Raw genomic sequence first — 257,553 nt, forward strand, 5'->3', positions numbered from 1 at the left:
AAAAGATATCGACAGCTTCCCCTATAACAGTAACATCTACATCCCCCCACCCCTTAACACTGACCCCCCACAGTGCCCCGCCTCCTTAAAATTGGACCTCCACAGCAGCCTGCCCCTTTAACAGTGAGTTCCACAGCACCCCACCTCCTTGACACTGAACTCCACAGGGGCACGCCCCATTAACTATGACCTCCACCATTCCCAACCCCCTTAACAGAGACCTCCACAGACTTTAACAGTGACTGCCACAGTACCCCGCTGCCTCAACAGAGAACTCACAGTACCCCGTTGCCCCTTTAATAGTGGTCTCCACAGTCCCCTCCTCCCTTAACAGTGACCTCCACAGTGTCCGCTCCTTTAATAGTGACCTCCACAGTCTCCTGCCTCCTTCATAGTAACCTCCACAGCACCCACCTCTTTAACAGTGACCTCCCCAGCGGCTGTCCCTTTATTTGTGACCTCCACAGTACCCAGTCTCGTTAACAGTGTTTTCCACAATAAGCCGCCCCCTGAACAGAGCTCCGTTCCCTCAAAATGTGACCTCCACAACACCCTGCCCCCTTAACAGTGACCTCTACAGCGCCCTCCCCTAAACACTGACCTCCATAGCGGATCGTCCCCTAAACTGTAACCTCCACCGTTCCCTGCCCCCTTAACCGAGACCTCCACAGTACCCTCCCCTTTAACCAGGGCCGTCTTTGCCGTAGGGCAAAAGGGGCAGCTGCCCTGGGCCCAGTTGCTCCTGGGGGCCCTCGCGACTCCCATCCACTGACTCTGACTGTCTATGCAGCAGCGCAGCTGTGCAGCAGTCTTCTTCACTAGAGCAACTTGAACTTACAAGCGAAGCACTTCAGCGCCCGTCACGTGATAAAAGGGGGTGTGTCACTCACCTCAGCCTGGTGAGTGGCGCCACGGCTGAGTAGCCAGCAGCAGGGACTAAGTCCCCGCCTCCGGTCCGGAGCTAAAGGGATTGGGTGGCGGTGGTGAGTCGCCTCACGTGACCAGACAAGAACCAGACCAGACCAGTGACTCACTCACGTGACGTCACGTCACCGTCCTGACCTAATAGTAGTAGTAGTACCTTAAGTTACAGTCAGCTAGCCAGACCTGCGGCCTGCCACTGCCGCGCCAGGAGGGGAGGACTGAGGTAAGGTAAAGCAACTGCTGCGCATATATATATTGACTTTATTTGATATCTGAATGTGATTTAATAATTAACCCCAGATCCGACCATTCATAAATTAGTGGGGGATAAGGGATTATTATAGAGACAGACGGCCCCAGGAGACATAAGGGGTTGGGTTCTCTCTGTCTGCTGCTGAACTGTGGCCTGGGGGCTGGGGCCACCACCGGCCACATTTACTAATCTTTGCTCAGGGGGGCCCTCATGGTGTGGTTGTAGTGTCCCACTAGGTATGGGTGGGCACTACACAAGGGTCAATTGGTGTGCACGTTACTCTTACTCACAAGGAACAGAAATGTCATATTTAATTCTGTATTCAATGTATGTTTTAATGTGTTGTTATATGCAATGTACCCCTGTCTAATGCAGCAGCAGGCCTAGTTGGGTGTAGTTAGACATCCCAGACACTAGAGGGAGATAGGGAGCCCCTAGTATAAATGTCCAGGCCCAGACAGGGAGAGGGAGTGCAGAGCCAGGAGTCTGAGAAGACACAGGTTAAGAAGCCTGCTCCTGACATGCAGCTGGATAGCCCTGGCTGCTAGTGATGTCCAGGAGGCTGTTGAGAAGCTCCAGCCTGCCTGAGAACAAGAGAGCCTAAGTTAGCTCTGAAGAGATACCCCAGTTGCAGGATTCAACCTCCTGGGAGAAACCAACAGTTATCCACCTGATAGGAGGAGGCGACCCAGGGTAAGCAAAGTGACCCTGATAGGCAGAGGAACTTAGGAACCATAGCAAGCAGTATAATACCTGAGGAAGGAGGTAACCAAGGATATAAGCCACCCTTTTAGGCATCCGGGCCTTGGGAGATATAAAGCCAGAGCAGGAGTTCTATAAAGGACAGTGTACAGTGATTCTGGGAAAAGTACAACCTGCTGCTGAGTGCTTGTGGAATTTACCCTCAGTGTAACTTGCATGACTATTGCCTGCCATACTTGTGAATAAGCCCCTTTTTGTGGAACTGTAATACAGAGACTATACTACTCCCTGCTGTACAAAGTTGGATTGTCCAGTAAAGTTTCCGTTTGGTTCACTGCATACTTGTGTACCTTCATCATTCCAACCACCAACCGGCGTGCCACCGGCCAAAGGCACTGGCGTCACGAATACCACAGGGACCTTGCCCCAGGCACACAAAATACCTGTAACATCCAGGGCACCTCAACTACCATCAGGCCTGGTCCCTATCTACAGAGCGTGCCCCAGAGGAACTGTGTCTACCTCTCCTTCACTGCCACGCGCCTGCCCAGAGTTCTTCAAATATAGTGAGTACCCTCGATTGCCCATAACTGTGACCTCACTTCGTCATACCCTGCAGGTCTGGCGTGTTGCATAAATTGGCGTCACGAACAGGATCCGAATATTCCTGCGCCATAGCGGATTTAAAAACTGTGTGCTGAAAATTGTCTTAAAGTGACATGCCCCAATTGTTTTATTGAAAATTGCTGGGCCAAAGTGAACTGTAATATTTGCGGTGTGAAGATTGCATTGTATGGACTGTTTTCTGCTTATTTGAGTCACCGCTTGCTGTCAGTGAATAGACAGCTACTTTGCTCAAAGATGGCCGCTGAGCTTGCTTGAAATTGTTTGCTGCGTCATCTTCATCTTAAATTGGCGGTAAAAATTGGCGCCTTCTGCTAAAAAGTGCGGGAAGGCTGTATGCTGGCGCCACCGCCCTGTCTGGACATTTGCATGTCTGCTGTGATGGACTCCGCCTCCCCCATACTGGAGTACCTGGGGGGCGGCCTCCCAGTGCAATGGGAGGATCTGTCTGAACTTGTTGGCGCCACCCTGTCGCTCTCCAGAGAAGGATCGAGCATGTTGAGGAGTAAGGACTTTCCTGCTGATATGTCCGCGCCTGATTTATTAACCATGAATGTGACTGGTGTTGAGCAAGAGGACGCTCCACCGGCCTACTCTCCGGGACCGGAGAGACCCGCCTGCCCGCCACAGAGGACGCAACCGGAGACCTATTATGGCTCCTGGAGAGACTTCTTCCAGCCCTCGTTCAAGTGGTCAGCTCTAATGGCAGAGATCCGGGAGGCCGCAATAAAGAAGACGACTAAAACCAAAATTTACTACGAAGAACTGGCAAAGACCGTTCACGAGTGCCACACCGACACACAACCCCGCCTGGAAAGGAGAATGGGGTTGGTTGTGGCCTTTGACAAGGACCGAGGCTTCGGTTTTATAAAAGACTACCTGACTGGACGAGACTTATATGTCAACAGGAGGTCCGTCAAGCGGAGTTACCTCCCAGAAGGTCTACACAACCTCCGCGAGGGAGAGGAGGTTGAATTTACCCCTGCTGAGGGCCTGCGAGGCCCCTACGCCACTGCCGTGTCCCGTCCGAAAAAGAAATCGGAGGACTGGGACTTTGATGAGGACTACTCTGGCTGCGAGCGTGAGTCTGTGCGCTCTCCGGAGGACAACCCTGGCTGCGAGCGTGAGTCTGAATGCTCTCCAGGACCGGCCCATCACGCCTTCCAAGAACGGGGCTCTTTCATTGGCCCAAATGTGTTCTGGCAGCCGACAGTGGTAGAGAAGAGGGTTAGCCCATGGCCCTCACCTGAGTTGCCTCGCAGGGAGAAAACCGTACGTGAACTTCAGGATGCAGAGAGATTCAGAGCTGCCCTGGAGAATATCCGCAGAGGGAGGAAAGCGGACGCCTCGCCTGAGCCTGCAGCGGCTACGCAGGACGAATCACCCACCTTCCAAGTGCCGACGGCGACAGCGGAGACCAGCGACCCCGACTCTGAAAGCCTGGACGACCAGATCGTGCGGCTGGAGTTAAAGCTACGGGAGCTACGTCAGACTGCCTCCGCCAGGATCCGGACTCCACCTGACCTACAAGAAAGAGGACGTAAGGACTCGGACGTCTCCAGGTCTAAGGTGAGAGTACCTGTACCTTCCAGCCGTCCCTCCTTTGTATCGGCACCTGCGGTGAGGCCCTCTTACGCTGTGCACCGGCGCACAGAGCCAGTCGTTCCAGAACCCACCGGACCGCTTGCAGCAGCGGTACCCAGGCCAGTGCAGCAGCCCACGTTTGTTATGCCTGCTCCGGTGAGGTCAGCGACTTTGATTACCCCTAGGCCTATGGGGCCTATACCTATTAGGGGTCCGTTTATGTTACAGTTGCCCCCCAATACGGTGTTGTGGGCACATCCATCTGTTGAATCGCAGTACAGGCCCAATATACAAATGGAGCCAGGGAGCACCACTGAAATGCAAAGTGGATATGACATGCCCCTGTGAATTGGCCTGCTAGGCCCTTGATGTTTGCTTTATTTACCAAGGGATCCTAAAGAAGATTTAACCCTTTCAGGACAGGAGTCCTTCGTTGTTTTGGCCCTCTGTTGCTGCTGCCAGTTACACACGGCTCAGTGGAAGCGGCAAGCCACTGAAGTACCACGTGCAGCAAGGCCATCTTGTTTACAGGACCTCCTGCCTGCTTTCTCAGAGTGAAAACCCAGTTGTGCCTGTTTTCATAAGTTGCACTCTTAACCCTTTAACCCCCTTTTCAGGTTGATTAAGGGTATTACAGCACTACTTTGATGTGTATGCCATTTGAATAATGTGGACTATTTTATGTGCTGCTATTTTATTATGCAACTGGAATTTAAAGGAATTGGGCCCAGGGATAGACTCAAAAGCACATGAGCCTCTGAGATTTTGCTACTATTTTAAAGTATGGTGCCCAGAGATGGACTCCACCTCGTGCGAGCCTCTGTGATTCTTACTGCCCTTTATAGCCTCCTTTGCCTGTATCTTTGCTTAACTGTGGATTAAACAAGAAAGAAAAGAACCTGGGTACGGACTCATTTTAAATGCTTTGAGCCTCCAAGAGCTGTTATTTAATGTTTTACATTTTCCATGGACTACAACTGTTCTATCATGGACAATTTGCACTTAAGAGTATTATATGGACTATCCTGGTATTTACTGTTACGCTGTGCCAGGTCAGCGCCCCTGTTCCCATTGTTTTATCCTGAGAGAAGAGAACGACGCCCCTTTTCACCATTACTTGCTCCTATTCCAGTGGAACTGCCTAATATATGTATACATATAATGTATATTTTGCAAATGTAGAAGTGTTTTCCTGCTTTGCTTTATTGTCCTCATTACAGGTGCAGTATCCAGCTGTGCAGGGACCCTCCATGTTGCGCCGAGGACGGGCAACGTTATAGCGTGGGGGTATGTAGTGTCCCACTAGGTATGGGTGGGCACTACACAAGGGTCAATTGGTGTGCTTGTTACTCTTACTCACAAGGAACAGAAATGTCATATTTAATTCTGTATTCAATGTATGTTTTAATGTGTTGTTATATGCAATGTACCCCTGTCTAATGCAGCAGCAGGCTTAGTTGGGTGTAGTTAGACATCCCAGACACTAGAGGGAGATAGGGAGCCCCTAGTATAAATGTCCAGGCCCAGACAGGGAGAGTTAGTGCAGAGCCAGGAGTCTGAGAAGACACAGGTTAAGAAGCCTGCTCCTGACATGCAGCTGGATAGCCCTGGCTGCTAGTGATGTCCAGGAGGCTGTTGAGAAGCTCCAGCCTGCCTGAGAACAAGAGAGCCTAAGTTAGCTCTGAAGAGATACCCCAGTTGCAGGATTCAACCTCCTGGGAGAAACCAACAGTTATCCACCTGATAGGAGGAGGCGACCCAGGGTAAGCAAAGTGACCCTGATAGGCAGAGGAACTTAGGAACCATAGCAAGCAGTATATTACCTGAGGAAGAAAGTAACCAAGGATATAAGCCACCCTTTTAGGCATCCGGGCCTTGGGAGATATAAAGCCAGAGCAGGAGTTCTATAAAGGACAGTGTACAGTGATTCTGGGAAAAGTACAACCTGCTGCTGAGTGCTTGTGGAATTTACCCTCAGTGTAACTTGCATGACTATTGCCTGCCATATTTGTGAATAAGCCCCTTTTTGTGGAACTGTAATACAGAGACTATACTACTCCCTGCTGTACAAAGTTGGATTGTCCAGTAAAGTTTCCGTTTGGTTCACTGCATACTTGTGTACCTTCATCATTCCAACCACCAACCGGCGTGCCACCGGCCAAAGGCACTGGCGTCACGAATACCACAGGGACCTTGCCCCAGGCACACAAAATACCTGTAACATCCAGGGCACCTCAACTACCATCAGGCCTGGTCCCTATCTACAGAGCGTGCCCCAGAGGAACTGTGTCTACCTCTCCTTCACTGCCACGCGCCTGCCCAGGGTTCTTCAAATATAGTGAGTACCCTCGATTGCCCATAACTGTGACCTCACTTCGTCATACCCTGCAGGTCTGGCGTGTTGCATGGTGTGGACTGGACATTTTCACAAAGGAATATAGTTTAACCATTTATGTGCAAAAGAGAGAAAAGAAGTCAGCTCCAATATGCACATAGACCAAGACTCTCGGTCTATGTGCAGATATCTGATTGGAGCTGACTTAGTGACTTCTTTTTTTCTCTTTTGCACATAAACGGTTAAACTATATTCCTTCTAAAAAATGACCATTCCACACCATGAGGGCCCCCCTGAGCAAAGGGTGACACCAGCCATAGCAGCCTCTATCTGTAAGTCGCCGGAGTGCACGGCAGGCTCGCTTTTCTGAAGGAAGTGGAACTGTGAACTGTCTGAACTCTGAATAACTGTACAGTCAGTAGTGGCATGTGACACATGTGGCAATAATAATGTGTCTGCTGGCCTGCAGCCTGGTGAAGACCTGTGTCATGTCATGTGTGATGTGCATCCCAATTATGCCTTACATAAGTGTGCAGATACTGGTCCTGTACTCCTGTGAGGCTGCAAGGCAGGGGTGTGGACCACTCCTGAGACTGCATGTGCTTAGGCCTCATGCACACGGCCGTTGTTTGGGTCCGCATCCGAGCCGCCAAACGGTTTGGCGGCTCGGATGCGGACCCATTCACTGTGTGTTGTGGTGGAGGGCGTGATTGCATGCTAGGGTGTGTGAAGGCGGGATCCAGGGGGCCCAAGTAAATTCTTGCCCAGGGTCCAATCAATATTAAAGACGGCCCTGCCTTTAACAATGACCTTCACTGCATCCCACCCCCTTAACAGTGACCTTCACAGCGGCCTCCCCTTTAGTAGTGACCTCCACTGTAACCCATCTCCTTAACAGTGATTTCCACAACAACCCTCCCACTTAACAGTGGCCTCTACAGCAATCTGATCGTTAACACTGACCTCCATAGTGGACCGTCCACTTAACTGTGACTTCAACAGCAGCCTGCCCTCTTAACTGTGACCTCCACAGCACTCCACTCCCTTAACAGTGTCATCCACAGCGCCCTGCCCCTTTAAAGCCGACCTACAGCAGTGAAGGGTGCTCGCTGACTGCCAGCTTCCTCATGGCCGAATACTGAACTTCACGAGATTTGCAGACAGGGCCCGGAAATGGGAGACCAAAGATGCCTGCCCCTGTCAATCTAGTGTAGCAGGGCATGGCCAGGAACAAAGCCGCCCCCCCCCCCCCCCCCCGCTCCTAGGCTTTAGGCAGTGAGACGGCACTAATATAGTTATTTTCAGCTGACATTAGCACATCGCTAATCTCAGCCAGCTTAATACCCATTTTTCAGGTGACAGAAACCCTTTAATATTGATTTTCATCCATTGCCATAAATATCAGATACCATTAGTGGATGCAGCATTATGAATGCAGCTCTGGGGTTTTATATAGGCTATAATTCAGTATACGATAAGTAGTGCAACATACTAGAAATAAATGGCAAACTGTGTTAGTAGATTAAATGCAATATGATTTGTAAAATGGTTCTCAAGGTGAACACGGCCTTTAACTTGTTTGTGCAAATGGGCTTACATGCATGCCCAGCAGTTCAGTTGGACATTCATAGGAGACCGATATTCCTAAACCAAGTGGGCTGGACCTCTGAATACTGAAAAGATTACATATCCCCTAGCACTTCCTGAGGTTCTGCTATCACCCCTGGTATCACAGTCATTAGGGCCAATCTCCTTTCAGTGGATTACAAGGAGGAAACAATGGCTAAAGGAAACTTGTCCTGTCCTTAGGACACATGCAAATTTACTGAAACCCAAACAGAGAAATTGCCCGTTCCAGATTGAGTGTCTCTGCCTTTTTACACACTTCAAGTATCGGGTCCCAAAATATGAGAACATACGATAACAACAAAAACAAGGAACTAATATAAAGATGTCATACTGGAATAAAGTTAGTAGTGAACTAGACAGCAAGCTGTGCAGCTGCATAGGGGCCCTGGAAGCTGCTCACTACTACCTTAAAAAAAAGAACTGTCTTAAAGATATAAGCGGCTATGACCATTCCTGTCCACCCAAGATTTCATTGAGAATCAGGAGAAAGGACTCGTTTATGGGAGTTGATAGATCAAGCAAAAACTAAAGCGAACCAATGTTCATTTCCGGTCATTGGCCGCTCGTAAGGGATGCAGTGATTGAGGTTGTATGGGGATGAAGATTGTTACTACAACTTGATTGTCGGCAGGACATTCCTGGTTACACAGAGCAATGTGCTGCGGACAAACAAAGATTTTAGGTGCCGCATGAACAATGCAATCACCCAACAAACGAGCCCTCTGCCATATTGCACAAATTGTTCAGGAATGGTTTAAAGCAGGGGTGCACAACCTATTCTGGTTGGGGGCCACATTGTCAGCCTAAACGAATTCCAAGGGCCGAAAATAAAACTTAAAGAGGTACTACCAACTGAAATACTATATTTTTGGCATATTGAACATACAGTAGATATCATAAATGTCTAGTTACACTTTTAGTACTCCCATCTAATGGGAGAATACATGAAAGATACATGTGAGCAGCCACAACACATAGAAATACATATCTGCTACCAGATGGTTGGGGCCGCACAGAATGGTAGCGAGGGCCGCATGTGGCCCCTGTGCCGCAGGTTGTGCACCCCTGGTTTAAAGAATATGACAAGCAGTTTAAGATTTTGACTTGGCTCCAAATTCTCCAGATCTCAATCCAATTGGGCATCTGTAAAATGTGCTGGAAAAAATGCCAGATCCAGATCCAGGGAGGCCCAACCTCAAGACTCAAAGGGGTTTCCTATTAACACAGGATGAATGATAACTGTATGATTGTAGAGGCCTCCAACCACTGGGACTGTGACCCACTTATCACCAGAACGGGTCCTCTAGTCCTTTGTGTTAATGAAGTGGTAGAGCACGTGTGTGGCCATCAGTTTATTCACTTCAATGAAACAGACAGCCAAGTGCTGTACTCGGCAGTCATACGGAATTTAATGGAGTGGTCTTTACACATGCGCCCCACCTCTACATTCACACAAGGAACTCAGGGATCCTCATAATTGGTGGGGTCCAAGCAGTTGGACCACTAGTGATCGTAGACTGTATACATTGCATGTATACATGCATGTTGGATTGCATACATATGCACATACATGAAAAGGCCTCAACATGGTATTGGTGGAGGTCCTACATCATGCACTCCCACCGATGAGCTGTTCTGCAGTAGTTTTAGTGCCAGAAGCCTCGTCGGTACTGCACAGATCCGCCCATTGTGTAGTGCAGTGTTTCCCAACCCGTGTGCCTCCAGCTGTTGCAAAACTACAACTCCCAGCATGCCCGCACAGCCAAAGGCTGTCCAGGCATGCTGGGAGTTGTAGTTTTGCAACAGCTGGAGGCACACTGGTTGGGAAACACTGGTGTAGTGGATGGAGCTGGTAACTGCAGTGCTGCTCCCATTGAAGTGAATGGGAGCAGCACTGCAGCAAGCAGTTACTTCCACTGCAAAACAGACATAGCAGTGTAGTTATAGAGCCAACTTCCCTGAAACAGCTTATCAGCAGGGGAGCGGGATGTCCGACCGCCGCTAATCAGATACAAACACTGCTTAAACAGTCGATGCAATGAATCAGTGAAAAACAAACCACACATGAATGGCATCCATGTGCTGCCTGTGGTTTTCACAGGTCCATTGAATAGAATGGCTGCTTTTTGTCCAAAAACAGACTAAAGGACATAAACAAAATACACATTTAGAATTTAAAGAATGCAAATCTCTAATGCGTGTGACTAAGCCCTTAGTACCATTCAGTTGTTACAAATCTCTGTGTCATTTCGACCATGCTGCTCTAGTGCCTACAGAAATTACTAGTATCTCTTCTCTGTGCGCTTGTGGAGATAATTTATGGATGTGGTCTTTAGACCCACCTAGACAGGGACATCCCTTGGTGTGAAAATATGACCAGAATGGATAAATGGTAACTTTAAAGAAATTGTCCACAAATTGCTTCGTGCAGGACCTCCATCCATCTTTTCAGACTTGAGAAAGGAGTCCTTGAACTCTGAAACGCGTCGTCTATTGCTTAGAGGTTTGAATAAAGAAGTTACCATTTATCCATTCTGGTTGTGTTTTTGCACCAAGAAATGTCCCTATGTAGGTGACTGAGTCTTAAGATCATATCCACCACTTGTCTTAAAAGTTCCTCTTTTAGTGAGGACCCATACTCCAAAGGCAGCACCGACCATTAATACCAAAAAGCTTTCTATTAGTGTTGTGCCTAACACAACACAAGAGGGTGAGCACAACCATCCCTGTGTTTAGCACCCTTTGAGCACCTTCTCTTCCTTCTTTTGGCTTTTTTGAGCTGTGTGATTTTGGAGAGTGATTATCTAATTTCTTCAGGATGGCCATACTCCTAGATGTATGGCCTAAAAATGTTGCCCATCACCATGGTTTTCTGTGTAGATATTGCCTGTGTGTTTTTTTCAGGTGAAACACAATAAAACCATACTAAACCTGAAACTGTGAAGTTGAAAATCTGCTTTGAAAAACTGGTGACGCTACACCTAGGTGTATGGACATCCAATATGTATATCCAACATAACCTGAGAAGAGATTTATTGCAAAATGAATATAATAAAGATTTATATATATTATTTGTATTTGTCATTACAGACTATTGGACAATATCAGGATACATTCCCAGCAATGCTCTTGTCCTTTATGAATCTACTCAACCAACATCAGGGCAATCACAGCTTATTTGGATGCTGTATGACGCTGTTTATATGGATGCTGTATACACTATAGATATGACTGCTATATGAGTAAAACACAGAGATGCTCCTGTAACATCTAACTCCAGCAGAGGGCACCTGATCCTTGGTCAAGATGGCCAGGGAAGGATTTTCAGCCTGGTGAGGAAGGGGCAATACTGCTCCTGTGTGTGCACGTGTGTGCAGAGACCAGATATGTAGCTCATTCAGCTTGGGTACCAAAGCATACAGAGCCTCGAGATGACATTAGGGCCTGGTGATCTCTGCAAAGTATCAGCAGCAGAGGGAAAGAACTAGCTGGCAGCAAGCATAGCTTAAAGGGGCCCCAGGACTGTACAAGTACTTGTGCATGCGGTGGCCAAGCAGGATATTGTTGTCATCAGCTCCATCAAGAGTGGTTGCCTAGTTTCAGGGACCATTCAAGCATTATATTATCCTGATTGATGTTGTTATATCTTACTAGTCACTGTTTAAATCTGTTTAGCGCATTCTCTTCATTAAAGAGGTGTCAATCACAACCCTGTCCCTCTGTTTGCCGGCCATCCGCTTCCACCTTACATATGCGCTATTTATCTGGACAATGGATTATCTCGGCACTGTATGTAGAACTGCAACTTGGATATTGTATGCACTATTTATCTGCATGCTGTATAGCGCTATGTATATCAGTTACAGTATTACCATACATTTCTGGACACTGTATGCACATTTTATCTGAATGACACATTAGGCTGAGTTCACACTTCAGTTATTTCCATCAGTTATTGTGAGCCAAAACTAAGTGCGGGTTAAAAACACAGAACAGGAGCAGATCTTTCCCTTACACCTGATCTCTGAGTAGGCTTCACTGAGGGCTTTGACTCACAATAACTGATGGAAATAACTGAAGTGTGAACTCTGCCTTAGGCCTCATGCACACGACCGTGGTGTGTTTTGCAGTCCGCAAATCGCGGATGCGCAATTTGCGGATGGCGTCCGTGCGTGTTCCGCAATTTGCGGAACGGCACGGACAGCCTTCAATATAAATGCCTATTCTTGTCTCAAAGCGCGGACAAGAATAGGACATGTTATATATTTTTTAGCGGCGCCACGGAACTGAGCAACGGATGCGGACAGCACACGGAGTGCTGTCCGTATCTTTTGCGGCCCCATCGAGGTGAAAGGGTCAGCATCCGAGCCGCCAAAACGGCGGCTCTGATGCGGACCAAAACAACGGCCGCGTGCATGAGGCCTTATCTGGATGTTTTGTGAACTACATAATCCATGGTGACTATTACAGCAATAGTCAAAAGAGAGTGCACCAGCTTGTTAAAGCAAGGATATTGCTGTGTTCACCTATGCGGCACAAACTCAGGTATTCCAGCAGAGGAAAAGAGTACTGGAGTTTACCGTATCCGGCATAGCCAGATACTACTGCATACTACCATATCCCCATTGACTATAATGGGATCCATCGGCAATCCGGACACTTTCCGGTATAAAAGCCAGACAAAAATACTGCAGTTCAGAAGCCAGCATTTATATCGGATACAGTAAATTGCGCCGGCCTGCTCCTCTGCTGGAACAGCATTGAGTTCATGTCACATATGTGAACCTAGGCTTATTAGGGTGTCTTCACACTAAGGCCTCATGCACACAACCGTTTTTTTTTCAGGTCCGCAAAAACGGGGTCCGTAGGTCCGTGATCCGTGACCGTTTTTTCATCCGTGGGTCTTCCTTGATTTTTGGAGGATCCACGGACATGAAAAAACGGATCCGTCCTGAATTACAATGCAAGTCAATGGGGACGGATCCGTTTGACGTTGACACAATATGGTGCAATTGCAAACGGATCCGTCCCCATTGACTTTCAATGTAAAGTCAGGAGTCCCTTTTATACCATCGGATCGGAGTTTTCTCCAATCCGATGGTATATTTTAACTTGAAGCGTCCCCATCACCATGGGAATGCCTCTATGTTAGAATATACCATCGGATTTGAGTTACATCGTGAAAACTCATATCCGACAATATATTCTAACACAGAGGCGTTCCCATGGTGATGGGGACGCTTCTAGTTAGAATATACTACGAACTGTGTACATGACTGCCCCCTGCTGCCTGGCAGCACCCGATCTCTTACAGGGGGCTGTGATCCGCACAATTAACCCCTCAGGTGCCGCTGGGGCTTCGATCGGTAACAATGGCAACCAGGACGCTACTGCAGTCCTGGGTGCCATGGTTACTTAGCAATATTAGAAGCATCATACTTACCTGCTGGCTGCTGCGCTGTCTGTGACCGGCCGGGAGCTCCTCCTACTGGTAAGTGACAGGTCTGTGCGGCGCATTGCTTAATGAGCTGTCACTTACCAGTAGGAGGAGCTCCCAGCCGGTCACAGACAGCGCAGCAGCCAGCAGGTAAGTATGATGCTTCTAATATTGCTAAGTAACCATGGCAACCAGGACTGCTGTAGCATCCTGGTTGCCATGGTTACCGATCGGAGCCCCAGCAGCAGGGGGCAGTCATGTACACATTTCGTAGTATATTCTAACTAGAAGCGTCCCCATCACTATGGGAACCCCTCTGTGTTAGAATATACTGCCGGATCTGAGTTTTCACGAAGTGAAAACTCAGCTCTGAAAAAGCTTTTATGCAGACGGATCTTCGGATCCGTCTGTATGAAAGCAACCTACGGCCACGGATCACGGACACGGATGCCAATCTTGCGTGCATCCGTGTTTTTTCACTGACCCATTGACTTGAATGGGTCCGTGAACCGTTGTCTGTCAAAAAAATAGGATAGGTCCTATTTTTTGTACGGACAGGATACACGGATCACGGAGGCGGATGACAAACGGTGCATTTTCCGAGTTTTCAACGGACCCATTGAAAGTCAATGGATCCGCAGAAAATCACAGAAAACGGAACAACGGCCACGGGTGCACACAACGGTCGTGTGCATGAGGCCTTAGCTGAAAAATCCCCCGGAAAACCGCCACATAAAAACTTTCCCCATGTTATCCTATGGGGTTGAAAAGCGTCAATCCCTGCCCTGTGTTCCACTGTGGAATGACATTCTGCTGTGTATATAAGGATGTGTCGTGGCCTTTGTAAAGCAGAATGGCTCTTCAAATGTAATCCGCATAGAAATCTTATATAAACCTTTTTGCATCAAAAGGGGCATAGATGCCCGTGATGAGAACATAGTCCTACCACTTTACAAATCATTAGTCAGACCACACATGGAGTACTGTGTACAGTTCTGGGCTCCAGTGAACAAAGCAGACATAGCAGAGCTGGAGAGGGTCCAGAGGAGGGCAACTAAAGTAATAACTGGAATGGGGCAACTACAGTACCCTGAAAGATTATCAAAATTAGGGTTATTCACTTTAGAAAAAAGACGACTGAGAGGAGATCTAATTAATATGTATAGATATATCAGGGGTCAGTACAGAGATCTCTCCCGTCATCTATTTATTCCCAGGACGGTGACTGTGACGAGGGGACATCCTCTGCGTCTGGAGGAAAGAAGGTTTGTACACAAACATAGAAAAGGATTCTTTACGGTGACAGCAGTGAGACTATGGAACTCTCTGCCTGAGGAGGTGGTGATGGTGAGTACAATAAAGGAATTTAAGAGGGGCCTGGACGTATTTATGGAGGGTAATAATATTACAGGCTATATAGCTACTAGAGAGGGGTCGCTGGTCCAGGGAGTTATTCCTGATTGCCTGATTGGAGACGGGAAGGAATTTTTATTCCCCTAAAGTGAGGAAAATTGGCTTCTACCTCACAGGGTTTTTTTGCCTTCCTCTGGATCAACTTGCAGGATGACAGGCCGAACTGGATGGACAAATGTCTTTTTTCGGCCTTATGTACTATGTTACTATGTTAAATCAGCAGCAAAATCCATACCTTTGTAAAAATCCGCACCTACATATTTTCTGGCAGATTTTTCCACCACGTGTGAACCCACCTTTAGCATTTATTGTACATGATGGAGCAGAGAAGAGTGTCTGAGCATATGTAGTGTCCCACTAGGTAGGAGTGGGCACTACACAAGGGTTAATTGGATCACGTGTTACTTCTGCTCACAAGGCACAGTGATATTATATTTATCTATGCATTTAATGTATTTCCTGTGTGTTTTACATATGTTGGTTCCCCTGTTATATGCTCAGCAGGCCTATCTGGGTGTAGTTAGATATCCTAGACACTAGAGGGAGATAGGGAGCCCCTAGTATAAATGTCCAGGCCCAGACAGGGAGGGATTAGGTCATAGTCAGGAGTCTGGAGACAGAAGTGAGAAGGCACCAGTCAGAGATATGCTGAGGGCCTCCTCCTGACATGCAGCTGGATAGTCCAGGCTTCTAGTTGCCCCAGAAGGCTAGAGAAGGAGTACAGCCTGCCTGGAGACCAGTAATCCAACAAGCACAGAAGAAGTCACCCCAGTAGTAGGAATGAACCTACTGGGAGAAACCTGCAGCTTCCCTCACCACAGGAACACAACAACCAGCTCAGAGAAGTAAGCTAAGAGGCAGAGGTACTTTAAGATAGAAGCAAGGGTCAATACTGGAGGAAGATTTATTACCAAGGATTAAATCCAGCATTTAGGCATCCGGGCCTTGGGATCCAATAGCTGAGGGGATAGTGCAGCATAGTTCTGCGAAGCATTAACTGTTTACCCTCCAAGTATCTTGCAAGATTTATACCTGCCGTATTGTGAAGTAAACCTGCTGTGGCATCTGTGATATAAGGGACTGCATCATTATCAACTGTCTGTACAAAGTTGGACTGTTTTCCAAGTAAAGCAACGTTTGGTTTACCATACCATCTGCGTACTCTATTACTACTCCTATAAATTGGTGTGCCACCGTTACAGGCACTGGCGTCGCAATCCTTAAAGGGACCTTGCCTCACTCAAAATACCTGCAACATCCAGGGCATCTCACACACCATCAGGTCTGGTCGCTACATCCAGAGTGTGCCCCAGAGGAACTTGTGTCTACCTCTCCTTCACTACCGCATGCCTGCCCAGGGTTGTCCCCCAAAAAGTGAGTAACCCTCGATTGCCCATAACCGTGACCTCACTATCGCAATACCCTGCAGGTCTGGCGTGCTGCACATATATACATAAAAGAAAAATGTAATCCTTAAAGGAGTTGTCTAGGATAGGCCATCAATATCTGTTGGACGCCTACTGATTGGATATTGATGGCCCATTGGGGTCCGCAGGGGAGAACACGTGAGGTTCACGGTGGGCTGACAGATGCAACAGTTCATCGGTACTCACGGTTAGCAGACGCCTCCCTGGGCCAGTAGTGCAGTGAAGGGGAGAACAGCACTGGATTCTCCGGGGCACACTCTATTACAGGGGACACAGGCCAGGTGGTGATCGAGGTGCCCTTGATGGTGATCGGGTTTCTGAGTCCTTGTGTGACTGGGCCCCTGACTTAAGTAATGTCGTGACCCCCAGCACCTTGATGGTGCAAAATGGTGAGAGTGGTGGTAGTATGGAGATAGAAGAATGAGGCAGGTTTGAATCTAACTGAGAACTTTTCTGTGACCAGGTTCTTGATAACAGTTTACATCCAGCTATAAAACGGTCTCTTATGAACATGCAGGTTGGATGTGATGAATCCCAGTAACAGGCTGTACATGTAGTTATGTCTCAGGCTATAGTAGGTAGTTATGTACTCACTGATATTTAGCTCTTTGCCTTGCTTCAGTCTCAGTAGAGATAGTTCAAGTCTTTATCTTTTACACACAAGTGATGCAACAGAAATCTTATCTGTCCTGAAAATAACGGTGAGGCTGCCGGAAGCTAATAAATCCTTCACCTTAATACAAAGGCGCCTAGAGCCTAGAATAATGGCGTTGTACTTCCTTTGTCTTTTGACAATAAACTTATCAAAATCCACTTGATACTCCAGAAGAGTAGATGGTAGAACACAGACTTCACCTCTGCCTATTTTCCTGGCTTGACATGGAGATATAAATTGGCTCCTCTGGGCCGTGGAGACCAAGAGAGAGCTGAGAGGAGAGAGGTCCTCTCCTTCCCCTTTGCTCCTCACTCCATCTCCTTCTTCCTCCAAACTCCAACTCCTACATCTTCTCAACTGACTAACTAGGCCTGAACTGTGGTATATATACTGTGGTGCTATCCCCATCTAGTGGTGGAATGTGTGTAGTGCACCTGACAGCCTGGTAACAGGGATTTCACATAAGAATAAAATACAGCATGATACAACATATGACAAAACAAGCTTTTGCAGTGCCCACGTACACTAGTGGGACGCTGCATATATACGGAGGATCGGTCATCAGTAGTAAAATCCTGGAAACCCCTTTAATAATCATGGCTTTTCCATTTCCATGTTCTGCTGATGTTGGATAGGGTCCCATACCAGGGTATGCACCGATTCCTTGTTACTTCCTTGATCCTGACCATAAAGATCCTTACTACAACGGAATGCAATCACTATCTTGTATCATGCATAATGTCCTGCCATGGCAGCAGTAAACCTCTCATTCACAACTATGTGATAAATGATATCAGGAAATGTCATGACGCAATGTATAAAATTCCTTGGAAGACTGTATCTGGAAGGTTTACTCTTCCGGGTCTAGATCCTCTGTAATAGAAAACATGTGGATGCATACTGATGCAATCTGGCTGTTATTACCACACAAATATGTAGCAAGCGTTACTGTTTCTATTAATTTTTGCCATTTCCTATGGGCTGAAGCTCCAGGATCTTACACAAGGTAAGCGCATTAATGGGCTCTTGTTTTATACTGATTTGTTGAGCGGTTTTGGGTGAATCCTCTTATTACAGCTTCTTACTTAAAGACTTGTAAAAATGCATGAACCAGTCCACAGTTCTCCTCTTTACGGGGAGTGTAAATCCCTGTGGGAAATCCAGGAATCTGGATTGTCTTCACACAATTTACAAAGTTTCGAACATTTCATCCTATAGTCAGAATTTATCCAATTTCAATGTACTTTCCCCGTGTTGGTCTTGTTTTGGTTTTATCTTCAAAGGATGCAACAATGTGGCACTCACCAAAAAATCCTATCTTTATTCATAAACCCATAAAAATACATAGGCTTTAACGTGCAAGATGCCAAACAGAGGCAACGGCCGTTTCGCGGTGACTGCGCTTCCGCAGGCCTCCTGCGCTGTTTGGCATCTTGCACCTCAAGTGCTGCATTGTTTCATCTTTTGAAGATTGGACTGTAAAGTACAGTATTTGATGCAGAACACCACTTATCCACTGCTTGCCATCCCTGGAGAAGCTCCATAGAGTTTGATGGTATTGCAGTGATTGGAGCACAGGGGGGTAGTGCCAACATTCACTTTATTGCTTTAGTTTTATGTTCGCTGGTATCAATAGGCTTATAATGAGATCAGTCATGCTCAATATCTCCCAATATCAGAAACTCTCTCCCTTGTAGTAAATAGCACAGCAGTTGTCCCCAATGAACAGCATATAAGCATCTTCCTGCTAAGAAAATGAAGGAAGGCAATTTGGGAGCAATGAATCCCCATCTTGGAATCCAATTACAGTCTATATACAGGATAGCAATAAAACTATTTGCGGATTAACTTTGTAAATGCAATGCGGCAGATTTACTAATCCCGTCTAAATGTACACAGTGTATACCTATGGGGTAATGTATCAGGATGTGACTTTTTGAACTGATGTATTTTGAAGTCTTTTTAACCCCTTCCTGCCCATTGCATGTAAAAAGACCTGTGTGGGTGTGTAGTGGGCTCACAGGCTCAGCCCATTCCAGATACTGCAGGTGCCAGGTGGGTAATCCAGCAATGACTGGGATCAGAGATAATTATTAGGGATGAGTGAATCGACTTCGGATGAAACATCCAAAGTTGATTTGCATAAAACTTTGTTAGAATACTGTATGGAGCGAGCGCTCCGTACAGTATTAGAATGTATTGGCTCCTATGAGCCGAAGTTATTACTTCACGAAGTCTCGCAAGACTGGGTAATAACTTCAGAAATTCATTTCTACTTTTAAAAACCTTTTAGCGAACGCTGGTTCAGTTCGCTTTGTACAGTATTCTAACATTCAAAGTCAATTCGATCATGCCTAATAATTTTGATCCCAGTTATTTAAGCCCTTAGATGCCACAGTCAAAAAAGATCAGTTTCTATGACAGCCTTGTGAAGGCCTGCCAGAGGAAAAAGCCTGTTAAGCCTTGCCTGCAGCTGGGCTTAATAGGAAGCTGGTTAAAATGCCACAGAGTGCAGTAGTATGCTATTGAAGTCTATGATATAAGCAATGAAATCATGGCAAGTTGAAGTCCCCTAGAAGAACTAAAAAAAACATACATATAACATTACAATGTACATATAAAAATAGAAACTAAAAAATACACATAATTGTTTATTTTTGTGGATACACATCCAAAAATACGGGAACTATTAAAATATAAAAGTTTTTATACAGTATGGTGAACACCGTAAGAAGAAAAATTAAAATGCCAGAACCACTGTTAGTCACTTCTTCCCCTGAATAAAAAAACTATGAAAAAGTTGTATGTACCCCAAAATTGTACTAATAATAACTAAAGCTCACCCTGCAAAAAAAAAAAAGAGCCCTTTAGATAACTCTGTAGATGGAAATATAAAAAGTTATATGTGTCAGAATATAATGATGCAAAAAAATCTTTTCCTTTTTCAATAAAAACTATATAGGTTTGGTATTGCTATGATTGTATTGACCCACAGAGTAAGGTCATCATTAGAGATGAGCGAATCGAAGCTGACGAAGTGGAATTCGTTACGAAGTTTAGGAAAAATTTGATTTGCATCGAATGCGAATTTCCTCACGCTTTGTGGTAACGAATCACATTTTTCCTCAAATGGTTGCTGCACGTGTGAGGACATGGAGAAAGGAAGTCTGGGAAGGCGGGATCACCCATAATGCCATGCATGCAGCCAATCAGCAGCCAGCCAGCCCTGTGCTGTCACAGCCTTATAAATACGGCAGCCATCTTAGATTCTGCCATTCACCAGTGTACTTAGTGCAGGGAGAGACGTGTCTGCAGGCACTAGGGACAGTGATAGAAAAAACGTCATTGTGCTAAAAAAAAAAAAAAAAAAAAAAAAAAACGATTTATAAGTTCAGGGAAAGATTATTCAAGATGTAGGGAAAGGATAGGGAGAAATCAATCCACAGCATTTATGTTAAACAGGGTTCAGTAGGGGAGGTTACAGCCTGGGTAATAGGAACAATCCTATTACACCTTGCTGCACTGACTGGGGATCCAAATTGCGATTATACAGCTCTGTAATTCCAGCAAACCGTTCTTGTTATTGGGGTGCAAGTGCTGTTTGATACAGCCATTAACAGGGTTTATTACAAGGAAACATTTCTACTTCTTATTTGCCCTTGTGCGGTGCAGTTAAATGTTCTAAAGCATTTTTTTGCTTGCATTAGTGGGAAAAAAAGGTATTATTTGCCGTTGTGTGTGAAAATTACAGCCCTTTTTGTCATGTATTAGTGGCAAAAGGAAAATATCTTTGCCGCTCAGCGGTGCAGTTATCTGTTTTAAAGCCCTTTTTTGCGTTTATTAGTGGAAAAAGGAAAACTATCTTTGCCGCCTAACGGTGCAGTTTTCTGTTTTAAAGCCCTTTTTTACTTGTATTAGTGGAAAAAGGAAAAATATCTTTGCCGCTCAGCGGTGCAGTTATCTGTTTTAAAGCCCTTTTTTGCGTTTATTAGTGGAAAAAGGAAAACTATCTTTGCCGCCTAACGGTGCAGTTTTCTGTTTTAAAGCCCTTTTTTACTTGTATTAGTGGAAAAAGGAAAAATATCTTTGCCGCTCAGCGGTGCAGCGAGATGTTTTACAGCCCAGTTTGCCGTGTATTACTGGCGAAATACAACTATATTCGCTTATCTGTTGAAAAGCCTTTTGTGTAAAAATTGAAAACAATTATGGCCTAATTGCCATTTGGCGGTGCAGTGAGATATTCTAAAGCCCTGTATGCTGTGTATTAGTGGCGAAATAAAAGATATTTAGTCTAACATTTGGTTATTTGATGTAACAGTATGTCAAGCAGAGAAGTGCCAGGCCTTGCACAGGGGAGTGGCAGAGGCCTAAATGTTTCTGGCGCAGGCAGAGGTCGCAGCAGTGTAAGGGCTGTTTCACACGAGCGAGTCCATTGCGGGAATCACGCTCCATGTGTGAGTGTCATCCTCTGCTCTGGACTTGCAGGAGCGCACGGCATTATCATGATTTATAATGCTATGTGCCTCTGCTTGACCTTATTTCTACAGAATCATACTGACAGCTTTATGTCACTATGATTCTGTGGAAAAAAGGTCAAGCAGAGACACATAGCATTATAAATCATGATAATGCCGTGCGCTCCTGCAAGTCCAGAGCGGAGGATCACACTCACACACAGAGCGTGATTCCCGCAATGGACTCGTTCGTGTGAACAGCAGGGGTCACTTCTAGAGGCCTGAGCTTCCAGTGTCAGCTAGCGGTTGTGTCGTGACCAGCAACCCAGCGGTTCTTGAATGGTTGACTCGATCTTCGACTTCGTCACAAGTGACTTCAGACACTCCTAGCCAAGAGTCAGTGGGTTCGTCATACACAACCCTTAGTTGGCATGGCCCGAGAGCAGGCCCAGTGCCCTCACTTGTCTCTGCCCCTTTCTGTTCCCTCACCGAGAGAAGTATTATATGCTGTAGGCTCAGCTCCACTTTTCAGCGAGGAAGAACTGCTAGAGGACAGTCAGCAGCTACTGAACAGCCAAGATGTGGAGGAGACATCTGCCGCTTCCTCCGGTCGGCGGGCAAGTAGTGCTGAGGAGAGTGGCGTGAGAGCTGGTGTTGAGAGCGGTCAGGCTCCTGACCCAGAGACGGTTGAGGAGGACATCAGTGACGTGCAGACACTACTCGATGATGATGATGATGTAGCTGATCGCACTTCGGAGCCGGGTGATAAAGGGGCTTTATCATTATCGGAAGAAGAGGATGGAAGCTTGCCCGTGAGCCAGCAAGTCGCTAGCGTGGCCGGGAGTCAGCAGGGTGGCGGCAGTGGGAGGTCGGGAGCCAAACGCGCCCGGGGTAGACCCCCCGCTTCGCGGGAGCCTACCTGCCCGGGAAGTAGCGGTGCAGGGGCTCAAGGAGGCAGCGGCGGTAGCAGTCAGTCAGTGCGTACTGTTGGGGGTAAAATCACCTACTCGGCGGTGTGGCAGTTTTTTGTTAAGCCGCCGGAGGAGGTGAACATGGCCGTATGTAGAATCTGTGGGCAGAGGGTGGCCAGGGTGCCAATGTTGGCACTACAGCTCTGCGTTAACATATGCAGTGTCGCCATCAAGTGGCCTGGGAGAACCGTGGCTCCGATGTGGTGGTACAGCCTGCCGCAGCAACCACTGCATCACCCACTGACATGCACCCGATTTCTGCCAGTCAAGGCTCCACCACCTAAGCCGAAGGAAGCTGTCTGTCCTTCCCATCATCTGCCGGCCCTGATGCTCCTGCTCCTCCTCCTCCTACTCCTCATCACGCATTCAGTCAGCAATCGATCACCGAAGCAATTGCCAAGAGACAACAGTATGCGTGCACTTATCCAATGGCGCAGAAGCTGAATGTGTTCCTGTCCAAGTGGATGGTAGTGCAGTCCCTCCCTTTCCAAGTGGTGGACTCTGCACCTTTCAGAGAACTGATGGCTTGTGCCGAGCCGAGGTAGAGAGTCCCAAGCCGTCATTTCTTTGCCAAAAAGGCAGTACCAGCCCTGCACACACATGTAGAACAGAAGGTGGGCCAGTCCTCGAGCCTGTCAGTGTCTGCCAAAGTGCACAGCAGTGCCGACGTGCAGAGCTGTAACTACAGTCAGGGACAATACATGTCCTTTACGGCCCACTGGTCGAATGTGGTTCCTGCACAGCCACACCAGCAACTTGACCATGTCACGCTGCTTCCGCCTCCACTTTACCACGCCGCTGGTCCTGCGACAATGTCCGCCTCTGCCTCCTCATCCTCCACCGTGTCCTAAGCCTCCACTGCAGGGACAATGCACAGTGCCCCTCCAGCATACCACATGTGCAGGGAGGTGTCATGTTGTTCTGCACCTCGTGTGCCTGAGAGAACAGTCACACAGGGGAGGAACTGCTCCATGTCCTTCAGCAAGAAATTGAATCCTGGCTTTCTCTGCGACAACTGAAAATCGGAAACATGATGACCAACAACGGGAAGAACATTGTGTCGGCGCTGCATCAATGAGGGCTGAGCCATGCGCCCTGCATGGCACACGTGTTCAATCTGGTTGTCAAGCGGTTCCTGAAGTCTTCCACCCATCTGCAAGACATCCTAAAAATGGCCAGGAAACTTTGCAGCCACTCATACACCGCAAAGCACACCCTCATTAAGCTGCAGCGGCAGAACGGTATCCCCCAACATAGGCTTATATGCAACGTTTCCACCCGTTGGAATTCCACCCTCCATATGTTGGACCAACTGTACGAACAGAGAAAGGTCATCAACGATTTCCTGATGATCCAAGCGGACAGGAGTACTTCTGTGTAACTTCGATGTCAACCAGTGGCAGCTCATGCGTGACACCTGCCGTTTGTTCAGGCCCTTTGAGGAGGCCACGTTATTTGTCAGTCGCCAGGAGTACGGGATGAACGATATCATTCCACTGTTTCATGTCCTGGAACAGATGCTGGTAAATATGGCTGGTCAGGGGACTGGAGACATGGCGCCTAGATCTCATGGCCCCATGAGCCTTGTGGGGGCTGAACTGGAGGAGAAGGAGGACATTGGAGCACAAGCAATGTCTAGAGAAATGAGAGGAGGAGCAGGAGCAGCCAGAGGAGCTACAGGGCGATGAGGAAGATGAGGCAGAGGACCCAGACACACCGTGGAAGTATGCAGTGGAGATGGAGGCAGGGAGTCCCTCCGAGTCACTTGCGCAAATGGCCCGATGCATGCTCACTTGCTTGGGTAGTGACAGTGCAGCGCGCCACTGGTGAGACGTCAGCCGGTTGAGTTTTTGTCGTGACGCCAGTTGCATTTCAGCAACGAGGCACTAGGTCCCCCTAAGTAGTTGGTACTGGTGGTACCCAGGTGTAGGAATGCCAGAGTGGTGTAAGGGTTGCCTATAGTGTCCCTTTAGGTGCAGCTTTTGCACTTGTCACGGTGCTCCTATCTGGATATCCGGAAACCCAGGCATAGTCGTCCGCAGTGGTGCAACTGAAATGGTTAGGTGGTAAGGATGAGGGTAAAATAACTTGAGTCCAGACTTGTATTAACATTGAAAAAAGATTTACTTGGCATAAAGTTTCATCAAGGAACAATCTTCCAAACGTTATCTTGGTTACCAGCAGCTTTTGGCATAAGTTTTGGCAGGCAAACACATTCGGCTCTGGTACATCTGAACTCTTCAGCTCTGTTATGCTGGCTGGATTAAATAGGAACTTTTTCTCTTGCTTTCTGCTGCAACTTCTCTTATTGTAGTCTGACTTTGTCTTTATCTTTATCTTAGGCTTATCCAGGGAATTTTTCCTCCTGGCTCTGAAGCTCTTTGCTCCTCTTTCTTTGGGCCTAGCTGAGCAGAAGGTGCTCTGCTGGCACACAGCTTTCCCCACCCAGGGGCTACTCTAAACTCAACCTGTCCCCAAGGAGGGGAAGGCTAGAGTTGACCTCTCCCTTAGGAGGGTAGATTAGACTGGCCTTCACTGACTAAACTCCTCACTCTCTAGAGAGGGCTGGACTGGAATAGAAGGCTCCACTCCAGGGAAACTAGTTCTGCCAAGATTGCCCCCATCTGCTGGTAGACCAGGCATATTACACTTTAACAGCTATTTGCAAGGAAATATATATACACATTATGCAGGATATGGTGATAAATATGAAAGATGATATTAGATCACATAAAGGAGATAGTGGGGGTCACTGACATAACTATAGGGGTTGCAGCGGTCGCAGTTGCGAACGGGCCCTAAGCCAGGGGGGTCTAGGGGGCCCTTGCCAGGGGTGATGTATATTTCCCTATATAAGATGCACTGCATCTTATAAAGGGAATACTAGTGAGCGCTTCCATAACGAAAGCTCTCACTAGTCTGCAGGAGAAGGGGGAGAGAAGCACTGTGAGCGCTGTACAGTACTTACCTCTCCTCCTGCTCGATCTTCCCGGGGCCGGTGCTGCTGTGTCCTGGCTGCCTGCAGCATCAGGACGTACATAGCGCACTCTGACCTGACGCTGCAGGAGGTCAGGTAATTGCAGCGCTGGACCTGAGAAAAGACGAGAGCCCAGGAGACAGCCTGACCGGAAGAGGAGCGGCACAGCAGGAGAGGTAAGTTTGTTTATTTTATAGTCTGATCTGAGGTCTGATATGGGGGTCTGATTGCGGGTCTGAAGAGTCTGATTGGGGGTCTGATTAGGGGTCTGAAGGGTCTCATTAGGGGCCTGAAGGGCCTGATTGGGGGTCTAAAGGGTCTGATTGGGTGTCTGAAGGGTCTGATTGGGGGTCTGATTAGGGGTGTGAAGTCTGATTAGGGGTCTGAAGGGTCAGATTAGGAGCCTAAAGGGTCTGATTAGGGGTCTGAAGGGACTGATTGGGGTCTAAAGGGGCTGATTTGGGGTCTGATTAGGGGTCTGAAGGGTCTGATTGGGGTCTGACTGGGGGTCTAGAGAAGTCTAATGGGGGTCTGGAGGTCTAATGGGGTCTGACCGGGTGTCTGGAAGTCTAATGGGGCTCTGATTGGGGGTCTAGAGGTCTAATAGGGGTCAGATATGAGAGTTTGGAGGTCAAATGAGGGTCTGGAGGTGGGGTCTGGAGGTCTAATGAGGGTCTTATATGGGGATCTGGAGGTCTAATGGGGGTCTTATCTGAGGTCTAATATTGGGGCGGGGTCTGACATTGAGGTCTAATGGGGGTCTGATATGAGGTCGGACAGAGGTCTAAAGGGGGTCTGGTCTGAGAGGGGGGGTCTCATGTGGGGTTTGATATGGGGGTCTGATCTGAAAGGTAAGGGGGTAGAATGGGGTGTTGAAAAGGTGAGGAGGAGGATGAAAAAGTAGGAAAGTAAGATGTCTGTGTCTGCAGAGACAGGACGCAGCTGAAAGAAGTCACCATGGCAGTTTGGTCGGAAGGAGAAGATGAGGAAAGAGAATATCTACATCAGAGGAGACATCACTGGATAGAAGAGGTACATATGTGGGGCTGTATTACCCTGTATGTTCTGTAGCGCTGTATGTAATGTTTTCCAAGTATGTCTTTAAAGGGCTTGTCCACTTTATTTTTCCTACGAGCGCTGCCTTCTCTGCTCTGTTTACCTGCTCATCACTGCAATTGCTGCGGTGAGCAGGTGAACAGAGCAGAGAAAGCAGCTCTCATATCAGCACTGACCTCTCTTCAAACAGCTGATGTCCCAGCACCCCTGCCAGTCTGATATTAATGACCTATCTTTAGGATAGATCAATGTAGGGTAAGCAGCACTACACACCCCAATTTGGGAAAAACATACCAGTAATGAGAATCGTGATGATGGTGCTCGCGGGTGGAGATCCTGGCTGGGGGTCCCGTCTAGGAACAACTATATAGAAATCCACAGCACTCGCCAGTTCAATGAACAGAATCCGGCTACTTTATTTGTACCAGCAGCATACAGACAGCGACGTTTCAACCATCTCTGGTCTTTCTCAAGCAGTGAAATCACAAAACACAATGTGCCTTAAATAATGAATTTGCGGGTATTCCCCCATAAAGGGGGTGTGGATACCAAAATCACATCACATATAATTCACTTATACATAGTGTACAACCCATGTACTTTTTTCATAGGTCATATTGCAGTACGCCGACCTGCAGGGTATTGCGATGTGAGGTCACGGTTAATAGGCAAACGAGGGTTGCTCTGCTCTAGGTTACTCACAGTTTGTAGGGGGACCCTGGGCAGGCGTACAGCAGTGATGGAGAGGCTAGCACAGGGGTCCTCTGGGGCACACTCGATGTATAGGGACCAGGCCTGATGGTAGATGAGGTGCCCTGGATGTTGCAGGTGTTTAATGTGCCTAGGGCAAGGTCCCTTTAAGATTTGTGACGCCAGTGCCTGTAACGGTGGCACACCGATTGATAGTGGTAATAATTGAGGAACACGTTGTTGTTGTGAACCAAACTTCCTTTACTGAAACAGTTAACTTTATACAGTCTGAGTTCAGTTCCACATGGCAGCAGCAATCAATAGCAGGCTTTTACATCAATGGCAGGTACAATGTTCTTTGCAAGATACTTAGAGGGTAAAAACACTTACAGACCAGGCTGCACCTTTTCTTCAGAAATCCTGTGCACTATTCCTCAGAACTCCTGGCTGTCTCAATCCCAAGGCCCGTATGCCCTAATGCTGGCTTTATCCTTGGTAGTAAAGTTCCTCAGGTATATATCCCTTGCTTTAGGTAAATACTCCTTCTGCCCTTCAGCTCCTCTCAGATTGGCTGGTTACTCTTCTGCTCTGCTCTCTGGTTATGGGAACTGCAGGTTTCTCTCAGGAGGCAAACTCTTCCCCTGGTGATAATCTTCTGAGCTAACTCTGGCTCAATATCCTCAGGCAGGCTGGACTGCATCCACTGGCCTCCTGGTGGCAACTAGAAGCCTGGGCTGTCTAGCTGCATGTCAGGAGGAGGCCCTCAGCTTCTCTCTGGCTAAGGTGCCCTCTCACTTCTGTCTCTCCACAGACTCCTGACTACACAGACCGACCCCTCCCTGTCTGGGCCTAAATATATATACTAGGGGTTCCCTAGCTCCCTCTAGTGTCTAGGATGATGAACTACACCCTAATAGGCCTGTTACATACATCACAGGGACAATACACATAAAAGCATATAAGAATACATTAAAATGGACTGTTAAATACACTGCCACTGTCCCTCAGGAGTAGGAGAACCACGTGGCACAATTGACCCTTGTGTAGTGCCCACATTTACCTAGTGGGACACTACAATATTGCACCATAAATATTACCTATATTTTACCCTGTGTATTATATAAGAGTAGACTTACTGGTGGTAGAGATCCATGTGAACTCCTGCGCTGCACTCATACCCCGAGTGCACGCCAATGCCTGGCATACTCCATATCCAACCTTGCATGCGCCGAACCCCCGTGCGCATAGGAGAGAGATCGTGTGGCAGCCAATATCTTGGCTTTTTTCTTATTGGCTGCTGCACAATCTCTCTCCTATGCGCACGGGGGTTCGGCGCATGTGTGGTAACTGGATTCTGTTCATTCAACTGGTGAATGCTGCGGATTTCTGTATATTCTATCTTTAGGATAGGGCGTCAGTAGTAAAAAAAGAGGACAACTCCTTTAACAGTAGGACTGGAGGGAATGGGTCAGGTTGAGAATTTGGCATGGGGGGGGGATGTTTCAATTTTTGCCTCAGGCACCAGAAAGGCTAGGTGCACCCCTGCCCCTTGCCATAAAGCACTGAGGAAAGGTGGTGGTGGGGGACCAAGCTGAACTCCTGCACCAGGGTCCATGAGCCTTTAGCTACACCCCTGGTGGGGTGCAAAAAGAGTGGTAATGCCCCTTTGGGGTATTACAACAGCCGAATTGTCACCATTCGGCAGAGGGATGACTTCTGGCTCGCTACTGGTCCAAAATGGGGACCTTTTTTACACCCGATGAGAGGGAGGACAAACTGAACTACTATAGAGACATCCTATGTAATCAGTTGGCTGCTGCCTAGCTGCGCCTTCGTTCATTCTTTCGCAGGTCTGACCAGGGGGGCCCTCTGGGCTCACATTCCACTGCCATGGCTGCTGGGGAGGGGTGGGTTGGCAGGAGCAGTACCAGCTTCATCAGCAGCAGCCTGAGTCTACAGTCGCTGATGAGCAGCTTTCTTCAACCGCATAGTGAAGAAACTACTGACCAGCGGCTAGACAGAGCAGAACCTGAACCAGCAGGTGGTGGCATACTTGGTGTGCTGCTACGCAATTAAAATCTATATAGTTTAATTCATTGAACCATTCATATATTCCATATTTGGTTATATGCTCCCATCTCGTGGCCGTTTTTGGTAAAGCACTTGTTTTTCTTGTTCTTGATATCTGTAATTTATTTCCTTTCTCCGCCCCTTCTTCTGTGTACTTCACTTCCTGTATCTTCATACTGCTCCAGCCATATGTACAGGTACACATGTATTTTCATGTATGCTTACTAAAGCATCATCTTTTGACCGCACAATACCGGAATCCATCTGTTCTGCTGTACTGTTATCTGGCTTACAGAATAAAGCAACTTACACGGATAAACTCGGTGTTGGTGAGCTATCTATCTAATAAGGATTGTCCGCAGTGATTATATCTGCTTATACAGGCCATGCATAGGTCTCACTAGGGATAAATCGCTATTACAACAATGGGAGTCAGAATACTTTGAGTGCACCCTGCCAGCCGACCTTGAAGATCCGCTGGACTACTGGGCAGCCAAACTGGATTTCTGGCCACAACTGGCCGAGTTTGCCCTGGAAAAGCTGTCCTGCCCGGCCAGTAGTGTGGCATTGGAGCGGGTGTTTAGTGCGGCGGGGGCCATAGTTACTCCAAGAGGAACTCGCCTGTCCACCCAAAATGTGAAGAGACTGACCTTTGTCAAGATGAATCAGGTGTGGATCAGCCAGGATTTCCACCCACCAATTCCTGATGCATCAGACTAGATCATCCATGGTGCCACACCAACACTATGACAAAAGAGAATGGTTTCTTCTGGCTACCTGCCTCAGCTACTATTCTGATGCTGCCACCCGCCTGATGCCACACATCTGATGCCAAGTGCTCCTTCTTTCACCCACCAACTTCAGCGGGTACTGGTATTGCCATCCACCTCCACACTATGTCACCCTGCCACTCTGTGGTCTCCTCATGCTGCTGCCACCTTCACACTATGTCACCTAGCCACTCTGTGCCCTCCTGATGCTGTCACCACCTGCAAACTGTCACCTTGCCACTCTGTGGTCTCCTCATGTTGCTCCTGCCTCCACTCTATGTCACCTTGCCACTCTGTGGCCTTCTGATGCTGTCGATACCTCCACACTATGTCACCTTGCCACTCTGTGGCCTCCTAATGCTGCTGCCACCTCCACACTATGTCATTGTGCCACTCTGTGGCCTCCTAAGGCTTAAACCACCAAAGACTCTGTGATTAGGCCACTCTGTGGTCTCCTCATGCTGCTTTCACCTCACCACTATGTCACCTTGCCACTCTGTGGTCTCCTCACGCGGCCGCCACCTCCACACTATGTCAACTTGCCACTCTGTGCCCTCCTGATGCTGTCACCACCTGCAAACTATGTCACCTCGCCACTCTGTGGCCTCCTGATGCTGCTTCCACCTCACCACTATGTAATAAGGCCACTCTGTAGACTTCTCATGCTGTTCCCACCCTCCCCACATCCTGACTGGGCCACTATTTAGCCTTTTTGGCTTGGCTGACATGATCATTTATTTGACCCTTCCTCTGATCTGTCAGAAGGAAGGTAAAATGAGGCGCACAACGGATCCTGTCTGTGTAGCAGCTGTAAGGCCTGTATGGTCCCATCAGAATTGGCTTGTGATTTGGTAGCCAAAAGCAGGAGTGGGTACAAAACACAGAAGACATGAAAATATTCCATTCATGTATCATCTCTGTTTTGGATCCACTCCTGTTTTTTTTTTGCATTAGCAATACTGACGGATTACTGACCAAATGCTGACCGAGTGAAGGTGTATGCTCCACAGACAGGATCCGTTTTTTGTGGGTTATTGTTCTGATTGATCAGAGGAAGGGCAAAATAATCAGTAATGTCCACACAAACTTACTGCTGACACCCTCTCCACTCTGTCGGGGGGGCTATACTTGTATAAGCATTTAATAGAACAGGTTCTGTAGATATCTATGTGGAATCAGCTGACGACAGTGTAAAAGGAGTGCGCTTCTTCTTGGCGCTAACATCGACCTGTAAGACTGAGTTCATACTTCAGTTATTTGTTCAGTTTTGGCCTCGTGACTGCCCAAATAAGTGAAGTGTGCAGTGATTCTAAGAGCGACGCCTGTCATCTGCATGTCATATGGACTCACAGTAGTTATTTTTTCAGTTTTGGCCCCGTGACTGCCCAAATAAGTGAAGTGTGCAGTGATTCTAAGAGCGACGCCTGTCATCTGCATGTCATATGGACTCACAGTAGTTATTTTTTCAGTTTTGGCCCCGTGACTGCCCAAATAAGTGAAGTGTGCAGTGATTCTAAGAGCGACGCCTGTCATCTGCAGGTCATACGGACTCACAGTATTATTTCACTGCCAAAGCAGACTCCCTATGCGTGTTACTGCAAGGCACAGTGTTCTACACCACTATAAAGGCTTTCTGCAGCCAGGAAATAGCAGTTTCTTAACGTAATTCGCCGCAATATTTTTGGATCGAACCAAATTTTTTTTTTCTTATTGGGCGAACCGGCAAATCTAATTTTTGAAAAATTCGATCATCTCTAGGCATCATATCATTTTTAACACAAAACTAAAAAAAAAAACATTGGCCATTTTCTAACACACAATATGGTAAATTGAATTTTGCTATCAAAGGACACAACATGGTGGTTATTTATCAAAGACCAGCGTTCTATGCCGGCCTTTGATATCCCCAGCGCCACCAGAGGATCCGCTTAATTTTTGACAAGGCGCAGGCCTCATCATAAATTATGTGCATTAAGTGCATGAGCCATTTTTGTGACAAATTTACAAAATGTCACGCCATTTGTTAAATTTGTTGCATGAATTACTTGACTTTCACAGTCTAAAGTATAATCGTATTTATTATAAAGGTTTGTACAACACAAGGGAACTGGAGTACACTTGACTTTTTTGTGATTTTTTTTTTTTAAGTTGCAAATGATAAATCCGGATACAACTGTGGCTCCACTCAACCTGTCCACCCGTTAATAACTACAAACTGCTGGTCGCAGTCCACATAAAAATGTTTGCAAACACTTCATTAATTTTTCTCAGTGCCTACTCCACTGACAAAACAGCCACTCCACTTTTCTCAGTTCAACAGATTTAAGAAATTACCCTCTTAGGCAATCTAAAGATGCACCACATGTATCACAGTGGCTGATGCTGGATGAGAAGTTAACATGGCTAGACACTTTTCTCTAACTTTATATCCCTGATTGGCTGGCTTACTTTGCATCAAAATTTTGTGTCAGATTATCTCATAGATTTGCCTGCAGTGGGACACCTTATTATCGAGGACCCTTCAAACAAAAAGGGATTGTCCAAAGCTAAGAACCCCTTAAAAGGTATTTTTCCAGTTTGGATCAACCTCCTTTAAAATAATCAGCTGTAATTTTTTATCTATTTCTTTTCCTTTTATTGCTCCTGTCTAACATTTTGGGCTGTGGGCACATGACCATGTCCATGCAGATCTTTCTTATTTTTTGTGATATCATGTCCATGGGTGTGTCAGTGATAGGGGAGTGTATATGTAACCAGTTGAGTGGGAGAAGCAATAAACTAGCAACTGGAAGTTCTACATACAAGATGTAAACCAGAGTGATTTGTTTGCATGGTGAAAACGGGTCAGAAAAGTCCAGATTTAAAAAGAAAAAACATGGATAAGATGTACTATACACGAGATAAGTAACTACATGAGCATATCTGTTAATAATTATAGTAATTCCAGAAAAACGCTTTAAAGGCTATGTAGATCTTCAGAGTCAGTTTTTGTTTATAATTGCATTTTACTCATTTTTGGCTAAAAATCATATTTAAATTGGCCTTTATTAAAAATACTGAGCTGGTCTGTCACAAAGGTGTAACTGTTTTTCTAACTATATGACTGGTACTTTCACTTTCAGTGTGCCAGTTATTTATTAAACCCTTATCTGTAATTTACTAAGAGGTCATAAACACTTATTTAAGCCATATTCTTATTAGTAAGATAAGAACTGAGCTATAATGATCGTTTATAATGTCAGAGAGCTGAGATAAGGAGCCTGTCGGCTCCCAAAATGACGGAAAAGACTGAAAATCCACAGGCAGCTAGTAGCATCTGTACAGAAAAAAGGAATCCATATTTTTAATAAAGACTAATTGAATTTTTTTTATTTTTAGCTCAAAATAAGTACAATGCAATAATAAATAATTTGCCCCCAAAGATGTACATAGGCTTGAAGCTTTTCAAGAATGGTGGTCACAGGATCAACCATTAACATATACCTAACTCTACATGCAGTTTTCCTCAACTGAATAATACATTAAAAATACCACAAAAAATAATGCACTAATACAATAGATGCAAACACTATATATGGACCAAGCCTTTACTATGACAAAATCCAAAACCTCAACCAATATATCTCGATCAAAACACATCTGTGCCCGCCTACCAGCGCCAAGGTGGTCTCAGTCAGGCAGGTCCTACTCAGTGAATTTTGAATAATAAATTACTCTAACCTTGTCCTTTAATAGTGACCACACAAAACCTACTGTTTTTTCTTGATAGGAATGATGTCGACAATGTGGTTGATTTTGGCTTTCCTTCTCCCACGCTATGGCCTGTCTGCACCAAGGCTCAGTGTAAGTGTAATTTACAATTCTTCATTGTTTGCTGCACCTACAATTCATCCTCTAAAACACACCCTTGGTTGTTGTTGTTGTTCCATTTTTCGATAATCTATCAATCTGATCCTTCAGTAAACCATGGCACAAGCTCCCTTTCCTGATGGACATAGGTTAATACTGTGTAAATCAATGGTCACATTATTACACACTACAATAAGACATGCCTCGGCAAACAACAAGAGGCCTCTTACATTTTATTGGCTTGTTCACCTATGACCATGTTTGCCAAGAGGAGAGGAATTAATCTAGCAAAATCCAGATAATGACCTTGATTCTTAAGCAATACGTGCGGTGGACAAACATTTGCAGATCAGAAGTGACAAACAGAAGCCGTAATGAAATATTTAATAATGCGTTTTTCTTCATCTTTGGACTAGAGATGCTGAAATCATTGAGTATATACAGTGGATATAAAAAGTCTACACACCCCTGTTATAATGTCAGGTTTCTGTGCTGTAAAAAAAAATGAGACAAAGATAAATCATTTCAGAACTTTTCCCACCTTTAATGTGACCTATAAACTGTACCACTCAATTGAAAAACAAACTGAAATCTTTTAGGCGGAGGGAAGAAAACAAAAAAAAACTAAAATAATGTGGTTGCATTAGTGTGCACACCCTCTTATAACTGAGGATGTAGCTGTGTTCAGAATTAAGCAATCACATTCAAAATCATGTTAAATAGGAGTCAGCATACACCTGCCATCATTTAAAGTGCCTCTGATTAACCCCAAATAAAGTTAAGCTGCTCTAGTTGGTCTTTCCTGAAATTTTCTTAGTCGCATCCCACAGCAAAAGCCATGGTCCACAGAGAGCTTCCAAAGCATCAGACGGATCTCATTGTTAAAAGGTATCAGTCAGGAGAACGGTACAAAAGAATTTCCAAGGCATTAGATATACCATGGAACACAGTGAAGACAGTCATCATCAAGTGGAGAAAATATGGCATAACAGCGACATTACCAAGAACTGGACGTCCCTCCAAAATTGATGAAAAGACGAGAAGAAAACTGGTCTGGGAGGCGACCAAGAGGCCTACAACAACAACATTAAAGGAGCTGCAGGAATATCTGGCAAGTACTGGCTGTGTGGTACATGTGACAACAATCTCCAGTATTCTTCATATGTCTGGGTTATGGGGTAGAGTGGCAAGACGAAAGCCTTTTTTACGAAGAAAAACATCCAAGCCAGGCTACATTTTGCAAAAACACATCTGAAGTCTCCCAAAAGCATGTGGGAAAAGGTGTTATGGTCTGATGAAACCAAGGTTGAACTTTTTGGCCATAATTCCAAAAGATCTGTTTGGCGCAAAAACAACACTGCACATCACCAAAAGACCACCATACCCACAGTGAAGCATGGTGGTGGCAGCATCAAGCAAAGGGGCTGTTTTTCTTCATCTGGAACTGGGGCCCTAGTTAAGCTAGAGGGAATTATGAACAGTTCCAAATACCAGTCAATATTGGCACAAAACCTTCATTCTTCTTCTAGAAAGCTGAACATGAAGAGGAACCTCATCTTTCAGCATGACAACGACCCAAAGCATACATCCAAATCAACAAAGGAGAGGCTTCACCAGAAGAAGATTAAAGTTTTGGAATGGCCCAGCCAGAGCCCAGACCTGAATCCGATTGAAAATCTGTGGGGTGATCTGAAGAGGGCTGTGCACAGGAGATGCCCTCACAATCTGACAGATTTGGAGTGTTTTTGCCAAGAAGAGTGGCCAAATCTTGCCAAGTCAAAATGTGCCATGCTGATAGACTCATACGCAAAAAGACTGAGTGCTGTAATAAAATCAAAAGGTGCTTCAACAAAGTATTAGTTTAAGGGTGTGCACACTTATGCAACCATGTTATTTTATTTTTATATTTTTTCTTTCCTCTACCTAAAATATTTCAGTTTGTTTTTCAATTGAGTGGTACAGTTTATAGGTCACATTAAAGGTGGAAAAAGATTTTACAGCACAGAAACCTGACATTTTAACAGGGGTGTGTAGACTTTTTATACCCACTATGTTCAGTATACCTGTTCAGTTACATTAATGTACAGTTTTACATGGAATATATTAAAGGAAAGGTGTCATCATAAAATGATGTCTTGTTTAAATCACATTTTTATGTTTAACATATAGATCCCTTTACTGTATTTACCTACTTATCTATACAAAGAGGTGATACCATTATAGGCAGGATTAGAATGACAGATAAGACAGAATCCAGCATTCACAATAAGTGATTGTCAGAGCTCATCTATTCTTTCCTTGTAGAATGACCTCTGATCAGGTCACAGAGCATGTCTACAAAACTCTCCAATAGCAGTCAATGAGGTTCCCTCCTGACCATTGTGTCTATGGCCCATGGGGCTGCCGCAAAGCAATTTTCTCAATGATTTCTAAATGCTGTTAAGCACAGCTTAGGCAAGATGGCCGCCCCCCATAATCATGCTCAGGAAACAGAATAAATAAATCTGCAAATAGGAAAATCAAAACAGATTAGAAAAAAGGAGATGTGTTACTATCTGCTTTTAACTGGCAAAAAAAAAAACATTTGGTGACTCGTTTCCTTTAACAGCCTCTGGCTCTTGCTACTTAGGTTCACTTTCACAGCCAATGCTACTTTCACACTTGCGGCAGAGGATTCCGGCAGGCAGTTCCGTCGCCGGAACTGCCTGCCGGATCCAGCGATCCAGACGCAAAAGGATGCATTTGTGATCCAGATGCGGATCCGTCTCACAAATGCATTGCAATACCGGATCCGTTTTTCCAGAACACTTGGGGCTCGATCCGGCACTAATGCATTTCAATGCAAATTAATGCCCGATCTGGCATTCCGGCAAGTGTTCAGGATTTTTGGCCGGAGAGAAAACTGCAGCATGCTGCGGTATTTTCTCCGGCCAAAAAATGTAAGAGGGACTGAACTGATGCATCCTGAACGGAATGCTCTCCATTCAGAATGCATTAGGATAAAGCTCAGTTTTTTTCTGGTATTGAGCCCCTAGGACGGAACTCAATACCGGAAAAGAAAAACGCTAGTGTGAAAGTGCCCTAACATGTTTTTTCTCTGTGAAATAAGAACCTAGGGGGCAGCAAGAACATAATGACACAAGAACCTGAGATCCATGATTACTGTAATTGCTAATGGCCACTGTGGTTACAGCGTCAGCGCCTGAGTACAGCGATTGCCACAGCGTGCACTAATTTCTGTGCAGACTTTTTCCATTACATATAGATGAGGTTATCAAAACTCTATCCACATGTACTGTAAATTTTCAGCAAGCCCACCACCTCTGAACACGGCTTATCATTGTGCTTCTATTGCCTTGCTTTCTAAGATGGAACAATTCAACTACAGCAATGAGTAAAAAAAAACTGGAGGCAAAGTGACATCTAGTGGACAGTGCTCTAATTGCGTTTTAGATGAAAAAAATATATTTTATATTCATAGACCCCACAGAAAATTTGTTTTTCTAACATTTCAAAATTTGATTGTAAATTTCATACCTTCACTGTACAGGTTCTTGAGCTGACCACACACCATATACAGTGAAGGAGGAATATTACAGCTGACACAGTGGTCCTGGCCATTTAACCCCTTAGATACTGCAGCATCTAAATTGTTAGACAGAAGAAAGGGTCTCCCCCTGTCACCCCATTGACTTCCATGATGTAATAACAGGATGGCAATGGGTTGTCATGGCAGCCAGATGCCTAATGTAGGCCCACAGGTCTGTACGTCTATTAGGCCCTGCCTCTGGATGCCTGTCACTGTTATCTAGTGTATAATGAAGTATTGTAGTGTATTATATAAGGGGTCAGAGGATCACATGTTCAAGTTCCCTACTTGGACTAGTCCAGGCATGCTCAACCTGCGGCCCTCCAGCTGTTGTAAAACTACAACTCCCACAATGCCCTGCTGTAGGCTGATAGCTGTAGGCTGTTCGGGCATGCTGGGAATTGCAGTTTTGCAACAGCTGGAGGGCCGCAGGTTGAGCATGCCTGGACTAGAAGAAAAGCTCATTAAAGCTTTAGAAAAAAAAAAAAAAAAAAAAAAAAAAACTTCTCATTTTTCTTTTATCTTATCAAGTCCTTTACTATTGAGAAAAATTGCTTTACCCATAATAGTATCATGGTGTCATATAATTTATCCAGCACAGTGAACGTTGTAAAGAAAAATAAATGTAAAAAAAACCCCAAAAAACAAAAACGATTAGCTTTATTTTGTTGGCTTCTCCTCCAAAAAAAAAAGGAATAAAAAAAGTGATCAAAAACTCATATGTACCCCAACCTTGTACCACAAAATGCAAACCCTCCAAATTATGGCTTTCAGAATATGACAACACAAAGACAAATTATGCTATTGCACAAAAGTAGTAATAGATATATTCTGCAATTTTTGTCATTTTGTTTTTTACTTTTTCATGTTTTCAGTTTTTTCCATACACCTCCAAAAATTGATAAAAGCATATTTAATTTAATATATGTACTAGGAAAACCAATGGCTATGTCAATGGAAAGTTAAAAAAGTATAGCAACTTGTATGCAGCGATGCAAAAGCAAAAACTGTTGACACCTCAAAGTATAAAGGGTTTAAAGAGGAGCTGTCATCTCTTGCATTTTCCATGTCATAAAAATTCTGGAGCATCTATTCTTATGACTAACGGCATATTCCTTTATTAGTCCTGCTAGAAGTTATGAATGAATTGCTTACACCCAGCTGCACCTTCATTGCAAACTGCTAGCAATTCATTCCTAACGTCTAGCAGGAATAATAAAGGAAAGGCACATCATACAGTCATGAAAATAGCTGTTCTCTAATTATTACATGGGGGGTGCAAGTAGTTACTAAATAGACAGGGGAGGTTTCAGATCCTATTTAAACAGAAACAAAAATCACAGATACGCCATTTATCAGAGGGAAAGTCCCAGAAAATTGACTCACCTTCACTCCACTCCTGACCTACCGTAGCTGTGGCGGGTGAAAATAAGTCAGAATGTGAAAGTTTGGCCTGTTCTGAATTTGATAAGTGTTGTGTGTGCCACTTTCAGTAATTTGGTAGCACAGACCATTACCTTTACAAAAACAGACAAATGTGAAGATGATCTTCAATTTGTCCCTTGTTGATAAATGAGGGCCTTTATCTCCAGTGTGTCCCTGACCTTTTTGAAGCTGGAGGAGCTACTGTTGGTTCTGGTGATTGTAATGGTTATTAGCTATTCTGCTCATGTGTTGGTACCATGTACATGATCGTTCTCTTTCTCTGGAAAGGACATAGACATCTGCCGTATGGACAATGCAAAACTTCTCCACCGGATACAAGTCTTGGAAAACAAGTTGGAGCTGGGGAAACTGCAGCTGAAAGACCTTGGAGAAAACAACTATCACTCCGTCAAGAGCAAATATTATAAAAGCAAGTTGGCTAAAAGTAGAATTGAAAATGTGCAAATTCCTCCAACTAGTGGGAACCTCATTGTTCATGATGGAGGTGTGTACTGTCAACAGCTGTACGATTGTCCAATATTTATGACCCAGACCTGGGGAAGAATATAACTTTACATGCTTCTTGTCAACTATCTGAATTAACTCCAAATGTTTGTAAAGCAATATTTACTTTTATAAAAATAAAAATGTACAGATTAGTAAAAAATCATATTAATAGGGGTTCTCTGGGATTTACACATTGATGGTCTATCCTCAGGAAAGGTCATAAATATAAAATCGGCAGGGGCCCAAACCCTGGCACCCCCCAGCCATCAGCTGTATGAAGAGACTGCTGCAATCTGTAAGAGTTTAGGCCTCTTCCTAGGCCCTAAGAAGTCACGTTCATTGGTCATATGGCCTAGGCTCAGCCTCTTTCACTTGAATAGGGCTGACCACTTAACAATGTACGGCGCTGTACTTAGTAAGCTGTGAGGAGGCCACATCGCTCACAGAAAAGCTGCGATCTCCTTAAACGGCTGATCAGGGCAGTGCAGTAACTCGGACCACCACGAATCTCATATTGATGACTTATCCTGATGATAAATTATCACTAAGGTAAATCCCAGAGAACCCCTTTAAAGGGACATTAAGCCTAAATCAATGTGCACTAAAAGCTAACTGACCAAATAACTCTAGTATGAACTCAGCCTTACAGGTTGATGTTAGCGCCAAGAAGAAGCGCACTCCTTTTACACCGTCGTCAGCTGATTCCACATAGATGTCTACAGAACCTGTTCTATTAAACGCTTATACAAGTAGAGCCCCCCGAGTGGAGAGGGTGTCAGCAGTAGGTTTGTGTTGACGTCACTGATTATTTTGCCCTTCCTCTGATCCGTCAGAACAAAGACCGCCAAAAATACGCTGAACGGCAAATATATTTTACTTTTGCCACTTATACATGGCAAAAAGGGCTTTAGAACATATAACTGCACCGCTGAACAGCAAATAGGCCCTTATTTTTTTCCACTTATACACGCCACAAAAGGCTTTAGATCATATAACTGCACAGCTGAACGGCAAATATATTTTTTCTTTTTCCACTAATACACGGCAAAAAGGGCTGTAATTTTCGCACTTCACCACACAACGGCTAATAAGCCCCTTTTTCCCACTAATACAAGCCAAAAAATGCTTTAGAACATATAACTGCACCGCACAAGGGCAAATATTTCCTTGTAATAAACCCTGTTAATGCCTGTATCAGACAGCACTTGCACCTAAATAAGAACGGTTTGCTGGAATTACAGAGCTGTATAATGGCAAATTGGATCCCCAGTCAGTGCAGCAAGGTGTAATAGGATTGTTCCTATTACCCAGGCTGTAACCTCCCCGACTGAACCCTGTTCAACATAAAAGCTGTGGAATGATTTCTCCCTATCCTTTCCCTACACCTTGAATAATCTTCTTTTTTTGCATAATAAAGTATTTCCTAACACTGTCCCTAGCGCCTGATAACGTCTCTCCCTGCACTAAATACACTGGAAAATCGCAGAATCCAAGATGGCTGAGGCTATTTATAGGGCTGTGACATCACAGGGCTGGCTGCTGATTGGCTGCATGCATGGCATTATGGGTGATCCCTCGTTCCCAGAGTTCCTTGCTCCATGTTCTCACACATGCAGCAGCCATTTTAGGCTACTTTCACACTAGCGTTCGGGCGGATCCGTTCTGAACGGATCCACTCATAATAATGCAGACGGAGGCTCCGTTCAGAACGGATCCGTCTGCATTATATTAGCAAAAAAAAGCTAAGTGTGAAAATAGCCTGGGACGGATCCGTCCAGACTTTCAATGTAAAGTCAATGGGGGACGGATCCGCTTGAAGATTGAGCCACATTGTGGCATCTTCAAACGGATCCGTCCCCATTGACTTACATTGAAAGTCTGGACGGATCCGCACGGATCCGCACGCCTCCGAACGGCCAGGCGGACACCCGAACGCTGCAAGCAGCGTTCAGCTGTCCGCCTGTCCGTGCGGAGGCGAGCGGAGCGGAGGCTGAACGCCGCCAGACTGATGCAGTCTGAGCGGATCCGCCTCCATTCAGACTGCATCAGGGCTGGACGGCTGCGTTCGGGTCCGCTCGTGAGCCCCTTCAAACGGAGCTCACGAACGGAAACCCGAACGCTAGTGTGAAAGTAGCCTTAGGAAAAAATGTGATTCGTTACCACGAAGCGTGAGAAAATTCGGCTTCGGGGCGAATCTAATTTTTCCTGAAATTCAGGATCGAATTCCACTTCGTCAGCTTTGATTCGCTCATCTCTATTAACGAACATATGATTAACATTTCTCACAGATTGCTCAGCAGTTTTTGAAAGGGGGAAGAAGCAAAGTGGCTACTACCGTGTACAGCCGGCCCCTCAGACGGAGCCATTCACAGTGTATTGTGACATGTCCGATGGAGGAGGGTGGACTGTTATTCAGCGTCGCAGCAATGGAAAAGTTAGTTTTAACAGGTAAAAAGTAAAATCTCTATGGATATGTTGGCTTATTACAGTTGTGTCTTTTATTTAATCCTTATATGTGTATGTATTACGGGGGTCATGTATGATCAGAAATTCGCCTATATTAGGCGTATTTCTGGTGCAGATAGTGGAGCATTTATTAAGGCAATGTCCTCCACTGCAACCATTTTTTTAAGAGGTTTTCCAGGAGTTTTACACTGGTTACCTATCCTCCAATCGGTGGGGGTCCAACACCCAGGACCCCCGCTGATCAACTGTTTGAGATGGCAGTGGTGCTCGCAGTAGTCTGCTTTCCCTAGGCCATGTTCATTGGTCACATGGCCTTGGCACAGCTCAGTCCCATTCTAGCGATACCAAGCGCAGTCACTATACAATGTATGGCACGGTGCTTGGTTTGCTGAGAGAAGGCCAAAGCACTATGGAGAGCACCAGTACCTTCTCAAACAGCTGATCGACGGGGGTCCTGGGTGTTGGACCCCCACAGATCAGATACCGATGACCTATAGGTCATCAGTGTAAAACTCCTGAAAAAAACTTTTAATTGTTTTAGTGGATCTAAAATGAAAGATTAGGCAACTTTGCAAACAGTCAAAATTAAAAGTACCCTATTGTTTTGTGTCTACAGCTTGTATGCAGACCCGTGTGTAACCATGGTTACAGATTGCAAACAAACCCTGTGTAGTCTGATCCTTTGTATAACTATATAACTTTTATAAACTTATAATTAAACTCCCTTTCACATAACCTTTATTTTCCAAATCTCCTAAATGTATTTTAGTAGGTATTAGACAGATGGAAGGGAATGTGACTGCAGGATCAGAGTATACAGATGTCTGAAGTCTGCTACCATAGAAATGCTTAGAGCTGTAGATATAGGCGTGTGCATGGGGTGTGCCGGGTGTGCCTGGGGCACACCCTAATCAAGCCTGCTGGCCAGCGAATACTAATGAAGCACTTCCATTTTGGAAGCGCTCATTAGTACCTGAGGACCAGGAAGCGGTAAACACTATGCTCCAGATTTATCATTATTCTGACAGCTCACTTCACTTTCACATATGGCTAAAGTCAGTTTTAGCCAAGTCAGATTTATGATCGGCCCTTTAAGACTGTAATAAATGTGGTTTGACAGTAGCAGTTTATCCGTCAGTAAGCAGCTTTACAAAAGTCGCACATCTTTATGAAAAAGTCGCACGTTTTTATGAAAAAGTCGCATGTTCTATTAAAAAGTCTCATAAGATAAGCATGGTCCTCACTGGAGTGAAATTGCGACTTTTTTGCGACTTTTTAAATTGTCCCAATAGTAAATCTGTCTAGAGATTCATTTACATAAGAAAACACGCCCACTTTCAGAAAACTGGTGAGCATAGTGCAGAGCAGAAAAAAATTGTGCGCAGTTTTAGCGTTTGGGACTTTTTTTGGGGACTTTTTCACTCCATTATTCTGACCTGAGCTAATGATAAATCTGGCCCTATGTATTTACCGGTTCCTGGTCCTCAGCTGTCGGCTGTGCAGGGCTGCGCACAGCGTGAGGCGCTTTGTGACGTCACGCTGTGCGCGCCAGTTCAGAGCACAGCCGACAGGTAGAGGATCGAGGGCGGCGAGAAACATAGAAACATAAAATGTGTCGGCAGATAAGAACCATTTGGCCCATCTAGTCTGCCCAATATACTAAATACTATGGATAGCCCCTGGCCCTATCTTATATGAAGGATGGCCTTATGCCTATCCCATGCATGCTTAAACTCCTTCACTGTATTTGCAGCTGCCACTTCTGCAGGAAGGCTATTCCATGCATCCACTACTCTCTCAGTAAAGTAATACTTCCTGATATTACTTTTAAACCTTTGCCGCTCTAATTTAAAACTATGTCCTCTTGTAGCAGTTTTTCTTTCACAGCTCTGTACACCGTGTAGTGGCCGTTCTAGGGTACTGCAGCTCAACTTCCATTCGCTTGAATGAATGGCTCTGTCCACTGTATAGTTTCTGCTGAAAACAGCTGATTGGTGGGAGTGCCAGATGTTAGACCCCATATAATCTGATATTAATCACCTATCCTATCAATAGGTCATCCATACCTTAGTCCTGGAAAACTGCTTTAATTAATCTTAGAACACTTTCACAATTCTGTAATTCTGTGAAACATAATTACAGAGTTATCCAGTATTATATGTAGAGATGAGCGAATGTAATATTTTGAAATTCGTTTGCGTTTCGTTTACTGGTAAAAGCAGAATTGCGTTATGGATTCCATTACCACGGACCATAACGCAATTCTATGACAGAATGTATAACGGAATGCCTTTAGAGGCATTCCGTTATTCATTCCGTCAGAATAGAAGTCTATGGGCTACATAATGGATCCGTCCCGTTTCCGTTATGCAGGAGAGGACTCCCCTATGATGATGTTATATGCTATGATAGCCTTTGTCTGGAGCACGCTTATAACCATTGTTTATACCATATTTGCCTCCCACTGATACTTAGGAATTGGAAGGAGTATAAAGAAGGCTTTGGTCTCTTTAAGAACAGAAACGATGAACACTGGTTGGGGAACGATCACATTTATCACCTGTTAAACGGTCGTAAGTGTAATTTTTATTGCATCTTGCCATCATTAATTTTTAGACCTTGGCACAAATGTAAGATTACACAATAGCAAAGGGACCGTTATGACATCCATATTCTTTATGTGATTATTGTCAGCTCCGAAACATTCTCCAAACTAGAGTAAGTGGTGTATAGTGTAAGGCCCCCTTCATGCGGGCGTCACGGGTGATGGCCGGATGCTTTAGGGTGCATTGCGGGAAACCTGCGCGAGTAGGCACACAATTGCAGTAAATTTTGACTGCGATTGTGTTCCGTTGTTCAGGTTTCTCCACACGAGTGCAATGCGTTTTGTACGCCCATGAGAAAAAACTGAATGTGGTACCCAGACCCAAACCCAGACTTCTTAATTGAAGTTCGGGTTTGGGTTTGCTGTTCTGTAGATTTTATTATTTTCCATTATAACATGGTTATAATGGAAAATAATAGCATTCTTTAATACAGAATGCTAAGTATAATGTCAATTGAAGGTTAAAAAATAATAAAAACATAACTCACCTCATCCACTTGATCGCGCAGCCAGCATCGTCTTCTTTCAGGACCTGCAAAAGGACCTTTGATGATGAAATCACGTGGTGAGTGAGTGCGATTACGTCATCAAAGGTACTTTTGCAGTTCCTGAAAGAAGAAGAAATAAGACTATTCCGGCTGCGCGATCAAGTGGATGAGGTGAGTTAATTATTATTTTTTTTTTAACCCCTCAAGGCACATTTTACTAAGCATTCTGTATTAAGAATGCTATTATTTTTCCTTATAACAATGTTATAAGGGAAAATAAAACAGTGAATAGACTTTAATGGGGTCTGGGGTTGCTCATCCCTATCATCTCCTAGCAACGATGCGTGAAAATCGCACCGTATCCGCACTTGCTTGCGGATGCTTGCGATTTTCATGCAGCCCCATTCATTTCTATGGGGCCTGCGTTGCGTGGAAAACACAGAATATAGAACATGCTGTGATTTTTACGCAACGCACAAGTAATGCGTGAAAATCACTGCTCATGTGCACAGCCCCATTGAAGTGAATGGGTCCAGATTCAGTGCGGGTGCACTGCATTTACCTCACGCATTGCACCCGCGCGGAAAACTCGCCCGTGTGAAAGGGGCCTAAGTGGTGTGAAATCAGATTATGTAATTTTTAGCTTTATACTCACTTGCATTCCATCTCTGTGCTCCAACAAACCAGCAGTCAAATGCATTGAGAGGACTCCTGAGCTCACACACATAATGGAGAGGACTCAAATAGAAGTCCTGTCAATGCATTTTACTGCTGGTTTGTGGGAGTACAGCGTGAAAATGCAAGCGAGTATGAAAATAAAAATTACATAATTGGACACAGCACGCTATACACCACGTACTCTAGTTTAGAGAGTGTTTCAGAGCTGACAGATTATTAAGCAGACACAGCCATACACATTTGAATTTCAGACGTTTTCTCATCGGTTTGCTAAAACAATCATTTGTTAATCTATTTCAACCAAAGAACGATCGGGGGGTTAAATGGGTCCATTTAGACTAATGTGTATGGCCACCTTAACTGCACTACCTATGCTAAGAATAATTACAATCAAGCGTTCCTATCATCCACAGCCTTTGACATTACTGTAAAATTTTAGCTCGTTATCTCATTAGAACTGAACTCCTCTTTAAGGGCAGATACAAGATCTTGGGACTAATTGTTCTGCTGTTTCTATCACTGTGCAGGAGAAATATCTCTAAAGATCGATCTCATGGATTGGCATGGGAATACAAGATATGCAATCTATGACAGCTTCCGAATTACCAACGAAGAGGTAAGACGCGACAAGACATTGGCGTTAGGACAGCTGGGCAGCTCCATTGCTACAGTCTAATCAGTGACCGGTCATGGAGCTGCCCTGCATTCCCAATATTAATCTTATTATACTGGATAGAATTGACTTGATTATTCCTTATTAACTGAAATTATCATTATTAAGTTGCATTTTCAGCTAATCACAAAAAGTGTGCATATACTATTCTAAATTAATTAATTATGTCCTTAAAGGGTATGTACACATTTCTTGCTTTTTTTTTCTAGACTCCCCCTTTCCCCAGTGGCCAGACCTGCGATGGCTAGCATACTTATCTGGACTCCGTTCCCGGTTCCAGCTCCATCGCTCCCACTGCTGTGCCACTGGTCTCATAACTACCCACATGAACATCATGTTTGACGTGGGTCACGTGGCTGCCACAGCAAATTACAACTCACGTCGGTGACGTGTCATCCATGTGTCACATGACCCAGTGAAGTGACGGAACCAGAAATTTTTTGGAGGGGTTCTAGCCACGCTCTTTTTGCTAAGCCTTGTGATGCCATGGAAACCACCCCCATCCTCTGTATTTGTCATTAGATGCCCCACAGCTAGGGGCTAATCTCCAGGAGGTCTGAAAGCTTTTTTCAACTCTTCTGTAAGTCTCCCAGATGTTTCGGGAGAGTTGACAAGTATGACTTATAGTCAGACTTATTATTACACGCAGTAGGTCTATGCCTAAGCCCTGTCCTGAATGTCAAGCTGCTTTACAGAATTACATAGAATAGCAATCTCCACATAATTATAAGCTGCCATGTTGTACAGCAGCCACTGTGTTTGGCATGAATGACATTACTTCACGTTTAATACATGCTCCGCACTTTTCTGCAGGACAAGTACAAGCTCTGGTTGGGTTATTACTCTGGCAATGCTGGAGATGCGCTGGATGGAGGAAGTAACTTTGCAGAACAGTGGTCCGCGTCACTCAAAGGAATGCCTTTCAGCGCTGCGGACAATGACAATGATAGATACATCAAGGGAAACTGCGCAAGAGAAAATAAATGTGGCTGGTGGTTTAACAGGTAATTGTAACACATATTGTGGAGGAAATAACCTCGCCACTGGGTTTTCGAGGGGCCTGTTTGCCAGCCTTTTGCCTCAGGATTAAGGCCCATATACTAAAACTTTGAAGGAGAAGGTAGACCGGCCGCACAGCCTAAATCTGTGGAACTGTTTTGGGCAGGAAAGCCATGCTTGCGGTCGGTCAAATGTGACTTCCATGGAATTCGGGAACCCCTGCTCGGATCTGGGTGATTTCTGGATATGTTGTTCGCCCAGATCAGAGCTATCCAGGGATATATAATTTATGGGGATATGTGGGGCTTTGGGGTGTTTTCTGCTTGTGAGTGATTAAGTTAACCCATTGTGTTTGGTAATTGTATCACAGACAGAGCCCATTGTGATTAGCAAGTGTAAAAACTGTCTCAGTCTTCCACAAGGTCCCCAGGAGAGTGTCCCTTGCTGGAAGACCTGCATAAAAGACTGACATATAGCCCCATTAAAGAGTTCCTGTTTTACCCTCAACATAGAGCCTTATCTCATCTCATGTCTGTGGGGAAAAGGCTGCATCTACACTGGGTAATGCTATACTCTGTATACTCCTCTGGTTATAATCCCTGAGCTCTTTTAAGAGCTTGTTCCTGCATCTCTCTCTAAAGGAAGAGAGGTTCACCCACTCGAACCTGGAAGCCTTGTCATAGGTCCAGGGTGGGTAGAAGACGGCGAGATCCCAACCAAGCTGTGGCGGTTTGTGGGATCGGCAGTGCTTACGGTGTCAAGTGGAGTGCTTGGAGCCCTCGGGAAGCAGTAGGAGCATCCATCAACGGAGGTACCCAGTCGGGGTGCCAGGAGATCCGTTACACATATATACGCCTGATATTTCTAAAAGGATTGCAAGGACATTACATAGCATGGAGTTTGTATGTTCTCCCATGTTTGTGTGGGTTTTCTCCGGGTTCTCTGGTTTTCTCTGATCTCCAAAGACATACTGATAGGGAACCTAGACTGTGAGCTCCACTGGAGACCGCAAGTGATTATAATGTCTGTAAAGCAGTGAAGAGTATGTTGGGGGTATTTAAGCAACAAGAGAAAATGCTTATAAGAGATCTCAGCAAATGAGAAGATAGTCATGAATCAGGATTGTTTTCTCTAATATTATGTTAAATGGGGATTCCAGGAATAATCAGTTATCACCTGAGGCCCTTCAACGATCACCAACAGGGTACTCTGTCACAGCCACATAGCCACAGTCAGGAGGAATTGGATAGAGCAGCGCTCACATGTAAGACCGTGAACCTGGGAGGGACCCCCAGGATAAAGCGAAGTCACAGACGAGGAAAGCGACAAACACACAGCTTTGTGCAAAAACAGAAACTTTACAGACCTATTGTGATGACGTGCACAGCAGAGCCTGCAAGTCAATACTGTGCCGCAGAACAATTCTGTAAAGCCTGCCAAGTATGCAAGTCCTAACTAACTAAATAACTAATTGCAGGCCTAGGGTTAGTCTTTGATGCTTCAGACACCACTAATATACTGCGATGAATAAACATATTTACTGACCTGTGTCCGTTCTGTGTCAGAGAATGCCTCTTAACTGAGATGGCTACCAGTCCCTTATCGTACACGCGGCCTTGCTCGGTAGATAGACTTCTGTTCAAACACTGTAGCAGTCCTCCTGAAACGATCCCTAAGGGCCGGATCTAGGTGAGGGACAATCACTCCAGGGCACTCGGCAACCAAGATGGAACCTGATTCAGTCTCACACAAAAAATCCTTCCAGCATGTCAGCTCTCTCTCTTTCACACTTCCTGGTTCTTCTTCTAGCAGCAGCATGAGTCATCCTCTACATATTTAAATCCAGCAGTCACTTAGCTGTAACAGAGAACCAGCGGCCTCCTGTGGCCAAAATGCAAAATTACAATCTTAAAGTTTAACTATGCACCAGCATTATACAGGAAGAGCTGTTCCACAATCTCACATGTCACCCCACTATAGGTTGTTGTGAACGGCAACCACCCCCCCCCCCCCCCCTCCTGTGCATAGTGCTGGGGAGGCACACCAGCATTGGGCCTCGCTGACCTTCTCAGAGTGAGGGGCTCAGAAGTACTGGGGACATCAGGCATATCTGTCAGGGGAGGAGCTACTACTTGTTCAGCCCTCTCTCTGGGTCTCCACGCACATTGGTTCGTCAAAATTACAACATCTCAGCATATTAAGGTGCAAGTTTCGTGAGGGTCCCCCAGTCCCTACTAGCTCTACCTCAAACTGGAATGGCAGGGTCTACCCTCCTTTTCACCATGTATGGGACTGCTTCTTTCCAGACGGCCGTTTGGCTTTGACCATCACCCGATCACCTGGGGCGTACCGATCCCTCTGCACTGGTCTCGGGTTGGGGTGTACCACTTGCCCCAGGCGTCCCCCACAACCTTGTGTATAGTTCTCAGCCGGCAGCAGTGCTCTTGCACCCAGGCGGTGGTACTTCTCGGTGGTGGCTCCATCGGGTCGGGCATATGGATGTCTTCAGTCTCCCGTCTGGCTCTCCCAAACATGAGCATATGTGGAGAGTATCCGGTGGTACTGTGTACCCTGTTGTTATAGGCCCACATTAGTTCAGGTAGGTATTAGGGCCACCGAGCCTTTTGGCTATCCTCCAGAGTCCGCAGCATCTGGAGCAAGGTGCGGTTAAAGCGTTCGCACACCCCGTTTCCTTGGGGGTGATACAAGGTGGTGCGGGAGCGTTCATTCCCATACAGCTGGTACAATTCATTTATTAGAGTACCCTTAAAACATGCCCCCTGGTCCAAATGTATTCTCTGTGGACACCCGAACACCTGTATAAAGTGTTTTCAGACCGCTTCACCGGCCGACTCTGCTGTCTGGTTTCTGGTGGGTACAGCCACTGCATACTTTGTGAAGTTATCTGTCATGACTAGACAGTACGAGTGTCCCGGGGTAGCGTATCCAATCTGCACATAATTAATCATTAGAAGCTGCAGGGGCGCTGAGGTCCGGATGGCCTGGAAAGGAGCCCGCTGTTCGGTACTCTTACTCAGCCTGCAGGGTCGACACTTAAGATATGTCTCGGCCACCATGTCGGCCAGATCTGGACAGTATACCAGCGTTGGAGCCACTTGAACGTTTGTCGCTCTCAAAATGGGCTCCCGTTTCATGGGCTTCCCTGGCGGCTTCAGGTTCCAATGACATGAGGATGACAATCTGTTGTCGGTACTGCAGCTCCAACTAAGTATATGGTACGCCACAGGAGGCCCTGTGCAATGGTCAAATTATGCCACTGCCTCAACAACTTTTGGCCTTCTGGGGTCAGTCGGGCTCGCTCTTCTGGTCGTGGCCAGATCTTAGCCTGAACCCATTCCTTTACTTTCCACAAGTCTGGGCAGCTATTCTGGGTTTCAATCAGCCAATGTCTTTCCCAGCACTAGGGACATCCTGGACGCCACCCCACTTGAATGTGCCACGTCCTAGAACACGGGTAATCGACCAAGGTCAGGCGTTTCAGTATCCTCCAGCTCCTCGTCGGTACTCTGAGCCGACAACCCTACAGGGACTCGGGAGAGTGTGTCGGCATTGCTGTTCTCCCTACCTGACCGAAACTTGATGCAGTATTGGTACTTAAAAAGGCGAGCCAACCATCTCTGCTCAAGCGCACCGAGTTTGGCATTCTCCAGATGTGCTAACGGGTTGTTGTCCATCATCACGGTCACCTCTGCACCTTTCAGGTACTCACTGAACCTTTCGGTCATGGCCCACACCAGCGCCAGTAGTTCCAATTTAAAGGAGCTGTAATTGTCAGGGTTGCGTTCCGATTCCCTCAGAGACCGGCTGCCATAGGCAATGACTCTCACATCCATCTGGGACTCGGGATAACACAGCCCCCAGACCATGTAGACTTCCGTCAGTGTACAACAGGAATGGGGTGTCGAACCGTGCATAAGCTAGAATCGGGACACTGATCAGGGCCTCCTTCACTGCTTCAAAGGCCTCTTGTCTGGATCCCCACTCATCTTAATACTAATGATTGGGGGATCTCTTTCACATGTTCCATATAACACTAACAAAATAGAATTTTTAGATCTTGAGATTTTTATTCAGGACAATAAAATCAAAACACGTACCTTATTCAAAAAAGTTGACAGCAACAGTTATTTGGACTTCAAAAGCACACACTACAGAAAATGTAAATCCAACATCTCTTTTAGTCAATTCAAACGAATTAGATGAAATTGCACTCTGGACAATGACTTCACCCAACAATGTGACATCCTCGCTTCCAGGTTTAGTCAAAAGGGATATCCTGAGAATAACATTTCGGGTGCTAGAACAAAAGCTGCCAACTGTTACTGTCAACCCAATCTGAATGCCTTTTTCCAGCACAGAAACAAGAAAGGAGCACCAATAGCAACACGTATAGCTGTAATTTCATCACAATCTACAATCAGAACCATAATCAAAGGCTCGATCAGGACCTCCAGTCCATTCAGTCGTGATCCAGCCCCCACCGGCAGCATCAATATTCGTTCTTGTCGAGGTGGGATCTTCACCGGGGTCCTCCATGGCACCTTCACGCCTCCAATGGGCCGACCGGACATGTTACGCTTTTGCAGACTACAGCTCCTCACCATCTGTTGTAAAACCTTCTGGGTCGGCCGGTGTGTGGTGGCCCGTTGGCAATACTTCGGCCCTTCTTTGGCATAGACGTGATGGTCTAGGTCCCTCAGTACATTCACACCTAGGGTCACGTCCCTTACTTTCCGGGACGGATGGTCCAGCAGCACAATCCCTTTCCTGCCGACTACTCCAAATTGTAAGAACGTGAACGGGGGAGAGACCCCCAGGAAACAGCGAAGTGACAGACGAGGAAAGTGACAACACACAGCTTTGTGCAAAAACAGAAACTTTACTAAAACAGTAATATAAACACAACAATGTGAAGGTGCACCAAAGATCTTATACCCCGGTCCCACAGACACGGTCCCGGTCCCTCAACTGCGTCCCTAATCACTCCAGGACACTCAGCAACCAAGATGGAACCAGATTCAGTCTCACACAAAAAATCCTTCCAGCATGTCAGCTCTCTCTCTTTCACACTTCCTGGTTCTTCTTCTAGCAGCAGCAGCATGAGTCATCCTCTACTTTGCATACCTAAATCCACTTGTCACTTAGCTGTAACAGAGAACCAGCGGCCTCCTGTGGCCAAAATGCAAAATGACAATCTCAAAGTTTAACTATGCACCAGCATTATACAGGAAGAGCTCTTCCACAATCTCGCACACGTATGCACGTTGCCAATTTATTCAAATTCTATAGCATTGATGAAGACAGTTAAGGACAGCAACTGTGAATACAACACTGAACATGTGTGATCAGGCTTCATTCAACTCCTTCTGGTTATGTTCTAGCAGCTGGTGTTCAGTACAATGCCCAGTGGTTAGAGCCCACCAAGTTATCACTCTCTTTTAATGGGTTTCTGTGGTTTAGAAAATCCCCAAATCTCTAGGAGAGATTTCTTAAAGTGGGGTTTCCCTACTCAGGACTCTTTCCAGAGCGCCAGCCGATGCATAGCTACAGCATCAGTTTCTCTGGAGGACTCAAACAGCCCATTCATTTCAACATAAGACTGGTACATTTTCCCTGTGGTAGCGCTTTAAGGGAACTGAATACTTGTTGCCAGGTTGCCACACAGAATATAGCTGATCCATGGGACGAGCAGCAACATTCCAGACATCAAGTTTTCATACTGAGGACCATGTCAGAATTTTTATACAAAAGAACAGTATTGTACAGACTTTTCTGTTGCTGGTACAGTAAAGCCATACTAATTGAAACCAAAGAGGTCATAAATGTGAATACCTACTCCAAGTTGAGAAAAAAGTAGTCTGACAAAGCCTTTCCTGAGGGTTCTTACTGGTACAAAAAGTTACCTAAAAATACTGGGGACCAGTAACTATATTCCTGATTTACGGTAGTTTCTGGGTCTGGAAATAAAAGCCAACAGCAAGTAACACCTGTGCCTTATAGAGGCATGAAGGTCCACCCAACATTTATTGCTCACCTAAAGATTAGTGATGAATGGCAGGGGTCATATTCGAATTTGCGATATTTTGCAAATATTTTTTGTTATATTCCATGATTTTTTTACTCGAAAAATCGACAAGGTAATGATCGTGTAATATGCAAATTTTTTATCGCAAATTTTTAAATTGCCAAGCAAAAACAGGATTCCTCCCTGCTTCTTGCTTGTGGGCCAATGAGTCATAGCATATATTGCTATATATTCTTGTTTTAGAATATTACGAATATTCAAAAAAATGAATATATTCGATATAGTGCTATATATTAGTTTTTTAGAATATTCATGATTTTTCCCATTTAAAGTCACGATTCCTCCCTGCTTCTTGTTTGTGGGTCAATAAGTCATTGGCCCACAAGCAAGAAGCAGGGAGGAATCATGTTTTTACTCTGCCATTGAAAAATTCGCATTTCAAAAATTCGCAATAAAAAAATCGCAAATATTCGAAATTACGAATATATATGACTATATTCTAAATATTCGCGAATTTTTCGAAGTACCTATATTCGCAATAAAAATTAGTAATTCGAATATTCGGGATCAACACTACTAAAGATAACAGCCCCATAATTAGCAAAAGGAACAGACAGACAAAGAAAATTGTAAGCAAAATGGGTTCCCTAATGAATATTTTTAATGGGAAACTCTGAATCTTCCTTTAGCAACTTGCTTAATTTTTTTTTTATAGTATTTTTGAAGTACATCTATTTACATTGCACTTAGAGGTTTTCTGAGATTTTTTTAACTGATGACCTATCCTCTGGATGGGTCATCAGTGTCTGATTGGAGGGGGGCCGACATGCAGGACCCCCGACAATCTCCTGTTTGAGAAGGCAGCGGTGCTCAGCTCCCCAAGCACAGCACCGTACAGTGTATAGTGGCTGTGCTTGCTTTTCCTCGCAGTCCCATTCACTTCAATGGGGCTGAGCTGCACTTAGGCCATGAGCCCGATGAACGTCATATCACATTGCCTAGGCAAAACAGAGAAGATGCGGTATTGAGTTCATATCCTGTATATTTGTCCATATGCTGCAAACTACACAATCATATCTCTAGGCCAGAGCCAAACAGGCCTCCAAAACTGATGTGACAAGATTGCTATAGTAAATAGATATCTACCTAAAGCAAAAGTCACATGTATACTATATCTTGTTATAGGATGCTTTTTTTTTTACCGTGCGGGGAATTTATTATGAGTGTTGTGTCATACGGAAGTCTTAAACTGAATTTAGTCGGAGTGAAATAAGCCAAATTTATTAAGAGGGCATGCCTCTTAGTGAGCTTGGAGTAAATTTGCATTAGAATTTGCACCTTTTATTAAAAATGATAATTCTGTCAGAAACTCCCTTCCTGATTAACCCGCCCACTTAGTAAGAGAGAAATTCTGCAAAGTTTCACGCAAATATGGCATGCATCAAAACTGGCGATCTTGTTTTACACTGAAATACTGAGGCCATTACCTTGATAATTTCCCCCATTGTTTTATCAATGATTGATATTATAAACATATTATCACATTGTTGAAAATGAACTATAAAATTTCTTACTTTTCCTTGTCTTTACAGGTGTCATGCAGCAAATTTAAATGGCTTGTATTATAAAAATGGCAATTATACAGGACAATACGACAACGGCATTGTATGGTCCACCTGGCACGGGCTATGGTACTCCCTAAAATTCACTACAATGAAGATCAGGCGTCCGTCATTTCTCAATGTTGGGAGCGGGGACGGAATGAATGTGTAAATTTCTCCATGACATTTAACAGAATGTATGAAAAGGAGCTGGGCAAGACTTTGCAAGTGCCTCCATGATATATTTTATATGTAAATCAATCTAAAAAAAATCAAAGTGATCAAAGTTTAAAAAATAGCATTAGCTGATATAGCCAACTTCCTAGCAGCTAGATGTCTATAGTGCTTTAAAGTGTTGTATGAGATTAGGACTGCTTCTCCCAGAAATGGTGCCACGTATGATGGGTTGTTACCTAGTATGGCAGTGGGGCTGAGCTGCAATACCAGGCACAACCTGTGGACAAGAGTGGTGCTGTTTCTGAAAAAAAAAAAAAAAAAAAGGCCTTTTGTCTTAATCACATACAACCTCTTTGAAAGATGACTTCTAGTTTCCAGTCTCAGGAACTACTTCCACTCATATCATGAGATGCTCTTAGATGATCCAGCAGCCTCCATATTGCTCATTGACGTCTCAGATATACTAGAGCCACTGCTATCATAACCCATGTACTCACGTCTAGTAAGACATTGGACAAGATCTACATCGACATCATGGTCATTGATTAAGGTTATATTTTTAGTTGTCATCTGTTATGGAATACTAGAAGCTCAAAATGGAAGAATTTATTAAGTGAGGCCTTTCGTATACCAGTCTTAATAAACATGTGCTGGAGTAAGACGCAGCAAATTTATTAAAAGGTGCAGACCACTTGAAGTGTAACTATCATGTTTTTATTTTTATTTGCTAGTTTATTAGAGCTAGGCATGTATACCTGAGTTAGTCTGTCAACGATTGTCAAAAGATCTGCAATTACCTTATAATAACAGCTTTCATCAATGTCCCCTGTCCCTTTCCGCTGGTCCCTTAAAAGACTTCCTTTTAGTATAAACAGAAGACGTGGGAGCAGTGCATTAGGCTTCAGAGTGAGGAGGCGTGTCTCTCTGCAATCCAATCTGATTGGCTGGCAGGAAGCTGCTGCCTACAGCAAGTGTGTATCTGAAGCGAGAAAGGCAGTTTTGGCCTCAGAGAACTGGCAGAGGAGCCATCTTGAGAAGATCCTCAAATTGTAGAGGTTAAAACAGCTGTAACTAAGGGAAAAACTCAAGGGAAATAGTGTTATGTGAAGAAACTAAAGACTGCTTTATGCATAATGTTGCAGCAGCAGTAACATATACTAAAATTGTCTGAAACATGACAGTTACACCTTAAAGAAATTGACTCATCTTCTGGCAGTCTGTGCATTAGAAAGTTAAATTCATAACAGCTATGAGCTGGACTATAATTACACCCCATCATTTACCACTGGTATAAATTCTACAAGACTACAGAGAACTAATAGCCCAGCCAGCCAACCACTTGTCTTTCCCGCCTAACCAAATATAACGACAGAGGCAAGTTATTTTTTTGCTGGAGTGAGGGTCGGTCACAGCTTTATTTATCTTTAACTTGTTCTTCACAAAAACCACCAAACTTTATCAAATGCCAACAACCACTTCCAGTAGTGTGAGAAGCGATATGCCCCACTGAAACCACAGTGGGCAAGTCCGCCTTCTCCTCCGCTCTTAGTATTTTATTTCAACCGACCTCCACGGAGGAGCCCGTGTACCTCTACATGGTGCTCCGACCCCCACCCAACAGAAACATGCCCTGTTCTACAGCGTCTTGAAGGCCAGAAAGAAAAATATCTAGGCCAATCTCATTCAGGTGCATCCCATCAGGTCGCATAAGGCGCTGGTTGTCCCCTTAAAGCTGGTGATGACGGACCACCACACCCCCATGGGAACGAACAAAATGAGAGGTCATAGCATTAACAGTACGTCTGCCTCTCTCAATAGCCCCCGCGTCCCTGGTGCCCTGCCTAGTAACTCTGGAGACCATCTCTGACCAAACCAAAATAATTTCCGGAAAAAAGGTAGGAATTCTCTCCAAATCAGCTCTAATGAGATTGATGAGCTCGGCAACTTTGAGCATGCAGAGGTCATTCTCCCCAGCATGAATAACTAAGATGACTAGGTATTGCACCACCTTGCTGAGATTAACAGCCTCCGGAAGTACTTGTGACCACCAAAAAGGCTGCGAATGCCACACCACATGACCTCCACATTCAGGAAAACGAAGGCTTCGGCCACCCGACCTGAACTCCGCTCTTTGCCCGGCCCATTGAATGTAAGAATGCCCCAGAAAACAAACCGTAGGGCGAGGAGAATCTGAAAAGGAAAATAACTATCATAGCTCAGGACGAACATAAGACGCAAAGCATGCCGATTTCCACCTACCAATGCGCTGTACTTCCAAATCCGGTAAACCAGCCCTAGCAGCCTCCAGGCATCTCTATAAATACAAACTGAAAAGAATGGCGTGGTATTAAATTTCAGTTTGTATTTATAGAGATGCCTGGAGGTGTATAAACTCCAATTTAAATGTGCCTGTTTTCCATCTACAGGCTACATTTAGATGCACCTGTGAGCCCTGGGCCTTATCAGCCAGTCTTGAGTGGGACTCGCAGACTCCTCCCTCCTCCCATTGCAAGCATGGTTACATGCTCGAGGTAACTGGTGAGTTGGCCTCATGCTCTTGTAATTTGCCCACTGGGTCCTGGTAATGCCCATATGGCACAGGTAGGTGAGTGTTAGGTCCCCGAGCTACTTGAGAAACCTTGGCGCGGTGCTCGGGCTCAGACATGTCGGCTAATCTCTCAATTTTAAAATCAGTTTGAGGGTTTAGTAAGACCGCAGAGTGCACCTGTCTATGCTATTATTTTGTTATATTGCCCTATAACATATCCTAATACTGAGAATGCTTGTAACCAATTACCCATGGTGTGAGCCACCTTGGTCCTGCAATCAATAAAATCTATCGGAGTTGGGCCTACTCTCTTTATCAACAGTGTGCTGGTCGACGGTAACCAAGGACCAAATGGTTGTTCCAATTTTTATTTTTGGTCTCCATGTCCAAATGGGCTCCCGGGGGGGGGGAGAGACAACAAAATAGGGATTCTTTGTGATCGCTGGCCCTAGGCGACGGGACACCTGGGGCAGTGGGCACATGAGAACCTCCCGGGTCCATCTGAGATAGCAAAGCCTTAAAGACAGAAACTAACTGCTGACCCATAGAAGCCGAACTCCAGGCCCCAGTGAAATTAAACTCGCCACCAGACAAAGTTGACGGAGGCTCCACAGGAACAACCGGAGGATCTGGCTCCTGGACCGCGCGGACCCAACTGGCCCTGCGGGATGACCTTCTGGCTGAGTGCGTAGTTACCCGCCTCTGGCGTGAATAGGACCTGCCAGAGCTAGCGCTGCAGGAACTGACATCCGAAGAAGAAAGCGACCACCAAGCGAGGACCTGGAGCGGACATCTCTGCGGTTCCGCCGAGAGGATCGTGAGCGGTGACGGGAACAGCTATAATGATGACTTCCCGACCTGCGCCTGGCGTGGCGGTCAGAGCAACACCCAGGGGCGGTGGAGGGAGAGCGTCTGCGTGGGGTGGCAGAAAGGCCTGGATGTACAGGAAGAATGGGAACAGCAGGGGTGTCAGGCTGCTGAGACACTGGAACCCTGAGAAGGGTTACATCATTGGCTTGCACTGGGGCAGAAGGGGCTGTCACTGACACATTGGTGGGCAGTGTGTAATCCCCAGCAGCCTGCTCAACAGCAGCTTAGCTGGCCACAAGCTCCTCAGGAGAGGAGGAGACTATGGGATTATTTTCCATAGTTTGTGAGGGGGCAGTGGTATACCGAGAGGCTGTGCTGGGGACTGCAGAGCACGCTAGAGCGGGAGCACACGAGGCAGGAGCAGGGGGGTGAGGCCACAGAACACGCTGCCAGAAGGACAGCAGAGGTCCCGGCAAGTGCGCTGGATACTGCACACCCCCACTTACCCGAACGGGAAAAGTTATTGAGGGAGAGGGGGGCAGCGGGTAAACAATGGGCGAGCTGTTTCCTGCCGAGTGCGCTGAAGCGGGAGCGAACGAGGCAGGACCGGGGGGCTGGGCCACAGCAGGCGCTGCCGGAAGGACAACAGAGGTCCAGTCAGGCGCACTGGAAACAGCACCCCCCCACTTGGCAGTGCTGGGTAACTACCTAAGGGAGGAGTAAGACGGAGCGTGGCTGGGGCTTAGGCGACATGGAGGGCGGGTGCGCCGTGCGGTCCGCCTGCCCCCAACCAAGGAAGATGCTGGCGGAGCAGGAGGGGGCTCCTGCAAGCCAGCCAACAAGCAGGATAAGAATCCCGGTCCCTCAGCTTGGAGCTTGGCAGAGATGGCTGCCAAAACTGCTTTCTCGTCGGCCATACCTGCAGAGGAAAACATTCCTGGTAAAGGTGACAGTGAAAAAGGGACCAAGAAGGGGTAAGCCCTCCTATTTATTAACTCTGGGGAGGGACAGGAGGGAACCATCTAAGGCTACTTTCACACTTGCGGCAGGACGGATCCGGCAGGCTGGTCTCCCTGTCGGATCCGTCCTTCCGCTGTTTCGCCGGACCGCCGCTCTGTCCCCATTGACTATAATGGGGACGGGGGCGGCGCTCCGGCACAGTACGGCAGTGCACAGCGAAAGGCCACCGGACTAAAAGTCCTGCATGTCCGACTTTTTAGTCCGGCGGTCTCTGACCGCGAACTGCCGTACTGCGCCGGAGCGCCACCCCCGTCCCCATTATAGTCAATGGGGACGGAGCAACGGTCCAGCGATACGGCGAAACAGCGGAAGGCCGGATCCGTCAGGGAGACCAGCCTGCCGGATCCGTCCTGTGAAAGTAGCCTTAACTGCACCAGAAGGAAGGGGTGAGGAGGGGAGACCAGCGACACAAAACAGGCAGAGCTGTGCCTGGAGGAGAAAAACACCTCTGCGGGCCAAACCACCATGCCTCGGCAGGAAGACATGGTGACTTAACCCCCAGACTACCAATCCAGTCTCTGCAGTCAAAAGCGCTCTCGCTATGTGCTGTGGCACTTACTATAACTTGTACAAAATAACTGGAGGAAAAAAGATTAACATAAAATACAATAAAACAACTGTCCTAATAACCATATTCTTGGATAAATATTCAAAACTAAATAAAAGAAGCTGTAAAACATTGTCTGGTTTAATAATTAGTTAATAGAGAAAGGTCCTCTATTTGAGATCATCTATTAACCAGTGTGGAGTGAGGATACCGTGTCCCCCGCCCAGGAAAACCCAACATGTCCATATAAATAATTGATTATGTAAATTACGGTAGCTCTCTTTCCAGAAGAAACGTAAGCTGAGCCTCAAATATAATATCATCACATAGAGCAAAACTAGCACCTTCTGAAAATGGCAGCACTTACTGGATAGATTGAGTCTGTGCAGGTACACCCCCCAACTGGTAACACCCCTCTGTACCCTTACTGCAGACTGCTAGCAATTCATTCATAACTTCTAGTAGAAATAATAAAGAAATAGCACAACATAGACTCATAAGAACAGATGCTCCAGAACTGATATTACATCTGGAATGCATGAATCTATTAAAACAGGCATGTCAGGAGTGGTGACAGGTCCTCTTTAAAGGGGTTGTCTCATCATGGACAATGGGGTCATATCGCTAGGATATGCTCCCATAGTCTTATAGGTGCGGGTCCCAGTACCGCAAGTGAAGAAGGGCGCACTGCGCATGCGCAGCCGCCCTCCATTCATTTTCTATGGGGCCCGCGAAAATAGCCGAGCCAGCGCTCGGCTATTTCTGTCGGCCCCATAGAAATTAATGGGAGAGGGGGCTGCGCATGCGCAGTACGCTCCCATTTACTTCTATGGGGAGCCGATTTGGTGCTGGCCAGACCGGAGTCCTCCAGCCACCACCTTGCGGTGCTCTTATAGGTGGGACCCGCACCTATAAGACAATAGGGGCATATCCTGGCAATATGCACCCATTGTCCATGATGAGACAACCCCTTTAAGCTATGCAGTTTCTTCCCAGATATATCCATCTTTTCACCCTACATTACACAATTAAAACCCCCAACTAAGGGCTCATGCGCATGACCGTTATGTATTTTGTGGTCCGCAAAACACGAATCTACAAAAAAAATGGACAAAAATGGGGCATCTATCTTTTCTGTGCAATGGACATGCGGACACGGAATACCCACAGAGTCATTTCCATTTATTTCCAAGGCCAATTGAAGTGAATGGTTCCACATATGGACTTGTAAAAAACAGAACTTTAAAGTCCCCTTAACCCCCCCCCCCCCCCCAAGCTCTTCTGGGCTCGCTACCTCTTCATTCCAGTAAAGAACAAGGGTTCCAAGTATCCTGTCTAATGGATTATGAGGTTCCTGCTCCAAAGGGGTTATTTCAATCTAAGCCCCTTCTCACTGACATATACCCAGGCTTGGACTGGCCCAAAGGGGAACAGGGGAATCCTCCGTTGGGCCCCTGAGAGATGTGGGCCCCCTGTCCACCAGCACAGCATCTCAACTAATCTACTGTATATCAATATAAAAAACTAGGTAGACTCTCCAGTTAATTATTATAGATGCATTGAAAGGTTTAGATGGCTTCTAGGAATAAATGCGGGTCAGCCAGTCCCCCCTTTCCTGGAAGCCACGTTTGGAAGTTGTTGCAGAGAACACCAAAATCAATCATCTGTTAGCGTCTTGTTGCTGTCTGCCTCTCTGTGGGCAGGTATTATTTGCATGTTGCTGTACAGTGGGCCCCCAGAATGAATTTTACTGGTGGGCCCTAGGTATCCCAGTCCGACACTGCATATACCTCATCAGAGCATGGAGCTTCCACAGAAACATCTGATCCAGCAGGGAACTCCTAAATGACTCTGCATAGGACCTTGTCCTCAGAGAACAGTACTTTAAGGCATGCCCTGTCCCCTCACATAAATTGCATACAGGAGAAACTCGAAAAATTAGAATATTGTGCAAAGTTCATTTATTTCAGTAATGCAACTTGAAAGGTGAAACTAACATATGAGAGACTCATTACAGGCAAAGCGAGATATTTCAAGCCTTTATTGGTTATAATCTGGATGGTTATGGCTTACAGCTTATGATACCCCAAAGTCTCAATCTCAGGTCCCCTTTGCTCAGGGGGTATGGATTAATTAGCTGACTAGAGTGTGACACTTTGAGCCTAGAATATTGAACCTTTTTCAAAAAATTCAAATTTTAAGCTGCATTAATGCAATTCCTTTTCATTTGCAATACTGAAATAAATAAACTTTTGCACAATATTCAAATTTTTCGCGTTTCACCTGTACAATTTCATTTTTACAGTCCTTTTACTTTGTGCCCATTTTGGTTACACTTTGGGTATTTTCCAACCATATTACTATCCTGGGTATATCCAAAGACTCTGCAATTCCTACAGAATTGGGGCTTTTCAGGAAAAAAATTGTATCCTCTATTTTTGCCAATAGGGAAATTTGAAGAAGGATAATGGAAACTTCCAGGTTTATTGACATCTGGATAAAACCTTACACTAAATTTATATTTTCCAGTCCATAGACTTTCATAGTTCAGTCTTATTCTCAAATCTTGCATATAAACAGTGTTTTAAAGGGAAAGCCAAATTTTCTTACGAAGGTATGTGAGGATGGTACATAAAGAGGACCATGAAAACATACCATGGGGGCCACTGTGCTGTTTTTCTGGCTGGTTGGTGGGGCCCAGAGCTAGGTATGGCATGGTCAAGCAGCAGGGGTGCTGTTTGGCCACTGGGTCCCGCCGCCGGCCGGGATGGCGCCACAGTGCTGGTGGTCGCCGTGTAGCGCCGCGCCGATTTTAGGTTAGGACCCACTCATAGAGGCAACCTTGGCGTGGTGAGTGGGCTTATTGCCTTTTGATCAAAATGTACACAAATGCCTCATTTAGCATGTAGCTTGGAGGTGGTACACATGCGCTATTTAGTGCTGTCTCCTGCAGGAACGCAGGGATGAGATCATAGCATTAGCAGTGGATGTGCGATTCATTTCTTCTTTTCTCTCCTTATTTAATACCCCTATCATAAAGCAAAGTGAAGATTAGTGCACAAAGCTCAGAATGATTGACATTTTCCATCAAATTGTAGTGCACAGAATGGCAAGCAGAAATCAGTCAAAACAAGAGTGCAAGGAATGGCCTTCCTGGCAAAGGAAGTTCCTTTGTTCTACTTTCAGGATTCCAAAGATATTATTGTGCACAAGGTAGGTCAAGGTAATGATCTTCTCCAATCCAGCATCAACATTGATCTGGATTACAAAACAGACCCAGTTATCTCTGGCTGAAGCTTGATGCACGCTGATGCCTAAAATGCTCACACCAATCACTGCAAAAACAAGAGCAAATATCAAAGGAACAAAGCCTCTCCCCAATAGCAGCAGGTGGAGAAGCCTGAGCAATATACCCAAACAATCCCCCTTGGCTCAGGGATAGGATACCCAGTACACATTCTGGCAAGACCCCTAAACAAAATCACTTGGTACAAAATAAAGGATGACCAGCAAAAGCTACTGCAGCTGTTTTGGGGCGATTGCCCCTCATCAGTGAGGGCTTTGAGAGGCCTTTGTCAGTATTCAGGGGGTACTATTTCTCTTTATGGAGAGTACCTAGAAGACAGAAGTTTTATAGGGCAGGCAATGCACCTCTAGAAAAAAGGTATGCAACTGTAACACCCCAGAGTGGTGTTACCACTTCTTCACCCTGCTACTATCTCTAACGGGCTAACCTGAATGTCATCTGTGTATTTCTATTCAGGTCCTTTATATGGTGCAATAATATTTCTATGCCACTTCTTTATTAAATTTAATTTACCTGGTTCACCAGCAGGTGACAGCAAACACGGCAGAGCTGTACTTAGATAGAATGGAACTTTCCATTCCATTCTAACCCCCCTCTGGAGAGAAGTGGGCAAGTCCTACTTCCTGCAGGAAGGGTGGGGACCAGTTAGCTTTAGTGATGGGAAGTTCGGATCTTTCAAATGAATCGGTTCATGAATCGGATCTTCGGTTCACTTCATGAGCCGGCAGAGGCAAGTGAACTGAAGATCAATGCGCATGCTCAGCTCATCGAATCTTCGGTTCTTTTGCTGAGTCGGCTCTCAAGTGAACCGAAGGTCAGGAGGGACTGGCTTCTGGCAAACACAGCTCTGCTGCAGTGGAGCAGACTGTGATAATTGTCTGAGAGTTTTAGTTAAAAGAATCGTGTCACCGAGTCCCTACCAGACTTCCTGCTCTGCTACAGCATGTAGCAGAGCTGTGTGTGTACAGGGTGCATGTAGCAGTGTAGCATGATGCTACACTGCTGCATGCACCCTGTACACAGACAGCTCTGCTACATGCTAGATTAATGCCCCCCCTTCCCCCCGGACGGACTTACAGGAAGCCGCAGAGCAGAGAGCCTGGCAGGGACTCGGTGACTCATGGTTCTTTTAACTCAAAAGAATCAAATGAGTCTCTGACTCATTCGATTCTTTTAACTAATAGACTCAGACGATTCTCTGATTCCCTGCAGACTCCCCCTGTGCTGGTAGGCAGTGCTGGCTGCCTCTGATTGGTTGGAGGGTGGGGAGGGGCGGGGCTAGCGTCCACTGCCGGCTCCTATTTCACTGCCTGCTGCTGCCTCTATGCTGATCTGACTGAGCCGTTTCATTCGGATCAGCTCAGTCAGAGGAACAGACTCTTCCGGATCAGTGAACTGAATCGGTTCAAAAGAACGATTCGTTCATGATCCGGACATCACTAGTTAGCTTCAGTCTAGCTTACCTCCTGCTAGGGGAAGGGTATGTAGGGGCACGTCTCTGCTGTACGTGCCCACATGAGCCAGAACACCTTAAGCTCTGCTGGCCATGAAGGTCAAAGCTTGAAGCCTCAGAAGCCAGAAGGAAAGTTCCCTGGTATAACAATAAGACAGAGTACAGAGAGAAAGTGCAGCACCAAGAAGAAAGCAAAGACACTATTTAAGCTTGTCAGTACAGCAGAGTGAGAGAAAGACAGCAAAGTTGAGTTTGCCTGCCAGTTTCATGCTAAAGCCTGCTGAAACCAAGATATAGCCTGAAATCTGCTTTGGAAAAACGTTTATTCAAGTAAAGCTGCCATTGAAATTCATCTCAAGGTCTGGACTCAAGTTATTCTTTTATCCCTCAATTATTCCCCCTATTTATTGCTTCGGAGCCAAAGCTTGGGGTCCAGCCGTATCCAGGTAGGAGCACCGTGACACACATAGAAACAGATAGGCTGCACTATACTACTTGGCATTTCCTACACCTGGGACACGCATTATATAGAGGAAGAGGCGCCCGTTGCACAACTAACTCTATTTCCAAAAGAAATTAAGCAAACAGTGGCATTAGAAGCTCAGCTTTCTTTTCATTTGGAAAGAGTACTAAGTTGCTTACCTTTTTCCCAGAGGAGCATTGCCTGGCCTATAAAACTCATAGCGCCTACTAGGTGCCCTCCAAGTAAAAATAGAACCCTCCCCCCCCCCTCCCCCAAAGTGTGAACTGTGTAATGCTACGTCTCTCCAGTGGTGGTGCTAAAGGGAAAGTAAACAATTGTTGCTCAGTTTCCCTATGAATAGATGTGAGTGTTGTGGTTTTCAGCAGAGGAACACCTTCTAATCAGTTTATCGTCAGTGGACACTTTTAACTAATAGGGATTGTTCAAAATAGATAAGTTCTTTAAAGGGGACCTGTCATATTAAACATGGTGTCTGAGCTGAAGGCAGCATGTTGATGAGCATGAGGTGGTGAGCAGATTGATAGTTTTGTCTTTTGTGGGAAAAGATTCAGAAAAACTTTAATTTTATTCAATTAAATTCCTGCTCATTCTGGGCTTTGAAGTCAAGGAGGCGGTCCTATCAGTGATTAATAGCCTTCCCTCTATGACTGTGTATACAGAGATATCTGTCAATCACTGATTGAAGTCAAGGAGGCGGTCCTATCAGTGATTAATAGCCTTCCCTCTATGACTGTGTATACAGAGATATCTGTCAATCACTGATAGGACCGCCTCCTTGACTTCAAAGACCTAAATGAATAGAATACAAGTTTTACTGAATATTTTCCCACAAAACTTTATACATATATGTATTAATCTGCTCAGCCTCTCCTGCTCTATAACATGCCCGAAGATTATTTTGCATTTTAAGAGCTTGTTTAGCTAACTTGTTAGCCAGATTTGTTTTTGATTGGGCAGCATGGTGGCTCAGTGGTAGCCCTGGTGACTTATAGCGCTGGATCCTGGGTTTGAATCTAACCAGGGAAAACTTTTGCTTGGAGTTTTTATTTTCTCCCGCTGTTTCTGACTGTCAGACAACTGGTTGCAGCATGAGCCCTTCCCCATTGCTTTGTCTTCTATAGTAGACTGTGCATGCTAAGCCCTGTCTGGCTGTCCCCTTATCTAAGCACCAACCATTTATTTCATGAAAATGGAAGGGGACAGGAGGAAATTATGTGAAATATTTCTACAATACTTTTTTCCCAGGGGCCTGCAGAAAATCCTATAGACCGACAAACAGCGTGGGCAAGATTTCTTCTGTTTACTTTTACCATTCACTTCTAGGTTCCTTTAAGACAATGAGGTATAGCATGTGGTCTGCATTTGTTTTTCCTTTGTAGAGAAATACTTTTTTAATGAGTGCATACACCATTGTTTGAATGTGTTGTATTCGTATTCTTGTTGTGGTCACTACAGTACAATGTGACATATAACAACCCTGCCTGTCAATGTGCAAAATATACAAAGAAATATAAACTGTCTAGGCCATGATTGCATAATCAGAGGACCAGTCTTTCAATACTTAGAGTACTTGTCTCATCCTCTTCATTAGAGGCAAAATACCCAGGTAAGTCAAGCATCTGTTGCTCAGCATCTGTGAGTCTAAAGGTGGAATTATCATAGAAGGAATATTCAGCACCCCATGGGAAACTCTGACATTTCTCTCTCCGGTAATGTGATGGACTGTGAGCACTCTTCCGTTGGTAGTTATCTTTAGGGGAATGTGAGCTTTCCTGAGCCTGGTTCCAAGACTTCTCCAATGGTGAAGGACCTTTTCGCATTCGGTTTAGTTCTGTTCTCTCTGATTTCAATTTGCCAGCGATATACCTGCTACTTATTAAATCAGGTTTACTCTCCCCTTGCTGTAGATAATGACTTTTTGGTGAATGCCTGATGGCATCAAGAGGGAAGGAGACGCCTCTTGTAAGATTTTCTGGGCTTTTCTCTAGTCTTATAGGTTTATTTTTAGGTCTCTCTACTGTGGAATATTCCCACATCTTGGTCCTTGAGTTATAAACCATTGTATGTCTTGGAGATATTGAGGTCAAACTTCTTTCTCTGTAGGGTTTAATATGTTTAGTTTCATGGAAACTAGAGGTTCTTCTAAAGTTACTTTTTTGATAGCCTCTGTCATACCTTCCTTTAGCATCACTGGTCCTAACAGGGGATATTTTAGGTAGTGTTTGACCATGTGTTGGTGGAAACCTTGAACTAGGCCTCTCATTGGGATTTTGGATATGGCTGTTCTTTGTTTCTAAGAATGGAGACTGTATCCTAAACTTATTTGCAGCAGATTCTTCTAAGTTTTCTGGCACCAAAGGAGGGGCCAGTGAAATATCTACTGCAGTATCTGCCAATGGGTTCTGAGAGACATGATACACTTTAGTGGTCTCTGTGAGGCCTTTTTGTTTCATCTCTTTTAGCTGTTGTTGAGCAAGACGATAACTGAAGATGGGTGGTATTAACTTCTGACTATTTGCTTGTGCACAGTCATTCTCTGCCGTAGTTTGTTCCTCAGTCACACGTGTGCTTTGCCTGTAGTTTAAAGGTATATGAACTTCTTCTTCCATGCTTTCCTGTTGACCATCTCCTGCATCTGAGAAGCTCTCCCTCACTTGATAGATGTTCTCCTCATCAGAGTTTTTACGACAGCTGACTGAATGAGAAGAGTTGTGTCTGGTCACCATACTGCACTTGCCCGCCTTAGAGAACCTCCTCCAGACGGTAATCACAATGGTGATGAAGATGATAAAAAGACACAGAGAAATACCAGTGATAGTAACTGTATTGCTAGTTTTGGAGTCGTCTTTTGTATTTGTGGTAGATTTACTTGAAGGTTTCACAGCTGAACCAAAAAGAAGAAAAAAGACTCGTCAGTCTGCAGAATGTGTTTGGTCACAACATTGCACATTTTATTTACAAACAAGCCATACACGTAGAAGTAAAGTATGCCTATATGAATTGATGTAAATGCACCAAAAATTATTTCTTGAAGAATTGAAGATTTCCCTCACACAAACTGTCAGTGCACAATAGAAGCTGCCCATACACATTATTGACATTTGTATGCTCCGCTGACAGTCTGTGTTTATGGGGGGCCTCCTGACTCTCCCTTGAAGGCTCATGTTGGTGGTAGAGTGTTTATGTTCATAGAGAAGTCGAGGAATAGCTATTGGCCAAAATGTGTCCGTCCAAGAACCATTATGTGTATGGCTAACTGTAGTCTATACTTATTTGGTACAAAATGAATTAAATCTTAAGCCTGACCCTTCTAGAATGTCCTCCATGTGTGAAATACAGTATTGTGGAAAATCCTCCTATTTGGAATAGTATATAAACATTTGGAACACTGTAAGTGGCAACAGTGACAGTAATTTGTTTCTCAATTGAGTTTTCCTAAAATGGATTATATTAATCAATGCACAGTAATCAAGGCGCAAGAAAAACATATTTAAAGAGGTTGTCCAACTCTTTAAAAGTCATGGCCTACACACAGGATACGCCATCACTTGTAAAGCGCTAGGCAACCGCATTGTGGGCCACTATTCAAAATCATATGCAGTGTAGACTTATGTTAGATGGTGCCCTATGCAGTATATTCTACAGATACCCCTTTCGCTCCCATAATGTGTACTGTCAGAACGTGTACAAATAACTACACCACAGTGCCCAATTATCAATGGCATTAAGTATGGCACACAGTAAATGACAATGTTATACAGCTCTACCAGTATAAATTATACAGTACTTTAGTGCCATTGTCACATAAGTAAAAATCACGCAGCGGTGACACGTCTCAGCCAGAGATTGGCTGAGCAGGTATTTCTTTCCATTTCCTGTGGGTTGAACCTGGACCAGGAAGTGCAGACCCTGTAAGCGTTGGCAGTGGTGTAACTAGAGTTCTATGGGCCCCAGGGCGACCTTTGGATTGGGAGGCGCCCATGCTGGGCCCGGTAGCACCCTCTATGACCACAATCAAAACACCCCTGGTCTCTGGTAATAATAATATCCCACCACTAATGTACCTATAAGTGCCCACAGTAATATCCCTATAGTTCCCCCAGTAGTGCCCTTCCATTGCCCCCAGTAGTGCCCTTCCATTGCCCCCAGTAGTGCCCTTCCATTGCCCCCAGTATTGTCGCTCCACTGCCCCCCAAAAATGTCCTTCCACTGTCTCCACAAATAAACATCATTAACATCAGTCAGGCTCCGCCCACCCACTACATTTGTGAATAATACTAGTAGAACAGCGCTGGGGTCTGATAGATCCTGGACCGCAAGTGATGCAGTCGAGAGGAGAGCTCTATCGGGGCCCGGTATGAAGTACAGTTACAGTGCCGGGCCCCATTAAATGTGAGTGCAACCTTCCCCCGCCGGGCCCAGTCACGGTGGCACTCTCTGCAACCGCGATTGTTATTCCCCTGAGTGTTGGAATGGCAGCAGTGGGATATTCTCCTTTACTATTTTTTTTTTATCCTGACAGATAACTGACAGGAAATGGAGACAATAATACAATGGGGTAACTGGGGACCAAGCCCGCCACCACCAGAAAGCAGAAGATTCTAGGTGCATCCTTGTTCTAATATAAAGTGGCTGACATACTCAGGCAGTCCTCCAGAGAGCAGAGGGAGGTCTCCTTCATGTTCCCATTGCATTGAGCATTTACGGGTGATGATGAAAGGCAACTTCTGTACCGTTCTCTGTGGCCATCACCACAAGTGACGCTGCAGGAGCTCCATGGCTGCCACAGGCTCCACGTTTCTGACAAAAAAAAGAAAAACAGAATATTGATTTTAATTTTCACAGGTGTGTAAAGTCAAAGTAAATCAGGACATTAATCCTAATGAATACAATAGTTACATAGCTTGTGCAGATAAAAAAGGCATAAGTCGATCTAATTCAACCAAGATATGGGTGGAGGTGTGAATTTTAGCAAAGGGGAGTGAGAACTAGACTTCTACACATTAACATAAGCATTCACCTTATTCAGTTCTAAGAAATTATCCTTTTTTTTTTTTAACCGTCAACTGTTCCTCCCATTACCGTGTCATGAGTTAGACCATTCCTCCAGTCGGAGGCAGTGACCCCTTGTCTTTTGAGGAGATTTTACATGGAACAGTTTTTCAACGTATTTTTTGTAGGGCCCATTTATATATTTGTATAGGTTAATCATGTCCCCCTCCCCCTCCCCCTTAGAAGTCTCTTCTCAAGACTAAATAAATGTATCTATTTTAATCTTTCTTTATAACTAAGACCCTCCATGCCCCTTATCAGTTCAGTCGCTCTCCTCTGTACTTTTTCCAGCTGCAGAGCGTTCTTTCTATGGACTGGTGCCCAGAACTGAACTGCATATTCCAGATGAGACCGCACCAACACTTGGTAAAGTGATAATATTACAACCCTGCCTCGCGAGTCCGTGCCTCGTTTAATACATGACAATATCCTGCTAGCCGTAGAAGCAACTGCTTGACATTATATGTTGTTATTTAACCCCTTCGCTACCAGCGCCGTACATGTAATGCGCTGGAACGATGGCCAAACATGCAGGCACCATGGCCGACGGGTACCTACGCGGCTTCAAACAGGTTAGACCAGCGACTAATGACAGCTAATGACTGCGACCGGCAATAATAAAGTGTGATCATGGCATCTAAAGGGTGAAAAACACAGAAGCTCACGCTTCCGGGCTTCTTACCAGCATCCTCTGCGGCCAATGAGGATGTTGGTAATTGATTTCAGGCCAACATAAGAAATGAGCAATTCTGTACCAATATGGAAACATAATAAAAATATTGGTACAGAATAAATAAAAAATACAGCATTTTGTAGCCTCAAACACAAGCTACAAAACTATACATATATATCAGCCGACCTCTGATACCAATAAAGGTATTTACCAGAAGTACCATCTGTGGGACTGACGTTCTTCCTAAGATCCTACAAGCGATCCAGACGAGGGAGGTTGTGTTTGAGCTTTATCCCACAGCCCACCTCCCTGGTGAAGTGAGTTATTTATTCACAATTGCAGTTTTTACCATTTATACCATTGGTTTTATCGTGGATAGTATTATCATTATTTTAGGTAGGCACTTATTCATATACATTTTTTACATTTCTATTATATGAATATATATATACATTTACATATGCCTTTATCTGCTCTTTTACATAGAATTTTAGTTACTAGCAGTAGATTGCGGCCCTCCACGTGGTTGTGACCTTTTTTTCCCTTTCACTATTTATACCTATGTAGCATTGTTTTCTACATATACAGTCACCACTGGCAGCCTCCTACTACCTCTCCCTCCTTTTAGCGACCATCTCTCCTTCCTGCAGTTACTCTAAGATCTTTTGGACTTACATACAAACAGTTCTTTGATTAACACTTTTTCCTTTTGCTCTGTGTTACAATGGGCCACTATGCTACAGGGATAATGGATGGAACACTGCACATGTGACAATGGGCCAGCATTCTGCAGGGACAATGGCCGTAGAAACACCACGAGTATCACAATGGTCCAGCATCCTTCTGTGACAATGGATGAATCACTGCACATGTCAGAATGGGCCAGCATCCTCCTGTGACAATGGATGGAACACTGCATATGCCACAATAGGCCAACATCCTCCAAGGAACAACGGTCAGAACGCTGAGCATCTCACAATGCGCCAACATCCTCCAAGGACAATGGATGAAACTGGCAGAACTCCACTTGTGTCACAATGAACCAGCATCCTCCTGTGACGATGGACTGAACACTGCGTTTGTCACAATAGGCCAGCATCATCTAGGGACAATGCCCGGAACACCGCGCTTGTCACAATAATTCAGCATCTTTCAAAGACAACTCACAGAGCAATGCATGTGTTGAAATGGGACAGCATCCTTCTGTGACAATGGAACGGAACACTGTATGTGTCACAATGGTTCAGCATCTTGCAAGGACAACCGACAGAACTCTGCGCATAGGACAATGGGTGAGCATTCTGTTGTGACAATGAATGGAACACTGTATATATAAAAAATGGGCCATCATCCTCCAGAGAATATGGATTGAAACTGCATGTGTCACATTGGGCCAGTATCTTCCAGAGAAAATGGATGAAACTCCAATAGAGTCACAATGGACCAGCATCCTACAGAAACAATGGTGGTCCGAAAACTACGCATGTCATAACAGGCCAGCATTCTCCTGAAAAAATGGATGGAACTCCACCTGTGTCATAATGAGACGATGCATGGAACTGGGACAATGCATGGAACACTGCTCAAGTCACAATGGGCCAGCATCCTCCAGGGATAATGGATTGAATACTGTGCGTGTCACAATGGTCCAGCATTCTCCTGAGACAATGGACAGAACACTGTATATGTCACAATGGGCCAGACTCCTCCTGAGACAATGGACAGAACATTGTATATGTCACAATGGGCCAGCCTCCTCCTGAGACAATGGACAGAACACTGTATATGTCACAATAGGCCAGCCTCCTCCTGAGACAATGGACAGAACACTGTATATGTCACAATGGGCCAGCCTCCTCCTGAGACAATGGACAGAACACTGTATATGTCACAATGGCCCAGCACCTTCTAAGGACAATGGAATAAACACTGTAAATGTCACAATGGATCAACATCCTCCTGTGACAATGAACAGAACACTTTATATCTAAGGGCAAAAACGGGGAAGGGATGGTGCTCAATATCTCAGTGTGAACTCCACACACCAGAAAGTAGTTGTAAAGGAAGAGTTATGGAAGATATGGCACTCATATATCTGGAGGACTGCTTAAACATTTGATTTTATTGAATTCAAATATTATAATGGTCCACAGGTCATAATTGAGAAAAACTTCGTAAATCTAAAATATTCATACAAGATACGTAAATTGTACAGAAAATAAAACTCAAATTAATTAAAACATCAATAATTAAAACATCACTAAAATGACGATTCACTATGTAAATCACTGAGGCATAGGATGACTGATTGAACGTATATGCCTGACAGCACTTGGTATGTCCACCACAATGTAATCTGATCGTCGAATATTATGATTGTTTTTGATCAAATCATCACCATATATTCGATAACCGCAATTGGTATGTCCACCACAATATACTCCGGTTAACAAATGTAATGATCGTTCAGGCCGGATTTTCGATCAGGTAATCACGGAATATTCGACATCAGCGATCGCCGATTAACATGTTGTAATACGTTTGTGTAATTTTCACAGAAAGCAGAACGTAGTTTCGGTTCGATTATTGGCTGTGAGTTACAGGTGTTGTGTTGGTCCAACACCATATATTCGAGCGGCTCACAAAGTCAATATTTCGTAATAGAAACTCTGTGTAATAATTCACAAGTTATCGCAGCTTGAATTGTTCGGGGTTTCAGCTCTCTAGTGGCGTCCCACCTATCTATGAGCTGTACTACTCCCTTACCTCTAAAGTGAAGTGTGGCTTTTTCCTCTGATCTCCGCTGCTTCAGCGTCTCTCGTGCTCGAATCCTGGGTTGTTCCGATCAAAGTAGAATGGAACAGTAAAGCTCCAGGGAGTTCTTTGGCAGGCACGGGACAAATCTGTTTTCAACCAGCAGATGGAAAAGAGGTACATGTCTAGGTTGTCTCCAGCATACGCAGAAATCGTGGTATTAGAGGGTCCAGATTCCTCCCAGACGTGTTTTGAAGTCTTATGGGTTCTGACTTCTTCCTCAGTGGTGACCTGGCACCCACTACACCACCTTTTTATATCACATTTCCTGATTAGGATCCAGTAGGAACAAAATCCTTTCTTGGACCCAGATGACGGTCAGATAGAAAATCTGGCCCAGATTTTGATATACAGAGCCAATTGTGATGTCATTAGTATTGTTAGTCAGAATTGTTGCATCTGTCCATAGTTTATAGGTATCACACAGGTGAGATATGTCAAAATATCGCTTTTGAACGAAAAAAACGCATGGTGCGGTAGTGATGCGGTTCTCATGCGTTTTTTTTCCCCAATGCATTTTTTTGTCCAATGCTGCTGAAAAGTCATTCCTAACATCTTGGATAAAGGGTTTAGGTTATCTCAATTCTTTCCTAAGATATACCCTTATTTCCTCTTTTCTAATATTTTTAAATAATGCTTATCTTATAAATAATCACCATATGAAGTTAAAATTGGACCCTTCAAACACATATGTGATGTAGGAGGGCTTGTGTTAGACATGGTGAATATGAGAATGAGAAAACCAAAAATTTCCAGTTCGGCATTTAATCCATGTGGGATAAGGGTATAAGGATACCCTTATCCCACATGGATTAAATGCCAAACTGGAAATTTTTGTTTTTTTATAGATATAAGAGGCTCTTGGGTGGTGGCCTGTCCACTGATGTGCAGTCAGATGGTATTTTTATTACGTACATCCGACTGCCCCTTGGTGGAAGGCACCCACCCTGAAATCAACCGCATTCTCATATTCACCATGTCCAACATAAGCCCTCCTATATCACATATGTGTTTGAAGGGTCCAATTTTAACTTCATATGATCGTTTTTTGTGGGGACAGGAAATAACGTGGAGATCTTTAAATAGCCCCCTCCCCTTACCTGTTCAAGTAAATAACCGAGAAATTCTGAAATGGATGCAACATAATTATCATATTTATCTATTTTTTCAGTAACAAACCCCAAAAAAATCAGATTATGGCATCAGATTATTACATAAATGTGGGGGGGGGGGGGGATTTCCTGTGCCGCTGTGGAGGCTAGAGGAAAAACCAATTACCGGTTAGTAATTCTAATGTTTCCAAACGCCTTCACAGCGGCACGGATTCACAGAAGGAATAACAGAGAAATAAATAACTAGGGTGGGACCACTGCAGATAACGACATCTAATTGCTAATGTTGAAAAAAAGTAGAAGCGAATACCAGGTGGCTGAGCTTTTAGTCCCTTAGTAGCAAAACAGGATTGCCGATCTGATCCATCTTCCAATGGTTGTCTTGCTTGCCGCTTGTCCTCTATTTGGTCCAGAAAACTGAATGAAGAGTCTGTCGGTCTTCCTGAAGGTTTCTGTTGCTTTCAGGTAAGCTAACACACACCTGCGAACGTCCAGATTATGAAAACGCCTCTTCTCCGGACAACCTGCTGGAGAACCGAATGATGGCAACGAAACTTCTTGCAGACAGTAAAAATTTGAGACCACCGCCTCCGAAAGCCCTTTTTTTCCTAATAATTCCTGTTCAGGTTCAGGTTGCCAGACGTAGTTATGTCGACCTGGGGTGCAAGACTGGGCCCTGATGAAGAAGGTCTGGGAGAGGCGGCAGGATCCAGTAATCCCCTGCTGACATGTTCAATAATAGGGGAAACCAAGATCTTCTTGGCCAGTATGGAGCCACTAGAATTAGTTTGAACCTTTCTTGTAATACTTTTGACAGAATCCTGGGTATTAGAGCAAACGGGGGAAATGCGTACAGGATCTCGTTCGGACAAGGATGGGAGAGTGCATCTAGGAACAAAGGGCGGTCTTTGTAGAATACGGAACAAAATTTCTCCGTCTGTCTGTTCTGCCGAGTCGCAAACATTTCAAGGTGTGGTATCAACCACTTCTTTGTTATCTGAAGAAAAATTTGTTGATTTAAACACCATTCTCATTCTTTCAAAGTGTCTCTAATTAGAAAATCTGCGATCATGTTGTCTTTTCCCCTTATATGGACCGCCGTAATTGACTGTATATTCTTTTCTGCCCATTGAAAGATTTTTCTTGATACCTTTGCCAAGGACGCACTTTTTGTACCTCCCTGTTTGTTCAGGTAGGTGACCGTAGTGATGTTGTCTGATAGGATTTTGATGTCTTTTCCTTTTATTTCTAACTGAAGAGCTTTTAGGGCTTCCCACACTGCTGATAACTCCCTTAGATTTGAGGAGAATAGGCTTAGATTTTGACACCATGTTACCTGTACTACAGAGATGTCTGAATGAGCCCCCCAACCGGATCTGCTGGCGTCTGTTATTGTTACAGGGAGTATTTGTCGCCATGACACTCCGTTGCATAGGTTTCTTCTGTCTAGCCACATTAACCACTTCACATCCGCCCATAGTATATAAACGTCCTATGGGTGGATGTTTATCTCTGAATGACCGTTTTGGAACGTCCATTCAGAGATTGCAGCTGCATGCTAATTGCGCAGCTGTTGAGCAGGGGGCCCAATGTCAGTGACGGCAGGCCACCGCAGAGAGAAGGCAGGGATAGTTCCCAGGTGTCCCAGCCTTCTAGATAGATGTATACACAGCGGTCAAGGAGCGCTGTGTGTACGGATCAGAAAGCGCTATGCGCTTCATGTCCCGGCCCAGCCGTCATATGACCACCGGGACTGGGAGAGTGCAGGAGCTGTCAGGTCTTTCACAGACCACCATCAGCCCTGCAATGAGGCTGTACAGTGTTGTGTTCTGCTGTACAGCCTCTCTGGGGGCTGTATTTCCACTGTAACTGGGGCTACTATGTCAGCCCCAGTTACAGTAGAAATCAAGAGTGAAAAAAATAAATACAAATAAAAATGAAGTTAAATGTCCCCCAGAGGTCTTGTATGATCTTATGGAGGACGCAAAGTGTAAAAAATAAATAAAAAAATAAATAAAAAAATAATTTAAAAAAAATAAAAATAAAATATAGGTTTCATATGTAACTGCAAAAACTGCAACTCCAAGTGATCAAAAAGGCGTATATCCCATAAAATGGTACCAATAAAACAGTCACCTCGTTCCGCAAAAAATGAGCCCCTACATAAGAAAATCGCTCAAAAAACAAACAAAAAACTATTGCTCTCTTAACCTATTGTGTTAAAGTGAAATAATAAAAAAAAAAAAAGTATACATATTAGGTATCGCCACATCCATAACAACCAGCTCTATAAAACTATCACATGACCTAATCCCTCAGGTGAACACCATAAAAATTTTTAAATAAAAACTGCAAAAAAAAGCAGTTTTTTGTAATCTAACAAAGTGCAACACCAAGCGATCAAAAAGGCGTATGCCCCCCAAACTAGCACCAATCAAACCATCACCTCATCCTGCAAAAAATAAGAACCTAAGACCATGAGTCAAAAAATTAAAAAGCTATAGATCTCAGACTATTGTGTAAAACTTAAATAAATAAGAAAAAGTATACATATTAAGGATCGCCACGTCCGTAATGATCTGCTCTATAAAAGTCTCACATGACCTAACCCCTCAAGTGAATGCTGTAAAAATAAAATAAAAACTGTGCTAAAACAAACAATTTTTTGGTTACCTTGCCCCATCAAGTGTAATAATAAATTATCAAAAAATCATATGTACCCAAAAATGGTACCAATAAAAACGTCAACTCTTCCTGCAAAAAACGAGCCCCTGCACAAGACTATCAGCAGAAAAATAAAAAAAATATGGCGTTCAGAATATGGAGACAAAAACAATTTGTTTTTCACAAATGCTTTATTACGTAAAACGGAAACAAAGAAAGTAGACATATTTGATATAATTGCATCCATAACAACCTGAGCTACAAAAATAGCATATGATCTACCCTGTCAGATGAATGTTGTATCTTTTTTATTTTTTGACCGATTGTCTTAGTTAGGGTATCATTTAAAATAAAAACAGTGCCAAAACCACAATTTTTATTTTGTTACCTTGCCTCACAAAAAAAATCATAGAGCAATAAAAAAATCATATGTACCCCAAAATAGTACCAATAAAACTGGCCCCTTATGCCCTAGTTTCAAAAATAGGGTCACTTTTTTGGAGTTTCTACTGTAAGGGTGCATCAGGGGGGCTTTAAATGGGACATGGCATCTGAAAACCAGTTCAGCAAAATCTGCCTTCCAAAAACCATACGGTGCTCTATTCCTTCTGCTTCCTGCCGTGTGCCCTTACATCAGTTTACGACCACATGTGGGGAGTTTATGCAAACTGTAGAATCAGGGTAATAAATATTAAGTTTTGTTTGGCTGTTAACCCTCGATGTGTTAAAGAATTGGAACAAAATAGTTTAAGAATGTCTGTTAACCCTCGATGTGTTAAAGAATGGATTAAAATGGAAAATCTGCCAAAAAAGTGACATTTCTTTTAGTAACTTGTGGGGTGTAGTTTCTACAATGGGGCCATTTATGGGGGTTTCCACTATGTAAGCCCCACAAAGTGACTTCAAACCTGAACTTGTCCTTAAAAAGTGGGTTTTGCTTCTAAAATTCTAAGCCTTCTAACGTCCTAAAAAAATGACATTTACAAAATGATGCCAACATAAAGTAGACATATGGGAAATGTTAAGTAATAAATATTTTTTGAGGTATCACTTTCTGTTTAAAAGCAGAGAAATTGAAATTTTGAAAAATGCCAATTTTTCTAAATTTTCAGTAAATTTGGGATTATTTTATAAATAAAGGTGAAATATATAAACTCAAATTTACCACTGTCATAAAGTACAATTTGTCACGAGAAAACAAACAATCTCAGAATGGCTTGGATAAGTAAAAGCACTCCAAAGTTATTAACACATAAAATGACACATGTAGATTAGCATGAAGGGGGTAAATGGCCCGGAAATGGCCTGGATGTGAAGTGGTTAAAGAGTCTTGCCTGCTGAGGGACTCTCACTTTCTTTTCTAATGAGAACCTGGTCTTGTCCCAATTTTTTAACATGAACGTCTGTAGGACACGAGAGTGTGCTTGTGCCCACCTTACTGCAGGAATTCAAGATGACATAAGGCCCAGCACCTTCATCCATACCCGAATGGTAACTTTTTTCTTTCTCCAAAAGAGAGAAATTTCCTGATTCATTTTTGATAGTTTTTCTACAGGGAGGAAAGTCTTCATAAGATGTGAGTCCAACAACATTCCAAGAAAAATGTTCCTTTTTTCGGGACAAAGATCAGATTTTTCTAGATTTACCATCCAGCCTAGGTCTTTCAGATCCAGCTGTACTATGTTTAAGTGATTCTCCAATTTTTCTTTTGACTTTGCGGCAATGAGAAAATCGTCCAGATAAGGGAAAACAAGTATCCCTTTCTGATGTAGACTTGCTACCACCTCTGACATTACCTTTGAGAAGACTCTGGGGACTGACGTTAGGCCAAAGGGAAGGACCTGGAATTTAAAGTGGAAAACTTTTTTCCCCGACTGAACCGCAAACGATAATATGCGTCGGCCAGACCCAAGGTTGCCATGTAAATGTCTTTTCTGAGAAGATTTATTGTAGATTTTATTGTTTCCATTTTGAAATGTTTGTGCTGGACCTGGCAATTTAGGCCCTTTAAATTTATAATTGCTCTGTGAGAGCCATTACTAAGAAAATTGGGGAATAAAAGCCTGTCTTTTCTTCTCCAGGTGGAACAGGAACGATGGCTTTTTTCTGAAGTAGAATCATCAGTTGATTTATGAGCACTGACTGATCTCTTTTTAGTTCTTTGGTAATGCAAAAAACATCCTGAGGAGGGGAGGAAAATTCTATCTTTAGACCTGCCGAAATTACATCTAATACCCAGGGGGATCTGGAGATTTTTTCCCAGGAGGGACATTTTTTTTTTTTTTTTTGCCTTTCTCCCACTGCGCCTCTGACGTCATTGACTGCTAGGCTTTTGAGAGGAATTTGTCGGGTTAAAGAGAAAACCTCTACCCCTACCTCTACCTAAAAAAAAACTATTTTTTCTGGTCCTGCCTGCCCTTTGTGGAGGAGCCAAAATTCAGTCTCTGAAGAAAATATTTGGGTTCTGTTGGAAAACCTTTTTTCCTATTTGTAGCTTTTTCAAGGACATCATTGAGTACGGCCCCGAATACTCTGTCTCCCTCACAGGGGATACCGCACAACTTATTTTTTGAGGCTGAATACCCCTGACCATGACCTCAGCCACACAGCTTTTCTCGTGGCATTAGAAAGGGCTGCAGATCTGGCTCCCAGTTTTATCGTATCTACAGAGGCACCCGCCAGAAAATTAACTGGAGGTGGGAAGGGAGTTGGGGGGGGGGGGGGGGGGAGTGGGAGATTTAATAATGGTTTATTTGATGCAGTGTTATTGACGTGCTGATTTGGATAAAGTATGATTGATTTTACTGTATTGATATCCTATTGTCATATAATGTATGGTTTATCTGAATAATTGGCTGTATGTAAAACCTTTAATAAAAATGATCTGATAAAAAAATAAAAATAAATTTGCTGCCTGCTTAAACATGGGTAAGTAGGCAATAATGTCCTCTCTTGGAGTTCCTGCCACTAAATGCTTTTCCATCTGGTTAATCCAAATGGTCATGGACCTGGCAGTATAAATGGCCGCTACACTTGGTCTTAGAATGGCCATAGAAGCTTCCCATGATCTTTTTAAAAGAGCTTTACTTTTTTTGTCCATGGGGTCTTTTAAAAGACCTACATCCTCAAAAGGGAGAGCAGATTGTTTTGTTATTTTTGCTACCGGCGCATCTACTTTAGGACATTTATCCCAAAGGGGTGGTATCCTCCTTGGAAAACGGATACTTTCTTTTAAAAATCCTAGAGACCCCAGGCTTTTTTTCTGGTCCTGACCATTCTTTATTAATAAGTTTGATAATATTAGAATGCAGTGGAAAAACCCTTTTCCTCCCCCAAGACTCTAAACATAAGGTCCTGTACGGATTTTGGTTGTTTAGAGACTTTCAGATTTAAAGTCACCCTTATGGTTTTCAAGAGAGAATCTGTCTCTTCAATGGAACGAAGGGGACGACCGGACTCGTCTTCAGAGGAATTAGAGTCAGACCCGGAAAGTAACTCCCCTTAGAAGGGGCGGACATTGCTGACATGGAAGTGGAAGGTTTTTGAGATGCCAATTTACAGTCCACAGCGCTGCTCACTTCCACTTTGATAATGTTTCTGATACTATCCAGAAGGGAAGGAGATTCTTCTGATACAATCTTTTCCAAACACTTCACACAGAGGGGTTTTTATGACCGGAAGGCAGTCCCTTTTTGCAAATTGAACACTTTTTGATACGCTGAGAGGATTCAGACGATTTTTGTGTATCCCTGACCTAGGGGAATATATTAAAAGAATATGTTCAGAAGGAAGCAGCCTTTGGTCATAAAAGCAAATAGGTATCCCCTCACCAAGGTGAAAAACAGAAATTTCCTCGTCACCACAAGTGAAACATATCTGTTACAATAATCATATTTAACCCCCCAGGGGAGGAGAGTTTACCGGGTTGAGGGCTTTGGTCGGGTCTGCAGACCTCCGGACGCTGTCTGAATCCTCTGGAGTAGACATGATCCAATGCTTCTTCCTCCCAGGAAAACGCTGGAAAACGCGTCTTCTCCCTCTTTTTTAAAATGCTCGTTGCCTAGGGGAAGTATGTCAGCTACAGCGATCCTGAGATCTCGTCTGCGATCAAGTGACCCGCCCATCCTATCGCGAAAATGCGCACAAATGCTGTCCAGGGTTGCCTCAACCGAAGGACTTATGCCAGAGAACCAGGAAGGGTCGCACCGCGACCCTGTTCTCTGCCCAGCACACTAAGAAGTGCTCCTTTGATCTTCAGCTGGGCGCCAAGAACCGAACTCCTGCCAGTGCGTGGCCTTTGCAGGAGAATCTCCACACATCCCAGAGGGACAGGAAACAACTGGAGCAGGTAAGGGGAGGGGGCCATTTAAAGAGCTCCACGTTGTTTCTTGTCCCTGGGGGAGACAGGGGAACCTCTTTTGAATCTGTGCCGCTGTGGACGCGTTTGGAAAACAGGAAATAATATGGCTGAAGAAAACACATTAGGGAAGCCCAAACTTAACTGTTCCTTCACAGTAATGATTGAAAAAAGAAGCACAGCAGTTATCCTAATGGTTTTTGCAAACTCAGGTACACTTTAAAGATATATTATGAAGCTAATAAGCATTGAACGTACTCCGCTAAAAAAAAGGGTACACTAATTCTGTCCTGCTACTAACAGTGACTCCCCCAACAAGACTAGACTTTGAATAGCTTTTTTTTTCCATTCCATTATGCAGTTGAAGTTGTAAGTTAACATACATCGTTGCCACAATCATTAAAACTCAGTTTTTAACAATTCCTGACAGCTAATCCTAGTACACAGTCACTCTCTCAGGTCAGATCACTACTATAGTGCAAGAATGTGAAATATCGGCATAATACTAGAGACAATGGGGATATTTATTATCTTCGTACACCAGTCTTCTGGTGGAAAAATGTTTTGCTAACTCTTTGGGACTTTTTAAATGCCACTGCGCCTAAATTTAGGTGCTATATGGCGTTTTACTGCAGCCCTTGCCATTTTCCGAAAAGGAGGTTTGGTGAGAGGGGAAGGCCAGTTGGCCAGGCAGAATTTATCTTATTTTACACCAGTTATCTGGCATAAATGAAAACTGAAACTGCACCTCAACACAAATTAAAGGGGTTATCCAAATTCTAAAAGATTCCACTAAATGCCTGGGACCCTTGTATACATTATACTTACCTGCACCCCGGCACCTGCGTCGCTCTGGATTCCTGCTCAGCCGCCGCTGCATCTCCCTGTAGCGCTGATCAAAACATCTGTCGATAAGAGGAGCAGCCAATAGCAGGCCGCAACAGTGACCAGCCACAAGGGTGCTCATCACCGTTGCGCCGTGCTGTTTTGATCCGTGCTATGGGGAGATGCAGTGGTGGCTGTGCAGGGATCCGGAGCGACATGGGTGCCGGGGAGCAGGTAAGCATAATGTATATGAGAGGCCCGGGCATTGGAGGGCATCTTTTAGAATTCAGATATCCTCTTTAAGCATCTCCTCCGGCATCACAGGGGATATCAAGATCGTCGTAACATTTCCTGGTCTTGATGAATCTCCCCCAATGATTTATTTCAGCTTTTATTCACTCAGAAGTTACACATACCAAGTTGACTGTGCCTTTAAATAGCTTGGAAAGTTCCAGAAAATAATGTCATGCCTTTAGGCAGTGTCAGACTGGGGTACCTAGGGTCCACCAGTAAAATTTATTTTGGGGGCCCACCGTACAGATACGTTCAAATATAATAAATATGTTTTTGTATAAGAACATAGGCCGGTGGAGGTGCTGTACATTGAATACATGTGTGTAGTGCAGTAAGTCTACTGTGTTATGTGCCACTTGTGCAGAGGGTGGGAGACTAGGGGCCCATCTTGCTCAGGGGCCCACCGGAAGATTCCCCTGTGGGCTAGTCTGAGCCTGCCTTTAGGAGCTTCTGTTCGTTAATTGGAGGTGTACCTGTGGCAGTATTTAAAGGCCTACGTGCCTCTTTGCTTGACATCATGGGAAAAATCTAAAGAAATCTGCCAAGACATCAGAAAATAGAATTGTGGACCCCCACTAGTCTGGTACCTCCTTGGAAGCAATTTCCAAATGCCTGTAGGTATCAAGTTCTGCTCAAACGATAATATGCATGTTTAAATGCCATGAAAGCACACACACCGCCATCATACTGTTCAGGAAGGAGATGTGTGTCTCCTAGAGATGAACATACTTTGGTGCGAAAAATCCAAATTAATTCAACAACAGCAAACAACCCTGTGAAGATGATGGAGGAAACTGGTACAAAAGTATCTACAGGTATATCAACAGTAAAACATGTCCTATAGCGACATCACCTGACAGGCCGCTCGGCAAGGAAGAAGCCACTGCTCCAAAACCACCAAAGCAAAGTCAGGGTTACGGCTTACAACTGCACACGGAGACACGTCTTACTTTATGGAGAAATGCCCTCTGGTCTGATGAAAGAAAAATGGAACTAATTGGCCATTGTCATGTATGGAACAAAAAAGGAAAGACTCTCCAGCCAAAGAACACCATGGTGGCAGCATTATGTTTTGGGAGTGCTTTGCTGCAGGAGGGACCACTACACGTCACCAATAGAAGGTATTAAAAGGAAGAAATATTATGACCCCCTATTCAGCCTACGTTGTCTTTGCACGTTAGTGAGACTTAAAAGGGTTGTGTCACTTCAGCAAATGGCATTTATCATGTAGAGAAAGTTAATACATGGCACTTACTAATGTATTGTGATTGGCCATATTGCTTCCTTAATTTTTCCATCACATTATACACTGCTCGTTTCCATGGTTACAGACCACCCTGCAATCCATCCATGGTGGTCGTGCTTGCACACTAGAAGAAAAAGTTTCAGCCTCTCTGGTGGCCAGGACTGTGGGAGTGCACATAGGCTGGTGCTTTTTTCTATAATGTACAAGCACGACCACTGCTGCTGGATTGCAGGGTGGTCGTAACCATAAGAACGAGCAATGTATAATGTGATGGAAAAATGAATCAAGCCAGCGAAGGAGGTAATATGGACAATCACAATACATTAGTAAGTGCCTTGTATTGACCTCCTCTACATGATAAATGCTATTTGCTGAAGTGAGACAACCCCTTTAAGGACAACAAAGTGAAGACAATGGAGCCCTGACCTCAATCACATCGAAAATGTATGGGCACAACAGAAAAATCATGTGCAAGGAGCCTGACTCCATTTTGCCAGTTATGTTAGGAGGAATGGGCCAAAATTCCAATAATGTATTGTGAGAAGCTTGTAAAAGGCTACCCTATAACAATAATTATAATAATAATATTCTTTTTTTATATAGCACCACCATATTCCTCAGCGTTTACAATTCCGAGGGTTCATGTACAAACCAAAACAGACATCACAGAATTACAGACTAATATACACTAGGAGTGAGGGCCCGGCTCGCATGAGCTGGTGCATTGAGTGTGAAGGTTACCGTTGAATGATGGTGTTCAGTTCTGAAGAATGAGGGTGAGTGAGGGGTTAAAAAGGGATGAGTCAGTTTATGGAATGTGATAAGCCTGCCTAAAAACATGCGTTTTAAAGGCATATTTAAAGTTATGGAATTTGGGAATTAACCTGATTGCCCGGGGCAGTGCATGTCAGAGAGTTGGTGCAGCTTGAGAAAAGTCTTGGAGACGTGAGTGAGAGGTTTTAATTATGGATGTAAGGGTCCATTCACACATCCGTGTGTGTTTTGCAGATCCACAAAACACGGACACCGGCAATGTGCGTTCCGCATTTTGCGGACCGCACATCGCCGCCACTTAATAGAAAATGCCTATTCTTGTCCTCAACTGCGGATAAGAATAGGACATGTTCTATTTTTTTTGGGATCGGAATTGCGGACCCGGAATTGCGGGTCCGCATTTTCAGATCCGGGCAGCCCCATAGAAATGAATGGGTCCGGAATTGCGGACGTGTGAATGGAGCCTTAGTCTTAAGATCATTTACAGAATGGAGAGCACGAGTAGGAGGGTAGATGGAAATGAGGGAGGAGATGTATGGAGGAGCAGCACTCTGGAGAGCTTTGTGGGTGAGGAGTTTGAACTGTATTCGGTGGTGGATGGGCAACCAGTGAAATGACTAGCACAGTATAGAAACATCAGTATAGCGGGTGGACAGATAGATAAAGCCTGGCTGCAGTATTTAGGACAGACTGAAGGGGGGAGAGTTTAGAGAGGGGAAGACGGAACAGTAATTATTTTCAGTAGGCCAGATGAGTATCAAAATATGTGACCCAAATTAGACATTTAAAGGCTATGTACACCTTCGGAGGCTATTTTTGTTTATAATTGCATTTTAATCATTTTTGGCTTAAAATCATATTTTCAATTATCCTTTATTAAAAATATTGAGCGGTTCTGTCACAAAGGGTTAACCGTTTTTCTAACTGTGTGGCTGGTACTTTCACTTTTGTGCCGGTCATCTAATAAGCCTTATCTCTAAACTACTAAGAGGACAAAAACACTTATTTAAGCCACATTCTTATCAGTAAGACAAGAACTGAGCTATAATGAGGTCAGAGAGCAGAGATAAGGAGTCCCTCTGCTCCTGGTCTGACGGAAAAGACAAAAATCCACAGGCTGCTACTAGAGTATCTCAGCTCTGTACAGGAAAATAATTTTTAATAAAGACCAATTGAAAAAATGATTTTTAGCTCAAAATGAGTACAATTCAATAATTAAAAATATTGTCCGCAAAGGTGTTCATAGCATTTAAGGATAATGCTGCCAAATACTAACAACATGTATGTAAACCTCTAGGCCACTGGGAATATGATAAAAGAAACAAAAGCTGAAATAAATCATTGTCTCTAGTATTTTTCCGACATTTCACATTCCTGAAATATAGTAGTGATCCAAACTGACCTGAGGGAGGGAACGTGTACTCGGATGAGATGTCAGGAAAAACAAAGTTTTAATGAATATGGCTTAGGATCAGTTTCCATTTTGTGGTATGTTTAACGTATAGGTTAAGACCTACATGAAAAGAACGTATACAAACGTATGCTATTTTTTAGATATTTTTTTTTTTACGTAAACATTTGAAGGATGTGCATACGTTTCAGTAAGTTTGTGTCCATTTTTCTAAAAGTATACATTTTTGGGAAAACTTTCTTTTTGAAATAAAGTTTGAAACGATATGTATAAAAGATGAAAACGTAATGACTTACATTTCCATTGGTCTCTGCAGTGTAAAAAAAAGTGTACATTTTTATCAATTTTTTTTAGTATACCACTCTATTCTGTCTAGGACAGAAACAGTGAAAAACTATGCACTTTTGAACCATGTTTGCCCAGTTACAGTCTATGGATATATCAAGAAATACGTTTCAATACGTTTTTATGTATTTAAAACTTACAATTGTACATTATGGGGAAGATTTATCAAACTGGTGTAAAGTAGAACTGGCTTAGTTGCCTATAGCAACAAATCAGATTCCACCTTTAATTTTCCAAAAAAAGAGCTGTCAAAAATGAAAGGTGGAATCTGATTGGTTGCTATGGGCAAATAAACAAGTTCTACTTTTACACCAGTTTGATAAATCTCCCCCTATGTGCAGGGCCTTTCTGCTGCCTGAGGCGAAAACTGAAACGGCGCCCCCCCCCCCCCCCCATGCCAATTTCCTAACCTAACCCCTTTGCCACAATGAAAGTGCTCATTGCCCTTCTGCTGCCCTCCTCTTGCCCCTTCCTGGTGCTGCCTGAGGCGATCGCCTCACCTGGCCTCATTGGTGGTGCACCCCTGCCTATGTGCCTCAAAATCAGGGATACATTTTTTATGGCAGAAACATGTTATATTGCGGAGGGGAAACAATACATTTACTCACCTATTTCTCTCCGAATCTCCACACACTGCTTGGCACGTGGCAAGGAGTTGCTCAAAGTGCCACTTGAAGACTTAAAAAACTCAAAGCAATACTTATTTTTCCAATCTCAAATAACGTGCAGTTGAAGTGACAGCTCTTCTCCCCTTTCTGTAGAGAAATTTCTGCTAGCGTAGTGACATCTTCACCTGGGCTCCTGGGCGACTCTTTGTACACAGTTATTTTCCCTTCAGCATAGTTACATGGAGGCGCTATAATGGAAATAGTCATTGAGGTATCACATTTTTTTTCCATCACAGTGACTAGCTTATACTTGAAGGTCTTGACAAGGTCAACAGGCCCCATATGAGCGATGACCGATTCGGAAAGCGTGGGTTTAAGGGACACTGTAATGAAAGCTTCAGGTCGCACAGATGCACATTCAAACTCTACCCACTGAGAAGAGGACAGCGGCACCTCCTTGTACGTCTTATACAGCATAAATCTATCACTTGGTTCCTCCACCTCCTGAAAGCTATGTGTGTGCTCCACCTCCAGTAGAAGTTTGGGTTCTCGATCAGGAAATCCAGAACATAACCGTTCATTGGTGAAGACCCCAACGTGGAAAGATCTCAGCGTATCTTTTGTTGTCCTGTTCAGGTCAATGTGAAAAATTGGCCAGGTGACATTGAGGAGGCTGCTCATAAAGGAAATGGAGCTATCATTTTCTGTCTCAAGGCTGAGTTGAAACCGATAGAGTCCGGCTGATATGAAATAGATGCACTCAAATTCCAGTTCACCCTGCGAATGGTTGGCTGGGAGCTCTTTCCTGGTAATTATTTGGTTGCTCTTTACTTCCAGAAGATTTACTGAAGCATTTTTTGACAAGCTGTAATTGTCTTGTACGCTGAAGTCCACATAGACGGAAGATTTGCTTAAAGCTATGTGGTGAGATTGTTTCAGGAGGAGATGGCCGGGCTCACTGAAAACTGAAGAGAAAAACGGTTAACAAAAGCCTAAAGACAAAAACATATCCTGTGGCAGTGACCTACAGAAGTGGGGATTATAGGATACAAATTATCCTCTCGATGACGGGACAAAAGCTGTAGCCACCAGAGTTGCCTTCGTGACTGATGTTTGCTTATGGGACAGTACGAAGACTGATGGGGAGATTTATTAAAACAGTTGTAAAAGGAAAACTGGCCTGGTTCCCCATAGCAACCAATCAGATTCCACCTTTCATTTTCCAAAGGAGCTCTGAAAAATTAAAGGTGGAATCTGATTGGTTGATATGGACATCTAAGAGTACTTTCACAGTAGTGTTTTTCTTTTCCGGTATTGAGTCCCGTCAGAGGGGCTCAATACCGGAAAAAAAATGATCAGTTTTATCCTAATGCATTCTGAATGGAGAACAATCTGTTCAGGATGCATCAGTTCAGTCCCTCTTAAGTTTTTTTGCATGCTGCAGTTTTTTCTCTGGCCAAAAATCCTGAACACTTGGCGGAATGCCGGATCCGGCATTAATTTCCATTGAAATGTATTAGTGTCGGATCCGGCAATAAAATTGCCGCATTGACGGATCCGTTCTTCTGGTCCACGCTTGCGCAGACCTTAAATTCTGTGAAAAAGATACCGAATCTGTTTTTCCGGATGACACCGGAGAGACGGATCCGGTATTTAAATCCATTTGGATCTATCTGACAAATGCCATCTGTTTGCGTCTGGATTGCCGGAATCCTCTGCCGCAAGTGTGAAAGTACCCTAAGCCAGTACTACTTTACACCAGTTTTGATAAATCTCAGCCTGTGTATCTTATAAGTAGTGTTTTCTTTATGGCGTTTTCCCATATACAGAAGGTGATGTTAAAATGGCCTGCTGCATTTTTGAAAAGAAGCCAGAAAGACACAAACCGCCTAATGAACAAAAACGCCATGAGCAAAAAATGCTTGTGTGTCCTGCATTTCATGTTTTCCATAGACATTCAGCTAACACCTGAAGCTGGTGGTTTTACTGTAAAAAAAATTAAATAAAAAGGGGGAACAAAAATGCCACTGAAGCCACAATAGTGCAGAAAAATGGCAGCAAAAACCTACATGTAGACCCACTTCACACGTCCGTATGAGTTTTGCGGATCCGCAAAACACAGACACCAGCAACGTGCGTTCCGCATTTTGCGGACTGCACATCGCCGGCACTCTCATAGAAAATGCCTTTTCTTGTCTGCAATTGCGGAAGCGCTCATCTCCATATTCATCTGTATCGCCGTCCTCAGGACAGCGATACAGATGAACGGTGCGGAGGAGCAGGGGAGAGACGTCTCCTTTCCCTGTTCTTCTAATAGGCCGCAGGCACTAATGCCTGCAGCCTATCAGAGGCTGACTCAGGCGGCGCGATGACGTCATTATCATAGAGCCGCCTGAGCCGGGCAGCACACAGCAGGGACACAGGCTGGAAGTAGCCTGCATCGCATCACTGCTGATGGAGGTAAGAATAAGTGGGGGGTTTTTTCTTTGCAGGGGGAGCTGGCATTTCTTACAGCCTAATTTTTTTGGGGGTGGCATTCTGGGGGCATTTATTTCTTGCCCATTTTGGGGGGGGGACACTATGGGGGCATTTCTTACTGGCACATTATGGGGGGCACCATGGAAGAGAGAAGCACTATGGGGGCATCTGGGGGCTCTAAAGGGGCTTTTTTTTTATTATTGGCACATAATTGAGGGACTATAGGGGAGAGTGGCAGTATGGGGCATTTGTTGGCACTAAAGGGGCATTATTTGGGGGCACTATGGGGGAGTGGAGCACTATTGGGACATCTGCTGGCACTAAGAAGGGGCATTTTTTACTGGCACATTATGGGGGAGAGGAGCACTATAGGGGCATCTGCTGGGGGCACTAAGAAGGGGCATTTTTTTTACTGGCTTATTATGGGGGACACTATGGGGAAGGGGGAGAGGAGCACTATGAGGGCATTTACTGGGGCACTATATAGGGGTATTTTATACTGGCATACATTATGGGGACATTAGCTCAACTGCGGGCACTAAGCGGGGGTATTTCATGTACTGTCATATTATAGGGAGAATTATTACTACTAGGGGGTATTATGGGGAGCTTTACTACTACTGTGGGGCTATGAGGAACATGCTTACTAGTATGGGAACTATAGGGGCATTATTACTACTAAGTGTGCTCTGGCAGAGAATTATTTCTATTGGTGGGATTTTGGGGAGCACTGTTACTTTGGGGGCCACCCTGGCATAGTATCAGCTTAGCACAATTATTTTTTGGGGTCATTATCTTTATACTATTAGTGTCTGGGCGCAGTTATTTTTTAGAGCACTGTGTGCCAATAATTGTTTAAGGGGGCACTATCTGTGTGGTAGTAGTATTCCCAGGGGGACTGTTTCTGCAGTATAGTATTGGGGGCACAGTATTGGCGGCACTATCTGTGTGGTAGCAGTATTTCCAGGGGGACTGTTTCTGCAGTATAGTATTGGGGATGGCAGGAAAGGGTGTTCAGAAGATGTGAAGATGATGGAAATGTGGAAAACTAATGCTTGTTTGATAAATCTCTGCAGAGACGGGAGATGGCAGAAAAATCATCATGGCGGTCTGGTCTGAATGGAGAAGATGAGGAAAGAACATCTACAACAAAGGTGACATCACTGGATGTAAGAGGTATGTGGTGCTATGTAGGAGAGGAGATGCTCCGGCTCCTTCCCCTGCCATTTGCAGAAGGAGGATTCAGAGCTGGGTGAGGACGACGAAAGGGGGGCAGCAGGCCACGGGCGGGTGGCAGATGGTGGGGGGAACCACAGGCCTGAGCAGGATCTGGGGAGGGAGGAGAGCGGAGGAGCTTCCTGGCTGTAGCTTGTTGTATAAGCAGGCAGTGCAGCCAGGACAGGTCTCCCCTCTCCGTATGATGTGTAGAGACAGGCCGCAACTATAGAATGTCAGCTATACAGTGTTTGTTGGGAGTGGCCTATTATATGTAGGAGGGGCTTTTAATAATGGGCGGGGCTAAAAATGGGTCACTTGACTGGATTTGCCCCCCAGGACTAAGGCTGCCAGCCCTCCCCTGTATACACTGTATCTCAACACATGGCACAACTTACCCCAGCCCCAGAGAACAAGCAGAGATAGACAAGAGAAGCTGCTCCGTCTCATTCTGTCACCAGCTGTGTATCTCACTCCATGACCAGATACCTGCAAAAGACAAATGTGAATCGTACACCTAACATACAGTTCAGACAGAGGCCATGGGGTATATGGTGACCACACAGTTACAGCGTAAATCAATATAAGCTTTCCGTGACTTTATGGGTCACATACCATACTTCAGGAGTAGCCACTAGACTGCAATTGTGAATTAAACATGACACCATTGCAGACAGATCACATTTTGCAGAAACTGGATTGAGTTTTATGATTGTGTCTGGAATTCTGTGTACTAGATACCTGAAATACTCTAAGAATATCATTACTCGCCGTAGGGTACTTGTGCGTAGATGGCACATAATACCTGGAGGTGTTCTGACCTAGAGGAGCAATAGCCAAAGTACATAACCTCTTCTGTCCTGGATATGTTCTGCTCTGGTTTGTCCACCCCAAATACAAAGAAAGCGGAGGTGTTGCCTATAGCAGCCTTTTTGCGCCACAGATTAGTAAATAAGTAATCTTATGGGTTGGTAAGAGTGACTGCCTGACTTTGTAATACAAAAAGCAGACTCCCGAATCCAAATACCTCTCAGTGTTGCATGTATTCAAGTGAGCACTTCATTCCATACTCAAGGACACAGGGTGCATCACCTTTATATTTCTTTATCTATTTGGTATGTGGATTCAGGAGTCTGCTTTTTGTATTAGGGCTCATGAACATAAACACATTTTTTGCGGCTCAGCTGCGGACCCATTTATCAGTTGTTCCGTTCTGTGGCCCTGCAAAAAATATATATATATATATATATATATATAGAACATGTCCAATTTGTCCATTTGGGTTGGCCCGTTCCGTTTTGAAAATTGCGGAACACGCACAGGCAATTTGCAGACCGCAAAACACAGCGCGGTCGTGTGCAGGAGCCCTTAGACCTGTGATGGCTAACCTCCGGCACTCCAGTTGTGGTAAAACTACAACTCCCAGCATGCACTCTCGCTTGGCTGTTTTTGGAACTCCATAGAAATGAATGAAGCATGCTGGGAGTCGTAGTTTCACCACAGCTTTAACCCTGGGTTCACACCTGAGCGTTCTGAAAGGAGCGCTCTGTAGGCGCGATTGTACCAGCGTTTACAATCGCGCATACAGAGACAAGCGAACGCCCATTGTCGCGCGTTCCCGAAAGTTTATGTACGGGAACGCGCGACAAAACGCCCCAAAGAAGCTCAAGAACTTTTTTGAGCGTAGGGCGTTTTTCAGCGCATTCAAACGCGCTGTAAAACGCTCAAGTGTGAACCAGGGCCATAGGGAAGCATTGGTTTTCATGTGTTGAGCGTTTTACAGCGCGTTTGAACGCGCTGTAAAACGCTCAGGTGTGAACCCAGGGTTAATGCTGGAGGTTAGCCATCACTGCCTTAGACTGCGATTATTGGAAACTGCCCCACTAGTTTCTCTAAAGGTGGTCTCCTCAATAAAATATGGGTTTCAGTGAGTTTATTCATTTTAATGGAAATTATAGACTTAAAGTGATCCTCCTGTTCAAGAAAAAAATAAAAATCACATTAACTGGAGAACAAACAGAACACTTACCTGGTGCCCAGCTGCAGATCCGCCAGTTCTCTGGCTCCTCTTCTGCCATCAAAGATGACCACACCACCTCTCAGATATATACCATGAACTTAGAAGCACAATACACTCCCTGCTGCCCTTGGATTGGACAAAACTGCTCACATGACCAGTGCTGGCCAATCCAAGGGCAGGGCTGTGTCCTGCTCTAGTGTGGGAGGGAAAAACCCCCACACCGAACATAGGCGGGAAAGGAAGGATGAACGGGAGTCTCCCTAAGGCCTAATACAAAACAACAAAGAAACGCAACAGACAGAAAAGCCAAAATACAAAGGGAAAGGTAACAATTCACTTCCAAGAAGCTATGGCAGCACCAGGAACTCAGCTGAGATCCAAACAGCTATCCACAGGTCCAACTGAAGCTATAAACAGCACAGCATTTTGGGAGAGAACTATAAATAGGGAAAGTTAAATGACCACAATAGCAACACCTGGAGGTTAAGGCTGTGGTCAGTACCAGAAACAACCCAGACACCTATTGATCCACAAGGTAAACATGTCAAACCAAACCAAGTGTTGCCAGTCTCAAAGATCTCCTGCCACTCACTGTCGCGGGGACGTCCGTATGTCTCGGTACACCAATGGACAGTGTGCATCAGATAGCCTGAGAAGAGGTGCAACCATCGTGCATGGCAGTAGAGGAGCCTGGAAATTGTAGGATCTGCAACTGAAAAGATGAAAAGAAGGGCCCCATGTACGTGTTCTGTTTGTTTCCCAGTTAACATCATTACAAATTATTTTTCTTGATCTGGAGGGTCACATTAAAAATGGGGAGATTTATCATGAAGGGGATTTTTTAAATCTGCTTTGCCCGAGTCTGAGTTGCCTTCATTTATCAAACAATGGCATGTCCCTGGATACATTTGTCTAGAGATGTTACTCCAGTTTTTGCGACAACCCCCTAATAGAGTAAAACTGCTTGCGATTTTGTGAAACAGGTTGCATTTCTTAGATCTGCCATAAACCTACTCACCACAGATGAAAGCGCAACACTTTCACATACCCAAAAGTGGCTTCAAATCACAAAAAAAAAGTCACCTATTTTCGAGTAAAAATGGAATGCGCCAGAAGTGGAAGCCTTTTACGCCAGAAAACTGTTTTTATCCACTTAACAGAAGAAACAAAGATCCTGTCGCTCAATATATTATTACAGAATATGGTACATCACCCCCGTCCTCTGCTCTGTAGGAATATAGACATACACCCTGAATTACAAATATTCTCATTATATAGTAACCTACCTGCACACGTTGTCACACACCTCAATGTCACGTATATGCCCAGTAACTACGCTGCTGAAATCATACGACATGTACGAAAGGAAGCAATATCGCAATACACAGATACCTTAGATTGTGAGCCCCATTGGGGGCAGTTTGACGCTAATGTCTGTAAAGCGCTGTGGAATATAGTAGCGGTATATAAATGCGTAAAATAAATACTGTATGATACTGTAAACATTGTATTTATTTATTTTACGCATTTATATAGCGCTACTATACTATATTCCACAGCGCTTTACAGACATTAGCATCAATCTGTCCCCAACGGGGCTCACAATTTAAGGTCCCTATCAGTATGACTTTAGTGTGGGAGGAAACCAGAGAAAACCCACACAAACACAGGGAGAACATACAAACTGCATGTAGATGTTGTCCCAGGACCCCAGCGCTGCAAGGCACCAGTGCTAATCACATGTTCTTGTGCATTTATTTCTCATAGATTGTTAGCTCTATGGGCAGGGATTTAACTTACTAAAGATTGTAAGGTCCTAGACAGAAGGCTGTGACGCATCCCTTCACGTTTATTATTAACCCTTATATTTCTATATTCACCCATTGACACATCCCGGATTTCATTGCAGATTCTGCAACCATCCACGTCCTGTGCATCTGAATGGGGTTTCTGCTATGGAATATCCCCGCACAGATTTTTTTATCTGTGCTGTATAAAGTAATAAGTAACCTGCTACAGATGAGCCAAGAATCAGCCCCGCTGAATGGCAATGGGGCTAATCTGTTCTGTATAAAGTAATAAGTAACCTGCTACAGATGAGCCAAGAATCAGCCCCGCTGAATGGCAATGGGGCTAATCTAATAGGCAGTACTCCGGACTAACATTTCTGCTGGAGGATCCAATAGAAAATATTGCATGTGTGAACATCCCCTTTCATCTACGTACAGTATATGGAGGACTGTTACTCATTTCCTTATCCCATGTATCTGCCTCTTATTCCTCATGGAGTTCAAGCTCCCATGTCAGAGTTCTTGATTGTTTTATCACCTTAAGGTATTGTCAGCGCCTATACAGCAAACTCCTTCCCTCAGCTTTTGTATCTTTCCATTGTGCCTTATCGATTATAAGTTCCTGTGCAGAGGGCTCTTACTACTACTACTTTTAGATCGTAAGCTCCTATGGGCAGCGTTCACTTTACTCCAGAATCTAGGTGACTGTGATTGCTATTAAACCACTAGCATAAGGATTCCTTTTGTAATCATTTTATATTCTCCATATTCTTGAACCCACCTTCTGAGGAATACAATGCAAGTTGGCGCAGTAAGTCCAATGCATACAAGTGACATTATTACTATATTAATGATAGGTTCAAAGACGAAAAAAGTAAAACACAACACCCAACAACGCCTAAAATAAATGAGCAAAAAGCAAATATAGTATTGTATTACAGCGTATTTCCATGGTCAAGAAACCATCCGGTACACAGGAAAATGGGGAGAGATCTCCGTCGCTGGCTCCGACATGCCAGCAAGCCTTTGCTTGTTCACATGTACTAAATAAAAAGGGAGTCTTACCTCCAATGTGCAGACTGTCAGCCAATGAGGAAGGCTTGCTGCATCCCACTGCGGTCACATCTAACCGGGAGCTGGAACCACTATGCCGCTGCCGCCATGCTACTGCAATATGCCAGGGCCACCCCACAGCTACAGGCATCTCCCTGGCACCGACTGAGCTGCAGCTTTGCTCCAGTTGATAGATTTTGTTCGTTAGTTTCCCCAGACAAGTCGCAGCTAATACAAATCTCCTCCCTGAAGGAAGGGTGGAGAGGGAAAAGGATGGACTACTCCCCTCGCTGCCTCTATCATAAACTAAGTCAAAGGGGAAGCCAAAAGAGAGAGATTTCAGTCTAGGAACGTTCTCCTGGGAGCATGTCTCATCTGAGCAGCGCAATCCCACCAGGAAGGCTAGGAAGGAAACTAATGGACATAGCAAACGTTAGTAAATGAAAGCTAACTAGGGGTGTGAACATGCATCCATAGAATGGGGATGGCGACTCCCAGCACATAGGGCAATAAGAGGTGCAGAGGCAGCAGTCGTACTACCCGCCCTGGCGTCACATGAGAGGACTGCAGTATTCTATATAGAACGTGGTAGTTTGAGGTCCTGTTAGATCATCGTCAATCTATGCATAAGGTTTAAGGGGTATTTCGGATTTCTTTGGACCTTCCATAGAAATGAATAGAGTGACTGCATGCCTGACCGACCGGCCGCTCCATTCACTTTGGGGTGCTTCAGGCGTTACGGGGTTCCCCTTCTCGTCAGGAGTGGGGGTCCCAGCTGTAGAATCTAATAGTTATCTTTTAGGCCTTTCACACTACTTTTTTTTTTTTTTTTTTTGCATTCCATATACAGGAACTATTCATTTCAATGGTTCCGCAAAAAAAACAAACAAAAAAAACGGTATGTACTCCGTATGCATTCCGTTTCCGTATTTCCGTTCCATTGAAAGATAGAACATGTCCTTTTATTGCCCGCATCACGTTCCGTGGCTCTATTCAAGTCAATGGGTCCACAAAAAAACGGAACACATACGGAAATGCATCCGTATGTCTTCCGCATCAATTCAGTTTTTTGCCGGAACCATTGCCATGTATACGCCATACAGAAAAACGGAACAGAAACGGAAACACAACAGAAACAAAAAAACTAAACGGATCCGTGAAAAACGGACTGCAAAACACCGAAAAAGCCATACGGTCGTGTGAAAGAGGCCTTATCCTGTGGAATACCCTTTAAGGCCAAAAGTGAGCGGATGTAAATGCTTCAAATATAAAGCAGCCCAAATTTAGGGTCAGCACTGCCATCACTTCTTGAGGACTGACACGGTAACTGCAGTGCCTGAAACGCAGACAATTTTGAACGCTTACGTCTGAATCACGCCAATCACTGAGCAAAAGATGGGAACGACGGACGACAAGTGAACTTCAGGCTGGGTTCACGTTGCAGTAGCGGGTCGTGCGGTCAATTATAGCATGGAAAACCAACATGCTTTTGCAATTGTGGTTTTTACAGGTGAACAGTTTTTTTATATCGCATCGCAAACAACAACAAATCCGCTGTGTGTGAACCTATCCCAACCGGCTGAGCAGTCATTTCCTTTGTGTCAAGAAGTACCAGGAAGTAGAGAGCGGCAGGGACTCTGGAAGTGTTGGATGGAAAATGGCTGGGCATTGGTGAGGTGAGCATCATTGGATTTGCTTTTTATGCAGTTGACCCCTAAAAATAATAAGTATATAAGTAATATAAGGCTACTTTCACACTTGCGGCAGAGGAATCCAGCAGGCAGTCCCGGCGCCTGTACTGCCTGCCGGATCTGGCAAAACGTATGCCAACTGATTGCATTTTAAGACTTATCAGGATCCTGAACTGTCTTACAAATGCATTGAAATGCCGTATCCGTCTTTCCAGTGCCATCCGGAAAAACGGATCCAGCATTTATTTTTTTCACAGACCGGAAAGATGGATCCGGCATTTTAAATACCGGATCCGGCACTAATACATTCCTATGGAAAAAAATGCCGGATCCGGCATTCAGGCAAGTATTCAGTTTTTTTGTCCAGAGATAAAACCGTAGCATGCTGCGGTATTATCTTTTTCCTGATCAGTCAAAAAGACTGAACTGAAGACATCCTGATGCGTCCAGATTACTCTCCATTCAGAATGCATGGGGATAAAACTGATCAGTTCTTTTACGGTATTGAGCCCCTAGGACGGAACTCCGTGCCGGAAAAGAAAAACGCAAGTGTGAAAGTACCCTAAGTAATCCTAATAAAGCACAATATGGCACCATTCGAAGCAGGTTATACATGAACTCGGAGTCTGTATAGGTCCATACTGCGTGTCCACGAGTCCTATGAGATTCAATACCTATATTAACTACATAACGTCTGGACATGTTCTCATTGTGCTACAGGTTAAGGCCCCTTTACACTGCACAACTGAGCAGACGATTGTAGAAAAGGAAGTGCAACCTCCTGAACATCATCTCCTCCACACCGCTAATGCCACCGCTCATCTCCACAGTCATTGTTTGCCGACAGCAGAGGCTGTTTAGACACCACGATCTGCTGGCAAATGATTTAGGTGACCGCACCAATGATCCTATTACCCGATAAACGAACGTTTCGCTCGTTCATTGGGTAATCAGTAGCACGTTTACACCGGCAGATCATCAGGCAGTGTAAAGGAGCCTTTACTATTGAGCCATGAATCGTGGACGCGTGCCGTTTGCTGTCCACAAACCGCTCACGTATCCTTTGACTTTAATGCGTGGAGACTGTCCTATTTTGGTCCACGATTACATGTCCGTCCCATATATTATAGTCTATGGGCCTGTAAAAACCACAGATGACATCACTTTGGTCTGTGGTTTTTACGAACCATTGGTAGGAGATATTCCTAGAAATTCATTTTTAAGCCCAGCAGTGCCAACTGAATACGGATGACACACAGAGGGCAAAAAGAGGGGATCCTTCATGGACAACTTGTCACAGATGTCCTCATAGGCGTGGATGTGCACAGATGTGCGAGTCTTTAAGGTAAAAAAAATAAGAATTAAAGTACATGTGAAACATGTCCACCAATTATCTTGAAAATCAAGTTCTCCCACCTGGGGAATGGTCCTCCAGGCCTGAACTGGTTCTCCCTGTGGTACCACATGATATGAATATTTTTGTACGGTTGTGCAAATTCTTGTTGAAGCTTTTCCCATCTAGAACGCTGCCACCAACCTCCCTCACCGTGAATACCGAATCCTGCGCACTACGTACAGCACCAAACATAAAAAAGACCAATATAGATTTCTTAAATATTGCTTTATTACACAGCATTAAGAAAATATGCTTTACAGACATGGATAGCAAAGCAACCAAGATAAAACAGATAAAAGCTCTCAGACATGGATGTAACGGACTGAGCCATGATGGCGGTGATAAAATGTACAATATACAAAATGTGGAAAATACAAATCATCATCCTATGCTTCCCTTCCCATATAGATCTATTGCTCATCATCTTCTTCCCCCGGGTAAGAAACAGCTTACATACAGATCAAATGTAGATTCCTCCCTAGCTTTATAGTCTAAATGTCTGCTGCTGCAATACCAGACACAACCCATGGACAAAGGAGGCGCTGTTTGTATGGATAAAAAACAAAAAAACACTTTTCTAAGTCTGGACAACTCCTATATTACACAGCAGGTACAGACTGCTGCAGTGATTTAAGGGGAAAAGGGAATTGTCTAAGCTCTGGATAGAACCTGCTATTGATAATACATCAGGAAACTACCGTTTATGGTGCAGTTGGCTGATATTTTACATAAAGTGCCTCCAAAATAAATGCACAATGTTCAGAGGAAAAGCACTGAAAAAGACCGGATGTTTTGGAGAGACACCTGTTCTGCCCGTCTGTCGAGTCCTTACAACAATGTGAATGAAAGAGAGCGCCAGTCAATGAGTAACTACCCGAGCCTAAGGCTTGTTAGCAACACAGGGGCCGAGAAGAGAAACTGTCAAATATGTCTTTCATGGTCTCAAGAGGAGTGGGAGTACTGGTTCTCATTGAAGAGTGCCATCGGGTGTATGGAGACTCATTTGTCCCATGTAGAGAAAGTGTGCAAATTAGCTCATGTCAACCAAACCAGAGACTCCTCCAAAAGGAAGAGAAACCCATTTGTTGACAGTTTTGGGGTTCTTGCCCCATCAAAGTACAAAGCAGGGTACTGGTTGGTTGGTTGAGATGCCCAAGAAGAAATGCAAAAGCGTTCCACTGCTGATATTCAAGGAATAGAGAGTAAAAAAGTGTACATTAAAGCAGGTGCTTACACCATGGGTTAACCTAACTTGCCTTATAAAAGCTGCAACTAATTTTACTCACTCCCCCTTCGGGTCTAAAGTTACTGACTGAATTCTATTAGTGCATTGTGGGAGTTCTACTGCATATTGTTTATACATTGAATACAATAATAAAACCGTAAGCAGTGAGCTCCCTCTAGTGGTGGCTGCAAGCAAACTGAATTTTATCATTAAGAGAAACCGGTCCGCATGATATCGGCCTCCAAACCACCCAGAGAACCTTACCAGTTGGCTCACGTTGGTGTTTTTACATGTTTTTTTTTTTTTCTGTCTTCTTAATGCAAAGAAAATCACCTTTATCCACTGCTCCCACTGTAGCCAATAAGCGGTTTGAAGTCAAGGTTGCTGCACCCAAATACTGCCCCTTCTCCCTTGATTGACATTCAATAGCATAGGCAAGGAGAGGCCAGAGGAGGACACTGCCTCTGCTAAGAAACATCATTAAAAGGGGAAAGGACCGGATTTGCGAGCGGGAAACCTCGATTTTAGACAAGAAGGTGCCAGCCTCCTTGACTTTAAGCCGCAGATTAGCATACAGCGGCAGCAGTGAATAAAGATGATTTTTGCTGCATTAGGAAGACAGAAGAACCATATAAGACAACCATTGAGGAAACCATGACTGTTAAGGTGTTCTTGGCGGTTTTGAAGCAAATTTTGTGCTGACAGGTCCCCTTAAAGCTCAGCCCCATTGAAGGGAATAGGGCTAGGTTCGATACCAAGTACAGCCGCTATACAATGTGCTTGGTGAGCTGGCAGCGCCGGTGCCTTCTCAAACAGCTGATCAGTGCGGGTCCTGGGTGTCAGACCCCACTAATGTGATACTGATGACCTATCCAGAGTATAGGCCATCAGTAAAGAAGTCTCAGAAAACCCTTTTAAAAAGGTGGACATTCACTATAAAGCATACCTAAACTTTTAACAAACTTTGCATTAATCAGTAATACAGTGTGTGTGTGTGTGTGTGTGTGTGTTTGTGTGTGTGTACACATGAGGAATAATAATATTTCTGGCCATTATATGACTTGTATCTGGCAGTTGTCCCCTCTGCATGTTGTGTCTCTAGTTTGTAATTTTCCCAGACCTGGTAAGTGAAGACTAGCTCCCATCTACTGCATGGTAGAGTAAAATCTTAGGCGCAGCATCAGGATCATGGGGGACGTTACAAAGAAGTGCTGAAATGTATGGATGTGAACATAGCACTTGGCCTGCCATATAAGTTATCCATTTAGCTGTGCAGTCTCTCTTGTTGTGCCGGTCTCCTGTATTCCCTAGTTACTGCTCAATCCCCCTGTCCCCTCTCCATAGACTTATACAGGATGATGTGATCGGATTTTTCAGTGAGCAGCAGACTCAAGACGGATTTCATCATTTTCAGAGTCAAAGATATGTTCGAAAGCAGAGGGGAGAGAGGAAGAAACAGCTGATAACTCTAAAAACAAGGCAATTTTCTCTGATAAGATATATTACAAAGCTTTGTATGGTTTCTTGTACTATTGATTTATGCAACATTTATCAAAACCAGTGCAAGGGAGCGATAAAGAAGCCCTTTCGAAATTAAATGGTTGTTGGAGATTGAATCCATTTTCCGTGCACTATTTTCAATAACTCTCTCTTACTGATTGGTTAATGCTTTATCATATGAGGTATGTGTATACTGCTGTACAGATAGATGGGGAGGACTTTTCCACTTTGTTTACGGCCTACATCATACCGGTCCTCTTTGAATCATAATTCCGCAGCTCCTGTGCAGGAACCGCTCCCTGCTGAGTGGGACACTGCTGTACATGTAATTCCAGCACATGCCTAAGTCTGAGTCAAGAACAGGTTTGGATAGAAGCGCAACCCCTCAACTGAATCATCCCGGCAGAGGTGCCCCATGTTTTCGGCAAGAAGCAATCTGTCACAAGAGAAGAATGCAGTTAGAGTATGCCCCAACAGCATGGACAGGGGAGCGACATTAAACCAAAGGGAAATACCTTTCTTTGGCCAACAAAACGGACATGCCGACAATCTTGGCGAACTCCTCAGACGTCAGTGAGCCCCTTTCAGATACCTGGTCAAACAAGGCAAACCGATCTTTGATTGTTATATCAATGTTTAAAAGATTAGTAATGAAGGAAAGCGTAAAAGGGGCTGCTCCGCACTAGAGACGTATCTGATTGGTGGGGGTCCGATCACTGGGATGGAGGGCTGCTGACGCCATCAGTTCCACAGAGAATGAATGGAGCAGTGGCGAATACGTGCAATCTGCCGCTCCAATCATATGGGATCTAGTGATTGTGAGGAATTTTTTTAAATAAATTCCCAGTAGAGGGGATAGGAGCAATTCTACAGCATTCTTCTGGAGCGTTTCCTTGTTCCCTCTGAAGACAGCCTTTACAGTTTTTGGTTCCAATATGGAAAGGAACACAGACCCATACAATTCTTACAAATGTACATTTCACGAACGTAGAGATGGGTGAACACAGCACCCCCAAACGGGTGGTCAACTTTTTCTAATCCCCTTTTTTTTTTTTACGATGGCCCCCAAAAAGGTGTATCACTGTGTTTTCTGTAGCAGCAATCAGCTGCTCTCTGCCAGCAAATGTTGAATTCCCCTGCAGCGCCACCACAGGGGAAATGACGTATTACACAGTGCTTACTGTAATCAGAGAAATGGCACATCCTCTGGCTTCAGCCAATTATGATTGAGAGACTCTTTACTAAAAATTAGGATGCCCTTAAAGGGTATTTGAAAATAGGTTTTCTAAACTAGACAACACCATTAAATGTGGTTTACGCTTTTTACGATTCCATACTACAAGTTATTTAAATTGCATACAATACATTATAGGGCATCTGTCAGCAGTTTTGTACCTATGACACTGGCTGATCTGTTACATGTGCGCTTGGCAGCGGAAGGCATCTGTGTTGGTCCCATGTTCATATGTCCCCGCAATGATGTTTTATTATATGCAAGTGAGCCTCTAGGAGTAACCGGGGCGCCGCCATTACACCTAGAAGCTCTGCTCTCTCTGCAACTGACGCCCACTCTGTACTTTAATTGACAGGGTCAGGCAGAGTAAATGTGATCATGCCTTGTTGCCCCTGTCAAAGTGCAGGGGGTGCTACAGTTGCAGAGAGAAAAGAGCCTCTAGGTGTAACGGCAACACCCTCGTTGCTCCTAGAGGCTCATTTGCATATAATAAAACAATGTTTCTCAGCAATGCGGACACATATAAACATGGGACCAACACAGATGCCTTCAGCTGCCAATTGCACATGTAACAGGTCAGCCAGCTCCCCCAGATTTGCCACTATATTTCTGTGTTTTTGTCTTGTTTTATATGTAGTGTATGTGCCTTTACCTGGCATTCAAACACTCTCCTTTGCACCTGGAGACCTCCATCACATGGTCTGATATGGGTGTGGCTTACAGTCTGGCTTTGTTCACATTGCACTAGTTGTCCTGCTAGGCGGTTGTGTGGAAGCTTGGCTGTGAGCTGGATTACATCACCTTCAGACCTTGTTCACACCATAGGTAGCGTAGTGGTAGGACCCCTTGCCATGCTGAGAACCGTGACGTGGTGCATGTGGGCTCCGATATCTTCCTGACAGGAATATATTGGCAAAAGTCTCAGCTTTTAATATCTGCATTTATGACTAGCCAGTATAGTCAGTGGCATATCCATTTGGTGCATTTTTTCTGTGATTTATGATTATATTTTCATCCGCACAATGCTCCGTTTTGTGTAGGATGCCTTTGTGGTGCATGTGGACCGCGCCGACATCCTCCACCGTATGCAAAATATTTTTTGCTGGGGATAGTCGTTTGCTGCGGTCCACATGCGGTGGGGCTGCTCCCCCAATGAAAAACACGCTACAGTGTTAGGGGTTGAGCAGCTCCCCCAGATTTCAGCCAGTGTCATAGGTACAAATCTGCTGACAGATGCCATTTAAGCACTGCCTGCCAGAGAATTAGTAATATAAAAGAGGGCTCCGCTCCCAGTGACTTCAGATGTCATTTAAAATTTATTTTTTTGCTTTGTATATTGGATGTGATAACGGATTCATTTCATCAGATAAGAGTCACAACTAAGCCTAATTTCACACCAGCGTTTTCAATTCCGCTATTGAGATCCATCATAGGATCCCAATAGCGGAAGAAAACGCGTCAGTTTTGTCCCCATTCGTTGTCAATGGGGACAAAACTGAACTGAACGAAAATGCATTCCTTTCTGTTTGGTTGCGCTCCCATCGCAGACGGAATAATGCTGCAAGAGGTGTTTTTCCATGGTGTTCATGACGGATCCGTCACGGCTATAGAAGACATAACACAACCGGATCCGTTCATGACGGATGCATGCGGTTGTAATATTGTAACGGAAGCGTTTTTTGCAGCTCCATGACGGATCCGCAAAAGACGCTAGTGTGAAAGTAGCCTTAGAAACATAACATATAATGAATTCAGGTAGAATATACCGTTTCTAAAGCAGCAGCAACCATTTCCTCTTCGTTATGAGACTGATGTTCAATTACCATGACCCCACTATCAAAAATACGAAGCCTGCAAAAAAGAGAAGATCAGACCAGAGGGTGTACTGGTTCCTGCGGCCGTGCATAGCCCCCGATGAGCCAAATTATCACTCTGCACCTATTACAAGGGGTTACAGAAATTCACATAGGCCTTTTCATTTAAAGGGAACCTGTCAGAATGTTATAGGGATGGAGGAGCGGAGCAGATTGATATATAGTTTTGTTGGATCTGTATACACTGCTATATAGAGATAGCTGTCAATCACTTTTATAGGGCCGTCCACATGGCTACTGAGCTCAAAACAGCAGAGATTTTAACAAATAAGTAACTACTTTTGCAGAATCTTTTCCCATAAAATGACATATCAATCTGCTCAGCTCTTCCTGCTCTATAATATTCTGTCGCAGATCTTTATGGTGACAGGTTCCCTTTAAGAAGGCTGTACTGTATAGAGCACATTGTTTTATATCCTGGAAAGCAAAGAGAAAACATTGTTACATGCCGGAGAAATAGCTGCCACCATTGTCTCATTGTTTGGTGCAGGTCAAACAGTCCTGAATGGGAAGCTAGACAGGAAGTTTACCCCAAGCCATCGCTCACCATTTCATACAGGAGTCTGCCAAATGCTCATTTGTGAGCGGGGACGGAAAGCGCTGGGAGTAAGAGGAACTGAAAGAAAGCAGTAAATTAATGCCTGGGGGACATCTTACCGCAGCGGAAGCTTCAGGGATTCAAACATTTTGCAGGCGTTCACCAGATCCTCCGGAGAAAGCAACTGTGAAAAGAGCGATTCCGTCAGATCCGCCAAATCTACCACCTGTCCAGAATCAGCTGTTTGTCTATTGGGGACAGTATTAAAAGGGGTATTCCCATCTCGGACAATGGGGGCATATCGCTAGGATATGCTCCCATTGTCTGATAGATGCGGGTCCTAGAGATGGGACCCGCGCCTATCTCTTAAACGCAGCCGCCAGAGTGGTAGACGGCAGTGCCGGGTCCAGCCACCACCAAGCTTTCCAATTGGCCTGCCGAAAAATAGGCCAGTGGCGCGCTAGGCTATTTTCGGAATCCCTATAGAAATTAATGGGAGTGCACCGTGCTTGCGCGCCCACCACTTCTATGGGACTGACGGACATAGCCAAGCCAGAGCTTGGCTATTTTCGACAGCCCCACAGAAATGAATGGAGGACATCCGCGCAAGCGCTGTGCGCCCTTCACTTAGCTGGCTGCGTTTTTGAGATAGACAATGGGGTCGCCTCTGGGACCCGCACCCGAGATGGGGAAATTGTGTACATGCGGTGCTAGATGGCCACTAGCACGTCCACAATATACATTTCCCATAGCTCTGAATGCTTTTATGGAGTAAACAAACAATTTATTTATATTATATATATATATATATATATATATATATATATATATATATATATATATATATATATATATATATATATATATATATCTCTATCTATACACACAAATAAGGCTAGTAAGGAGCCCAAGGGGAATGCATTAGGATCCTAGCCACACCCACTGTGAAGGAGCCCAGCACCACCCTGCATCCTCCAAATTTCCTCCTTGCTCCCCCGACGTCACAGTGTTGAAGTACCGTAATCTCCCGCATGTGGGAGTACGCCACATGTCTGTGTCAGCATGGTATTCCTTCCCTGTACCTCAGGGAACAAACTGCGCATGCGCTAGCTGGCACGGGTGAGATTACAGCGCTCTAAAATGTGTGACGTTGGGGGAGCAAGGAGAAGATTCGGAGGATGAGGGCGGTGCTGGGATCCTTCACAGTGGGTGTGGCTAGGCTACTGAAACGTTGGTAACAGCCCCTTGGGCTCCTTACTAGCTAATTATATATATATATATATATATATATATATATATATATATATATATATATATATATATATATATATATATATATATATATATATATATATATATATATATATATATATATATATATAAAAAAGAAGTTCAGGCAGCACTCCTGTCGTTTGCTCAGCCGTAGCTGTGTGGTGCCAGCGGTGGTCCCTCGATTCAGGACGTAAAACAATGAAGAAAATCCGCAGCACTCCTTGAAGTATAGAAAAAATGTGTAATTTTATTCACACATGTCAAATAAGACAACGTTTCGGTTCTCTCACAGAACCTTTTTCAAGTCAAGTTATTTGACATGTGTGAATAAAATTACACATTTTTTCTATACTTCAAGGAGTGCTGCGGATTTTCTTCATTATATATATATATATATATATATATATATATATATATATATATATATATATATATATATATATAAAAATTTACTGAATAAAGAACTATCGAAAATGTATATTGTGGACGTGCCAGTGGCGATCTAGCAGCGCATGTACACAGCTCTATAGGCCAAAACTAGCTGACAGAATCCCTTTAAGGACATTTTCCTCAGTGTATGGATGAGATCTGCAGTGTATCTGCCCCATGTGAACAAACCAAAAAAGATAGTAAAACTAATCCTGAACAATCCTTTTAATGTCTGTTTTAAAGATTAGCATAGTTCCCATGCTGCAGTATCTTTGCCTCCCCATGCTTGTGTGGGGTTCTCTCACAATACTCCGGTTTTATCACAAATTCCAAAAACATACTGAGGGGCTCATTTGGAATGGAGATCATGAGTAGAGATGAGCGAATTTCATATTTCGTTTACACTTAGTTTGGTGGTAAAAGGTGAATTGCGTTATGGATTCTGTTACCATGGATCATAACGCAATTCTGTGACGGAATGATAACGGAATGCCTTTAGAGGCTATGTGCTGCAAAACGAGTCCCCTCCTGCCTAACAGAAACGGGATGGATCCGTTATGCAGCCCATAGACTTCTATTATGACCGAATGAATAACGGAATGCCTCTAAAGGCATTCAGTTATACATTCCGTCACAGAATTGCATCATGATCCATAACGCAATTCGCCTTTTACCACCAAACGAAGTGTAAACTAATTTTGAAATATAAAATTCGCTCAACTCTAATCGTGAGCATCAAAGGGGACAGGAACCAATGCTACGAAATAGGTTGGCACTATATAATGTATAAAATAATAATAAAAATAATAATAATAATAATAATAATAATAATAAAAAAGAAAATGACGTTTTAAACCAGAAAGAATAATTTGGCTAAGACGCTAAGTTGCATTTACAAAAAAAATGCAGACCAATTTCTCTGTGTCTGACCTACCTCCATGCCCCTGGCTCGATTTACTAGGCAGTATACTTCTGTAAGCGACATTATGCCCCCTCTTTCCTAGGGAAAAAAAAAAAAAAAAAAAAAAAGGCCAAGATGAAGGAGTCCTATACCGGTTACATGACCATATAGTCAGACATGTACAGTGTAACAGTGTCAAGTGATTCTTCTACATGAAAAGGGTGAACTGCTGCCAATAACGTGCCGGTTGTGGGGGCACAGCTATTGGAACCTCCAATAAATCGGATGCGATCACCTAGGGCAGTGATGGAGAACCTTTTAGAGACAGAGTGCCCAAACTGCAACCCAAAACCCACTTATTTCTTGCAAAGTGCCAACACGGCAATTTACCCTGAATACTACAGTCCAGTATAGTATATCTTCCATGTACTTTATCACTCAGCTATAACAGCTGCCTACATTCAGTGCGCCGCTGCCTGTGCTGTTCATAGCGCTGATGAATGGCAGGAAAAGTCTGAGGCATATTGGTACACCATAGACTTTTTCCAGGGGGCAGGTTCCCACAGAGAGGGCTCTGAGTGCCGCCTCTGGCACCTGTCCCATAGGTTCGCCACCACTGACCTAAACTGCTGGTATCTGCATATTTTTCCTGCACCATTTCCAGGAGAAATGCAGCATTAGGCTACATTCACATGACCGTATCAGTTCTGTGGTCCTCTAATCACGGATCCGCAAAATACGGATGCGGTCAGTGTGCATCTCTATTATAAAAATGCCTATTCTTGACCGCAAAACTGACAAGAACAGGACATCTTCTATAATTTGCGGCATGGCTGCAGAGATGCGGGCAGCACATGGATGACATCTGTGTGCTGTCCGTATTTTTTGCGGCTCCACGTGCGATGTGCAGAAAAATGTGCATTGGAAACTGACTCAAAATACGGTCTTATGAATGAACCCTTATACAGTGACTATTTGCCACATAACTTGAGAGGTGCCCTCCTTTATAGTGGTTTGGCGCCGCTCAACTAGCTTTGGTACTGGGCAGGGGGTTTCCTAATTGGGAGAAGTCCTTTAACGACCAGTAGGATATGAAAAGGTTCGTATATTGCCAATATGCAAGAATAAAAATCAGACACTTCCACTCACCTCCAATGGGACCTGTAAAATTGTGGCGAGCTGTTTCGCCAGCTGCATGTGGTAGTGGGTGCCAGATCCATGGGTTTCTCTTGTGACTGGATTGGCAATGCCCATGCTCAGCAGGTAGGATTTAAACTTTATTGTCTGCAAAAAGAATGCGGAAATGGATCAGTCTGCAGTTTAAAAGCTTTATGTAAATTTATATGTATGTATAATGAAAACTTTCTTATATAGTTGTACTTCACTGTCTGCTTGCTGTCACTGAATAGAAGCAAGGATACGTTTATTGGGGAAAACTGCTCTAATACCATGTTGGCCCGCCTGTAGCCTGGATACAAGATGAGATACAGCATGGAGACATACAGGTTCTGTATGGTATTCTGCAGCACATTCGCCCACAGATGTTACAGCCGGGTCTGTAGATCCTACACACTCTTAGATTGCTGTAGCTGGCGTCCCAGCTGGTCCCATAAATGGTCAATTTGCAATAAATCTGGTGACCGGGCAGCCAAAGAAGTGTTGTAACCTGGTGGAGTCATTCCTGGGAAACCTTACCGTATGTGGGCGAGCATTATCCAGCGGAACTATGCCAGCTGGAAGCCCTGCCATGAGAGGAACAGATGTGGGCGCAGGATATCATGCACATATCACTACTAGGGGTGACCGACTGTCGTATGTGATGGCTCCGCAGATCATCACACCAGCAGTTGGGGCAATGTGTCACTCCACAGCAAAGGCAGGATTGAGGCGCTCACCACGAGGCCTCCATGCTCAAACCCAACCATCGTCAGATCCCAAACACAACCTGGATTTGTCGCTTAAGACGATACTGTTCCAATCCATAGTAGTCCAGGTTTCTCGTTCATGACGCCACTCCAAAAGGTGACTGCGGCTGGCTGTCAATAGCAGGACATGTAATCGCTGCTGTGACACCACATTTTCTTCTGCTAAGCACCTATAAATAGTCTGGACAAAGACAGGCGTGTGTAATGAAGGTGACGCTTGTGTCTGGATGTGGCCAACAAAACCGCGGGAACTGCCCACGCTTGTCAGCAGATCAAATGATCATCTCTACAGGTGATCCGTCCAGTGCCTGTTCACCGCATGTGTGTGCCCTCACTGTTCCCAACACCTCCTAACAGGTAGGCGAGAATGATCTACATGCAGTGTTCCCTCTAAGCCTTGGCAGCTGCTGAGCGGGGGTCGGCTCAGAGCTGGGCACAGCGCCAAAGGTGGGCGCTAGGAAAACCTAAGATAAGTGTCACATCAAAGAGCATACAGTGTAACCTCTGCACCATGCCGTACAATACAGTGTAACCGCTGCACCATGCCGTACAATATATAGTATAGTTCATATACAGTGCCGTACAATATACAGTATAGTTCATGCACCATGCTGTACAATATAACCCCAAAACCATGCAATATGATGTACATTATAATCCCTACACCATGCTGTACGATGTACGTTATAATCCCTACACCATGCTGTACGATGTACGTTATAATCCCTACACCATGCTGTACGATGTACGTTATAATCCCTACACCATGCTGTACGATGTACGTTATAATCCATACACCATGCCGTACAATATACAGTATAGTTCATGAAGAAAAGAGAGAAAATCCAGCTCTTGATAGCAGGGAATACTTTATTCACAGCGGTATTAAAACTTCCACATACGCAGGGCAGTCAAATCTATGCATTTCGGACATTTACATGCTGGTCCTTAATCATGATAATGAACAGTATAGTTCATACACCGTGCTGCACAATATAATCCATACACCATGACGTATAATATACATTATAATTCATACACCATGCCGTACAATATACACAATAATACCCCAGTGTAGGTGGTATACTGTATATTGTACGGCATGGTATCTGAACTATACTGTATATTGTACGGCATAGTGTATGAACTATACTGTATATTGTACGGCACTGTGTATGAACTATACTGTATATTGTACGGCACTGTGTATGAACTATACTGTATATTGTACGGCACGGTGTATGAACTATACTGTATATTGTACGGCATGGTACAGGGATTATAATGTACAGTATACTGTACAGCAAATGACAATATAACCCCTGTGCCATGCTGTACAATAAACAGTATAACCCCTACACGGTGTCCCTACACTGCACCTCTCTGTATATATTTCATTATTTTGCCCCTCTCTCCATCTCTGTATATATTCCATGATAATGAAGGATTTGCTGCCAGTGGGCCTGCCCTCATATGGCCGGCGTGGGCTCCCTTTTCTGAATTCAAGTGCGGCGTGCCCCCCCTCCCTATGAAGCCGGTGTGTGTGCATACATAAATAAATAAAAATACCTACTCTGCTCCACTCATCTGTCAGAACAATCCCGTCATACCCTCTCCGGCGCCGCGCCATTCAGTCATCCCGCGTGATCCTGCGAGACCTGTGACCTCAGTGCCGAGTCTCGCACTGTCACAGCTGGTGGCGCAGCACCGGAGAGGGTATGGGTTACTTAATGTGCACACTGGGCCGGTAGCGCAGCCGGCCAATCGCACTGTAGGCGTTATAAAAATTGCACAGAGAGGCCCCGAGCCCCTTACATAAAGTCCGGGCAGCAGCAGTGAGCGGGCCAGCAGAGGTGCTGAGCGGAGGCATAAAGGAAGCTGCGCGGCCGCGCGCCCGCGCAGCTTACAGGGAACACTGCCTACATGGCATCCATTGATTCGGCCCCCCTGTCAACTGAGCCTTTCAGTGCGTGGTGGAGGCATGCAGCAGTCACCAAGAGGTACACTACCCAAAAGTAGCCTCTAAAAGCCTCTTTTGGCAAGACACCTGTAGTCATTTACATATCTGCATGTCAAGTTTTACAGCAATTCAACAATTCTATCCGGGTGCGGTATTCTTTGTCAGAGAGTGTATATACAGGTTTTCAGCTTCTGAAGGTACGGGCAGACATTGCGGTGTCTGAATGTGGCCAATGAGTGCATGATCTTGAATTAAATAAATCCGTTCTACATTTTTTCCGTGTAAAAATACTCCTCTTAGTATTTTTAAACAGTATTTACAGCTAAGAAGGAGCACCAAATAAGATGCTCAGATGCTTTTTTGGGGTGGTAAGGGAAAAAAACTAAATTTTGCCATTGCTTTGTGCACTTTACAACATTACCGTGTGGCATAATTAGCATATTACCGTAAGGCTAGTTTCACAATAGTGTTACAGAGATACGGCAGGGTCAGTCTGCCACAGCTTCTGGATCGGCGGCGGTATTTGTCCGGTTGATTCTTGGCACAGTTGCCACGTTGCAGCCGAATCTCCGCCAGACCTCATTACAGTTAATGGGGCTGCTGGGCATTTACAGGCAAAACTCGAAAAATTAGAATATCGTGCAAAAGTCCATTTATTTCAGTAATGCAAATTAAAAAGAATTGCATTAATGCGGCTTAAAATTTGAATATTGTGAAAAGGTTCAATATTCTAGGCTCAAAGTGTCGCACTCTAGTCAGCTAATTAATCCACACCTCATGAGCAAAGGGGACCTCAAAATTGTGACTTTGGGGTTTCATAAGCTGTAAACCATAATCATCCAAATTGTACCAAATAAAGGCTTGAAATATCTCGCTTTGCCTGTAATGAGTCTATCTCAGTGCGCAGTGCACTCTCCTTCACTTTTCGGGGCTCCATTCTCGATACAGGTGCAGCTCCCAGCGGTGGTACCTGCACCTATAAGACAATGGGGGCATATCCTAGCGATATGCCCCCATTGTCTGAGATGAGAAAACCCGTTTAAGCTGTAGGTTGTTTTTTTGCGGAGCGAGATGCAGTCTTCATTGGTACCATTCTTGGGGGTGCATGAAACTTAACATTGGGGGTGACAAATATTTTTTGCGCTTGTTCATCGGGAGGTATAACTAATATATTATCTTTACTATATGGGTCTTGGAAAACACGATGTGATATATATATTTTTTTTTTTAAACTTTAGTAACTTTGACTATCTATTAACTTTTTTTAGTCCCACCAGGAGACACTGCATTTAGAATGCAGCAGCGTACCTTGTATACCAATGTGTTAAAGCCTAGCACTGTAATAGGGACAGGCGGCCTACTGCGCTGCGTCTATGGTACAGTCTAATAGACATACAGCTATGTCAGGCCTGTGGGCCTTTGTTAGGCCTTCAGCTGCCACAGCAACCCATCACAACTCTCCAACTGGATTCGCAGGGAGTTTATGGCGACAGGGAACCCTGTCTCTCTAACTGCTTAGATGCAATGGTTGCTATTAACCGCGGCATCTAGGGAGTTCAGCAGCCGGTATCAGAGATCTCTCCAATGCTAGTCGTTACAGTGGGAGCCCAGCGTCAGACTACACAGGCTGCGCGAATACAGCGCTCCAGACCAAAGAAAGTCTCATGCCTAGAAATACACAGGAGACTTTTTTTCGTAGTCTCATGCACATGAACTTATTTTATTTCCGTGTCCATTCCTTTTTTAACCTTATGCGGAACCGTTCATTTCAATGAGTCCGCAAAAAAAAAAAAAAATAAATAAATAAAAAATAAATAAAAACTGAAGTTACTCCGTGTGCATTCCATTTCCGTATGTCTCTTCCGCCCAAAAAATAGAACATGTCCTAATTTTGTCCGCAATACGGACAAGGATAGTACTGTTCTATTAGGGGCCAGCTGTTCCGTTCTGCAAAATACGGAATGCACACGGATGTCATCCGTATGTTTTCGCGGATCAATGTTTTTCGGACCGCAAAATACATATGGTCGTGTGCATGAGCCCTAAAACTGCCTGTACATGCCTCTATGACGCTTGTACAGGTGTTATGGTGACCTCTGCCTGGGACGATAACACCAGTATCGAGGGAAGGTCCGTCCAGGGGTTTCCGCGAATATTCCTTATGCGTATAGGGTCAAAGCCACATAAACATAGTTCAACTTGAAATAAAAACCAAGGTATACAGAGCTAATGGCTGATTGTATCCTCTGACAGAATCAATAAGAGGGGTATTTCAGGTCTCCTTACTATTGTTGAGCGAATCGAGCTTCGGATCCAAAATCCGAAGTCGCTTTGGTCTAAACTTTGTTTGACTGCTGCATGGAGATCCGTCTCCATACAGCATTCAAATGTATGGGCTGTGGAGAGGTGAAATTAGTTATCACCGAAGTCTCCTGGGACTTCAGTGAATAATTAGGGACTTTAAACCTTAAGTGGACAGCTTGAAATAAGTCTACCAGAACAATTGAAGCAGTGAATGGAGAGATCTCTAGATCCATGTGAGGTACAGGGCTGGTGCTAGCCTCGTTAGGGCTCATGCACATGACCGTATGCCCTCCAAGACATACGGTCTGTGAGCGGGCCATATGTCCTGGAGTGGCATACATCGTGCGCACAGCATCATAGGTTACAATGATACTGTGCGCATTTGGCCGTCCGCGGGGCTATTGTCCTGCACTTAAAAGATCATATGAGTGCAGAACAATAGTCCCGCGGGCGGCCCGATGCGCACAGTATCATAGTAACCTATGATGCTGTGCGCTCCCATGCGCACAATGTATGCCACTCCGGGACATATGGCCAGCTCGCGGACAGTATGTCTCGGACGGCATACGGTTGTGTGCATGAGCCCCTAGACCTCATGCACGCGACAGTTGTGTGTTTTGCGGTCTGCAAATTGCGGATCTGCAAAACACGGATGGCGTCTGTGTGCGTTCCGCAATTTGCAGAACGGCACGGACAGCCATTGATATAACTGCCTATTCTTGTCCGCAAAACGGACAAGAATAGGACAGGTTATAGTTTTTTTTGCGGACCACGGAACGGAGCGACGGATGTGGACAGCACACGGAGTGCTGTCCGCATCTTTTGCGGCCCCATTGAAGTGACCAAACCAACGGTCGTGTGCATGAGGCCTTAGAAAGAGGTCGTCATGTCTTAGATTTGTTTTGCAGTCAGCAAATTGCAGATCCGCAAAACATAGATGCCGCCTGTGTGGTTTCTGCAATTTGCAGAACAGAATGGGCCACCCATAATAGAAATGCCTATTCTTGTCCGCAAAACGGACAATAGGACTTTTTTTGCAGGACCACGGAACGGAGCAACGGATGCACATCTTTTGCAGCCCCATTAAAGTGAAAGGGTCTGCACCTGATGCGGACCCAAACAACGGTCGTGTGCATGAGGCCTTTGTCCGATTTTCATTTTTCATTACATTATTCAGGGGATGACCCATTAAGATTATTCAACACATTTTTAGAAGTTAATTTGGTTATTCAATATTAGTAAATATCCATTCACCGCATTACTAAAGTTCTACGGATCATCTTTACCCAGAACACGGGCGGCAGGGCTCTCTGTCTGCACAGGATTTTCCATATTAGTTTCAGAACAAATCAACAGCATGCCGAATATGTAGGAAAACATCGTGAAATTTACACACGATAGCGGAAATTTACAATGGACAGGACGGGGCAGAGGTTTCTATCCCAGACACAATTTTTCATCATGTTATTCCTGGAGCAAGGGCTCGTACAAATATTGCGGTGCGATTGTTCCCGTTTACCCTGGCAGCCCGGCCGTGTTTTCATACCTCGTCTTCTGTGATGTCCCCTTGTTTGTCTTTGATTTTGTTCGCTATGGATCTGGACAGTTCCACCATTTCCTTGGCCTGTAAAAATAATGGAGACAGCAGTCTTTCATTGCTCCGCTGACAGGAAACGGTGGTGCTGAACCTGGGCTCATACAGATATCGCGCCGTACCTTTTCCATCAGCTTGCTGAGGTCTTCAAAGGCCTGGAAAACAGAATGGGAAAGCAGCTTGTAGTCACAGGGATAAAACCGAACGTCCTAGGAGCGATTCTCCGGTAAGAAATGGTCTCCCTCCTGAGGATATCCTGGAGGCAATGCCACTACTTATGGAAGCCAATTCGGGTCCATTAGTCAGAGTAGGGAACCGTGACCATCCCTATATAGCTGCTACACAAACCCCTCCAGAGGAGGACTGAAGGTGGGGTGCATGGGTTTACTGCTTGTACATTAAAGGGTCTTCCATACATCCCCCTTAAAGGGAACCAGTCACCGGGATTTTGTGTATAGAGCTGAGGACATGGGTTGCTAGATGGCCGCTAGCACATCCGCAATACCCAGTCCCCATAGCTCTGTGTGCTTTTATTGTGTAAATAAAATGATTTGATACATATGCAAATTAGCCTGAGATGAGTCCTGTCCCTGACTCATCTCACATACAGGACTCATCTCAGGGTAATTTGCATATGTATCAAATCGGTTTTTTACACAATAAAAGCACACAGAGCTATGGGGACTGGGTATTGCGGATGTACTAGCGGCCATCTAGCAACCCATGTCCTCAGCTCTATACACAAAATCCAGGTGACCGGTTCCCTTTAAAGGGGTTGTGCAAGAATGGAGGGTGTTTTGGCAAACAAACCCCCACTTTACTGAAGCTGTAAGGCCTCTTGCACACGAACGTGTGCGCCCCCTGGTCGTGCTGCGGACCGGAAAATGCGGCCGCAATGCATGAGCACAGTCCGTGGGGCAGCCGCAGCAGATCGCAGACCCATTCACTTTAATGGGTCCGCAATCCGGACTTTCCGCAAAAAGATAGAACGTGTCCTATCTTTTTGCGGAACGGTAGTACGGGACGAAACCCCACAGAAGTGCACTCCGTAGTGCTTCTGTAGGATTCCGTTCCGCGCTTCCATTCCACACCATTTTGCATCTCCGGATTTGCGGACCCATTGAAGTGAATGAGTCCACATCAGTGATGCGGAATGCCCACTGAACGGCACCCGTGTATTGCCGATCCGCAAATGCGGTCCGCAATACGGCAATGGGGCGCACACGTGCAAGAGGCCTGAAGGAAAGCTTACTTACCCTGCTTCCCAGCGCTGGATACTCGCACCTTCCCCTCCAGGCCTGCGATGCTCCATTCTGTCAATGTCAACATCCGGTTTGACATCGCCACAGCCAAATCACTGGACCACGGCAGAGACCGGGCCCCCTTGTGTCATCTGACCATTTGTCACGACTTAGGGCTCATGCACATGAACGTATTTTCTTTCCATGTCGTTCCATTATTTTTTTTATTTTATTTTTTGCGGACCGTATGCTGAACCATTCATTTCGATGGGTCCACAAAAAAAAAAAAAAAAAAAAACAGAAGTTACTGCGTGTGCATTCCGTTTCCGCATGTCCTATTATTGTCCGTGTAACGGATAGGGCTGTTCTATTAGGGGCCAACCGTTCCACAAAATACAGAATGCACACGGACGTCATCCGTATTTTTTGCGGATCCGTGTTTTCCAGACCACAAAATACATATGGTCATGTGCATGAGCCCTAAAGAAGATCCAGTCACCGCTGCAGCCAGTCACATCAAACTGGATGTTGACATCGAGGGAGCCCAGCGGGGCATCACAGGCCTGGAGGAGAAGGTGCGAGGAGCTAGTGCCGGAAAGCAGGTTAAAAAAAAAAAAAACAAGCTTTTCAGATTTCGGTAAAGTGGTGGGGCTTGCCAAACCATCCACCACATTCTTGAACAACCCCTTTAAGGCCAATCACATACATGTATACGTTAAGGAGGACCTGTTATCTCCCCCGACAGGACTAGTTTAGCAAATAATTGTATTCCCCATAATATAACTATTCATAGAAATCCGTATTTTGTCGTTATTCTGTTATTCCTCATAGAAATGTATGAATAAAAGGATAACTGGGTGGTACCAGCTGTGGCTGTGTCCGACACACTGTGCAATCAGCCGTTTCACAAGGGGAAGAATAACAACCAGCTGTTTTTTTTTCTGAAATTTCTAGGAGGATTAACTGAGGAAATGCACAAGGCAAAAAAAATAAAAAAGATACTTCATGTTATTTGAACTGGAATAAAGGTTCTGACTACAACAGGCTCTCCAGGAGAGGCGACAGGACCTCCTTTGACAAGTTTGGTTCATTTTTGTCATCAAGTTTTCAGCCTTTAGGCTTCACAGAACTTGTCACCATGTCACGGGCTTCCTAAACCTAATGAATAACATGCTCCAACTCATCGCTCCCAGGGAGGACAAAGGGGAATGGGCACACGCCTAACAGGAACTTCCTCAAATAAACACACCGTCGCTGCGGCCTTATCAGCGGGCGGCAGCAGCCGCAGGAAGCACCGCCGCTCTGTACATTCTCCCAGTAATCCCCCTATAACGTCCCGCTATTAATCCACCTAACAAACAGGCCTCTCATTTTTACTTCAATTCGTGCCTTTAGAAGTAAACGGTGGGCGAGAAATCAGAACGAGGTCAGCGAAAACAACAACAACCCAGGACGCCGGGCCCGGACACAGAATTCAGATCTGCTCGCACAGTGGATGTTATTGATGCATTCAGGGCCAGGCCATGACACAAGTCACCTTATAGCGAGCAACCCTCCGGTTCAGCAAAAATAATTCACATTAACTGGGGAAGGAACTGCACGCTTACCTGGTGGCCAGCTTGTCACCTTTTCAGTCATCCAAGATGGCCGCTCTGCTTCTTGGGTTACAGGACGTACCAAACGCTAGACACTCAAACTGTCCAAGAGCAGAGCCGGACAAGCAAGATGCGTCTTGGACTACCAAGGAACAGCAGGCACCAGGCAGCGGTGTGGCCATCTTGGATGGCAGAAGAGAAGCCCAGGGATTGGCAGATGAAAAGGAGGGCATCAAGTTAAGTGCTCTGCTCTGTCCCTCGGTTTTTTGTTTTGAACCGGAGAGTCGCTTTAAGGCTGGGTTTACCCAGAGTTTTATGGTGTGTGCGCCACATTTTGGTGCATTTTTTTCCTGAAAAATTTAAAGATATTAACTGAAAGTCTATAGGAATGATGAAATGCGTTTTTTTTTAAATATATATGGAGATTTGTTTTTTTCCAACTGCGGTGCTTTTTTTTTGTGCCCATTGCATGGTGTTTTAAAAATAAAATAAAAATCTCAGTATGTTGTAGCAATGGAATTTTTGGATGCCCTCCTCTACAGGGGAAAAAAAATAAATAAATTTGAAAAATAAAATAAAGTCAAGAAAAAAAAAATGCTATTGGAAAATTAAAAAAATAAAATAAATAAAACTCATAAAATTGCAAAGATACAAGCAGTTTTATTTAGTTTATTTTAGTGCCAAAAAAGGGACATAACAAATTCCATTGCTATTTGTCTATCCAAGTCCTAAGAAAGGCTCATGATCCTCAGAATAGGTCATGAATATCAGATCCATGGGTGTCCGACACCCCACATCCCCTCCGATCAGCTGCTCCCTGCAGCCTCCGGAGCTGGAGCTAGGACTGTGAATGGACCACAGCTCCGTTCAAACTGTAGTGGCCGTGCTGGGTTACTGCAACTTGGTTTCCATTCACATCACTCCTGTGCTTCCTGCTCCACTGAAGGGCAAGTTCTGGCGCCAGAGGCTGTAAGGAACAGCTGATCGTATATTAATGACCTATTCTGAGGATACGTCAATTTTAGGAGTCTGAAAAACCCCTTTAAGTTGTAATTTATACAAGACGACCCTCCAAGGTTACCCATTTGGCAGGTAGAGAACTCCGGCGACACTCAAATATTTTACAATTTCAGAAAGTCACAACAGAGGAGCGAGGAAAAGGCTTGCTACTACAGGGACTTATGGGGGTATAATGGCCGTTGTTCACGAGATCAAAATTGCTGCCATTTTTGGGTAGAGGCAGAAACATAAAGGGGGTCTGGATGGCACTTCTGGGGCTTTCTCCTTTATGAAGAAGCACTTTTAGGGCTCTCAATGTTGAATATGAACAATCTTATAGAAATGCATACACAGCCATATTTCACACTGGGGCAGCCATATCGTCTAGGGGACGACCCGGCACCTTAGCTTTTAAAGCAGTTTATGTCAATCCCACAAAAATCTGTAGCAGTGGAAGCGTTCTGGGAAAAGGGAGTCAACTGACATCTGCAACTCTGAAAACAATGAAGATTGCAAAACCTCTGATCTCAGTCCTGAGGGCGTCCAGACAGGAAAAACATAGAAGCTGAAAGGAAAAGTGAGAAACCCCTAACCACGCAGTCTGTGCACGTGGGACCATTGTCGTCACAGCAGTCCTGACACAGCACAACAAATACCACCAATACAAGGGACAACAATATCATTTTGTCCCAAAAGAGATGACCAATTATTATTTCACCCAAAACAGTACCTGGCGGCTGCTCCCGAAACCTTGCTGATTTTGAGACCTCTTTTTTTTTTCCCTCAGCAAGCAAAAGAATAGGCTTAGCAATGGCAGTGACTGGACCCCCTTGCGTGTTGTGACCAAGGGTGTCAGGTCACTGCTGCAGCCAGTCATGGGCGGCGGCGGTGTCAAAGCGGATGAGTGAAGCAGCCAAGGCCAGGGAATGAAGGAGCAAGATGTCCAGCAGTGGAGAGCAGGGAAGTACGCCTTCCCTTTTGAAGGTCTGAGTTGTCCCCCCCCCCCCCCCCACACACACATGAAAAAGGTTGACAACCCCTTAAAGGGATTTTCTCATCTGAGACAATGAGGGCATATCACTAGTACCAGCACCTCTCTCTTAAACAGAGCCCCAAAAGTGGTGGAGGGCGCACTGCGCATGCGCAGCCGCCCTGCATTAATTTCTATGGGGCCACCAAAAAAAGATGAGACCTGGCTCGGCTATTTCCTTCAGGCCCATAGAAGTGAATGGGAGAGGTGACTTTGCATGCGCGGTGCGTTCCCATTCATATAAGGAGAGCGCTTGGTGGTGGCCGGACCGGAGCCCTCCATCCACCACTTTGTACGCCCCGTTCTTTATATAGGTGCAGGTCCCACTGGGGGCCCTAGTAATATGCCCCCATTGTCTCAGATGAGAATACTTCTTTAATGGTGTACTCCAGTAACAAGAAGTTAGAAGTCAGATCATGGGGCATCACCGCTGGGACTCCACTGATCACAAGGGATCCATGACCCCCTCTGAATGGAGTGACAGCAGAGCATGCCCACACCACCGCTCCATTCAAACTGTATGGGACAGCTGCAGATAGCAAAGCGATGTACTGTGCCATCTTCAGTAGTCCCATAGAGATGACCTGAATGGTAGTGGGCATGCTCAAATGTCACCCCATTCAAGTGGGGAACATGGGACCTTTTCTCATGATCGGTGGGTATAGGGGACCACAACACCCCTTTAATGTAACTAGAGAAGATTAAAAAAAAAAAAAAAAATAGATATTAATTTTACTGAGGTAAATTGCCACTGGCTGATTATTTGCGCTGGTGGCGATCACTGCAGGCAAAATGTTGAAATATATGACGGCTTTCAGACTAGTCCTCAAGTGAAGGAGCCACTGGGTACTAGCGGCTATCTGCTCTAGCTTGCAGAGGGGGTCGTGGGAAGGAGAGCCCCCCATGATCTGTACATCATGTAAAAGGGAAATGGACAAGGTTCTCCTGACGCGACATCCCCTTTAAGTTAACCATTAACAATCATGAGTGTAGTCTGTCCTATGGTCCTCCATTAGATACTATGGAACTAGGCAATTCCACACCTTGTACATCACAAACAACAAGCAAGTCACGTCAGGCTCCGACAACGCATAATCTAGGTATTGTTGCTCGCGCCGTTTATTGTCTGCGCTTGGTTTAATAAAAATAACACCTGAATAAGAGACGTCAAATAAGAAAATCCCCAGGAATGACAAATCTCCAGTAAAGGAGGCACTGGGAAAGTGACCTCACCACACAGCAGAGCTGGAGAAACACAAGGCAAACTCCACGCAGGGACGGGCCGCTCCTCTTTATAGTGCGCTGTATTCATGGGGCAAGCGCCATAACAGAGCGGAGCACAGAGTATAGGACAGCCCGACACCAGTCATTCACTATCGGAACGGAACACTAGGAATGACAAATGTAACACAGAATATTAGGAAATTTCCCACATTGTTCTGTATGTTCCCGAAACAAACAATATGTGGAGCTAAGGCTGGGTTCACACTTGAGCGTTGCACAAACGCGCGTTTTACGCGCGTTTTTGACGCGCATTTTATGCGCGTTTTGTAATAGTAAACGCGCGTTTGACGCGCGTTTGTGTGATTCACTACAGTGTCCTATGGCCACAAACGCCCCAAAAGTCGCTCATGTACTTTTTGGAGCGTCGGGCGTTTTACAGCGCGATCGTACGCGCTGTAAAACGCCCAAGTGTGAACCATTCCCATAGGGAATCATTGGTTTCTCCTTGTTGAGCGTTTTACAGCGCGTAGGAACGCGCTGTAAAACGCTCAGGTGTGAACCCAGCCTTAGTCAAGGAGGGGAGAGGATGCTGCTGCAGCCACCTACAGGAATGTGAGGAGGGGGAAAGGCCTGAGCTCCTGCGACACAAAGAAGGACAACGTATGTATTCCTCAATATGCATTTTTTTTTAAAGGTATGTTCACAGGGTTTTGTTTTTTTTGCAGTGGGTTTTAGTTTTCCGCATAGTAGACGCACGGAAATCTGCAGCAAAAAAAATTAAAATAAAAAAAAAAAGCCAGACGTAATGTTCATCGATTATAATGGGAAGCTGAACTGTAATTCATACGGTGTGGATTTTTCTGTACACATTTTTCCAGAAAAAAAAAAAATAAAAAAAAAAAAAATTTCATGAGTATGGGCATTCTGCTAGGAGCAGCTGCTCGCAGATTAGCCCCACTGGGTGGACTTGTAGCATATGAACTATTTCTGCTGCACATTGTACGGAAAATACATGTTTGCCTTTGCAAGATGTATTTTCTCTGTGTGAATATACTCTAAGGAAACAATAGTTGTGGTCAGGGGGGACGTTTTAAGAAACTATATTCAAAAAAGAAAGACCTTTAAAGTTGAAGGGGTTTTCCAATTCTGATGAACTATCCTCTGAATAGGTCATCGGTATCTGAGCAGTTTGAGGTCAGACACCGGGGACCTTGCCGATCAGCTGTTTGAGAAGGTACCAACACTCCTGTGACTGACTGTCGTAAGTAATAGGTCCCAGATCACCACACCAGCAGTGCGTCCCTCCACAGCACTGGCAGGATTAAAGGGTTTGCCACGACACCACCATACTTAAACCCGACCGCCACTGGGTCTCAAGCTGAACCTAGGTCACTGAAGACAACATTCTTCCAGTCTGTAGTAGTCCAGATTTCTCATTCAAGACCACTGCAAATGAAGGCGACAGTGGTTGGCTGTCAATGACAGGACATGTAATGGGCATTGTGACATCGAATTTCCTTCTGGTAAGTGCCTGGGAATGGTCCAGTCATAGATAGGGCTGTGTAATGAAGGTGCCACCTGTGTCTGGGGTGAGGACAATGAAACTGTAGGAGCTGCTTGTGCTCGTCAGTGGATCAAACAATCCTCTCTACTGGTGGTCTGTCTGGGCCGCCTGGAGCCTGTTCTCCGTGTGCGAGCCCTTGCTTAACAACTGCTCCCAACATCTGCTAACAGCTAGGTCAGAACAGCCTAGATGGTGTGTAAATTGTCGAAACAACCATCCTGCTTCTCTCAGTCTAACGATGCTCCCTCTCTCAAAGTCTGTCCACTGGCCAAAATGTCTTAGAATGTGTTGTCAAGGCATGTCTAGCAGTCAAAAATATCTTACTAAGAGGTATGCTACCCAAAAGTGGCCTCTGAGAAACTTTATAGGGCAGCAGGAGAAGAACTTTTACTCCCTCTTGTGGCAAGACCCAGTCTCTAATCAGCCACGCCTGTAATCATTTACATATCTGCAGGCAAAGTTCTGCAGCAATCCGACATGTCTATCTGGGTGAATTATTATTTTTTGTCAAAGTGTGTACATGACTGGGATTGCCACTAAGCAAATAAGTGGCTGTGGTGGGGCATCACTGCAACCAGTGATTGGCTGGGCAGCATTCATTGTTAAAGGGGTAGTCTCACTTCAATAAGTGGCATTTATCATGTAGACAAAGTTAATACAAGACACTTACTAATGTATTGTGATGTCCATATTGTCTCCCATGGTCCCAGCCACCAGAGAGGCTGACGCTTTTTCCTATAGTGTGCAAGCACAACCACCACTGATGGATTGTAGGGTGGTCTGTAATCATGGAAACGAGCAGTATATAAATGTGACGGAAAAATTAAGCCAGCAAAGGAGGTAATATGGATAATAACAATACATTAGTAAGTGGCTTGTATTAACTTTCTCTACATGATAAATGCGACTTACTGAAGGGAGACAACCCCTTTAAGATGTCAGCATATGTTAATAATATGCAAATGATAAAAAAAGGGACACAATATTCAAAACATCATAATTTACTCAGTATAGAGTATGAATACCACGAGAAGAAATACACACGCTTACACTACTTAGGACGGCATCACTGAGGTTATTAATTGTTTTCTGAGAAATGTTCTGCCACGCTGAGGGCACTTAGGCACGCAAATCATCAAGATCTGCTGCTGGCATTTCCCTTTGCAGTTGCTGACTAATGACGTCCCAGATGACAAATCTGGAGACATTGCGTGGCCAAGTTGACAGTAGAACGAGGAACATGTGACCTGGCATTGTCATGTTAAAAAACTGTTCCTGGGACGTACTACTGGTTCTGCAACAAATTAAATGTAGCGCAAAACTGTTCTTGTACCTGAAATACCATGCAATATGCCACCCCACATTATCCTGGGAGTATGACTGGTGTGGCATTTCCTTCTGAAGACCTCTTCATGGCGTTGCCCACGTGGTCTCCAGACCAATCTCCGGCTATCATTGCTCACTGGTATTGCGACAATGCTGACATCTCGGCCTAGGCATTCAGCGATCTGCTGAAGTGATAAACCAAGGCCTCTCAGTTCAAGGATTCGGTTCCTCTCAGTTTGTGACAAGTGACGATAACGGGCACCTTGACCAACAGGAGGCATCGCACAATCGTCCCACACCTTAATCTGATTTTTCAGGTTTAATGTAACTAAAAAAAAACGACTTTGATTTCAATATGGGTTTTATGCCCCTACCACGTGTCACGGATTGGAGCTAGGCGCTTGAAAATGTGATCATTTGCAGATCTTAGCGACACCTGCAACTTCCTAGATTTGCATAAGCTTACGGCTGGTCCTTCGTGGCACTGCAATTTAAATGCTGAGTAGCGTATATTTTTATGATGCTCAACAGCAGGAATTTACTATGAGACTGACCATCTCGTATTTATGTAGAAGAATTTTGACCCATGTATGAAATACAAAAAGAAGGCTCGTACAGGATCAAGATCTTTGGAGTTTGTCCCAAAGGCTGTATTACACCTGCCGATGATCGTTAGCGACCATCTGGCAGTGTAATACTGCCGCCGATTGTCCAGTGAACGAGCAAACGTTTGTTCATCGGGCAATTGTGATTTTTAAGCACGTTTGCCAGCGGCCAACTTACGATCTGCCACCGGTAAACCGCTATCCAGCACGGGGACAAGCGATGGCACAGTGATCGCTCCTCCCCATGCTGCGGAGGAGATTGCTGCCTGTAATAGCAGCGGTCTCCTCCACTAGCGAGCAGGCGATTGCTGTAAGTCAGAACAGTAACGTACGAGTGACCAGCGCACATTTACACCAACCTCGGATATGTTCTTGTCGGTCTCTTTTCGTTTCTCTTCCAGCTTCCGCTCAATGCCCACAATCCCGACAGCTTTTATTCTCCCTGTCTTTGTAAGGAAAAACAAAAAGGAAAGAGGAAGGAAGCAGAAAGTAGTTCTCACCAGGATTTTTATGAAAGAAATCTTCATAGACTGCAGGATGCAAACTGTAAATGTGTATTAATCAGAGGCTGGAGCATTGTACAAACGTAACATCCGCTCCCATCAGAATTATACCATAAACTCACACGGGACTGTAAGGGGCTTGTTTCAAGTGGGTTTCTGTTTTCGTATAGATAAAGCTTAAATTATTGCATAATGAGAAGTTATGCAGCTTGTGCTGCAGTTGCCAACCATTTTCAGGATCTCCAATTGCTGACTTGCTATAGAGACAGGCCGCTGGTCTGCGGTGTCTGTTTACTGACCGTTACAGGGAATTATTGCACACACATTTTGCAGCTCCCATTAGTTTCAATGCAAGCTGCATAAACCCATTTGCAGTCAGCGCCCTCTAGTGGCAGCAAAAATATTGTATTGTATATTTTATGGAAATTCTTTATCTTTAGTATTTTTCAATGGCACAAAAGGGTATGATAGAAATTAGGCATAAATTATCACCTTCCCAACAGATGTATGCATTATGTGATAGATAAGGAAAGGGGCAAGGGGAAATATAAAGGGTATTATGGCTAACAAAATACAATTTTACTTTAAAGAGGACCCGTCACCGCTCCTGACATGTATGTTCTAAGGCCTCTTTCACACGGGCGTCATGTTTTTTGCCCGGATAAGAGCCGGGTGCGTTGCGGGAAAATGCGCAATTTTCCCGCGCGAGTGCAAAACATTGTCATGCGTTTTGCACTCGCGTGAGAAAAATCGCGCATGTTTGGTACCCAAACCCGAACTTCTTCACAGAAGTTCAGGCTTGGGATTGATGTTCTGAAGATTGTATTATTTTCCCTTATAACATGGTTGCTAGGTGACAGTCTATTCACTGTATTATTTTCCCTTATAACATGGTTATAAGGGAAAATAGCATTCTGACTACAGAATACATAGTATAATAGTGCTGGAAGGGTTAAAAAAAATAAAAAAGTTAACTCACCTTATCCTCTTGTTCGCGTAGTTCGTTCCCGGTCTGCTAGCTGTGTGCTTGGGCTGAATGACCTGTGGTGACGTCAGATCACATGGTCCATCACCATGGTGATTGGAGCATGTGATCTGACGTCACCACAGGTCATTCAGCCCAAGCACACAGCTAGCAGACCGGGAACGAACTACGCGAACAAGAGGATAAGGTGAGTTAACTTTTTTATTTTTTTAACCCTTCCAGCACTATTATACTATGTATTCTGTAGTCAGAATGCTATTATTTTCCCTTATAACCATGTTATAAGGGAAAATAATACAGTGAATAGACTGTCACCTAGAACCCATGCGTGAAAATCGCACCGCATCCGCACTTGCTTGCGGATGCTTGCGATTTTCACGCAACCCCATTCACTTCTATGGGGCCTGCGTTGCGTGGATTATCGCACCGCAACGCACAAAGAGGAGCATGCTGCGATTTTCACGCAACGCATAAGTGATGCGTGAAAATCACCGCTCATGTGAACAGCCTCATAGAAATGAATGGGTCAGAATTCAGTGCAGGTGCAATGCGTTCAACTCACGCATCGCATCCGCGCGGAAAACTCACTCGTGTGAAAGGGGCCTAATAGCTTCATGCATCCCCCATGTAATAAGGTCTGGAGCATCTGTTCTTAAGGCTCTATGTTGTGTCATTCCTTTATTATTCCTGCTAGAAGTTATGAATCCAATCAGTGCTGCCATTGTCAAACTGTGCAGGGACACCCACCCCCGAGGCTTGGCTATTTTCACAAGTCACATAGATATAGACAGGGCACTGCTCCAGAGCTACCATGGGCCATGGCTCTGTTCACCTCTATGGGACTGCCAGAAATGGAGCTCTCACAGAAATGAGTGGTGGGTGGCCGCACATAAGCAGCTGCCCTCCATTCACTTCAAGGGTCCCATTCTGCACACAGAAGCGGGTCGCAGAGGTGGGACACGCTCCTATCAGACATTGGTGGCATATCCTAGCAATATGGAATACATGTTTAAAGGGACACTGACCGGCAAAACCAGCATATTTAGAGATCTATCTAAATATTTTTTATATATATAAAATATCTCATTACAGGTCTTATACAGTCTATTAAAAGCATCTAAGTAGCCCCCCTGTCCACCTTATAAATACCGAAAAATAAAGTTTTATAACCTGCCTGTCTCGTCACCAATCTGCCCAAGGGGCGGCGTTTCATCTCAAAATGCGCCCAGCCAGCCGCTCCCAACTGCCGTTCTGAAGCCCCGCCCAGCTCATCAATATTAACTTCGCTGGGCGGCGGCTACAACTCTCCCCAGTCACGATCCTGCGCATGGGCAATTGAATCCTCCTGGCATCGTTCACGTCTAATCTTCTGCACTTGCGCCCGGCCATTTTACATGGGTCTGTACGCTGGCGCGATGTAACCACGGCCGGGCGCAAGCGCAGAAGATTAGACGTGAACGATGCCAGGAGGATTTGATACATATGCAAATTAACCTGAGAGGAGTCAGAGCTTAAAAATATGACTCTTCTCTGGTCACACAAGTAAGATATGACTCTTATGTTAATTTGCACATTTATCAAATCAGCTTTTTTACATAATAAAAGCACACAGAGCTATGGGGACTGGATATTGCGGATGTGCTAGTGGCCATCTAGCAACCCATGTCCTCAGCTCTATACCCAAAATCCCGGTGACAGGTTCCCTTTAAGCTTCCCTTATTTCCTGAGGTCTAATGAGGAAGATGAATCAGATAAATAAGACAAGCCAACTACATGCAGCTTCAGGCAAACCGACTATTCATGTAGAAGATGAACTGTGCAGAAGCCTGTACAGGCTAAGGAAGCTCGCTATTATCTGCCTAAACACTGATGTAGCATCAATGCATAACTAATCACAGCAAGGAAAGTTGGGTATCAGCATCTGGACCTCCACTGATAGTATTCTCTCAGATGTTTCAATGACATGTCAGAAGTTTTTAAAGGGTTTGTGACCAGAATTAACCCTATTAAACTAGCTTCATAAGTAGACATTAAACCGTAGGCATAATTACTGAACGGGATGGCGCAGGCGGGGCCGGCAGTAGGAGACCTAATCGCTAATGTCAGCTAAACCTAACTAGCCTATTCCTACTTTTATCTATGCCCCAGTTACTCCAGAAATATAACTTTTATAGTATGCCAATTAGCCTTTAGGAGCAGGGGGGCGTTGTTCCTGCTCCTAGAGGCTCCGTTCTCCCACCTCTGGCCAAGCCCTGCTACACTAGATTAACAGGGCCAGGCAGCGTTGGTCTCCTACTGCCGGCCCCGTCTGCGCCATCCCGTTCAGTAATTATGCCTACGGTTTAATGTCTATTTATGAAGCAGAAAATCTGTAATGTATATGTATAATGAACATTAAGTTTTAGTATGATTCTATATAGGGACAGGTTGTGGACAGCCTTGTATGTATTTTTTTGTATTTTGAACCAAACTCGCTGGGCAAAGGGGAGCTAGTGAAGGAATTGGCAGAGGGGAGAGGCAGAGAAGTAACAGGGTGAGAGGTGGATTAGTCGGGCAGCAGAGTTTAGAATAGATTGTAGGGGTGCAAGAGTGCTAGATGGAAGGCCACAGAGGAGAATGTTGCAGTAGTCTAGGCGGGAGATGACAAGGGCATGTACAAGCATTTTCGCAGACTCAAAGTTGAGGAAAGCACGGATGCGGGAGATGTTTTTGAGTTGGAGGCGGCAGGTGGTGGAAAGGGCTTGGATGTGCGGTCGCAAAGGAGAGGGCAGAATCCAAGGTCACTCCAAGGCAGCAGACTTTGATGATCTGGGAGAGTGTGCAGCCATTGATCGTGATAGATAGGTCTGTTGGGGGGGGGGGGGGGATTAAGCAAGATGGGGAAAATATGATGAATTCTGTTTTATCCATGTTAAGTTTTAGAAAGCGAGAAGAGAAGGAGGATGATATGGAAGATAGGCATTATGGGATTCTGGATAGTAAGGTGGTGATGTCTGGACCAGAGAGGTAGATTCGTGTGTCGTCAGCATAAAAGTGATACTGAAAGCCATGGGACTCTATGAGACGTCCCAGGCCGAAAGTGTAGATAGAGAAAAGCAGGGGTCCTAGGACAGAGCCTTGCGGGACACCACCAGAGAGGGAATGAAACGAGGAGGTGGTGCGAGAGTGGGAGGCGCTAAATGTCCGCTCTGAGGTATGTGATTCAGGAGAGGGCCAGGTCAGTGATGCCAAGAGATTAGAGAGTTTGTAACAGAAGGGAGTGGTCGACCGTGCCAAAGGCAGAGGACAGGTCAAGGAGTAGGACAGAGTAATGTTTTTTGGTTTTGGCTGTTAGTAGGTCATTGTTGACTTTGCTGAGGGCAGTCTCAGTCGAGTGGTGGGGTTGGAAGCCAGATTGTAGCCGGTCAAAGAGGGAGCAGGAGGAGAAATGAGAGGACAGTTCAGAATGGACATGTTGCTCAAGTAGCTTTGAGTCATACGGAAGAAGTGATATGGAGCGATAACTGGACAAAGAAGATGGGTCAAGTGAAGGCTTTTTGAGGATGGGTGTAATGGTAGCATGTTTAAAACCAGAGGGGAAGAGACCAGAGGTTAGTGATAGGTAGAAGAGATGAGTTAGGGCTGGGATAAACACTGTGATGAGGTTAGGGATGAGGTGGCATGGGATTGGGTCAAGTGCACAGGTGGTGAGATGTGATCTGGAGACCAGAGTGGAGAGTTTTTCTTCTGCAATGGTGGAGAAGAGGGTTTTTATTCTTATGGCTATCATGTACCATTCCTTTAGTAATCCTTTTAGAAGTTATGAATGAATTACTACAGTTTGCAATTAAGGTCCAGATGGTTGTTGCCAGTTGGGGATGTGTCCCTGCATAGCCTGACACTGACCCCCGCTCCCCAAATGGTAACACCAGATGGACTTTAATTGCAAACTGCTAGCAATTCATTCATAACATCTAGCAGGAATAATAGAGGAACGACACAGAGTCATAAGAATAGATACTCCAGAATTATTACAAGGGGGGTGCAAGTAGGTATTAAAACAGACATGTCAGGAGAGGGGACTGCTCCTCTTTAACATGGACAACCCAAGGACATATGCTGATGTGATTTTTCTATTCATTTTTTATAGAATATATTATGGTTATAATGCTTTGATTTAAGTGTAATAATGCTTTACCTGAGGACCTCTGCTCATCTGAATAGAGGGCGATGCCCTCTGCCACCTCTTCTGCGTCAGCTCCTCTGATAGTCGGCGATTGAACTGCACCCAAGCACAAGGACAAGTTAAGTGTCTGCAAGTAAGTACTAATTCATAAGACATTTCTAACCAAAGGTAATCTATGAGTGGTGGTGTCAATGGCCATGGTATGCGATACAGAAACATTGTGGGTGGAGTTCTCATTATACTTAACCATATATGTAAAAACACCCCAACTAGGGCTGCAACGAGTACTCGAGTAAATCGAGTAACTCGACACAGAAATTTGCATCAAGTATTTTTCTGTCATGTGACCATGGAGTGCGAGTGAAGCCCACACCGCGCTGCACTGGATCCTGAGAAATCATCAGGACATAGTGCGCACTTACCTGCACTATGACCAGACGCTGTGTGACGTCAGGAGGACAGCGCAGCGCGAAGAAAATAAAGGAAGATCTGTGAAGTGTCTGCAGTGCCCCTACAGGAAAGGTAAGGATTTCACTGGGACTGAATGCTAGGAGCGGAGATTGTGGCACTGGGGTAGCTGAGGGCACGGAGGACTGATGGCATTGGGAGCGGATGTAACAGAGTACCGATGTCATGGGAGGGATGGGAGGCTAATGGCACAGAGGACTGATAGCATGGGGGGGCTGATGGCACAGAGATCTGATGGCATTGCGGGGAACTGATGGAATGGGGGAACGGCATCTTGTGTGGGTATGCCATAAAAGTCTAAGATGGGAATACCCTACAACACTGTTTATTCCACCCACAGGGGAAAATAAAATCTACCATAAAAAGGGTTGTACCAGACTTAAAAAAAAAAAAAGTTAGAATCTATCCACAGGATAGGGGATAATGGGTTGTGGGGATACAACCGCTGGGACCCCCACCGATGCACACTATAGGAAAAAGTGGCAGCCTCTCTGGTGGCCGGGACCATGGGGGCTTACATAGGCTAGTGCTTTTTCCTATATTGTGCAAGCACGACCACCACTGATGGATTGCAGGGTGGTCTGTTACCATGGAAACGAGCAGTGTATAATGCGATGGAAAAATAAATCCAGGCAGCAAAGGAAGCAATATGGATAATAATACATTAGTTAAGTGGCTTGTATTAACTTTCTCTACATGATAAATGCCACTTACTGAAGGGAGACAACCCCTTTAATGCCGCCGAGCAGTCCTGGACAAAATACTTAAGTGATCACAAAGTAACAGTGGTACCTATCTGTCAATTATTACCCCTATAAACAGCCTGATGCCCACTTACCTCAATCTGACCATGCTCTCTGAAGGATAACTTGACATAGGAGTAGCGGCTGGTTTGGTATGGTCCAGGTTCTTTGTTTGGAGATGGAGGGTGGAGATGCACTACAATTTTGGCACTGTGCGAAAACAATGGTTACACTATATTAATACTGCAGTAAGGGGGTCATTTACTATTCTGAAATACGCATAAATTAGGAGTATTGAAGGCACAGATGGCGGCGCAACGGTTAGTTGTGCTCCTACCTGCCACTTCTCCCCGCTCACGCCAGGTCTAAAATTGTGGGCATGGCATGGGTGGGGAAGGGGACGGGCCCCATCTCATTCATAATTTTCTACTCCTGTTTTAGGAGTAGAAAATGGTCTAAATGTATGACAGCAAGGAAGCGGTCTTACATTCAGAACTGGCGCTGGAGGCCTCAAAGTCATGGCGAGGCCGGCACTTCTTTATAACTTCGGTGGATCTTCTGCCAGTTTAGGGCTTTATTAACACCGGTGCCTAAAATGCCGGTCTTCATAAATGTGCCTCTAGGTGTACAGGAGCCATTGTTTTATACAGTTCTATTTTACTCTGTGCCATCTCCATTACCATGTCCATCCACATCACTGTCCTCACATTCAGAAACGATTGCTAATATTTAATATGAACAGGATGATCTGGTTGACATCAGCAGTCTGTGATGAGATAACCCAACAGAAATGAGAAGGACATCTTCAGAGTTCCAGTACTGTCCCCATAAACCCTGCGACTGCATTTCCGCACAGGGTTAAAGGGAGCCCGTCACCTATTGACACCCTCTGTAACCAATGCTAATGCGCTGTTCCCTTAGGCTAGTTTCACACCAGCATTCACAGCTCTGTCCGGAAACAGCCTGCCAGATCCGGCATAGCCGAATGCTGCCCGAATCCAGCAGCAACCTGGCAAACATGCTGACAAACAGCTTTTCGGAAAGCTGTACCCACGTGTACCAGTAGTGTGAAACGAGCCTAAAGGTCCCTTTACACTGATACCATTTTGCAGGTGACAGAGGAGGCAGATTGGGCCCTTGCAAAGATTGATAACGCCCTGCTGGGCACTTGGAGCCTTAGGCCTCTTGCACACGACCGTATGGCTTTTTCAGTATTTTGCAATTTCCGCAAAAAACTGATCCGCATAAAATACGGATGACGTCCGTGTGCATTCCGTTTTTTGCGGAACGGAACAACTGGCCCCTAATAGAACAGAACTATCCTTGTCCGTTATGCGGACAATAATAGGACATGTTCTATCTTTGAACGGAATGGAAAAACAGAAATGGAAGGCATACGGAGTACCTTCCTTTTTTTTTGCGGATCCATTGAAATGAATGGTTCCGTATACGGAATCCAAAAAACGGAACGGAAAAAAAAAATATATATAAAATGTTCGTGTGCAAGAGGCCATATTTGCAGGCAGATTTCCAGTCTGCAGGTGTAGAGGACAGGTGATTTCACAGGAGGAGGGGGAAGGCCCTAGTGAAATTAACAGCCCGAAAGGAGCTTAAAACGCACAAGCGGGTAGGTCTTGGATCTGTGGTTTAAAACCATCATGTTTTTAATGCAATTTGGAATAAAGCAGGACTTAAATTTTGTTGTGGCGCTGAAACCATTCCTACTGTCATGCGGTGAAGATGCTTGGTCCAGCCTGCTTTTCAGTCTAAGATATACACATTGGGTGGGCATTTATCATGTCCTGTGTGCCAGGAAACTGGCGCCAAAAAGTTGCGAAATTTGCAGTTCGCCCAGGTTGGACAAAATTTGGTAACTTGTTTGAGGTTTTGAGCCTCAGTTTCCAAGACACTGGCGTAGAGGGGCAGGAAATGGGCGCCTATAGCTTGGAGACTGGCATAGATTATAGCATAAACCCCTTGCTAGTGTAGATATCAGTTTTGGCGCACACACCTGCACAGATGCGCCCCAATTATTAAGAGGGTGCGCCTTTTAATAACCGGCACATCTGACAGCAGCAGAGGCTTTGGAGCACAAGACAAAAAAAAACGAAGAAAAGGAACCAAGGCGAGTAAGAATTTGGACTCTGAAGTCCCGAGTCTGATTTTAGCGTCGGCTTCCCTTGGGAGCTCTGTTCTTTTGCGAATCAAAAAGTTACTAATATTATATTTGGTTCCTTATGAAACGTACCCTAGCGTGTGAGTGACACGGGGACACTTCCAAGCTTTACCAGGGCAGGGGCGATGTGATTGATCTACAATCTCGGTACCGTGCTGTGGAATACATCACTGCTATACCAGCAAAGGGAAAGTACTTTGTTAGGGTACATTCAAGTAATACACAGCAGAGAATACGGCTCAGATTCGGACGCGGAGCCACAGCAAAATCCACATGAATCACTTGCGGGTTTTGCTGCGGATTTCACATCTGCATCACAAAGGGAGAAGCGGTGGAGAATCCCAACATATAATGACATCTGCAAATGCGCACAGCAGGTGAATTTATTCTGCGTTTAGTTTTTTTTGCAGGGTTTGGATGCGTTTTCCTTATGTTTCCTCCACTTCACTGGTACAGCACAGCAATGCGAATTTGCCACATGAAAATCCCCAGCCTATCCTCCATGTGTGAACATGCCCTAAGGGTATTGTTCGTTGCCACTTTCGAGCATCTTTTTGGATCACTACACAATACTCGCCTTTTTCCAATCCCTCCCGCTTGTTCTTCTGAGAACACAATCTGAGAAAGTGGAACAGCAACGCAGAAATCCTGCAGAAAAACGGTAAGAAAATAAGTGAAATGCCTCCTCATATTAAAGGGCTTGTCTCACTTCAGCAAATGGCATGTAGAGAAAGTTAATACAAGACACTTACTAATGTATTGTGATTGTCCATATTGTCTCCTTTGCTGGCTGGATTCATTTTTTCACTGCTTTATACACTGCTCGTTTCCATGGCTATGACCACCCTGCAATCCATCAGTGGTGGTCGTGCTTGCACACTATAGGAAAAAGCACCAGCATCTCTGGTGGTCGGGACCCGTATATAGTGTAGAGCTTTTTCCTACAGTGTGCCAGCACGACCACCACTGATGGACTGCAGGGTGGTCGTAACCATGGAAACGAGCAGTGTATAATGTGATGGAAAAATGAATCCAGCCACCGTTTAACGAACGGGTATACATAGCATAGAGCTATTATTATTAAAAGATATTAGCTCAGTTGTATATTTTGTCACAGGATATAGATGGGGGGTGCCACCTCCAAGACCAGTACGAGGGTCCCCTGAGGAGCCTGGGCACTTGACCGACAACTTACTACCTTTAGGGGCTCAGCTAAAGGTAAAAAAACATGGAGGGTAAGAGAAACCATACATGAGCTGTAAGTCAGTCAGTCAGAAGGGGTAGGAGGAAAAGTTTTCACCCAAAATGTTTTTTTATTTTATTTATTTTTTTGTTTTTTATATTCATACCCTGATATTTAATGCATTTCACCTCCCATACACCTATTCATAGTATGTGACAGATTTGACAGTATTGTAACTTCAGGTTATACAACGCCACTCGCTTCACTCCCTTTCACATGGCGTTACTTAAGAAGAGGGACTGTGCTGAAGGGACCCCTTTTATAGGGATTGTCCAGGATTTAAAAAAAAAAAAAAAAAAAAAAAAAAAAAATGCACATTATATGACACGCCCAATATTTCATTCATTTCATATTTCAAAGTGGGGGGGCTTAAAGGGCTCACTCACACACCCAAGCACTGGCTTCTATAGGGGTAGGAAGGAAGACCCAGACAGGTAGATGCTTCGGGTGTCCACCATGTTTACTATCCAGGGAGAGGACTGGGCGACTTGTCTGAAGTCCCAGGTTAGGGGTAAGCATGAAGAGGTCACAGGCAAGGTGGAGGGAGACTGCAAACTGGACCAGTGCTGGGCTCTGCTCTGGGCAATAGTCGGGCCACAGCTTACAGACAAAGCAGCAGCTGGTCCACCGAGGGAGAAGTGACCAGGGGGTCCTACACGAGGTGGAGACAACGTGCTGCTTTTTTATTTAGTCGCTACGCTCGTTTGCTTCCCCACTGACTAGGGACTATGAGATACCGGAATCTTTGAAGAAAGATTTTATTTTATTTTTTTGCTAAAAATTGTTTTTATAGTCTTAAAAATCTGCAACTTTACTCCCCTAGGTAAGTGCGCTGCCGCTCCAGCATCGAAGCTCTGGGGGGTCTCCTGGTTTCTGCGGTGATGATGTACAGCCACGTGACCCCAGCAGCAGTCTTGTGCCGTACATGCAGGCATCACCACTGAGGCAAGTGAATGACCACAGCAGTCATGGGTGAACGTACAGCATGGCTAATAATGAGGGGACCACAGAAGCCATGGCCCTGGCACAGCACGGCATTTACCAATGAGTAGTTTTTTTTTTACCATGTTCCCTCTTTTTAGTACTTTTTTTTTTTTCTGCAAAAATCCTTAAAAGGGCACCTGTCACCTGTTTTAGTAAATAATTGTATTCCACATGAAAAAGCATTTCTAGAGCAACTATTCTCATAACCTGACATTACCACTCTATTATTCCTGCTAGAAGTTTATGAATAAAGGTCCACCTGGGTGTCATCAGGGGGGGGTTGTGACTCTATCCAATCAGTGCTGTCAGTGTCAGACTGAAGGGACACCCCCCAGCTGGAAACCTGCAGAAATAATAAAGGAACGGCACAACATAGAGTCACAAGTATAGATGCTCCAGAATTGTTACTACATGGGGGATACAAGAAGTTCCTAAAAAAAAAAACGCGTCACAAGATTTTGTCGTCTTTAAACCAAAATGTACCAAAAAAGATAAATGGTGGAACTTACATGATTTTTCTGGTCTCTCCAAATTAGCCTGTGAGTGGTCAAGAGAAGTGTGCCGCTGTCAAACTTACTCTGATGGAAAAGAAAGTGAAAACAAATCAACAGGGACGTAAATTATATCTAGACAGAAAACTTCTTGGGCTCCTCTAGAAGTATACATCGGGAGTCATCCTTAGCGGAATCCTCCAACCTATGCCACTGTGGCACACATCAGTCACGGACTCCAGGTCTTAAGCTGGTTTCACACGAGTGAGTGTCACGCTCCGGACTCCAGCACTGCCGGGGGTCGCACAGCATTTTATTGTTTTATGATGCCATGTAACCCTTAGGGCCCTTGCCGACGAATATGGTAAAAGGGAAAGATCTGCACCTGTTCTGTGTTTGGAGCCGCACCTGGTTTTGGCTTAAAATCACTGACCGATCACTCACTGTGTGAATAAGGCCGAATGCACACCACCGCTCCATTTTTTTGTGGTCCACAAATTGCGGATCCGCAAAACACGGAAGCCACCCGTGTGCCTTCCACAATTAGCGTAATGGAACAGGTGGCCCATTGTAGAAATGCCTATTCTTGTCCGCAAAACAGACAAGAATAGGACAGGTTATATTTTTTTTGCGGGGTTGTGTGCATGAGGCCTAAGGCTATGTACACCTTTGGGGGCAATTTTTTTTTATTATTGCATTGTACTCATTTTGAGCTAAAAATAATGTTTTCAATTGGTCTTTATTAAAAAAAATAATAATATGGAGCCCTTTTATCTGTACAGAGCTGAGATGTTCTAGAAGCAGCCTCTGGACTTTTCCGTCAGACCATGAGCTGACAGGCTCCTGATCTCAGCTCTCTGACATTATAAACACTCACTATACCTCAGTTCTTATCTTACTGATAATAATGTGGCTTATAGAACGGTTTATGATCTCTTAGTAACTTAGAGATAAGGTTTATTAGATGACAGCAGAAAGTGGAAGTACCAGTCACACAGTACCTACTTTCACAACTGCTTTTTCCTTTCCAGGTTTGAGATCAGTCATAGGATCTCAAAACCGGAGGAAAAAGCTTCAGTTTTTTGCCCCATTCATTGTCAATGGGGACAAAACAGAACTAAAGGGAACAAAGTACCCCAGAACGTGTTCCGCTCCGTTTTGTTGCATTCCCATGCCGGACAGAAAACTACTGCAAGCAGTGTTATTGAGTGCGTCATGGGAAACTGATCAAGACAATGTAAGTCAATGGTGTGGGATCCATTTTTTCTGACAAAAAAACAAAACAGTCCAGCACCCATTAACTTCCAATGGTCTAAGTGCCGGATCCATCTTGTTCATTTTAGAGATAATACAACCGGATCTGTTCTGAATGGATGCAGCCGGTTGTATTATTAACCGGATGGGCTTTTGCTGATCCATGACGGATCCAACAAAAACGCAGATTTGAAAGTAGCCTTAGATAAACTGTTAACCCTTTGTGACAGAACAGCTCAATATTTAAAAAAAAAAAAAGAACAATTGAAAATATTATTTTCAGCCAAAAATGAGTAAAATGCGATCCTGAACAAACATTGCCTCTGGAGGTGTACATAGCCTTTAGAGATAGCCGGTGTCGCTCCGGTTCTCCATGCCGGGCCTGGTTTATTCGGCTGCAGCAATAACATGAGACTGCTGCTGCCAATCACTGGCATTAACAGTGCCCCTCTGAGGTCAGCGATTGGCTGCACGAGGGATAGCAGTGTCATTCACCAGGGTACACAAAGCCGGTGGTGGGGAGACACATAGCGGGGCTGACGGATCTTTAGTTGAGCTCCCTCCCTAGTGTTGTCTGCCATCTTGTAGAAAACCCACCAAGAATACACAGCTCGGGGAAGCTTTATCAGAGAGCAGCGGTTTACTCCGGCCTCTGAGATCTCCTGCGCGGACAGAGGACGAGACTAACTTTTGACGAGATGAAGATAAATGTGTCGGGCGCCCGTCACCACCACCTTTTTTGGAAAGTGGAAATGCCACTTGTAACAACATTTCACCCAATGGAGCCCTCCGCTAGGCTGGTATATGTCAGTATACGTTTTCCGCTACATGAAATAACACAGTGTACCGCACTGGTCCATACCAGGCGCCCAGTAAAGCCCTATGTGTGCGCTATACGTTCCTCTATAGGGGACAGATGCTATGGGGTCTGGCTATACAGTGACACACTGAGTGAATGCAGCTTCATCTTCTGTAGTAGACCGTGGTTTCCATTCACTGACTACAAGCAGAGATCTTCCAGATACAGAACCTATATCACATGCCTCTGGAGTTTCTAGCAGCAGTAAAGACACGACTCCCCAGCACGGAGGCTGCTCCCTGCCGCTCAGTCTGCGGTGACTTCCCCCACCTTGTCCTCCCCATCTGACAGGCGCACTCCGCGCTGCTGGATCACCAGGGTCTCGTCTATCTCCAGCAGGCCGGAGCACCAGGAGAAGCGGTCCATGTCCCCGCTGTAACGTTACACCGCAACCAGGAACAGCTAGGTGTCAAAAAGCCCAGGAAACTACAGGACCTTAGATGATGACGTCGGGATCATGTGATCAGTCACGTGTGTGACAGGAGCCGGACTTAATTACTGCGCATGACCATCTTGGCTCCAATAATCCACGCCCACCATCGCGCAGCTGTTGCTGTTGCTCAGACGTTATACTGTCACGTGATGTCAACTTTAAACTGATTTGCTGACTGTCAACGACAACACAGGCTGAGAGGCTTGCAGCAGCCTATCAGCGTGTCCGGTGTTCTCAGGGGTGTGCTGTGATTGGTCAGTGCGGAAGACGCTGACCAATCCGGTAGGCGGTCGCTGAGGCTGTTCTGTGGTGCGCTAAATTTCAATTCAAAAGAGAAGGCGGATGAAGGCAGACATGAGTGTGACTACCGGAGCCGTGCAGCGGACCGGCCGCCGAGGTGAGGGGGAGCGCGTGCAGCCGGGTTTTGTATTGTATCCTATGTATTCACAGGGGCTGCTGTCACAGACGCCACGTCTGAATACAGCCCAGTAGAGCTACGTCTGTACTCCTCATGAATGTACTGTAGGCCGGGCGCACGTCTGCTCTGCTTTATGTCTACAGTATAAGTTTGCATACAGTAAAACGTATTGCTTGACGCCCCCATAGGCTATAACGGGGCTAGGTCATCAATATCAGATCGGGGGGGGGGGGGGATCTTATAGAAGTATATAGGAAGCGCCGTCCCATTGAAATGAATGGGAGTAATTACAGCTGCTCACCGCTGGGGGTCCGACCCTTAGGATGGGTCATCAATAAAAATACCTTGGACCAGTGGCGGACTGGGGTACCTAGGGCCCTCCAGTAAAAATTCATTTTAGGGCCCCACCGTACATATACATTCAAATGTAATCTATCGGTTTTTTTTTGTTTTTTTTTATATGAACATAGACTGGTGGAGGGGTGTTCTGCCAGATTTCTATAGATTGCCGAAAGTCTATAGCGGAAGTGACGTGTGCGCTGCGCAAGCGCACAAGCGCACTTCCACAAATCATCCGAATCATCGCCTTAAAGTGACAGTCATCTCCATTAATCTACATGAATTTGTACCCTCGCGGGCTCGCTTCGCTCGCCACGCATCGGGCACGGCCTCGTTGCGCTCGGCATTTTGTAAAACTAACTCTATACCGCCATTGATAGCGAGCGAAGCGAGCCCGCGAGGGTACAAATTCATGTAGATTAATGGAGATGACTGTCACTTTAAGAAAGCTATGCCCTTAAGTCTGTGCACGCGCGGTGTGCGAACTACTCCAGTGGAGGCAGCAGGAATGCTTCGCTGGAGTACGCTTGTGCGCTTGCGCAGCGCACCACGTCACTTCCGCTATAGACTTTCGGCAAACTATAGAAATCTGGCAGAACAGGGGCTTTAACCACCTCAGCCCCGCTAGGTGAAACCCCCTTAATGACCAGGCCACTTTTTACACTTCGGCACTACACTCCTTTCACCGTTTATCGCTCGGTCATGCAACTTACCACCCAAATGAATTTTACCTCCTTTTCTTCTCACTAATGGAGCTTTCATTTGGTGGTATTTTATTGCTGCTGACATTTTTGCTTTTTTTGTTATTAATCAAAATGTAACGATTTTTTTGCAAAAAAATGACATTTTTCACTTTCAGCTGTGAATTTTTGCAAAAAAAACGACATCCATATATAAATTTTTCGCTAAATTTATAGTTCTACATGTCTTTGATAAAAAAAAAAAATGTTTGGGCAAAAAAAAAAATGGTTTGGGTAAAAGTTATAGCATTTACAAACTATGGTACAAAAATGTGAATTTCCGCTTTTTGAAACGGCTCTGATTTTCTGAGCACCTGTCATGTTTCCTGAGGTTCTACAATGCCCAAACAGTAGAAAAACCCCACAAATGACCCCATTTCGGAAAGTAGACACCCTAAGGTATTCGCTGATGGGCATAGTGAGTTCATAGAACTTTTTATTTTTTGTCACAAGTTAGCGGAAAATGATGATGATTTTTTATTATTTTTTTTTCCTTACAAAGTCTCATATTGCACTAACTTGCGACAAAAAATAAAAAATTCTAGGAACTCGCCATGCCCCTCACGGAATACCTTGGGGTGTCTTCTTTCCAAAATGGGGTCACTTGTGGCGTAGTTATACTGCCCTGGCAATTTAGGGGCCCAAATGTGTGAGAAGTAGTTTGCAATCAAAATCTGTAAAAAATGACCGGTGAAATCCGAAAGGTGCACTTTGGAATATGCGCCCCTTTGCCCACCTTGGCATCAAAAAAGTGTCACACATCTGGTATCGCCGTACTCAGGAGAAGTTGGGGAATGTGTTTTGGGGTGTCATTTTACATATACCCATGCTGGGTGAGAGAAATATCTTGGCAAACGACAACTTTTCCCATTTTTTTTATCCAAAGTTGGCATTTGACCAAGATATTTTTCTCACCCAGCATGGGTATATGTAAAATGACACCCCAAAACACATTCCCCAACTTCTCCTGAGTACGGCGATACCAGATGTGTGACACTTTTTTGCAGCCAAGGTGGGCAAAGGGGCACATATTCCAAAGTGCACCTTTCGGATTTTGCAGGCCATTTTTTACACATTTTGATTGCAAAGTTCTTCTCGCACATATGGGCCCCTAAATTGCCAGGGCAGTATAACTACGCCACAAGTGACCCCATTTTGGAAAGAAGACACCCTAAGGTATTCCGTGAGGGGCACTGCGAGTTCCTAGAATTTTTTTTTTTTTGTCACAAGTTAGCGGAAAATGATGATGTATTTTTTATTATTTTTTTTTTTTCTTACAAAGTCTCATATTCCACTAACTTGCGATAAAAAAAAAAAAATTCTAGGAACTCACCATGCCCCTCACAGAACACCTTGGGGTGTCTTCTTTCCAAAATGGGGTCACTTGTGCCGTAGTTATACTGCCCTGGCAATTTAGGGGCCCATATGTGTGAGAAGTACTTTGCAATCAAAATGTGTAAAAAATGGCCTGCAAAATCCGAAAGGTGCACTTTGGAATATGTGCCCCTTTGCCCACCTTGGCATCAAAAAAGTGTCACACATCTGGTATCGCCATACTCAGGAGAAGTTGGGGAATGTGTTTTGGGGTGCCATTTTACATATACCCATGCTGGGTGAGAGAAATATGTTGGCAAAAGACAACTTTTCCCATTTTTTTTATACAAAGTTGGCATTTGACCAAGATATTTATCTCACCCAGTATGGGTATATGTAAAATGACACCCCAAAACACATTCCCCAACTTCTTCTGAGTACGGCGATACCAGATGTGTGACCCTTTTTTGCAGCCTAGATGCGCAAAGGTGCCCAAATTCCTTTTAGGAGGGCATTTGTAGACATTTGGATCCCAGACTTCTTCTCACGCTTTAGGGCCCCTAAAAAGCCAGGGCAGTATAAATACCCCACATGTGACCCCACTTTGGAAAGAAGACCCCCCCCCAAGGTATCCAATGAGGCGCCTGGCAAGTTCATAGAATTATTATTTTTTTCGCATAAGTTAGCGGAAATATTTTTTATTTTATTTTTTTTCTCACAGTCTCACTTTCCGCTAACTTAGGACAAAAATTTCAATCTTTCATGGACTCAATATGCCCCTCAGCAAATACCTTGGGGTGTCTTCTTTCCAAAATGGGGTCAGTTGTGGGGTGTTTGTACTGCCCTGGCATTTGAGGGTCTCCGCAATCATTACATGTATGGCCAGCATTAGGAGTTTCTGCTATTCTCCTTATATTGAGCATACAGGTAATGAGATTTTTTTTTTTCCGTTCAGCCTCTGGGCTGAAAGAAAAAAATGAACGGCACAGATTTCTTCATTCGCATCGATCAATGTGGATGAAAAAATCTCTGCCAAAAAAAAAAAATGGAGGGGAAAGGCGTCTGCCAGGACATAGGAGCTCCGCCCAACATCCATACCCACTTAGCTCGTATGCCCTGGCAAACGTATCTGTCACTGCAGAGGAGAAAATCCCGTCTTGCAGCGCCGCATACACCGACTTGCGTGTAATCTGACAGCAGCGCAATGCTTCTGTCAGAATGCACATCGGTGCTGCAGCTAGTAGATCGGTTGGTCCACCTGGAAGGTAAAAAGACAAAAAAAAAAAGAAAAAACCAGGCCACAACGCAATAATTTTATTAACTTTGGAACAGAACATGTAACTTTAACTTTTGGAACTAAACATTAACCTGTTTGCTTACCTGTTTTTTTTTTTGTTTGTTTTTTTACCTTTATAGAACAAACCTCTCCTTCCCCATGGGTCAATGTGCAAAGCGCAAATCGCCCAAAGATGTGGCGAAGTGCGTTATGCACTTTGTCCCATGTGAAAGGAGACGTTTGCAGCAGCTGTGAGTGAATGGGCCCTAATAGCCCTGTGTGCCTATCCTGGTGAGATGTGATCCCTATGCTAGGTGTACCTGTGTGTGGTACTTTCGGAAACACTCCCCTAAGCATAGGGCAGGGTGATCGGGACAGTCAGGACAGAAATAGCGGGTGTCACGCCTTATTCCACTCCTGCTACAGACACGACATCTTTTTCGGGGTGACTGTTGGGTTGAGGTACCAGCAACGACACTGGGGAAGTGTCGCTCGTGTAGACGGCTAACTACACTGGTGGATGGGGCCACGGAACCTCCTGGATACAGGAGGTTCTCGATGATCTCTTCCTGAAATTTGAGGAAGGATCCAGTTCTCCCAGCCTTACTGTAGAGAACAAAACTATTGTACAGAGCCAATTGAATTAAATATACAGACACCTTCTTATACCAGCGTCTGGTGCGTCGGGAAACTAAATACGGAGCCAACATCTGGTCATTGAAGTCGACCCCTCCCATGTGGAGGTTATAGTCGTGGACTGAGAGGGGCTTTTCAATGACACGGGTTGCTCACTCAATTTGGATTGTTGTGTCTGCGTGAATGGAGGAGAGCATGTAAACGTCACGCTTGTCTCTCCATTTCACCGCGAGCAGTTCTTCGTTACACAGTGCGGCCCTCTGCCCCCTTGCAAGACGGGTGCTAACGAGCTGTTGGGGGAAGCCCGCGCGACTAGTTTGCGCGGTACCACAGGCGCCAATCCGTTCTAGAAACAAATGCCTAAAGAGGGCCACACTTGTGTAGAAATTGTCCACATAAAGATGGTACCCCTTGCCGAATAAGGGTGACACCAAGTCCCAAACTGTCTTCCCACTGCTCCCCAGGTAGTCAGGGCAACCGACCGGCTCCAGGGTCTGATCTTTTCCCTCATAGACCCGAAATTTGTGGGTATAGCCTGTGGCCCTTTCACAGAGCTTATACAATTTGACCCCATACTGGGCGTGCTTGCTTGGGATGTATTGTTTGAAGCCAAGGCGCCCGGTAAAATGTATCAGGGACTCGTCTATGCAGATGTTTTGCTCAGGGGTATACAAATCTGCAAATTTCTGGTTGAAATGGTCTATGAGGGGCCGAATTTTGTGGAGCCGGTCAAAAGCAGGGTGGCCTCTGGGACGGGAGGTGGTGTTGTCGCTAAAGTGCAGGAACCGCAGGATGACCTCAAATCGTGTCCTGGACATAGAAGCAGAGAACATGGGCATGTGATGAATCGGGTTCGTGGACCAATATGACCGCAATTCATGCTTTTTTGTCAGGCCCATGTTGAGGAGGAGGCCCAGAAAAGTTTTAAATTCGGAAACTTGGACTGGTTTCCACCGGAAAGGCTGGGCATAAAAGCTTTCCGGGTTAGCGGTGATAAATTGTGTGGCATACCTGTTTGTCTCTGCCACGGCTAAGTCTAAAAGCTCCGCAGTAAAGAACAGCTCAAAATATCCCAGGGCCGAATCGATCTGAGCTGTCTCAACCCGAACTCCAGACTGGGCGGTGAAAGGGAAAACTACGGGTGCGGCTGAAGTTGGGGACTGCCAATCAGGGTTTGCCAGCACCTCTGGGATTCTAGGGGCTCTACGGGCACGTCTTTGCGGTGGCTGCGACGGGGTCACTACTGCACGTGCCACCGTACCAGCTTCAACTGCCCTTCTGGTGCTCGCTACTTCACCAGGTTGTACGGCAGTGCTGGTACTAGGTCCAGGAAGGGCTGGGCTGCTGGTGTATGCCTCACCACGTAATCCGACAGCACCAGCCCCACTCTGCTGCTCTTGAAGCGGATCCTGCGCAACCTGCGGTCTAGCGACACGGGGCCGGGTACGCCTGGTGCTATCAGGGACCTCAGCCTCCTCGTCCGAACTTTGGGTCAGAGAGCCACTGCTTTCTACAGGTTCGTATTCTGACCCGCTGGATTCATCAGATGAGGGTTCCCACTCCTCATCCGACTGGGTCAGAAGCCTGTAGGCCTCTTCAGAAGAATACCCCATGTTAGACATGTGGGCAACTAAATTTCAGGGTATTCCCTGAGACTACCCAAGAAAAAAAAAGCAAGCCTGTCTTACAAATGGGAGGCTAGCGAAGTACCGGAGGCTGCTGCGGTTGATAAAAAATATCAAAACTGATTTTTTTTTATCCCCGCAGTGCGTGTAAAGTGAATGTGCAGCGATCAAAAAAAAAAAATTTTTTTTTTGTCACTGCGGTGGGGCGGGCGTGGGTGTACGCACGTGTGGGCGACCGATCAGGCCTGATCGGGCAAACACTGCGTTTTGGGTGGAGGGCGAACTAAAGTGACACTAGTACAATTATAGATCTGACCGTGATCAGTTTTGATCACTTCCAGATACTATAAAAGTACAAATGCTGATTAGCGATACGCTAATCAGCGAATAACGGACTGCGGTGCGGTGGGCTGGGCGCTAACCGATCCCTAAACTACCTAACCAAGGGGCCTAAACTATACTGAAACCTAACGGTCAATAACAGTGAAAAAAAAAAGTGACAGTTTGCACTGATCACTTTTTTCCTTTCACTAGTGATTGACAGGGGGGATAAAAGGGGTGATCAAAGGGTTAATTGGGGTGATCTGGGGGCTAAGTGTGGTGTAGTGGGTACTCACAGTAATGATGTGTGCTCCTCTGCTCCTCTGCTGGAACCAACCGACCAAAAGAAGGAGCAGAGGAGCACAGCAGCCATATAACCCCATCATATTTACTAATATGTGGGGTTAAATGGCTGCTGATTGGTTTTTTTGAAAATCAGCAGCCTGCCAGCCAATGATCGTGGCCGGCAGGCTGCTGACGAAATACTCTGCAGTGAAATGCCGGCCCGCGATGCGCATGCGCGGGCCGGCTGTGACGTAATCTCGCGTCTCGCGAGAAGACGCGCCGATGCGTCCAGGAGGAACTAATCAACCACCTCCCGGACGCATCGGTGCATACAGCGGTCGGGAGGTGGTTAAATTGAATATATGTATGTAGTGCAGTAGGTCTAATGTGTTATGTACCACTTGCGCAGGGGGGGGTGAGAGATTAGGGGCACACTTTGCCCAGGGGCCCATCGGGGGATTCCCCTGTGGGCCAGTCCGAGCCTGCCTTGGAAAGGGTTTCTGTTGCCAGAATTAACCCTCTTAAACTGGCTGACTTTAGCAATGTACGATGTCAGCAGAATCCAACTCTGCTATTTTTATAATATGCAAATCAGCCTCTAGGAGTGGGCGGGGCGTTGCTCCCAGAGGCTCCGCTCTCCCGCCTCATTCCACGCCCTGTGTTCTGTCATTCTGCTGGCCCTTATCAAGATGTGAGTCCCTGCAAATCCTCCAATCACAATCCTGTGGGTGCAAATGTAGCGGGTCCTGGGCATCTCCTCTGCTCTTCCACAGGCAGATCACTGTGCCCAGGATCCAGGGGAAGCTGGTTATGCCGATGAGCTTGACCATGGAGCGGGCGCTGCCCCAAGACGAGGTGCTGTGGGCACAGGCGCCGAGCCTCTTGGACATGGCGATATCTATGGCCATGAGGGAGTTCCAGGCAATTCCTTTAAAGGACGGTTTGAGAAGCATGCAGTCCTCCTCCGCCAGGACCCATCTACATCTGCACCCGCAGGATACGGATTGGAGGATTTGCAGGGGTGTGTGAGGCTGCTGATTGGTGGATTTCCTCACATCTCGATAAGGTCCACCAGAATGACAGAACACCCTGCCGTCCTTGATTGACAGGCCGGCGTTCAGTCAGAAAACCTTACCTCGTCAGATTGCCTAACCCCACGTGACTTCCGGAGGTGTGCGCCTCTGCGCAAGCGCAGTACCAGGGCATGGGTGAGGTAAAATTACAGTGAGCGTTGGCTCATGGACGCCGCACGTGCTCTCTCAGGGGTAAGGAGATCTGAAGGTCTTTTGTCTTGTTAAATCTTCGTACCCTCACACTGCGCACGAGCGGATTGTAAAATCTCCTTACCATCACTACACAGGTAAGGAGATTTAACAAGACAAAAGACCTTCAGATCTCCTTACCCCTGAGAGCGCACGTGCGGTGTCCGTGCGCGCGTCCATGAGCCAACGCTCACTGTAATTTTACCTCACCCATGCCCTGGTGCAGGTGAACACCCCCGGAAGTCATGTGGGGTAAGGAAATCTGACGAGGTAAGGTTTTCTGACAGAACACCGGCCCTGTGTGCTGGGTGAACGGCGCAGGCGCAAGATTTACCCAGCACATGGGGCCGGCAGGAGAAGATGAACGCTGGCCTGTCAATCAAGGACGGCAGGGCTGAGGTGGGAGAACGGAGCGTCAAGGAGCAATGCCCCCCCCCCCCCCCCCGCTCCTAGAGGCTAATTTGCATATTACAAAAGTAAGAATTGTGCATTAGGGGGGGTCATCAACAAACATAAAAATAGCAGAGTTGGATTCTGCTGACAATGTACATTGCTAAAGTCAGCCAGCTTAAGAGGGTTATTCTGGTGACGGAAACCTTTTAGGCAATTGGCGTTTATCATGTAGACAAGGTTAATACAAGGCTCTTACTAATGTATTGTGATTGTCCATATTGTCTCCTTTGCTGATTTGATTCATATTTTTTCATCACATTATATACTTCTTGTTTCCATGGTTACGACCACCCTGCAATTCATCAGTGGTGGACGTGCTGCTCTTTTAAAGGGGTTGTATCATCTCAGACACTGTTGGTACGGGACCCACACCACTCTTTAGAACGGAGCCCACAAAGTAAAGAAGGGTCCATGTGCAGCTGCCCTACATTTGATTCCATGGGACTGCTGAAAATAGCAGAGCGTGCTTCTCGGCTATTTTTGGCACTGCCATAGGAATGAATGGAGGGCATGATGCACCCTCCTTTACTTTGCGGGCTCCGTCCTAAGGATAGGTGTGGGTCCCACCTCTGGGACCCGCACTTATCAGACCTATCCTAGCGATGTGCCCCCAATGTCTGAGGTAATCCAACCCCTTTAAAGGGAATCTGTCACCTCCCCTAAGCCAAAAAACGATTTTAAAGCAGCCATGCAGCACAGCTTACCTGGATTAGGCTGTGCTCTTTTAGCTTGAAATCCGTCCAGCAGTTACTGCAAAAAACGACTTTGATTGATATGTAAATGTGTCCTGAAGGTGCCCAGAGGGGCGTTTTGCTCATCTTAGAGAGCCCAGTACCGCCCCTCTTTCAGTGCCCAGCCCGCCTTCCTTGTACTGTCTAACCGCCGCCCCCAGCCTGCCACAGCCTCTCCTCCCTCTCCTCCCCCTCCCTCACGCCGAACGAACTCTCGCACAGGCGCAGTACCCACTGAGGGCTGCGCCTGTGCGATCAGCAGGAGACTGAGGGCAGCAGCTTCATCTTCGTCACTGGGCATGCGCCGAGCCCAGTGACGTCCGATGCTCGCTCTTCCCTCAGTCAGCAGGGAAGAGCGAGCATCGGACGTCACTGGGCTCAGCGCATGCCCAGTGACGAGGATGAAGCTGCTGCCCTCAGTCTCCTGCTGATCGCACAGGCGCAGCCCTCAGTGGGTACTGCGCCTGTGCGAGAGTTCGTTCGGTGGGAGGGGGAGGAGAGGGAGGAGAGGCTGGGGGCAGCGGTTAGACAGTACAAGGAAGGCGGGCTGGGCACTGAAAGAGGGGCGGTACTGGGCTCTCTAAGAGGAACAAAACGCCCCTCTGGGCACCTTCAGGACACATTTACATATCAATCAAAGTCGTTTTTTGCAGTAACTGCTGGACGGATTTCAAGATAAAAGAGCACAGCCTAATCCAGGTAAGCTGTGCTTCATGGCTGCTTTAAAATCGTTTTTGGGCTTAGGGGAGGTGACAGAATCCCTTTAATAATCAATATTCCCCATAACAGGTCATATACCGGATAAGTGCACAGGGTATAAGGGTTCACATCACAGTTTCTGCACTGCTGCGCTATAGGAGCAGAACAATGAAAATAGAGGAAACCATTTCCGTAAAATAACTGAAACAAATGGCTCCCAACAGACTCCATTCACGATAATGGGATCTGATGGGTTTCTACTAGATCACTTTCACATATGGATTTCTGCTGGTTCTGGCAGGGAATCCGCAAAAACGCATCTGGTCAATAATACAACCATCTGCCTCCATTCAGAACCGAATCCGGTTGTATTATCGCCAAAATGAACAAGACTGATCCGGCACTTAGACCATTGTAAGTCAATGGGCGCCGGATCCATTGTTATTGTGTCGGGGGCGGGGAAGCAGAACCGGCACCATTGACTTACATTGTTTTTCATACCGGATCCATCTTGATCCCATCCCATTCCATGCTGCACACAAAAACGTATGCCAACATGGGAATGCAATAAAACAGAATGCATTCTGGTGCTCTCCGTTCCGGTTTGTTCAGTTTTGTCCCCATTGAAAATGAATGGGGACAAAACGGAAGTGTTTTCCTTCAGTTTTGGGGCCCTATGCCAGATCTCACAACCGGAAAGGAAAATGCAGATGTGAAAGTAGCCTTAAAATTTTTTTTTCACGGAATCTGCAATGGAGGCCTCTAATGTGAATGAAGCTTAACTTTCCAGTATCCTGACATTTGGATGTTGGATTCCGTGTAAAGTCTCTCCCTAAGTTAATCTATTCCACACTGAATCCTGACCCATTCATTTCTATGGGGCTGTGTACATGAGCGTTGTTTTTCACGCATCAGTTCTGCGTTGCTTGAGAATCGCAGCATGTTCTATATTCGGCATTTTTCACGCAGCCCTGGCCCCATAGAAGTGAATGAGGCTTCAGTGAAAAACGCATTGCATCCGTAAACAAGTGCGGGTGCGATGCGTATTTCACTGATGGTTGCTAGAAGATGTTGTTTGTAAACCTTCAGTTTTTTTTATCACACGTGTGAGAAACGCGTCAAAACGCATTGCACCTGTGTGGAAAAAAACTGAACGCGATCGTTGACAGAACCTGCTTGCAAAATGGTGCGAGTTTCACTGAACGCATCCAGACCTAATCCGTCATGCTCGTGTGAAAGGGGCCCAGGGCCCTCACTTATTTTCATCCAGACCCACAATGTGCTTACTGGGTTCCCTACTCCAAAGGCAAAATGTTGTGCACAGGTGAATACAAGTAGATGACCTGCTCAGCGTTAGTCATTGCATGGTGAGGATGGGGGTGCAGGCGATGTGGGCAACTCCCCTGATTGGTAGAAGTCCAGGAAGTCGGGGGCCCACCTCTTAGACATTGATAGCATACACTTGGGTATAGGAAAACCCTTTAAAGCAAGTATGTCCCATTAATGTAACTATTCTTTTGGTTTTCATTTCAGAAGAAAAAAAGAAACTGGAGATTTTTGTAGCCAGAAGAGCAGCTTCTCAGAAGCGGAGTGCGCCAGACAAGCAGCCGGAAATCAGGTTGGTCATCTCTACCTAGCCTTTATCCGTTCCCTGCAATGCGCACAGTGGCCTAGACTTGCTAATGTGCCAGCGCCAATAGCCGGTCTAGACCGGTTGCACAATTTGGTGCATCTTGGGTTTCTATACTTTTTCCTGATGTCCTTGGCAAGGGGACAGGACCAGAGATGTGCCACTATTCTGGCATAAAAGTGACAGTAAGCCGACCAATATACATGCATCAAACTTCTCATCCAGCCTGAGATAAACCTGGTGCAGGTCTACACAGCCTGTCTGAAGCTGGATTTCCACGCTTCTTCCTGACAGCCGGCTGCTCATTCAGGGATAGGAGACCGCTGTATTTACATGTAGTGATCACCTCCACAGTATGAGGACCAGGGAACGCTATTGGGATCCCTCGTCCTCATACAGATTCATGGTTTCTGAGCTGTTTAGGCCGCACAATCTGCTGCCCGCAAGCCATGATCAGTGGTGCCCACATGAATGTCAGTCAGAAATGACATCGGATATTGATTGAAGGTGTTTGCGCGGTGTTCTTGGCAGTGCAGCCACTTCACGTTGGGAAAAAGTTAGGATTTCAGCTCATTGACCCTGCCAGTGACATGCCAGACGCGTGTGGTGGATTTCTCCTTTAGCTTGTGCTAGATTTTTGGAACTTGCACACCTTTGAAATTTGGTCACGTGGATTCATACAGCTTATTCTATGGATGTGTTGTACCTGGAACACCTGTAGGCCATTAGACAAGAGACTGTAAATTTAGGCTACTTTCACACTAGCGTTTTTTGAGGATCCGTCATGGAGCTGCAAAAACGATTCCATTGCAATAACGGATCCAGTTGTATTATGTCTTCTATAGCCATGACGTTTTCTATTGTCTGAGAAAATGGATCCGTCTTGCTCCGCACCACGTGGCGGACAGAAAAAACGCTGCAAGCAGCGTTTTGGTGTCTGCCTTCAGAGCGGAATGGAGACTGATCGGAGACAAACTGATGCATTCTGAGCGGATCCTTTTCTATTCAGAATGCATTAGGGCAAAACTGATCTGTTTTGGACCGCTTGTGAGAGCCCTGGACGGATCTCCCAAACGGAAAGCCAAAACGCAAGTCTGAAAGTAGCCCTTTTTTTTCCTTCTTAAGACCTTATTTTGGGTCTGCGTCCGATCCACATTTATTTTTTATTTTTATTTCTATGGTTCTGGGGGAAAAATGCATACGGAACACATACTGTGCCCTCCTCCACCATGCCGGCTAGACCTGCAAAAAGGGAAGCATACTTACCCGCTCCCTGGCATCTGCATCATCACTCTCAACATCCGCTTTGACTCGACACAAAGGGAGCAGGTGACCCCTGCAGCCAAGTCAATTGGTGATGCAAGGGGGGTAACCCTGCAGAGGCTGGGCAGCAGTTAAGTATGTTTCCTTTTCAGCAGTTCTGGACAGGAGGGAGATTTCGGGGGGGGGGAAAAGTGACCAAAGCCTTAAAAGTCGCCAAAAGCAAATCTCAGTCCTGTCAAATTGATTTCTCCCTTGCAGTTAAAGGGGTTGTCCGAGTTATGAAAAAAAAAATATAGCACTGAAAATCTGATGGGCAGCAATATATAACTAAGCTAAGCAAGTTTTATGCAAAAAAATATATATTTCCTCATTTCCCTGGTTCTTTTCTGGCCCTTTGTTTACATGCAATAAAAACACTCTGCCCCTCCCCCCGGCATTGCTAAGGGAGTGAATACAAGAGCTGCCCTGAGTGACATGTCTGCCTGCTGGGAGACTCTGCAGCATGTTGTATGTCTAGGACTACAAGTCCCAGCTGTATAATGACACTGCTAAAGGAGTGGATACAAGAGCTGCCCTGAGTGACATGTCTGACTGCTGGGAGAATCAACAGCAACTTGTATGTGTAGAACTGCAAATCCCACTGCTAATACACACAGGATCTTCCCCCTACCTTCTTGTGCAATGCTCTCTAGTCTGTCAGCTCCTGTGCCCACAATTGTCACTGCCTGCAGCTAGCCAGTCTGTGCAGCTGAAGGGGTTAAAGGGAGTCTGTCATCAAAGCTTCCCCTTTTTAACCCTTCCCATAGCTTTCTAGCAGCCTTAGGCCTCGTTCACACGTCAGTGTTCGGTCAGTGATTTCCATCAGTGATTTGTGAGCCAAAACCAGGTGCAGCTCTAAACACAGAACAGGAGCAGATCTTTCCCTTCTACCTCATGTCTGTGGAGGCTCCACTTCTGGTTTTGGCTCACAAATCACTGATGGAAATCACTGACCAAACACTGAAGTGTGAACAAGGCCTTACAGTTAATAAAAACGTTACCTTTATGATCAATCCTGGACTTCTAAAACCGTAAAAAAACAACTTAGTAGCCTATGCAAATGAGGGCTCGCAAGTGCCTAGGGGCGGCATTACCCTCGTAGGTGCCCAGCTAGCTCAGCCTTATCGTCGCTTCCGCCCGCTTATCTACCTACTTCTTGTTTCGCCAAGATCCTGCGCCTGGGCATCGCAGTGCGGATGCGCCGGCCGACAGACTGAGTGCGCAGGTGTGGGATCTTGGCGACACAAAAAGTAAGTAGATGGGCGGGCGGAAGCGACGATAAGGCTGAGCTAGCTGGGCACCTACGAGGGTAACGCTGCCCCTGAGCACTTGCGAGCCCTCATTTGCATATGCTACTAAGTTGGTTTTTGACGGTTTTAGAAGTCCAGGATTGCTCATAAAGGTAACGTTTTTATTAACTGTAGGCTGCTAGAAGGCTATGGGAAGGGTTAAAAAGGTAAAACTTTGATGACTGACTCCCTTTAAGAATCCTAGGAGAGAGCAGACAGCCCGCAGTGAAGGGGGGGCGTGGCCAGCACAGTGACGTCTCGTTTACAGGCTTGTAAACTAACTTTATCAGAGCAGGGAGAGAAGCTGACATCACAGGTCATGTGACCCTCAGTGAAATCGGATAAACCAGGCACTGCAGATAAAGTGAGTTAATTGGAAAGCTGTTACATTTGCTTAGTTAGGAACATAGAACAACAAAATAACTGACAACCCCTTTAACTGACAAGTGAGGGCACTGCACGCCAGTGCAGATTTAAAAACTGAAAATCTGTGCACTTTTTCTTGAAGATTTGATGCGGTTTTGCCACAGATCTTCCCCTTCCATTAAGAATGGTGATATCCACACCAAAAATTACCCCAATAGTTGACATATTGGGGATGTCTAAAGCCACACGTCAGGTCTGTTTTCACATGGAGGAAAGAAGCAAAGTGAACTTGAGATTTGTCTGATCCCATACACTTTGCTGGTACTGTATTACACTGCAGGTTTTCTGTGCGAGAAACAAACATGCGTAACCTGCGTCTTGTTCAGGGGAAATCATTCACTTTCCTCTTCCTGGCGATTACATGTAGGTTTGTGTGTCGGTATATGCAGCCTGAGTTTTATTTGTTGCTAACTCTCGCAGGTCCCCATTAATGGAAAGGTCCAACAGGGATCTTCAAAAGAAGTCTGAGCAGGTCAAGCCCTTAAAGAAGAAAATGGTAAGATGTCTGTATAGAACTATTTTGCAACCAAAAGCATAATAATTACAGTGTTGAAAGATTAACCAGAGTACATGCTACGTTTCTATTACATTATGTGTGTATAGCATTGTAAGGCCCCATGCACACGGCCGTTGTTCACGGCCGTGTGCGGGCCGTGGAACCGCGGCCTGGATCCCTTCCTGTGAGCTGGAGCGCACGGCGTCACTGGTTGCTATGACGCCGTGCGCTCCCTGCTGCCGCCGCAATACAGTACTACACTGGTATGATCTATACCAGTGTGTTACTGTACTGTGCCGGCAGCAGGGGGCGCACGGCGTCATAGCAACCAGTGACGCCGTGCGCTCCAGCTCACAGGAAGGGATCCAGGCCGCGGTTCCACGGCCCGCACACGGCCGTGAACAACGGCCGTGTGCATGGGGCCTAAGGCTAAGTTCACACGGCAAAATCAGTAGCAGATCAGCAGCTGAAAACACGTTGTTTTTAGTGGCACATTTTCTAAATTGGTGGCGATTTTAGGGGAGAATTTACAAGCATTTTAGAAGAGTTTTTGGTTGAGAATTTAGAAGAATCTTTGGCAGTGTTTTTCACATGCTGCCCTTGGGCGGGAGAATTCAGAAGCGTTTTTGGTGGAAATGCTGCTAAAAACACTTAAAACTGTTAACTTTATTTAATTTTTTTTTTTCTGCTCCCTTGACTTTAATATAATCCGCTTCTAAGAAGTAACATGCCACTTCAGAAGTGGATCTCAATTTAGTGGTGGAAAACAGACGTTTTTGCTGTCATAAAAAAAAAGAATTGTATAATGAAAAAAAAAAACTGAGGGATTGACACAGAAAGTATTGGAATATTTTATTTTATTCAAGCATAACTTTATTTGCATAAAACGGGTTGAGGTTTCGGCCTGCACACGAATATGTGCTGCCCTTTGCTGTATTGCGGACCGCATTTGCGGATCCACAATACACGGGCGCCGTTCCGTTGGCATACCGCATCACTGATGTGGACCCATTCACTTAATTGGTCCGCAAATCCGGAGATGCGGAATGGTGTGGAACGGGAGCACTACGGAGTGCTTCCTTGGGGGTTTTGTCCTTTTACTTCCATTCTGCAAAAAGATAGGACATCTTTTTGTGGATCGCAGACCCATTAAAGTGAATGGGTCCGCAATCTTCTTCCCCACGATCGGTGTTCGTGCATTGCGGGCCACAGCACAGCCACGGGGCTCACACATTCGTGTGCAGGAGGCCTTACTCAGCAGTTTTCATTGTATAACCTAGAATGACAAGAGATTATGATAAATTAGTACAGTTACGTTAATTACTATTTATTGGGTATATGATTTCCTCTCTTCAAGGCTGAACCGGTAAATAAAGAGAACATTAGGCCAGCTGTGAACAAAGATGGTAAAAGTGTGACTTTTACCCAGTCCTTCCTAAAAACAAAAAATATTAAAGAAAAGCAAATTAATGAGAAGGTAAAACCTGAGTCTACAAAAGACGAAGCAAAACTGCCAACTAAACCTGTTCTTGGTACTTATCGGGGGAAAATCGTCCAATCTAAAATTAATTCTTTCCGTAAAAACCATGAAAATAATATTCCTGAGCCGAAGAAGACTGTGGCTGAAAGTCAAGAAAAGAGACCACAACCCTCTGCATCTGCCCCTGCTAAGGCCATGGTGAGACCAGCTGCCAATAGCATTAAATCAAAGCGGCCTGTCATCCCACCAGTCTCCTCGCAGATAAGACCGTCCACAACTCTGACCAAGAGCAAGGCAGAGCTGGTGACTGTACGGAGAACCACACAAGTTCTGGTCCAACAGAAGCCAGTACAACAGAAGGTGCAGACTGTTAAACCTACATTGAAAAATGAGGCTGTGAAGAAAAACCCAATGACTCAAAGTAAAAAAAGTTCATCTGGACCTGCGAAAACCCTGCTAGAACCGCAGAAAAACAAGCCAGCCCTTCAGCTGCCAACAGCTAGCAAATTCTCCAGACCCAAAGAGTCAGCTGAAGAACGGAAGTACGTAACTGATATGTATGTGTGCAGTGTGGGTGGGAATGAGGACATGGCAGGCGGGCTACACAACCGAACACTGTAAGGAGGGGTTCAGACATGCATGGTTTTGGAGGCTTTTTTCCAATGTGGTTATTCATAAAAACAAAACAAAAATCCTCCAATGTAATATTTAGAATAGCTGTGAACTGGATTTTCTCGTTAATATCATTGGGACACAGCACCATGGGTATACACCCAGCTACCATTAGGAGGCGACACTAGATATCAAAAAAGTTGGCTCCGACCAGGTGGGCTATAACCTCTCCACAGACACTAGGCCAATCAGTTTTAGTCTAGTGTCCGTAGGAGGCAGACATGACTTGCTGTTTAGTTTTTTGTTTTTGCAGGTCTTGCTGCTTTATTCCTTTTTCTTTTCTTCTGCAGGATGGGGCTCCATCGTGGATATCCACTTTGGTTGCACCCCCTGCAGGGGTGTACTTTGAGTACCTCGCCGGTCACCCAGTCCCCCATTACTGCATCCGCAGTGGCATGCCGGTAATCCCACGTAAGTGTGAGTTTGCCAAAGGGGTGACCCTGCGGCACCTGAAGACGCCGGACGGTAAGTATTACCCCCTGCGTCCCTGTCCTGTGAGGTCTCGGGTTAGTTCCCCTACTTTGGCCAGGAGTGGGTTTCACTTTATTCGGGGGGCCTGGGAAACCCTTCTCCTGGCCACCCATGCCCCTCCCCCAGCCTTCCCTTTCTACCTTAGTCCCCGGCTTCTGCCGGGACTAGGCCGCATCTTCTCTGACCTGTCCTCAGGTCTCGGGTGTGCATTTTGCCCTGTTTTTTCCCCTCCCTGAGCATCGCTCCTCCTCGGGAGCCCCCCACACCTGTGGTGGTCTTCTTTCCGGAGGGCCCTCTGCCTCCGTGGTTCCGTCCCGCTGACGGCTCACTTTCTCCGGCCGCTTCATTAATCGAGGCCCCGGCCTTTACCTTGACTAGGCCGCATCCTCTCCTGCCCCCTTCTGGCTTCCAGGCCTTTTTTCCTGGCCCCTCCTCTCTGCATTTGGAATGGGTCTCCTCCCTTCAAGCGCGGGCTTTAGCCCCGTGGGCAGAGTTTTCACCTAACTCCGGCTTCAGGGCCTCCATCTTGCCAGCATTAAGGATCATCGCATACAGCCTTCCTGCGCGCTTTTGCGGCTGCTGCAGCACCCCTTGGGGGGACACAGCACCTGAGGTCCGGAAGGACAGCCTCCGGCTGACTGTTTTCTTTTTTTCCGGCTGGCAGTGCTGAGAAGTCCCCCATTCCCAGACCGCCTCCTGGGTCGCCCCTTCCGGGGCAGTGTTATACAGTATCCTAGTCACTACACTTGGGATGGTTGGTTACCATGGCTGATTGTGTGTTTCTCTCCCCCCTCCTTCTTATGGTTGCTACATTTCATTTTTCTTTCGAATTTTTTTTTTTTTTTTTTATTTAAATCTGGCTATTATCGTCCTCATGTGTTCCAGTTCTGTGGACCCTACTTGAGCTACTCATGGCATCTCTGACGCACATGCTCTGTATGACAGCTGCTTCTTTAGGCCGGTTTGGTTCTTTTCCCTTCTTGGTTCACCATAGGCTTGTTTCCCTTTTGAGATTCTAATCTCTCTTCCTGTCTCCCCAGGTTTAAGTCCTGGTATTTCAGAGTTGTTGCTCCGGTTTGCAATTTACATTTCCTTCCCACCCTCGGGGACTTCTTTGGGACGTCCCATGGTGCTGTGTCCCCCAATGATATTAACGAGAAAATTTGATTTTTGTACTCGCCATTTAATCCGTTTCTCGTTTAATTCATTTGGGGACACACATCCCACCCTTTGTTTTCATTCTCTTTCTGTCACCGGGCTGCTGCTCTTCTTTCCCCTTCCCCCGGTCCAGGACATGCTGGTTCTTTGCTTTTGTTTCGCTCTCTCCTACTGCTATTGGTACAAACTGATTAGTGTCTGTGGAGAGGGTATAGCCCACCTGGGCGGGGCCAACCTTTTTGATATCTAGTGTCTCCTCCTAGTGGTAGCTGAGCATATACCCATGGTGCTGTGTCCCCCAATGAATTGAACGAGAAACTGATTTTACAGGGAGTACAAAAAAAATCACATTTTTTTAAGTCTCATTCACAATTTGATATTGAAAACCGCAGAGTGTATATTAGATATAGATACACACCCCTGTTAAAATGTCAGGTTTCTGTGCTGTAAAAAAGAATTGGACAAGATAAATCCTTTCAGAACTTTTTCCACCTTTTTAATGTGACCTATAAACTGTGCAATATGGTTGCATAAGTGTGCACACCCTCTCTTATAGCTGGGGATGTAGCGGTGTTCAAAAATAAGCAATCACATTCAAAATCATGTTAAATAGGAGTCAGCATACACCGGCCATTATTTAAAGTGCCTCTGATTAACCCCACATAAAGTTCAGCTGCTCTAGTTGGTCTTTCCTGAAAAATTTATGGTCCACAGAGAGCTTCCAAAGCATCAGACGTATCTCATTGTTAAAAGGCATCAGTCAGAAGGGTACAAAAGAATTTCCAAGGCATTAGATATACCATGGAACACAGTGAAGACAGTCATCATCAAGTGGAGAAAATATGGCACAACAGTGACATTACCAAGAACTGGATGTCCCTCCAAAATTGATGAAAAGACGAGAAGAAAACTGGTCTGGGAGGCGACCAAGAGGCCTACAGCAACATTAAAGGAGCTGCAGGAATATCTGGCAAGTACTGGCTGTGTGGCACATGTGACAACAATCTCCTGTATTCTTCATATGTCTGGACTATGGGGTAGAGTGGCAAGACAAAAGCCTTTTCTTACGAAGAAAAACATCCAAGCCAGGCTACATTTAGCAAAAACACATCTGAAGTCTCCCAAAAGCATGTGGGAAAAGGTGTTATGGTCTGATGAAACCAAGGTTAAACTTTTTGGCCATAATTCCAAAAGATATGTTTGGCGCAAAAACAACACTGCGCATCACCAAAAGAACACCATACCCACAGTGAAGCATGGTGGTGGCAGCATCATGCCAAGGGGCTGTTTTTCTTCAGCTGGAACTGGGGCCTTAGTTAAGCTAGAGGGAATTATGAACAGTTCCAAATACCAGTCAATATTGGCACAAAACCTTCAGGATTCTGCTAGAAAGCTGAACATGAAGAGGAACTTCATCTTTCAGCAGGACAACGACCCAGAGCATACATCCAAATCAACAAAGGAAAGGCTTCACCCGAAGAAGATTAAAGTTTTGGAATGGCCCAGACAGATCCCAGACCTGAATCGCTGTTGGGTGATCTGAAGAGGGCTGTGCACAGGAGATGCCCTCGCAATCTGACAGATTTGGAGTGTTTTTGCAAAGAAGAGTGGCCCAATCTTGCCAAGTCAAAATGTGCCATGCTGATAGACTCATACCCAAAAAGACTGAGTGCTGTAATAAAATCAAAAGGTGCCTCAACAAAGTATTAGTGTAAGGGTGTGCACACTTATTATTTTATCTTAATATGGTTGCATATTTTTTTTCTTCCCTCCACCTAAAAGATTTCAGTTTGTTTTTCAATTGAGTTGTACAGTTTATAGGTCACATTAAAGGGGGAAAAAGTTCTGAAATGATTTATCTATCTTATGTTTTTACATCACAGAAACCTGACCCTTTAACAGGGGTGTGTAGACTTTTTATATTTTGATATATTTATAGTTCATATGTAGATATACAGTCGACATGCTTACTGCATTAAAAATGAGATGTCTGCCAGACTTGTAATCCTTCATTGTTTGTTGCTTTAGGGCACGTCTGGCAGAATGGAGACAGTCCAAAGGGAAAATGATAAAAAGACCCTCTATGGCCATTGTCATGCCTTCTAAATGCAGCATGCACAAAAAGGAGCCAGAAATTAAAACCGAATTGGAGGAACCAAAGGAGGAAACTCAACAGCTTTACTGGGACACCTTGATGGAAGAGGATGAGCGGGAGCGGTTTACTGTCAAAGTTCAGCAGATGTTTGGAGACTGCCACAAGCTCATAGATGAGGTAACTGTAATTGATGAAAGTCCTCTCCACCAAAGACTGAAAGCAGTAAAATGATGGTGCTGTCACACAGATGGAGATATATATTTCCATTGCTCGGTTTACTTTGCTAAAATACTTCTATAACTGTGCATACATTTTTGCACAAATACAACATATGCCTGACATATTTATGCTTAACCTTAGGGTTGTCCAAGGGAAAAAGTCCTGTCAATACTTGACAAAAAGTTTGAAAATATTCCAGAAGCCAAGAAGCTTTCAGGATACTGGGAATGTCTTGCACGTCTTGAGAAACGGGATGGGCAGCTCTCTAAAGTCATTGCAATCTGTCAGGAGGCTGTGTCTTCTGGTGCACAGGTAAGTGAAACCACAACCCCAATGAATGGTAGGTCATTAATATCAGACCTACCGAGTAAGATACTTGGTCTGACTCCTAGGACCCCCGTCTATCAGCTGTTAGAGGATGGGTGCTCTGTAAGCGTTTGGGCCTCTTCCTAGGCCAGTGACCTCACGGTACATCGGTCACATGGCCTAGGCACAGCTCAGTCCCATTCAAGTGAATGGGGCTGAGCTGCAGTACCAAGCACAGCCACAATACAATATACAGTGGTGTGCAGAGACTGCAGCTTTAACCAGAGCTCCATTGAGCGCAGCCGCCTCTTTAAACAGCTGGGAGGGGCAGGGGTGGAGGGAGTAAGACACCCTCCAATCTGATATTATATATTTTTTTTTTAAATCGGATAATTTTTATTAAAGATTTTCAAGTTTAACCACAGACTGAAAACTGTCCCCCAATCCCCCTCCCCCCAACAGAACCCCTTGGGACAAGAGCAGTTGAATGATGTCTCATCGTAAGGTCTGACATTTCATCACATTAATCATATAAATCACGATGCAGTAAGTCATAATAGTACACATTTGAACAATGTAGTACATCTTTCAAGAGTAAACAGTCAAGTATACAGAATATTAAGTAATCTCATTCCAGAAGTCCTTTAAGGCAACCAATTTAAGTAAACAATCCCCTTATATTTCTTTGCTCACCCTTCCACCCCCTCCTTTACATCCCCCATACACTCGCTCATTCACTCCCTTACACCTGCAGATTATAATGTTGAATCCAGAGTGACCATATCTTTAAAAAAAAAATTAAGTTTTTTTTGGTAGACATAGTTTTCAAGGCTGATCAGCATATGCACCTTTTTCTCTAGTTCACCCACTGATGGCGGTTGTCTATCCAACCAGTGAAATGCTATTACCTTTCTAGCTTGGTATAGTACCCTAATGACAGCCCATCGTTTCTCAGGCATCAATTCTGGAATATCCACACATCCCAATATACACGTCACAATCTCCACACTGAGCTCAACATCAAAGACAGTTCTCACTATCCCTACTACTCCCATCCAATACCTTCTCAGTCTGGGACAATTCCACATTAAGTGTATGAGATCTGCATTCGCCACATCACACCTCGGACAACAGTCATCAGTTCTGTACCCTATTTTTTTTCAATAGGACCGGTGTTTTGTATACTCAGTGTAACAACAGGAGTTGAGACACCCTTTTGAGCTTCACTCACCGCTACCTGGGTGAACTCCTCTAGAACAGTGTCCCATTGCTCCTCCGTTAAATCAGGGGCATCCTTCTTCCATTTATCATATAGCGGGAACTCCTGCTTTTTAAACTGCTTCCATAAGACATGTATAATTTAAAGATAACATTCCCGCTGTACCTCCACTAGACTTCACCAAGTCTATTATTGAATGCTTCTGCGCAGGACGCACTGCAGCTACCTGACCTTGAGCACGTAGAGCATGCTTGAGTTGCAGATCTAAAAAGAATTGGGACTTCTGCAACCCGAATTCCTGCTCTCCAATCTGATATTGATGGCATACCCTATTCGGCTTATGGTACCCCAAGCAAACAGCTAATTTTACTGGGGGAAACAGTGTTTGGGCTGACGGGCACTAAAGGAAATATGTGGAGTTATGTTGTGGCCATACAGATGATTGTTCATTTATCTAACGCACAGACAGCTCAAGTCCACCATAGGCATATGTATGGAAATTGTGTTCATGTGGTAACCCCCATAAAGTGTTTACCTCTGGTAAACAGGTTTGGACAAATCGGTAGCGCAAGGAAAAATCAGCAAAGTTGCAATCTATCAGAAAAATTCCTCTCTACTTACAAGAAGCACATAAATGGGGAAAAAGAATAGGAAGCCAGTGTTAGTTCTGACTTCATTAACTTACTCTCTATTGGTTCTTGCAGTGGATTATGCCCCATCTTTCTAGCACTTTTAACACTGCTGACCTGTGAGTGTAAGGGGTACCTGAATTACCCACAATCCAACACTCACTCCCAATCCTTGATCGCCTTGTAAGAATCGGTGATAGTTCACAGCATTTGCATTCAGAATCGCGCAGAGTGTATTTGGCTACAAGAATCCTACATAAACAAAAAAAATCACATAAAAAACTAAGATTAAAAACATCCTGCACAGTATGATATATAAATGTGCGGCTGGCCATGTTATTGAAGAAAATCACAGAAATCAGATGATAATGCACTTAAAGGGAACCTGTCACCGGTATTTTGTGTATAGAGCTGAGGACATGGGTTGCTAGATGGCCACTAGCACATCCACAATACCCAGTCCCCATAGCTCTGTGTGCTTTTATTGTGTAAAAAAAAAAACGATTTGATACATATGCAAATTAACATGTCATATTTTCAAGCTCTGACACATCTCAGGTTAATTTGCATATGTATCAAATAGTTTTTTACAGATCTATGGGGACTGGGTATTGCAGATGTGCTAGTGGCCATCTAGTAACCCATGTCCTTAGCTCCATACCCAAAATCCCGGTGACAGGTTCCCTTTAATAAAGTAGATGCAAGCATTATATATGGACCAAACCATCACTCTGATGTAATAAAATCTGAGACACTTAGCCAATATATTTTGATCAAAACACATCTGTGCCCGCCTACCAAGCGCCAAGGTGGTCTCAGGTCAGGCGGGTCCTACGCTAAACCTACCTAAGCCATTGGGCTTCTATGTTCAGGAGCGCAGACTCTGCACATATGGTGTGCTGCTCCTAGTCACCTCCATGTGCATCAAGCAACCAATGGGAGGAGGAGCAAGTACACCAGATGTAGCACCTAATCAAGCCGGTCTAGGCGATGGGAAGGTCTGCGCTCCTGAACATAGAAGCCCAATGGCTTAGGCAGGTTTAGCGTAGAACCTGCTTGACCTGAGACCACCTTGGCGCTTGGTAGGCAGGCTCAGATGTGTTTTGATCAAAATATATTGGCTAAGTGTCTCAGATTTTATCAGAGTGAGGGCTTGGTCCATATATAATGCTTGCATCTACTTTACTAAGTGCATAATTATCTTATTTCTGTGTTTGTTTTTTTTTTTTTTTATTTATTTATTTTTTCCTACAAGAATCCTACACTAAAAAAAAAGGAAAGTGTGCACAATTAAAAGTGCCATTAGTATTTAAAGGGTGACGTCACCCGTGATGCAAGGGGGCTGGTCACCGCTGCTCCCTGCTATTTGCTGCATCCCCTGTTTTGATCCATGCGACGGGGAGATGCAGCGGCAGCTGTGTAGGGATCCAGAGTGATGCGAGTGCTGGTGAGTGGGGAAAGTATGATCTATAGGAGGGGCCTGGGCTTTGTGGGTGGCATTTTTAGAATTGGATAACCCATTATACTCTTCTTTTGGGGCAGCTTCTAGCTGCAACCTATGTCCAGAACTACCTTGTGTTTGGAAGCCAAAACAGAGTGGACTTCCAGAGGCGGCAACAAACCTTTCCAGCACAGATAGGGCTAACTGTTAAAGGGGTATTCCGGTAAAGTAACTTAATTTTTTAAAAACTGCATTAAAGGGCATCTGTCACCCCCAAAAGTAATTTTTCATTTTTAGGCTAATTAAAATCCTGTGCAATTATTCAATATATGGCTAGTTTCACACTAGCGTTCGTCGGTCTGCTCGTGAGCTCCGTTTGAAGGAGCTCACGAGCGGACCCGAACGCCTCCGTCCAGCCCTGATACAGTCTGAATGGAGCGGATCCGCTCAGACTGCATCAGTCTGGCGGCGTTCAGCCTCCGCTCCGCTCGCCTCCGCTCCGCTCGCCTCCGCACGGACAGGCGGACAGCTGAACGCTGCTTGCAGCGTTCAGCTGTCCACCTGGCCGTGCGGAGGCGAGCGGATCCGTTCAGACTTACAATGTAAGTCAATGGGAACGGATCCGCTTGAAGAGGTCACCATATGGCTCAATCTTCAAGCGGATCCGTCCCCCATTGACTTTACATTGAAAGTCTGAACGGATCCGCTCAGGCATCTTGCGCACTTAGAAAATTTTCTAAGTTATTAATGCAGACGGATCCGTACTGAACGGAGCCTCCGTCTGCATTAATATGATCGGATCCGTTCAGAACGGATCCGATCAAGCGCTAGTGTGAAAGTAGCCTATAGTGCGCTTACATTTTTCTGTGGCTTAGTTTCTTTAAAAACGGCACTTTTATAATATGTTAATTACCTGGCTACCAGCAAGTAGGGCGGTTGCTTGCTGGTAGCCGCCGCATCCTCCTTTAAAAAAAAAAAAGTCCCCTCCTCCTGTTGCTTGACAGGGCCAGCGAGCGCTCTCCTCCTTCGGCTGGCCCTGTCTGCGTTCCAAATCTCGCGCCTGCCCCGTACCGGCCTTCAGTCGGCGCAGGCGCACTGAGGAGGGCGCTCGCTCAGCCGCTCCTTCCTCAGTGCGCCTGCGCCAGGTGTAGATGTGACGTCATTGGCGCAGGCGCACTGAGGAAGGAACGGCCGAGCACTATATATTGAACAATCGCACTATAAAAGGATTTTAATTAGCCCAAAAATGACTTTTGGGGGGGGAAGGGGGGGGGGGGCGACAGAAGCCCTTTAAGGCTGCAAGCTGTGACCCAGAATTTCAATTTACCTTGCAATCCATTTGTCTAGCTCCTGAGTGATCCTGCAACACAGTGTCATGGCGCCTGATCTTCCCTCACAAAACTACAATCCCCACAATCCCTAGCTTTCCTGCTGTGAGTGTTGCTGTTTACTGATTGGCCGCCTGATATCACAGTCCGGTTACGCCCCCTCTACCCAGTCATCTCCAGCACACTGACACGCCCTTTGTTTCACAAGACCTTTAGAAAGATAATTGATAGTAACACACTGAGCATGCTCGACCTAACAAAGGATCAGAACTACAGGTCGATGCCATGGTAATTTATGGGAAGCGGAGGAAGAAAACTACTTTTATAACTATTGATCGGTAAATATGTGAAATTTACATTATATTAGGAAATTATTGATGATGAATTAGTCTGAAACCTAATTATATAATTATGGTAACCGGAATACCCCTTTAATTTGAGTGCCACCTCAATGTGTTTCAGAATAGTACCAACAAAACTGCCACCTTATCCCGTAGTTTCCAAAATGTAGTCACTTTTTTAGGGGGGAGTTTCTACTCTAGGGGTGCATCAGAGAGTCTTCAAATGTGACATGGCAGCTTAAAATTATCCCAGTTAAATCTGCTTTCCAAAACCCATACGGTGCTCCTTTCCTTCTGCTCCCTGCCGTGTGCTCGTGCTGCAGTTTGACCACATATGGGGTGTTTCTGTAAACAATAAATATTGCGTTTTGTTTTGGCTGTTAAGCCTTGCTTTTTACTGAAATTTTTTTATTAAAATTGAAAATCTGCTAAAAAAAAGTGAAATTCGGAAATTTCATCTCCATTTTCCTTTAATTCTTGTGGAACACCTAAAGGGTTAACTAAGTTTGTAAAATCAATTTTGAATACCTTGAGGGGTGTAGGCCTGACCTGACTTGAGAGGTTCTGTGAGAGAACCGAAACGTTGTCCTTTTTTTGACATGTGTGAATAAAACTACACATTTTTTATACTTCAAGGAGTGCTGCGGATTTTCTTTGCTGCTTAAAGTCCTGAATTGACGGACCACCGCGGGCACCACATAGCTATAGCTGTATAACCAAAGGAGTGCTGCCTAACACTATATATATATATATATATATATATATATATATTTATTTATTTACTCAAATTTACCACTGTCCTGAAGTACAATATGTGACGAGAAAACAGACTCAGAATGGCTTGGATAAGTTAGGCTACTTTTACACTCTCATTTGGTGCAGATCTGCACAGACAGATCCGCACCGATAATACAACCGCATGCATCCGTTCAGAATGGATCCGTTTGTATTATCTTTTAACATTGCCAAAACAGATCTGTCTTGAACACTATTGAAAGACAATAGCAGACAGATCCGTTTTCTATTGTGCCAAATTGTCCATGAAAACGGATCCGCCCCCATTGACTTACATTGTGTGTCGGGACGGATCCGTGTGGTGTCCGCCTCCATTTCGCTCTGGAGGCAAACTGATGCATTCTGAGCGGATCCTTTTCCATTCAGAATGCATTAGGGCAAAACTGTCTTTGGGACGCTTGTGAGAGCCCTGAACGGATTTCACAAACGAAAACCAAAACGCCAGTGTGAAAGTAGCCTAAAAGGGTTTTAAAGTTACCGCCACAAAGTGACACCTGTGATCTGTTTGCTTGTAATTAGTTGGTGTGTATAAAAGGTCAGTGACTTTCTTGCCTCCTGACAGACCCTTGCCTTTTTCATCCACTGCTGCACTGATGTTGTTTGGATTCTAAGTCATGGGGAAAAAAAGCTAAAGAATTGTCATAGGATCTGTGGGAAAAGGTAGTTGAGCTCTATAAAACAGGAAAGGGATATACGAAAATATCAAAGGACTTGAGAATGCCAATCAGCAGTGTTCAAACTCTAATTTAGAAGTGGAAAAGTAGGGGTTCTGTTGAAACCAAACCACAGTCAGGTAGACCAACTAAACTTTCAGCCACAACTGCCAGAAAAAATTGTTCGGGATGCAAGGAAAAACCCACAAAGAACGTAAAAACGCAGTATTGCTGTTTTTCCCATCTCTCTCTCTCCCAGAAAGAGTTAAGAAAAGTTAATCAGAAAGTTGTGTGTAACCAAAAATGGCGCCATTAAAAACTACAACTTGTCCCGCAAAAAAATAAGCCCTTATAAATAGGGGTGCACCGAAATTTCGGCCACCGAAAATATCGGCCGAAAATGCACCTAATCCATTTCTGCCGATATTTGTACATATCGGCCGAAAATAGCGGGGAGGAGCTGGGGGCCGGTGCGTTCACTGTGCTCCGGCCCCCAGCTCCAGTAGTTATAAAATGTTGTACAATTAATAAGCATTCTATTCATGAGGCCCCCTCTGCAGTAGAACATTCAATATAGCCACATCCTACTCACAGGGCTGTTATCTTAATGCTGGCCGGCCGGGCAGACGAGCGGCAGCGTCACGACTGACGTCACATGCCTGCGCCGCCTCCTTCATTCAGAAAGTAGGCCGGGCACATGACGTCAGTTGTGACGCTGCCGCTCCTCTGCCCGGCCGGCCAGCATTAAGATAACAGCCCTGTGAGTAGGATGTGGCTGTATTGAATGTAATACTGCAGAGGGGGCCTCATGAATAGAATGCTTATTAATTGTGCAACATTTTATAACTACTGGAGCTGGGGGCCAGAGAACAGTGAACGCACCGGCCCCCAGCTCCTCCTCCCAGTCCCTCCCCGCTATTTTCTATTAATTGTACACATTTTATAATAACTAGTCTGTACTGGAGCGGCAATGGGGGGGGGGGGTTCTGTGGATGGCACTGTTATGGGGTGGGTGGGGGTCTGTGGATGGCACTGTTATGGGGTGGGTGGGGGTCTGTGGATGGCACTGTTATGGGGTGGGTGGGTAATAGGATTTATTAAATTCATGAAAAAGAATTATTAATAAAATCATTTAAAAAAAAAGTATTTGGGCAAAAAGGCAGTTTCGGTTTCGGTCAAGGGGTATCCTGAATTTTCGGTTTCGGACCAGAATTTTCATTTCAGTGCACCCCTACAAAAGCTATATAGACAGGGGGGAGTTACAGCTCTCGGAACACGGCGAAGTCAGTCAGGCCCAAAACAGGCTGATCTCTAATGGTTTTTGTCCTATATTGGATTATCCATTAACCCTGTTTTCTTTGTCTTGTAACTTGTTCCCGTTTTCAGCCCCTTGAAGAAATTCAAGCCATTCTTGCTGATGCTTCGGAGCAGCTGAAGACAGACCAAGGTTTGTTTGTCTTCTTAGAGTATCGTTTGTTGCCCAGATTTACACTGACACAGTGGGGGGGGGGGTGTATTCGGGCATTCATCAATCAAAATAAAGCAAGTGACGTTGGCTCGTGCTCACTCAGCCTTGGGTGCTATGTCTGACTTTCTGAATTCGCATGCGCAACCCACGAACACTATGTTGAACCAGGGCTAGAATCGTGTGCCCAATGTGTGGTGCGAAATCCTGGATGTGCCCGCTACAGATTTACACGGTGAGTGCAGCACTCACCCAATAAGCCTACACCTGTAATACTTGCCACTGTGGGCAGGATGACATGAGAAAATTATTACCAGATAACCCCCATTTAAAGGGGTTTTCCAGGGTTCAAATATTGATGACCTTTTAAGGATAGGTCATCACTTACTGATCGGCGAGGTCGGCCTCTTCCTAGGCCAGGGACATCATGAAGCTTAGTTGTAGTTCAGTCCCATTTGAGTGGGTCTGAGAAGCTGTACCAAGCCCAGCCGCTGTACAATGCATGGCACTGTGAGGAGGCCGCAGATTGTTCAAACAGCTGATTGGCAGGAGTGTGGAGTGCCCACTGATCAGACGTTGGTAACCTAGTAGTTCATTATTGTAGGAGTCCCAGAACACCGTTTTCTGTATATGTCAGATGTGCAGCATCTCCAAAAGATTGTCACGTGTGACTGAAAACACTTTGCTATAGCTGTGTCCCCAGGAAACCAGAAGTCACTTCTGCACTCGCTCCTTTACTGTAACAAAATGATTGGTCAGGGATCAGCTACCTTTGGCACTCCAGCTGCTGTGAAACTACAATTCCCAGCATGCACATTTAGTTATTTACAATCAAAAATTGTTAAATGCATTCAATTTTTTCTGTGGTTACAGAGGAAAGTGTAAGAAAAGAAAATGAGGAAGATCTAAAAAGTGAAGATCTTAAGACTGAAGTAAAAGAGCCTGTAGAAACCGCTGTAAAGGAGAAGAGAAGGAGAGCTAGGGGCAGAGCTGTGAAAAATGAGCCAAAGAGCCCATCCACCCCTGACAAGCCGTCCAAGTCAGAGTCCACACCAGGAAATGGCGCTGTGGAATCATCGGTCATAAGATTCAACGTTTGCTCAACGCCACGTTTGGGAAAGTAAGTTCTGTGTTTTTAAATATCAACCGGCCTCCACCTCCCCTGAATTAGCTGATAACCAGGTTCTCGGGAGCTGGGTAGCAGGAGATGTGCAGAAACAATGATAAAGCCGCCCTTTAAGATGTCTGTGTGTACATATTCAGTTTACTTTTTGAGGAAACATTTTATATATACATATAGATAGAGTATTAAATTCGGTGTAATAGTGGATGTTGTCGGGTGGTAATAATTCAATTAAGAATTATTAATTATGGTCATAAAAATAATTAACCATAAAAAATAAAATTTAAAAATTTGTAAAATTCTTAAAATCATGACCTGGTGAATTGTAGACAACCTAATTGATACAATTCACATCTGAGTCAGACTATTTCCTCAGATAAATAAGTTCTTTGACGTGAGATGACGTTAATGATAAAACATGTAGTTCTGCATTATACAATAATACACAGGTATTATAAAAATATGCAGATTTATTGGTTACAAGGATATATATATATATATATATATATATATATATATATATATATATATATATATATATATATATATATATTAAACACTATGATACATGCAAATGAATATATATAGCGTTAATATAAAGCATTACAAGCTTAACAATACATGTGAGTGGAAATAACTTGTCACATTATAACCAAGCTATTATTAGGTTAGGATATCAAATAGGAACATAATTTATATATTACTTCTGTTCAGAGAAAACCTCATGGTATCAGGACGGGCATGTCTAATCCTAGACATCAATATAGAATGCTAAATACATTCTCTCCCCCCCCCCCCCCCCCCCTCTAACCAACTACACATCACATGACTTCAGGCATGGGCAAATCCAATCAAGGATATAGCTTAGAAGAGATAACTGTATCCTTCCGCCCTATCCTGGACTATTTTCACACATATGACTTTGGTAAGACTATTAAGACAAATAACAGGGATCTAGGATCATTGCTAGATCATATCTTAAATGGGAAGGACTTGAAACAAGTCTTTCCTGTGGGAATCCATCACTTAGCTTGGCGAAGAATGTTCTATCAATATAATATAGAGTCTTGATTCTTCTGCAGGTAGAATGAAGTCTCACAATATCCTAAGACTACATCTCAAATATGGAGATGATAAATTAATGTATTTTTTCCCTTTCATCCTCCATGACGGCATACCATGAGAGATGACCCGCCTCCAACCAGGTAGGGACAGGAAGTATAAGTTTGACTCTCCTCCGGCTCCTCCTCAGTGTCTTCCTGTCCCTCCAGGTAGGAGATGGGTTTTCTCTTATGGTCGCCGACCATGAAGAAAGAAGTAGAAGAAGATGCCATGTGAGGAGGCAGCAGGGTCCGGTCCCCATTGGGGAAGCCGGGCTCTGGAAGACCTGTCTCTTACCTGCTGCTGGTGCGGGCAGACAGGTCCATGTGGGGCCGGACACTCAGGGAGTCCCTCCGGTCGGTGTGATACTCCACACTGCGATCCGGCATGGCCGGCGCTCACAGTGTCGTCACCGGAAGTGGACGCGCGTCATGCGTTCCACGAAGCGTTCCACAGCTCACTTCCGGATTGGGGCCTGAGAGCACTTCCGGGCGGTGGAGCGCATGCCGGCGGCGGCGGGAAAATTCAAAAAACGCACAGGATTATGGCGGAAGTCGTCCTCTGATCTGAGGTCTGGAGGTAAAAACTTTTTAAAGAGGGGGAACAGTGACTTTTGATTCCCTAAAAAAGATGCTTGGACCCAGGTGAAATTATGGAGAACACTCAGGGATCCGTACCAGTGAGTAATTTACCAGGACAAGGGTAAAAGGCAGTATATTCTGTTAGATTAACCCTTATGTATTTTCTTTCTTTCTGTATGTGTGCAGAGCGAGAAAGAGAGTGCTCAGAAAGCAAAATCTAGTCAGAGGGCAAAAAAATGCAGTCTCTGTTCTATTAAACTTTCTGATAGGAAAGTGTGTAAAAAATGCACTGACAACATTTCTAAGGATTTAGTTCCGTCCCTAAAAGAAGAACTTAAAAACACAATTAGGGAAGAAATCAGGGCTGCTATGTCAGATACCTCATTAATTCCTTCCTGCTCCAAACAAGCGCAGGGACCAGCGACAAAAGCGTCTGATTCAGAATTTGAGGAGGATTCAGAGTCAGGTGAACTCGGGTCTGAAGATTCTGGTTCAGATTCCGAATTTAAAAACTATCTTTTTTCATCGGAAGATACCAGAGAATTAATTAAGGCAGTTAGAGCCACTATGGATCTTTCTGATGAAAAAATCTGTAGATCAGTCCATGACGAGATGTTCAGTGGTTTTGAACAGAGATCTAACCGAGGTTTTCCGGTGCATAAAAACATGCACGATCTGATTAAAAGAGAATGGAGGTCCCCGGATAGGAAACTATTCATTCCTAGGACAATAAGGCGACGTCTCCCCTTTTCTAGCGAAGACGAAGCCTTGTTAACCACCTGCCCTAAGATAGATGTTTCTCTGTCTAAATTAGTGAAGGGTCCTAACGCCTTACCATTTGAAGACATGGGGTCATTAAGGGACCCCATGGATAAAAAGACAGATCAGACTCTTAAAAAAACATGGGAAGCTTGTGCTGCCCTGTTCAAACCAAACCTAGCGGCAACCTCAGTATCCAGATCATTAAAAAAATGGCTCACACAGTTAGAATCCCTATTGAAAGGCGGTAGTACATACGGTGATCTTAAAGATTCCTTTCCGCTCCTAATCAAAGCGGTGGATTTCCTATCTGATGCCACTGCGGAATCTGTCAGGATAGCTGCTAAGGCATCTGGGTTAGCGGTCGTGGCAAGAAGGTCCCTCTGGTTAAAATCCTGGTCAGGTGAGGTCAGTTCAAAGTTAAAATTATGTACCTTACCTTTTCATGGTAATCTATTGTTTGGGGAGGATTTAGAGTCCATCCTAGAAAAGGCTTCCGATTCTAAGAAGACTTTTCCCAGAGATTCCGGGAAGAGGAAATTTCCCTTTCGGAGAGTTAAAAAAGGGACCCCCTTTCAAGCAAAGAAAACTAACAGGGACTCAGGCTGGTCAAGGGGAAGAAACCAGAAGAGTAGAGGATACCTGTTTTCTTCAAAGAATACGGAACCGTCAAAGCAATGACGCCAGTGCTCAGGTAGGAGGGAGACTAAGTTGTTTTTTAGACTACTGGGAAAAAATTACAACAAACCCTTGGGTCTTAAATACGATCTCGGAAGGCTACAAAATAGTTTTCCGTCTTCCTCCTCCCTCAAATATTTTCAGGGTAACTCCTATTCAAAAGACAACTGTTCTCCAAACAAATCTGGAGGAAGGGATTCGGAAGCTTCTGGCTCAAAGGGCCATAATTCCGGTTCCCTATTCCCAAAAAGGTCAGGGATATTATTCAACCGTTTTTCTAGTAAAAAAACCAGACGGGAAATTTCGGTTAATAATAAACCTAAAAAACTTAAACAGATTCATACAGTACAACAAATTCAAAATGGAGACAATAAGATCAACCGTGAATCTGCTGAAAAAGGGGGACTTTTTAGCCTCCCTAGACTTAAGAGACGCATACTACCACATTCCGGTATGCAAACAGTCCCAAAAGTTCCTGCGGATAGCGGTTTATTTGGGGAAAGTTCTGTTCCATTTTCAATTCCAGGTATTACCTTTTGGGATAACATCGGCCCCCAGGGTCTTCACAAAGGTGATGCTGGAACTAGTGGCCCACCTGAGAAGGAGGAATATCTTGATTATTCCGTATTTAGACGACCTACTGATAGTAGGCGAGTCAAAACAGTCACTAGAGAACAATCTCTTTGTGACCTGCCAGACGCTGTATCTGGCGGGATGGCTAATAAATTGGGAAAAATCAAAGCCAATCCCGTCCCAGGAAATAGTTTTCCTGGGTCTCTCCCTGGACACCACTCGTCAAAAAACGTCTCTTACAGAACAAAAAGTCTCTGGAGTGGTAGAAAAGGTCTCACGGTTTCAGAGTCATCCATCCTGTTCGATACGAGAAGCCATGAGACTACAAGGGACCCTGACTTCTTGCATCCCTGCAGTAAAGTGGGCTCAGTTCCACTCTCGAATTCTACAGCAGTGGACGCTGGCCTGCTGGGACAGAAGCCAGAGCTCTCTGGAACAGACAGTTCTGGTTCCTGTTTCGGTGAATCAGAGTCTTCAGTGGTGGAAGCAAGTAAGCCACCTACGCCAGGGAATTCCGTGGAATACGGAGGAGCAGGTTTTCATCACTACAGATGCAAGTCCTTGGGGGTGGGGAGCGCATTACTCTCATCACTATTTCCAGGGGGCCTGGGTAAACCACCAGAAAACTTGGTCCTCAAACCAAAAAGAATTGATGGCAGTTTGGGAGGCCATAAAAGTGGCGAGTCAAGACATAGAGGGAAAGGATGTCCAAATAAGATCAGACAACACCACAGTGGTAGCGTATTTAAACCATCAAGGCGGAACAAGAAGCCTATGTCTGAGTCAAATAACAGAAAAGATTTTTTCCTGGGCAGAAGGAAATATAAGATCCCTTTCAGCGGTCCATTTAAAAGGAAGCTTAAATGTGAAAGCAGACTTCCTAAGCAGGGTCAAGATATATCAAACAGAGTGGAGTCTGAAGGAAGAAGTTTTTCTCCAAATAACCCAAAAGTGGGGAGTTCCCCAAATAGACCTCTTTGCTTCAGCCACAAATGCAAAAGTAGACCGTTTCTTCTCCCTCAATCCAAGAGACAAAAGCGAAGGCATAGATGCCTTTTCAATAAAATGGAGGTTCCATCTAGCTTATGCCTTCCCCCCCCCCTACAACTAATGTCTCGGGTGATAAAGAAGATAAGGCAAGACAAAGCCCATGTTATTTTGATAGCTCCCTTATGGCCCAAAAAATCATGGTTTCCTCTTTTGAAGGTCATGTCAATCCAAAGTCCATGGATCCTTCCTTGGGATCAGGATTTGTTGTCGCAGGGTCCCCTTCTCCATCCCGAGGTGGAAAAGCTACATTTGGCAGCTTGGAACCTGAAAGGTTGATCTTAAAAGCTAAAGGCTTGACAGATCCCGTCATCAATACTATGTCGGCCAGTAGAAAGGAGACAACCTCTAAGATCTATAATAAGGTTTGGAGAACCTTTAATACATGGTGTGTAAAAGAAAAAGTATCCCCTGAAAATTTTTCGGTCCTTTCAATTCTAGGTTTCTTACAGTCTGGGCTGGAGAAAGGTCTTCGTCCCAATACTTTGAGGGTTCACGTATCAGCCCTTAGTGCAGTTTTTGATGAAAAAATTGCAAATCATTCTTGGGTTGTCAGATTCCTTAAAGGGGCAGATAGACTGAGACCTTCATTGAAAGCTATGACTCCACCATGGGATCTTAATTTAGTTCTATCAGGTTTAACAGAAAGCCCCTTTGAACCTTTATCATCTGTCTCTATAAAATATATAACACTTAAAACCCTGTTCTTAGTAGCAATTACATCAGCCCGCAGGGTTAGTGAAATCCAGGCCCTGAAAATTAATGAACCTTTCTGTGTTATCTCTGCAGATAGAATTAAGTTTAAGTTAGACAACTCCTTCCTTCCCAAAGTTGTGTCTAATTTTCACAGGCAAGAAGAGATATTGGTTCCCTCGTTTTGCGACGACCCGAAAACAGAAGGGGAGGAGAGGTTTCATAAATTGGACGTGCGGAGAGCAGTGCTTATATATTTAGAGGCCACGAAGGTTTTCAGAAAGACGGATTCCTTGTTTGTTCAGTTTCTTGGCTTAAACAAAGGGCAGAGAGCGACAAAAAATACCATTTCAAGATGGATTAAGACGGCGATCTCAGATTCGTATAAAGCGCTAGGGAAATCACCTCCTGAAGCCTTTACAGCTCATTCTACGAGATCGGTTTCGGCCTCTTGGGCAGAGAGGGCAAACGCTTCTTTAGAGCAAATTTGTAGGGCAGCCACCTGGTCTAGCCCTAATACTTTTATTAAACATTATAGAATCAATGTTAAGGCAGGTCAGGATCTAGCCTTTGGGAGGAAAGTCCTTCAAGCTATAATCCCCCCCTAAAAATTGTTAATATGTTATATCTCATGGTATGCCGTCATGGAGGATGAAAGGGAAAAACCAAATTACGTACCGGTAATTCCCTTTTCATGAATCCTCCATGACGGCATAGGGGTTTCCCACCCGAAAAAAAAAAAAAAAAAAAGGGATATATGTAAATCTAGACGTTCATAAGATTATGATAGGCCTACACATAGGTGATGGTGTGTGTGATGGTGTGCAAAAAAAAAAGATTCGAAAGAACACTCTCTAGGCTGTCGATCCAGAAAGACACTGAGGAGGAGCCGGAGGAGAGTCAAACTTATACTTCCTGTCCCTACCTGGTTGGAGGCGGGTCATCTCTCATGGTATGCCGTCATGGAGGATTCATGAAAAGGGAATTACCGGTACGTAATTTGGTTATTCGTCAATCTAGATGGTATATTTTCACCCACACTATCAAATTAGTCTTAATAAAATGAAATATCATTTTCTGTGTCTTACCAAGTCCTAGTAGAAATCTCACTTCTGCTCCTAGGAAAGCTGGGTGGTCCATCATAGCTCATGTAACCATGGCTTTCATCCTGATAGGCACCTCTAGAGAGCTCAACTTGTCGCCTTCTTTCTCCTCCCCTCTTTCTTGTGTGTCTGCTCTTTTTTGTGTGTGGTTTATGATCACAAACTTATCAGTTAGACACACCTTCCTAGTTTGGAAGTTTCCAATCATAATCGGATGGGTGTGATCATTGCTAAAAAATGTGACATTGTAACCTTACCCAGAATGCACTTTTGCTACTGTTGTAATGTCACCTACTGATACCTAGGTGGCACTGCTGTGTAAGCTATTTACATCATAGTACAAAGGGTTAACTTCTGGAAGTCTGAATAAAATGTATTCTATACATTTTTACCTTAACCCTGGGTTCACACCTGAGCGTTTTACGCGCTGTAAAACGCTTAAGACATGAAAACCAATGCTTCCCTATGGGAAGGGTTCACACCTGGGCGTTTTACAGCGCGTACGAACGCGCTGTAAAACGCCCGACGCTCAAACAAGTACTTGAGCTTCTTTGGGGCGTTTTGACGCGCGTTTGTGGCCATAGGACACTGCAGTCAATGACACAAACGCGCGTTTACTATTACAAAAAACGCGCGACTAAAACGCGCGTTTGAGGAACGCTTAGGTGTGAACCCAGGGTAAAAGCTTTAATTCAAAGCTATAGGGATTAATTCTGACCATTGTAGCAATTAGAGACAGACCTCTAGGCGTCTCTTTGAATGTTCCTCACACTGTTTGTTTATTTAGGGATCATAAATAACTTCAATGGCTTTGTTTTTTCAGAGATATCAGTACCTCCTCTTGTCACACCAAAAGATGTGATTCATGGTTACAAAACACCCATCTTCACAGACACTCTTTTAGAGACAAAGATTCTCCTAATGAGAAATATATCTAATATACTGGATACATGTTGTCTTCATTACATATAACAGTATAATATATATTATATGTTCTACTGATTGTCTTATGCTAAGGACTAAGGCTCATTAAATGAATACATACATATTATATATTTTGCTTCATTAATAAATGCCTAATTGTATAGGTAATTATCACCAGCTGCATAGAGCTTATCTTTATCTCTTGTCATAAATTTAAAAGTAGACAAAGAGTATTCTTCTCAGACTGGTACATTCATGAAAAGAATAACACTGAAGAGTAGAAACCTTTTGTGTGACCTACTCAAGACATACAGAATTGTAATTATAGTCGAGCATGGCTCTTAACCACTTCAGCCCCGCTAGCTGAAACCCCCTTCATGACCAGAGCACTTTTTACACTTCGGCACTACACTACTTTCACCGTTTATCGCTCGGTCATGCAACTTACCACCCAAATGAATTTTACCTCCTTTTCTTCTCACTAATAGAGCTTTCATTTGGTGGTATTTTATTGCTGCTGACATTTTAACTTTTTTTGTTATTAATCGAAATGTAACGATTTTTTTGCAAAAAAAATGACATTTTTCACTTTCAGCTGTAAAATTTTGCAAAAAAAAAGGACATCCATATATACATTTTTCGCTAAATTTATAGTTCTACGTGTCTTTAATTAAAAAAAAAATATTTGGGCAAAAAAAAAAATGGTTTGGGTAAAAGTTATAGCGTTTACAAACTATGGTACAAAAATGAGAATTTCCGCCTTTTGAAGCAGCTCTGACTTTCTGAGCACCTGTCATGTTTCCTGAGGTTCTACAATGCCCAAACAGTAGAAAAACCCCACAAATGACCCCATTTCGGAAAGTAGACACCCTAAGGTATTCGCTGATGGGCATAGTGAGTTCATAGAACTTTTTATTTTTTGTCACAAGTTAGCGGAAAATGATGATGATTTTTTATTTTTATTTTTTTCTTACAAAGTCTCATATTCCACTAACTTGCGACAAAAAATAAAAAATTCTAGGAACTCGCCATGCCCCTCACGGAATACCTTGGGGTGTCTTCTTTCCAAAATGGGGTCACTTGTGGGGTAGTTATACTGCCCTGGCAATTTAGGGGCCCAAATGTGTGAGAAGAACTTTGCAATCAAAATGTGTAAAAAATGACCGGTGAAATCCGAAAGGTGCACTTTGGAATATGTGCCCCTTTGCCCACCTTGGCTGCAAAAAAGTGTCACACATCTGGTATCGCCGTACTCGGGAGAAGTTGGGGAATGTGTTTTGGGGTGTCATTTTACATATACCCATGCCGGGTGAGAAAAATATCTTGGCAAAAGACAACTTTTCCAATTTTTTTTTTTTATACAAAGTTGGCATTTGACCAAGATATTTTTCTCACCCAGCATGGGTATATGTAAAATGACACCCCAAAACACATTCCCCGACTTCTCCTGAGTACGGCGATACCAGATGTGTGACACTTTTTTGCAGCCTAGATGCGCAAAGGGGCCCAAATTCCTTTTAGGAGGGCATTTTTAGACATTTGGATCCCAGACTTCTTCTCACACTTTCGGGCCCCTAAAAATATAAATACCCCACTTTGGAAAGAAGACACCCCAAGGTATTCAATGAGGGGCCTGGCGAGTTCCTGGAATTTTTTTTTTTTTTGCATAAGTTAGCGGATATTGATTTTTTTTTTATTTATTTTTTTTATTTATTTTTTCTCACAAAGTCTCACTTTCCGCTAACTTAGGACAAAAATTTCAATCTTTCATGGACTCGATATGCCCCTCACGGAATACCTTGGGGTGTCTTCTTTCCGAAATGGGGGCCCTAAAGCGTGAGAAGAAGTCTGGAATATAAATGTCTAAAAATGTTTACGCATTTGGATTCCGTGAGGGGTATGGTGAGTTCATGTGAGATTTTATTTTTTGACACAAGTTAGTGGAATATGAGACTTAGTAAGAAAAAACAAAAACAAACAAAAAATTTCCGCTAACTTGTGCCAAAAAAATGTCTGAATGGAGCCTTACAGGGGGGTGATCACCCATATAGACTCCCTGATCACCCCCCTGTCACTGATCAGCCCCCCCTGTAAGGCTCCATTCAGACGTCCGTATGATTTTTACGGATCCATGGATACATGGATCGGATCCACAAAACACATGTGGACGTCTGAATGGAGCCTTACAGGGGGGGTGATCAATGACAGGGGGTGATCAGGGAGTGTATATGGGTGATCACCCGCCTGTCATTGATCACCCCCCTGTAAGGCTCCATTCAGACGTCCGCATGTGTTTTGCGGATCCTATCCGTGGATCCGTAAAAATCATACGGACGTCTGAACGGAGCCTGACAGGGGGCTGATCAATGACAGGGGGCTGATCAATGACAGGGGGCTGATCAATGACAGGGGGCTGATCAATGACAGGGGGCTGATCAATGACAGGGGGCTGATCAATGACAGGGGGCTGATCAATGACAGGGGGCTGATCAATGACAGGGGGCTGATCAATGACAGGGGGCTGATCAATGACAGGGGGCTGATCAATGACAGGGGGCTGATCAATGACAGGGGGCTGATCAATGACAGGGGGCTGATCAATGACAGGGGGCTGATCAATGAGTTTATATGGGGTGATCATGGGTGATCAGGTGTTCATAAAGGGTTAATAAGTGACGGGGGGGGGATGTAGTGTAGTGTAGTGTTTGGTGCGACTTTACTGACCTACCTGTGTCCTCTGGTGGTCGATCCTAACAAAAGGGACCACCAGAGGACCAGGTAAGAGGTATATTAGACGCTGTTATCAAAACAGCGTCTAATATACCTGTTAGGGGTTAAAAAATTCGGATCTCCAGCCTGCCAGCGAGCGATCGCCGCTGGCAGGCTGGAGAGCCACTCGCTTACCTTCCGTTCCTGTGAGTGCGCGCGTTCACAGGAAATCCCGGCCCTCGCGAGATGACGCATATATGCGTGACTCTGCACAGGGCTGCCACCTCCGGACCGCACATCTGCGTTAGGCGGTCCGGAGGTGGTTAAAGGTAATGAAAATTCATCTTGACTAGAATGAATTGGATATCAATGCATTTACCTATGAAAAGGCACAACAATGTAAGTACTGCTACAAGCAGCAACGGTCTTAAAAAATGTTTCACATAAAAAGTTGATTTAAACAACTTCCCCTTTAAGTTTCTAAGGAGGGCTCCTTTAATGGCATAGTCATAGGATATCCCATAAGTGTCTGTCTGGATGTGGGTCCCAGAAGTAACTGAATCCTAAACTTGTGCTCTTATGTAATCAGATCTGACTTGGATTGCTTCTTTCAGGTGGGTACATATAACTGATGTCTGTAGGAATAGCTGTAATGGACAGGGAAGACTGGGTCAGCCTGTCACAGTAAGGGATCATGCACACGACTGTGTCCTGGCCTGTACCGACCGTGGGGCTGCTGCATGCGAATGGTTGATCCATTCACTTGAATGGGGTCCGCAATCCGCATCCGGCGGGCCACACCGCAAAAAAGTAGTGCATGGAGTGCGTCTGTGGGCTTCTGATCTGTGCCTCCGTTCCACACCGCATCTCCCCGATTGTGGACCCATTCAAGTGAATGGGTCTTCATCCGTGATGCGGGGTGCACATGGCCGGTTCCTGTGTATTGCGGGCTGCAATACAGCCATGGGCGGGCAATGGTCGTGTGCATGATCCCTAGGACAGAACATGGAGGCTTGGGTGGAAGTGAAATCACTATACCTCATCTACTTGTCTGCTGTGACATGGGCTGAGAAACCATTTTTAAACATGTTGATGTCTCTAATTTCTGTTAAAATATATATATATTTTAAAAAAATTATAATATTCCAGCAGTTTTCACACTGGCTGCTGAACCTTCTAATAAGCTGATAATTCCTGTTCTGTACAGATCACTTTTTTGTTGTCATCTCATTATCTTCACAGGCAGGGTTACAATGAAAGGTAATGCCTACTCCCCTTCCCTGCACAATGACCTTTGCACAGGGCTCAAAGCTTGTCTAGATGTCAGTGAGGCTGCTCCTCCAAGATGGATGCCCCCATACATGTGTACAGAAAATACAATAAAAAATAAATAAAATCTATAAACATATTGGGGAAAACATGTTTCACTATATGGTTCTATATTTTTTTTATTTTTTTTAAATGCTTTATTTAGTTTAGGCAACAAAACTGTTTCTCAAAATGGTTGGGCTTGTTGGGGATCCAGCCTTTTGGATACCATTTCCATAGATATCTGCTGTTGGGACAAATGGGAGGACCCCAAACATTAGTCATCAGTGTGGGGGCAGCATTAGCAATCTAATACCCGACTACCTTGTTTTTTTTTTCAGAATGATGAATTTACAGATGAATGAAGGAGACTCCAGCGTCAAGAATTATACATTTCTCACCCCTGTCAGACGCTCAAGCCGCCTGGAACGTAAATCGCACAGATTACCAGACATGTTGAAGGACCATGATCCCTGCGTTTCTGGTATTGTTCAGCTGGGAGAACTGGAAGAGACAGAGACCTTTTCCAATCCCTACATCATCAGAAAAAACCGTGCACTTGATGAAGTTACTGCAAAAAGTGCAACAAAAAAAGACTAACTCCTTTATAACCCATCTGCCTCTTTAGCAGAGATCATAGTCCGCACTTACACACTAAACTTTTTTTTTTTTTTTTTACATAATCTGCACTAAGTTGTCATGTGGTGATATTTATGTACCGGTGTATCAATTTTCTAATAACAGTGGAGAAACGCTTGTGATCAGTGGGTCAGAAATGGTATGGTGTCCCAGTGACATGGCATATTTTGCCAGGCATTCCTAAATGTAAAATTCCTCACATAGTACAGATTGTTAGGGTCTATTCGCACGTCTGTAGTGTATTGCGGATCCGCAATACACCCAGCCAGCACCCCCGTAAAACTGCCTATTCTTGTCCACAATTGCGGACAAGAATAGAACATGTTCTATTTTATCGGGAGCCGCGCTCCAGAAAAAAGGATGCGGACAGCACACTGTGTGCTGTCCGCATCTCTTCCGGCCCTATAGAGAATGAATGGATCTGGACCCATTCTACGGACGTGTGAATGGACCCTTAGAATGATTGCATATATTCTGGATGCTTACAGAGGTGGCAGCCATCTTCAGCATTTTCTTTGCTTTCTACCCAGGGGTATCACTAGACCTTTAGTAATTAACAGATTGAACATTAGGATGAAATGCATTTGAATTATTTATACTTTTTAAGGGGTTCTCCACATTTAAGTGGAAAGTCAATGGGGGGCAGCACTGCAGTGAAGAGCTCAGTCCATGACATAGCTGACTGCTTCTCGTGCCGGAGATATTGCCCAACAGCTGATTGGCAGGGGTGCTGGGTGCCAGACCCCTGCAAATCAGCTAGTAATCACCTATGTCAGCTTTGTAGTGGACTGAGCTCTTCACTGCAGTGCTGCCCCCCATTGACTTTGAAAAGTTGACGGAGCTGACTGCTTCTGGTGCCGGAGCAGCGGTGCTGGGTATCGAACACCTGCAGCTCAGCTAGTGATGGCCTATCCTGATAAGTCATCACTTAAAAGGTAGACCAAGCACCGCTAAAAGCATCACTGATGGGGTGTTATGGCCCTAACTGAATCCCTGAATGATGTTCTGCTCCTCAGGCCTTGCTGTACCCATAGGAGAACTGGGGCATGATTGTGTACCTTTTAAGAACATGCTCGTAAAGTACAGCTAGGCAGCAGCTTTGTTTTAAACTTTTAATTTATTAAATCTTAGGTTTTACAGGATTTTTTATTTTAAAATTATCTCCTGGGGCCTGTGCACATTTGAAAGCCGGTTTCAAATGACCATGCCTGGTCCTGGAAAAACTATGGCTTATCTGACCTGAAATCACAGTTTGAAGTGTTTTCATGCTGTGACTCCTATAGGGCCCAACCATGGATCTGCTGTCCCTTTCGCAAATGATGCAGTGAGTTCTGGACAGCCAAACAATGGTTGGTCCTGGAAATGTGGCCATCACACGGACATCTCTGAAACTGGCCTGATGCCTTGAAAATTGATGAAAGATTACAACGAAACGAGTAACACTTTGAGCCTGTAGTAGGAGAGTGTGCAGTGATGGCTAATAAGTGTGTGGAATATTTCTGAGACCAGCCTAAATTTTGGGTACAGCATCCAATAACGCTGCAAGTTTCAGGTGATGGAACGGTTTGAGTTGTATTTTGGCATCTTACAGCTGCAATGCCTTCCATGGCTCTCCTGCACAAACTTTGTAATTGCCATAAGTCTGGTTCAGTATATTTGTAAGTGTTGTAGCTGTCTAAAAGCAGCCTAAGGGTACCAGCATCCGGGTGCAGGTAAACGTGGAGAAGATCTGCATGAATCTGTGCATTTCCACTCCAAAAACCACAATATGTATCTGTTTTCCACAGATTTTACCCTCTGCTCAATTGGTCATGCTGTGGATTTATACATGAGACTTGATGGTACTGTATTGTGCAGCAGTTTGTCCACGTGGGAAAAAATACATGCAATCCACATTGTGTGCAGGTAGCTAAGGCTGCTTTCAGACGAGCGGGTAGTACACTCCGGACTCGCAGCGTGAGTATAAGACAGCTCCCGTCCTGACCTCCCAGCACTGCCGGGGTCGCATAGCATTATATTGATTTAGGATGCTATGCAACCCTTACAGTTCTGGAATGTATTAGATAACACTGACAGCATTATGTCAGTGTCATCTAATACATCCCAGAACTGCAAGGGCTACATAGCATCATAAATCAATATAATGCTATGCGACCCCGGCAGTGCTGGGAGGTCAGGACGGGAGCTGTCTTTTATACTCGTGCTCTGAGGGTGGTATCACACACAGCTGTTGGAAGGGAATGAGATGTAAAGGAAGGTCTTCTCCTTCCTGCTGGGTCCACATCTGGCTTTGGCTCACACTGCCACAAAAAGCAGTGTGAGACACCTCCCTAAGGCGGCGTCGTTCTCATTGTGGATATAATGAGCAATTGTTGAATCCAATTTTTTGGTTTAGTTGGGGGGGGGGGCTTTTGAGAAATGTGACATTGCCACCTGAGTGATTACAGCCAATTAAGTGGTTTTCAGGACACACACATTTTAGTGACATGAAACTGGTCCACAAAAGGACTCCCTTGAAATTGCTTATAACCCTATTGATAGGCCTTGCATCGCAAATACTTGTCTAATAAAGTTCTCTGCTGTTTTATCTCTTGTATCATAACGAAGCTGTTTATATAAAAAGACATTTCTTATACTATTCTGTCCTGTGTGTCTTACATTTATTGGAGACCTGATCCTTTTTGACTGCTTCATAGGTATCGTTTATCCATTTGGACATTTCTCCCATGGCATCCTGCTGAGCACTGGTTTCTGCTGCTTGGACCTCCCCTTCCCAAGTCATATATTTTGCTAAAATCTTCTCAGATTGCCAAGGTCTATTAAACTACTGAGGACAGCTTGCTGGGGCCTGAAGCTGGAACTCTACATAGTTTTCTCGCTCGTATCATCGGGGGACACAGAAGACCATGGGTATAGCTGCTGCTACTAGGAGGTGACACTAAGCAAAAAAAAAGTGTTAGCTCCTCCTGCAGACACTGAGCTAATCAGTTTTAGCTTGGTGTCCATAGGAGGCAGACTTTTTTGTATTTTATTTTCTGCAGGTCTGCTAATGTCTTACTTTTTATTGTTCAGGCTGCAGGTGGGCTCCCACCACCTGTTTTTCCCCACACTGGAGGGGGGAGACCAGCGGGTCCTCAAGCCTGCTGCTCATTCCCCACATCTGGATGACAAGGAGGAACAGTGTATCTCGAATCCGCTGTTACCCGCCAGCTAGTGTCACCTTGGCTACTACTTCTGGAAGTCCCCACCCCAAGGGGCAGCACACTGCGGAAGGTGACACTGCTGGAATTAGCAAAAAGGAAAAACAGTCGGCACTCCTCTTGCAGAATCGTGGTGCTCGCTTCCAGGGTATGAAAAGCCCACTTACAATGTAGAACAGAAGACCGGCACTTCACTGGTAGAATCTTCACTTTTTATTTTAGCATGGAGGAAACCACGCAGATGCGACACGTGTTTCGGCTCCGGTATGAGCCTTTGTCAAGCATAGTAAATCATTGCATGAAACACATTTAAATAGCCCGCCCACGTTGGCGTCAAAACGTGATGAAGTCACATCACCATAGAAACAGAGATACACAAATCATGAAGTGCAACAAAGTACTATGCAGCATATGATACAATTGCATCTTCAAGGATTTCACAGAAAAGAGAAATTAACGGCTTGCATGGGATACAAAAAAAATAATGAATACAATAAGAATATAACAAAAAATAATAATCACCCTGAGAAATAAATAACCCACAGGCTATATAAAGATATTGAATCTTGCTGCTTTTTTCATTTGCTTCAGTTTTTTTCTGTGACTGAATAAATACAAAATACATATTGTACATTAAAATACAATGACAATAATTGTCGATTGGAGTAAAAAAAAAATGTTGATCTTACAGGAATGCACTCAAATCATATTCTCGATTTAACCCTTTTGGTTCAATGGTCTGCAGGGTATGAATCCGAAAACTTTCACGTTTTTTTCAGTAATAGCAACCTATTGCCCCCTCTGCGCGGTGGGAGCACCTGCTCAATTATTTGAAATCTTAATTGTGAAACCTTGTGAGCACATCTGTCAAAATGAAGGGGAATAGGCAGTAGCAGATTTTTCTTGCGTATGGTCGATTTATGGTTACTAAACCTATCCTTCATTCTGACAGATGTCTCGCCAATGTACAACAAGCCACAAGGGCATTTTGACAGGTACACAACAAAGTTGCTATCGCAGGTGAAAAAACCTTTTACTGGAAATTTCTTACCAGTATGTGGATGGAAAAAGGATTCACCCTTAATTACCGCAAAACAGTGACCACACTGCAAACAGGGGAAAGTGCCTCTTCTAGGTGTGGAAAGAAAGAGTTGACGGGACATGCTAGTAGTACCACCTATGTCCGCTTTCACTATAGTATCTCTAATATTCCTAGTTCTCTTGTAGCAAATCATAGGGATATCGTGGAATTCGGCAACATCCGGATAAGCTGTGCGCATAATCCCCCAATGTTTATTGACCACATGGCGAAACGTATTAATCCAGGGATGATATTTGACAATAAACGGTAACCGTTTATTATCAGTTTGGGGCTTGAATGTCTCCATCTTACATTTTTTTTTATCTCAGAATCTAATAGGGGTTTAGGATATCCCCTTAAAGAGAATTTTTTGGCCATCTCATTGAATCTGACCTCCCTCACTGATGGATCTGACACAATCCTCTTGATACGCTTAAACTGTGAGGAGGGTAAAGACCTCTTCACAGAAGGTGAATGGTTACTGGAGTAATGTAACAAACTGTTCTTGTCTGGGTTTTTTTATGTATAAATCAGTCTGCACACAATTGTCATGACCCCTTATCACTAAAGTGTCTAAAAAATGAATCTTGTCATGGTCATGCTGCACTGTAAAGCATAACTCGGGCCATATATTGTTTATATACTGGGTGAATTGTTCAAGGGACTCGAAGCCGCCTCCCCATACGCAAAAAATGTCGTCTATAAAACAACGCCAAACAATACATGATTGTATGTATAATGGATTTTTGTATATAAAATTCTCCTCAAGCCACGACATATAACTATTTGCGTATGGCGGTGCGGCATGCGAGCCCATCGCGGTACCCCGCTTCTGCTGAAAGAATGTATCCTGGAACAAAAAATAATTTTCTTGTAAAATCAATTCCAATAATTGTAGAAAAAAATGTTTCTCTTGAACAGAGTATTCTGACGATTCCGGGATCCATTCTACAGCAGTAAGACCTTTTGTGTGCTCAATAGATGTTACCAACAAATCTTCTACCGCATGCCGCACCGCCATACGCAAATAGTTATATGTCGTGGCTTGAGGAGAATTTTATATGCAAAAATCCATTATACATACAATCATGTATTACCTCAAGACGTAAATCTCTGATATCTGACAAGAATTGGTTGGTGTCTAATACAAATGATGGCATTTTTTTTGTTAATGGGGTGAGTACTTTTTAAATCAACATGGCTGGTGCAGACAAAATGGAGTCATTTGACGCAACAATGGGCCGTCCCGGGGGGGCTGTCATACATTTGTGAATTTTAGGCAACGTATACAGGACTGGTGTGACCGGATGTTGATTTATCAGAAATTGACACAATTTTTCATCAAGCAGACCCGATTCTTTATGTGTATGAACAATAGTGGTTTAGGGCCCTTTCACACTTGCGTTGTCCGGATCCGGCGCGTACTCCACTTGCCGGAATTACACGCCGGATCCGGAAAAACGCAAGTGTACTGAAAGCATTTGAAGACTGAGCCGTCTTCAAAATGCTTTCAGTGTTACTATGGCAGCCAGGACGCTATTAAAGTCCTGGTTGCCATAGTAGGAGCAGGGGAGCGGTATACTTACAGTCCGTGCGGCTCCCGGGGCGCTCCAGAATGACGTCAGAGCGCCCCACGTGCGCATGGATGATGTGCCATGCGATCACGTCATCCATGCGCGTGGGGCGCCCTGACGTCACTCTGGAGCGCCCCGGGAGCCGCACGGACGGTAAGTATACTGCTCCCCCGCTCCCCACTACACTTTACCATGGCTGCCAGGACTTTAGCGTCCCGACAGCCATGGTAACCATTCAGAAAAAGCTAAACCTCGGATCCAGCAATGCGCCGAAACGACGTTTAGCTTAAGGCCGGATCCGGATCAATGCCTTTCAATGGGCATTAATTCCGGATCCGGCCTTGCGGCAAGTCTTCAGGATTTTTGGCCGGAGCAAAAAGCGCAGCATGCTGCAGTATTTTTTCCGGCCCAAAAACGTTCCGGTCCGGAACTGAAGACATCCTGATGCATCCTGAACGGATTTCTCTCCATTCACAATGCATTAGGATAAAACTGATCAGGATTCTTCCGGCATAGAGCCCCGACGACGGAACTCTATGCCGGAAGAAAAGAACGCAGGTGTGAAAGAGCCCTAACTTATGTTTAATATCATAAACAGGGTCTCTATTTAAGGGTTGATAAGTGTCTATGTCAGAAAGTTGTCAAAATTTCTGAGATGTAATACTCTCTATCCAGCATAACTAGAGAGCCACCTTTATCTGCTGGCTTAAAAATTACAGATTTGTCATCCAATATAGTGCGTAATGCCTGTCTCTCTTCCTTTGATAAATTAGGTGCTACAGTTAAACCATCATGTTGTATATCTGCCAAAATAACATTAAAGTCCCTTTGCACTAAAGATATGTAAGCCTCTGCAGGATGTTGTGTTTTAGGAGGTTGAAAATGACTTTTCAATCTCAGGCCAAATTGGCTTAATGTTAAACCATCGCATACAGGTGCATTGATCACAGAGGCTGACACATCCCCCGCTGCAAAATGGGCTTTCAATCTCACACTTCTAAAAAATCGGCGACAGTCCATATCAAACTGAAAAGTGTCAAATGATTCAATTGGACTAAAGGATAAACCTTTCTCCAACAATTGCACCTGAATAGGAGTCCGATTTTTAGATGATATGTTATATACCAAAGTCTCGTTTATACCTGGGACCTCGTGGTCATTGACACTTGCGTTTCTCCTGTAGTGCCGTCCAGCTCTCCTTGTATTTTTCCTTTTCGGCGTCTCTGTCCTAAAAAAGGCGCCGGGGGGCGTACACCGGTGGAATAATCTCTGCCAGATCCTGATGATTGAGAGCCTGTTCGGCGTGCAAAGCGTCTTGTCATTGGACTAGCAGTACCCAGCGAGTCTTGCCATTTATATACCTTTTTACTCTGGTAGTCCTCCAAATCACGCATATATTTCTTTCGCTTGGTAGCTTCAATGTCCTTTTTCAGATCACTGCAATTTTTTTATCGATCTTCTGTTTCAAAGATCTCAAATCTTCAGCAGTGAGAGAATCCTGCAATTGCTGTTCAATAGATAGAATATGGATCTTAGTATCAGCAATAGATGTGTTCAAATTTTCTATGGTAAGTATCATTAAATCATGGGAACACTTGTTGAGTATATTTGCAAATTGAGTGCAATACTGCAAGTCGTCGCAGAAAAAAGTGGGTCTCAAATTAACCCTCAAGCCGCGTGGTATTCTCTGGTGTCTACAATACTCAGCTAATGTTGCTGCATGTAGTTCCCACGCCACCAGCTTTCTCGATTCCTTCTCCCAATCCTTACTGCGTAATTCAGCAGGTGGTGTCTTCAGGAACTCCGTACTGGTGGTAACTTCTGACACGATCTCTCTCGCTCTTTCCTCACTATATGCAAAAGACATGATAGGCAAAGCTTTTTCGGATGAGGGTGCTCGCACCGGAGATCAGCAAATACCAATTTGCTGGAATTGGGGTGGTCAGAAATCGTCTGGGTAGGTATATTACCTACCTCCCCTGCTGGCCCCCACTGTTCCCGAGCCCCCTTCTCTTATGTTTTCTAAGTGAACACAGGAATATATGTTTCTCCTAGACCTTGGCCCCTGTATCTGGTGACTCAACACCTCGGTCCCACCTCCGGTCCCTGGCCCCATCCATGCCCTGTGAGCTAGTCGTGGCGGTCATGTCTCCATGGACAGCTGCCGCTTTTCTACTCTGGGCATCGGTACACCCGCTCCCAGCCTCCTTGTTTCCCAGTGCACTCCGCTCGCTCCCTACATCGCCGCCCTGGCTCTGCGGTCTACTAGGCCGCATCTCCCAGCGTGTTTCGGGGGGAGGGATCTGTATTTTCAGATCTCTAAAATTTTGCGCCTACGCCTTCACCCCACCAGCTGCCCATTAAGCTCCGCCCCTGCCTGCTACTTAACCTCTTCCTTGCCTCAGTACTACAGCTACAGGGCTGAGGAAAGTGCTTCCTGGGCTCTGCTGAGGCTTACAGTGCTGGTCATTAGTACAGGCGGATGTGGGTTCAGTTCCCCTAGCTCTGTTTAGTTATAATTGAGCTGTATGTGTAAAAACAAAACTATATATTTATATTATTAACCCTTGGAACTATCTGGACCTAGTTCCCACACCATTCTGTTGGCAGAATTTCTTTACCCTACCGCTGGATACATACAATTGTGTTCAAAATAATAGCAGTGTGTTTGAAAAAGTGAATAAAGCTCAAAATCCTTCTAATAGCTTTTATTTCCATGCACACAGATGCATTGGGAACACGACACATTCTATTCCAAATCAAAACATGAAGAAAGATATATCAAATTTGTGGTGTTCAAAAAAAATAGCAGTGTTTTGTATTCTTCTTTACAAAATCAAACATTCACTATTTAAACTGAAAAATGTTTGAAGATTTTGCTTTCTTTTGAATCCCTTAACTAATATTTAGTTGTATAACCGCTGTTTCAGAGAACTGCTGTACATCTGTGTTGTATGGAGTCACCAACTTCTGGCCCCTGTGAACAGGTATTCCAGCCCAGGATGATTGGACTACATTCCACAGTTCTTCTCTATTTCTTGGTTTTGCCCCAAAAACTGCATTTTTGATGTCACTCCACAAGTTTTCTATTGGATTAACATCCGGGGATTGGGCTGGCCGCTCCATAACGTCAATCTTATTGGTCTGGAACCAAGATGTTGCACGTTTACTGGTGTGTTTGGGGTCGTCGTCTTGTTGGAACCAAGGGCATTTCCTCTTCAGCATAAGGCAGCATGACCTCTTCAAGTATTCTGATGTATTCAAACTGACCCATGATCCCTGGTATGCGATAAATAGGCCGAACACCTTAGTATGAGAAACATCCCCATATCATGATGCTTGCGCCACAATGCTTCACCGTCTTCACTGTGTACTGTGGCTTGAATTCAGTGTTTGGGGGTCGTCTGACAAACTGTCTCCGGCCACTGCACCCAAAATTAACAATTTTAGGGTGGGTTCACACTAGCGTTATGGAGTCCGTTATGGCTTTCTGTTATAACATGGTTATAACTGAAAATAACGGAATCCATAAGACAGAAGGACGGATCCGTTTTGCTGCCTATAGACTTGCATTATGTTGGAATGCAAAACGGAAGCCTTTAAAAGGCTATACAGCCTGTAGCATAGACAAAGTAATTGCCCTTGCACTGAATACCATACAGCCTGTAGCACCACCCTCCTTCCTAGGCGGTGTACTTGCTCTACCACTGGATACTGTACAGCCCATTGCATTCTGCTCTATCCATAGGCAGCGTAATAGCACTACCACTGGATACTGTACAGCCTGTGCCATTACCCTCCTTCCGTAGGAGGAGTAATTGCACCCCCACTGGGTTCTGTACGGCTTGTAGCATTGCCCTTCTTCCTTAGACGGAGTAATTGCACTTCCACTGGGTACTGTACAGCCTGTAGCATTGTCCTCTTTCCATGGACAGAGTAATCTTCTGCCGTGGCCTGTTTACATCCCATTGGTTCCTATACGTCTGGTAGCATTGCCCTCTTTCCATCGGCGGAATATTTGCACCACCATTAGATACCGTGCATCCGGTAGCGTTACCCTTCTTCCGTAGTGGGAGTATTTGCACTTGCTCTGGATACTGTACATTCTGTAGCATTACCCTACTTCTATAGAGTAATTGCACTGCCTCTGGATCCTGTACAGACTATCGCCTTACCCTTCTTCCTTAGACCGGATACTATACGTCCTGTTGCATTGCTCCCTAAGCAGGTGGAGTGATTGCACTAATGCTGGATATCATCTGTCCTGTTGGTTTTCCACCTTATATAGGTGGTTTAGTTGTACCACAGTAACATACTGTAGACCCTGTACATCTTTTCGATTCCCTTCTTTCCTTTAGCAGAGTAATTCCTCTACCACTGAAAACTGTTCCTCCTATTACATAATCGGTCTTTCTTGGGTGCAGTAATTGCTTCAACATTATCTACCGCGACTTCTCTCATTTGTTCCTTGTCACATGCTATCCGGTTCCTTGGGTGGCCTATTGGCTAGACACTGTACCTACAATCGCCTTATCCCCCATCATAGGTGGTATTTTGGCACTACTGCTGGATACTGTGACTGCTTCACACTACCCCCTTCCTCAGGTACTCAGGCTAGTCAAGTTTGGATTGGTGTCTAGCGCCTATGTGGCAGCCTTGGTCTTCCAGGTCGGCCTGTAGCTCTAACAGGCCGTTGGCATACCTCATACCTTTCCTCCTGCCTTGAGTCCTTGTGAGGGGAAATCTCATTTGGTTAATTGTCATTGGCATGCCTGGCGTCCACACTCCTTCCGTAGATGGAACATCTGCTCTGATTGCCAGTTTTCTTGCTTCTTAGGTGGAGTGTTGCACTAGCGCCAATTCTTGGTAGCTATTGCTGTTGTCCTCATTTTCAGGTGGAGTCTCTCCTCTGACGATAGAGGCTATAGTTGTTGCTATCGTCCCCCCCCCCCTGTGAGGCAGTCTTTGTGCTGCCCATAGATATTCTGGCTACTCCGGTTCCCCCACATACTGTTGCGGCCTGCTCGGCCAGTGTTCATAGCCATTGGGTTCTTGTATGCCCCCTTTCTGCTGTGGGGTGCTTGGTGGGTGCTGTTGGTTCTGTTACCATTTTTTTCTGGGGCTTTGTGGCGTTCGGGGTCCACACACCCTTCCTGGCGCAGTATTTTTCCTATCTCTGGTTCCTGTCTGCAGCTTACGATTAGGTCTGCTAGTTCAGGCAGCCTTCCATGGAGTATCAGACGGCTTCTCTCCTCTCTCTTGTTCTGGAATTTAAGGTCCTCCTCTACATGCCTCTGCTTACCACATTGGCGTTTTCCTAAGGGGAACATTCTTATGAAGAAACCCCCTTGGCCATAGGTCTGAAGGGGAAATTTATGTCCCCAGCGGATACTCTTTCCCTGTTAGGTTACTCCCCAATTTTTTTTTTGTCAGTTTTGGGTTGGTTCCCTTTGGGTTTCTTCACTCCCTCAAGATTTTTTTCTTGTGGGCCATTCTCATGCCTGACTTCCAGGTTCTCTAGTCCTGACTTGTTCGTCCAATATGGTGTGTGGGGCCCTTGCCTTCGGGCATCCCTACTTCTTCCCCATGGGGGGCAAGTTTTGTCACATCTGCAGTTCTTTGTCCCTTGATATCCTGACGCCATTTTCAGTTCGTCTTCTTCGAATCCGTATTCCACAGAGTTTTTTTTCTTCTGGGGTTTTGATCCATGGGCATCACTCCTTAGCAGTGTTCTGGATCCAGGCTACGTATTTCTCTCCTGTATCTTCCGCAATTGCTCTGTTGCTTCTTGTGACTGACTTATCTTCCTTCTTGTCCATCTTGTGGATATTCTGTGTGCTCTCCACTTCTTCTGAAGTCTCCTAAGCCGTGACTTATATTCCCTTCTTTCTTTTGCCCAGTCAGAGCCTCTGCGTATTCAGCCTCTCTCTGGCTGGCCTTCCGGGGAATGGGTCTTCCTGTCCTTTTTCAGGGTTCCTGGTGTGTCTTTCCCCCGCATTTCTGTGCGGGGCCTTATGACTAGCCTTGGATTTGTTCTGTTCTTGTTCCCCCCCAATGGTACTGCTCTTTAACGTCCCATGGTCTTCTGTGTCCCTCATTATGAGAGAGAATATAAGATTTTTTGTGCTTACCTGTAAAATACTTTTCTCACTGAGTTCATTGGGGGACACAGCTCCCACCCTGTATGTACATTGCTGGTTCTCCTAGATGGGTCCTTCTGGTTCTTGATGATGACCTATCTCCGGTTTTCTTCCTTTTTGTTGTTTTCTGTTGGCTTCTCCTGGCTGCTCCTACTGCTTTTGTACAAACTGATTAGCTCAGTGTCTGCAGGAAGGATATAGCTGAGAGGAGGAGCTAATACTTTTTCTTTATCGCCTATGACAGCACCCCTAGAGAGCCCACCTTCTCCTCCTCAGGACAGGAAACAGAACCGCCTTTTAAAGGAGGGATCATCCCCTCTATCTCCAGTTCTGTTTCCTGTCCTAAGGGGCAGGAGCGAATCAGATCCGCTAGATATCAAGGAAAGAGCTGAGGGGCCCCAGCTGTAAAAATAGTGTGTGGAGGGTTACCCTGTGCGGCGTAAGTCTCCTTTAGGAGCAGCTGCAGAAGTCTGGGCTCCCTTCTCTGTCCTTACCCCTTCTGTCCTCCTTCCCAGTTCCTGGGAGGGTCTTGGTCTTCCTGGGCTCCTGCGAACCTCTGCGGCCGCGTTCGCATGTTCGGCCGATGGCCTGCGCGATGATTTGCAGGTACTTCCGTGTTGCGGCGGTGGGAGGAAGCTAACGCTGTGGACTGGAAGGGGAGGTATCCGGCTAGCACACACCGAGGAGAAAAGCCCAGCTGGCTCACTGTCATGCTGGGTGAAGACGCGTGGCAATTCTTCTATTCAGGCTGTTTGCTGTATGAAACATGGAGCAGGCTTAACGTGTTGATCCCACTGAGACCATCAATGATACATCGGTACCACGTGGGGAAAGAGGGGTTATACCCCAGCATATATTATTTATCTTGATGCTTACGGGGTCATTTTCTGTTGCCTAGGTTTTAAAGGAGTCTTCTAGGAAGACTTCCAGAGTAAAGGAGAAGGGATGTGGTGTGTGTAAGAAGTAGCTTCTTTCTGCCTGGGCAAAACCCCTATGTCAGGGGTGTATCAGCAAATTAATGGAAAAGGAAGCTCCATCTTTTATGGGTAGCATAAAACAGATGATACGTGAAGAGGTCAGGGAGTCTGTTAGCGGTCTGAAAAAGCACCGCCCCAGTACTTCCACAGCTGCTGCAAAAGAATCCCCCTCCAGCGATTGTGAGATACTTTCTGGTCTGGAAGAAGGAGAGAGTGGTTCAACAGATTAGTCTTCTGAGGACGAGGCTGCTGGGAGACCACTTTTTCATGTGGAAAATACTAATTCCCTAGTAAAGGCGGTTCGGGCGACTATGGGGTTGGACGATCAGAGGCCACAGCATTCAGTCCAGGACTCTGTTTGAAGGGTTAGCTCCCAAGAAGAGGAAGATGTTTGGGCTTAAGAACATTCAAGATGTGATTGCCAGAGAATCCAAAAGGCCGGATGGTACGTTTTTCGTCCCTTCTTTGATGAAGCGGAAGTTGTCTGCCCCCTGGGATAGGGCCCCAAAGCTTGATGCCCCAGTAGCAAAAATAGGAGAGCAGAGGTTTATTTAAAGAAAAATTGTGAAGCCTGTGCGGCGGCTTTTAAACCTGCTATTGCCGCTACGTCTGTTGCCAGATCACCAAAAGTGTGGATGGGGGAGTTAGAGGCTCACATTAAAGGGGGTACCCCAGGGGGCAGTTATTGTCTTCCTTTCCTGTTATAAGTAATGCCTTGGATTTCTTAGCTGAATCTTCTGTGGATACCTTAAGATTTTCTGCTAGGGCTTACGCCTTATCTAACTCTGCCTGGCGGGCTATTTGATTGAAAAGCTGGAATGGGGATGCTAGTTCCAAGGAAAAACTTTGTGCTATCCCTTGTCAAGGAGAGTTTTTGTTTGGGCCTGTCCTGGACGACTTACTAGAAAAGGCCTCAAACAGAAGGACTTTCTCTCTGTTAGTCAGGCACCCAGGAAGTCTTTCCATCCCAGATTTAATAAGGGGAGCTTTAGGGGCAAAGGAAGAGCAAAACAATTTGCAGGTCCAAATAAAAAAAAGTAAGGGATTTTTTTTTCCGAGTCAGACACCACAAAAAAGCAGTCCCAGTGACGCCAGAGCACCTGTCGGAGGTAGTCTGTCTCTTTTTGCACCTCAGTGGCAGAAGATCTCCAACAGCCCTTGGATACATTCTGTGATAGGGGAGGGCCTAAAATTAAAATTTGAGAGCTTTTCAGTAGGGAGAGTTGTAATTACAGATTACCGTTCAGATCCCGCAAAACAATCTGCTATCGTCGCAGAAGTTTTTTCCCTGAAAAAGGGTGTTAGTAAGAGTCCCAGAGCAGGAATTGACAGAGGGGTTTTATTCAACTCTTTTTCTGGTCAAAAAACCAAATGGCTCATTTCGGACTATAATAAACTTGACGTGTTTGAACTAATTTCTGCAGTACGAGAGATCTTGTATGGAGTCCATCAAGTCAGCAGTAAACAATCTCTTCCCGTTTTGCTTTATGGCCACAGTAGACCTGATGGATGCGTACTATCATGTCCCCATTTATCCCAGCCCCAGAGGTTCCTGAGGGTAGAAGTTCGGTTAAAAAGGGAGATTCTACATCTTCAATTCCAAGCATTACCCTTCGGACTCGCTCAAGCTCTGAGGGTTTTCACAAAGATCGTTTCAGAAATTATAGCTCACGTCAGAGAGAAGGAGATCATCATTATACCTTACCTAGACTATTTTCTGCTGGTGGCCCGGTTAAGCCAAATTCTTCAAGGTTTCAAGGTCAGATAGCCTGGTTGAGGATGTGTTCATTATTAAGGTGCATTCACATGACCGTATGAATGAAATACGGATGAGAGAAGTTCTAGAGAAGCTGGGATGGGAGATAAACCTAGAAAAATCCAGCTTATGCCCAGGCCAGAGATGCAGTTTTCTAGGAATGATTTTAGACTCCAGTTCCCATAAGTCCTTGGTGGTGGATAGATCTGAAAAATCTAGAAAGAGGAGTTCCTTGGACCAGGGAGGCGGCTCTCCCCTTAACGACAGATGCGAGCCCATCCGGTTGGGGAGCCCTTGTGGGGTCCCTGCTATTACAGGGGATTTGAGACAGCAAATCTCTGTCCCATTCACACAATTTCAGGGAATAGGATGCAATCAGGATAGCCTTAATACAGAGTCTCCCCACCATCAGAGGCAGGAATGTAAGAGTCTATTCAGACAACACAACAGCAATGGCCTATATTAACTGGCAGGGAGGTACAAGAGCTTGTAGCCTAATGTCTCTCTCCCATCAGATTTTCAGCCTAGCAGAAGCTTCTCTATTATCTCTTTATGCATTACATCTAAGGGGTTCAGACAATGTGAAAGAGGACTTCCTCAATCGTCATCAACTATTCCAGGGAGAGTGGTCCTTAGATCAGGAGGTTTTCAATCAGGTGGCAGCATTATGGGCTACTCCAGATAGATCTCTTTGCCACCAAGGCAAACAGGACAGTAGAAGTCTTCTTTTCCCTTTCTCCGGTGAAGCATCCGAGAGCTGTGGATGCACTGGCTCAATCTTGGAGGCAGGGCCTTCTGTATGCCTTTCCCCACTAAAAATGCTACCAAGAGTCCTCAAGAAAATCCAAGAGGAGGAGGCCACGGTAATAGTTATAGCTCCCTTTTGGGTGTGGTTTTCCTGGCTCCGCAAGATGTCGATAGCAACACCATGGGTGTTTCCAGAGTCTCAGGAGCTTCTGTCCCAGGGTCCAGTTTTTCCCCCAGAAGTGAAGAATCTGCACCTGACTGCCTGGTTATTGAGAGGGAGATTTTAAAGAAAAGAGGTCTCTCCGAGGATGTAGTTAACACTCTCTTGGCCAGTCGGAAGGAGGTCACTTCGAAGATCTACCTTAGGGTTTGGAAGACCTTTTTCAGATTTGCCAAGAACCTGTGGATGTGCTAGAAGCTCCTGACATCCCGCTAGTATTAGATTTCCTACAGGAAGGATGGAACCAAAAACTTAGACACAGCACTTTAAAAATCCAGATTTCAGCATTAAGTGCCTTATTTGAGTTTAAGTTAGCGGAACATCCTTGGATTAGAAGGTTAATAACAGCAGTGTATAAATTGGCTTCCGAGCATGGACAGCTCTCTTTAAGTCACACCACAGATTTTCAATTATATTCAGGTCTGGGGACTGAGATGCCCATTCTAGAACGTTGTACTTGTTCCTCTGCATAAATGCCTTAGTGGATTTTGAGCAGTGTTTAGGGTCGTTGTCTTGTTGAAAGATCCAGCCCGGTGCAGCTTCAGCTTTGTCACTGATTCCTGGACATTGGTCTCCAGAATCTGCTGATACTGAGTGGAATCCATCCGTCCCTCAACTTTGACAAGATTCCCAGTCCCTGCACTGGCCCCACAGCATGATGGAACCACCACCATATTTTACTGTAGGTAGCAGGTGTTTTTCTTGGAATGCTGTGTTCTTTTTCCTTCATACATAACGCCCCTTGTTATGGCCAAATAACTCAATTTTAGTTTCATAAGTCCACAGCACCTTATTCCAAAATGAAGCTGGCTTGTCCAAATGTGCTTTAGCCCACCTCAAGCGGCACTTTTTGTGCTGTGGGCAGAGAAAAGGCTTCCTCTGCATCACTCTCGCATACAGCATCTCCTTGTGTAAAGTGCGCCGAATGGTTGAACGATGCACAGTGACTCCATCTGCAGCAAGATGATGTTGTAGGTCTTTGGTGCTGGTCTGTGGGTTGACTCTGACTGTTCTCACCATTCGTCGCTTCTGTCTATCCGAGATTTTTCTTGGTCTGCCACTTCAAGCCTTAACTTGAACTGAACCTGTGGTCTTCCATTTCCTCGATATGTTCCTAACTGTGGAAACAGACAGCTGAAATCTCCGAGACAGCTTTCTGTATCCTTCCCCTAAACCATGGTGGTGAACAATCTTTGTCTTTACGTCATTTGGGAGTTGTTTTGAGACCCCCATGTTGCTACTCTTCAGAGAAAATTAAAAGAGGAGGGAAACTTACAATTGATCCTCTTAAATACTCTTTCTCATAATTGGATTCACCTGTGTATGTAGGTCAGGGCTCACTGAGCTTACCAAGCTAATTTGAGTTCTAATAATTAATAAAATGACAACAGTGCCCACATTTATGCACCTGCCTAATTTTGTTTAAACAATTATAGCACACTTTCTGTAAATCCAATAAACTTCATTTCACTTCTCAAATATCACTGTGTGTGTCTCCTATATGATATATTTAACTGACATTTTTTATCGTAACAACCAACGATTTATACAGGAAAATCATGACGATTAACAAGGTTGCCCAAACTTTCGCATCCCACTGTATACATAAACGTGTTGTGACGCTGCGTGCCCGCTGTTGAGTAGGGAACACGTTGTTAAAAATTTGAAGGATAGGCATTATTACAATGGATCAGCAAAGGAAAAACAGATGCAGCAAGGAAGTCATCCGTATTTCATTCATACGGTCATGTGAATGCACCTTAATAATGAACACATTTTATTTTAATTTGTGGAATAAGTCAATAAGCCAATTTATGACCAAATCAAAGTTCGTCTGTGGACCCAATGATCTGTCTTAACAGACTGTCTGAGGTAATAATACTTTGGGGGTGGAACTGTCTGAGGGGTAGCAGCAGGATGGGGCGATTGTATTCAAGATAAGTTGTGATCAGGAGCAGTCATGATGGTGGTCTGGGTGATTGAAAGGGAAAGTAAAAGAGTCCAACCAATAAAGACATAGGGGGTCATTTATTAAGACTGCCTTTTTAGACCTCCGTCTTAATAACCCCGTGTTGGCGCGTCTAAATCTGCGCCAGCTTCCTTGCCTTGTAGATTTAGAACATTTTCTACACCTAAAACAGACGTAGAAAATGATGAATGACACTGGCCTGGCCCCCTTCCTCGCCCACGTCACGTTTTTATTTTACTTATTTTTTTAGGCTTGGCGTGAGTGCGGATAAGTCGCAGATTGCGGCAAAATAGTCTTTCCATCAGTGAGCCAAACCCAGGATTGGAGCCTCCACAGACATAAGGTATAACCCTGGGTTCACACCTGAGCGTTCTGAAAGGAGCGCTCTGTATGCGCGATTGTACGGGCGTTTACAATCGCGCATAGAGAGACAAGCGAACGCCCATTGTTGCACGTTCCTGAAAGTCTATGTACGGGAACGCGCGACAAAACGCCCCAAAGAAGCTCAAGAACTTTTTTGAGCGTAGGGCGTTTTTCAGCGCGTTCAAACACGCTGTAAAACGCTCAAGTGTGAACCAGGGCCATAGGGAAGCATTGGTTTTCATGTGTTCAGCGTTTTACAGCGCGTTTGAACGCGCTGTAAAACGCTCAGGTGTGAACCCAGCATAAGGGAGAGACCTGCTCCTGGTTTTGGCTCATGGCGGTGATCACTGATGTGTGAATGAGGCATTATACTGTAGATATGCTGTCTCCGTTTTTTTATTTTATTATTATTGTGGGGGAGGGGACCTGTATTGAAGGCTTGTGCAGTCTATCTTGGATACCTCTGGGTTTAACAATTGGGGAATTTAGAACAGGGGATCCGAAAAGTATAGCTTCACAGGGGTGGGTTTGTCAGAGTTTACCTTATACATTACAGATGGGGAAATCCGCAGCATAAGATGACATGCTATAGATTTAAAATCTGCACCGCAAGTCGATTTCCACACCAGATTTTTTCCGCACCATGTGGATGACATTTATATTGTATTTGCTACCAGCATCAGCACCCTCCAGGACTCCAGCTGCCGTGAAACTACAACTCCCAGCATGCACACTTAAACAGTTGTTATTGTAACTTCCATAGAAGTATAAGGAGGATTCTGGGAGTTGTAGTTTTACCACAGCTGGAGTGCCGGCGGTTAGCGATCACAGCCCTAGCATATGAACTTCCATCTGTAGAGATGAGGCGTCCGGCCCGCATTGTGTGAAAACGAACTGAGGGCGCATTCACATCACCGTTTTGTTTTCCACTCTTCTGATCCATCAGAGAAACATAAACTTTTTTAAATGGATCCATTATTTTGAGCATCCGTTTTTGTAAATTCTGTCAGAGATCTGACTTTTTCTCTCTTCTAAAATAACTGATGTCTGACAGAACGGATGCAAGCTGAGAATAACTGGTGCTCAAAAAGACGGTTGTCAGTTATTTTAGTGCAAACTTATGCTAACTGAGCACAACTGACGCTCAAAATAATGGATCAGAAGAATGGCAAAAACCAAACAGTGATGTGAATGCGCCCTGAAACGGGTCGTCCCATGACAACAACTTACCCCCTACCCACAGGATAGGGCAGGGATCCGCAACCTCCGGCACTCCAGCTGTTCTGAAACTGCGACTCCCAGAATCCTCCTTTCACTTCTATGGGGGTTAACAGCCAAGTATGTGTTCTTGCTGGGAGTTGTAGTTTCACAACTGCTCCAGGGTCAAAGGTTGCTGATCGTTGACATAGGGGATAATTGTCTGGGGCCCCTGGCGATCACTAGAATGAGGGTCGTGTTCCCCTATTTGAATGAAATGCCGGACGTGCATGCATGACAGCCGCTCCATTCAACTGACTAGTGATCAGCAAGGACCCCAGCAGTCAGACCCCCGCTGATCAGACTCGTCCCCTATCTTGTGAATAGGGAATAAGTTGTTTAATTTCCCCATTGATTCCTATCCCACACGCTATAGTAGCATCCTTGTATATATTTGACTGAAGTGTCTCCTTAGGCCTCTTGCACAGGACCGTATGTATTTTGCGGTCCGCAAAAAATACAGATGACATCCGTGCATTCCGTATTTTGTGGAACAGAACAGCTGGCCCCTGACAGAACAGTACTATCCTTGTACTTAATGCGGACAATAATAGGACATGTTCTATTTTTTTGCAGAACAGAAATACGGACATACAGAAATGGAATGCACACGGAGTACCTTCTGTGTGGACCCATTGAAGTGAATGGTTCCGCATACGGTCCACAAAAAAAGGTAAGGGACACGGAAAGAAAATACATTCGCGTGCAAGAGGGCTTCCATTTACGTTCTGTTTACGGAACCATTAATTTCAATGGATCCGCAAAAAAAAAACGGAAGGTACTCCGTATACCTTCTGTTTTCCGTATTTTTGTTCAAAGATAAGAACATGTCCTATTATTGTCCGCATAACGGACAAGGATAGTGCTGTTCTATCAGGGCCCAGCTGTTCCGTTGTGCAAAAAACGGAAAGCACACGGATGTCATCCATATTTTTTGCGGATCCTTTATTTGCGGACCGCAAAATACTGAAAAAGCCATACGGTCGTGTGCACGAGGCCTTAGTATCAAGTCTTGGCAATCCTCTGTGAGCTAAACATCCAGGCCTTTAGGGCTCATGCACATGAACGTGTGCTGGCGGGGCCCGTGCTGTGGACTGCAAATTGTGACCGCATGCCCACTGTCTGTGGACGTGGACCTATTCACTTGAATGGGGTCCGCGATCCGTATCCGACGGTCCGCACGGACAGAAGACCCACGGAAACACTCTGTAGTGCTTCTGATCTGTGCTCCATTCCGCACTCCACCGTATCATCGGGATTGCAGCTCCATGATTCAAGTGATGTTTGCACGGCTGAGCTACGGCAGTGTGCGTGAGCCCTTAGACTGCTCACTGTTAGGGCTCGTTCACACCAACGCGTGCTGCCCGTTGCCGTATTGCGGATCCGCAAATACACGGGCACCGTTTCGTGGCCATTCCGCATCATTCATTTCAAAGGGTCCGCAAATCGGGAGGTGCGGAATGGAAGAACGGAACACACGACAGAGTGCTTTCTGGGGTTTTGTTCCGTGCTTCCACACCGCAAAAAGATAAAACTTGCTCTATCTTTTTGCGGAATGGAAGGATCGCTGACCCATTCAAGTGAATGAGGGGTGATCCCCATGCGTCTGCCACACGGACGGTGCCTGTGCATTGCGGACCGCAATTTGAGGTCCACAGCACGGGCTTCACGCATTCGTGCGAACGAGCCCTTATTTAGGCTAAGTTCCCATCTACAGCGAAGGTTTCAGCAGGAGCTTTGGTGCATATTCTTCAAAAAATGTCGCTGCATGCAGTGGTATTGACGTAGTCCAGCAGAGTGCTGAAAACCAGACGAACCCCATTATGGGATCCATCGTGAACGCAGCCCTAGCTTCTAGGCAACCTCTCGTCACAGGACTGAGATTTGTTTCGCTCGCAAGGCCAGCGCGACCACCAGATTTGTCAAGCAAAACAGTGACGTAGCACCTGGTATATACATGTGAGAATATATGCAGCAGAGCTGGGTTTGTCGTCTTGTTGATAGAAAGTTTTCTGGTAGCAATGAAGTGAATGCTGAATCCTCTCCTGCTTTGTCTGTACATGAACGGTGGGAGGAGAAGCAGTGACAGGAAGGAGGGTGAGAGGCGGCTGATCACACCCAGGAAGCACACCACAATGACCATGTAGCTCAGCCCTCTGTGTACAGGGATCACTAGCAACACAGCCCAGTGCCCAGTATGAGCCCCGCTGGACACTTCTGGTAAGAGATGTTTGCAGTCAGTAGAATCAGGCCATTGCATAATCTGCTGTGTCCAATCTGTGGCTTTTGGAACCGTTGTGAAATGGGAATCATAATGCAAAAGAAATGGCTTGGAAGCTGGGAGGTACAGCAGAGCTGAGTTTGTCATCTGAATACCTTATAATATTCCAATGTCTTTTTTAGTGTTCCATAGAAATAAAACTGCATGCAGGACTTTTTTTTTCCATCTAAAATAACGGATTTCTGATGCCAAATGTGCTCAAAAGGATGCCAAATGTGCATAAGGGCTCATGCACACGACAGTATTTTGCGTTCAGTATACTGGACGTTTTTTTAGTTCAGTATGCGGAACATATACTGAACCATTCATTTCAATGGTTCAGCAAAAAACACTGGTGTCTCCGTGTGCATTCCGTTTCAGTATTTCATTGCCGTGAAAAGATAGAACATGTCCGTATGTCTTCAGTACCCGTTACGTTTTTGCTGAACCATCTATTGAAAATGTTATGCCCAGCCCAATTTTTTCTATGTAATTACTGTATACTGTATATGGCATACGGAAAAACGGAACAGAAAAACGGAAACAAAAAACGGAACAACGGATCCGTAAAAAACGGACCGCAAAACACTGAAAAAGCAATACTGTCGTGTGCAAGAGCCCTGATGCACAGGATCCGTTTTTTCTTTATTTTTCTGTTCTTCTGATGGATCAGAAGAACCGAAAAATAGCGGTGATGTGAACTCGCCCTAAGGCCTCTTGCACCCGACCGTATGTATTTTTTTGTATTTTGCGGTCCCAAAAAAAAACGGATCCGCAAAAAATACGGATGACGTCCGTGTGCATTCTGTTTTTTGCAGAACGGAACATATTGACCCTAATAGAACAGTACTATCCATGTCCGTTATGTGGACAATAATAGGACATGTTCTATCTTTGAATGGAAAGTAAATACGGAAACGGAAGGCATACGGAGTACCTTCTGTTTTTTTCACGGATCCATTAAAATGAATGGTTCTGTATACAGTCCGTATACGGAACTCAAAAAACGGAAAGTAAACAGAAAAAAAAACGTTTGTGTGTCTTTTTCAGTGTTTTGCGGGCCATTTTTTTCAGATCCGTTTTTCAGTTGTTGGTTTTTCTGTCGTGTTTCCGGTTCCGTTCCGTTTTTCCGTATGGCATATACAGTAATTACATAGAAAAAATTGGGCTGAACATAACATTTTCAATAGATGGTTCCGCAAAAACGGAACGGATACGGAAGACAGACGGAGTACATTCCGTATGTGTTCCGTTTTTTGCGGACCCATTGACTTGAATGGAGCCACGTAACGTGATTTGTGGGCAATAATAGGACATGTTCTATCTTTAAACAGAATGGAAAACCAGATATACGGAAACTGAATGCATACGGAGTACATTCCATTTTTTTTTTTTGAGGAACCATTGAAATCAATGGTTCCGTATACGGAACGCAAAGAACGTTCGTGTGGACGAGCCCTAAGTGAGAGTTTCAAATTGAGCACAAAAAGCTATATCATTAATAGCCATGCATTATTATTTATTGATGCCCACAATAACATGTGGCTTGTAGCTGCACCCAATTAAACCCGCACCTGCGCCGAGAACAGAGCAGGGAGAATGGTGACTGTAGGACCCCTGCATACGCTGCCACCGCTCCCATTCATTTCTATGGGGCCGACGGAAGTAGCTCAGCTATTTTCAGCAGCCCCATAGAAATGAATAGAGGGTGGCTACACATGCACGGTGCTCCCTCCACCACCTTTCCCCGCTCTGTTCTCGACCTAGGTGCAGGTCCCAGAGGTAGGACCCACACTTATCAGACAATGGGGACATATCCTAGCGATATACCCCCATTGTCTGTGATGGTAATACCCCTTTAAGTATATAGGGGGTCATTTATCAAACTGGTGTAAAGTAGAACTGGCTTAGTTGCCCATAGAAACCAATCAGATTCCTCCTTTTATTTTCCAAAGGAGCTGTCCAAAATGAAAGGTGGAATCTGATTGGTTACCATGGGTAACTAAGCCAGTTCTAGTTTACATCTTTTTGATAAATGACCCCCATAGTTTCCATTTCTGAAATAGTAATGAATCATGACAGGGCCGCACACACACAGTGCTGCTTAATAGACGGCAGAGATTTGATGTTTTCCCATCATCATACAGGCTTGATGGGGCTTTTGTGTCATATGAAGCTATAATACTTAGAAATATAAATACTTATGTTAAAGAGGTATTCTGGTTATATGAATGGATGGAGTACTCGGCTATCTGCAGCAGCCCCGTGGAGAGTGAATGGATCCGCATGGTGCAAGCTTGACCATTCGCTCCATTTATTTTGGGGGTTGGGGCCTCCGTTCTCGTGATCCTATCTTAATATAACCGGAATACCCCTTTATTGTCTCTTTCAAATGGTCCTTAAGGGATTGTCCAACTTTATATAGCTTTTTAAATCCCCCTACCCAGTGGGGCCTGTGGAGAGAAGCATACTTACCTGCTTCCCAGTGCTCGGTCCCGGCTCCGAGGGCTCCACCACTGTCTTCACTGTGCTTTGGATTCTGCATGGAAGGGGCCATGTGCACCACTGAAGCCAATGACCGGCTGCAGCTGTGACATGTCCCCAAGCAGCACGTGACCCAGCAGTGATTTCCATCAGGGATTGTGAGAACAAACCAGGTGCTGGTCAAAAACACAGAACAGGCGCAAAGCTCTCCATGGAGGCAAATGACCCCGTTCAGACTTAATAACTAAACCATATTGATAACTAAAATAATGACATTTGGTACAATTTATATCGTGGCTCACCCTTATCTTCCAATATGGTAAAGGTGCACTGTCTTTTGGATGAGTCACCTAATCATCCAGTATAAAGAGTAGGAAAAAACATAAAATAAAAGACAGGCACACACCAGCTGGTACGTCTATAGTAAATACTTTATGTTCATTAATATTATTTGGTTAAAATAGCATATAAAATATAATAAAACTTAAAATATTAATAGTTATTGAGGTATCCGCTGGTATGGACAACTTGGTAACAGAGGTTACGTTCTTGTAAGAAAACAAATAAATACCAATCTATACGCAAAATAATAAGTGTCTTATGATATCATATAAATCAATTAAAGTTCTCCTCTCCAAAGGTGCTCCTGCAGAAAGTCTTTGATAAAGACCAGTGAATAAAGTTTATAATGAAAGATTATAAAAAATGCAAATAATGCAAAAAGTGAAAAAGTGAAAAAAATGTGGAAAAAATGTGCACATATACAAAAACTTGCAACACTTAGTTGTTTTCCGGCACCAGTAGTTGGTTTTGTATATCCAGTGACGTTACTATGCTCATACAAATGTTTCCAGATACCCAGTCCACACTCGCAATGTTCCAAGGTATAGATTAATAGCTGAAAATCGGGTTAGGTGAACGGGGCGTCCCCCTCTACCTCCACCCTCTTACCTTGTCTTCAGAGTGTGCTTGGACTTGTAACGTTACTTTATAACGCTTGTTGGATTTCCTTGTATAGTTTGTCCCGATACTTTGTGTCTGCTGGCTCTCAGCGTTCCACGTGGTGCAACGGCTTCTCAATTTCCAGGAAGCACTTGGCTGAGGTCGCGTAATCTCGCGATGGTTTCGGCTAGTTTCTGTTTCACTAACATTCAAAACCAGCAATCTCTGAATTTTCGGCACAGGTTCGGGTGGGTAGTATGTCGCTCTTAAGACCAGCCAGACGCGTTTCGAGGGGTCTCCCTCTTCCTCAGTGGCTATAACATGGTATAGCCACTGAGGAAGAGGGAGACCCCTCGAAACGCGTCTGGCTGGTCTTAAGAGCGACATACTACCCACCCGAACCTGTGCCGAAAATTCAGAGATTGCTGGTTTTGAATGTTAGTGAAACAGAAACTAGCCGAAACCATCGCGAGATTACGCGACCTCAGCCAAGTGCTTCCTGGAAATTGAGAAGCCGTTGCACCACGTGGAACGCTGAGAGCCAGCAGACACAAAGTATCGGGACAAACTATACAAGGAAATCCAACAAGCGTTATAAAGTAACGTTACAAGTCCAAGCACACTCTGAAGACAAGGTAAGAGGGTGGAGGTAGAGGGGGACGCCCCGTTCACCTAACCCGATTTTCAGCTATTAATCTATACCTTGGAACATTGCGAGTGTGGACTGGGTATCTGGAAACATTTGTATGAGCATAGTAACGTCACTGGATATACAAAACCAACTACTGGTGCCGGAAAACAACTAAGTGTTGCAAGTTTTTGTATATGTGCACATTTTTTCCACATTTTTTTCACTTTTTCACTTTTTGCATTATTTGCATTTTTTATAATCTTTCATTATAAACTTTATTCACTGGTCTTTATCAAAGACTTTCTGCAGGAGCACCTTTGGAGAGGAGAACTTTAATTGATTTATATGATATCATAAGACACTTATTATTTTGCGTATAGATTGGTATTTATTTGTTTTCTTACAAGAACGTAACCTCTGTTACCAAGTTGTCCATACCAGCGGATACCTCAATAACTATTAATATTTTAAGTTTTATTATATTTTATATGCTATTTTAACCAAATAATATTAATGAACATAAAGTATTTACTATAGACGTACCAGCTGGTGTGTGCCTGTCTTTTATTTTATGTTTTTTCCTAAAATAATGACATGACACTTTGTGTTGGAATGAAAATGGCCGCAATGCTTTTATTAAGGGTAAATAAATTAATAAATAATTAAAACTTCAAATTCATTAAGTAAATAACCAAAATCCACTCAGCAATAGCTGACTAATACAGCCCCTCTAATAAAGCAAAGCGACATAAAGCATAAGAATAGGGAGGGCGGGCGGGGCGACGATCCCGTCTTGATAGAAAATTGGCCCAGACGCGTCGCCGAAACCCTCTTTTTTAAGGACCAAACTTTCCCGCCGCTGGCATCCACACCAATCAACTGTCCAGAAATCTCCCCAGCAACCAGCTGCACCAATCAGAGAGGATCCCTGCTAAAACCAGCTTATTCTGACAGGACTTAACCCTTTCATGAAAACCTGAAATAAAAAGAGCGGGAAAGCAAGAAAAAGGGGAAAGGAGAGAAAAATGAGCAAAACCATACTAAAATATGCATATTAATGGTGTCATTGCCCCCATGTGTCCCCCAAGCGAAACGCTCTGGGGGGCCTGAACATTCTACCTGATCTCTGAGTAGGTTCCTCTCCTGGCTTTGCCTCACAATCACTGATGGAAATCACTGTGTGGTATGGCCTTAGGGTACGGCCCACTGCTGCAGCCAAGCCTTGCCCAGCAGCAGCCATAGTCACACGATTTTACCACAAGCTATCTATCCAATCACAGCAACCAAGTAAAAACTAGAATACAGCTCAGGTCATGAATGTGTCATTAAAGATGAGTATGCAGAACACCACATGGTGACAATGCATAGACGGGGATACCGTATTACTAACGCGCAGTACTGCGGCATCCCCGCACAACCCAGCAGACCTACTATTCACATTACACAGATTTCTAATACCGTAACATCCTCCATTTCTTCTCAGTTACAATGGAGAATTACCAGGTGCTGAGGGTTATAGGAGAGGGCTCGTTCGGCAGAGCTCTTCTCGTGAGCCACCTAAACGCCGCTGATAAGTATGTAATGAAAGAAATCAGACTTCCAAAGGTAAGACAGTGTAGGATTATTATTGTCACATTTTCCAGCTATGTCATTACCAAAAAGAACATTACAAGTGTCAGTGTGAAGTCTGAACATAGCCTAAGGCCGGAGACACCCGAGCGAGTTCAGTGCGTGAAACTCGCAGCGTGTGTCAGTGAGAGGCCCCGTTCTGGCCTCTGCTCCTCCTCTGATGATGAGTTATACTGCTGTGTGACTCGGTATGACAGCATTATGTCAGTGTAATTCAGTAGATTCCAGGACTCACAAATCATTATAATGCTGTGCGATCCTGCCAGAGGAGCGGAGGTCAGAACGGGAACTCCCACTGCTGTGAGTTTCACGCACTGAACTCGCTCGTGTGTGTCTGGCCTATGGAAGCCAAACACTAGTACCTGAGAACATTAAAGGGGTTCTCCGAGCTATTTATCAAAACAGTTCTTTCTAATGTCGTGTGCAAGAAAGCTTGTTAGGTTAAGGCCTCATGCACACGACCATTGTTTTGGTCCGCATCCGAGCCGCAGTTTTTGCGGCTTGGATGCGGACCCATTCACTTGAATGGGGCCGCAAAAGATGCGGACAGCACTCCGTGTGCTGTCCGCATCCGTTGCTCTGTTCCGTGGTCCGCATAAAAAATATAACCTGTCCTATTCTTGTCTGCAAAACGGACAATAATAGGCAGTTATATCAATGGCTGTCCGAGCCGTTCCGCAAATTGCGGAACACACACGGACGCCATCCGTGTTTTGCGGATCCGCAATTTGCGGACCGCAAAACACATACGGTCGTGTGCATGTAGCCTAATACTTACTCCTCCTATGCCATCGTCTGCCCAGCACTCACACAGGCTGCGGGCTCTTCCGCCTGGTTCCCGACCAGATGTGTGCGCTTCTTCTCCTGTTCAGCTGCATACCGATTAATAATCTTTCTTCCACAAGGTATTAGAAAGAACTGTTATTATAAATGGTCCGGAGAACCCCTTTAACCGCATAATCACTAAGACATTGGGGCAGATTTACTAATCCGATAGATGGCAGAAGCTTGGACCGGCTGTCCAGACCTGCACCAGATTTATCCCACGGCTCAGGCTGGAGGATGAATGTGGTGCATGCAGACACTGTTCTCTGTCTCTTTACCGACTATTGGTTGGCTTACAGAATTCCACTCCAGAAATGTGGAGCAATTTTGATGCTGAATGAGGGGAATTTATTAATATGTTTGCACCACTATTGTGGTGATAAAAAGTTGTACCATAATTTGCAACTTTTTGAGCATCTTGTCACTTTAATAAAGTACAAAGAAAAGGGGAGGGTTTAGTGGTAGGGGCGGGGCCTATCACAGTCCGCCAAATTTACTATAAATGAAGCAAGAAACTGGCATAAGTTATAGCTCAAGTCTACGCCAGCCCCTGACCTACGTAGATTTGAGTTTCTGGTGCACAGGCAGCCAGAGATGCACCTAATTTATTAAGAGGCCTCTGACTCTTAATAAATTAGGCTAATCTTACTCCAGCACACAGGAGATCAAGATTGATGTATGGGAACGCCATTCTATTGGGGCGCATCCCTTTTCAATGAAGCAAAGTCCTTTCCCATTAGGACAGGGCAAGGCACAGATAATTCCTCTAAATCTAATTCCATCTTGTGCCAAATTTTGTCACAATCTACACCAGATTCTAGGGGCTATCACCAGGGGCGTAACTAGAAGTGACTGGGCCCCACAGCAAATATTTGTAAGGGCCCCCTCAGCGCGCTTCGCACCTCCCTCCTCCTGTGTAAACCCCACTCCTTTGGCACAGTGTAGCGGTATACTGTATATTGTGTGGCACAGCGTAGAGGTATACTATATATTGTGTGGCACAGTGTAGCGGTATACTGTATATTGTGTGGCACAGTGTAGCGGTATACTGTATATTGTGTGGCACAGTATAGAGGTATACTGTATATTGTGTGGCACAGTGTAGCGGTATACTGTATATTGTGTGGCACAGTATAGAGGTATACTGTATATTGTGTGGCACAGTGTAGCGGTATACTGTATATTGTGTGGCACAGTGTAGAGGTATATTGTGAGGCACAGTGTAGCGGTATACTGTATATTGTGTGGCACAGTGTTGAGGTATATTGTGAGGCACAGTGTAGCGGTATACTGTATATTGTGTGGCACAGTGTAGCGGTATATTGTGAGGCACAGTGTAGAGGTATACTGTATATTGTGTGGCACAGTGTAGCGGTATACTGTATATTGTGGGGCACAGTGTAGCGGTATACTGTACATTGTGAGGCACAGTATAGAGGTATACTGTATATTGTGTGGCACAGTGTAGCGGTATACTGTATATTGTGTGGCACAGTGTAGGCTATATGTGTATAACATAAACATACTCCACATGAACACTTACAGTTACATGGCTTGGTCCTTGGGGATCTCGGACACCACTTCCACACTTTGGCCGGGGGCTCGGCGGAGCTGATGTTGTGTTTTATCCTAATGAGAAAGATTTTATAATAAGGATTTGGAGAAGGGGCAGAGGGATAGCAGAGCAGGGAGAGGCTGGTGCCGCTACTAGGGGGTCATACCATGGGGCAGTAATAAAACCCACCATAATGCCCCCCCCCCCCCCAGTAGTAATAATTCTCCTTATAATGTGACAGTGCAAAAAATACCCCCTTGTAATGCCCCCAGTTGAGCTAATGTCCCCATAGTGCCCCAAAAAATGTGCCAGTATAAAATACCCCTATATAGTGCCCCCAGTAACTTCCCCCATAGTGCTCCTCTCCCCCCTTCCTGCTAGTGCCCCCCCAAAATGTACCAGTATAAAATGCCCCATATATAGTGCCCCAGTAGATGCCGCTCAGTGTCCGGCCTCTGATAGGCTGCCGGCCTAGTGTCCCCCATAATGCCCCCCAATAATGTGCCAGTAAGTGCCCCTATCATGTGCCAGTATCAAGTGCCTCTCCCCCCCCCACATGTCCCAGTATCATAGTGCCATCTCCCCCCATGTGCCAGTATCAAGTGCCTCTCTCCTTCCCACCCCCCATGTGCCAGTATCAAGTGCCTCTCTCCTACCCATGTCCCAGTATCATAGTGCCATCTCCCCCCCCCCCCCACTAAAAAGTGCCAATATCAAGTGCCTCTCTCCCTCCCCCCTCCCTATGTGCCAGTATCAGGTGCCCCCCCCATGTGCCAGTATCAAGTGCCAACCCCCCCTCTCCCCTCCAGGTGCCAGTATCAGGTGCCTCCCCCCCCCCCCCCTATGTCCCAGTATCATAGTGCCATCTCCCCCCCCCACCACCACCACAAAAAAAGTGCCAGTATCAAGTGCCTCTCTCCCTCCCCCCCCCCCCATTGCCAGTATCAGGTGCCTCTCTCCCTCCCCCCCCCATGCCAGTATCAGGTGCCAACCCCACTCCCATGTGCCAGTATCAGGTGCCAACCCCCCCCCCCCCCCCCCAGGTGCCAGTATCAGGTGCCAACCCCCCTCCCCCCATGTGCCAGTATCAGGTGCCTTCCGCTCCCCCATGGCAGTAACAGTCGGGTATTAAAAAAAAAATAATAAACACTTCTACTTACCTCCATGTCAGCGATGCGATGCAGCCTCTTCCTGTGTCCCGCCTTGTATTCTGTCCCGCCCTGTATGCCCTTATATGGAGTCAGTGCTTGTATTTCAGAAAAGAGTCTGCTGGGATTCGAACCCAGGACCTTCTGCTTCAGAGGCAGAGCAGCTATCCACTAGACCATAAGAGCTGCCTTGAGGCTGAGTGAAAAAATATGAGACTTCTACTGTTATAGCTGGCTAAGTGTACATCTATACACATGGCAGCTGTTCATATATAGAGATGTAGCAGAGCTGAATGTGCAGGGACAGCTGTCATATACAGATATAGCAGTGCTAGGTGTGTTTGGGCAGCTGTCATGTGTATAGATGTATTTTTTTTTTTTTACAGTCAGTTGTAATGCAGCCTTTATGGCTGTGAGGGTAAATGCTTTGCCACTGATTCACTTATAGATTGGAGGTTGTGGGTTCGAATCCCAGACCAGGAGACTTTTAGCAGACAGTAAAATTAGATCACTCTAGCGGCTGTGAAGGGGCCCTGAACACGATATTTATCTAACTTGAAAATAAACTGTCACACACGCTGCTTGGGGCGCCGGGCCCCCTTGGCAGCCCGGGCCCCGAAGCAGCTGCTTCCCCTGCTTCCCCTGCTTCCCCGGTAGTTACGCCACTGGCTATCACACAGTGTTGTAACTTGAAGATTCTAGGGCCCAGTGCAAAATCTATGACAGAGCCCTCCTTAAATCTGGTGATTTCTTATGAGGCACAAGGGTCTTTGGGCCCCCTCAGGTTCTGGGGTCCGGTAGCGACTGCTACCTCACCACCCCCTATAGCTACGCCCCTGCTCTCACATCAGTATAGTGTATGTGGACCATTGTAGCCATCAATGTAGAAGCAAGAGTGAACCACTAGGCACCATGTGAGGTCTGCAGCTTCTTGGGACCCATGATGCCCTTCTGGTAGCCAGTGTGTTCGGTGCAATGTCTCATAATAAGTTTGTCCCATCAGAAGAACCACCCATGCTGAAGATGCTCCACAGACCCCACCGCTCGGTGACCAGAGGTGTTACCAAGAACAGCTTCTGATATCTACATGTGTACTGATAGCTGGTTCACTGGGTCCTCAAAAGGAAGAGACACTCTTTATAGTGACTCCCCCTTAGCGTTCAAATAAGATTTTAGTACATAGGAGCTAGTCGCATTATCCAGCCTCCATTGGTATTTAGCAAATGTTATTTCCTACTCAACAGACAAACTACAATCTCATCTCCGCAAAATTGTGGAACGGATGCGGACCCATTTTGCGGATGTGTGAATGGACCCTAAAGCTGTAGAGTAGTGTTCCTCAACTCCAGTCCTCAGGGCCCACCTACCGGTCATGATTTGAAAATATCCCACAGAATGAATACCTGGGGTAAGTTCTGATGCATTGACAATAATTATATCACCTGCTCAATATTAAGGAAATCCTGAAACCATAACCGGCAGGTGGGCCCTGAGGACCGGAGTTTAGGAACACTGCCATAGAGCATCCACAAACTTCTCAATGCATTACCGATAGAGTCTCTGTCATAAAACCCCGGGGTGATGATCCCTTCTCTCTGTTAGATGTCACTTTGCACCACAGTCTTATAACAGTATAATAATTCTGTTTTCTCAAATTTTCTAGTCTTCAGCTGCAATTAAAGAGTCTAGAAAAGAAGCGATTCTCCTGGCGAAGATGAAACATCCCAATATAGTGAAATTCCGGGAGGCGTTCGAAGGTGTGTCATATGATGGTACAGATATGAAAATGTCCCTGTACTTTGGGAAAACTTTTTATATGATATAGCCGTATTAAAAGTTCGGTGGGGCTCCAAGATCTGAGACCCCCACTGATCGCTAGAACGAGGAGATAGAAGCGCTCACATAGTGCATCTCTCCTCGATGCAGTAGGAGGAATCGAAACGGATTCATGGATGTATCAAAACTGGTGTAACGTAAAACTGGCTTAGTTGTCAATAGCAACCAATCTGATTCCACCTTTCATTATTCAGAACTCCTTTGGAAACTAAAAGGTGGAATCTGATTGGTTGCTATTGCCAACTAAGCCAGTGCTACTTTATACGAGTTTTAGTAAATCCATGGACTTTCTATGAAGGCTGTCTCATGCAGCGAGGAGGTAGATTAATGTATGTGAGCATTTCCCTCTAATTGTTTTAGCAATTGGCAGTGGTCTGAGCGCTCGGACCCCCACCAATCAATTTTTAATATGTTGCTAGAACATATCAAGTTTTCTCAATATACAGAGCCTCTCTAAGGGTCCACTTACATGTCCGTAGTGTATTGATCCGCAATACACCCGGCTGACACCCCCATAGAACTGCCTATTCTTGTCTGCAATTGTGGACAAGAATAGGACATGTTCTATTTTTTTCCGGAGCCGCGGACCAGAAGATCGGGGGCACGCTCCGGAAATGCGGATGCGGACAGCAAACTGTGTGCTGTCCGCATGCATTCCTGCCCCATAGAGAATTAATGGATCCGCACCCGTTCCGCAATTTGCGGAACGAATGAGGACCCATTCTACGGACGTGTAAATGGACCCTAAAGCTGATGTTCATGATGAAACCGCCCTAAATTAGGGCATTTAAGATACACTCTGGTGTTCCAAATCAATGTACCCCCAGGGGGTTAATATCCACGAGTGGCTGAGAGACTGGACACTGACACAGAAGTTGGTCAAAGTAATCTCTAACTTTTATTACATGGGGTAAGCGTATATACATCTTCAGAAGAGGGCAGTCCTCACTGAGGCTTAAAACATTGTTTCATTGGACAAAAAGGAAGAAGAGATAAGAGAGAGGAGATAGCACCCTGGCTTCTGCGCACTGGGTCCTACTTTGGAATGTGAACTAATGTAAACATCTGGTTACCATCGCCATTTTGTAATCGAGTTTATTCTAACAAGAATACTGCCTACGTCATATGTGACACTTCAAAGAGGTGCTTCTCTATAGGCAGTGAATAATATATACATATCATCAAGCCATATGATTGGCTTACGCATTCCACCACGCTCTATGGGACACCTGTAGAAAGATGAGAAATCAGACACTTCCCACAGCACAGCTCTTTCCCCCCCCCCCCTCTCTCTCCTCTCCAGTCTTGAAATAAAGAGGGGTGTGGGTGGGCACTTGGAAGTAGAAAAAATTAACTCATTACAATCCTAGATATACAAAATATAGAATAAAATTCACACATCTTTAACATTCACCTTGGTAAACCTGTACCTACTATTTATACAGCTTCTCCTTAGGTTCACCACCTGTAAAGCCCCAGATTTACTGCTCGGTCCCTTCCCTATACTTTACACTGCAGCTCTGCCCTTGCTTCGTCGCTTTGTCATCATATTCCCAAGAGGAAGTACGGTATATGAAAGTAGGTGGCTGTGACATTTCTGTCAGAAAGAGGTATTCCTAAAAAATGGAATCCCGAAAATCATCCATCCATTTTTTCTTTTGATTGAAAAAAAAAAAACAACATGTGATATTCACACACAGGCTTCTACTATATGATAAAAGAATTGTTTAAACTAGACACTTAGTGTACCCGAGTGCACAGAGCAGGGCATGGCGGCATTACACTGTGTCGGTGACTGAGAGGGTGAAGATTCAGGGTCATCTGCAGAGCAGAACTGGGGCTTGAGCACTGGAAAAGAGGGGTTCACTTCACACCCAAAACACATGGTACTGACAGCACTTCTCACCTAAAGTCATCGTTTCTGCAGAAACCCTGTTGATGGCCCTGTTGATGATGGGCATTTGACTCATGAAAAGTCAGGCCTTCAGCTTTCAGGAAAGGAAAAAAAAAAACAGTGGAGCAAACCTCTAGGGAACCATGGCTGAAGGACTGCCCTTCCCTTTGGTCGGTTGAGGAAAACGATGGCACGTAAAAAGGACAGTAGGTTTTCCTTGAATCAATGGTGAATGTCAAGTGTGTTGACTTCTGCAGAGACCAAGCCTGGAATCTGCCTATTGATGCAGCAGGAAAGTCACTTCTTTGGTGAATACATTTGACTTTGGAAAGTCAGGTGAATGACAAGTCCATTGTTTATTGCAGAGACCAAGCTTGGAATCTGCTTTTAATGCAGCAGGAAACTCACTTCTTTAGCGAATATGCTGCAGTCAGACAAGTCCTGTGGGTGCAGAGACCGAGCCCGAAATCTGCCTCTTGCTGAAGAGCAGGTCATCTAATCCTGTCACGGTGGCCACTTGTGCTAGAGTCATCATCTCCAGTTGTATCCCATATTTATTGCAGGGACACAGTGAGACCCCTGCTCTGGTACAGTGATCTTCAGATTCAAAAAGTTACTAATTATGAGTGAACATGGAGCAGTGGAAAATTACATGTAAGTGACACACAATTTATTCCCAGTCACTGTGGGTCATTGTAATCCCTTTAACTGTATTAAACTTTGGCCCATGTTTCTAACAGCAGTAACAATGCTTATCAATGTCATTGACTGTTATTCTTGTTCTGGGACCCACTGCTGTATCCAATATAAACAGAATACACCTTATAATTGTGGGCTGATTTATTTTCATATATTTTTTATAGGGTTTGCCAAAACCCCTTCTATCCATGTTTATAATTCTGGGAGCCATTGTTCAAGGGGATCTACATATCAAGGGAGCGCCCCCCTAGTGGTGACTGCAGGCAGTTAGAATTTTATCATACTTATATGCCATGTATTAGGCGATTTGGATGATTTTGCAATAATGGCCACTGCTCTGCTCATTTTCGTGGAGAATCTAAACCCTAAATTATTCTGTGTCATCACTCTGGTGTCTCCAGAACTTGGCTTCGTGTCTGTTACTATTATGAGTTCCTGTTATAAATCGCATTACATTTTGTGACTCCTGTAGCAAGGATCTTACCTTTTTTAGGTATCTTTTTGGTTCTTAAGACCAATCACAAATCATCAATCTACCCAATCAAGATACAAGGTCTTCTCGTGGATGCTGTCCCTATCACCTGATAGTCTGACACATGTTCCCAGGGCACAACTGTCTGATAAATCAGGTCTCTAAGACAGAGTTAAAATAACAAATGAGGATACCCCCTCATAAATAGGTATAATTATAGACGCAGGAAAGTTATGGGGCCCATAGGCTAAAAGGCCAATGTTTGTGGGGTGTGATTATCCCGAACCTTGGGTGGTTTTCTAAGTACTTACTACACATACTTAGATTATCACATGAGAAGACATTATTACAATTAATACATGAAGATGATTAAACTTAGAAAAGTCACTGGTTACTTACCAGCAAGTCTGTGGGTTCTAGATCTGTACCATGGGTCATCGGTTGTAATCTGGGGTTGGGTAGAGACTGAAGCTTTGGTGACGTAGAGGATCAAGGGCTGTTTCGGTAATATCAGGCTTCTGGTCAGGGCGATCTCTTGGCCCATCATAGACTCGACATGTCATGAAAGACATGGAGTCGCTAATTGACCTTTTTGGGAAAACCTGTGATCCTGCCATTTTGCAGGCAGGATATTAGATGGTCTCTAATCACATTGTGCTGGAAGATCGCTGTGGGTTCACAGTCATCTGCCAGAAACTCAAAGGCCCCTTTCACACGGGCGAGTTTTCCGCACGGGTGCAATGCGTGAGTTGAACGCATTGCACCCGCACTGAATCAGGACCTATTCATGTCTATGGGGCTGTTCACATGAGCGGTGATTTTCACGCATCACTTGTGCGTTGCGTGAAAATTGCAGCAAGCTGTATTTTGTGCGTTTTTCACGCAACGCAGGCCCCATAGAAGTGAATGGGGCTGTGTGAAAATCGCAAGCATCCACAAGCAAGTGCGGATGCGGTGGGATTTTCACGCACGGTTGCTAGGAGACGATCGGGATGGAGACCCGATCTTTATTATTTTCCCTTATAACATGGTTATAAGGGAAAATAATAGCATTCTGAATACAGAATGCATAGTACAATAGCGCTGGAGGGGTGAAAAAAAAAATAAAAAAAATATATATATATATATTTAACTCGCCTTAATCTACTTGATCGCGCAGCCCGGCTTCTCTTCTGTCTTCTTATTTGCTGTGTGCAGGAAAAGGACCTGTGGTGACGTCACTCCGGTCATCACATGATCCGTCACATGATCTTTTACAATGGCGACAGATCATGTGATGGCCCATGTGATGACCGGAGTGACGTCACCACAGGTCCTTTTCCTGCACACAGCAAATAAGAAGACAGAAGAAAAGCCGGACAGCGCGATCAAGTCAGGGACAGGGGCAAAGGAAAATCGGGGAGGTGGAGCTATCAAAAAGGGGGGAAAGGCAGGGGTTTCCTCCTCAATCCCCAAAATAAACAATCCGATAAACAATGACGCCAAGCTTGGGGGAAGGTTGAGAAGTTTTCTATCCCAGTGGGAATCCATGGCAGGGACCACTAAGAAAAGGGTCAGCATCAGGGACAGGCCCAAATCAAATGCGACCACCCTGCCCCGAAAACGGTTTCCTCCAGCCACTTGGAGAGAACCAGGAACATCCTCTCTGCAGTATACCCAATGGTTATCCACTTATGCTTTGTCATTTTTCTTTTCTTTTGTGCTTTTTGTGGGATTTTGTTATTTTATATGCATATTATTAAAGGCTACGTTTTATAACAGAGGGTACTCTGTGACTACGGTAAATAATATATACACACCGCCCGCAAATATTTTCCCTCTGACGGGATATTGTCTTGGCTGTGAATTATTGCTACTGAGAACCAGAAAAACAGTAAAAGTATTGAGTTGGATTTAACTGCTGTCTTACTCCTTAATTCAACTACTACTCTCATTATTGTTATACCACAACGGTACTGGTGTTACGACTAAAGGGACCTAGCCATAAGCACATAAAGCCAAGTTACCACTGAGGGCACCTCAGCCACCATCTGGCCTGTGTCCCTCATATCAGAGTGTGCCCCGGAGAATGCTGTTTTCCCCTTCACTGCACTGCTGGCCCAGGGAGGCATCTGCTAACCGTGAGTACCTGCTGAACTATTGTACCCTTCAGCTCACCGTGAACCTCATGTGTTCTCCCCTGCGGACCGGCATGTTGCAAGAGTTTACCAGCAGCTGCTGGTGACCGGCAATAATACTTAATAATTAAATGCTTTAGATGCCGTGACCTCACCAATGCGCAAAAACACGGAGGCGTGAGCTTTCTACCGATGCCCCGTGTGGCCAAATGAGGCGTCGGTACTTGCGCTCAACAACTTCAGTCTCGCTGATGAGGCTGAAAGTGTTCAGGCTGCAATTCTTATTTTGGCCACCAGGCCATATTTTGGTGGGCCAGGATAAGAAATGAGCAAAATTGACTTTCAATGGCAAATACAGGTGAAACTCTAAAAATTTGAATAGCATGGAAAAGTCAATTTATTTCACTAATGCAAATTAAAAGGAATTGCATTAATGCAGCTTAAAATTAGAATTTTGTGAAAAGGTCCAATATTCTAGGCGCTAAGTGTCACACTCTAGTCAGCTAATTAATCCATACCCCCTGAGCAAAGGGTACCTCAAAATTGAGACTTTGGGGTTTCATAAGTTGTAAGCCATAATCATCCAAATTATAACAGATAAAGGCTTGAAATATCTCGCTTTGCCTGTAATGAGTCTCTCATATGTTCGTTTCACCTTTTAAGTTGCGTTACTGAAATAAATGAACTTTGCACGATATTCAAATTTTTCAAGTTTCACCTGTATAAAATCCCTGAAAGAACAAAATTAAAAAACATAATTAACAAGCTCATATATAAGCCACAAAATGATCACAAAAATGTCTACAAAAATATATAAAAAATAAAAAAATATAATAAAAAAATACCTAAATAACAATAAATATCAACATCATGGGTATCACCGCGACCGAAAACTCCCATATTATTAAAATAGAAAAAAAAATTTGAATACGGCGAATGGCGTAATGGCAAAAAAGGGTCAAAATAGCTACTCTTACCCAAAAAAATTATTAAAATGTGATCAAAAAGTCAAGCACACGCCAAAATTGTATCAGTAAAAAGTACAGATTGTTCTGCAAAAAATGAGCCCCTAAACAGCTCAGTAGACATAAGTATAAAAAAAGTTATGGGGCTCAGAATATGGTGATGTAAAAAAAAAAATATTTTTTTTTTTATCAGTTAAAATTTATTTTTACACTATATAGACATGAAAAACCTATACATATGGGGTTTTGTTGTAATCGTACTGACCCAGAGAATGAAGGCTATGGGTCAGTTTTGCCGTAAACAAAACACCGTGGGAACAAAACCCATAAAATGGTGGAGGGATTGTGTTTTTTTTTTTCCAATTCCACCCATTTGGAATATTTGTTCCCCGCTTCCAACTACATTTTATGCCATAATTAATGGTGGCATTAGAAAGTCCAACTTATCCTGCAAAAAATAAGCCCTCATACAGCTATGTGACCGGAAATATAAAAAAGTTATGGCTCACAGAAAATAGGGTAGAAAAATGAAAACGAAAAAACCTCTGGTAGCCAAGGGGTTAAATAAAATTACAGAATTTGAGATGCAGATGCTGCAGAACCTCTTTTCTGAAAAGTAAGGAAGAGATTCCTGTCCACCGTTGATTGCTTGAATAAGGCCTCGTCCTTCTCATAAGAAGGTCTGCAGTATATGAGATGTGTATTTTTGTGTTGTGCCCACACTGGTGATTACAGAGGGGTTGCCAAAATTGTAGAGTTCATTTAATTTCGGCCACCCATTGACACCAGTGTAATATGCAAGTGGTATGCAGCCGTAATACAGACCCCAAAGTAGTCTATGGGGCCTTACTGTACCCAAGGGTGTAACTAGGCACAACATTTGGAAACACCCCAAGCAACTTCCCCAAAACCTCTCCTCCCGCAGCGAGTCCTGCACCGTTCAGGAGGAGGAGTCAGAAGTTTACTAATCAATGGCTGATGAAAGCTCCTCCCCTTATTAATGCCCCTACCTCCATCTGAGGGCTTGGGTCCCTGTAGTTTTATAATCTTCTGTCCTTACTGTAACCTAATTATCTCTCCACGTACTGACCTTCCACTTACACAAAGAAGCAAAATTGAACAGGCAGTGCTGCAGTGTAAAGCATGAGGGAGATACAGAACAGCAGACCAAGTTTAAATGGAGATAGGACCTCTTATACAAAGTGCAGCTATCATAGAGAATCTGTCACCCCAATTTTGGACTACATCTATAGGTATACATGAGTATAGTCGTTTTCCTATTGCCGTCCAATCCCCAGCTGTAAGTGCTCAGAGCTGCATTGAAATACATTGTCAGGACTGCTGTGCATGTACACAGGAGTCCTCTCCATTATGTTAGGACAGCACAGCAGTCCGGACTGTGTAATTCAGTGCAGCTGTGAACGCTGACAGCGAGGTAATGGGAGGAATGCTGGACATGCTTACAGTGGGCATTGCTTGTGAATGATCCTTTGGTTGATTATTGCCCCATATACAGTAAATGGGCCGTGAAAAGGGTGTTTAAAAAACGAATTGAAAAAAGGTATTAATATAATTTAAAAAATTATACTCCCCAATCTAAACTCTCTCCGCTCCAACGCGGAGTGGTATACGGCACAGTGATTGGCTGCAGCAGTCATGAGCAGTTTAGGGGAACCTCACCGCTGTAGTCTGGCGGGGAGGATCGGAGAGAATACACTAGAACAAGGGGAGGTACAGAGTGGTAAGTAAGTTGCTTCTATTATTTTAATACCTTAGTCATCCGTACAGTTCATTAACTCTGAAAACCCCTTTAAGTCTCAGTGCGGGGAAGGCATAGAGATCCTCTGTGATCTATTAATCTAGCTATTTCTTGTATACATGAAGTTGGGTACCAAGGGGTTTCCTAAAATTCAATATTAATGGTTTATCTCCATTACATACAGACATTATCATCACTTGCTGTCCCCAGTGGGGCTCACCATCTAAATTCCCTATCAGTATGTCTTTGGTTTAAACCTAAATTCCTTTTATATTACTGATCCATTTTTTTCTGCCTATGGCTGTGTAATGACAGCGGATGACCACCTGTATATAGTGATGGAATACTGTGATCGGGGCGATCTGCTGGAGACCATTAAACTTCAGAGAGGAAAACTGTTTCCAGAACACACAGTAAGTGTCCCTTATTTTCTTCATACACAGAAATTATAGGGCTTCTTAAAGGGCATCTGTCAGCAGTTTTGTCCCTATGACACTGGCCGACCTGTTACATGTGCTCTTGGCAGGTGAAGGCATCTGTGTTGGTCCCATGTTCATATATGTGCCCGCATTGCTGAGAAAAATTATGTTTTAATATTTGCAAATGAGCCTCTAAGAGCAACGGGGGCGTTGCCATTACACCTAGAGGCTCTGCTCTCTCTGCAACTCCTGCGTCCTCTGCACTTTGATTGACAGAGCCAGGAGTGATGATGATCACGCAGCCTGGCTCCGTCAATCAAAGTGGAGAGGACGCTGCAGTTGCAGAGAGAGCAGAGCCTCTAGGTTGTATGCCTTACTTTTATGGTGGTAGGTATTGTCATAGTAGAATTTAGGGGTGATCCCTCCTCTATGCATTTTACAATGTGGATCCCAAAACTGAACTCCATATTCAGAATGTTGGCTTAAAAGGCTTTTATAGAGCGATGGGCCAAAGTGGAAGATATTGGAGCGCATATTTATCCCAACAGGTGTGTCAGAACTTGGTCAGTACCTGAATAAAAACATGATGATAAAAGACAATGGGGGGTCTATTATGATGGGACTTTTTAAAGGTGAGTTCTGCTTTGAGTTGGCAAAAAGTTTGTCATGGTTATAAAAAGTTGCACGTTCTTTGTTCAATTTGGTGCATCTTTAAAAAGAACACTTTTGTCTACAAATTCTACTCTGCTTTTCCAACACCACCCCCTACTGGAGTGATATTGCAATTTCTCTTTTTGCAACTTAAAAAAAAGTCACAAAGATAAATCTGGCATGAAACTAATTACGGTACATAATTTAACCATGACCACTTTTAAACCACTTTTCAAATCTACATGGGTGGTGTAAAACAGCAAAAAGGCACATCTTTTGGCGGATATGTAGGTGCTATAGTAAGAGCCGCAAGGCTTCCCTTATATTGATCCAACCAGTGTACAAATTCTCCTGGTAGGTTAAAGTTGTGGTGCCCCTAAATCCTTATTCTAGGCGCTATATCACAGCTCCATTTTGTGCCCTCAGATTTAACACTTTACTGGCATCTTGTACATATTCCCATTTAAAGTTGTGTTTACGTGATGTACCCCTAACAGGGTGTTGCCAGAAATCCCCCCGAATTTGAGACGCTATTCACCTAGTTCCTTTTTTAACTCGCCAACCTCCAAAATCCTCTTCACTTCCCTCACATTCTTGTTCGTACTGTCCATCTTTCATGCATCTGGGGGGATTTATCATAGCCCGGCGGCGTATGCTGGGTTACAATAACCAGGTACACTACCGGGTGCTGCGCACGACTCCTAATAAATTAGGCGCAGCATCCGGCAGTCCATGAGCCGCAACTGAAATCTAGGGCAGAAGATTATAAATGTGGCTTGGCCAAAGGCCCTGCCTTTCACCACCCGGGAAAGTGGTAAGGATGGCGGAGAAACACCACTTGCAAAATAATTTTTGCGCAAGTGGCATTCAAAAATGAACACTCAGTGTACGACTTTTTCACGCCAGTTTTCTGTCCTAACGTAATGATAAATCTGTCCCGTTGTGTCTACCAGTAATACTACCATCAGGGCTAATAATTCGTCCTAGGCATCTATTCTTCTGGTGCCATTCCTTCTATGACATAGGAACAATTTGGGAGGCAATGGTTGTAAAGAAGTTATTTTTGTATCTTTTTTCATTGTATAAATGGTCTTTATTATGCTTTATGATCTGACGTTGAGGATTCTGCATTATATTCATATTTCTGTAATGTTGTGTTTGTCATTTATTTGAAATTATTCAATAAAAAGTTAAACATAAGTCATATGTTCATCTCAACTTTAAAAGAAGAAATATTGCATTAAAGAAAATATGAATAAAGCAGGCGGCGCGGGCACGTGACGTAGTGAGTTACGCTGCCAGTGCCCGCCTGCCCGCCCCCGCCCAGCCTCCTGCCTGCTATGGTCGTAAGTGCAGGCTGCTGGATTGAAGATTTTCTATAGTTAAACATTGCCTGCAGTAAGATACGATTAGTACAGTGAGCGGGGCCCGGTGCAATAGAATACAATGACTGCACTGGGCCCCCGCTGCCATTACAAAACTACTGTAGATGCCGGCCCCCATCCCCTGTATTGGGGGTCATTCACAATACACAGGGACACTGTTACGGGGGATCTGTGGTTGACACATAACATAAGATGCTATTAATCTGTCATCCACAGATCCCCCCATAGCAGTGTCATGCCATCCACAGATGCCCCCATAACAGTGCCATCCACAGATGCCGCCGTAACAGTGCCATCCACAGATGCTGCCATAGTAGTGCCATCCACTGATGCTGCCATAGCAGTGCCATCCACAGACCCCCATAGCAGTGCCATCCACAGATCTCCCATAATAGTGTCATTCACAGTCTACCATTAGTTCAAAGCCCACTAAAAAAAAAGCACACCTTTTGGTTCAAAATATTTTTTTTCTTCTTTTCCTCCTCAAAAACCGTCTTATAGGGCGATAAATACGGTAGATATTTTATTTAGTTGTGTATTATGTAGAAATATGCCAGTCCTGCCTGTACATCCCATGTTATGTATGTATAGTTTCAGGACCCTTTTTGATCTGTGTTTTTCATCTGTATCTCTACCAGGTCCTCCACTGGTTTGTTCAGATATGTCTGGCCATACAGCATGTTCATGAGAAACGAGTGCTGCACAGAGACATTAAGTCAAAGGTGAGAAGGTTAACATCTAGTGCCCCATGGAGGTTCCTGATCTACAACAGCCCCGTCAAATCTTGAACCAACCACTGCCAGAGGTTCCCAACTACAAGTCCTAACCACATGAGGACCCAGATATCCAGCAGACAACTGGACATCTGGGTTAGGCCCCATGCACATGACCGTGTTATTGGTCCGCATCCAACCCATTCATTTTAATGGGGTTGCAAAGATGTGGACAGCACACTGTGTGATGTCCGCATCCATATGTCAGTTCTGCCGTTCCACAAGAAAGATAAAACATGTCCTACTCTGGTTTGTTTTGCAGACAAGAATAAGCATTTTTAACATAGGGCAGGACATGCCGAATGGGAAAATGCGAGACGCAAATTGTCAGTATCTGTGTTTTGTGGATCTGCGATTTGTGGACCACAAAACGGATATGAACCTGTGCATGGGGCCTTAAAAATATAGCTGCTTTCTTCCAGAAACTGATCTGCACCTGTCTATGGGTTGTGTCAAGCATTGTAGCTTTGCCCCTTTGAAGAGGTTCTCCAGGAATTAAAAAAATTTAAATACTTAAATATTATTTTATAATAAATATATTCAAAAATGCCTTTCATTACTTAGAATGGCTTGTTTTGTCTGGGGAGCAGTCATTAAGAGAAAAAAAATGGCCGCCGTCCTATCAGTAAACACAAAACCTGTCCTAATAACACAGGAAGACAAGTTACTTCACAACATTTAGGGTAAAGAGCCTCCTCGTCCTCCTCTCTGCTCTGCTTGTCAGGAATCGTGATCCTGAATACAGGTGAATCTCTGGGAATGCAGATGATGAGGAGGGTGAGATGTGGCTAATGAGCAGCAGCACTTGTATGCAGTCTCCATTACCACAGCACCACATTACCACAGTCTGTCCTGTCCGTCCTCTCTGTACTTCATGTCTCCTCATGAACTAAATTCCCCAGAGATTCAGCTAAAGTTCTTATCATCTGTATTCGGGATCATAATCCCTGACAAGCAGAGCAGAGAGGAGGATGAGGCAGCTCTTTAGCTCAGTGTTGTGAAGTAACTTGTCCTCCTGTGTGATTAGGACAGGTTTTGTGTGCACTAATAGGACGGCAGCCATTTTGTTTCTCCTAATGATTGCTCCCCAGACAAAATGAGCCATTATAAATATTCAAAGGTATTTGAGAATATACTTATAATAAAGTAATATTTAAGTATTTTCATTTTCTTAATTCCCGGAGAACCCCTTTTAAGTGAATACCAATGACCTGAAATACCACACACAACCTGTGGACAGGTTTGGAATTGTTTTTCTGATCTGCCAGTTTAACCTCTTCCCAGTAACCACTGTACATGTAAAGCAGAAGTCAGGAGGGTGACTGCTGTGTTATACATAGGACACACATAGGCAATGTCTGTGATCGAACATAACTCCGATCATGGACGTATAAGCCCTCAAATGCTGTGATCAATTGTAATCAAAGGGAGTTTAAACTTCTGTTGTCTTGAATGTAGGTTTTATAGATGTATAAAATGAGAAAGGAGAACCTTGTTAGATGACATTTAGACATTATATAGGTATAACGCTATATTAATTTCTTCAACGCAGAATATTTTCCTTACACAAAGAAGAACCATAAAGTTGGGGGACTTTGGATCAGCGCGTGTTCTCTCCAGGTAATTATTGCAGTTTTTCCTCACATGCACCTACTGGCCTTTCATACTGCTGCACAATACACCCGTCCTATGCCCACACACTGTTCTAGCCGTCTTTACTGCAGTAATCAGATACCATGGAAGGACTTTAACGAAATCTTATTCTTAAGTGTGCTCTGTTTTATTTGTGGCCATTAGTGTAATATGTTGCACCAATAATTGTTAGTATAAAAACAAACCCAAGTGCTAATTCACATTACTGCAAGAAAAAAGCAGCCATACTGCATCAAGAAAATAGCTGTAAATGGCCGTATTTTCATCCATATGGAGTTCCATAAGTATATCTATTACAGCCTTATGTCTGTATTAGATCCATTTTATTATGTCTGTAAATATTCTTATATTCTGTATTTTTTCACTATATAATGGATGTGATTATTCTGCATCTCCATTGATGATGCATACAGCGTTTTTATTTTTGCAGCATTCGACTCTACACATGTGTTCATGCAGAAAAATTAAAGTGAAGTTAATCGAACCATTTATTAAAATATGGTCAGTTTCAGACTAGGATACTCCATAGAGATAAAAAAATAATTCTGATCAATATTTTAATTTAATTTTATAGCAGTTGAAACTCCAGTTTACTGATACAGAGCTCCCCTGCATAGAGATAGATTTGAAACTTATCTTTAGCCGCCAGTAGGGGATGCTGTGGAGCAGGCTGCATACTTTTATATGATAACCATCTATTCTACACAATGAGCTCACATGAACCCTGTAGTGGCGACTGCAGGTATTTAGCATGTCGTCTACTAATAATGACGCTTGGCACTCTTCAATAGTTCTCATGGTGGAAGTAGTTGTTAAAAAAAACTGTTAATTTGTATGTTTAAAAAAAATAAAAATGTTAATTTAGAATAGAAGGGTTACAATAAAAAAGCAAGTTTATAAGAGAAGCAAATAAAACATAAGAACATGTGCACAGAGGATCCCCGGCATACAGAGGACCAGGAGATCTGGCTTGTGTCCTAAAACATAAGGCTTAAAAGCCATTTTTCTGGCTAACTGTCTTTGAGGATGTTCTCCTTACAATTCACAGGCCAACATTAAGAGTTAAAGGGGTCCTCCAGGTTTGTATGTAAAATGGCTTTCAACTAACCTGTGGAGAGAAGACACTTTGAACAGTACTTACCCTTTTGTCGCTCCAAGATTCCGCAATCCCGGCTGGGGTCATGCAACCACCTGACAGCCTGCGGGCTCTTCTTCTGACATCCCCACCAGATGTGCTCCTCATGTAAATTATGCATCTGAACAGGAAGAAAGAGGAGTACATCAGGTAGGGATGTCAGAGGAAGGGCCCACACACAGTCGGGTAGGGACATGACCCCAGCCAGGATTGCGGAATTGGGGGGAGCAACAGAAGGGTAATTACTGTTCAAAATGTCTTCTCTCCATGGGTTAGCTGAAAAAGGAATTTTAGGTACAGGCCCAGAGAGAACCCCTTTAAGACCTCATTAATAATGAGGATAATTTTGTCTAAACATCATTTCTGTCTGTCAGCAAGCAGTGAATGTCACACCACAAATTCCCTTCTAGTACAACAAAACTATCTGAAAACCTTTATATATATATATATATATATATATATATATATATATATAATATAATACTGCAGTTGATTATTATCTATATACAGTATGGGTATTTTCCTTATCGCTGTCTATGGTACTGTAGATACAGTATATTCACTTAAATAGGGATTAGCTACAAAACCAGACACAGCCCGAGTTCAAGAGTAATGCTATTTCTCGGGAAAAAGTAGGCCATTTTTCCCCAATCTGACACCATGCTCATCAGGCACCTTTACAAAATGTCCCAAGCACCTATTCATTGTAACTACAGATGAGCCAATTTCATATTTTGAAATTCGTTCACGCTTTGTTTGTTGGTTAAAGGTGAATTGCGTTATGGATTCCGTTACCACGGACCATAACGCAATTCTATAATGGAATGTCTTTAGAGGCATTCCGTTATTTATCTGTTTTGCAGCCCATAGACTTTTATTATGAATAATAGAATACTTCTAAAGGCATTCCGTCATAGAATTGCGTTATGGTCCGTGGTAACGGAATCCATAACGCAATTCACCTTTAACCAACAAACGAAGTGTGAATGAATTTCATAAGCGGAAATTTGCTCATCACTAATTGTAACACTGTCCATACAATAAAAAGTGCTTTCTATTCACAGTCCAATGGCCTATGCCTGTACATATGTCGGGACACCATATTACGTTCCTCCTGAGATCTGGGAAAACTTACCTTACAATAATAAAAGGTAGGTGATTTGGTGGTGTATGGATGCTGAAACCACTGTGAATGATGTGAGGTGTGCACAAGACCTGTTCATGAACTAGAAGACTAAAGGGTTTGTCTGACCAAAATGTCAAAATAAGTAGAGGCGTAAATAGGAGTCAGTCTCATCTCCTAGAGACCTTGACTTTAGGGATGAGCGAACTCGAACTGTATAGTTCGGGTTCGTACCGAATTTTGGGGTGTCCGTGACACGGACCCGAACCCGGACATTTTCGTAAAAGTTCGGGTTCGGTGTTCGTCGCTTTCTTGGCGCTTTTGTGACGCTTTCTTGGCGCTTTTTGAAAGGCTGCAAAGCAGCCAATCAACAAGCGTCATACTACTTGCCCCAAGAGGCCATCACAGCCATGCCTACTATTGGCATGGCTGTGATTGGCCAGAGCACCATGTGACCCAGCCTCTATTTAAGCTGGAGTCACATAGCGCCGCCCGTCACTCTGCTCTGATTAGCGTAGGGAGAGGTTGCGGCTGCGACAGTAGGGCGAGATTAGGCAGATTAACTCCTCCAAAGGACTTGATTAACTGATCGATCTGCAGCTGTGGATCATTGAGCTGCTGATCCTCAATTGCTCACTGTTTTTAGGCTGCCCAGACCGTTTGTCAGTCACATTTTTCTGGGGTGATCGGCGGCCATTTTGTGTCTTGTGGTGCGCCAGCACAAGCTGCGACCAAGTGCATTTAACCCTCAATGGTGTGGTTGTTTTTTGGCTAAAGCCTACATCAGGGTGAAGCTGTCACACCAAGTGCATTTAACCAGCAATAGTCTGTTCATTTTTTGGCCATATACAAAATCAGGGGCAAGCTGCGCCTGTCACCAAGTGCATTTAACCCTCAATGGTGTGGTTGTTTTTTGGCTAAAGCCTACATCAGGGTGAAGCTGTCACACCAAGTGCATTTAACCAGCAATAGTCTGTTCATTTTTTGGCCATATACAAAATCAGGGGCAAGCTGCGCCTGTCACCAAGTGCATTTAACCCTCAATGGTGTGGTTGTTTTTTGGCTAAAGCCTACATCAGGGTGAAGCTGTCACACCAAGTGCATTTAACCAGCAATAGTCTGTTCATTTTTTGGCCATATACAAAATCAGGGGCAAGCTGCGCCTGTCACCAAGTGCATTTAACCCTCAATGGTGTGGTTGTTTTTTGGCTAAAGCCTACATCAGGGTGAAGCTGTCACACCAAGTGCATTTAACCAGCAATAGTCTGTTCATTTTTTGGCCATATACAAAATCAGGGGCAAGCTGCGCCTGTCACCAAGTGCATTTAACCCTCAATGGTGTGGTTGTTTTCTGGCTAAAGCCTACATCAGGGTGAAGCTGTCACACCAAGTGCATTTAACCAGCAATAGTCTGTTTATTTTTTGGCCATATACTACATCAGGGGCAAGCTGCGCCCGTCACCAAGTGCATTTAACCCTCAGTAGTGTGGTTGGTCAAGCTGTGACACCAAGTGCATTTAACCAGCAATAGTCTGTTCATTTTTTGGCCATATACTACATCAGGGGCAAGCTGCGCCCGTCACCAAGTGCATTTAACCAGCAATAGTGTGGTTATTTTTTGGCCATATCCCAGTCTAATTCTGTCACTAAATCCATACCGGTCACCCAGCGCCTAAATACTAGGCCTCAAATTTATATCCCGCTAAATCTCTCGTTACCGCTGTCCTGTTGTAGCTGGGAAAGTTATTTAGTGTCCGTCAAAGCACATTTTTTGTTCTGGGTTGAAGTACAATTCCCAATTTAGCAATTTCATAATTTAGTGGTTTCTGCTATATCAGAGCTATTTGAAATCTATCCCTAAAAGGGTATATAATATTCAAGGTGCACATTGGGTCATTCAGAATAACTTCACACACACCCGCTACTGTGTATTTTCAAGTCTAATTCTGTCACTAAACCCATACCTGTCACCCAGCGCCTAAATACTAGGCCTCAAATTTATATCCTGCTAAATCTCTCGTTACCGCTGTCCTGTTGTAGCTGGGAAAGTTATTTAGTGTCCGTCAAAGCACATTTTTTGTTCTGGGTTGAAGTACAATTCCCAATTTAGCAATTTCATAATTTAGTGGTTTCTGCTATATCAGAGCTATTTGAAATCTATCCCTAAAAGGGTATATAATATTCAAGGTGCACATTGGGTCATTCAGAATAACTTCACACACACCCGCTACTGTGTATTTTCAAGTCTAATTCTGTCACTAAACCCATACCTGTCACCCAGCGCCTAAATACTAGGCCTCAAATTTATATCCTGCTAAATCTCTCGTTACCGCTGTCCTGTTGTAGCTGGGAAAGTTATTTAGTGTCCGTCAAAGCACATTTTTTGTTCTGGGTTGAAATACAATTCCCAATTTAGCAATTTCATAATTTAGTGGTTTCTGCTATATCAGAGCTATTTGAAATCTATCCCTAAAAGGGTAGATCATATTGAAGGTGCACATAGGGTCATTCAGAATAACTTCACACACACCCGCTACTGTGTATTTCCAAGTCTAATTCTGTCACTAAACCCATACCTGTCACCCAGCGCCTAAATACTAGGCCTCAAATTTATATCCCGCTAAATCTCTCGTTACCGCTGTCCTGTTGTCGCTGGGAAAGTTATTTAGTGTCCGTCAAAGCACATTTTTTGTTCTGGGTTGAAGTACAATTCCCAATTTAGCAATTTCATAATTTAGTGGTTTCTGCTATATCAGAGCTATTTGAAATCTATCCCTAAAAGGGTATATAATATTCAAGGTGCACATTGGGTCATTCAGAATAACTTCACACACACCCGCTACTGTGTATTTCCAAGTCTAATTCTGTCACTAAACCCATACCTGTCACCCAGCGCCTAAATACTAGGCCTCAAATTTATATCCTGCTAAATCTCTCGTTACCGCTGTACTGTTGTTGCTTGGAAAGATATTTAGTGTCCGTCAAAGCACATTTTTTGTTCTGGGTTGAAGTACAATTCCCAATTTAGCAATTTCATAATTTAGTGGTTTCTGCTATATCAGAGCTATTTGAAATCTATCCCTAAAAGGGTATATAATATTCAAGGTGCACATTGGGTCATTCACAGTGGCGTACCGCCCATAGAGGCAGACCACGCCACTGCTATGGGGCCCACGGCACTGGGGGGCCCGTAGCGCAGAGAAGGCCCCGCCCACACTAAGTGGCCCCGCCCACTCATGACCGGCTATGCGGCTGGTTTTCTCCCCAGCGCCCAGCATCTCCTCTTCAGACTTCCGCAATCAGTCGTCGCGCACTCCCCCCCCCCCGACCTGAGGTTGATGCCCTGACCTGACCTCCTCCTGACCCGGACCGTCTGCCACTCTGCCGGAATCAGGATGAAACCAAGCCAGCCTGGCCTGCATGGGGCGCTCGAGCCGCTGGCCAATCAGAACGTCAAGGCAACTCTGTTGAGGGCTTGAGGCAGCTGCTGATTGGCCAGTGGCGCAAGGGGGCGGGCGGGAGAATCGGCTCGAACGCCGTCGGCTTCCACCAGCAGAGTCAGTGCCTGCCCTGAGCTGAGGAGAGAGAGACGAGTCAGGACTGTCCTCAAGAGAGGGAGGAAGATTCGTGAGCAGTGCACCGGCTGCCTGTGTCCCTGGCTGGCTGGCCTGAAGACAAGTAAGTCACAGTCTGGGCCCCTCTATGTTTGGGGGTCTCCTCTGGCTCCGCTCCTTCCCTCCTGTCCTATGTCCAGGCACTGGGCCCCTCTATGTATGGGGGTCTTTTTTGGCTCTACTCCTTCCCTTGCATCCTCTGTCCAGGCACTGGGCCCCTCTATGTTTGGGGGTCTCCTCTGGTTCCGCTCCTTCCCTTGCATCCTCTGTCCAGGCACTGGGCCCCTCTATGTTTGGGGCCCCCAAGGGAAGGAGCGGAACCAGAGGAGACCCCCAAACATAGAGGGGCCCAGTGCCTGGACAGAGGATGCAAGAAAAGGAGCGGAGCCAGAGGAGACCCCCAAACATAGAGGGGTCCAGTGCCTGGACATAGGATGCAAGGGAAGGAGCGGAACCAGAGGAGACCCCCAAACATAGAGGGGCCCAGTGCCTGGACAGAGGATGCAAGAAAAGGAGCGGAGCCAGAGGAGACCCCCAAATTGGCCCCTCTATGTTTGGGGGTCTCCTCTGGTTCCGCTCCTTCCCTTGCATCCTTTGTCCAGGCACTGGACCCCTCTATGTTTGGGGGTCTCCCCTGGCTCCGCTCCTTCCCTTGCATCTTCTGTCCAGGCACTCTAACAGTTTCTGTAGGTCATGTATAAATGTATTTAATGGGGGTGTGGCATGGGAGGAGCCAGTACAGGAAGTGGGAGGGGCCATGGTGGATAGTGGGCGGGGTTAAGGGGCCCAATTCAGATTTTTGCTATGGGGCCCAGTGATTTCTATGTACGCCCCTGGTCATTCAGAATAACTTCACACACACCCGCTACTGTGTATTTTCAAGTCTAATTCTGTCACTAAACCCATACCTGTCACCCAGCGCCTAAATACTAGGCCTCAAATTTATATCCTGCTAAATCTCTCGTTACCGCTGTCCTGTTGTAGCTGGGAAAGTTATTTAGTGTCCGTCAAAGCACATTTTTTGTTCTGGGTTGAAGTACAATTCCCAATTTAGCAATTTCATAATTTAGTGGTTTCTGCTATATCAGAGCTATTTGAAATCTATCCCTAAAAGGGTATATAATATTCAAGGTGCACATTGGGTCATTCAGAATAACTTCACACACACCCGCTACTGTGTATTTCCAAGTCTAATTCTGTCACTAAACCCATACCTGTCACCCAGCGCCTAAATACTAGGCCTCAAATTTATATCCTGCTAAATCTCTCGTTACCGCTGTACTGTTGTTGCTTGGAAAGATATTTAGTGTCCGTCAAAGCACATTTTTTGTTCTGGGTTGAAGTACAATTCCCAATTTAGCAATTTCATAATTTAGTGGTTTCTGCTATATCAGAGCTATTTGAAATCTATCCCTAAAAGGGTATATAATATTCAAGGTGCACATTGGGTCATTCAGAATAACTTCACACACACCCGCTACTGTGTATTTTCAAGTCTAATTCTGTCACTAAACCCATACCTGTCACCCAGCGCCTAAATACTAGGCCTCAAATTTATATCCTGCTAAATCTCTCGTTACCGCTGTCCTGTTGTAGCTGGGAAAGTTATTTAGTGTCCGTCAAAGCACATTTTTTGTTCTGGGTTGAAATACAATTCCCAATTTAGCAATTTCATAATTTAGTGGTTTCTGCTATATCAGAGCTATTTGAAATCTATCCCTAAAAGGGTAGATCATATTGAAGGTGCACATAGGGTCATTCAGAATAACTTCACACACACCCGCTACTGTGTATTTCCAAGTCTAATTCTGTCACTAAACCCATACCTGTCACCCAGCGCCTAAATACTAGGCCTCAAATTTATATCCTGCTAAATCTCTCGTTACCGCTGTACTGTTGTTGCTGGGCAAGATATTTAGTGTCCGTCAAAGCACATTTTTTGTTCTGGGTTGAAATACAATTCCCAATTTAGCAATTTCATAATTTAGTGGTTTCTGCTATATCAGAGCTATTTGAAATCTATCCCTAAAAGGGTATATAATATTCAAGGTGCACATTGGGTCATTCAGAATAACTTCACACACACCCGCTACTGTGTATTTCCAAGTCTAATTCTGTCACTAAACCCATACCTGTCACCCAGCGCCTAAATACTAGGCCTCAAATTTATATCCCGCTAAATCTGTCCCTAGTGCTGTAGCTGGGCGAGTTATTTAGTGTCCGTTCAAGCACATTTCTTGTTCTGGGTTGAAATACAATTCCCAATTTAGCAATTTCATAATTTAGTGGTTTCTGCTATATCAGAGCTATTTGAAATCTATCCCTAAAAGGGTATATAATATTCAAGGTGCACATAGGGTCATTCAGAATAACTTCACACACCCGCTACTGTGCATTTCCAAATCTAATTCTGTCACTAAACCCATACCTGTCACCCAGCGCCTAAATACTAGGCCTCAAATTTATATCCCGCTAAATCTCTCGTTACCGCTGTCCTGTTGTGGCTGGGAAAGTTATTTAGTGTCCGTCAAAGCACATTTTTTGTTCTGGGTTGAAATACAATTCCCAATTTAGCAATTTCATAATTTAGTCGTTTCTGCTATATCAGAGCTATTTGAAATCTATCCCTAAAAGGGTAGATCATATTGAAGGTGCACATAGGGTCATTCAGAATAACTTCACACACACGCTTCTGTGCATTTCCAAGTCTAATTCTGTCACTAAATCCATACCGGTCACCCAGCGCCTAAATACTAGGCCTCAAATTTATATCCCGCTGAATTTGAATACAATACATTGGGCCAAATAATATATTTGTTGTTGTGGTGAACCATAACAATGAGAAAAACATCTAGTAAGGGACGCGGACGTGGACATGGTCGTGGTGGTGTTAGTGGACCCTCTGGTGCTGGGAGAGGACGTGGCCGTTCTGCCACATCCACACGTCCTAGTGTACCAACTACCTCAGGTCCCAGTAGCCGCCAGAATTTACAGCGATATATGGTGGGGCCCAATGCCGTTCTAAGGATGGTAAGGCCTGAGCAGGTACAGGCATTAGTCAATTGGGTGGCCGACAGTGGATCCAGCACGTTCACATTATCTCCCACCCAGTCTTCTGCAGAAAGCGCACAGATGGCGCCTGAAAACCAACCCCATCAGTCTGTCACATCACCCCCATGCATACCAGGGAAACTGTCTCAGCCTCAAGTTATGCAGCAGTCTCTTATGCTGTTTGAAGACTCCGCTGGCAGGGTTTCCCAAGGGCATCCACCTAGCCCTTCCCCAGCGGTGAAAGACATAGAATGCACTGACGCACAACCACTTATGTTTCCTGATGATGAGGACATGGGAATACCACCTCAGCATGTCTCTGATGATGACGAAACACAGGTGCCAACTGCTGCGTCTTTCTGCAGTGTGCAGACTGAACAGGAGGTCAGGGATCAAGACTGGGTGGAAGACGATGCAGGGGACGATGAGGTCCTAGACCCCACATGGAATGAAGGTCGTGCCACTGACTTTCACAGTTCGGAGGAAGAGGCAGTGGTGAGACCGAGCCAACAGCGTAGCAAAAGAGGGAGCAGTGGGCAAAAGCAGAACACCCGCCGCCAAGAGACTCCGCCTGCTACTGACCGCCGCCATCTGGGACCGAGCACCCCAAAGGCAGCTTCAAGGAGTTCCCTGGCATGGCACTTCTTCAAACAATGTGCTGACGACAAGACCCGAGTGGTTTGCACGCTGTGCCATCAGAGCCTGAAGCGAGGCATTAACGTTCTGAACCTGAGCACAACCTGCATGACCAGGCACCTGCATGCAAAGCATGAACTGCAGTGGAGTAAACACCTTAAAACCAAGGAAGTCACTCAGGCTCCCCCTGCTACCTCTTCTGCTGCTGCCGCCTCGGCCTATTCTGCTGCTGCCGCCTCGGCCTCTTCCTCCGCCTCTGGAGGAACGTTGGCACCTGCCGCCCAGCAAACAGGGGATGTACCACCAACACCACCACCACCACCTCCGTCACCAAGCGTCTCAACCATGTCACACGCCAGCGTTCAGCTCTCCATCTCACAATCATTTGATAGAAAGCGTAAATTCCCACCTAGCCACCCTCGATCCCTGGCCCTGAATGCCAGCATTTCTAAACTACTGGCCTATGAAATGCTGTCATTTAGGCTGGTGGACACAGACAGCTTCAAACAGCTCATGTCGCTTGCTGTCCCACAGTATGTTGTTCCCAGCCGGCACTACTTCTCCAAGAGAGCCGTGCCTTCCCTGCACAACCAAGTATCCGATAAAATCAAGTGTGCACTGCGCAACGCCATCTGTGGCAAGGTCCACCTAACCACAGATACGTGGACCAGTAAGCACGGCCAGGGACGCTATATCTCCCTAACTGCACACTGGGTAAATGTAGTGGCAGCTGGGCCCCAGGCGGAGAGCTGTTTGGCGCACGTCCTTCCGCCGCCAAGGATCGCAGGGCAACATTCTTTGCCTCCTGTTGCCACCTCCTCCTTCTCGGCTTCCTCCTCCTCTTCTTCCACCTGCTCATCCAGTCAGCCACACACCTTCACCACCAACTTCAGCACAGCCCGGGGTAAACGTCAGCAGGCCATTCTGAAACTCATATGTTTGGGGGACAGGCCCCACACCGCACAGGAGTTGTGGCGGGGTATAGAACAACAGACCGACGAGTGGTTGCTGCCGGTGAGCCTCAAGCCCGGCCTGGTGGTGTGTGATAATGGGCGAAATCTCGTTGCAGCTCTGGGACTAGCCAATTTGACGCACATCCCTTGCTTGGCGCATGTGCTGAATTTGGTGGTGCAGAAGTTCATTCACAACTACCCCGACATGTCAGAGCTGCTGCATAAAGTGCGGGCCGTCTGTTCGCGCTTCCGGCGTTCACATCCTGCTGCTGCTCGCCTGTCTGCGCTACAGCGTAACTTCGGCCTTCCCGCTCACCGCCTCATATGCGACGTGCCCACCAGGTGGAACTCCACCTTGCACATGCTGGACAGACTGTGCGAGCAGCAGCAGGCCATAGTGGAGTTTCAGCTGCAGCACGCACGGGTCAGTCGCACTACAGAACAGCACCACTTCACCACCAATGACTGGGCCTCCATGCGAGACCTGTGTGCCCTGTTGCGCTGTTTCGAGTACTCCACCAACATGGCCAGTGGCGATGACACCGTTATCAGCGTTACAATACCACTTCTATGTCTCCTTGAGAAAACACTTAGGGCGATGATGGAAGAGGAGGTGGCCCAGGAGGAGGAGGAGGAGGAGGAGGAAGAGGGGTCATTTTTAGCACTTTCAGGCCAGTCTCTTCGAAGTGACTCAGAGGGAGGTTTTTGGCAACAGCAGAGGCCAGGTACAAATGTGGCCAGCCAGGGCCCACTACTGGAGGACGAGGAGGACGAGGATGAGGAGGAGGTGGAGGAGGATGAGGATGAAGCATGGTCACAGCGGGGTGGCACCCAACGCAGCTCGGGTCCATCACTGGTGCGTGGCTGGGGGGAAAGGCAGGACGATGACGATACGCCTCCCACAGAGGACAGCTTGTCCTTATCCCTGGGCAGCCTGGCACACATGAGCGACTACATGCTGCAGTGCCTGCGCAACGACAGCAGAGTTGCCCACATTTTAACCTGTGCGGACTACTGGGTTGCCACCCTGCTGGATCCACGCTACAAAGACAATGTGCCCACCTTACTTCCTGCACTGGAGCGTGATAGGAAGATGCGCGAGTACAAGCGCACGTTGGTAGACGCGCTACTGAGAGCATTCCCAAATGTCACAGGGGAACAAGTGGAAGCCCAAGGCCAAGGCAGAGGAGGAGCAAGAGGTCGCCAAGGCAGCTGTGTCACGGCCAGCTCCTCTGAGGGCAGGGTTAGCATGGCAGAGATGTGGAAAACTTTTGTCAACACGCCACAGCTAACTGCACCACCACCTGATACGCAACGTGTTAGCAGGAGGCAACATTTCACTAACATGGTGGAACAGTACGTGTGCACACCCCTCCACGTACTGACTGATGGTTCGGCCCCATTCAACTTCTGGGTCTCTAAATTGTCCACGTGGCCAGAGCTAGCCTTTTATGCCTTGGAGGTGCTGGCCTGCCCGGCAGCCAGCGTTTTGTCTGAACGTGTATTCAGCACGGCAGGGGGCGTCATTACAGACAAACGCAGCCGCCTGTCTACAGCCAATGTGGACAAGCTGACGTTCATAAAAATGAACCAGGCATGGATCCCACAGGACCTGTCCGTCCCTTGTCCAGATTAGACATTAACTACCTCCCCATAACCATATATTATTGGACTCCAGGGCACTTCCTCATTCAATCCTATTTTTATTTTCATTTTACCATTATATTGCAAGGCTACCCAAAGTTGAATGAACCTCTCCTCTGCCTGTGTGCTAGGCCTAAATATATGCCAATGGATTGTTGCAGTGGTGGCTGACGTGAAGCCTCATTCTCTGCTATGACATGCAGACTGATTCTCTGGTGACATGAAGCCAGAATGTCTGTTACGGGACCTCTCTCCTCTGCCTGGGTGCTGGGCCTGAATTTATGACAATGGACTGTTGCAGTGGTGGGTGACGTGAAGCCTGATTCTCTGCTATGACATGCAGACTGATTCTCTGGTGACATGAAGCCAGATCCTCTGTTACGGGACCTCTCTCCTCTGCCTGGGTGCTGGGCCTAAATTTATGAAAATGGACTGTTGCAGTGGTGGGTGACGTGAAGCCTCATTCTCTGCTATGACATGAAGACTGATTCTCTGCTGACATGAAGCCAGATCCTCTGTTACGGGACCTCTCTCCTCTGCCTGGGTGCTGGGCCTAAATATCTGACAATGGACTGTTGCATTGGTGGCTGACGTGAAGCCTGATTCTCTGCTATGATATGAAGACTGATTCTCTGCTGACATGAAGCCAGATTGTCTGTTACGGGACCTCTCTCCTCTGCCTGTGTGCTAGGCCTAAATATATGCCAATGGATTGTTGCAGTGGTGGCTGACGTGAAGCCTGATTCTCTGCTATGACATGCAGACTGATTCTCTGGTGACATGAAGCCAGATCCTCTGTTACGGGACCTCTCTCCTCTGCCTGGGTGCTGGGCCTAAATTTATGAAAATGGACTGTTGCAGTGGTGGGTGACGTGAAGCCTGATTCTCTGCTATGACATGAAGACTGATTCTCTGCTGACATGAAGCCAGATCCTCTGTTACGGGACCTCTCTCCTCTGCCTGGGTGCTGGGCCTAAATATCTGACAATGGACTGTTGCATTGGTGGCTGACGTGAAGCCTGATTCTCTGCTATGATATGAAGACTGATTCTCTGCTGACATGAAGCCAGATTGTCTGTTACGGGACCTCTCTCCTCTGCCTGTGTGCTAGGCCTAAATATATGCCAATGGATTGTTGCAGTGGTGGCTGACGTGAAGCCTGATTCTCTGCTATGACATGCAGACTGATTCTCTGGTGACATGAAGCCAGATCCTCTGTTACGGGACCTCTCTCCTCTGCCTGGGTGCTGGGCCTAAATTTATGAAAATGGACTGTTGCAGTGGTGGGTGACGTGAAGCCTCATTCTCTGCTATGACATGCAGACTGATTCTCTGCTGACATGAAGCCAGATTGTCTGTTACGGGACCTCTCTCCTCTGCCTGTGTGCTAGGCCTAAATATATGCCAATGGATTGTTGCAGTGGTGGCTGACGTGAAGCCTGATTCTCTGCTATGACATGCAGACTGATTCTCTGGTGACATGAAGCCAGATCCTCTGTTACGGGACCTCTCTCCTCTGCCTGGGTGCTGGGCCTAAATATCTGACAATGGACTGTTGCATTGGTGGCTGACGTGAAGCCTGATTCTCTGCTATGATATGAAGACTGATTCTCTGCTGACATGAAGCCAGATTGTCTGTTACGGGACCTCTCTCCTCTGCCTGTGTGCTAGGCCTAAATATATGCCAATGGATTGTTGCAGTGGTGGCTGACGTGAAGCCTGATTCTCTGCTATGACATGCAGACTGATTCTCTGGTGACATGAAGCCAGATCCTCTGTTACGGGACCTCTCTCCTCTGCCTGGGTGCTGGGCCTAAATTTATGAAAATGGACTGTTGCAGTGGTGGGTGACGTGAAGCCTGATTCTCTGCTATGACATGCAGACTGATTCTCTGGTGACATGAAGCCAGATCCTCTGTTACGGGACCTCTCTCCTCTGCCTGGGTGCTGGGCCTAAATTTATGAAAATGGACTGTTGCAGTGGTGGGTGACGTGAAGCCTCATTCTCTGCTATGACATGCAGACTGATTCTCTGCTGACATGAAGCCAGATTGTCTGTTACGGGACCTCTCTCCTCTGCCTGGGTGCTGGGCCTGAATTTATGACAATGGACTGTTGCAGTGGTGGCTGACGTGAAGCCTGATTCTCTGCTATGATATGAAGACTGATTCTCTGCTGACATGAAGCCAGATTGTCTGTTACGGGACCTCTCTCCTCTGCCTGGGTGCCGGGGCCTAAATATCTGAGAATGGACTGTTCCAGTGGTGGGTAACGGGAAGCCAGATTCTCTGCTATGATATGAAGACTGATTCTCTGCTGACATGAAGCCAGATTGTCTGTTACGGGACCTCTCTCCTCTGCCTGGGTGCTGGGCCTAAATTTATGAAAATGGACTATTACAGTGGTGGGTGACGTGAAGCCTGATTCTCTGCTATGACATGAAGACTGATTCTCTGCTGACATGAAGCCAGATTGTCTGTTACGGGACCTCTCTCCTCTGCCTGGGTGCCGGGGCCTAAATATCTGAGAATGGACTGTTCCAGTGGTGGGTGACGGGAAGCCAGATTCTCTGCTATGGAACCTCTCTCCAATTGATTTTGGTTAATTTTTATTTATTTAATTTTTATTTTAATTAATTTCCCTATCCACATTTGTTTGCAGGGGATTTACCTACATGTTGCTGCCTTTTGCAGCCCTCTAGCCCTTTCCTGGGCTGTTTTACAGCCGTTTTAGTGCCGAAAAGTTCGGGTCCCCATTGACTTCAATGGGGTTCGGGTTCGGGACGAAGTTCGGATCGGGTTCGGATCCCGAACCCGAACATTTCCGGGATGTTCGGCCGAACTTCTCGAACCCGAACATCCAGGTGTTCGCTCAACTCTACTTGACTTCCAAAAGTGCCTTTTGGGTTGCCCTTTTAAGTTGCCTCACATGTCACTTTCCCCAGCTATCAAACTTGGCATCAATGTGTCCAGATGTTAAACTGTACTGTTTAGTTATGATGATCGATTTTTATTTATTTTTTGTTTATATCATGTAGCATGGTCGTAACCCACCGGTAGACAGATATCATGTTCCTATCGGTCTGGGTTACTCGATTTACTGGAACTCTTTCTATTTACATAAAATGATATACCTATGTAAGAGAATAATAGTCTAAGGCTTTGTATTCTGATGCTTGAATTATATGTTTTGTACTATGATAAAAGTCCAATAAAAATACATTTAAAAAAAAAGTCAGTCTCCTTTTGATAGTCCTGCTTTTCCGGCGCCGTGGTTGCCTGTTCCCACCATGTCCAGTCCCATCCAGTCTAAAAGTGATAATCTGCTGGTCCCATTTACGTGACTGCTGCAGCCAATCACTGGCCCAAGTGGTCTCGTGTCCAAGAACAGGACGTGGCAGCTGAGCCTCTGCAGTGATGTAGAATTCTTGCACGCGTGACCTTGAAGGCCATTGATTGGCTGCAGCGGTGATGTGAATGGGAACGGCACATCACTTCTGGTTCGGTTGGGGCAGGAGCTACGCTGCTGAAATGGTAGTGACTCATTTATTTTATTTTTTTACACACTCCCTACCACAACTTTTTTTTTTTTTTTTTATAGGACAAACCCTTTAAAAGGTAGCCATTTTTTATGAATATAGTTTGAAGCAGATCTGTATGTCTCCAATTAGTGATTGGAAAAGGTGCAATTACCTGGTCTCCCGCCACCTTGTGAACTAATAGGCCTTGAATTTCTTTTTCAATTCTTAACTATTTTCAAAGTTTCGGCTTGCTGTCAGTGAATAGAAACATCCATGTTTACATGTAAAGGCTGAAATCCCATACTGCTGTAATATTGCTCACAGCTGAGAGGTGAAAACCATTATATCCAGTCCAAAAAACCTTCCCTGGACTGATACATTCTGCATACAGTGATTAGCTGCTCCCCCCAACGCCGGATGTTTTCATCCGCGCACAGAGAGAAGCGGCGGTTAGCATATTGACTCTCATAGGAATGCAACTAAAATCCTAAAAAATAAATTAAAAAAACGGTGGAAATATTTGTATATAGCCTCTACCTAACTGCTTTTAGGACGTAATATTGACATGTGTCAGTCCACATTCAAACAAGATGGATTTGTTGCAACTTTTTTGGCACAAAATTTGACACCAAATATCGAACTATAAATCCTGTACGACGCGTATGAGCCTATTTTCCTGCTGCAGACGTGAGGGCATGGTGTTGATTTCCTGTGGTTTCTTGCAGTGGATTTTATCCTTTGTAATCCGCCCCAGATACCCTAATATTCATCCCAGTATCAAACATACAATGTACAAATTAAGTATCATTATTGCTTCTGTTTCAGTGATATCTGGTCATTGGGATGTGTGCTATATGAAATCTGCACCTTGAAACACCCAGTAAGTATGTTCGTTTCTTAAAGGGGTTGTAGAGATTGTAGAAAATCTAGATATAAGAGGAAAATGCCTTAGAATAATAAACGGCCCATTACTTACCTGGTAAATTCCCTGCCGTCCAGTGCAGACATTCCGGTCCTCCCCACCAGGGTTTGTCTGCTTGGCTAAAAAATATTTTTTGTCTCAATTTGGGATTGTGTTTGGGAACAGTCTGGTTTTCCATTCACTCCTGTTCAAGTTCCCTTCATATTTTTTTTTTGTTTTGTTTAAAAGTCATCAGAATGGATCCCATTGTTCATCAAAATGGATCCCATCCCAATAATTTTATACCAAAAGTTCCCAAAAAGTGTTTTAGACTGTCGTCTGTTTTTACCTGCAGAGAAATACTGCATGCCACATTTTTCTGTTAACTGGGGTTTGTAGGCATTAAAGGGGGTTGTCCACCTTCGAGGGTTCTTTTGTCCAGACCCCTCATGTGGCCGGACCTGCGGAGGGAAGCATACTTACCTTCTCCCTTTGGTCCCCCTCTGCCACTCTGTGGTCCTATTTGTCAACATCCAGGTTGATGTGGTCACATGTTCAGCTGCAGCCAAAGACTGGCTGCAGTGGTCATGTGATGCATTGACGTGACGCATGGGGAACACTTCACCGCTGTGGCCACGAGACCTGTGTCAAACTGGGTGTTGACAGCGGTATCAGAGCACTGCAGCGGGGTCCAAATCAGCCAGAACCTGGCGGCAAGAAGCAGGTAAGCATGCTTTCCTTCGCAGATCCAGCCATGTGGAGGGGGTCTGGCCAAAAGGCCCCCCGAATGTGGTCAACCTCTTTAAATAGAGAAGTACCATCATCATTCCTGCCTGGCCAAGCTTTTATTTAAAGGAAGAGGGAATAGATCTATTGCCTAAACATTATGAAAGAAAGCAAAAAGGGGCGGCTATAACCTTTACAATAGTTTTTATTTTACTATAGAATTTTTTTTATTGATCAATGACTGTTAAAATATAAACTGCTGCATAATTAATGAAGTTTCAAACAAGAGGTATTCCTAAAATAAAAATTTGTTAGGCGTTTATGTCCGTTACATTTTCCTCTCTGGTAGCGCCCCCAGCTGTTTATCCCTCTGGTCCAACTTTTCCTGCATTCGGAGGTGGACTAACAAGTGTTCCCCCGTTTCCTCCTTCATTCATTCGTCCCTACTTCTAAATTCATAGTAATATATGGCTATATCTCTCTCTAGACAGTGAAAAAGGAAAGTGTGGAGGCATTCCATACCATATGTATCTCCGGGGCTATATGTGAACGACTATTTTCTATGGAATGGTTTAACAAGAGCTAATTGCAATGCATCCTGGGAAAGGCAGGTGATTCATGAGCTGCTGCCCACCCACAGAAAGGGAAGAAAGTTCTCCCGATAAGTGATTGGGATTTGTGGGATAACCCTTTAACCAGGGATACGCTAGCAGAATTACAAATGCCTCTCTTCAGACAATAATATGTAAAATATTCATTCTTTCTATGTCAAGTTTCAAGCTGGCAGTTGGAAAAATCTAATTATGAAGATCTGCCATGGGACCTACAGTCCACTGCCTTCCCAATACTCATATGAATTGCGGAGTCTAATTAAACAGATATTTCGTAAAGATCCCCGGCAGCGGCCTTCAGTCAACACTATTCTCAAGAGAAGAGGACTACTAAAAATGGTGAATTTGTGTGTATCTTCCCAGGTAACCACTGCTTCTCACCAGACCATGTTTAATGAAGGCATGACTTGTCCTGTAAATGTGATACCTCTTTTTAATAGATTGATGACACCTCAGGCCTCCCAAATGATGAATCTACCTCAATGATCCAGTCTATGAAGGAACAGCAGGGAGCTTCTTCAGACGGTATGAATGGGGATCATTCATCTATATATGTACTTGTAGAATTTTTTTTTACCATTAGGACCTAATCCCTCAGATAAATGTACCATGACATCCAAGTATATATGTAATCTCCATAACTGGTTCTTATTTTGATCAATGATTTAAAGTTTCTCTTCGTTGTGTAGCACAACAGTCCGCTTCACCAGTAGCAGATAGGAAACAATGGGAGAAAGGAGCAACAAACACCGTTTTGAATGTTCTAGAAAAGGCCCCTATCCTCACATCAAGCATTGAAGCAAACAGAAGTGAAGGTGAGCGGATCAAGTTTTTAAATTTATGTATTTTAATGTCTTAAAGGGAACCTGTCACCGGGATTTGATGTATAGAGCTGAGGACATGGGTTGCTAGATGGCCACTAGCACATCCGCAATACCCAGTCCCCATAGCTCTGTGTGCTTTTATTGTGTAAAAAAAAACGATTTGATACATATGCAAATTAACTTGAGATGAGTCCTGTACGTGACTCATCTCACTTACAGGACTCATCTCAGATTAATTTGCATAATGTATCAAATCGGGTTTTTTACACAATAAAAGCACACAGAGCTATGGGGACTGGGTATTGCGGATGTGCTAGCGGTCATCTAGCAACCTATGTCCTCAGCTCTATACACAAAATCCTGGTGACAGGTTCCCTTTAACTTAGAGTTACATTACCTCCGAAAATGGTGGCTCTTCCCACCCTGGCTGCAGCCTCTGCTCCACAGATTCTACTGGATCCCTAAGTGGCAGTGATCCCGCATGCCTTTTAATAAACTTGGTGCATGTTTTGGTAGTCAAATCAAATAAGACACTCAATGCAGACCATAAAGTATCTCTACTTTGAACATGAGTTGTCTTTAGTTGAAGCTATACCCAGCATGCAGTGTCTGACTGGGGTTCCTTGGGCCCACCAGGGGAATTTATTCTCGGGGACCAACGCCTTTATTATAAATAAAGTCTAAATATCTTTTAAATTGAAGATATAGACCCTAATGCCAAGTGAATACCTCCAAATGGGATTTTTTTTCTCCTGACACTTTGGTGCCCACTATCGTTTCATAGACTGGGCCCACCAGAGGATCCTCTGGTAATTTAGGTGACCCTGCCAGCAAGTAAGCACTTCTTATCTGAGCAATCCAATCTGTTCTTACACCTACATCTTTAGGGTTGAGCCATGTTGGTCCAAATGAAAGAGTAATGACTGACGTGGAACTGTTTTCTGCATAAAGCTGGGGTTGCACCATACACTTATACTTATCTCGCCATTTTCTTTCTGCACAGGAGGCCACGTTATAAAGTATGATCTGAAGGAAAAGAGGAAGGAATGGAATAAGGAGGCACCAGAAACTCTTATTAATATCTTGCATAACCTGGATCTCTGTTCGGCATTTAAGACTTACACCATCTATAGATCTAGTAGGTGTATTGTTAGTGCACTCTCCAGCCATAAGTGGAAATCTATATATCTCCTAATCTTTATTATTTTACTAATGCTATATTTACTATGTAAATGAATATGAGATACCTTAGCAATTATACTTTGATCAAAATTATTTGTGCCCATCCACCACGGTAAGGTGGGACCCTACTCTATAATGACTCCCCTCCTTGTGCCAATACGTCTCAAATGAATTAATGGAGAGCAGGCTCCAGCTATATACTGCACTAATTAAAAACCGTGAATGGGAAAGATAGATGATTAGGAGTGCATGGCCAAAATGGAGGCCCGCCACATCTCCATCTACATACTGCAAAAAACAAAACATTTGAGGATTGTTGGTAGAAGGAGAGAAGTCATTGTAAAGTAGGTATTCGAATACATTTGTGAAGTATCTCACAATCATTTTATACAGTGAATATAACATTAGTTCATATATTCAACTTTTGCAGAGTGCAGTTGCATTGTGTTTGACATTACTTTTGTATTTTCAGCCATGGGGCCATGCACTTGCGCATTTATTCATTTTATTGGAAGTGCTGACTAACTTTGTGTTTTGCTTTTGCAGTACGTATTAGGAGTAGGGATGAGCAAATCGATTTGTCTCTCTAGCGAGAGTTATTCACCTGTAAGGGGCTGTCCCTGAATAAGGGTCCACCTGCCTGTTGATTGGCAAGTCAAGATGTGTCTAGCCTGGCCATGACAATCTGGGCTCTGCCCCGCGGCCCCAAGTGGCGACCCAGGAGTTGAAGCTCAAATTTGACTTCAGACATCGTGACAGCACTTGCGCCACTACTGGTAAATCTAGCAGCGAATGCGTAGTTGCTACTCACAAAGCTGAAATTGAGCTTTGGTGCCTGCATCGTTACTCAGAGTAACGGCACAGGGCCCAGATTGTCAGGGCCGGGCTAGATGTCTGGTCCTGTAAAGCAACAGGCAGGTGGACCCTTCTTCACCTATGGGGACAACCCCTCACAGCCGAATCGATTCACCCATCCCTACTCCTAATACATACTGCAAAACGGAAAGGGGGTTATTTATTAAGACTGGCGATTTAGACACTGGTCTTAATCCCCCTGCGCCGGCTGTTTTTTTTTTAATCGGTCCATTTTTATTGTCTTTTAATTTAACAACAATGACGACAGTTTACGTAAAATACAGAAACAACTGCGAAATCCCCCCAACCCCCCACCTCTTTCCCACCCACCTCCGCGCAGTGTCCACTATCTCTACAATAGTATATCTTCTACGATCCTTCCATATTGCACCCATTGCCATTTCGTTGCATCTAATAGGCAGTCAATACAGACCTTGTGTATGAGTTGAAAGTGGGCAAACTAGGGGACTGTAGCTTAAATGCATGGACCTGCATCGCTCCAAGAAGGAAATGATTCCTTATAAGAAAGCAAATAATAGATCTCCTAAAGTCCCGGGCGGATGTCATGTTCTGACCCTAAATATGTTGAAGTTGCGCAGCTAGGAAGTAAGTCCATGGCAATGCCACTCCACCGCTATCTTTAGCAAGCTGTAGTTTTGACAGTTTAATCCTGGGCACTCCTTTCTTCCATACCAGGTCTCTAAATAGCCCATCTATCCTTCTGAAGAAATGCCAGGGGACCCAAAAAGGTGCGTTGTGCAGGATACAGTATATAAGAGCTGTGGCATTAGTATAATTTTAACCAAATTCACTATCATGGACAGCGTTAGTTTTTTCCATACATCATATATAACAGTGGTATCCGGTTGAGCTCAATGTATTGATTGACCTCTCTTGTAATCAGGGCCAGTGCAAGGATTTTTGTCAACACAAGCAAATCTACATTTTGGCGCCCCCCCTGCCCCATCATTTCACATTTCTGCCCCTCATGATTCATATGCATTTCTTGCCTCCCCCCCATCATTTCACATTTCTGCCCCTCATGATTCATATCCATTTCTTGCCCCCCCCCATAATTTCACATTTCTGCCCCTCATGATTCATATCCATTTCTTGCCCCCCCCCCCATCATTTCACATTTCTGCCCCTCATGATTCATGTCCATTTCTTGCCCCCCCATCATTTCACATTTCTGCCCCTCATGAGTAATATCCATTTCTTGCCCCCCCCCCTATGTGCCAATATCATAGTGCCATCCTCTCCCCCTGCCCCCTAATGTGCCAGTATCAAGTGCCTCTCTCCTCCCTCCTCCATGTGCCAGTATCATGGCGCCAATAGCCCCCCCCCCCTCCCCCCCTACGCCATGGCAGTAAAGTAACAGTCCGGTATTTAAATAAAAAAAATAAAAACTTTTATACTTGCCTCCACGTCAGCCTCTTCCTCTTCCTGTGTTCCCACCAGCCTCTAGTGTTGAAGATTTGGTGCTCATGTTCTTATTAGCCTGTCTTTCAGAAAAGTTTGTGATGGGATTCAAACCCATCACCTTCTGTATCAAAGGCAAAGCACTTACCCACACAGCTGTGAAAGCTGTATAGCTAGTTACTTAAAAAAAATATAAATATAAGATTTCTACTGTAGATAACTTTGATACCTAGGGTACAACCATACACATGACAGTTGCCCCAACACACCCAACTCTGCTACATCCATACACAGTGTGCTGGGGCAGCTGTCATGTGTATGTACACTAGGTATCAAAGTTATCTACAGTAGAAGTCTTATATCTCGTAGCTCAGAGTGCTGCTGCCTCAGCCTGTCAGCTGGGTGCCGCTCTGTGACTGAGATAGTTAGTGAGTGAGTGAGGGCCGGGCTGCTCGGCACACAGGCTCAGCGAGGTAAATATAAGTTAGCAAGTTAATTGTTTTCCGCCCCGACACCGCCCCCCTTCTCTGCGCCCTCAAGCAGCCGCTTGGGCTGCCTTATGATAGAGCCGGCCCTGCTTGTAATCCAAATTCCTAGATATTTAAACTTGGCTACCCAAAGTATGGGAATATTCTCCAGACTAGATGGTTTCTCTCTAGGGGTCAAAGGCAGCAACGCAGACTTTGACCAGTTTATAGACAGCCCTGAGAAAACCCTGAAACGGTCTATAGTTCTCATTATTAGGGATTCTGTTACTCTGTTCACAAATAAAAGGAGGTCATCAGCATATAAGGCTACACGCCACTCTACCTGCTCATACAAGAACCCTTGAATCTCCTGAGGATCCCGTAGAATAGCAGCCAATGGCTCAATTGCCACTGCAAAAAGCAGCAGCGAGAGAGGGCACCCTTGCCTAGTTCCCCTCCCCAAACCAAAGCTGTTCAACATCTTATTGTTCACTTTGATCCTGGCCTTGGGAGCAACATATAGCAGACGCGTCACGCACCCAAGCCATGAAGGAGGGTCCAAATCCCATCTTATTAAGAACGGCCCATAAGTACCCCCATTCTACACTGTCGAACACCTTGGCTACATCCAGTGATAAGACCGCTTTATCAGCCAAGTCGCCCGGAGCCGCCTGGAGATTCAGGAACAACCACCTTAGATTAATAGCAGTGGCATAAATCCGGACTGGTCAGGATTCACTACTGATGTGACAACCCGCGACAACCGAGTTGCTAACACTTTAGCTCGGATTTTAATAAGTGACAAGAGGAGAGAGATCGGCCGATAAGACTCAGGCAATGTGTGATCCTTTTCTGGTTTAGGTAATACCACTACCGTAGCTTCATACATAGATTGGGGTAGACTGCCCATTTCAAAAGCCTGTTTGTACACTTCTAATAGTTTAGGTAACATAGTTTCCCTAAATAACTATATTTCTATAGGGATCCCATCTGGGCCAGGCGCTTTCTCATTTCTCATCGCGCTCACTGCCTGCTGTAATTCTTCTAGTGTAATGGGGGCTTCCAGACAATCTCTCTCCTCCGCAGGTAGTGTCGGCAGTCTCACCCTTTCCAGATATTCCCCCAGATCCTTCTCTGTATAGGAGGCCCTACTGCTATACAGCGCTTTATAAACTCTCTTGAACTCCTCTAATATGTCAGGCGTGCTATCCACCATAATTCCCTCTGTGGTTCGTATATATGGTACATAGGAGGATCCCTGTTGGGCTCTTGTTATCGTTCCTAATAGGTGTCCAGCCTTCTCACCCTCCTCATAATATTGTTGTTTCTGAAAAAAAAAAACATTTATTAGAAGCCTGTTCCAAGATATGTGAGTTTTCTGTGCTGCCTTCCACGCCACCAGTGTGGCCCCCGATGGGTCAGCAGTATATGCCGCTTCCCAGGTGGATAATTGACTCTGCAGCTCCTCCCCCAAAGTTTGGCAAACATAAGCAGAAGTTGTAGCCCGTATAGTGCCTTTAAAACGCCCCGGGTGATCCGACGTAGGGATGAGTGATGGAATACATCACTGATCTTTAAAATCAGCAAATATCTCAGGCTATACCACATCCATTCCACTCCTCTCCCGAACTTGCCTTACATACATTTTCAGTAAGCATCCTTTCAAAGTCAAAAAGTAGTGCAATATAATAGAACATAGTACAATGTAATGCAGATCAATGAGTATGAACGCTAGAAACCCATTATGCAGTCCCAAAGTCCCGGAACATCTAACCGCACGCCAATCTCTATGCACAGTCCCAAAAATATCACCAAGGGCACCGGCATAGTTGTCCCCACAAGCTGGCCCACATAGCTTCTTAACCTCCAAGCTGTCATCCATTTGAGGCTGCAGGTTCTACTGATGGAGCTGTAGATTCCAGCCATTGCACAGCCGCGGTAGTTGCGTAGATGAATTTGAATTTCGCCGTTCGCTACTACTCGCAGCTTCGATGGGTATATCATGGAATATAACAACTGGCGTTCTCTCAGGCGTCGCTTCACCTCCACAAATTTCACTCTTTTCTTCTGTACTTCCGCTGAAAAATCCAGGAAGATTAATATTTTCCTGCCATCAATTAACAAATCTGTGTGGTCTCTGGCTCTATGCAATATAGTGTCTCTATCCTTGAAGGGCAGCAGCTTGATCAGAACTGGCCTTGGAGGGGCCCCTGGTGGTGGAGAGCAGCAGGGCACCCTGTGAGCTCTTTCAATAGCAAATAGATTAGAGAGAGTGTCCTTTCCAAATTTCGCAGTGAGCCACTGCTCAAAAAAGACCACGGCATTTGCTTCCTCTGCTTTTTCAGGTATGCCCACAAGATGTATATTATTTCTACGGAGCCTGTTTTCCAGGTCATCCGCCTTGCTCAGCAAATAAGAAACATCGTGCACCACTTTTCCCAGATCTTTTCTGATATGAGGCACCTGATCTTCCAAGCAGCCGACCCGGTCTTCTACCTCGTTAATTCTCTCAGAGACCTTCCTCAGATCTGTTCTAATAAGACATGTTCTCTTCCAGGCTCCCCATTTGTGTGTTTAGGGAAATAAGCGCTTTGATGCAGTTAGTAACTGCAGTGTAGACATCTTTAATGGTAGGCTCATTTTGTGCCTTTGACTCTGCTGTGCTACATTTACTATTAGCTGTAGCCATGTTAGGGGAGACATCCCCAGCAGTCCCCAGATCCTCCATACTCTCCCTGCTGTTGGCGTTCAGCCAGGACACAGTACCTCCTTTCTGCAGCGCATCAGGATCAGATGGGGCACTTGTAGGAGCTACTTTAGAAAATTGCTCCACCAGCGCACCGGCGCCATCTTGCTTCGCCCGCACTGCAGGCCGCTCTCCTTCCCCTCCTTGTCTTTCTTAGACTGGTGCATCATACTTTACATTTTTTAGGCTGCCAAGGCTCCGGAACTCAGGGGCTCTCCCCAGGGAATCTTGTCACCCAGAATACAGGCGGATGCAGGAGAATTAAGAGGATCGGAGTTCGGGAGAGCGAGGTACAGCATCCGCTCACATTCCCGGCTAGGTCCCCCCATGACATGCTTTAAACTATGCCAGCTCCCTTGCTGGTGTAGTGTAAGACCATTTTCCATGCCATAAACTGGTGTCGAAAATGATGAATGAGATAAGCCGGCGGTCCGTCCTCTTCTCTGCCCATGCCATGACCTATTTTTCGGCCACCTTGGAAAAGTGGCGTGAGCAGGAAAAAGTTGCAGATTTTGCCGCAAAACCCCTTTGCAGCAAAATCTGCGACAAAAATATGCTAAAAAAAAGTTGCATAAAAACAATAATAAATGACCCCCAAAGTGACATAGCACATCATGTAAAATTAATGAATGCGCAAGTGCACATCGCCATGGCTGAGAATACAAAAGTGATGTCAAACACAATGCAACAGCGCTTAGAATCAATTCGCTGATTGATAATTTGGAGGTGTGGTTGCCTACATTTTCCATGTGCACTCCTAAACACCCATCTTTCCCACGGGCTGTTTATAATCAGTCCAGTATATAGCTAGAGTCTACTCTAAATTCATTTGAGGCCTATTGGCACAAGGAGAGAAATCATTATAGAGGAGGGTCCAATCTACAAGAGGTCACCTTGCTGTGGTAGATAGGCACATGATTCAAATATATTTGGTAAGTGAATGCAGCAGTAGTAAAATTTACTATATATATATATATATATATATATATATATATATATATTCAGTATTTGCAGAGTGCTGTTAATAAGGTGGTTGCACACCTCGGGTGTCAGGCCACCCATAGCACAGCTGATACATCCTGTGAACCACATAGACCACATAACCCTGAGGCCAGTGTCATCTAATGGATGTGGCCACCGTTAGTCATATCTGTAATCCGCCTTTTACTTGTAATGCCCTTGAAGTATATTTGAAATTGACTCACATCCTATGAAAGGTTGAGGACTTCTGTTTTAACCATCTTTTCTTGATTGTTTGTGCAGAAGAAGACCCAAAAGATTGTCTGAAAGGTCCACTCTTTAACAATATTCAAGCTCCAGATGCCACAGACGGCAGGGAAGAAGAAATTGAGATGGATCCTGAGAGGCTGGAGTCGAGATCTGATGATGAAGACACGTGAGTTTTATATTCGCAAAACATTTTCTAACCAGCTTATAATTATATTTATTATATTACCCCAGTCCCTGTACTTCCTGCAGAATGTCAGTCTCCCCTTGATGTTTTTCTTTGCTGCCTTTCTTGACACCGGCAATCCTTAAAAGCCATTCCCTCACTGTCTGTGCAGATGCACTAACACCTGCCTGCTGCCTTTCCTGAGCAAGCTCTGCTCTGGTGGTGACCCAATCCCGTAGCTGAGTCCTCTTTAGGAGATGCGGTGCCAGATCAGGTGTGCGCCGATAGACTGTTCTCTACTGGAACAGCCTGCCGGATCAGGCTACCGTAGATGTGAATGTAGCCTCAAAGCCATGGTCCTGACTGTATTTGTATTGACCACTGCATGTTGCATTACTACCTCCATATAAAGCCGTCATACATGTCTCAGCGCATTTCTTTAAGAGGTATGGTGCATATCACTTGTGTTACTTTGTGAATTCATGTTATTCCACATTTCTGGTGCCTGCAAATGCAATGTAATGGCTGTAAGTTACCCTGTGCTCTGTTATTCTCCAATCTGCAGGGATTTTGAGGAAGATGAGGTGGATCCAGACTGGGTCTCAGAACTGCAGAAAGTGACCGATTCTCAGTAAAGCTGAAGACCATACTGGGACATGCACTGCATATGACGAAAACTGGGTGAAGACTTGTTTTATGGATCAAACCAGAGTAACCTCATTCTTTATGACAAACTTCTGAAAGTAACACTACAGGAGAATGGACCGGATCACTTGGATTCAATTCAAGAACGGGAATTATTATTTTATTGTGGCTTTAACTGAACCTGATAGAATAAGGTTGAAAACTTACTTGTAAGATTAGAGAACCTCCCAGAGGAATGAGGAACATTCACAACATCTGCTGTTATCACCTTTTTTTCCTGTGACTTTTAAATGTAGTGAAAAAACCCACAGAGTCCAGATGTCTGTCCATGGTTCCTCAATGGGTCGCAGTTGTGTTGCATTGATTTTCCCTTTCATTTAGCTGAAAAATATGCAGCACTGACAACCCCTTCTATATGCTGTACTGACAACCCCTTCTATATGCAGCACTGACAACCACTTCTATATGCTGTACTGACAACCACTTCTATATGCAGCACTGACAACCCCTTCTATATGCTGTACTGACAACCCCTTCTATATGCTGTACTGACAACCACTTCTATATGCAGCACTGACAACCCCTTCTATATGCAGCACTGACAACCCCTTCTATATGCAGCACTGACAACCCCTTCTATATGCAGCACTGACAACCCCTTCTATATGCAGCACTGACAACCCCTTCTATATGCTGCACTGACAACCCCTTCTATATGCAGCACTGACAACCCCTTCTATATGCAGCACTGACAACCCCTTCTATATGCAGCACTGACAACCCCTTCTATATGCAGCACTGACAACCCCTTCTATATGCAGCACTGACAACCCCTTCTATATGCTGTACTGACAACCCCTTCTATATGCAGCACTGACAACCCCTTCTATATGCAGCACTGACAACCCCTTCTATATGCAGCACTGACAACCCCTTTTATATGCCGCACTGACAACCACTTCTATATGCTGTACTGACAACTCCTTCTATATGCTGTACTGACAACCCCTTCTATATGCTGTACTGACAACCCCTTCTATATGCAGCACTGACAACTCCTTCTATATGCTGTACTGACAACCCCTTCTATATGCAGCACTGACAACCACTTCTATATGCTGTACTGACAACCCCTTCTATATGCAGCACTGACAACCCCTTCTATATGCAGCACTGACAACCCCTTCTATATGCAGCACTGACAACCCCTTCTATATGCTGCACTGACAACCCCTTCTATATGCAGCACTGACAACCCCTTCTATATGCAGCACTGACAACCCCTTCTATATGCAGCACTGACAACCCCTTCTATATGCAGCACTGACAACCCCTTCTATATGCTGCACTGACAACCCCTTCTATATGCAGCACTGACAACCCCTTCTATATGCAGCACTGACAACCCCTTCTATATGCAGCACTGACAACCCCTTCTATATGCAGCACTGACAACCCCTTCTATATGCAGCACTGACAACCCCTTCTATATGCAGCACTGACAACCCCTTCTATATGCAGCACTGACAACCCCTTCTATATGCAGCACTGACAACCCCTTCTATATGCAGCACTGACAACTCCTTCTATATGCTGTACTGACAACCCCTTCTATATGCAGCACTGACAACCCCTTCTATATGCAGCACTGACAACCCCTTCTATATGCAGCACTGACAACCCCTTCTATATGCAGCACTGACAACCACTTCTATATGCAGCACTGACAACCCCTTCTATATGCAGCACTGACAACCCCTTCTACACTCACCTAAAGAATTATTAGGAACACCATACTAATACGGTGTTGGACCCCCTTTTGCCTTCAGAACGGCCTTAATTCTACGTGGCATTGATTCAACAAGGTGCTGATAGCATTCTTTAGAAATGTTGGCCCATATTGATAGGATAGCATCTTGCAGTTGGAGATTTGAGGGATGCACATCCAGGGCACGAAGCTCCCGTTCCACCACATCCCAAAGATGCTCTATTGGGTTGAGATCTGGTGACTGTGGGGGCCATTTTAGTACTGTGAACTCATCGTCATGTTCAAGAAACCAATTTGAAATGATTCAAGCTTTGTGACATGGTGCATTATCCTGCTGGAAGTAGCCATCAGAGGATGGGTACATGGTGGTCATGAAGGGATGGACATGGTCAGAAACAATGCTCAGGTAGCCCGTGGCATTTAAACGATGGCCAATTGGCACTAAGGGGCCTAAAGTGTGCCCAGAAAACATCCCCCACACCATTACACCACCACCACC

General features: G+C 44.8%; 5 protein-coding genes across 7 annotated transcripts; 3 read left to right on the forward strand and 2 right to left on the reverse strand.

Moving 5' to 3' along the window:
• The first annotated feature begins 17,856 nt into the window (after window positions 1-17,856).
• Window positions 17,857-55,412, forward strand: LOC122931927 (fibrinogen-like protein 1). Of its 2 annotated transcripts, none has more exons than XM_044286012.1 (8): window positions 17,857-17,989; window positions 33,741-33,814; window positions 39,123-39,339; window positions 41,630-41,789; window positions 44,283-44,380; window positions 46,106-46,194; window positions 47,065-47,255; window positions 54,889-55,412. In XM_044286012.1, exons 2-8 carry the CDS (start codon window positions 33,743-33,745, stop codon window positions 55,067-55,069), a joined length of 1,008 nt encoding a protein of 335 aa, XP_044141947.1. In that variant the 5' UTR covers window positions 17,857-17,989; window positions 33,741-33,742; the 3' UTR covers window positions 55,070-55,412. The 2 variants fall into 2 exon arrangements, with proteins under 2 accessions (XP_044141947.1, XP_044141948.1); XM_044286013.1 differs by lacking the exon at window positions 17,857-17,989 and adding an exon at window positions 32,447-32,535.
• Window positions 55,413-66,073: 10,661 nt separating this feature from the next.
• THSD1 (thrombospondin type 1 domain containing 1) lies at window positions 66,074-96,247 on the reverse strand. The gene is given in 6 exon segments (XM_044285070.1): window positions 66,074-68,127; window positions 69,885-70,043; window positions 87,419-87,517; window positions 87,520-88,383; window positions 91,510-91,600; window positions 95,987-96,247. Coding segments are annotated over 5 exon segments (2,520 nt in total). The 5' UTR covers window positions 91,562-91,600; window positions 95,987-96,247; the 3' UTR covers window positions 66,074-66,781.
• Window positions 96,248-99,267: 3,020 nt separating this feature from the next.
• On the reverse strand, window positions 99,268-139,727 carry VPS36 (vacuolar protein sorting 36 homolog). Its single transcript, XM_044285296.1, has 14 exons — window positions 139,543-139,727; window positions 137,178-137,246; window positions 135,019-135,089; window positions 132,361-132,475; window positions 131,067-131,150; window positions 125,761-125,847; window positions 115,940-115,972; window positions 115,770-115,847; window positions 109,184-109,318; window positions 108,068-108,133; window positions 105,552-105,616; window positions 104,787-104,871; window positions 102,302-102,378; window positions 99,268-102,222 (listed from the first exon to the last, which is right to left on the reverse strand). Exons 1-14 carry the CDS (start codon window positions 139,636-139,638, stop codon window positions 102,129-102,131), a joined length of 1,155 nt encoding a protein of 384 aa, XP_044141231.1. The 5' UTR covers window positions 139,639-139,727; the 3' UTR covers window positions 99,268-102,128.
• Window positions 139,728-139,999: 272 nt separating this feature from the next.
• On the forward strand, window positions 140,000-185,092 carry CKAP2 (cytoskeleton associated protein 2). Its single transcript, XM_044287544.1, has 10 exons — window positions 140,000-140,102; window positions 151,338-151,422; window positions 154,872-154,947; window positions 156,305-156,969; window positions 160,757-161,000; window positions 161,184-161,354; window positions 169,141-169,201; window positions 170,093-170,339; window positions 182,160-184,417; window positions 184,630-185,092. The coding sequence occupies exons 1-9, from the start codon at window positions 140,048-140,050 to the stop codon at window positions 182,416-182,418; spliced, it is 1,863 nt and encodes a 620-aa protein (XP_044143479.1). The 5' UTR covers window positions 140,000-140,047; the 3' UTR covers window positions 182,419-184,417; window positions 184,630-185,092.
• Window positions 185,093-203,860: 18,768 nt separating this feature from the next.
• On the forward strand, window positions 203,861-257,173 carry NEK3 (NIMA related kinase 3). Of its 2 annotated transcripts, none has more exons than XM_044287315.1 (14): window positions 203,861-203,961; window positions 209,542-209,663; window positions 214,879-214,972; window positions 223,273-223,370; window positions 226,051-226,134; window positions 227,738-227,805; window positions 230,038-230,124; window positions 244,340-244,394; window positions 245,915-246,115; window positions 246,193-246,277; window positions 246,442-246,567; window positions 247,580-247,714; window positions 254,512-254,644; window positions 255,207-257,173. In XM_044287315.1, exons 2-14 carry the CDS (start codon window positions 209,547-209,549, stop codon window positions 255,274-255,276), a joined length of 1,353 nt encoding a protein of 450 aa, XP_044143250.1. In that variant the 5' UTR covers window positions 203,861-203,961; window positions 209,542-209,546; the 3' UTR covers window positions 255,277-257,173. The 2 variants fall into 2 exon arrangements, with proteins under 2 accessions (XP_044143250.1, XP_044143251.1); XM_044287316.1 differs by lacking the exon at window positions 203,861-203,961 and adding an exon at window positions 207,894-208,062.
• The last annotated feature ends 380 nt before the right edge of the window (window positions 257,174-257,553 follow it).

This window comes from Bufo gargarizans, chromosome 3, assembly GCF_014858855.1.
Source record: "Bufo gargarizans isolate SCDJY-AF-19 chromosome 3, ASM1485885v1, whole genome shotgun sequence".
NCBI classification, from domain to species: domain Eukaryota; kingdom Metazoa; phylum Chordata; class Amphibia; order Anura; family Bufonidae; genus Bufo; species Bufo gargarizans.

Coding starts and splice junctions, on each gene's coding strand:
- LOC122931927 (XM_044286012.1), top strand. CDS start 33,743: ATGATGTCGACAATGTGGTTGATTTTGGCTTTCCTTCTCCCACGCTAT. Junction 33,815..39,122: donor TGTCTGCACCAAGGCTCAGT/GTAAGTGTAATT, acceptor TTCTCTGGAAAG/GACATAGACATCTGCCGTAT. Junction 46,195..47,064: donor TCCGAATTACCAACGAAGAG/GTAAGACGCGAC, acceptor ACTTTTCTGCAG/GACAAGTACAAGCTCTGGTT.
- CKAP2 (XM_044287544.1), top strand. CDS start 140,048: ATGAAGGCAGACATGAGTGTGACTACCGGAGCCGTGCAGCGGACCGGC. Junction 169,202..170,092: donor GCAGCTGAAGACAGACCAAG/GTTTGTTTGTCT, acceptor CTGTGGTTACAG/AGGAAAGTGTAAGAAAAGAA. Junction 170,340..182,159: donor TCAACGCCACGTTTGGGAAA/GTAAGTTCTGTG, acceptor TTTTTTTTTCAG/AATGATGAATTTACAGATGA.
- VPS36 (XM_044285296.1), bottom strand. CDS start 139,638: ATGGACCGCTTCTCCTGGTGCTCCGGCCTGCTGGAGATAGACGAGACC. Junction 108,134..109,183: donor TTTTACAGGTCCCATTGGAG/GTGAGTGGAAGT, acceptor TTTTTTCCCTAG/GAAAGAGGGGGCATAATGTC. Junction 102,223..102,301: donor GTTTTGTTGGCCAAAGAAAG/GTATTTCCCTTT, acceptor CTCTTGTGACAG/ATTGCTTCTTGCCGAAAACA.
- NEK3 (XM_044287315.1), top strand. CDS start 209,547: ATGGAGAATTACCAGGTGCTGAGGGTTATAGGAGAGGGCTCGTTCGGC. Junction 226,135..227,737: donor ACAGAGACATTAAGTCAAAG/GTGAGAAGGTTA, acceptor TCTTCAACGCAG/AATATTTTCCTTACACAAAG. Junction 227,806..230,037: donor TCAGCGCGTGTTCTCTCCAG/GTAATTATTGCA, acceptor TTCTATTCACAG/TCCAATGGCCTATGCCTGTA.